The sequence below is a fragment of the Callospermophilus lateralis genome, chromosome 1, assembly GCF_048772815.1.
Source record: "Callospermophilus lateralis isolate mCalLat2 chromosome 1, mCalLat2.hap1, whole genome shotgun sequence".
In the NCBI taxonomy this organism is placed as follows: domain Eukaryota; kingdom Metazoa; phylum Chordata; class Mammalia; order Rodentia; family Sciuridae; genus Callospermophilus; species Callospermophilus lateralis.
In genome coordinates this window covers 94,222,212-94,499,676 of record NC_135305.1, presented here as the reverse complement: position 1 = coordinate 94,499,676, position 277,465 = coordinate 94,222,212, and the positions used below count along the sequence as shown (strand labels likewise).

The 277,465-nt window shown below is 36.5% G+C and overlaps 1 protein-coding gene across 3 annotated transcripts; it reads left to right on the top strand.

Annotated features, from left to right (window-relative positions):
- The first annotated feature begins 57,788 nt into the window (after positions 1 to 57,788).
- Positions 57,789 to 224,392, top strand: Vps41 (VPS41 subunit of HOPS complex). Of its 3 annotated transcripts, XM_076836319.2 has the most exons (30): positions 57,789 to 57,834; positions 69,660 to 69,698; positions 89,407 to 89,514; positions 95,684 to 95,761; positions 124,072 to 124,146; positions 132,419 to 132,481; positions 135,862 to 135,927; positions 153,515 to 153,634; positions 154,972 to 155,118; positions 161,379 to 161,445; positions 172,065 to 172,162; positions 176,162 to 176,291; positions 177,710 to 177,825; positions 179,217 to 179,273; positions 182,631 to 182,692; positions 184,070 to 184,151; positions 192,928 to 193,020; positions 196,927 to 197,054; positions 198,386 to 198,530; positions 200,336 to 200,377; positions 200,938 to 200,988; positions 203,211 to 203,348; positions 208,292 to 208,346; positions 210,397 to 210,537; positions 212,061 to 212,197; positions 220,047 to 220,146; positions 220,249 to 220,293; positions 221,812 to 221,891; positions 222,716 to 222,809; positions 223,871 to 223,952. In XM_076836319.2, exons 1-29 carry the CDS (start codon positions 57,814 to 57,816, stop codon positions 222,794 to 222,796), a joined length of 2,565 nt encoding a protein of 854 aa, XP_076692434.2. In that variant the 5' UTR covers positions 57,789 to 57,813; the 3' UTR covers positions 222,797 to 222,809; positions 223,871 to 223,952. The 3 variants fall into 3 exon arrangements, with proteins under 3 accessions (XP_076692434.2, XP_076692422.2, XP_076692427.2); XM_076836307.2 differs by lacking the exon at positions 221,812 to 221,891 and having other exon boundaries at positions 223,871 to 224,392; XM_076836312.2 differs by having other exon boundaries at positions 222,716 to 223,960.
- The last annotated feature ends 53,073 nt before the right edge of the window (positions 224,393 to 277,465 follow it).

Here is a 277,465-nt window from a genome sequence, read left to right as displayed (position 1 = left end):
GACACAGAATGTGTCATCATATATCTGTTATAATGCAAGAAATGAAAAACTTAGTTCAGGTGTTTTTTGGACAACGAAGATAATTTACTGTATCACAAAGCTCAAAAGTACAGAGGCTGGGAGACTTCGTGTCTGGCTCAATCCAAAGGTCTATAATGTTAATAGAGCTCTAGCTACCTCTCTCTGTGGGTCCCTTGGCTCCATTTCAATCTGAGCATTGGTTTTTGGCTCCCCTTGGTAACAGTTGGCTACAGCAGCCTCAGGTCTTTCACAATAGAGAGACTCCTGGCTTCAAACCATCCAAGCAAAGCTCAGAGATTCTCTGTGATTATTTTAGGACACACACCCAGCTCTCAACCTCTCAGTTCAAGGGGACAAAATAAGTTGGATGACTTAGCTTTGATGGTGCCATGTACTGTAGGAGCTGGAGGCAGAACCAAGACCCCTGGAAATGCATGAATCTATAAGCAGCAATTAGGATCTTACAGAGTGAATGAATGCTGGGTCAATGGAAAGAGGGACTATGAAAAGAAAAAGGAGAAGGAGACTACTAAAACAGCCCCTGAGAATTCAGAGATATTTTGCAAATCCATGCAAAATGCACAATAAAAGAGGCAGGAATAAATTTTATCTAAATTTTAACAGTCTTATCTTAGATGACTTGATGTAGTTTTGAGTATTAAAAGAGAACATGTATATCTTCCCTGCTTCACTTCTCATAGGGGAGGGAGGACAAAGGAAGAATGAAGGAACTTTGGATTGGGCAGAGGGAAGTGAGGGGAGGGGAGCAATATTGATATGGGGAATATGATGGAATGTGATAGACATTATTACCCTATGAATGTGTATGATTGCAGGAATGGTGACTTTGCATTGTGTACAACCAGAGAACTGAAAAGTTTTGCTCCATTTGTATAAAAAGAAAAAAATGAGCATTCAGAAGTGAAATGATTGGGTTATAAGAGCCTTGACCCAATCAGTGAATTAATTCTCTAACAGAAATAACTGAGGGGTAACTAAAGGTGGGTAGGGTGTGGCTAGATAAAGTATGTATTGGGGTGTGCCTCTGGGGTTTATGTTTGTATCTGGAGAGTGGAGTCTCTCTCTGCTTCTGATCATCATGTGAGCTTCTTCTCTCCACCACACTCTTCCACCATTATGTTCTGCCTCAACTCAAGCCACAAAGAATGGAGATGGGTGTCTATGGACATGAAACCATGAGCCTCCAAATAAAATTTTCCCCCTCTAAAAATAAAAGAAGAAAGAACATGTTCGTGAATATCTCTCATAACTTGTGATAGTAGAGGTTTATAAATTGTAGCAACCTTTTCCTTCCACTTTATTTTTTCTTTCCTGCTACAGAATATAGTATATAATTTATAGTTTAAGCAATAGTGCTTTTTAAACACTGTGTTCTTACATAATAAAGATTTGCAAATTATAAAATGATACCAAAAAAACAGATGGTTGCCTTGGTAGAGAACTAAGTAATTGTTTTTTCTTCAGCATATAGAAATTTGGGGATGTGGTTGCAAATAGATAAGAACAACAACAAAACACAGCAAAATCCTAGTCATGTTTCAGACATAGTATTAGTGAATGTGTTCAAATTTCCAGAGACTCGGTATGATCCCAATGATAGATTAATTAAAGGGATGAACAATAGGCCCAATGAAGACTGGCTTTGTCTGGGCCCATAGTGAAGAAAAAAAACTGATAAGAGGAGAATGAAGCTTAAAATACACACACACACACACACCACATACTCACAACACTTAAAAAGGTAAGAATATACATGCAACAAAACAAAATTATAAATTTCATTGAATATCCATGGTATTAGACATTTTTGGAGTTTTTTCTAGAAGCAACATTCAAACCTGAGTAGCCAAAAAGATCAGCCTGTTATTCTAATCTATTTGGTTAATAATCAATAGATGACTCTTCCAGTGCTTCAGCCCTTAACCTGTTTATCCTTGGTATTCTTGTCCCCCACCCCATCTCAACCACTCACTCCCAGAGTCATATCTAGGTCCTACCAACAATTGTACCACCTCCACCATCTCAATTCCAAACCTCCCATTCTCTTACCATTCTTTCATATATAGAGAATTTTCCCAATTTCCATCATTTCTTTAACCTTATTAGTGTCCCAAACCACTGACCATTACTATTCTTGATGTTATTTCCCTCCTTCACAAACTTAAAATTTCACAGTTTATAATCATTCCCTTGTAGGAAGGAAAAGATTAGCTGCTGGTTCTGTCAGCTTTCCTCCAGCCACCTGAGAATTTGACCACTGGTTGCATATCTGCTGCAACTTTAACACAAAGAACGGTCAGAAATTCCACATACACCTGATGGACGGAGAAGAATCTAGCTGACGTGACAGACCAAGCATGTGCAAGTTGTGAGTTGAGAACTTGAGAGGGCTACATGATCTGTGAAGCACTGAAGAGACCCCAAGCTTTGTGTTGCACTGACTTGATGTTGTCTATATGCATCCCAAACTCAGTGGTCAAGTGCCCCTGAGTTCAATTCCCGGTACTCCCAGCCAAAAAACACACTTACATCCTAAGTACAGAATGAGTAAGAAATCAGAAGTTCTGCCTTAGGAGTCACAGACCTCCTTTATGCCCTCACTCTGCATGCTGTGTTGCTTACTAAAACCTAAGTAAACTTGGGGCATGTTGAAATCCATCACATCTCATATGTTCAATTGTCTATCTGAACCCCAAATCCCCACTGCCAATGAACAGAGTGGTCATTACACTTGTGGGCATCTGATTTTTTCTTCTCCGGTTATACTAATAGCGAAAACCAGCCCAAGCTAAATCCATCGTTTTACCCTGAACCTGCACCCAAGCAAAAAAAAAAAAAAAAATGTAGGAGAAGAAAAGCACACCCATCTTACTTTAAGAACATAAACCTCAAAGGGGTCCTTCGTGCTGCCCTGCAATCCAAGTCCATTTCTCTGGTCAAATCATTTCTCGCTTGCCAAATGCACAATTCTAATGCTTTTTCTTCCTTTCTCAAGCCTGCAGCAATCGCTCACCACTCCTCCCACTCAATGATGACCTTATTTCTGCTTTCCCCCAAAACACAGAAGCAGAGAATTTCCACCCACTCTGCCGCCAAATCTGCCAATCTGTGTGAATTTGTACCCAATGTTCTGCCTTCCCTTCAGTTAAAATGGATGAGATGTCCTTCCTTTTGAATAAGAACCGGGCACTGGTGCAAAGGATCTTTTTTCCTTTCAAGTACTCTACAATTCCGCTTTTATAATCTTCCCCTCTTTCTTCTACAATCAGCAAAATTTACATCTCCAGTTATTCCCATAAACACTAGGTTATCATTAAAAGCACCTGTTCTCAGAACCTCTTTCAGCAATCACTCCCAGTTGTCTGCCTTGTTTTATAGAAAAATTCCTCAGAATGGTCGACTTTAGGTGCTATCTTCCCCATCCCTGGCAAACATAAGGAAAATTCACATTCTTACACTACTTTCCTACCAGAACTATTCTATTAAAACTTTATGTAGAAAATCTAATGGAATCTAAAAAAAAAAAAAAAACAAAACAAAAACTACCAGAACTAAAAAGCAAGATTTAAAAATGTTACCAGTTATTAACTGTATTTTTATATACCACAATAAAAACAATTAAAAATTGAAATTAAAAATGCAATTTACAATAACATAAAATATGAAATCCTTTAGGGATGAATCCGACAAGATAAGACCTGCTCGCCGGGCACAGTGGCACACACCTGTAATCCCAGCAGTTCAGGAGGCTGAAGCAGAAGGATCAAGAGTTCAAAGCAAGCCTCAGCAAAAGCGAGGTGCTAAGCAACTTGTGAGACCCTGTCCCTAAATAAAATACAAAATAGGGCTGGGGGTGAGGCTCAGTGGTTGAGTGCCCCAGAGATCAATCCCTGGTACTCCCTCCGCCCCCCCAAAAAAAGACCTGCTGAAAAAAAATAAAGATCTAAATAAACAAGACCTATATAGTGCTCATGAAAAAACCCTCAATGTTGTTAAGATGCTAGTTCTTCCAAAATTGATCAAAATTTAATGTAATAAATAGATTTAATGTAAATCTATTTAATTTAATGTAATACCAAACAAAATCATAGCAGGAGTTTTTGGTAGAAATAGGTAAACTCTCCTACTTTGCTGGCAGGAGTATGAAATAGTGCAAGTTTGGACACTTTAGAAAGTTAACAGTATACCATAGGATGTTGCCATCCCACTCCTAAGTATTTACTCATAAAAAATAAAAAACATATGTCTTCGCAAATATTTGTACACAAATATTCATAACTCCTTTATTTTTCAGTAGCCCCAAACTGAAAACAACCCAAAAAGACCATCAATAGGAGAATTTATAAATTATGTATTCCCCCACACAAGTCATATTTCAAACTACTCAAAAATTTAGAAGAATCAAAGTGTTGATATAGACTACAACATGAATAAATCTAGACTAATTATCCTGAGTAAACGATACCAGACTAAAATAGAGTACCTACTGTATATGAATTTATATGAATTCCATTCATATAAAACTATAGAAAATACAAATTAATACATGTTGACAGAAAGCAGATCAGGATATAATTGATACACAAGAAACTGCCCTATTCAAAATGTACTATGTAACTTTTGTTAGAAGTATGGGGTAAAGTGCAAGTTAGGAAAATCAAAGAGGGATTAGAAGAGGCATAAGAAAAGTTTTTGGGGTGATGGATGTATTCACCAACTTGATGGCAATGATTGTTTAATGGGATACAGATGTCAAACACACCAAATCATACCCTTAAAATATGTGTTTCAATTTACCTCAGTAAGGTTGTATGTTATGATTTGGATCTTAATGTCCCCCAAAGGCTCATGTGTTGACAACTTGATTCCCAATGCAGTAATGTTCAGAGGTAGGGATTTGAGGAAGCAGTTGGATCATGAGGGCTCTGACCTCACAATCTAAAAGAATAATGGGAGGTAGTAGAAACTATAGGAGGTGAGACCCAGTTGAAGAGAGTGGGTCCTTGGGGATGTGCCCTTGGGACTATAACTTGTTCTTAGCCCCGTCCTCTTTCTGCTTCCCAGTTGCCATGAGCTGAGCACCTTCCCTCCACCACCCCCTTCTGCCATGATGTTCTTGTCTCATTTCAGCTCAAACCAATGGAACCTGCTGACCATGCATTGATGAGATAAAATAAATCTTCCTTCTTGAAGTTGTTTTTCCCCGGTATTTTTTTTCACAGTGACGAAAATATTAATACACTGTCAAAAAAAAAAAAGAATTTCCAAATCCTAAGGTATTCTAGTCACCATTGGGAATCTTACCACAATGAATAATTGCAAATTATTATTTTGTTATTTATAAAAAATAATTCTTACATGTATATTTCAAGCTAAGAACTACATTAGATGGTTGGTATACACTGTGATGAAGATTGAACACATAAAAATCCCATGGTCCCTGCTCTCAAACAGCTGGCAAATTCATAGTAGGATCAGTTCTTAACAAAATAAGCCTTAAAATTAATGTTTAAATTTAGTAATTGTGATAGACATTAAAGGAAACTAGACAGGGGGATATGATCGAATATCAGGCTGCTCTATCATTCATTTTGAAAATTACATTATGTTTCATAAAAAGTATCAGCACCATTATTTAGAACTATTCCATGGTTAAATAGACTCCTGCTCTCTACCAGTTCCTCAATAACACAGATTCCTCATTCATGAATTCCTGATTTTGATTAATTTTTAATTATAACGAATTTTTATTTTCAAATAGGAGTTTCAGACTATTATAATTTCTGAGTCACTGCATATTTAAAAATATTTTTTCTGTTACCTTAACAGCTAAGAAAAAACATAATAACAGTAATCCTGGTTGGGTGAAGTGTTTTGGTGTTGCTGGTTTTCTTTGACTTTATATACTCTTCACTTGTCATTTAAAGTTTCAAAGGAGAAGTCTTTTTTTTTTTTTTTTTTTTTTGGTAAGTGACTTTCTTTGTATGCTTAAATACTTGAAAAGTTTTAGACTTTATTTTTGAAAATGTCTAACTTTACTAAGGGATAATAATTTTTTTGGTTTTTTGGCTGCTTGATATTAGGAAAGTTTCCCAAAATAAACAAAAGTGTTCTCTACATCTACAGAATTCTTTTTTTTTTCTTTTAGTATTTATTTCTTTTTAGTTTTTTGGCGGACACAACATCTTTGCTTGTATGTGGTGCTGAGAATCGAACCTGGGCCGCACGCATGCCAGGCGAGCGCGCTACCGCTTGAGCCACATCCCCAGCCCCATGTACAGAATTCTAAGGAATCTATGTGCAACTTCTATCCAGTCTCAACTATTGTTCATAAAGTCGTTTTTGGTTTATTATCCTCCTCTGTTTTCTTAGCTGGTATACTAAAACAAAGTCCAGATATCACATTATTTTACTCCTCAACATTTCATTATGAATTTCAAAATATACAGGACAATTTCTTACATGACCACAGATCATTGTAACAATTAACAATAGTTATTACTTGATATTATCAAGCACTTATTAATTTTAATATCATCAAATATTCAATATTATAACATTCAGTCCATATTCAAATTCTTAAAATTGGTACATTGTCAACAAAATGTCTTATTATGTTTGGTTGAAATGAGATTCATATTTATATTTTTTCATATCTCTTAAGTTTCTTCTTAAACTCTAATATCAAACACCTCCCCTTCGTTTAGTTTTTTTATGCTTTACATGTTGAAGAAACTGAGTTCATCTCATGTTCTCAGTTTTGCTGGTTCTTTACTCCTGGTGTGATTTAACTTAGTTCTCTAACTCTTATAATTACTCTAGGCTGGGAGTTAATACAGAGACTTGTCTAAGCTCAGGGTCAAATTTCATCATGAATAGAGTAGTTTCACACAGCATTACCTAAGCCTGGCTGTCTGTTTTAGAAATAGAGACTTGGGGTTCAGAGGTTGACAAGCTTTTTCCCTTATTGTATAAATCCCCATCTCCATCTCATCTCATCTCATAGTTTTTCATCTAATAGTATAATGATCCCAGTCTAAAATTGTTACTCTATAGGAATTGTAAATGGTGAATTTTTTTTTTTTTTGGTAATTTCCTTTGCATGTCTTAGCAGTTTTCATGCAGAAAAACTCATTCACTGAGGATATTTGGTTCTTCTGAAACAGTTCATGCTGCAATGGCAGGATAAATGCCCAGTTCTTTTCCTTTCATTGTGAGATCTCAGAGCAATGAATTTATGCCTTAGCAACTTGTAATATTGTGCAAGGAGTTAAGTTTTATTTCTTATTCTTTTTTATTTATTTATTAGTTTTAATCAGTTATACATGACAGTAGGAAGTTCTTTGATTCATTCTATTTATTCTCTTTTTAATATCACTAATAACTCATATATATTTTTTATACCTTCCATGATTTTAAACAATTGCAGTCACTATTCTCATTGAATAGTGTCACATCTTTTGCCATGGGAACCCATCAATGGACTGTATATACTTCAACATGATCCCATTAGCCTCTGATAACTGCCTTGTTTTTGTGCCAACAAGTGTTCCAGGATCTTTTTTATTCATTTCCTATACCAGTCTTAGGTTCTTTTTAAAGAAGAATGGTATTTAGATCCACTGGTAATATGTCCTATCACTGGTCAGAACGACAAAATATATGTATTTTTTTAAAGGAAGGAAAACCAGGCTCTGAAATATCCAATTCAAAAATTTAATATTAGTGGGGCTGGGGATGGGGCACAACAGTAGAGTGCTCTCCTCGCTCATGTGAGACCCTGGGTTCAATCCTCAGTACCACATAAAAAAATAAATAAGTGAAATAAAGGTGTTGTGTCCAACTACAACTAAAAATAAATATTTTTTAAAAATTTAATATTAGAGATTTTTCTTGACTTCTTTATTTTACATTTCTACCTCTTATTTATTTTCTTTTATGGCTTTCTATTTTGTTTCAAAATAACATTGATATGATTACATGCCTATTTTATTCTAGAATACATATTAAATAGTACATAAAGTGAAACTTATTCATAGTCATTCTATGTTTATTTATCAATCAGAAACAAGATAAGTCATCTTAATGACTTTCATTTTCAGGAAGTTTACAGTTTCTATTTTCTAGTTTTGTTCCATTTATTAAAATTATGTGTTATTTGAACATTTTTATTTGCTTTACGTATTTAACACTATATAACCTTTAAAATCTATTTGTTCTTTTCCTCTGAATGATTTTCTGCGTGGTTGACGAGGCTGAGCTATAGAACTTATGTGGCTCTGTTTTAGAAGAAAGAACCTTCCTACCATTATGGTAATTATTTATGTAAGCTCCAGTGGCTCTGAAAGATTTGAGGATCAACAGACTTTTGGTATCAAACCGTTTGAATTTTAGGTATCAGAACCTGAAAACTTGAGTGTCCTCATGCAAGTGAGAGCTTGAGTTTGAGTGTAGCCGCTCTTACTGGGAGGAACATTTTCCCAGACTTGAGGGTCTTTCATTGAATAGATAATTCTGATAGCTCATCCTCAGTTCAAATCATATAGGGAATTCCCATCAGTGAAATATAATATCATTTAACAATACATTTAATGGCAAACCTGGTCTATTAGAAAAGGGAATATTTGGGAAACAGAAAAAGAAAGTGGAAAATCAAAAACAAAAACAGTAGAGATGGGCTTTAAGATCCAGAGATAAAGAGAAACTTGGAGTTTAGTGTCTTGTGAGGGCAGGAATTGTGGCCTTCAGGCAATAACAGATATGAGTTGGAATGGAGTTCCCTGATGGAGCTCATGTCCCCAGTTGGCTGAAACACAAGTACCAGTACAAGCATAGGGTTTAAACATGAATTTACTTCTTTTGTTGGTTTACATTGCAATTATGATGACAATTAGTCCAATTGGACTTCACTGGGGGTAACTGACCAAAGCAAATACAAAACTATCACCATATTTCCCTGTGAAATTTACATAGAAAAAGGTCATTGAAAATGAGCTTATGATTTTATAAATGGTAAAAAATACGTGAGGAAACAATTCACGATTGGAAATAGACTTCAGAAACAATTAACAGTATAAACACTTCATGTTCTTTTGAATAAAAAATTACAAAATGGTTATGATTATAATAATTAAACAAATGAAAAAGAAGATATTGCTGAGCATGGTGGTTCAAGCCTATAACCCTAGCAGTTTGGGAGGCTGAGGCAGGAGAATTGCAGTTTCAAAGCCAGCCTCAACAACTTAGCAAGCTCTAAGCAACTTAGTGAGACCCTGTCTCAATTTTAAACAAAATAATTAAAAGGGCTGGGGATGTGGCTCAGTGGTTAAGCCTCCCCATGTACAATCCCCAAATAGTGAGGGGGGGGAGGGGTGCGGAGAAGAAGGAGGAGGAGGAGGAGGGCAGAGATACTAAGCCTTAAAGAAGTAAACCAGTTAAAAAAGGGAAGTGTCAAAGAATCAAATGTATCTTGCAGCCATGAAAAATATAACTAAAATAAAAACTCAATGGATGGGAAATAACAGAATCCAGTGAGAAAAGTGAAGCAAAGAGAGAACAGTTGAACTCAAGGAAAGGTATGAGGAACTTTAACAAGAGTAAAGGTCAAAGAGACAAACGGATGGACATTATACAAAGGGCTCAAGAAGCAGGGAACATGGCAAAGAGGTCTAATACATAGCCAACACATGAGACTCCTTGTCAAAAGAATTACTAAAAGGGTACATCAGGAAGAAGAAAATTGGACCCAGACAGAAGAATTCAAGAACCAATGGTAAGCAAAAATAAAATGAGAGCAATTTCAAAAAGCCAAATTAAAATAAAACTGATGAACATTGGATCAATCTAAATAAGCAGAGACTTCGCGGGGGAGGTAAAATATCATTAATAGAAGATAAGGAATAAAGATGAGATCAAAGGAAATAGCAAAATATAACAATTTATAAAATAGGAGGGATGGAGATTGGGGCTAAAATATTTAAAGGCCTTTTATTATTCAGCAGAAGGGTATAAATATTGATAATCTCTAGAAATCAAGGATGCATGTTAAATTTTTATGGGTAATCACTAATAAATAGCCATATGACTTCTGAGACAGTAGAAAGAAAAGAGGAAATAAAGAAATTTCTTTCAGAAGAAGGCAAGAAAGGAAAAATGTATGAAAGGAATACATTGTAAGTATAAAACAAAAAAAAAAAGACAGTGGAAACAATTTATATTGAAAAATTTTAAACATATCATATCACTCACAAATCAAAGTAAAGTATTATAGAAATTATAAAATGCATGGAATTAATGAGATCTTAATCCTAAGATCCACATCTAAAACAACTAATGTAAATTGATTAGAGGTCAAAATTCATAGCTTTGAATATTGTCCTACGAAACTTCCAAAATGGCCTCCATAATTCCCACATTCTGGTATCTGGGTCCTTTTGTGATTCCCCTCCACCTGAGTGTATGAGAAGGAATCTATAAATTGTTTGTAATTACTAGAATACAGATGAGATGATATGAGATGTCATAAAAATCATGGTAGATAATATGTTGAGCACCAGCACCTTGCTGGTGCTGGCTTGGTCTCATCTCCTTTACACATGATATGCTGCCTGATGGATAAATAAATAAAAATAAAGTTCTATCAACAACTAAATTAAATGAATAAATGGGTACATTTGGATTCTCTTTTTATTTAAAGAATTTCAGACTCACAAGAAGTTACAAAATAGCATGAGTAGTTTCCATATATCATTTACCCAGCCTTTCCATATACCTTTATCCACCCACTACTAATGTTAGCATCTTATATAACTATATCAAAATTATTAAAACCAGAAAATTAACATTGATACAATGCTACTTACTAATCTGCAGGCATTATTTGAATTTTGCCTAAAATGATCTTTTCTTTTTCTTTCAAAAAAGTCCTCAATCTGTGGTTTGCAGTCTATATTTTTCTAATTTATTTCTTAAATATAATTGCTGAATGTTTGCATGGATTCCACACTGATTTTTTTCTTTGTTTTTTATATGTTCCTGTCAAAATGGGGCCACTACCTTCCCTGCCTGTGATTTTGCCATGAATAGTAAGGGCTGGGTTCCTATTGACCCTTACCTCTGTTAATTTGCACACTGAATTTTTCACTCTAATATGGAGTGGTATAGAGGCAGGATTTTGACATTTGGGTTAACTTGAGTTTTGTTTAATCATTTACCCTGCTGTGGGTTTGTGGGGAAAGACTTGAGATCTGAACAGTCATGGAAAAGGACTTGGCTCCCTTTTTCCAAATCTCCCCAGGTAGAATATCCAACCCACTGCATTTTAGGTTTTTCTTTAAGCATTTTTTCTTTAATGAACTTTTCTTTGTTCAGATTATATTCGGTAGGTATAAAATTGACTATGAACTTCCTGTTTCTTCTATCATCTGTTATTCTGACTGACACCATTCTCAGAGTTCATCAAGTAATTGAGAATAAAAACAAGGTGTGGCCTCCTGGATTCTTTTCGCCATTGGGTAGATGATGATCTCCACAGTGGATGTTTCTTAGTCTTCCCCTGGCTAATTTTCCGTAAGTAAATAGTTTTGTGCTTCATTTTATATCTTGGTTCGCTTATGAATCCAAAATTTTCTTTTATAAGTTTAATGTTATTTTGTTTCCTATCAATTTCCTTCTCAACTGATTTCTCTTTCGCCTTTCCAACTCTTATTAGCAGTTTTGTGATATATGAGAGCATCTTAAATTTATCAGACTTTTATCCAGAAGTAGGGAATGATCTTAGGGTAATGTCTATAGTATTTCGACTTTCACCTAATTTATTGTGTATGTGGGAACAATAGAGAGATATTATTAGACATGTGGGGTTTCTGGCTGGATGTATTTTCTTTGCTACCTTTTTCTTTTGTACCAGGGATTGAATTCAGAGGCACCTGACCACTGAGTCACATCCCCAGCCTTATTTTGTATTTTATTTAGAGACAGGATCTCTCTGAGTTGCTCAGAGCCTCGCTTTTGCTGAGGCTAGGTTTGAACTCAGGATCCTCCTGCCTCAGCCTCTGGGATTATAGGCGTGTGCCACCGCACCCAGCTGTTAACTATATTTTGATCAAAAAGTGATGCAAAGAATTATTCCGTAGCTCACTGAATGTAATCAAGATAGGGAATTCAAATATTGGCACTAAGAGATAAAAAGGAAGAAGCAGAGAACAACAACAACAAAAACCCTATCAAACTTGGGGATTATGTCTAACTATCCCAGGGGATTATTAAAATAGTCATACCAACTAGTACCAGGCTTCCTTTTAAAATATAAACTATTTTTGTCTAAAACAGTGACTTAAGAACCAGTTTTAGTTGGAAAATAAAGACAATGATAAAATGTGTGTTTTCTGACAATTTACTGAGTCCTTCTCTACTCTGGTTTCTTCATTTGTAAAACAGGAAGAAGAATACCCACCTCGTAGGGTTGTGCAGGCATTAAGGGAACAATCTGGAAAAGCACCAAATACATAGTTTATGCTTGGCAATGGTTTGCATTTGCTATTAATGAATTAGTAGTAATTTGAGCTGGTGGAAAGAGAAGAGCAATAAGAGGAGAGGAAAGGGAAGGGAGAGGGCTAAGCACCTTGGTGAGTAGTTGCAGCTGAGCTAATGAAGCTGAGGCTTCAAAGAACATGCACTTGGGACCCAGTGGTACTTTACCCTCCCACCACCTCTTTTCACTGTTATAACTCCCAAACTTCGGGAAACAGAACAGTTGTTCTGTTTCCCCTCTGAGTGGCATTTTTGAAGGATGGAAGAATTAAGAAGAAACAGTATGTTGTTGTTTAGAAAACCTGGAACACTATGTAAAATAAATTTTGAAAATTCAGCATAAGGTATAATTCAGAGTCATAGGTAACTTGGATGGATGCAAACTGCTGAAAATTTTTGTAAATATTGGTAAGACTACTGAGTTTCCACAGGTTAGGATTTGAGCAGATCTTAACAAGATCTTAAGGGACAAAGTCAACCCTGTTGATATCTGGTATTGAAACTCATTAATATAGATGACAAAATAATTACTTGTATATAATATATAAGAAATAAGCATGATGCAGATCTAAAAAAATTTGATTATTCCAAAATAAACTAAGGACATAAAGGAAGTAGCACCATACTAAACATATCATCCTACACAGTCATAGGTACTGTTTCATTCTCCTCATTAGTATAGATATGTAAGTATAATCCTTCAAAGTGAGACAAAAGATTGGTTCACTATATTAATGACATCTTGCTACAGGGGCCTGGAGAGCTGGGAGGATCAGACATGATCCTTGATGGTATGCAGGCATGCCAGCCAGTGTGCATAAATCTCAAGGAAATACATGATCCTTCAGGACACCAAAAGTTTCTGAGTGTTCAGTGTTCCAGGGTTTAACAGGAAATTTTCTCCAAAGTAAAGAATAAACTGTAGCCACTTTTATCCCTCACCAATAAGAAAAGTCAAAATGGTTGATGTGCAACTTTAGATATTAGATATTGATGCCAATAAACTACTCTGACCATTAACCTGATGATCTGAAATGTTGCTCACTTGTAATAGAGCACCTAACAAGAGAAGACTGCCTGATCTGTATGGCAGTGTGTGTAGCTAGTCCACATAGGTGCTGTCCTGATGGGACCCAACCGATACAGTCATGATAGCAAAACCCTGATGACAGAATAAACCAGGCATCATGGTTTGCAACTATTTATGGAAAATAGGAGAGAGAAAATAGCAGCTACGTTGAAAAATAGAAAACTAAGTGTGAAATCTGTTGCTTTGGAGATGGGGATAAGAAGGGACACCTGTTTCCCAATCTAAGCCTTTTTATACTATTGAATTTTTAACTAAGTCTACACTATTGTGATAAAATTAAAAGTGAATTTAAAATTTGACCATTTGCCATTATCAATTAACAAAATGATTTCAGTATTGTTCTCAAATCTAAATGTTCAATAAAAAATTAAAAATTTTAAATTAAAAAAACTCCCTCTCATAAGTATTTCTTTAAGTGCATCATTTTACTTGGGCTTTTATTTTCTAATGATGACATTATCAAAACACATTTGCTGGGCAATAAATGCTTCCTAAGCCATTTCTGTTTCTTCAAAAAGCATTAAGGAAATAGTGTTGTCACTAAATCAAATCTCTGATCCTGTAAAGAAAACACAGGGCAGCCTGTGTTGAGTTCTAGGTGGTTAGCTCACTGAGGATGGACGTTGCTTTGTTGCTATTCAAAGAAAACAGAAAACATCATTTAGGACCCAATAAGATCAACATAAAAACTTGTTCTTTGTTACATATTTTAAAACTTTCATATTTCCATTTGGTGCTCTGCTTATTTAAATACAGATTTAGATACATTTTTATATTACATATTTAGATACTCTTACAAAGGATTATGAAACTATGAATTCATGCACAAATGTTAATGGTTTGTGAGTTCTTAAAACCAAAATCTCTTCTTTGGACAACAGCACAATCTGTGAGAGACATTGGTGGGATTTGTTACTATTCACTCAGTGATGGGAAGCTAAAAAAAGCCTTTCTAGAACATTCAAAGTCAAATTTCCTTTTAGATGAAGATTTCTGGCTGGGGTTCCTGACAGGGTATGCTGCTTCTTCATTAAAGCAGTGGAGAGCTATAAAATACCTTTAGAGCTTTAAGAAAATCTTGTTTTCAGGCATGTGGTTTCTACAGCAATGATAATGCGGCCTGTCACGTAAGGTATTACTTATCCAAAATAAATAAGCTAAAAAGATAAGAATAGGAAACTTTCCTTGGAGTTAGAGAAGAAAGAACACAAATGTCTCAATATGCAGGGTCACCCTATTCAACAGCTTAAGTCCTTCACTGCACAACTTCAGAGAGTGCTGTTCCCATAGACTGTGGTGATAATGGAACCACCAGATGCACAACACAATGGTCTTGTAGTACCAAGCAAAGACAGGAGAACCCCAAGTCCTTTATTATATGCTGCCACTCAGCACACACAGCTATTTTCAGCACTTAATGTAACCAGAATATAATTTTAGTAACTTTTTCCTGATTAAAAAAATGCATGCTGCTTTTACAAAATTTATTATTTTCTGAAAAGCACAACCAAAGGCATAGAAATCAACAGGATCCTACCACTAATATTTCTATTATGAGTATTACTCTCTACCACAGTCAATCAACCATTTAAGATTTATATATTATTCACTTTTCTCTTTTTAAGTTTTAATGGAAAGTTGTACTTTTCTTGGTATAACATCCTCACAACTCTTGCTAAGGTTATTGCTAGGTAGCTTTTGCTTTGGGTTTTTATGGTGACTACAATCTTTTTCTGAGATATGTAAATTTTGACCTTTTGGCTATATTTGTCTTCTAAATCCACTGTTCTGAACTCTCCAAAACTCACTGTTTACTGTTCTTTACTTCATTCTTTGATTCTCTGCTCCTGAACTCTACTGATGCTCAGTACTTTGCTGGAAACCTTATATGAAAACAAAACCTTTGATATTTTGTTATTTCTTGTGTTCCAGCCCCAGCAAACGATTAAAATTGCGTTTGAAGTTGCTGATGTCATTCTGAAGGACTCTGATCCAAGATATCTCTTGCTATCTATTTTATTCAATTATTGATATAAAAGGAGCATTTTAAGATAAATGGCAAATCATTATCATGTCCCTCCAAATGAGACATCTAACTCATTAAGGAACCCTGAAACGAATTCTCTACTGAGTTTCAGTTTGAATAATGTAATTGCATTCAACTTGAGTTACTTTAAGTATGTCTTTCTATGAGTATTTCCAACGCATCTTCCTCTATGGGCACAATTACTTGCTGGACAGTGGGCTGAGAGTGCATCACAGGGAAGTTCTATTTTAACAATTCAGTGGAGTGAATTGGATGTTAAGAAATCTTCTTTTTCCAACAGCTAAACAGGGACAATAGCATTTTTCTGTAACTGTGAATGAATATCTGAAGGTTAATATTTCCTACAGGAGAGAGTATTTGCAATTGTTAAGTATCCTGTAGTCTGAATGTTGAACATGATAAACAGTGAATTAAGAAACAACAGACTTCTCAATCATTAGATTTTAAAGAAACCTTTGAGTCCACCCAGCCCAATTCCTCCAAAAATGGTGATCCAAGGATACCTTTGTAAACATGAGAGCAAGTCAATGCTGTAGGCAGACCTGCCAATGGATACCAAATAGAACTTGACTACCCAATGTAACACCTGAGTCTATTACTTTCCTAGCTACCCTTGCTTCATGAAGTGTACTTTAAAAACAGCCCAAGGGACAGAGGTAAATGCCATACAGGTGTATTTTACCTGCAATGTCATCCATGATTAAGGGCACAGGGAAATGGTCTCAGTTGGCATTTCTCTAGTATTCGAGGATTAGAAAGCTGTTTATCCACTTGAGGTAATTCTCAGTATTTGACACACAATTGAAATTGACATGACTATTTGAAGGTAATAAAATTAAGTTTGGAGGGCTGGGCCTGTAGCTCAGTGGTAGAGTGCCTGCCTCGCACATGTGAGGCATGGGTTCGATCCTCAGCACCACGTAAAAATAAATAGATACTAAAAAAAAAATTAAATTTGGAAAAGTAAATCATAATAGGTCAAGTCCTTATATTAATTAAGTAGGATTGTCATAACAAACCACCACATCCTGGGGGGCTTAAACAACATAAATTTATTTTTCACAGTTTTGGAGATTAGAAGTCCAAGATACAAGTGTGAGCAGGGTTCTCAGGGCCTCTCTTCTTGGCCTGCAGATAGCCATCACCATGTCTTCCCACGGGCTTCCCTATGTCCATTTCCGCCCTAATCCCTTAGAAGGACACCAGTCATATTGGATTAAGACCCTAGTGTATCATATCATTTTACCTTAATTTATTTCTTAAAGACCCCATTTCTAAGATGGTGGTGCACACCTGTAATCCCAGAGCCTCGGGAGGCTAAGACAGAAGGATCCTAAGTTGGAGAGCAGCCTCAGCAACTTAGGAAGACCCAGTCTCAAAATTGAAAATTAAAAATTAAAGGGGAGGGGAGAATGAAGATGTAGTTCAGTGGTAGAGCACCCCTGGGTTCAAGTCCCAGTACAAAAAAAAGGAGGGTCTCATCTTTAAATACAGCCACATTTTGAGATCCTGGGGGTTTCAACGTGACTTTCAGGGGAACAGATTCAGTCCATAATAGCTCCCTACTCAAAAAATTTCCCTGCTTATTTTTAGAAACTCCTGCCTTGGAATTTCCTGACACTCACTAATCTCCTGTCACATTGGCCTCCTCTCAGTAAGATGTGCTGAGCTGTTTCCTGCCACCACATTACACACTGATCCCTGTTCCTGCAATGCTATGCTTCCCCCACTTTGCCCTACTCCTTACCGCTCTTGAGATCTCAAAGTGTCTCTTCTCCAAAGAGTGGAGTATTAGATTAGGCTCTCTTCTCTTTCAGAGGGTATTCTGTAATTTTTTTTCAGATTGCATACCATAGTTTGCATAAATACACTTATTTACCTGAGCATTTAAGTCATTTGATAATATTTATAAAATGCTTAATAGGTAGCAAGTGCAATGATCAAAAGAGAGGTGCACCTTAACTTCATTGGTTGGATGGTGATGGGTTCTCTTAAATTTTATGTCTAAAAATGTTTACAAAAATATATTTTACTGGATATAGAATTCTTGGTCTACAGCTGATTTTAATGTCTGTAGGATCCGTAGTAGTCATGTCCCTCTTTTATTCTGATGCTGATGATTTGTATTTTCTCTTTTTTTAATCAGTCAACTTAGATTATCTTTAAGATTTTGATCCTTTCAAAGAATCAACTTTTCATTTCACTGATTTTTAAATTGTTTATTCATTTTCTATTTGATATTTATATTATTTTTTATTATATTACTTTTCCTGCTTAATTTGGGGATTATTTTCTTTTCTCTTGCAACTTCTTAAAATTATGAGAGCTTATTGGCCTTAATCTTCCTTTTTTAGTATCAACAATCAGAAATATCCATTTTCTCTCTGAAGACATGTTTATTTGTACCTCATAAGATTTGATGTGTTGTTTTCAGTTTCATGAATTTCTTTCTAATTCTGATATATTTCTTCACTAATTCATGAGTTACTTGAAGTGTTGCTTAATTTCTAAATATTTAAAGTAACTTCCAAAAAATCTTTTCAGTTCTAATTTAATTCTGTGTGATTAAAGAACATGCCTTGTTTAACTTCAATCCTATAATGTTGCAGACTTGTTTTATGACCTAACATGAAGCCTGTATTGATGAGGATTCCACAAGCCCTGAAAAATAATATGTATCCTGCAATTATCAAGTGTAGTATTCTTTAAATATCAATTAGGTTAAGTTGGTTGATAATATTGTTCAAACCTCTTGTATCCTGCCTGATAGATTGTCTACTAATGCTCTCAAGAGGATTTTTTAAATCATTATCTGCAACTGTGAATTTGTCAGTTCTGGTCAGCTTGTTGAAGTTCCATTAAGTAATACACCTCTGAGATTGTTATAGCTACAGACAGTTTTTTTTTTTTTCCTAATGTTTCCCCATCAGAGACTTTAATTATTTTTTAAAATATTTTTTAGTTGTCAATGAATCTTTATTTTATTTATTTGTATGCAGTGTTGAGAATTGTATCCAGGGCAAGTGCTCTACTGCTGAACCACAACTCTAGCCCGAGACTTTAATTTTTTAAAGAAATTATATAAGCAGTAGCTTCTCAATGTGGAAAAAAAAATTTTAAATACAAAGCAAAATGTCAAAATCCCTCCACCTTCAACTTCCTCACCCTCCCCACTAACCCTCCTCAGATGTAACCTTGTCACATTTTGATCCAAACAAAACAGCCTTGTTATTAAAAAAAAAAAAAATGCTTTCTACAACTTCCTCCTTCAAGCCATATTTTTGACCCACGGCAGTTTGAGATGAAGCTGTATGTCATTATGATGCTGAAGTGATCATTTTCAATGCTCCCACCATGGGCCAGGACATAAAGAGGAGTTTTGTAAAAGTTAGACTCAAGGTAAAGACGTTAGAGGATTCCTCAACCTTGTGGGACCAGATTTCAGAACATGTTTTAGTTATTGGATGGTGCACCGGCCTAGCAAAATATCCTGGCTGATATATGTGAAAGGAAAATATATATGAGCTTTTAATTAAAAAACACTTTGTTGCTTCTTTTATTTACTATTATTAAACATAATATGGATTTAAATATACTGACAGTGAAACAAGTATTTCCTCCAGTGCTCAAGGAATATAAGTGAACTCATAAGTTTTCCTAGAACATTTATTTCTTATTGGTGCATTATAATTATGCATAATAGTAGGATTCATTATGACATATGCATATATGCATATGACATAATTTGCTCAATTTTCTTCCCTTTTCCTTCCCCTCCTTGGACCCCCATCCACTTGCTCTATTTTACTGGTCTCCCTTCTATTGTCATTACTACTTTAATTAGTTTATTACCGTTATATATATGTATCTATAGTGGGACTCCCTGTGGTATATTTGTACATGGACAGAGCACAACTTGGTAGTTTTTTCCCCCCCAGTATTTCCGCAAGCCCTCCTCTGCTCCCTCCTTCTGGATCTCCTTCCTCTATTCTATTGATCATCCTTCTATTTTCTTGTGAACTCATAAATTTAAAAGACCATAGGACTGTTAAGTGAGTACTTTATAAATATCCCTCTTCAAAAATTCTATTTACCTCTGTTTTCTTCTCCACATTTTGATCAAGAATAGTTCAGAAATGATACTTAATCACTATTAAAATTAGGTTTCTTAGTCCTAAACTCTCCTACTCCTTATACTCTTGTTTTGTTGTTACAGTTTTCCCTTTCCCCTAGTAAAACAAGTGATGTGGAATATTTCCTACAATAAACTCTACCAATTGTTCTGGAACAGGAAAGATCAGAATTTCCTTCCTAGTCCCAAGGATTGAGCGCTAATTTGCTGATTTCACCATCCATTTCAAGGTGGGCTTTCAAGCTCAACCTGTTTTCTCTGATTATGACCTCTTCATTTCCTTTAAGGGGATCTCTAAAAGCATGGCATGATGGCATCAGCTATTTATGTTCTAAAGTATATGTAATTTCCATTTTATAATGTATCAGCTTTGTGAGACTACATTTATCTCATTTTGTGGGGAAGGGGTACCAGGGATTGAACTCAGAGGCACTCAATCATTGAGCCACACCCCCAGCCTTATTTTGTATTTTATTTAAAGACAGGGTCTCACTGAGTTGCTTAACATCTTGCTTTTGCTGAGGTTGGCTTTGAACCTGCAGTTCTCCTGCATTAGGCTTCTGAGCTGCTGGGATTATAAAAGATAGGCACTGTGCCCTGCCTATCTTTTGAATCTGTTTTCACTTTTGTAAGGCAAATCTTACAAAATGCCTTAATGAAATGTTTCATAGAATCACAGCCCTCTCAAGTTCCAAAGAATAACTCCTGATTTTTATGAACCAGAATTGGGTAAGTCAATCATTTTGTGTATCCATCAGGTTTGTGTTACTATGCATCTCAATATATAAATAATAGCAAGAAATATTTGTATAATACTGAAGGCTTATAAGACTCTGTAACATTAAATATTTCATTTGTTGTCTCCCACTGATTTTACGTTTTAGTATTTCCAAAATCAGAATGTATTTTGCAGTTGATGATGTTCGTGTTTAATTGGCAGTACTTTTCCTTTCCTTAGTTTATATAAAATAAACTATGTGATTTACAGTCAATGATATCTTAGATTCTATGAAACACAGTAATTCTAACCAAAATCTTCTGTTTATTAATGTTGTTATAATTTTACTGATGGAAGAAATGGTGCTAAAGGGGCAACAAAGATAGGTAGGGAAGAACAGATCTTGCATTTGGAATGTGACTCTTGAACACCTTATTTCTCATAATGGTATCACTCCAGGGTGGTTAGATAGTGTGGAAAGAACAGAGGGCATCAGAGAATAGTCTGCTCCAAATTGTAGGTGAACAGACCAAAGGAGAATCATCCACAGTACTACACATCCTTGCCTAGGATCCTTTGCATCCTCTTCACTTACACTCTCTACCCCAACACACCCCTCCACAATCCAACCATCAATATCCTATTCCATTGTCTAATCACTCCCAATTTGCCCATTTCTGTTCTAAAACAGAACAGAACTCTAAATATTCTGACTTAGTATATTAATTTTTCTCAACCTGTGACACTTGACTATTCAGTGCAGCCCAACATCACAAAAATCCCTTATTATTTAAATTAGATCATTCACATCTCAAAAAAAAAAACAAATAAGCTTCTAATTTTTTTCCTTTTTCATTGTCTGTACACTGAATATGTAATGAGCCTAAATACTAATGAAAATTTAGTATTCCTGTAGGACTAAAAATTTATCAAATTTTTACAAACTTACCAATAAACAAAAACAGTCAGCCAAGCATTTTTATTTCTAATTTATTTATTTATCTGGTACCGAAGATTGAACCCAGGGCTCTACGTGCGCTGAGCATGGGCTCTACTACTGAGATACACTTTGAGCTCAGCCCAGTATTTCAAGATGTGTTTAAACCCAAATAAGAGCAACAAAAAGTCCAAAGTACCTTTAGTCCAGAAGCAAATGTGAACAAGAATCTAAGGTTGCTTCTTCCCAGAACATCCACAGAACAAAGAAGTTTATTGGGGTACACTTTAGAAGAATTTATGTTTTATGATCTTAATGTCATTGTATTACATTTTAAAAGGATGCTTAGGTTGAGATGAATATAAGTAGATTTCAATGCATTCTGTACTATTTACTTTTCTGCTAGCAGGAGCTTGAATATAGTAACAACTGTCTTCCTCTGAATATCTTCAACTCTTAACATTGTTAGACCCATAATCTGTCTGGGTCAGGCATAAATTTATGTTATGATTTTGCTTTCAACATCAAGTCATCCTGGAATTGAAAAAAAAAAAATTAGGGTGAGGCAGAGAAGAAAGGCATTGGTCAGTAGGCACCAAGTTTCAGTCAAATAAGAGGAATAAGTTTTGATGTTCTATTGTACAGCAAGATGACTATATTTAATAATGTATTGTTTATGCCAGGAAACTAAAAGTAAGAATTCCAAATGTTATCACCACAAAGAAATGATAAATATTTGAGGTAATGGATATGTTAATCTGATTTGACCATTTCCACCATACATACAAGCACTGAAATATTTCATTATATTCCACATATATGTGTAATTATTATTTATCAACTAAAAAACATGAAACAAAAATTTTTTAACAAGGATACATTTTTAATCATAGAAATAACATTGCTCTTTTCTATAAAAAGGGAATTCCCAGTGTGAGCAAGCAATTTACTTTCAAAGCTAAATAAACCAGAAATCCTTGAATAAACTCCCTGCTTTGGGGTGAGTCAATGTTAGTTGAAGTTTTTCCTGGGCTTCTACTATAAGTTCAGATTGCTTAGTTGTCTAAAACAAAATGTAACAGTTAGATCAAATGAATGTCAAGAAAGGCATTCTTGGTTTTCATATACCTTTATATAATACTAACTTGTGGGTCTGGATATCCCCAAATTCCCCAGGTTCCTGGGGCCACTATTCCCTTTAATATCTGAAATAAGATGGCACCAGGCTTTCTACATGCATTGTATTGTAGGAAATTTAAACCTTCACATGATTTTAGAGGATTCTCAGAGGGTATCTACCAGTTCATGGGCATCTCCCAATTTGGATTTATGCTCCTTCTGAATTCTCAATCATGACACTTATTGGTCAATGACTGGGCTGCTGTCCCCTCTTGGAATATACTTACCTCATCCTCTATACCATCTTTCTTCCTTCATTTCCTCAAAGGACCACTAACTACAGTGGTTCTGTGTAGCAAACATTTTATGGAAGGCTTAAGCTAACAGAAGTGAATTACATACAGACAGGTTAGAATTGGCAACCCCATAAAATTGAGTATTAGACACCACTGTGCTGAGATCCAAAGGTCATCTCTTCCGTAGATTACATTTTGTGGGTCCATCTTCCCTTCAGAGTCTACTTGCTTTCATTTCCCTGGGTCTCTCCTCTCGGTTATAACAAATCTCCACCCCTCCCTTTGTAGCCTCCACTCCTGACTCTTAGGCTTGGAGTCTCCTAATGATTCCCTTAATTCAAGGAGGGAAAATTCCAGTCACTTTGTAATGCAAAGTAATGCCTTACTTAATTGACTGTTAGGCTTTGCCCTACAGGCTTTTAGAGCTAAATAGGCTATTTTGTCTATCAATGCAAGGTTTTTACCCCAAAAGGAATTTTGCTTTTCTCCTTGTCCTGACAGATTAGAAAGGAAAGAAGGAGGAAACAAAGGGGGGAGGGAAGGAAGAAAGACAAAAAGAGGAATAAAGAAAAATTTACAACATTCTCTTTCTTTCCAGTAGAGTTGTCATTAAAGAGTATATTTAACACAGATCATTCCAGAGAAGGAGCCCAAAGCTCATTCTTTTGAGGCTTGAATAGTATTTGGAAGAAATGTTATTAAAACTGCATAATCTATAGCCCTGTGTTATGATCTCTATGATTTGCTTAAAAATGCTCCATCACAGACAGCATGGTGTAAATGGATGTGTGTGTTAATTTTTATCTGCTCCCTAGGGGCTGTCACTTATCCTAGTCAGGCATTTACTCTCAAAGTAGGATCAGCAAGCATTTAATCGTGAAGGCCACAGCTATGAGATTATGGCTATTTTTATCTTTAAGCAATTATGTTGTTAATGTACATATTGAGTACTGAAATAAATTTGTGTCTATGAAATTATGGATTTGATAGTGTTAGCAATGGTTAAATTAGGTAAGTGAGTGGCATTGGAGATATTGTACATGCGTTGAGTAAATGGCTTTAGATATACCCTACCCTTGTATGCACCTGCAAGCCTTCAACATGATAACTGGTTTGTGATTTCAGTCCCAACTTTACAGACTAAGCATTCTTTGCTCCTAATTATCAGGTAAACCAAAGTCTGTCTTTGGACCATTATCCTTGCTTCAAGTGAATCTTCTGTTCAAAGAGTTTGCAGATCACATAAAAGAACAGAGAACTCAATTTTCCTGGAATTCACAGAATGAGTTGTGTTGGATGATGTGCCTGCTTGCTAAAAATGTTGAATAAATGTCTGTATGTATAGAAGAATTTATCCTGAGACTTTTCTTTCTTTAAAAACAGATTGTGAAGGATTTGCTCCTGACTATTGGAGCTTTGATTTTCATGGCTACAAATATCTACCACAAAGAACCTAATAGTTGTAGAACCTAACTGATGTGGATGGGTTCAAAACCCTCTGGTAGAGAGAGTTTAAGTGTGGAAGGGTCAACATCTGCTCCCACATCCTGCTGCACGAGGCTGGACATATAGAACATGCTTGATATGTGCTGAATGAATGAGTGACCAAGGTACACCATAAATCTAAATAGGCTACTGGGGAGAAAAGAATGAAGAGTAAATGGATCATACTTGTTCATTCCACCACTTTGGTGTGTCAGGTAGAGATCTGGAAATGACCACAATAGAAATCAGACAGGCTGACAAGATCCGGGCAGGATGTTGCCAAGGAGCACCTGAATTGTACACTCTGCAGCATGCAGGAATGGTCAAGCTCAAGAAACTGTTTTACAAAATGGAATGTGTGAAAAGCTAGGGACCAGAACTACTACTTTGTGCATTATAGTAAAAAATAAAAATCATCTGAGATAAAATTCTGTCATCCACATGATCAAGGAAAGCTCTAGAAAAAATATTTTAACAGAAAGACAAATCTGTCTAACAACCTAAAAAACATGGTTGTTAAGAAAATGAATCACGAAGTCAAATGTTTTTTTCTCTGTCTCTCCATAGGGTACAACAACTGACAAATGAGAACAAAATTACCACCATCCAAGGACCCTGCTCTCCTTTGACAAGTTCCAATTGTCTTGCATTTGTGTCATTCTATGTAAGTTATAGCTTAAATCTTGTTACAATTAAATGTTGCAAGCCCAAATCTGTTATGTCAACTTAGGGGATTTTTTGCATTATTTCTTATACGGATTCAAAAGACGTGCTAAAGTTAGTACATATTTGACCTTCCCTAGCCTTGATAAATGACACGTTTAATTATCACACTTGTCAAGAAGCTCAACACTCATTACAAGATCCTCAACAAACAGCCTTCTTTACTTTGTACACACTTTTAAAAACTATGATGATCTGAACCATCAATCTTGAAAGGATATTTATAGATAGTCTGTTCTAAACGATCTTCCTTCCTCAGATATGAACATTTAAATTATTCTGTTTAGCACATTTTCTAGTGTTTATCATTATTAACATATTATATTAAAGTTTATGAACTATTCAAAAGAAGCAGCAAAATCATATCCTTACTCATGAAAAGTCTTAGATTTGTTTGGGAAAACTTAGTTCAGATACACAGCACAACTAGAGGAGAGTTTACTGGGAAATACTTAAATGGGTGGGTAACCTATTTTGGGATAAAAAAAAAATTTTACTTATAGAATGAAGATTTTATAAATGCTAATTTGTCTGGAGCTGCAATTGAAAATAAAATAAAATAAGATTTTAGTTATCAGGGTACAATGGAATAAGGCAGAGATTCCTTGCAGAAAGGTGAGTTGGATCTTGTGGGGTATTTAGAATGGAAGAAGGTGCCAAGATTGTCGCTGACTAGGTGTACAGCAAAAGGAAAGACAGGATAAGAATGAACACAGTGAGAAAGGAACATGAGAAAATGTAATGAAACAGGGGAGGCAGAAGCCAAGTGACTGATGTAGCTAACAACAGAGAAAAGAAATACGATTTCAGTACATCACTGATTGATCGAGGTCTCACAAAAATTTCGTGAAGTAGATATTAATAGCCCCATGTTACCAAGGAAACTAATGTGTACACATAAACTCTCCCTTAGCAGGAGGTACTAGATCAAAACTCTAGAAAGTACTATTGGGTCTCAAGATCAGTTCAGTAGATTTTACTCTATCTTTTCCAAGAAGGTGTCTGCTATGATATTAAGCAGGGGTCCTACTGGAGAACCACCAGCTACATGTCTTGTACAACATGTTCTCTTTGACCCACATTTTTTTTTTTTTACTTTTGTGGTTGGCCACATATAAATAACAGGACACTTCTAATAAAAATAATGATTGTGTGGCTATACTGGGTTTGTATTCCAGGGAGGATGGTTTTAAAAGACCGAACCTGCAGGCCATTCTGGAGAGGCAAGCCCTCTCCAGTTATCACTGTGGCTGTCAGATCACCCATTTTTGTCAACTGCAAGGTCCTTTTGGGTATTTGAGTTTGCAAATGCTGCATTAATGTAAGTCTTTCAATGACAAAACTATAGAAGGAAAAAAAGTAAATTTTCATATATGTTTTGCAAAAGGCTCTCTGTCCTCAGAGAGTACCATCTTTCAAAATTTCCACTCTGTACAAAAACTATCTCCAGATGAAAAAGAAACCCAGTCTTCTCTGGGGACAGAGTCATCCTTTCCCTGCAAATTTCATCTTAAGATATCTGTCACAGAAATCGAGTCTGAGGGCTGAGGTTGTGGCTCAGTGAGAGAGCACTTGCCTAGCATGTGTTAGGCACTGGGTTCGATCCTCAGCACCACATAAAAATAAATGAATAAAAATAAAATAAAGATATTGTGTCTCTCAACAACTTAAAGAAAAGGAAATCCAGACTCCTCTAATATACTTCTGAGAAGAATATGCAAATGTGCACCAATATGCAAATGTGTAACTCCTAAATAGTTCTCTTTTGTTGTTCTCACAAGTGTGCTTGTGCAGGGATCAGGAAGGTGCCAACATCACATCTTAACTATAAAACAACTGGGCCAGAATCACAGTTCTGTCAAGGAAACAGGAAGATCAGTGGTTAGTGTGTATAATTCTACTGTTGTTTTAATGCCATTTTCAGTCTCTGAAGAGAAGAGATTTTTATTTTTATTTTGAGATGATACAAAATTGTTTCATAGATCTTAAAAGTGACTTCAAAAGACATGAGATATTACATTTTATTCCTAAGAAGTTGCTATAAAATGCAGAAATTGTCATCTACAACAGTCTTCTAAAAGCTTTGAGTACATCTGCTAGTCAAAAAGACATGTATTTTTGTAAGTAGATTCTTTAATTTTCTCTTCATCACTAAAAAGGATATTTTAGCATATAATTAATCTGATGCTATATAAGACACTTTACAAAGAGAATTGCTTGTATTGAGGAAGGTAACAGAAAAGAAAATATAACTGTAATCTCATTGTATGAGAAAAAAATGAACACTCTTTTAATATAAATCACTGGTATTTTTTCATATGGACAGACATACACCTAATTATAACTTAAGAGAGCTTCTTGACTTGCTCACACATGTTGGAGGTAAAGCATGTAATAAATATGTTTTATAAAAAGTAGCTATTTGTTCTCTGCTTTCACACCCTTGACAGCGAGGTGTTTCCTGTTGGCCACAGAGGCCCTGGCATTATTGTCAGCAACCCCTCTGCACCTTGTTTATGACTGCAAACTGTGAGACATAGTATGTAAGATCCAATTGTAGCCATTTTAACTATCGCCCTTTCCTTTGTCTACCCTAATTTTTAAACTTAGCCAATCATGTAGATTGTAACCCTGAGCTCTTCCTGACAGAGCAAGAGGCAGCACTATGTTAGGGATAAAAAAAAGCAAGACTGCTCACCCAAGTGTGCTTGCTTGCCAGACTGTTCATAGCACACCCTTCTGCAGAAGTAAAGTGTGCCATGCTGAGCTGCTTCTGGGCACGAGTTTGATCCCTTGCACCCCTGTATTTCTAAAAAAAAAAAAAAAAAAAAAAAAAGCTTCACATCCTTTGCTTCTTCACTGAGAGGCAGTTTTGCTACTGGTTTTCTATTGGGAATGTAGACAGTCTATACTGGGATGTGCTCAGCCATTCCCGAGAGTATTTTCTGAATTCTCTCTGGTATTGGATATTAATTAACATTATAAGAATCAACTTTCTAGCTGTTGAGCAAAACATGAGTATTTTATTGTTCTTTTAATTTTATATATATTTGAATACAAAAATAAGCTACATTTATTTCACTGTTTATTGGAAATTTCAAGTTCTCTTTTGTGAATTATCTTTTCCCCATTTTATTAGATTGCTGTCTTGCAGATTTATATAGTTTTCAAATCCAACCCTGATATATTTTTTATTTGTTTGTTTCTTTTTAAAGGGTGGTTGAGGCACACAATTTTTATTAAATATATTGCTCTTTTTCTCTTTTTACTTTTTGCATTTATAATCAGAAAATCTCTGTACGGTTCCAACTGTGCACTATTCACTTTTTATGTTAAAAATATCCCTTAACTCCATTTGTAAATTATTTCAGCATATTAGATATGAGATAAAGCCTTTGTTGGTTTTTATTTTCGAAGTAATTTATATAATAAACACCATTTGTTGTATGATTCACATTTCTCTACCTACATGTAGTGGGTAGAATTTATTTTAGGATTCTTATTCTATTACACTCATTTATATCTACACACTGTTTTAGTTACAGTTGCTTTGTTACATATTTGTTAGGGGAACTCCGACAATATTTATCTGTTCAAAATCCTCTGTGCTGTTATTGCAATTTTCTTTTTCAAGAATAACTAAAAAGAAGGAGATTGAGGTGGTGGAGTAGAAGCAGGCTGGACTGCCAGTTCCACCATGTTGGAAACTCAAACAGCAAGAGAATAGCTATGCAGAAAGATGGTGTGCCTCAGGAAACACATTGAGTTCAGTATTAGATTGACAAGACTTGGGGGGACTCAGAGATTCTGGTTCCTAGAACAAACAGAAAGTGAGAAAGAGTTTATCAGTTCCCAACATGCACCCTCACCTCTGGCACGGGGGGGGGGGGGAATACAAAAGCAAGGAAAGAAGAAGAGGCAAAGCTGGCAAATTTGCTTTGGAATCAGTGGTAGAAAAGAAAATCAGACTGAACCCAGGGGATACAGAAGCTGCCTTGCAGTTGTTGAGTGAGAAGTGAGTGGAGGACTGTGGCAAGAAGCCATTGTGTTAAGATCAGGCCTAAGCTTAGAGCTTTGGGAAAGACAAATTCCTGCATCTTCATTTCCTCTAGAAATAGGAGTGCCCTTTGAAGCAAACCATTTAAATAATATATACAGTGAGATCACTGCAAACCAAAGACTGTTAAGAAAATCTACCACCAACCAGAGGCAGGAGCAGAGTATAGGAGAGAATGTACCCAGACCACAGCCACCCCTTGCACCAAGATCTCTTTAGTAGTCAATACACACACCCATTTTTTTGCAGTGAGGAGGTTCCACCTGCAGGCTCAAGGACATATGGGAAACCATTACCTTCCATAAGCAAGAGGTTCTCTGGGCCCACAGTGGAGTTTAGAGTTGTGAGTGCCTACATTAAAAAAAAAAAAAAAAAAATCTGAGTGATCTCAAATAACCTAACAATGAATCTCAAGGTATTCAAAAAAGAAAAAATGAGAAAAATCAATCCTCAAAACAGCAGAAGGAAAGAAATGATAAAAATCAGTAGAGAATAAGAGAGAATAAATTAAAAAGTAGAGTATAAAAGAATAATAAAAGGATCAATGAAACAAAGATGGGGTTCTTTGAAAAGATAAACAAGTTTGATAAACCCTTAACTAAACTAACCAAAAGAAATAGAGAAGTCTGAAATTGGTAAAATTGAATATGAAAAGACCACTGAGATCTACTGAATAAACCACTGAAGTTCAGAGGATCATTACTATTTTTTTTTAATTTTTTTTAAAGAGAGAGTGAGAGTGAGAGAGAGAAAGAGAGAGAGAGAATTTTTTTTAATATTTATTTTTTAGTTATCGGCGGACACAACATCTTTGTTTGTACGTGGTGCTGAGAATCGAACCCGGGCCACACGCATGCCAGGCATGGGCGCGCTACCACTTGAGCCACATCCCCAGCCCGGATCATTACTATTATTATTAGTCAAAGCAATATTTAGCAAGAAAAGCAAAACAGGAGGCATCAAAATATCAGACCAAAAATTATACTGTAGAGCTATGTAACAAAAAGAGCATGGTACTGGCATCAAAACAGGCAAGAATTCCAATGGAACAGAACAGAAGAAACAGAAACAAACCCATAAAAATAAGTTACCTTATATTAAACAAAAGGCACCAAAAACATACATTGGAGAAAAGATAGTCTCGTCAACAAATGATGCTGGGAAAACTGGAAATCCATATGTAGTAGAATGAAGTTTAATACCTATCTCTCAATCTGAACAAAGCTCAGCTCAAGGTGGATCAAGGCCCTAGGTATTAAACTAGAAACCTGCACATTCCAGAAGAATATGTAGGTCAACACTCCAATATATTGGCTCAGGAACTGACTTCCTTAAAAAGACTCCTAAAGCACAAGAAATAAAATCAGGGCTGGGGATGTGGCTCAAGCAGTACCCTACTCACCTGGCATGCTCAGAGCGCTGAGTTTGATCCTCAGCACCACATAAAAATAAAAAAATAATGTTGTTGTGTCCACCGAAAACTAAAAAATAAATATTAAAAAATTCTCTCTCTCTTAAAAAAAAGAAGTAAAATCAACAATCAATAAATGGTACAGTTTCCAACTAAAAGGCTTCTTCACAGCAAAGGAAACTATCAAGAGTGTGAAGAGAGAACCTAAAGAATGGGAGAAAATCATTGCCACCTGCACCTCAGATAGAGCATTAATTTCCAGTATATATAAAGAACTCAAAAAACTTACACACACACACACACACACACACACACACACACACACTAACCCAATCAATAAATTGGCAAAGGAACTAAACAGACCCTTCACAGAAGAAGAAATATAAATGGTCAACACAGATACACGAAAAAATGTTCAACATCCCTAACAATTAGAGAAATGCTAACTAAAACTACGCTGAGTTTCCATCTCACTCCAGTCAGAATGGCAATTATTCAGAATACAAAAAAAACCACATTAATGCTTATAGCAGCTCAACTCATAATAACTAAACTATGGAGCCCAGCTAGGTGCCCTTAAACAGATGAATGAATAAAAAAAAGTCATACACACACACACACACACACACACACACAATGGAGTGTTACTCAGCCACGAAGAAGGATAGCTTTATGACGTTTGCCAGCAAATGGATGGATTTGGAGACTATTTCACTATGCTAAGTGAAATAAGCCAGTCCCCCCAAAACCCAAAGGTTGGATGTTTCTCTTATATGTGGATACTAACAAACAATGGTGGTGGGGGGTGATAGAAATTCAGAGATTAAACAATGGGGTATGGAGGGAAGGGAGGGGGAAAGACAGTGGAATGAATCTGACATAATTTTCCCATTTACATGAGTGAAAACAGCACAGTGAATCCCACCATCGAGTACATCCATAAGAATGCAATCCTAACTAGAATAAAGTTATATTCCATGCATGTATAGTTATATCAAAATAGATTCAGTTGTCATGTATAACCAAAAAGAACCAATACATTTTAAAAAAGAAAATTTGACATTCCAAAATTGAAAGATCTAGAAGAAATGGATACATTTGTTGATGCATACAATCTACCAAAATTGAACCAAAAGGATCTAGAAAACCTAGACATACCAATATAAAGCAATGAAATTTAAGCAGTAAAAATAACTTCCCAGCAAAGAAAAACCTAGGAGTGGATAGATTAATAGCTGAATTTTGAGAGACTTTAAAGAAGAACTAACACCAAAGTTTTTCAAATTATCCCGTGAAATAGAAAGGGAAGGAACACTTACAAACTCATTCTATTACCCTGAACAGGATAAGAACACATCAAGAAATAAAATCTTAATAAAATACTTGAAAACAAAATTCAACAACACATTAAAAAGACCATACACCACAATCAAGTTAGTTTTACTTTAGTGTTGCAGGGATGGTTCAACTTACATTACAACTTAATGTAATACATCACATAAATTAAATCAAGAACAAAAGTCACATGATCATCTCAATCCCTTCAGAAAAAGTCTTTGACACAATTTGACACCCTTTCATGTTAAAAACCCTGAAGAAACTAGGGACAGAAGGAATTCACCCCATGTAATAATGTTTATATATGATGAACACAAAGTCAACATCATATTGAGTAGGGAAAAACTAAAAGAACTTCCTCTAAAATTGTGAACAACACAACTATGTCCACTCTCACAACTCCTATTCAATATAGTACTTGAAATCTTCTCCAGAGCAATTAGGCAAAATAAGAAAATAAAAGGGATACAAATAGGAAAGGAATAAGTCAAATTATCCCTATTGGCAGATAATATGATCCTATCCTTAGACGATCCTAAAGGCTCCACCAGAAGACATCTAGATCTGATAAACAAATTCAGCAGTGTAGCACTATACAAAACCAACATACAAATATCAGTAGCTTTTCTATGCATAAATAATGAACATACTGAGAAAGAAATCAATAAATCAATACCATTCACAATACCTTCAAAAAAATACCTAGGAATAAGCCTAACAAAGGAGGTAAAAGACCTCTACAAGAAAAAGTAGAGAACACTGAAAAATTAAAATTAGGATTGTTTTTCTAGTTATGTGCCACCATGCCTGGTTACAATAATATTATTTACAGACTAGAAAAACAATCCTAATTTCAGAACACTGAAATTAAAGAAGACAGTAGAAGACAGAAAGATTCTCCCCCACCATCCCATGTGTTCATGAATTGGCATAATTAATATTACCATATTACTAAATATGGTCTACAGATTCAATAGGGTCCTTATCAAAATAACAATAATATTTTAAAAAAAAATTGGTACCAGGGATTGAACCCAGGATACATAACCACTGAGCCACATCTCAGACCTTTTTATTTTTATTATTTTTTAGACAGGATTTTGCTAGGTTGCTTAGGGCCTCACTAAGTTGCTGAAGCTGGTTTTGAACTTGTAATCCTCCTGCCTCAGCCTCCAGAGCCACTGGAATTATAGTTATGTGCCACCATGCCTGGTTACAATAATATTATTTACAGACTAGAAAAACAATCCTAAAATTCATATGGAAGAGCAACAGACCCAGAGTAGCTAAAGGAAAAAAAAAAAAAAAAAAGAGTAAGTCCGGGCCTATCATAATACCCAACTTCAAATTATACTACACAGCCATGGTAATAACAATAGCGTGATACTGGCATAAAAATAGACATGCAGACCAATGAAATAAAAAAGAAGACATAAATATAAACCCATACAGCTACAATCATCCGATTCTTGACAAAAGTGCCAAAAACATACATTGGAGAGATGATAGTCTCTAACAAACAGTGATAGGGAAACTGAATATCCAAAGGTAGACGAATGAAACTAGACCCCTTTCTCTCACTCTACAAGAATCAATTTTAAATGGATCAAAGACCTAAGTATGAGGTCAGAAACTTTTGAACTGCTGCAAGAAAACATAGGGGAAGCATTTCTAAATATAGGCAAAAGCAACAATTTCATGAATAGGACTCCTATAGCTCAGGAAATGATAGCAAAAATGGACAAATGGGATAGCATCAAGTTAAACAACTTCTGCACAGCAAAGGAAACAGCAGAGTGAAAGACAGCTTTCAGAACTGGAGAAAAACTACTAGCTTCTCTTCCCACAGAGGATAAATATCCAGAATATAATAAGAACTCAAACACCACAACATTAAAAAAGCAAATAACTCCATCAATCCATGGGCAAATAAACTGAACAGAAACTTCTCAAAGGAAGAAGTACAAATGGCCAAGAATTATGTGAAAAAACATGTTCATCATTTTTATCCATCAGGGAAATATAAATGAAAACAGGATTGAGGGGCTGGGTCATAGCTCAGTGGTACAGCACTTCCTAGCATGTGTAAGGCACTGAGTTTGATTCTCAACATATAAATAAATAAAATATAAAAGTCCCTTACAACCAAAAATAAAAAATATAAATACAAAGAACTGCATTGAGATTCCATATCACCCCAGTAAGAGTAGCAGTCATCAGTAATACAAGTAATAATAAATACTAACAAGGATGTGGGGGAAAAGGAACTCTCATTCACTGTTTGGAATACAAATTGGTATAACCACTATGAAAATTAGTATGAAGTTTCTTTAAAAACCTGGAAAAATTAAATACCATATAGATAGATATCTTTGATATCTATCCAAGATGATTCAAATGATCCTATCTTAGAGATACATGTGTTTATCAAGGCACAATTCACAATAGCCAAATTGTTAAATCAGGCTAGGTGTTTGCTAGAGATAAATGTATAAAGAAAATGTTATATATGCATACATATGTATATATAATATAAACAATAATATACACATAATAGAATATCATTTAGTCATAAAGAAGAATGAAATTATGTCATTTCAGGAAAACCAATGAAACTAGAGATCATCATTTTAAGTGAAATAAGCGAGACTCAGAAAAACAAGCATCACAATATCTCTCAGTTATGAAAACTGGAAGGAAAATGATGATTATGAAAGTAGAAGACAGACCATTGGTGTAGAGGAAAGGAATCAGGGGGAAGGGGGAAGGAAGGGTAAGTGAAGGTTTGGGGAAGTGAAATTGATGAAATTATGTTGTATATATGTATGAATATACCAAAATGAAACCCACTGTTCTGTATAATTTATTTGCATTAATAAAAAGAAACATATTCCAAAACTATTAGATAAGAAGTATGTAGTAAAGTGAAATTTTAAAATCAGTAAATATTTCTTCAAATTGGTATTAATAAATTCTTAACTTCTTATATTTATGCAACCCAAAAATGTTGACATGATATAATAATATGAGTACAGTAAACACAAATACTTACATAGAAGTAGGAGAACTGCCGATCTATGACAAAACAAATCCCCCAGCAATAAGAAAATAAAAAATATCAGGGCAGGGGAGGGGAGGGAAGGGGAGGGGAGGGAGGATAGTAGAGGATAGGAAAGTCAGGAAAGGCAGCAGAATACAACATACACTAGTATGACAGTAGGTAAAAAAGTGGATGTGTAACCAATGTGAATCTGCAATATGTATATAGGGTAAAAATGGGAGTTCATAATCTGCTTGAATCAAATGTATGAAATATGATATGTCAAGAACTTTGTAATGTTATGAACAACTAATAATAAAAAAATGAAAATAAAAAATATCTAGAAATATTTTTTAGATTCTCAGGGGGCTCTCCTTTGTATTTTGAACATCATAAACCTATAAATTCATTTGAGTAAAATCAGTAATTTTGAAAGAATGAGAATATGACATATATGATTCATTGAAATATATTATACTTCGAAAATTTTGTAGAAATAAACATTATTGCCATTTACTGAACATTGGCTATGTGTTGTAACTCTGCTAAATGTTGTACATACATTATCTCACATAATTCTCATGACTATATTGTCAGTATTATTAGTCATCATCCCTATGTTAAGGTGAGAAAGCACAATATTTTGTTTATGACTTACACATGCTTATACAATTCTTAACCAAGGAAGTGGTTGGAGATCATATACAGATTCTAGAACTGAATCTTTCCTACTTAAGTCTTTCCCAGTTGTGAACAGTATTTTCTTCTTGAATACTTTAATATTTATTCATTGCAGACACTGCTATTAATAACCATTTCATAAGTTCTTTGGCTAGCTGCACTTTTTTATGGTTGCCCTGGTGGAGGCACAGATACCTCCTGATAAAGTCTACCCTGAGCACTCTGAAGTGTGGCCCATGATGGGTTAGGGCCTAAAGAATAAATGTTTTTCTCCCAAAACTGTGCAGTCCTTGGTCATTTCATTCTTTTTTTTTTTTTTTTTTTTTTAATTTTTTTTAAAGAGAGAGAGAAGAGAGAGAAATTTTTTTAATATTTATTTTTTAGTTTTCGGCAGACACAACATCTTTGTATGTGGTGTTGAGGATCGAACCCTGGCTGCATGCATGCCAGGTGAGCGTGCTACCGCTTGAGCCACATCCCCAGCCTGGTCACCTCATTCTTAAGAAGCACTATTTTATAGTAGGCAACTTCTAAAGTGGTCCCAAGGAACCTCGCCTCTGGGTACTCAGACTCTTGTGTAATCCCTTCCCTTTGAATATGTGAGGGATTCAATGACTTGCTTCTACAGAGTAGAATTTGTCAGAAGAGACTTAATGTTACTTACCAGATTAGGTTACAAAGTAACTCACATCTTGAATGCTGTCTTGTAGTATCACTAAGGAAAAGCAGCTGCCATGTTGTGAAGTGCCTTTCAGAGAGTCACATGGCCGGGAAGTGAGGGAAGCCTCTGGCCAACAACCAGCATGAAACTATATACCTCAACCCAACAGACCTCTAGGAACTAAACTCTGTGTGTTCACAGGAGCCAGCTTAGAAGTTGTTCCTTCTCTGTCAAATCTGTGTATCAGACCACAGCTCAGGCTAGGACTGAAATCTCACAAGGAACCTGGAGACAGAGGCACAAGACTAACTGGTACCTAGATTCCTGACCCACATAAAAAAAAAAAAAAAAAAAAAGTTTATTGTTTTAAGCCTCCAAGTTTTGGAGTAATTTGTCATATTGCAATAGATAACTACAATAAAGCTCATTTACATTTATAGTCACATAAGGCATTTAAAATTTACATTTAAAAATTTTAAATCTAAAAATTACAAATTCTTCATCTCTCACTCCTAGATGTTTTCTTAACAGTCAAAGCAATCCTCATATCAATGATCTCAACCACCATCACTTCTCCTCCACTGCTCTCAATCTCTCTGCCAAACTCGTGCCTCTGTACTACATAGATGAGGAAATATTTCTCCCAGATAAAAAAATTAAAAAATAAAATAAATAAAAATATATAATTTTACATACATGTTTATAGCAGGATAGTTCACAATAGCCAAAAGGTGGAGGCAATTCAAGTGTCCATCAATGAATGAATGGTTACACAAAATATAAGTTTATACAAAATAGAATATTATTCAACCATAAAATGGCAAGAAATTCTGACACATTCTACAGCATGTGTGAACCTTGGGGACATTATGGTAATTGAAATAACTCAGTCCCATACCACTGAAATTTGGGTTTTACTCACAAAAAGACAAATATTGTATAATTTCATTTATATAAGGTACCTAGAGTAATCTAAATAATAGAGACATAAAGTAGAATGGTGTTCCCAGGAGCTGGGGGAGGAGGAGGAGGAGGAGGAGGACTTGTCTTCTCATGGGTACAGAACTTTTAGTTTTCAAAATGGTGAAACAGTTCTGGAGATCAATTTCACAAGACCATGAACATTGGTAAATTTGGTTCTTAAAAATGACCAAGTTGGTAAATCTTACAATTATTATTATTATTTTTGTGGTGCTTGGTATTAAACCCAGGGCCTTGTGCATGTGAAGTAAGCACTCTACCAACTGAACTATATCCCCAGCCCTAAAAATATTTTTAAGTCGAAGATATAGAAGACAAATGAGGGTGAAAAGAGTGAAGAGGGCAGGAAAGATTTGCCTGTCTCCTCTCACCAAAAGCATCATAGCTTCTGCCCTTGGCAGGATGACAACCTTTTCCTTGGATCTGCTGAATCACAATGCTGCATTTTGTTTGTTTGTTTAATTTCTGAGTACTTCATGGAGAAGATGAAGCAGAATGAATCAGTAGCTGTTATCAGTTTAAGAACCACCCCCACCATTTAAAAATACATGTGTAACATTTTACAAAAATACTCGAATCCAAGATCACATTGGACCACACAATGATACTATAGAAAGAACAGGAGAGAACGGACATTTTTCAAAAGCTAACAATAAACCAGGACATTTTTATTTCATTTCATTTTAGATCTTCTGATTATAATCCTGGTGATACATATTCTCTTCACCTTAATTCCTCCTCCCTCATTTAAAAGTGCAAACATCTTGATTTAGAGGAAGGATTCAGGGACACAAATATGATATAAGACATTGTCCTGTGAATTCAGACTTAGGTCAAACAGCTTCCTTCTCAGCAGCTGTGTGTGTGTGTGTGTGTGTGTGTGTATGTGTGTGTGTGTGAGAGAGAGAGAGAGAGAGAGAGAGAGAGAGAGAGAGAGAAAGAGAGAGAGAGAGAATTATAATTGCCCTGTATTTGACCCATTGGTGAATAAGGGATTCCCCCACCCTAGTGTTATGAGGATGACTGAACACACAGCACCCAACAATGCTGGACAGATGAGATCAGCAGCATTTTATGAGTTAGGTACACCCACAATCTGGAGATGAGAACACCACATACCATGCAGGGGCACCCTGGGGTTGCATTTGGGAATGGGAACAGTGAATACCCAGAGCTGTGAGAGGCAAGCTTTGTAGTATCTAAGTGTGAGGTGCCCTCTGGCTCCCCTGGGCAGATTGATCGATTGGCTTGTTTGAAAAATTCTAGGGACTGGTAGAAAACTGAAACCTGATACTCAGAACTTGTGTACAGTCCTTTCACAGGGACATATTTGGGAGAAATTATCTGCAGAACAGATTGCAGAAGGAAGCTCATAGTTAGGTCATTCAAGCCCCTCCCAATTTCACCAAATGTCATGACAGCACATACCATTGAGTCTCAATTTTAGAATTTATATGTGTGTATCTGGGGTGTGCATGTGTGTATGCATGTGTAGTCTCATATATATGATAAAGTGAGATGGGTGTGTAAGTGTAGATATGCAGCTATTGAGTGTTTGAGGAAACAAGGGACAGTGGAGCATAGAAGAGACTGGCAAAATTGAAGGTGGAACCCACCTGATCCTTCCCTTTTCACACCTGGACCAGTGCCCTTCCAAGTGTGGTGCAGACAAGTGCTATTTATCACCTGTCTGCAATGAGGCAAGTACAGAAATCCAGAGTAAGCCTTTAGACACTTTTATGGCAACAGGACACAGGAATAACAGTACATGATTCTAGGAACCCATATCAAGCTGGTAAGAGCACACTGGGTATGGTTTCAAAACAAGGGGTGTTCAAGCATACCACCGCCCAAGTTGGTTAACGGGAGTCTGATTTCATTAATGGTTAATTCTGCTCCTGTGCTCCTATCCCCACTCCAATTAAGTATAAAATACACATTTCAAGATTTGATGCCAAACCATAAAGGCTAGAGACAAGGCCTTCCACCTAGCAGTAAATATTAAGGGAAAGATTTAATGTAAACGGCAGCGTATGGCAGTGCTGATGATTTCTCATAAACTACATGGACTAATTTAGAAAAGGGGGAAAAAAAGGCAGAGAAGCCTTCAAGGAAGTAATAACCCAGAGGTAAAAAATATTGATTAGGGAAAAATATTATCTTAATCAAAATATGTCTTTTAGCTGGAAGTTGTTTAGACTCCAGAAAGAGAAAACAAAATACATTTCTAAGATGCACATTTTTTCCTCGTGGTATTTGTTGAATAATGAGTATGGCCATCACTCTTTTTGAGGTTTTTACTGTGTAAATCAAAATAAGGGCTTTAAAATTTCTATAGGAAACCTTATTTATTAGTCTGCTGGACAGTAAGCAGTATTAGCTATTTTAAAATATCTCAATACATACCTGTGGCTTTTGGTATCTCTTGATGATATAGCCTGGTACATTTTACAAGGCTGACCACATACTATATTTTCTTCTAATGAGAGCTCGTTACCTCTGATCTTTTTCATCTGTCTTCAGAGGCAAATGATTCAAACTAACTTGTTTCTGTCAGCATTTGTCTGGTGTTCAAGCAACTTCTTTTGAATCTCTATCCAAGTTTAAACTTGCCCTTTCAAACATGACAATTAGAGAATATCTGAATATGTCATATTGAATATCATTCAGATTGAATCTGAACCTCTGTGGGTAAGAGCTACTTTGAATTCTAAAACCTCCCTCAGCTTTTCCTTAATCTTATAATGTATGGCTGATTTAAAGTTTTGTTTTGTTTTGTGTTTATATATATATATATATCTCCAAATAATGTTATGGTTTTTGTTTGCCACTCAGATACCAAGAAGTTTATTTATAGGAGACGCTGTCAGCAGGGATGCACAATCCCATTCTGCATTCTAGACACAGAGCAACCGAAGCTGAGTGCTGAGAGATGTGCTAAGAGAAACGCAGGAAAAGCAAAATTAGAACATATTTTCTGACTATTCACCCTGCATCCACATACACAAAGTGAGAAATTGATAAATTGTCCAATAAATTTAGTCATTATGGTCCAGAAAATTTAGGTGTAATTGATGATCAATGATCCAAATCATTCAGAGACCCAAATCCCTTGGAACCTCAAATCTTCATTTCATGTATAAATAGTGGCTCTCCCTCAGGCCTCCTTCCCAGCCTGTGCATTTCCTCACTTTGCTCCTGAACACATTTGCAAAACCTTTATGCGTGAGAAAAACTAGTCTAGCCTTTACTTTTGCACTGAAAGACTGAAAGAAAAAAAAAAAAAGAAGAAAAAAGAAAAAGTAAATCAAAGATTATTTGGAATCCAATCTTTTTCCCCTCATCAAAATATGCAGAGAGCACCCCCTGTTGGCTGCCTAGCAGCAGGCAACTCAGGACAGCCTTGTTAGTACACAAAGAAGGAGTAAACCAAATTCCAAAAGAGCCATGGTAATTTGAACTCTGGTATCAAAAGGGGAAGGGGAAATCAATATTTGCTTAATGGAAAAAACCAACATTGATAGGGAAGAAAGTTTTATTCTCAAGCTTTTAATAGGGTGTTACAAGCACTGGGGAGGGGGAAATTCTTTTCCTTTCATTTTTTTGAAGCTTAAGGCGGTATTCACTTTCAGTGTTAGATGAGTTTCTGAAAAGAACAGTGATCAGAAAAAAACCCTAATGAATACATTTGCTTTTGCTGAGGACTCACTTGACTTTTTATGCTGTGCCTTTATTCTGTTCAGGTCAAAGGCTAAGAATGCACTGTCAATTCCAGACTTGCGCCCATATTTTTAAGTGACTGGGCACTAAAGGGAAGAAAAGTGGTTAGGAGAATAATACCTAAGCACCTACATATACTTTCATTCTGATATCCTAAGGAATGAATCAATAAAAATAGATTTCCATGATATATTTATTATAAAATATCTCATATTTCCAATTCCTACTAGTCTACCTACTAAAATGTGGTTTTACTCACCATTAAGGAACCATAGATTTTATTTTAAAATCCTGTTTATAGAGGGCTGGGTCTATGGCTCAGTGGTAGCGCACTTGCCTGGCATGTATGAGGCACTGGGTTTAATTCTCAGCACCGCACCACATATAAATAAATAAAATAAAGGTCTATCAACAACTAATTTTAAAAAAAATCCTGTTTATAAAGTACAAAAGTGAATTTTAAAAAAATAGATATTTGTCAACCCTGCTGATAGAGAAAAGGGATTTTTCTTCAAGAAATCGCTTCTCTTAGAAAATTTAAATGTTTGTTTTTATTCACAATTATCTCTCCACAATTATAAATTAAAAAATCTGATTAGTGGGTGACATGGCAAGAACACTAGACTAACTGACACAGGATCTGTAGTCTAATCTTAGCTCTGATGTTTTCTAATCCTTAAACTGTGCAGGCCATTTTACCTCCCTGAGTTTCAGTTTTCTCCTCTGAGAAATGGAAGTAATTGACTCAATCATCAAATCAAGATACTTGGAATGCTGAGTCTGTACTGGATGCACTGCTAGTCGCTTGCTGTGAATTCTATGTGGGAAAGGAACTACTAATAACAACAATAAACTCCACTGGAATTTCTACTGTGTCTCAGTTGCTATGAACATCAGTGAATCAGGAATGTGTAGGAGAACAGTTCTGCTGTCAAACAGACTGGGTCTCAATCTCACTGCTGCCATTTTCCATGTGTGCTACCTTGAAGAAATTGGTAAATGTTTCTGAAACTCAGTTTCCTTGTGTAGAAACATTGAGTTGTTTTTCCCAAGTTACAATAATGGCAAATGGCAGAGACAAAACTGGACTACAATCATGCACTTGAGGACCACATGTCTGGGAAAAAAAAATGGATGCAAATAAGAACTTATAGTGCTGTTCAACTTTATTTCTTTATATTTTTCTTCTACTTCTTTAAGGTCCTTGGCTGTTAAGAGTTTAAACTTTCTCTTGTAGATGAAGGATGTAGCAGGATATTTTAAGTGGAGATAGAGCATGGTCATGACTAATTCACTAGGGTATTAAAAAAATTTGAGGAGCAACCAGATATGATCGTAATACAATGGCATAAATTTTTATTATGATTGTATTTACTATAGGTTTTCATGAAGGAAAAAGACCCAGACAGTATCACTTACTCTGACCATCAACATCTTTGACCATCAACCCAACTATGTTCCACTTAGTATGGTATCTAACTAGCTAATTTATTGTCCAACTATGACAGGGTTGTGCTTTAGCATGGCATAACCCTGTTCACATGTTCTTATGGGAGGCTAAGCAGCATTGCCTCAGGATCTCTAGATAAAATGGCTCCTAAGTTGCAACTTAGGAGTCCCTAGATAAAAATGGCATCTGACCTAAAATGGCAGATTTGATACCAATAGTAATTCCTAGAGCATATAGTTCCTGATATCTACCTTTTATCCTTTAGAGTTAATTTTGGGCTGAGGCCAAGGAAGGAGTGAGCTGCACTTATGAACATTGGTTGTAGTGAATACAGGTTTTCTTAATTTGGGTCATATGTTCATAAAGGCCTTATGGCCCATCTAAAGATCTCTCTGAATCTACAGAATGAAAAGCATGTAGAAGAAGTATTGCTCAGGATAGTCCTTTGCTTGTTATTAAGATGCGTTCATTTCAATTATTAACTTTTCCTGTAAGGCAGTTTCCCGACTAGTTTCTGTATTTTAAAGTGTTGTTTTTGGATTGTTATATAATCTTTTCAAAATAGCGTTCTTTCGTTTTTAAAAAATTCATTCCTTCACGGATTAGGAAACTGGGTAACTTCCTTAATAAGGGCACACCCCTCCTCCAGGAAAGCTGTTGGGCTCCATTTTAACTATCGGGGCAGGTGGTGGCCTGGTTTTAAATTCCTTGAAATCTGCAAATATATTCTCTATCCTGGAAGGGGCTCTTAGCTCAAAATATTTCTTTAGAAAGACTCACTGAGAAGAAGGGGTGGGAGGGGTAATAACCACCACAAAGCCATGTACTTAAGCACCACTTACTGGTGCAGGATTCGTCTGTTGTTGCCACGCTGTGGCTCTATAATCAAGGACTGTCCAAGGTTGACACCAGGGTCTCTGAGCTCTGGGTGAACCTCAATTATTGAAGGGACTTGGGGAGGAAGAGAGGAAATGGGAAGGGCAAGCTATTTCTATGAAAAGGAGAGAATTGATACCAGGGCCAGAATGAATTATTATGAGGGAAGCCACCATGTGGTTGGCAGAGTAGTGATTAGAGGAGTTAGACACTGTGAGGGCAATTTTATCAATAAAATGTATATGTGTGGTGTATTTGCGGGGGGGGGGGTAGTCTATCAAAGGCTCTTATGTGCATCATTAATTTTGATACTCTTACTAAGGCCAAATTTTATCCTTCAGAAATTATCATAGGAAAACTCATTCATTGATCCATGCAAGTTGAATATGTTTTCATGTAATATAATTTATGAAAATTATGATAATGCAGGGAAAATTTTAAGTACAAAAATTATCATATGATAGACTGGAAGAGGCCTTGGGAGGTCACCCAGGCCAAACCTGTTCCATAAGCCATAAGCCCTCTGAATTCGACAGCACTTTTATATCCAATGGAAGGGGTTTCATACATGACTGCACCCCCTGCCATATAGTGGGGATGGGGTATCTTAGGTTGTCAACTCTGTACAATATCAGTGCTTACCATTGGGCTTAATTAACATTGGATAACATTTATTGAGGAGCTTTTTGTTGTTGTTTACTATACCTACTTCACGTTCTCATATTTTCCTAAATCCTAGGCAATTGAAAATGAAAAACCTAGATTTTGCATTTGGTACTGGGGATTGAACTCAGAGACACTCAACAACTGAGCCACATCCCAGCCCTATTATTATTATTATTATTATTATTATTATTATTATTTTGTATTTTGTTTAGGGACAGGGTCTCACTGAGTTGCTTAGTACCTTGCCATTGCTGAGGGTGACTTTGAACTCATGATCCTCCTGCCTTGGCCTCCTGAGCTGTTGGGATTACAGACATGCTATTCTTTTTCTGAGGAAATGAATGAAGAATGTCAACCTGATGGGAGAAAAGACAAAAGAGAAGAATTGAAGTGGAAGAAGCAGAAGGACATATGAATTAATACTTGAAATATTTTTAAGTATATTATCCTGCTTTTAGAGTCACGTTTTCTTATGAGTGATAGAAAGGAGGCTGAATATTGCCTTTATTAATATTTCCACTATGGACACAGACCTGTATTATTTCCTCCCACATCATAAATACCAAGCCCTCTGTGATTATCTAATTTACCTTATAAACAGGACACTTCTACCTGGTAAATGAGAAAATTCATTTCAAAATAGCTTGAAGAAATTATATTGTCTCATATACTGTATGTAAGTTAATATATAGATATATATATATATATATATATATATAGATATAGATATAGATATAGATATAGATATAGATATATAGTGTAAGTTGCTGTGAGGGTGCTCTCTGTCCCTTGCCATTCCTCAGCAGACCTTGGCTTCATTTTTTAATCAGGTTTTCCCCACACAAGCAAGATGAAGATGGTTGTGAACAGCCCAGGCTCACATCCTCACATCTTGGTGACCCCCAAAGAAAGAAGCCATCTTCCACATTCATTCCTGCAAGAGAAGTATTTACCATGTACCTGGAGTTAAATGTCCTTCCTTATCAAGGAGAATTACTGCCCAAGAGGATAAATATTAAAACAACTTGTTTACATGCTTACCCTGAGGGCAAAATATTGTAAAAAATCACTGTGATTTTGCCCCACCAAAATACCCAGAGATCAAAGGAAATAAAGGCTGGGAAATGGTTCTAGAAAGTAAAAACCAAGAATTTTCCCCATCTATTTCACTTTCTTATTATTTTCTTATTGTCAAAACTTGTTGTTAAGGGCTTTTCAATTTGTAGACTGTGTCCCCATTGCAGATTATGAAATCAACTTAAGTAGAGTTCAAAACCTAGTACAGGGCTGGGGTTGTGGCTCAGGGGTGGAGTGCTTGCCTAGCATGTGTGAGGCACTGGATTTGATCATCAGCACCACATATAAATAAATGAATAAAATAAAGGTCCATCAACAACTGAGAAAATGCTTTAAAAACCCTTGTACAATAGAATAGAATAAAACCTTCGTAACGTCAGTGTGCGTCAATTATACTAAAGGTGTCAGTAAGTTTTACGTTGCTATGACAAAAGACCTGAGAAAAATCAACTTTAAAGGAGGAAAAAATATTTTGGCTCACAGTTTTAGAGGTTTCAGTTCATGACTGCTTGGTCTGTAGAGGGGCAGAACATCAGGAGAAGAACGTATGGTGAAGCAAAACTCACCTCATGGTAGCAAGTAAGCAGAGAGGAAAGTCTGGGGATTCCAATATCTCCTTCAAGGACACATCCCAGTGACCTAACTTCCTTGCACTATGACCCACCTCTTAGTTTCCACCATCTTCCAGTAACACCACAGGCTAGAGATCAAGCTTTGACACATGAATCTTTGATGGATATTTCAGGTTCAAGCATAACAAAAAGTATTATTTCATGGAAATTATTTTTTGCGTGTGTGTGTATGTGTAGACTCTCTTGATATATACATCAATGATTTGGTTGTGATTGTGAAGTGAATTTCCTATTAGGGGTAGCAGTAAGTAAAATAAAACAAAACAAATGGAAACCTTTAAGATACACTGAGATGATCCACCTAACAGTAAGACTCTCAAGCACATTTAATTCTTTGGAGGATGAAATTAATTCTACTCAGCTTTTGGAAAGATTAATGACTCCTGTTAAGAGCTCCATTTTTTCTCCATATTTAATGAATTTATGCCAATAAGTTTCTAAGGATTTTTACCAGGAAAACAATAAAACAAAAATTTCCTATAGGTCTAACAACAAGTATCCACAGTTTGAATGTTCTAGAGTTAGTACTGTAAACTCAGAAAACAGGACCTTAGAGGAAGTTCACAGAGTTGATTGTAGAACCACTTACTGGCAAATTTTACTAGTGACTATAAGAGCTGAAGGGAAAGCAGTATCAGAAGTGGATATCTTTCAGAAAAGCAGGACAGCAATTTACAAAGATTCCAGAAAACTAGTCCCAAGAATTAGGGTTTTTTTTGAAGGCTATCTTAATTTTTAGGTTATTTCATAACTTACCAATAGAATATATTTAGTAAAATAGTTATTTTAGCATCAAATAATAGCCTAAAAGGGGAAAGGGCATTATCATAGACAATATTAGATGCTGAAAGAAGCTTGCTCAACTCAGAGTTAAAGTAAATAGTTATACATTTGTGGAATAGTACCCTGTGGCTTAGAAGAGCTCCAGTGTCCCAGGGTAGCAAATTCCTTTCCAAGAATAGGACCATGTATGTTTGCAAAAAAATAAAAATAAAAAATAAATAAATAAATAAAAGAAAAGAAAAGAAAGAAAGAAAGAAAAAAGTTAGTTTCATGGTAAGCAAAAACTTGAACTTCCCGAAATTCTCAGAAGTTTGCAACTAAACCAAATTGAAAATAGAAAACATGTTTACTTTGGAAGATATTAATAGGCATTTTTAAATTTCTGTAGTTAAGGCAATAATGAAATTTGAAGTTTTAGCAATTAAGCCTGGAAGTGGAGTAGGGAAACAAGTAAGGGGAGATTCTTTTAGATGAATCAAAGTTCCAAAAATTAGAAATAGTGGAACACATAAGGCATACCAAGGGACTCTGTATTGCTGGAGAAAAATGTGGAAGAGGGAGTGGTGGCTTATGAAGCTGGAGAGGCGGTGAAGGATTTTAGGCAGAGGAGTTTTACAATCACGTGTCCATTCTAAAATATCACTCTAGCTGCAATGTGAGTAAGTGGAGAGAGATGGGGTTGGAGGTGGAGAGACCAATCAGGAGGATGTTACAATGTTCTGGGTGACTTGAACTAAGACAGGTGCCATGGGGATGGAGAGAAGGGTACACAGAGAGATAAAGATTGAATCACAGAACTTGGTGACTTGTTGGGATCTTGGAGTATGAAAGAAGGAAATGCAATAAGGATAACTCCCAGCTTTCTGACTTGAGCATTGCTAGGATTTGGATTTTGTTTGCCACTCAAAGGTTCATGTGGTAGAAGGTAGGTCCCCTCCAAAAAATAATATTGTTGTGGTAGGACCTCCTGGTGGGAGATTATTATAGGGGCATCATCTTTGGAGAGAATAAGAGGGTCAAGACTCATGTGACTGCATTAGTTCTCGAGAGGGTGGGTTGTTAAAAGGTAAAGCCACCCCATATGCTTGGTCCCTCCTGCTCACAGCTGGTTTTCTTTCCCCATGTTTATCTTGTTGTGACATAGTCAGGAGGCACTCTTTAGACACCAGCACCATGCTATTTGAATTTTCCAAACACCAGAATTGTAAACCAAAATGATATTCTTTTCCTGATATATTACTCATCCATATATTCTGTTATAGCCACACAAAACAGACTGAGATAGGCATATAGGCGGTGCCAGTCATGAAGAAAGAAAACTGAGGACGAAGAGGTTTTAGATCAAGATTATGAATTCAATTTGCGATATCTTCAAAAAGAGGAAGAGGAAACTAGAAATGCTGACACTAAACTATGGCCGTAATCAATTTGAATCTCTGAATTTAGCTGAATATTCTCACACTGTGTATTTAGCAACCCTCACAGCTATTCTCAGAGTATGCTCAACAGAATGGTCTCTTAACCTTTGGTTCACATGTTTACTCTTACTGCATGCTAATTGTTAGATGAGTGAATACTACCTCTATAAATAAGTAATAAAAAACATGACTTTTGAACAATACCATAAATAAAATTACACAGTGATAATATACTGGTAATATTTTTGTGTGAGAATCTTAAGATATTTTTCGTGCATGCTTTCTAAGAATTTCACTGAGACTAGCCCGATTCACAGAATGCAGTATGTGCAAATACAAAAAAGAGCCATTATTGAAGGAGAAATGACTTTTTGGGTTGTAGATATACTCACTAAAGGCATTGATTTTCCAGTCATTGGAGGCAGTGTGCCACTTGGAGCACAGCTTATAACTATAAGTCGTTAATCCTTTCCCAGATATGAAGCTACAGGTCTGCAAAGATTATCACTATTAAAGTCTTAATATTTTCTTCAATCATGAGGTTTAGCATAAATATCTTAGATAATGTTTGCACACTGTGGTCCAGAGTGCAAACCTGGCCACATTTTAGATCATTAGAAACAGAAAAACCTGTAATTTATTTCAGTTTGTTAGTAGAAGAGGAAAGATTTCCAAACATTAAAAGATGAGAACTCAACAATGATAGAAATTCAATACTCTAAGAATAGACTATACCTTGTTTAGGTAAGGTTGTTTTGCAAAGTTGTACCTAAGTCTTCATTATTCAGTGAGTTATACTTGTCTGTTGAAAAGCAGGAGACTTATCTACCAACCACATGCCACCAAAGCAAGAGGAGAGTCAATGCTTTTAACTAAAAAAATATTTACTGTAACAGGACTACTCTGATGGCATTACAGGTAGGTTTTGGCTGGTTGCCTGGTTGGCCTCAGGATTTTCCTGAACACTCTCTCCTTCATAGCCTTTTCACTTCCAGATCAACCAGAGATGGGAACCCAAGCCTAGTACTGTCTTGACTCAGTTTCTGACCCAGATAACTGAGCCAATATCTTTGCTTTACAATTTTTTTCTAAACTTGAAACTACCTTTTAAAATGGCTTCTGGTCCCAAGTATGGGTGATTGCTCATGTGAAATCTAGCAAAGAAATCAAGATAAAATCAGTTACTAGTTGAAATTCAGCTAGGATTCAGCAAAGTCTGTGGCCTTCGTCAGTGCCACATGCAACTGAGGGAACATATCAAGGAAAGGTGGGAGTGACATCTTCTGCATCTTCCAAACAGCAGAGAAGTCAGTGCTGTTTCTATCTATTCTGAGATACTTTCCCTTAATCCCTCAGGTCTGGGAACCAAGACGGTTACCCTGGTTACCAAAGCCCACTTACTAGAGCAAAGGGCAGGGAAGATGACATAAAGATTGCTTGGAGGAGAAAGTCAACTCTGTGTGTGTGTGTGTGTGTGTATACACACATCAGTTAAGGTTCTTTGTAATCATCAGAAAACTAATTTGCACTTGTTTCACCAAAAACAGTTCCTATAATATCTAGCAGAATCCAAATATTAAGAAATAGTTTGAGCTTTTTCATTCTTAATTCCAAAAATCTCAAGGAAAAGAGAAAGATGAATTCACTGTATCCAGTAAGTAGAGAGGCTCTGTAGGCACCATGGTGGTTGTGGGCCAGGGACATGGGGTAGTAGGGAGATAATCCTAGGAAAAGGGTGCTGGATAGGTAGTCCAATAGATATCCATCATAACATATCATAAAGTGGAATTTCTGTACAACTAGTTCTTCCCAGCTGTAACAAATAGGCCTGGGATGGGGAAAACCAGAGCAGTGTTTTATACATATGAACTAACAATTGGACTCTGTTTTCTTCATCCATGGTCAATCCTTTCCAAAGATCTTTCCCCATTTTCCCTCCCAGTCACCTGCACAAATGAAGTTCTATGAAGTCCAGTGAAAAGAGAGGAGGTGTCTCTAGAAGGGGATCAGAGAGAAATAGTAGTTTCAGCCTTATGGGAACAGCAAGGCCAAACACCCCAGAGTGAAGAAGGATCTATAAGTACCAGAGTAAGGGAAAGGCATACATGAAAGGAAGAGCATTTCAGATGGCCTGAAAGTCATTTATAGGTTGGAGAAGTTCATGATATTATCTGGAAATGTTAGGCCTTTGGTTCTGGTACTGCCACCTACATATTTTTCTCTGGTAACTGTTAAACCAGATAAAAATACAATTTTCCTTTAGTATCCACAGGGGATTGGTTCTAGGACCCCTATAGATACCCAAATCATTGATGTTTAAGTTCCTGTTTTAGTAAACATTCTCACTACTGTGACCAAACAACCTGAAAAGAACAATTGGGGAGGAGGAAAAGATGATTTGGTGCATGCGGTTTCAGAGATCTCAGTCCACAGATGGCCAACACCATTGTTCTTGGCCCAAACTGAGGCACAACACCATGGGGGAAGAGTATGGCAGAAGAATGCAGCTCAGAACGTGGCACCAGAAGCAGAGAGATTAAGCCCTTTTCACCAGAGACAAAATATACACCCTAAAGGCACACCCCCAGCAATTTACCTCTTCCAGTCACACCCTACATGCCTAGTTAATCCTTTGAAGTGGATTAATGCACTGATTAGGGTAGGGATCTCATAACCCAATCATTTTCCCTCTGAAATTTCTTACAGTGTCTCTCACATGAGCTTTTGGGGGACATCTCATATCTAAACCATAGCATTTGCCCCTGGCCCCCAAAAGCTCATGCCCATTTCACAAATGTAAAATACACAGACTCCATTTCCAAGAGTCTCCATAATCTTAGTTCTAGGATTGTCCAAAAATCCAAGTCCAAAGTCTCCTCTGAGAGTTCAGGAAAACTCTCAGCATAAGCCCCAATAAAAATCAAAAGCAAGTTACAAATATTCAACATATAAAGGCACAGAGTAACGTTTCTCTTTCATAGGGAGAAACAGGGCCTAGAAAGAAGGTATGGGATTAAAGCAAGACCAAAATTGAGCTGGGCAAAGAAGCTCTATAGCTCCATGTCTAGCATCTGTGAGGCACATGGCAACATAATGTTCTCCCCAAATGGCTTGTGTAGCTCCAACCCTATGACCTTGCTGGTTGCAGCCCACTGGGATTCTCTGCTTCCTGTTTATCTTGTCTTGAACTGCTTTCCTCCTCCCCATCCTTCTGCCTGATGTTCTGACTCACCTTAGGCCCAAAGAAATGGAAGTCAGCTGTCTGTGGACTCAGACCTCTGAAACCATGCATGTCAAATGAACTTTTCCTCCTCCAAAATTGTTCTTGCCAGGTCTTTTGGTCACAGTGGTGAAAAGCTGACCAAAAGAGTCCTTTACATAAAATGGCCATATCATTTGCATATAATCTACATATATCTTCCTGTAACACTTTAAATTATCTCTTGATTGCTTCTGATGCTTAATACAGAATAAATGCTATGCAAATAGTTGCTATACTATACTGTCTAATGAAAAATCACAAGAAAAAATTCTCTACATATTCAGTATAGGTGCAATTTTTTTTTAATTTAAAATATTCTGGATTTGAGATTGGTTAAAACTGAAAGTGCAGAATCCCATCTGTACCACATGGGAGTCTAATGAGCTTTGGGAGCTTTAGGTAATTCTGTGGGTCTGGCTTGATTTTTGTGTGCAATGTCATCCTACTTGTTCATTTTGAACTTTCTTTTTTCTTCTGTTCTCCTTGGCATGCTCCCTATATTAAGGAACAAATCTTCCCTAGTAGTGGTCAAAGTCATTCCCTCCTTAAAGTTACAACTAAAACATTCTAAACCTGGTTTCTGGGTCAGAGTCTTGCAACTAAGTTTGCATTTTCCTATACTAACAGTGTCATAAATGTTGGATAAGCTCCCTGGTTGTCACAATCCAGTCCTGCTGGTTTAATAAATGACTGGAGTACAGCATAAACAAAATAAAATAAAATAAAATAAGCTCTGTAGCTTTGAGTGCTTTGTTGTTTTGTAAATTAATGTTTGAGTTAAATCCAAACCATTAAATCAACATCATAGTGTTTTTACTTTATTTACTTGCTTTAATTGCAACAAAAATATTTTCACTGTTTTCAAATCATGTATAGATTCAACTGTATTGTGGATTGAACAGCTTCCTGGCTAAGAAACATGTATATTACTATTTATATAAAAAGTGACTATTAAGTTTTAATGAATTAATGTGCTTGCTCTGTTAAATTTTAAACATAATTAGAAACAACCATTGCTTTCACTTAGTGTGACAAAATTTCTTCTCTTTTCTATTTCAATTTTTCATGCTTTTATGTTTGAAGGATTCAAGATATATGAAAAAGAAAGGCTCTTCTTTGACAAACAAATCTTGAAGTAGAACTCTTGCTGAAAAATGGACCTTGTTTCACAAATGATATTTGCTTCCAAAGGCAGGATGTGTTTAAGCATTTTGTTTCAAAATTCTGATTGAAAATGAAAGATCTTCTATGAAATAACACATTTTCTTGGCACAGCTAAACACCTGGATCCTGAGCAGATTGAATTTATGTTTTAAGTTAAAAAATTAGTTTTGTGCTTTTCTGTCAAAAATATGAAAGAAGTTCAGTAAGTGGATTTCATATCAGCAGTCTATGTCTGGGGAAAACTCAAACAGATGGTCTTTGAAATATTAGTTAGTGAGACATATAATAGGAATCCGAAGGATGCATAAAATTTTTTCTCAATTATTCAAAATCATCACATTACAACATTTAATAGTTTTTTTTTTGAAAAAAAAAACCGGCATCTCTTGATATTTACAAAGACCTTTCATGACAATTTCAAAGGTTTCAATAGCCAAGCTATTTTATTTTAGCATATTTTTTCTAAGGAAATATTTACAAACCAGACAATGATATGTTAATTAGATATATTTGAAGAATACTACAAAAGAATGATCGCATAAATTATGATTTTTTCATAGGATACATTTATATTATATACCATTAAAATAATGTCTTATTTTATAATGTTATTGGAAAATGATGTTGAAATGTGCATAACAGAAGAAAACAGATGGCAACACTTAATGATGTGATTTTTTGTTTGGAAAAAATCCTTCAAACACAGAGAAAGATGGGAAAGAAAGAAGGGAGGGGAGAAGAAAAAAACATGCAACGATGATGACTTAAATGGAGGCATTATTGATAACTTTTGTATTTCATTTTAAATATATAATATATAATTTGTATTTTTCTAATTGTATATCATTAACATGCCTTTTTTTTTTTTTGGAATTAGGTAATGTTTTTGTAATTAGGTCTGGTGGTGAATGTTTATAATCCCAGCAGCTCATGGGGAGGAGGTAGGAAGATTGCAGGTTCAAAGCCAACCTCTGCAACTTAGGTTGTAAGCAACCTAGTAAGACCTTGTCTCAAAATAAAAAATAAAAATTGCTGGGATGTGGCTCAGTGCTTTTGCTCAATTGGATCTTAATTGTTCCTTGTAGGCCCAGGTGTTAAAGGATTGGTCCCCAACAGGCACTAGTGAAAGGTGATAGAACCTTCCAGAGGGGTGGCCTAGTGTGAGGTTTTTGGGTAATTTAGGGTCTACCTTTGAAGGTATAAGGGTACCTTGTCCCTTTCTTCTTCCTCTCTTTAGCTCCCTGGTGATGAGGTGAGGGGTTTGCTCTGTCTCATACTTCTGCCATGGTGCGCTGCTCTGCCACAGGCCCAAAAGCAATGGGGCCAACTGGTCATAGGCTAGGACCTAAAAAACTGTGTGTCAAAATAACCCTTTTCTATTCATAAATTGATTAGCCTAGGCATTTTTAAAATAGTGTTGCAAGGCAAGTTTCCAACAAGCTGTGTCTTAAAATGGCATTTAGAACACGAGAAGGTAACAAGTTTCAGTGGGTACAATTTTTGTAAAGGTAAGTTGAAAAATGAACTGAGGATTTCCAATATTGTTAAAGGTAACATTGTTATTATTTTTGCTATTCTGAAGAGAAAGCTAATTAAAGAAAGGCTAAGACTGAAACTTATAGTCAGTAGAATAATATGGCATAATTTTGTTTGTTACTGGCTGTTAGGAAAGACCTATAGGCTAAAATGGTAACAATCTAAGAAGGAATGAAAGTTAAAGATTGGGAGAAATAAAAAGTCCTAACTAATTAAAAGGGAGACAAGGCTATTTATTTTTAGCCTTGTCTTTCCAGTTTCCCTATTTTAGAAATATTATTTTTAATGAAAAATATTGAATCCATTCATATTATTTTAAAATGAGATGAGGTTATTAGTATGAACAAAAGGCTCTAATTTTTTGAGTTAGTGTGTTTTTCACTGCTGTGAACAAAGTATCTGACAACAACCACTTAGAGGAGGAAAGATTTATTTTTACTCACAGTTTCAGGGAATTCAGTCCGTGGTCAACTTACTCCAAGGTCGGAACATTATGGTAGATGGGCATGGCTGTGCAGGACAGCAGGGAGTGGAAGGAGTAGAGAGAGAGGGAGAAGCCAAGGATAATATACAGTCCCTAAGGGTGTGCCCACAGTGACCCACTTCCTTCAGCCACACCTACCTTTCTCCAGTTATCACCCTGTATAGTCGATTCAAATTATTAATCTATCAAATGAATTAACCCATTAATGAAATTACAGCTCTCCTGATCCATCTTTGCCCCAAAGCCTTCCTCTGAACCTTGCTGCACTGGGGATGATGTTTTTTTTAACACACAAGCCTTTGTGGGGACAGTCCAGATCTAAATCACAACAATTAGTAAACTATTCACATCTATACAGCAAACTATGAGACAGATTTTTAATTTTATTTTTTAGTTGTAGATGGACACAATACCTTTATTTTGTTTACTTATTTTTATGTGATGCTGAGGCTCGAACCCAATGCCTCACACATGGTAGGCAAGCACTCCACCACTGAGCCACAACCCCAGCCCCTTGAGACACATATTTAAAGCCAGCGAATTACTCTACAAATATAAGTCGTTTCATCTGGTTTCTGAAGTCTATTAACAATTTTAGGGTCTATAAACAGAATAAGAAGTTGAATCTTTGGGACTGAGATCGTGGTTCAGTGGCAGTGTGCTTGCCTAGCATGTGTGAGGCACTGAGTTTGATTCTCAGCACCACATATAAATAAATAAAACAAAGGTCCATCAACAACTAAAAAATATTAAAAAAAGAAGTTGAATCTTTATCTCTATAGCTTGCAGCTGGGTGAGGGTGAACTGATGGTGTGCATGAAAGAATAGGTTATTTAATATGGAAACAAGGACTGTTAGGATGGACATTTTCCAAACTTTATTCTACATACCTATCACATGAAAATACTATTAAAATTCAGATTCTTGTTCAACAGGTTTCTCACAGTGCCCAGAATTATTCATTTCTAACAAGCTCTCTTGTTCTCTGTGAAGTGCACTTTGGGTTGCAGGAGGCTATAGATCTCCCAGATAAGGAAAACCTAAATTCTTCACAGTAGAAAACTTGGGCCTTGGAGGTCACATGTGCATTTCATTTGCTTGCGGACCTAGCATGAACCTGCTTGTCTGTAGTTGGTAGATTCCACCTTTCCATACCTGGGACTCTTTTTACTTTTTCAGTCTGTCCAAAAGGAAATAACAAAAGACACAATGCTCATAATATCTTATTATAATCAAGATAGTACACTGAATGGGGGATAGACCCAGACTCTGGGTTGAATGAGTAGAGGAAAGTCTGCAGCAAATTTTGGCTGCCTCTTTAGTCTTAAAAAGAAAGAGCACTGAACATTCTTTGTTCCAGAATGAAGACCAGGAGTGGACGAATGGTCTCCAGCTTTGCTTGTTTGGGCTGCCACTGTGTGTTCTCCACCAGGTTTCCAAAACACAAGCTGTGTGGCAAATGAAAGGGATGAGTCCTTTGGACAAGTCGTGGAGAAGACTCATCAAGGGAGTTCCAGTTGCCCAAAAGGAGACTAGAGCAAATTTAACAAAGACATCAGGAAGCAGCAGCCTTGGCAAGAGGCTGATTCACAGGAGATCTCTTTTTGAAGATTTTCAACTGGCCCCCACCCCAAATTCTAACATCAACAAAGGGCCAGGTTACAGGGGCCTTGGAGAAAATACAGCTCAGCTGGCCTCAGAGGCCAGGTGGGGTTAAGAGCCCTGGCAGTTTAGAAGGAGAAAGAAAGGTCAGGACCTGGTCAGACTCTGGAGTCCTCAAAACTTTAGGGACCACATACTGTTATGGGGCAAGAAAAAAAATTTGAGGAGAATAAGAAAAAAAAATCTTGTTCTGGATTTCAGTGGCTATTTTCTCAGTATTTAATCATTCTTTCTCTAGAGGTGCTGCAGCCTGACTTCTTACCAAAATAAAATTGAGCAATAAAACAAAAGCACCCTGGAGGGAAAACAGTGGTAATAATCTTTTTTTCCTTCCTTATCCCTATCACAGTTGTTTCACCAAAGCAGAGGAGATTGCCAATTTGAAGAAGCTGTAGTCCTAGAAGTTTCTGGGTGAGTCTAGCTCATAATGGAAAAGGGGAAAAATGACAGTTTGTGAATAAAGTCAGAAAAGTAGAATAGCCAGGCTTATTTGTATTTCCTGTGGAGAATGGACTGATGGATTCCACAGTATCTTTGGTCTATAAAAGGTCTTTCTGGGATTTGGAGTCCATTAAGAGCAATATATGGTTCTGGGCTACTTTGCAACAGATGTGGGAAATTCTTGGATTGGGCAGGTTGATGTTTAGGGCATTGGATGATTACCTATGGATATCTAAATGCTTTGGGAGAGTCCACCTTCATTCCCTTGTGGCTGATTAGCAGGTGGGAAGATTGACCCCAGTAAGTTCTGGAGGATGTTTGGGCCCTTGGGAGAAGACAAATGTTTGAAAGTTGGTATCATCCTGGCTCCTGGGCCATTGAGTAATCATGAGTCAAACAAGTGACAGGTAGAGATTTGGGGAAGTCAGAGTCAATGTGGCACAGGGGAAAAAAGGATAATGAGGCATCCTCCACAAGCTGCTATTTGTGATGCCTTCTGCTAGTTATCAGTTTCTCAAGTGAATGGAAAGCAGAAAATGTGTGTCTTTGGATAAGATATTGCAGATTCTTGAGGATTAAGAAAGAGACTTAATAATGTCCACAAACACAGAGAGGAGAATCAGTTTTTCCACAAGATCAAAGTAATGCAGTAATTTTACAGATTTTACCAAGGACAAGTTTATTTTCTTATCTTTAATATTTACCTATAAGTGATACTCAACAAAAATTAAACAATAGTGATTAACTTTTTCCAGTGTTCACGTGTCAGAAGATGTTTACTTAAAGTAGCAAACAGTATGAACTAAATGTTTGTTGGAGTATACCTTGTTCTGACTTTCCTTTGCAAATATTACTTTATATTCACTTAAAACATTTAAAAACACAAGGGCAAAATTTTAGACTAATCATCATTTTATAATTACAGAGTATTTTGACATCAGAAAAGGCCAAATTCTAACCCTAGTTCAGCCTCTTACTAGCTGTGGGACCACAGAGCTACAATGTTCTGCAAATGGAGTTAATGGTAGGGATTTCTAGAAGGATTAAATGAGATAATTCATGCAAAGCTCTAAATCCAGGGTCTAATATATATGAAGTGCTTAGTAACCACAATAATAACCTCGGAAACTAGAACTACAGTAAAATAAATCATAGCATTAACAATGGTTCTGTTCAGACTCTCCAAAGCAGGACTCCGCAGAGGTTGCATAGTTGAGGCCAAACCAGTTTTCCAAGTTAGATAGGCCGGCCAGGCGCCGGCCAGCTAGAACTACATTTCCCAGCAGGCCTCGAGGCCAGCGTCGGGGGTTTCCTCTCATTTCCGGGTCGGTCATGTGACCGTCTGGCGGCACCATGGCGGAAGCAGAAGAGCAGGTAAAGGCTGCTGGTGCTAATTCAGGGCTCTAGGGAGCGAGAGACAAGAGTGAGGTGGTAGAGGGTGCGGAGTTGGGTGTGTTGGTTTGCTGGAGGGTGAGGCGGACCCCTGGCAAGGCGAGGAAGGGCGGCGAAAGTTCCTTTCAGGGAGCAGAGTGAGGGGGTGGTCGCCTGTCCCTGGGAGGGCTCCAGGTGCGAGGTGAAGCGCGCGGACACACCCCCGCGTTTAGGAGGCGTTTTAGCCATGGGCCTATTCTCTGGCCTGTACTCCGGAAAATTTTGACATAATGGCAGGCCTGGCAGCCTCAAGTGCCTGTGGGAGGCTTAAGAGATTTTTTTGAGGTCAGGTGACTGAAATTTAGATTGCTTTCTATTCCAATAGCACAGTGAAAGGTAGGAGAGAGTAGATGATAAGTTTTGTATGTACTGAGTTCAGGTACAGAGTTGAAGCATTGTTGCGGTGCAGCAGGGATTAAAGGTACCTTTCTGGGGCAAAAAAGTCCAGGCTCCAAAACTAGATCCTGTTCTTATTAAGAGTGTGACTTTAGGCTATTTAACTTTCAAATATACGATGGAGATAATAATTGCACCCTCCTTAGAACGTGGATTTAGGTGGAATGCGTTATTTCACAAAGTTAAAATGCTTAGAACTGTTGGGCTAGTGGGATTATTTGTTGCCAGCAATGATCAGATGTTCAATCAACAGCTGGCAACATGGTACTGGAGTTTTGGGTATTTACTAATGATGAGAATATGCATTGTTTTCATAAAGCAACAGTGGTGGGTACACATTAGGTTAAAAGACAAAATCAAAATGACAGAAAAGAAAGATGACTTAGGCTAGAATTGGGAGCAGTCACTTAAATTTCCATTTTCAGTGTCCTTTCAGTTTCATACTATTTTTCCTCACAAATTGACAGGGCCATCAATTGCTCTGATGCCTCTAAAAAGTAATGTAATGATGAGCTGTTTAGTACCATAAAATACATTGATATGGTTCACTAATTTTAACTGTTTGCCTCATACTTGCATTTCATAATGAAAAATTCTTACATTTGATATATACCAATAACTAAGAAATTTTACTAGGAAAAAGTATGACTTGGTTGGTCATTGTGATAACAAGAGACTCTCTTACACTTAAACTTCCCTTTTCCATTCTGGGCAAGTCAGAAGAAAACACTTATTAAGAACATATCATTTCATGACTATCATTTTTCTGTTTGATTAGTGGTGTGATTGTTTTTCATCTTGTTAATCTTCATTTCATGTTGAAATATCTTTGTTCCTTGGTTTGATACAAAAGCAAAAACAAGCAAACTGATTCTTAATTTCATATATATATATATATATATATATATATATATATATATATATATATAGGAATGCTTCATATTTGTACATTACTTTGAAGTTTAAAAAACCCCTTAACATGGCCTTTGGTCTTTCTGATATATGCTAGAGCAAACACTTTCTATTTCAAGCCTTCTAATGGCTCCCATTTCATGCTGAGGAAAAGACAATGCCCTTCCGCAGTAGACTTGATGTCTTGCAGGTCCTTGTCCTAGCCACTCCTTGCCTTCTTTCTCTGATCTCATTTTCCACTGTTTTTCCTTCCCTTCTATCACCTTGCATGGATCACATTGGCTTTCTTACTGTTCTTTCAACAAGCTAAGCATGTTCCTACCTCAGGGCCTTTGCTAATGCTCTTCCTTCAGGATTCCTGGTATTCACAGGACTTCCTTTTTCACTTCATTGGGGCCTTGGTCTAAGTGTTCTTTTTGACTGAGACGTTCCTCAACATTCTTTGAAACCTCCTCCCTGCGTTATTTTTCTTTGTAATACTCATCATCATTTGACATGCTGAGTTTTAAAATTTCTATTTATTTTTTCTGTACATTTCTGTATACCTTCACTATTAGAATATAAGCTATCTGACAATGATTAGTTCATGACTATATGCCTGAACTAGACTATTATTTGATATTTAATAAATAATGTGCTAACTGATTAAAATTTACAGCTGAGCCAGTTGAAACTCAGTCAACTTGAGGAATTTTCTCAGATGAACTTTCTCATTATAATAAATCTTTTGTGATCTTTAGTCATCTGTCTCAAAAGTTCATGATGTTTTACTAGAGCACCCTACTGTTTGCAAGAATCAAAATTTTTAATCTTTTTAAGAATCATATGAAGTAGAATTTGCTTTTATTATCTTAGGGATTTTACTTCAAGTCGTCATTCCACCTTGGATGCTTTAATAGAGTAACCACTGAAGTGGGTATTTGCTCCACAGTGGTGTCACTGTTTTTCCTAAAAAGACAGTAGTTTGTTGTCAGCAACAGAAGCAAGTATTCACAGATTTTTCTAGTTTTTAAACACAGCTAGCAAATAATTGTACCTGTACTGGCAATTCTTTACGGATTAAAAGTGGTTAGGCTTTTTGCACTGTGCATGGTGGGTGTATTTTGTATTTCATGGTAGGGAATCACTGAAATCTGATAGTAGATCTTTTTTATACAATTTTTGGAAGACTAAAGTGTACCAAAATGGAACAATTTAAATTTAATAATTGTTTTATTCTGCCACCTTGAAGAGCCTTTATGAAAATTCTGAATGTTTTTCCTCTTCCTGAATTCTTTAGGAATTAAATATGTATTAAGTGAATTATCATTATAAATTATAAAGGAGGGCAAAGGAAGGTATTTTTCTTGTTACTGTGCCCTATAAATGCAAACAGCTCTCCAAATGAGTAAGAAAACTGAACCTCTTGGCATTAACTTTCCTCAGTGTTTGCTGTATTCTTTGATTATTGTTCTCATCCTTAATTTTATGAATAACCAAAATAGTGGCATCTATGCTGAGTGAGTTAAACAGTTCAGAGAGTCTAAAACTAAAATCACTTTTTGGGTATGAATGAACATATGTTTTTAAATCTTTGGGAAATTCTTGCTTTTGCTGATATAGTAAAGGTAGTTCGCAAAATAACCACGTTTATATTTTATAGTTCACAGAAAGAACTAATATGCTGCGTTCTGCCTGGAAATCTTGTAACCAGCAGTTTTGCTTGGCTCCAAAATGATTTATAGTTGGCCTTCATAATCACAGATGCCCACCAGAATTTGTCCATACCTCTCTTATGAATAACATTCTGCTTGAAGTCTGGTTGTTTGTATATTTGTCTTATCTCTCCTACAGATTGCTGAGTCCTCAAGAACAGGAATAAGAGCTTACTCATGTCTGTATTTCCCATACGGCTAGTATTTTCCAGATGCTGGGTGCTTAATAAAATGCTTAAATGAATTTACTAGGGGAAGATCCCTTTCCAATTGTCATATTGTAAATGAGGTTCAGTAGAATTTGTGTGAATATATTTTATCTTACTGAGACTTTAGAATGCGATTAATACAGATACATTCTTTACTCTTGCCAGGTACTGTTTTTCATCTTCCCTACTCATCCAGCCTGGAGGCTGGTCCATTAAAGTATTTAAGCAATCAAACCATCTATTTCTTCACTAGATTAGAGAGTTTGTACTTTGAATTCTCCTTCTGAATCTTAGACAGTAGGAAAATTCTGTCTTAATTGTGGACTGTTTATGGATTATCACATTTCCATGATCATGAATGCTCTCATGTTCATAAAATAAAAATCAAGGCAACATATTTGAGTTTTCTTGTCTGTAAGTTGGGAATGTTACTTTCTTAAGATTCTTGTGAATATGAAATGAGATAAAAGTATGTTAAGGTGGCTGGGTTGAAAAGGTTACTTTACAAATAGGATAAAATTAATCATTCAAACCTGGACTAGGCTCAATTCTCTTTTCTTACAGTTTGGCCTAGATATATCTTTTAAAGCAGCGTTACCAATAACTAAAGGAAAAGCAAAGCCTAAACAAGAAGTTACAAAAGCACAAAAATCAACACATCTTTAAGGGTTCACTCTTTACTATTGTATAACTAAAGTTTAGTCACTATCATATAACTAAACCTTAGCTGGATGTGCTTATTGCCTAGTGTACTTTCCTGCTCATCTTCATCTGGGTTGGTTGGCTGGAGGCCTTGTCACCAGCTGAATATTAATGGTCTACCCAGCATCCTCCACGTTACTGCCTTTCGGGAGGAATGCTTATCTAATCAGGGGCTTCTGTATCATGTAGCTCCCCATTCATGGCTGCTCATTCATATTGGCCTTGCTTTGTTCTTGATGCCAGATCCTCTCGAGTGTTCTTTTCTTAACAAATCCAGGCTCTTATTTTAGACCTACTGAATCAGACCTGGAATATGGGTATATTAGTGGGTATTAGCCAACTTCCCAGACTGATGATTTGATGCAAAGTCAGATTGGAGCCTGGGTCACTGAGCTTGTCCCTTTCTCCATGCTGTAGCATATATTATCGGTTTTTATTTGCAGAATAAGATGGGTGTGCTCGGTGAGCCCAGTGGACTGAACCCGGATGTAATCTAAGTCTCCATTCTTTCGACAGCTCCCTAGTTACTCTTTCCTTTTTCCTATGTAAATAGCTCATTCTCTGGTTGCCGCACACTGGCTCTTTGAACTGTTGATATGAAGTACATATAACACAAACTATTTCCTCCTTCCTGTGCATGTCAGACATTGGAATCTATAACAACCCTCTTTCCTGTTAAGCCCAGCTGGGGCACAGTCTTTGTTGGAAAGGGATAGAAGGTGACAGTACCTTGTTGATTGTCTCATGTCTATTATCCAGGTGCAGTCTGATTTTTTGGGGTCAAATCTCTGCTCTGTTTCTTTGTAGAGCAGGTTAGTCCTTCTGCACATTTGGAGCTGGCCTTTCTTATTCTTCAGCCTCTCATGTCTCTTTCAAATTCTCTTATATTCTTTCCTAACAAACAGTATGTGTACACCCTTAAAATTCTGGGAATCCCACAAATCCCCCAGGGTTGGGGGTGTCTTGGCTTCTCTGTCTCTTGGACTTCCTCTTAATCCCTCCTAACTCTTAGGCCAGCTGTACTGTCTTCTCCCAGACCCTGCTATTAGACTTGTGCTGATAGAAGATTAGTCTTGGGGTTGGCTGTAAGCTTTTCCTACAGGGGTCTTCTGAGAGCCCAGGGGCCTCTGCTTGGTTAACATTTTATTGGACGTGCTCCGTCATTGTTTGGTGCTGCCTTCCTCCAGATTCCTTTGTGTAACTGTCCTGTGGCATGAGTTAGTAGTTTGAGCATCTGTGGAGAAAAGGCGCTTGGAGAAAAGGAGCCTTGGCTCCTGAGGGAACATACAGAGGAAGCAAGCATTCCTGTTTCAGATCACTGCTTGTCTCTTATTGTCATCAATGGCAAACATATGTTGAACTGATATGTTGGGTAGCATAGTATGAGACAAAGAGGCCAAAGCTTTATGAATTATCTACAGTGTATTTAAAATAATTGCTATTAGGATAAGTCAGTTAATATTAGGTGCTAGCAGAGGGTATGAGAAGAAACAGAGTGTAGGAGGCCAGACCTGGACTTGTGGCTTGGGTTTATTGGATGCAGTTATGTGAAGGAGGGGAGACCTTGGTTGGGTTGTGAAAGAAAATAAAGATTTAAAAATAGCCAATGATTTTAAAACCTTAAACCTCACCTTGGCAACATGAAAATATATTACATAAAAAACAAGTTTTGATGTTGAAATAAGAGTGAGGGTCCTCGGCCTGACTTCCTGGCATTCCTGAGATTCCCTCTGCTGGTTGCCCTGAACTTTGAGAGGATACTGGGAATTAGAAAACTATTAGGATGAGTGCCAGGTTGGGCCAAGGGCTTTCTAAGTGGAGGATGGGCTGTAAGGAAAGCCTCAGCAAGGATCACAAATTCAGAGCAGAGAGGTATTAATGACCAGAGTGGGGAGGATGGCAGTGGTTTGAGGTTTAAGTGCGTTCCATCTCAGGTATTACTGTTCAGCTCCAACTGAGGTTATGTGCAAATATGGATACTGTGTAGACATAGTCTGATTTCCATGAAGCCATAAATACAGATTTTTCTATGAAAGTCTTTAAAAAACATCCCCAGTCCAAACAAAATACCTGTATTCCATGTTCAGGCTTCATACAGTTTTGCCACTTCTCTCATTGAGATGTAACCGTGTGATATCTCAGCAAGAGGTCACCTAGTGTGGCTGGTGAGTGTAGCTTTTTGGAGGGAGCGGGAAGTGAGGCTAAAAGTCTCTTGGGGGTCAGACTGTAAAAAGCTTTGACTACCTTGCTGGAGAACCTGAATTCATTCTTTAGACTGGGAAACTACTGAGGGTTCTTTGAGAAGGACAGTGACATGCTGATTTGTGCTTTGGGAAGATAATATAGATGGCAGGTAAAGTATATTAGAGGGGTCACATGTCACAGTGCAGAGAATTAAGATCAAGTTCTTGATGATTCAGTTTCAAGGGTTGCTTTGCAAATGAAAGGTAAATTATTGAATTTAGCTTTCAGCATGTTACTCAGAATTTGTCCAGCTATACATTTATGTCACTGGGTGTCTTTTAGCACATTACTTTTGCTTCAGCCAAAATAGCACAGTTTTTTAAATTGTGGAAATTTATGTAGCACAAAAGTTGCCATTTTAACCATTTTTAAGTGTATGATTCAGTGGCATTAAGTGCATTTGTGTTTTTGTTCATCCATCACCACTTTTCTTCCCTAGAACTTTTCATCATTAGAAATTGAATCTGTACCCATTATACATTAACTCTCCATTACCCCTTCCTCGCACCCCTCTGCTTAACTTCTGTCTTATATTTGCAGAGTCAGAATTATATAATATTTTTCTTTTTGTGTGTGCCATATTCCACATAGAGAACAGAACAATTTTATAACATTTTCATGATTCATAGTTAAGATTCTTTGGAAGCTGAAACATATTTGAAAATCATGAACTCTTTCTAAATATATAACTTTTCTCAGGGTTCAGACTTGTTGCTTGGATCTCTTATTGGGGTACTTACGCCTTCTTGTTTACCTGTCTCTAAGGACATTAAAGAGAGAGGATTGGTGAATGAAAGTAGCAGAGAAATAATAGGCCAGGATAATTTCTGAAATCACTCATGCATTACTTTGGTAGGATTGTGGATAAAAGTATAATTTTTTTTTTTTGAGGCCACATCTATGGCCTGGAGGTTCATGCTAATGCTGAGTGTAGGTCTTAGTTTGCCATAGAGTAAATCTTCTCTATTGATGCCACTTGCCACTGGAAGCTCTCAGAGCCTGGTTTTCCCTGAAAATGCAGGTCTCCGAGAACTGCAAGCCTCCAAGTGTTAGACTCTGGTATTGCATTCTTTCTGGTGTGTAGCAAGAGTGTAATTAGATTTTGAATCTCTGCGTTGACATTGCTGGTTGGGGATTTATGTTTTTTTATTTGATGAAGAATAGGAATTGACATTCACTCATTTACATTTTGTGCATATCTTGATTAATTCCAAATAAAAATTTCCTTGGGTTTAAAGAGTATTAAGTATTTTTTTAGAGTTCTAGATATGGGAAATGAGAATGTAGATGTAGGATGCTATGTTACAAAGGTGCAGATGGTTAAAACGTTTAACATTATGAGAAATGCATAATAGGTGTTCAATAAAGAAGTCAGAATAGCAACTGCTTTTTAAAAATCTTACAGTGCTTTTTTTTTTTTTAAGTAGCAGGAATTAAACTTGAGATGCTTAACCACTGAGCCACATTCCCACCACTGCTCCCCCCCTCCCTTTTTGTAGTTTATTTAGAGTCTGGGTCTCACTGAGTTGTTTAGAGCCTTGCTAAGTTACTGAGGCTGGCTTTGAACTCATGATCCTTCTGCCTTTAAGGTGTACAACATGACATTAGAGATGCATATATAGTAAAATAGTTACTATAGTAAAACAAATTAATATGTTAATAATCTTACAGAGGTAATTCATTTTGTCCCCTATAGCAAAAACAGCTATTAGCAAAAACCCTGAATACAATAATATACTATTACTAACTGTAGTCCTCATGTTGTATATTAGATCTTTAGATTTGTTCATCCTACATATCTGCTACTTTTTATCCTTTGATCTATATCTGTCCTTCCCCTGGTAACCACTGTTTTATTCTCTGTCTCTGTATATTTGCCTTTTTTTCCCCTTTAAGATTCCACATATAGGGCTGTGGATGTGGCTCAAGTGGTAGCGCGCTCGCCTGGCATTCGTGCCGCCCGGGTTCGATCCTCAGCACCACATACACACAAAGATGTTGTGTCCGCCGAAAACTAAAAAATAAAAAATATTAAAAAAAAAAAAAAGATTCCACATATAAGTGAGACCATGCAATATTTTTCTATTTTAGGCTTATTTCACTTAGCATAATGTCCTCCAGCTCTATCCATGCTTTAGCAAATGGCAGGATTTCTTCTTTCTTAAAGTCTTGAATAATATCCCCTCTCCTCCCCTCCCCTCCCTCCCTCCCTTCCTGTCTCTCTCTCTCTCTCTCTCTCTCTCTCTCTCTCTGTATGTGTGTGTGTGTGTGTGTGTGTGTGTGTGTGTGTTGTATATTACAGTTTCTTTATCCATTCATCTATTGGCAGACACAGATTGTTTCTTATCTTGGTTACTGTGGATCATGCTATAATGAACATGGGATTGCAGATATCTTTATGAGGCAATGGATTTCATTTCCTTGGGTGTTTATACAGTAATTCTATTTTTAATTATTATTTTTTTTGGTACTGGAGACTGACTGCAGGGGTATTTAACCACTGAGATACCTCTCCATCCCTTTTTTTAAGTTACTTTTTTTTTTTTTTTAGTTGTAGATGGATACAATTCCTTTGTTTTATTTATTTATTTTCATGTAGTGCTGAGGATACCCAGTGCCTCACACATGCTAGGCAAGCACTTTACCATTGAGCCACAACCCAGCCCCACTATCCTTTTAAAGAAAATTATTTATTTATTCAAACTTGTTATATGTGACAGCAGAATGCATTTAAATTCTTAGTACACATATAGAGCACAATGTTTTATGTCTCTGGTTGTACACAAAGTAGAGTCACACCATTCGTGTCTTCATACATGTACTTAGGATAATGATGACAATCTCATTCCACCATCTTTCCTCCCCCATGCCCCTTCCCTTCTCTTTGCCATATCTAAAGTTCCTCCATTCCTCCCAAGTCCCGTCCCCCACCCCTTCCCCATTATGGATCAGCATCCACATATCAGAGAAAACATTCAGCCTTTGGTTTTTGGGATTGGCTTACTTCACTTAGCATGATATTCTCCAGCTCCATCAATTTACCTACAAATGTCATGATTTTATTCTCTTTTAATACTGAGCAATATTCCATTGTGTGTGTGTGTGTGTGTGTGTGTGTGTATGTATGTATGTATGTATGTATATGTATGTATGTATACACCACCCCACACAGTTTCTTTATCCATTCATTTGTTGAAGGGCATCTATGTTGGTTCCACAATTTAGCCCCCATTCCTTTGTATTTTTTATTTTAAGACAGGGTCTTGCTAAGTTTCTTAAGGCCTCACTAAATTGCTGAGACTGGCTTTGAACTTCTGATACTCCTCCCTTAGTCTGGGCATTACAGGTGTGTACACTGCACCCAGTTGTTTTTAATTTCTTAATAATCAAATTCTCTTTCTTAATGGAAGAGAATTTAATGATTTCTTAATGACCAAATTCTCTTCCATAATGGAAATCTCTATTTCCACCATCAGTATTTAGGGGGTATGCTTTTCTCTACATCCTTGTCGACACTGATTATCTTTCTAATTGTCTTTCTAATAATAGCTGTCCCTACTGGATGGGAGGTGATATCTCATAGTGGTTTTGATTTGCATTTCCCTTATAATTAGTAATTTTGAGGACCTTTTCATATACCTGTTGCCTGTTTTTATATCTTTGGAGAAATGTCTATAAAGGCCTCTTTTTAACTGGATTATGTTTTTGTTTTTGTTTTGCTGTTGAGTTGTATAGTCTTTATAAAAATATGTGGCTTGCACATATTTTTTTCCCAATCCATAGGCTGCCTTTTTATTTTGTTGATTGTTTCCTTTTGCTGTGCAGAAGCTTTTTAGTTTGATGCAATCCTATTATTTTTAGTTTGGTAGCTTGAGCTTTTGGTATGATATCTAAGAAAGCATTGCCAAGGCCAACATCAGGGAGCTTTTCCCTGTGTTTTCTTCTGGGAGTTTAATGGATTTAGGTCTTGTTAATTTGAGTTGATTTTTGGGAGGAGTGTAAGGTAAGGTTCCAATTTATCATTTTGCATGAGGAAGTCCAGTTTTTCTAGCACCATTATTGAAGAGACTGTCTTTTTCCTATTGTGTCTTCTTGGTGCCTTTGTGGAAAATTAGTTGACTGTGTGTGCTTGGATTTATTTCTGGGTTCTCTATTTTGTTAGAATAGTGACTATTAATATTAAAAGTAGAATGTGTCCCAAAGAGAAGGACTAAGGTGACAAGAGGCCAAAAACCTGGAAGTGGATGGTTATTGCATAGGATAAGAGGTAGAAATGTACATGTCATTATCTGGGGAACAGTCAAGTGGCAGAAGAGTTGGATTTTTTTATGTGTCGTGGTGGTGCTAAGAACAAAAAGTTATTGTGGAGGATTGTAGCTCTAAACTAATAAGAACTTTTAAAGATTTCCATTAAATTAAACAGGCTGTGTTGGGATTTAGAGGAGATTCCAATATTCATCATGGTTAACAAGATAACAGTAATACAATTCTTAATTTTATTATCTCATAATAGTAACATTTGTCCTATTTTACAGATGGTCTACAAGTGCAGGGACTGTATTTTCTATAAAATTGTATTCCAGAGGTTGCCTGCCACCAACCAAGCTCTTGCTGATTTTGATGTATGAAATAAAAATGTTTCTAAACACCAGATTTGTAGTTATCCTGCTGTCAAGCTTGAATTGAGTAATATATGCGCCTGACTTTAAAATGTTCTTTTTTTCTTGAAAAAATATTAGTTAGATGTGAAATGACCTTGCCCTTTTTTTTTTTTTGTTCTTTCTTTGTTTATTTCATGGATTGTTGTAAAATGCTTACATTCGGTGTCAGCATATTAGTTGTAACCTTTTATTGCTATTGATATCTATAAGTACGTTAAGTAAATCTTCATTTTGCTGACCTCTTTGAGGATGCATGGCATCAGCAGATTCTCTCTTTCAGTGGACAGGTGAGAGATTAGCAGGATCAAGTCAATTTTTCCCTTTTTGCTTTGTTTCCTTCAGAGCAGCAAGATTCATTGTCTAGCAAGGAGGAAACTGTGCTAAATGGCAGAATTTGTCTTAGAGTTAATTGTTTAAAGAGTGCATGTAAATTATACACTGTCTGCTAGGTACCACTGCAGGGGGATTCTTTTTTAAACACTGTTTTAGCATTTTGATTCAGCCAGGTTAATAACATCATAATTAATAACACAAGAAGTTTTCAGTGTAAGGAATTGGCTTGTAGATAATTTGAGATGAAGGTTTACTCTTCCCTTCCAAGATCAGTGAGGCACTTTTGCTGGATGGATTTCCATTGTTAGCTAGGGAAAGTGTCTTCCAGCTCCTCTGGTGACAGATTCTAGGTAATTAGTTCACCTGCTGACTGCTTGAGGGAGGTCAACGGAAGTGTGGACCACTGGAACCCTTAAGTAAACCATCTTTGGCCTGCCTAGGTGTGAAGTTGAGGGGGGCATAGGGGAATAGGAGCATGTCGAGGGTCTGTTAAAGTGTGGTTGCAAATACCCTTCCAAAAAGAGATTAGAGATGGGGATATGAAGACTCCTTCCCCTGACAAATGCTTTTTATTCTTTCGTCATGTCTTCTGATCATTTCCCTCTCTATCTTTGTAGGAAACTGGGTCTCTTGAAGAATCTACCGATGAATCTGAGGTAAGGTGATAATTTAAGGAGCCCTAGGATTTGTCACTACCATGTCCTACTCTTGTGCTTGTTCTGCTTTGCTCAGTGGGACATTTCCTGGTGCTGGGGGTAGGGGTGGTGAGGGCTATACAGTAGAGGCTGGGGGAGAAGCATGCCTGTTGTCTTCAAAAGTCTGAATGGATTAGCTTAAGAAATAAACAGGGAAAGGAATAAAAAGTTTTTCTTTCATTGCAAAACATGTGGACAAAGCACAGAAGCATGTGGACACTGGGAAAATTGATGTCAGGCTTTAAAAACTAATCTCAACACTGTGACGTCTTTTTAAAAAAATTATCCAGTATAGGTTTTGCAGTATTCTGTTTTTTTCTTCTTTTTTTACATGGTGCTGGGGATTTAACCCAAGGCCTTGTACATGCTAGGTAAGCATTCTCCACGGAGCTACAGTCCTTGCTCTAATATTTATTTTTTACCTATTCTTTTGATGACTATGAGGTACTTATTGGTGTAATTCCTGAATCATTGAAATTATAGTTTATTTGTTAAAATAAAAAAGGAAACTATGAAGGAGTTATGTTAAAGATTGTATCTTGAGAATAAAGTCATTCTTTTTAAAAAGTGAGAGTTTTTAAAAAATCCTTCCTTTTCAAACATATGCATAAGAAGTAAGTTTAAGCACAATACAAATTAGTTAGCTTATCAATTTTATAGGTGGACTAATATATTATTTTTAAATATAGTATTTTTTTTCCTTTCAGTATTTCATTTAGTTCAGGGAAATGAAAAAGCATCTGTGCTGACCTGCTGGAAATTCACACTGACGTGACTATAGCTGCAAGTGTTTATTAAATTGGATTTTTGTTGCATATTGTTTTTATATGAGTTTTGTTTGCATTTTCAGGGGAAATGTGGGCTTATGCTTAATTTCTAGAAAACGTCATATATATTATACCATTTTCTAGCCACAGTTCTTAACATTATGTAGGATTTCTGTTCCTGTGGGGCTGCAGATAAGGTATTTCTGAGTATGCTTATAGATAGGGTATAGCATTATTAATTACTGAAAGTACTGAAAGATTTTCAGATTACCGTTTTTAGATTTGGAAATCTGTAACTAACAACCAACCTTGTGTTCTCAGAACCATTGGTATAGAATCATGCGGTATTTGGGATCTGTCCAGGAATTTGATTTCATAGGTGAGGAGAATGATGGCAGGAACCCAGATCTAAATCTTGCCACATGTTCTACAGATATGAAATGAATCAACAAGAACAAATAAGAGTACATGTAAGTCAGGCCTCTACTATAATTAGGAAATAGGGAGTGTTACAGATTTTAATACAGGTGGGGGAATAAACCCCAGGAAACCAGCAGAGCCAGCTCTGGAGTTGATGCTGGAGCTGAGAGTCAGGTGGAGATGGGGGAGAAGTGTAGAGTGCAGCTGAGCACCCAGTGGTTGCAGAATACAGATAAAAATCACCCTTAGTGGGCTGGGGATGTGGCTCAAGCGGTAACGCGCTCGCCTGGCATGCACGGGGTGCTGGGTTCGATCCTCAGCACCACATAAAATAAAATAAAGATGTTGTGTCCACCGAAAACTGAAAAATAAAAATATTAAAAATTCTCTCTCTCTCTCTGAGTGGGAAAATGTTGCAAAACATTGGAGATCTGAGATGTGGTGTACGTGGAAATTTGAAGGAAAGGGCTTGAAGTGCTTGGAACTAAGTGCGGGACGGTGCTAATTCTGGGAGAGATGGAGGAGGTGTTCCTTAGAGGCTTGGCAGTTAAGGAAAAGGACAAAGCAGAGAGAACTAAAGGTGACTACAGATAGAGTTTCTAAGATCAGAACTACCTACTCTACTCCCACAAAAAACGAAAGTTCCATTTATTTAAAAGAAACACTTCATTGTACATTGTATCTACATAACTCAGAAAACTAGTAAACCACCCAGAAGACTCATCCCCTTCTCAGGGGCATCTGTTGTTGCTGTCTAGGAACACCCTAGACTTTGAAAATGAACTGAAATGGTAGGTAACATCCATATGAAGTTCTTATAGGAAGAAGGCAAAGTGAGAATACAGCTTTTTTATGCAGCATAAAGCAGTAATGTGTTCCCCTTTTATAAAACAGTTGAGTCTCATTAAACAGGCATTTCAAAATATGATCATTGACCTTAAATCTGAAATTAAAAAACTCAGAAAAGAAGTGGACAAAAAAACTAGGAAGTTAAGAAATGAGAGTTGACCCAACTGTGGAAAGAAATAAAACCAAGTTCAGACTTTATACATTTAGTAAGTCTGTTTGTGGCTGAACTGTGGGAGAAATTATCTTAGGTTTCTTTACTTAGTTTAAACCACTTTCCACTTCCAGAGGTGATATTTTTAAGATACCAGTTAATCTGCCAAAGAATCCTTCTCTATTCCTTTCTCTCTCTCTCTCTTTCCCAACATGTTTTATAACTTTTAGGACAGGCATTTCCTCTATATACTTCTTTCTTATTCAAGTACTTGGATAATTTTCAGTTCTGAGAGCAGTAATGTGTAGTGTTTTCAACCATGTGTTTTAACAATTTGTTTATCATTTTATGAACTGATGCATTTTATATAAACTGGGCTTTTATATTAGGAAGACCATTGTTTTAGATTTATCTAAAGTTCTCATTTTAATGTATGTCTGAGAAGTATTTTCTGTCCCAAATTGTCCATATGTTTTTCATTAATCTTGAAAACTCCAACCAGATGAAATGAAATTGCTAAGAGTAGTGTAATTAATGTAATGAAAATGTGTATATGTCTGCATATAAAAATTTAAGAATTTTAACTTGCACTTTGCAGTTAAAGGAGAAATTCAGAACTGTATTATAAACATGATAGCTAAGCATGTCACTTAAGAGACTCCATAGTTAAGGGTCCTACATTTATCTTAATACTTTAATTAGTTGTGGCAAATTTTGTAGAATAACTAAACAAGTCCTCCTATCTAGGCTTTTTTGAATATTAGACGGTGTACTGTTTCTTCCATCTTGATATGAGCCAATTTCTTAGATAGTGTTTTGTTTTTGAACAGCATAACAGAGAAGCATATTATCTTTAAAAGGATTTCTTTTCCATATTGAAGCACTAAGATCTTTTCAATACTTAGGGATGATGATGATTGCTGTTAGTGGGACAAGGCAAGAGCAGAGAGGAGTGGATGGATATTCAGGAATGGTTTTAGTTGGAATATTTAAGAGTGAATATGCTGGGAACCTTGGAAGATGAGTCAGGGCAGGAGTCTTCAGGAAGGAGGAAAAGTATTTGCAGAGACAGTATTGTGCCATTGTATGTATATTTGCCAACCATGAGGCACTCAGTGTGCCGGGAATGTAGGAGGAAGATGGAAATGAGACTGATAGAATATATGAAGGTAAGATTTGAAAGCTCCTAATGGATCTAATCTGGCAATGTGGACTTGGTTCTGTGGATATCAGGGAGCTATCCAAAGGCTTGATTTTTGGGGAGAGATGAAGGCTGGTAACCGGTGACCTAGAAGGAGAGACCATGGCAGTAAGACCATTTGGGTGGTTCTCATGGAAGTCCCCGTAAGAGGTAGGAGTGTGCAGGGCCTGGGCAAAAAGGTAGCAGAAGACAAAGAGGAGCTGCCTTCAAGGAGCTGCTTCTCAAGTTCAGTCAATAGGAAGTTTAGATGGTGTTTGAAAGGGGAGCTAGATCGAAGAGTCAAGAAGGTTCCAAATATCCAGCTCAGCTGTGTTGTAGGGAACTGAATCTAATATTAGGCAGTTAAAGGAAAAATATATTCTCAGCCCAAATTTTAAACTTAAAGACTGATTTCTCAACATGTAGATTATTCATCTTTAAAAGTGGTACTTTTTAATCCATTGGTATATTTTTTTTATAATGGTTTTGCTCATGCTGAAACAAATTAGATGCTCTCATATTAAATATATTTTCAAACAAAAGGAAGTGAGCAAACTAATTTATGGAATTTTATTTTACTTTAAAAGCCTATAAGTCACTGCTTGTAGCGGCACTTTTTGAGCCCTATTTGGAGAAGAGATGATGTAGTGGAAGGGGTAATATGTTGGGAGTCTTTTCTGATAATGATGATCATTACAAAAATGATCATGTATTTAATGTAGAAAACAGTGCTTGGCCCTTCGGTAGATTTTAGGTGTATCAATCAGCCCTGTGAGTTGGCCTTGATGATTGCTTTTGTATTACAGATTGCTGTGGTTTGAATGTGCTCCCCAAAGTTCATGTGTTGGAAACTTAATCCCCTGTGCACAGTGTTGATAGGTAAGACCTTTAAGAGGTCATTAACGTTGTAAGGGCTCTGCCCTCTTGAATGGATATGTCATTGCAGAGAGAGGATGTGTGGTAAAATTTTGTTCAGATCTTCTCTTGCTGTCTTTTGTTTGGGTGCTTGCCATGTGATGCCTTCTGTCATGTTATGGTGCATCAAGAAGGACCACAGTAACATATATACCTAAATAAAATAAATAAATAAAAATTAAAAAAAAAGAAGGCCCACAGCAGATGCAGCCCCTCTATCTTGGACTTCCCAGCCTCCAGAACTGGGAGCCAAATAAACTTTGTGTACAAATTACCAAGTCTGGTATTCCGTTAATAGCAGCACAAAACAGACCAAGACACAGATGAAGAAACAGACTTAGAGTGTTAACTTGCTGAAAGTCCCTGGCTGGTAAGTGGATTCGAATCTAGCAGTCTTAATCCAAAGCCCGGGGTTCCTAACCTCTAGTTATAGGAGGCTAACTGACTTCACTGTGATTCTGTAATTTTATTCCAGACTATCTGTGTACCTTCATAGACTTGGACAGGATTAAAACCCTGGAACTCCTGTCTATGTATAAAGTGAAGTATTGTGGAGCATTTACTGTGTGCCACATGTTGTACTGGGTGCTTTACATAAATTATCTTATTTAATATGAACCAAGATGCTATCAGAGAGTACATTTGACAGGAGAAGCTTGTTATGCTAAAGTAATCATCAGTTCCAAAATTGTCGTGACTTAACAGATTTATTTCTAAGTAGAATCAGTAGTACGAGGAGAGAACATTGAGGCACCAATAATATGGAAATGTCATCGTTGCCTGAAGGATCTTTTCTATTTATGGAACATAGTGACCTGTATGATACATCAGTCATAGAGTCTGAAACTAAAGCATCGCTGCTTCATGGATATATGTATTTAAAAAAATCCTGATTACTTTGAATGACTTCTTGGTACATTATATATTTTAGAAGTATGTCCCATCTTAGAAGAATTTAGTGTGTTGTACAAACAACTTTGTTGTAGAAGCATCAGATTGTTAGCCTAACCTTTCAAGATTATGCTTGACCAGCAAAGGGAAGGATGAAAAGGGGAAACAATATTAGGCTAAAGAGAGGAAGGCAAGGAGAGAGAAGAGTACCAGATGGACACTGAAGTGTTTGAGATCCACATTGTACCAGGTAAGGATTCCAGGAACCTTTTATGATTCTTGAATGCAACTGGATGGCTAAACTAAGGCTTATAATGTCTATGATAGATTCCATTGAAGCAAAAATTCACATACATATGTTGCATTACCCAGCCCCTGGGCAAAGGCTTGTAATAACAAAACAGTTAATTAGTACCACTCTATCTTTATAATTTTTGTTATCCTTATTAATAAACATGCCTCCTTAACAGATTTCTATTTAGATCTGGTTTAGTTCTTCCAAATACCACAGTTTGGAGGCCATGAATATGTTCAGTATATAAATTTTACTAAAACCAAATGGACTGACAGCTGAAGCTATTAAAATAAACCCGGGTGCTATTTCTGTTGAATGAAAAATTAAGTTTAAAAAAAAATGCAGCTTCTAGGTACATCAGCCACTAGGAGAATCCTTTATCAGTTTTGTTAAAATGAAAATCAGTCATTGTGAGAAATCAGGAGAGAGCTTTTTTAATCAGAAAGTGCATCACACAAAAATAATTTATTTATCTCACCTGGTGGGTAGAACATTATGAATCATTTATTGAAACTTAAATTGATTCTTTACATGTATTAATTTTAATAAACAAATTTATAGCAACTAAAATGGTAATGTACCCTATTATGAGATCGATTGCTGAGAAAAATGGAGCATGGGGTTATAATGTTATAGCCTTCCAGATAGCTCTCAGATTAAAAACTTGCTCTTTTATTTAATGAGCTATTAATATTAACAGGTTCTGCTGCTTATTGCATCATTCAGGCATGGATAAACATTCCCTTTGAAGCATATATTATAAAAATTATCCATTTGGAAACTTGGTAGAAACTTTCTGGTTGTAAAATTTTTGAATCTGTATTTCTGTCATTTGTTAGAGATTGAAAGGTGAATGTTTCCCTCTGTGATAGACCTTTGAACAAAATTCATAATTTCACTGCCTGGGAGAAAAATTATTTTAGACAATATAAGATTGATCCCTTGATTTATTCAACAAGTATTCTTAATACTAGAATACTATGGTACATTAGTATTTGATAAGGAAAGTAGACAGTAAGCAAAAATATTTTACAGATAGATGAGGTGGTAATACATATTGTAGACTAAAAGAAATAACATTGATTAAGTGGTATATGGAGTAGGTTGAGAAGTTACATTTTTATCTTCGTGGTTAGGGCTTCTCTGATAAGATACAGTTGTGTCCTTATTTTGAAGATGGTGAAACTGGAACTTTGAGAGGTCTTTTTTTCAACCAGGTCTGATTCAGATTGAGAATTGTTTGATTACAGACTGTGGCCTCAAAAGAATCATGCTTTAATTAGGAACCAGCAAATGAGAACTGTCTTTTACCTTTAGATTTGACTTTGGGCATCTAACACAATAACCTACCAATTTTAGCCCCCCTAATCCTCATGTCATTAGTAACAGGTATAATTATGAATCTCCAATGATATCTGTGTTCTTACCTTTGGAACCTGTGAATATGGCATGTTCCAAGGCAGGGAGGAAATAAGGTTGCTGTCAGGTAACTCTTAAAATAGATTGTCCTGGATTATCTGGGCAAGATAATCCTCAGGGTAACAGCGAGGATCTTTACAGATGATAGAGGGAGACAGGAGAACAGTTCATATGATGTGGGAAGGACCTGGCCTGCCTTTGTTGGCTTTGAAGGTGGAGGGAGGGCCCATAGCCAAGGCCAAGGTGGGTAGGTGGCCTTCCAGAACCTGGAAAAGGTAAGAAATGGTTTCTCTTCTAAAGCTTCTGGAGGAGTATTACATAGCTGACATCCTGATGTTAGCCCCAGGTGGTCTTGTTAGACCAGCAACTACAGAATTGTAAGATAACAAATTTGTGTTTTTTCAAGCCACTAAGTTTGTGGTCAGTAATAGGAATCCAATGCAGTAAGTAATTTGATTGGCTGACCTTGTCCTCTTAGCACTTTCATTTGGCTTTATTTCTCAGAATTTGGGAAGTCAAATATATCAAAGCAAAGGAAAACAAGAGAAAATGATTGTAATGAAACTGGTAACCTTGTGGGGGAGCTATATTTATAAAAACATGCATGTCTTTTCTGATGACTATTTATTGATGTTGTTTAAATGATGATCTCACTGACAATTAGTGCCTGATTCTGCGCTGTAGATGTTTTAAGACATTCTCTGCAGGTTCAAGAAATCCTGTGACACATCTAAATAGCATGTAGGACTCTTTTCTTCCATGAGCTGTTTGGTTTCTAGTGCAAGTGGCTTTAAAGACAGATATTCCCAGACATCTGTGTCATCTCATTTCTTGCATTAAAATATGACTGTTTTCTTCAAAGACCTCAGTGGATTAAATAAATCTCTCAGAATAGTATCACAGAAAGACAGGAGTGAGGAAACTTCTGATAGAGCTTAAGGTTTTAGTCTGTGGTCATTTTTTCCTTCACCAGGGATTGGGCAGTTTTGAGGCATTTTGTCTAAGACTATTTTTAGTCTTTGCAAGAGTCCAGGATAGACTCCAGGCTTAGTAAATAGACTAGGGTAATAGTCTCTTTCCCCTTGCTTATAACAAGGTTCACACTTAGATATGTTTGAAAACTTTATTTACTTATTGGTGCTAGGGATGAAAACCGGGGTTTTGTACATTCTAGGCAAGCACTTTATCTCTGAGCTACACTTGAGCTGAAAACATTCTTTTTAATGATGCAATAGAATCAAAGGCAACATGTCTTCATTTTTTGTAAGAAGTTTAAAACAAAGAGGTAATTAGATTAGATGTGTTACTGTTTGTTCAATTTTGTGTTCTCGTAGTGTGATAGGAAATCAGTTTAGAAGGAAGGATATGAGTCTGCAGTTTAAACTTTGGTCTACAACACATATAATAGTAATATTTTGGGGAACTGACATTCAGTGAATATTACCAGACACTGTGCTTTGTGCTTTGTGAACATTTGTTACATTTAATTCTTATAGCAATTCCCAGAAATACATATTATTTTTCCTTTTCATAAAAAGTGAGGTAACTCAGGCTTTAAGTAACTAGCTTAGTATATATAGGCTGCATGTAGTACAAATTGCATGTGGAAAACATTATTTGAGTTAATTTTATGACTGGTACTTAGTTATTCACTTCATTTAATTTTTTACTATCTTAGTAGGCATTTGAATAATTTTTGCTTCCTTCTTTGCCTATCTCTGCTTTTCACCCTTCTTCCCTTCCTCTTTCTTTTTTAAAAAATGACATTAGTGAACTTTATCAAAATATTTGATATTCCTTATTTCTTATCTCTATTACAACATCTCCTGATTTTTTTCCTATTATTTTGAACACTTTCTTGAAAAATGTGTTTCAGCATAGGAATCTGGGCAATGACTCTTCTTGAGCTCTGTTGAAGTGCCCTTTGCGGTACTTCATGGGGCAGTAGCCCTAGGAAGAAGTCAGAATAGAAGCTGGAGGAGTGAATGTAGCTGGTCATTCTCACCTCTTGTGAGAACTGGGTGCTGCTGCCCATTGTGCTAGTGAATGAAGCAGCAGAACCTCCCTGAGAAACTTGTGGAAAGGTAAGCACAGCATCTAGCCAGCTGACCTTGCACCCGGCCCCCACTGCCGCCTTTTCCCTGGATGCAGGCTCCCTGTTCCTCTTTCTGGGTGGTTTCATTTACCTTCAGAGTTTCTCACTTGGGGGTGTGGAGTTTGAAATCTCTTTGCTATCATTTTTATCCTGTCTTCAGGGCTGATTTGGGGGGAGGAAGCTCGCAGCTCAGGGTAGCTGTCTTGTCTTGTGTTTTGTTCTTTCATTACTCATATCATCTTCAAATAAGACCATACAACAGTCATCTATTTATTATCTTTTCTGTTTTCTTGTCTTTTGACGTGGCTAAAATTTCTAAATTGGTTTTGAAAGAAGTGAAAGTGATAGTTGGCACCTCTGGGTTGTTTTCTGTGGATGATGGGAATGCTTTCTCTTACTTCATTAAGTATCATATCTTGTTGGCTTTTGATTTCAAATTGCATTCCCAGCTCTTAATTCTAGGCTCTTTGAGAAGGAAACCTTGTTTTTTAACTTATTAAAAGCCTTTTTTTTTTTCAGAAGCAAGTGTTTCTGAAAGTGTTTATAAATGTTGCCTGAGTCTCTGTCACGTTGCCTTATGATTTTTGTTTTTTGAACTATCAAATGATAATGTCAGATAGTTTAATATCTAGTGTTTTCATTTCTGCAATACTTGATCTTAAATGTTTCCTATTAATATAGGTTCAGTTTGATTTTTGTGAGAGTCTATGTAAAGCATTTACATTTAAATTTTTACATGAGATGATTGAACCATAAGTGTTCAGGAAATGTGTGCTTCTTTCCTTTGATGTACTCCAAGAGTTGTGATATTAGGGTTATACCAAATTTTCCAAAATGAATTGAGAAGTTTTTATATGACCCTGTTATGGGACAGTTTAAGTAACTTAGAGATTTTGTGTTCTTTGAAGGTTTTTAATAGAACTGGTATCTAACACAGTCTGGGCAGGTTCCTTACTGTAGGAGACAGGTAGTACTGATGACTTTCATTTTTCTCAGTTCATTCTGTGATTATCTTACTTGATTTGTCTTTGAAAAAGTACTGTTAGTCAAATTTCTATTACTGTGACTAAATACTCGAGATAATCAGTTTGTAAGCAGGAACATTTTATTTTGACTCATGATTTCACAGGTTTCAGCCCATGATTGCTCAACTCTGTTGCTTTTGTGCCTGTGGTGGCATAGTATATCATAGTGGGAGCATGTGGCAGAGGGAGCTTGTTCATCTCGTGGCAGCTGGAAGCATAAAGAGGGGGACGAGAAGGGGCCAGGGTGACAATATCCCCTTTAAAGGTACACTCCCAGTGATCTAACTTCCTTCCGTTAGTCCTCTCTCTGAAAGGTTCCACAAACTCCTAAAGCACCACAGATTGGCAGCCAAGCCACATGGCCTTTGGGGAACATTCAGGATCCAAATTATAGCAAGTACTAATGCTTGGAGACTTACTAATGTTTCTGTTATCTGGTTTATTAATTTACTTTTGCTTTTACCTTTATTATCTCGGCAGTGCCCACCTAACTGCCATCAGAGTTCCATTAATTTTGAAGCTCTTAAGGTTGGAAACCTAGGCCATAGATAAGATAATGCAGTGTCCAGTTGGTGTAGGGTTTAGAGTCTCTAATTGATGAAGAAAGTTGTAGAAAAGTGGTGGTCAGGGCTAAAAGGTACCAGGGTATGGAGATAAAGGGGGCAGAGGCTGCAGGCATAGTTCCTACTTCCTGGAGAATAGGCCTTAAGGAGTAGAATGGGTGTCTTCTGGTAGAATTGAGCAGGCTCCAAGTGTAGACACAGAGGTTTGGTAGGTTGACTAGAAAGCAGCTGTCTTTTGTTCATTTAGTTTGTTTTCTTAAAACAAATCAGAGTGTGCAATGAATTCACATTCAACAAATGCATCAGTTTCTCCTTGATTCGTTTGGCAGTGCTTTAATTTTTATTGCTATTGTAAGTTTTTGCCTATTTCTGTTTCTTCATGAAAAGTACTGAGAAATTCTAGAAGACTTTGGTGGGAGTGTCTAACAAGGTACTTCTTTACACTTGGTATATGGAATGTGCAGTCAGACTTGCTTGAGAAGTATTTAAATCTCCTCTAAATAATTTCAAGAACTCTAATATTTTTCTTTTTCATATAACATTTTACAGATTAGAAATAAATGTAACTTTTTTTCCCTGAAGTTTGAGTTTGCAGGACTTCTATTTGCTTCTTCTACTGGAAGATGCTAGAGTTTCATTTTTGTAAATTTATCTATAGTTCCAATTTACACTACCCTTAGAATAGTCACCTGCTTCTGTTTGGTGCCTCCACCTTCTCACCCCTCTTCTTGCAGTTCCTTTGGTTGACAGTCTCTGATTTGGAGTGTGGAAATCTAAATGAGAATGTTTTAGAAAAGCTGCTTACTAAACTCGATGTGCTGTTACAACAGACATTTGTTTTCACTGGTCTTTATTAGGTACCCACAGTTTTGTTAGGTGAAGTTCAGAACAATGAAAAGGCATAAACCCTGCTTCTAAGGATCTTGTGATCACCAAGGGATATTGGGAAGAAAGGAAAAGAGGGTTATGTTGGCTTTAGTGACGGAAATTGTCCCCCTGAATGGCATATCTTGAAGATTCGTGAGGTTATTCCATATGGCTGGAAGGAAATGAAAAGCTTATTTGCTTTTCTGATTTTTTTCCCCTCCTCTATATATTCTTATCGCTTTCCCAATATAAAATAAATGATGAGAGTTGATCTTGTTTATGGTATGTGGCTTAGGGCATGGGAACCTTCACCTTATTTTTTCCTCCTTGAATTGAACATGAAATTCTGATACTACAGGGCAAAGGAGAGACCAGGGTTTATGAAGACTGCATATCTTGTGAATCTTAAGTAGAGCTCTTCAATTATTACAGGCTCAACTTTTTCTCACTTTTCGGGTCCAAGTGTTATGGTAAGGAAAGCAGCTCTAAGAGATAAGAATCATAGTTCACCCTATAAAAAGTTTTGAAGAAGATGTTGAAAAATACCTTTGAAAGTAGCATTTATTTTTATAACACATATGATGTATTTGTTTTAGAAAATTTAGGAAATATTGGCTATAGCTCAGAATAGTGAATTTTTATTTGTTGTTGTCCTCTCTGTCTCCTTAATGGTCCCTGTGATGTGTGTCCTATTATTATCATCCCTGTTCTACAGGTAAAGAACCTGAAGCATAGAGAGGTTACTGTTTTGGTATTTATTATTCTAATTTCCTGCAAATATACACATAGATTTCTTTAGTAGAATTTGGATTATGCAAAACAGGTTTGTGACCTATTTTTCACCTAACAAGACATTATGAAAACTCTTTCCTTTGCTATTAAATTATCCTTGGAAATAAGTTTTAATGTCTGTGTAATATTTTATTTTGTGAAGTTTATTAAACTCAAAGTTTCTAATTTTGGCACTGTTGGCCTTTGGGCTGGATAATTTTGTATTCTGGGTCTGGTGTGTCATAGGTTGTTTAGCTTCATAATTGAACTCCATTTGTTGCACCTTTTCTCCACCCCCACCCAGTTGTGACAACAAAATTAACTCTGGATGTTGTCAAATAAGCAATGTAAATGTTCTGGGGGACAGAATCACCTCCAGTTGAGAACCATTTAGACACATGTATTTCACACTTTAAAAAATAATATGTAGATATAAGTAAACTCATGGTGAATTTTCTATTGGAAAAAGTAGACTCGTGCCATTCAGATTACATTTATCAGCTAATTTAGCTACTTTCTTAATAATATGTTTTTCCATAATAGCAATATTGTTTGAAAGTTGAAAGTTTAACAACATAATTTACATTCATATAAGAATGTAATTGCTTATCTGTCAGCAGTCTGATGATGGAATGGTATCCTGGGAGCTTTGACCACAGTTGTTTGATTGTAGATGAGTTCCATTATCTCCATGTCACTTTCCTAAAAAGTTTGGTCATTGAGGCAGCTATAATACCTTGTGTTATTAATGGAAACCAAAAGTTACTCTTTCAGCTTGTTTATGTAGTTTTCTTGATATGTTTTGACACTTTAGAAGGATTTATAAAGCTGTCTTTCCTAGCAGATACTCATCTTTTTGTATAAATAAAATGTCCTTTCTGTAATAGAACTATAGCATACAATAATTAATAGTTACAATTGCCCCTTTAAGGAAGAAGCATTCATTCTTTGTGTTTGGTGGTGGGTGGTGATTTAGACAAAGAAAAACTAGTTGAAGTCATTAGTCCTCAAATTATTTTGAGCCTGACCTTCAGTGTTGTTTTCTGCATCTTGCACCGCCCTGCCCCCTCCAATCTCGGATCATTTTTACCTTTTTTTTTTTTCCCCTCCCACCATGGATATCTTAACCTCTCTGACTATGGGATATATTTGGAGATGTCCTATATTATGCATATACATTAAATGGTAACATTATAATTTTGAATGTGTATATCCAATATGTAGTTTTTGTCTAATTTGCCTTTGATGATAATATCCTGTGGTAGTGATCAGATCTGTTGTTTACAATGTTGTTGGTTGTGTTTTCAAGATTCAGATTGTGTTTTGACTGACATATAACATTAATTTCAACTATGCATTAAAAAAACTTTCTTATTTGTATGTTGCACCAACTGGTTTTATTTTTCTGTTCTTTGGTTTCCTCTAACAAATAGTAACTGAAAAGAAATGTTAGTATGTCATGGGGCTTTTGGGATGTGAATAATTTGTAAAGTGAATATTTTAAAATGTCAGTTTTCTAAAATTCAAATGTTCTGATAGTGGATTTTGATGGCTATTTTTATATATTAAACTTATAAGGTTGACTACCAATTTTGAGTATTTCATTCTCCTTAAGGTAATTACAGTTCTAGAGAGAATGTCCTAGAGGAAGAAAGCCTTTATTTTATACCTTCATACCCATGGTTGATTATTGATTTGCTTTTTATTAACACTTGGTTTTATTTTTTCTCCCCTTTTACTGAGGAAGTTCAAACTGCACGAGTGCTTTTTTTCCCCCCCTAAACAATGAGAATTTCTTTTGAGGATGTTAGTGTTTCCCTATTGTATCTAGCTTTAAAAATATTGGATATTTATTAAAAGGATTTGCCCCTAGTTAGATGTAGTTGATGACATGAAACCAAATAAACTATTCGTCTGATTAAAATTCCTGGTGGTTCAGCTGAGGTCTTTCTCCAAGGGGAAGCTGGTTTGGGAAAGGCCATCTCAGTGTAGTGAGATTGCCAATTGTCTTTGCCGTGCTCGACTGGTGGTGTTTCCACTGTCTTAATGTGGGCTTTGTAGGACATCTTACTCTTTCCTTCAGTGCATTTGTATCATTTTATTTTGTCAAAATATGGCTGAATTTTATTGAAAAAGTAGTATCCAGAAATAAACATTTAATTTTACATAAATAGGAATAGTAAAAAATGTAATGACCTTTGTTTTAACCTCTAGATTTCATATGCCATATGTTTTTTACAAGTAAAACTCAAGTCTTTGTTTGAACTATGAACAGTGTTATTAAGTCCGGTAAATTGTACTAATGTGTGAAAGAAAGGTATTGGTAAAATTAAAACAAGACGAAAAATGTAGAATCCGTTGGTTATAAACACTAAAAAAGAAAAGAGACTTTTTTTGGTACACAAACTTAAAATTACTAGGTGAAAAGCAAAATGCAGTATTCTTTTTCATATACAAGAATGTAGCAAGACTTATGTAGCAAGACTTCCTCCATGAAAATTTACCCTGTGGGAACAAATTAACAATAGTAACAAATTGCTGAGCAGTTTTTCAGACAGAAATCTTTAATTGTTTTAATTTGTTAACCTCCAAAGTAATTTTCCCCGCTATAAGTTCAAAACTCAGTAAGAGTGACAGTGATATGACATTTATTTTCAGATAGTGTTCTAGAACTTCATAGGAAGGTTTAAAGGATTTGTCTTTAATTAAAAGTGCTATACACTTAGTAAAAATCCATGTTAGTTGAGGAATTGATTCTTTTTAAAGGAAAGCTGCAAATTTTTCTTGTATGGGTAAATGTCACTCTGTTCATATCTTTGCTTAGCTGCAAGTCAGGACTTGTTCTATTCCACTAGGTTGTCATAGTAACGCAGTTAACTGTCATCTCAACTCAAGACTGTTGATGGTTTTATTTGTAGGTTTGTAAGATTATTAAAATTTAACAAAAATTATTGATTTGCTTTTTATTAACACTGGGTTGTTTACCATGGAAGCATGGAAGTTCAACTGCATGAAGGCCTTATTTCTGTTTAAAACTTTTTTAAAAAAATGAAAGTGAAACTCTATTAAATCTACTTAATTTAAAATTTTTATTTTATTTAAAATGTGGTATATAGGGTGGTGTAGCAGAATAACCTCTGTGAATTATATTTTTGAATCACTTTGTTTTCTTTGTTTACAGCAAGGAGGAAAACAACTTTAAAAATTCACCTTTAGCCTGTTTTTAACTTAACATAAAGATACCTGTCAGAAAAGCATGAAATGGTACATCAAGTGCCTAATATTAGAGTTTTCATTTTATTTATGGTTTTTGAAACCTTGCAAGAATGCTTCAGTGAACTGTGTTGTGAAAGTATTTATTTTTGTATATTTATGTGAGAGAAATTATTTAGTTTTCACTTATAAGTAAGACAGGCAAACCTTATTTACAGTAACTTTATCTAATGGTCCGTGGATGAGTGCTTTTATGCAAAATAGTCAAGAGGCTAGAATTAACTTTTCACATTGGATGCACATTTGATGTCCAGACTTGAGCAACATGTGGCACCTTATTATAAAGACTAACATTTAGGATTCAATTTGTATTTAACACATTTGCTTCAGAATGAACACATCATCTGTGTCACATTTAATGTTAACTTTGTAATGATTTCTGTTTCTTCCTTGTAGACACATAAGTAGAAGTGTTTATTTGTTGCTTTTTGTTATTTTCCTTTTTCACGTTGGTTTAGACTAGATTAATTAGCGCTTTCATATTTTATATTAAAAACAGAAGTTTGGAATGGGATAGCTACTTGGGTTGTGTAGATTATCATGGGGTATCTTTTTATCAAATGTGAAGATCCTTTGGATAACTGTGTTTATAATACTTCCCTTTTGTTGCTGTTAGTTGTTCTTAGAGAGGTGTGTATATATATATATATATATATATATATATATATATATATATATATATATGTCTTTGATTGTAATAATCTGTTCCTAAATAAACAACTGTTGGCTTATATATGTTTGTATTATATTTATGACAGCTTCTCAGAACACATGGAATAATGATTTCTTTTTTGAAACAGGTTTGTTGTTCTTAACATTTGATTACTGTTCTTGTAGCTAAACTCTGTGATAGCTCCCAGTGATCTTCAGCTCCTGTTATTCATGTCCTTGTGTCCTTCCCTCTCATACTGAATCATGGCTGACCTATATGATCAATAGAATAGTGTAGAAATGACAGTACATACCCTCTGAAGCTAGGCCATATAAAACACAAGACTTTCATTTTGTTCTTTGGGTCCACTCTCTGGGATAGAAGCTGCCTGTCATGTTCTGATGACATTCAGGCAGACCTACCCAGAAGCCTGTAAGCAAGGAGCTGAGAAGCCTTGTTCTTACAGCCAGTGCATTTTGCCAGACATTTAAGTGAGCCATCTTGGAAACAGATACTCTTACTTCAGTCAGGTCCTCCTGTGATTGTTGCCTCAGCTGATGTCCTGCCTGCAACCTTTAGACAGATCTTGAGAGTACCAACAAGCTAAGCCACTGCTGAATTGCTTGCCCGTAGAAACTGTAAAAGAATACATATTTATTACTGTTTTAAATCAGTAAGTTTTGGCATAAGTTGTGATGCAGTAATTGATAACTAATGCATCTGCTAAAGAAGAAATTTTAAAACATTTCTTACCAGTCACATTGTTTATAGTTGTAAGCATGGCAATTACAGAGGCTTTTGTTGTGTATAGAGTCATCTTTGTAGGAAACTGGGCAGTATGTTATATAAGGCATTGACTTAGTATTTATAACTGAATTTGGTTTTCGGCTTTGTCTCTATCCACTGTTTTGAGGAAATTAAAACTTATGGTAGTCAGTTTTTTTTTTTTTTTTTACTGAAACTCTGTCCATGGGATAATTCCACTTAACTTTATAGTGTTTTTTCCTCTTTCTTTCTTTCTTTCTTTCTTTCTTTCTTTCTTTCTTTCTTTCTTCCTTTCATTTGAGGATGAAATAGCTGATCTTAAACTTTTAGCATGATGCTTATTACCTATCCTTTCCAATTTTTAACAAATTAACCCCTTTCTAAGTAAAACTGCAGTTCTTTGCCACAGAGGTAAGGATTTCTGTGAGCATTGGAGTTTGCAGTTTCTCCCTAAGGTGTCATTTCTGTCTCATAATCTTCAATAGGCAGAGTAGTTATTACTCTAGAAGTCATTTTTCTTTTGCCTAGTCTTTTTTTTTTTTTTTTTTTTAAATCATGTGCTTTAGGTGTGATTTCTTTCATGTTTATCCTGCTTGGGGTTGCAGAGTCTCTTGAATTTGTTGGTGTATATCTTAGCAATTTGGAATATTCTCAGTTGATATATCTTTTAAGTGTTGCTCCTGCTCTTTGCCATTTTTCCTTATCCTTCTGAGACTATAATAAAAGTATATTATCAAATAATTATGTTTTTTAAAAATTCTTAATATGTAATATGTTAGACAAATTACATGTATTATATACTCTTTCAGACAATAAATGTTTTTAAAGTATTAGACATTTTTTGTTGTGTTTCACAAGTCTCTTTTACAGTATCTTATTAAAAATCCATTTGTCCTCTGGACTTCCAAAGGAAAGGACAAGTGATTGGAAAATGCACTAAAGAATGTGTGACCTATGGAACACAATGAAAAGGTTTAACATACCCTTTAAAACATTTATTGTCTAAAAGAGCCTTATTTTTATGTTTCTGTGTCACTAATCTTTTCTGATTTGCTAAACTTCCATTCAACTGGTTAGTGACTCTTAATTTCAGTTGTAAAATTTTCATTTCTCTTTTTAGAGATTACAGTTTTTAAAAATTTCTTTTTATCAGTTTTCTCATTTCTTCTCTTTTGTTTTTGTTTTTTTTGAACATACAATGACAAATACCCTTTTACTGCTAACTATAATATCTGGGTCTTACTCTTGGGTTTATTTATTTATTCATTCTTTCTCTCTCTCTCTCTCTCTCTTTTAAACTTTAATTCTATGTAATGTGGTACTGAAGATCAAACCCAGTGCCTCACAGGATGGGCAGGTGCTCTACCTTAGCCCTTTTGGGTTTATTTTTACATTGTGTTTTCTTGTTGATTTTTGGTTATTTGGTCCTGTTTTGTGACATGCCTGGTAATTGAACCTTTGGAATTTTAAGTGAAAAACTGTAGAGGCATGCGTGTGTGTGTGTGTTTGTGTGTGTGTGTGTGTGTGTGTGTGTGTTTAAATCAAAGTGGAGTCTCTCTTTCCTTTAGTCTGGTAGATACATCTGTAGATAGGTTGGGAGTTATGTTCCCTGATTATAATCAGAGATTAAAGTAAGTTAGAGCTCCATGGATATTTTATTAAGTTTTAAAGTCCCCTAAGGACCAGGATTTCCAACAGTGAGTGTGTGGTACTTATGAGGACCATTTCCTGATGATTCCAGACCTCTAATTCGTGTCTTCTTAGTACATCAAAGCAAATGGTTTAGCTTTTTAGCTTCACACCCTATATAGCTTTAGAAAATAAAAGTTGTCTTATAGGGAAAAGTGACTGTAACAACCTCAGTTCTCTCCCCTTCTCTAACACTGGAATCATGGCCTCTCAAATCTCCAAACTTTTCTATGTATCGCATGAGCACCAAAAGATTTGCTGCTTTTCCTACCCCCAGCAGTGGCTATTTTCCCTGCCAGAGCTTGGGTTCATAAACCCTTTTCCTATACCCAGAATTGGTGAATGTTTCCAGGAAGATGGTGTCTATAGAATTCCAGCTCACCTCTCTGGTTTCTCCACCACCCTACAATCTTGACTCTTCTGGCAAAGTTGCCTCAGTAGGTTTTTGATTCCTGGAACAGTTAATATATGTTTTATCAAGACTTTGTAGTTATTCTGGGTGGGGGCATTGATGTATCTCAAGGTACTTTAATAGCGGCTGCATAATGAATACTCTGCAGTTATTTTCAAAGTAAATATCAGTGAATATATTACTTTCATGAATTTCTATTTAGTCTGGCTTTATGCTGTCATAGTTTTTGATATGTGAACATTTTTTTTGTTTGTCATTACTGAAGTAAAATTAATTTTTTTCTGGATCTTGTAATAATTTTTACAACTATCCTTGATTTATTATCCATGTTCATTATAGTCAATATTGATTACTAAATTTATTCCTTAACTATGAGGATGAAGAGTATCTCATGATGCTGTACCAAACAGTAAGCTTGAAAATAGAAAGTGACAGTATCACTCTAAGTCTGTAACTCCTGTTTTTAGCTTTTGAACTTACTCTAGCGATGAAGTTGATAACACCCAGTTGGCAAAAGGAAACATGAAGATCTTAACCTTCAGGTGCAGTTGTAGTTATTGATAAAATGGGTGAGGGGATTATCTCTTGTTTGCCCTTAGGAAGTGTGTGTTGAGAGTTTCAAAACAAACAAATCTGCAACAGCTGTCATTTTTCTCTGCTTTTTATGTAGGAAGAAGAGAGTGAAGAGGAACCCAAACTGAAGTATGAAAGGCTTTCCAATGGGGTAACTGAAATTCTTCAGAAGGATGCAGCTAGCTGCATGACAGTCCATGATAAGGTAAGGTGCACTTTCAGAGGATTCTTGTTTGTGTTGGTAGTTTGCACTTTGGAGTCCTGAAGTTTGTGGGGTGGTTTTTTACAGTGATTGTATCTCCCAGCTGCTCCTCCTCTCTTATTCTTCACTGACAACAAAACCAACACCTAGGTATTTTATACACACACACACACACACACACACACACACATTCTTGTGGTGTATCAAGTAGAATTTAGAAAATGATGTGAAGATTTTATATGATTTTGAGAACTCCATCAGTCAGTTCCTGAAATCATAAAGATTAGATTAGGAACACATTAAGGGTAGAAACAGGGTGAATATTCATTCTTTTGTTTTATCAGTGTTTTTATAAAAGAAGAAGAGTTTCCATTGGAGGTCTTAGGAATCAGTAGAAATGCCAGCGATTGCTCTTTATACATTATACAAACATACAAATATATCTTATATATGGATTCCTGGTATAACAAAATTTCCACCCACTTTTTCAGTTCAGACTAGATACTGGAGAGCACCTTTAGCCTATTCTTAGACCATAACAGTCTTTGTTTTGCTTGGAATAGGGCATACTATGGTATTGCAACCATTTGTTTTTTCCTTTGAGTTTATGAGTGGGTCTTCGTCTTTTTTTGCAAGGAAACTCCTGACCTCTGATCCATCTACTTACTTTTTTGCTGTTACCAGCAGTGTTGTCTCCTTCTCCTGTTTGCTGCATACCTAATTCCTTTTTGCTTCAGATTTTATAAGCCTGTATTCATTATATAGGGTACTAGACTCTCTCTTCTCTCTTGTTTTACCAGAAATCGCCTCCTGTGAGGCGCCTGCCATTTGGCTACAGCAACGGGGTTACCCCTTCCCCTTGCTTCTTTCCCCCAACTTCTTTTCCCTGTTATTCACTCATTAAAGACTGGACTTGCAGTTCTTCATCCTTATTTAATTCCATTGTTTTTTACCTCCTCCTATTTCATCCCCTTCTGTTAAGGCCACATTCCGCACGGTATAGATACCTAGAATTTGAGCATCTGTAGTCTTCATTACAATCTCTGTTGACTCCTTTTGCCCTTCAGGCTTTCGCATTCATTTTCCTACCACCTTGTTCTGTGACTTTTAGAGTCCCAATTTTTAATCCCATTTTTTCTTTTTCGTTTCTGACTGCGTGAAATGATTAATTATTCAAACTCTCAGTGTGTTCCTTTATCTCACATCCCAACTTTGCATTGTGCCCCTCAGCCATATTCTCAACACTGAATTAGTGCCATGACCAAGGCAGCTAGTATTCGTAGGGTCTCACATGGTGAGGTAAATTTGTCAAAATTTGTCACTGAAAATTGCTATTATTCCACCAGCTTATTTAGTTGTCAGTTCCCCTGTCCTTTCACTCTCGGAAGATGATGTCACTTCTATTTAAGAAAATTGAAACCATGAGGCACAATTGGCCTCAGTTCCCGACTCCTTTCCTACCTCATCCAGGTCTATACCCCATCTTACCCACAGGAGGTTTTTTTCTCCAGTTCAAGGATCTTTTTGTCTACCTTTCTTGGTTACTGCAGTTCATTTCCTCCCTTCAATGCTAGCCTCAGGTAACTACTGATCTAATTTCAGTCTCTATAGATTTGCCTATTGTGGATATTTCGGATGAATGCCTTCATATATTATTTGGTCTCTTGTGTTGACTTGTTTCAGTTGGCATGTGTTTTTGAAGTTCACCCATGATGTAGCTTATTTAATTCTTATTTATATATTAGTCATACTTCATTCCTTTTTATTGCTGGATAGTATTCTGTTGTGTGAATGTACCAGTCTTGTCTATAAATTTACCAGTTGGTATACAGTTTACTGATTTTAAATTGTGACTCTCAACTCTTCTCAAAATGTCTTTAGCTTGACACCCCTCTTATTATTTTCTTGGTAATTTCTGATATTCCTTCTGTTTCTTTCATTCTCTTTTGCATCTACCTTTTCCCTGCATGTTGCTTTTTCCAAGATTTGGTTCATTATGCACATTTCTCATATTTTTATCTTCTCTTTGTTTTGAATTGCAAGACTTCTGTAGCCACCTACACACTGACCTCACCAGAACAGCATGAGTATGTTATCTAGGTGCTTTCTAAACATTTCTGCCTTTTGTCTCTTTTTGCTTGAACCTCAGCGTGTCTATAATGAATTCATCTTCTTTTCCTTCTAAACTTCCATCTGGTATTTGTTCTCTGTACCATTTGGTGGCATCACCATTTCCTTTGTCACCTAAGCCAAAGGTGACTTCTCCCCCTTTCCTGAAGCCATTTTCTGAGTCATTCCCTAAGTCTGGCAATATTTTCTTTCCTGCTGTGTTATAGGCTCTCTTCTTTTCCTGCCTGAACTTGGATAACAGGGAGATCTCTTGTACCTCTTATTTTACCTCTTTAAATACATCTGCCTCCTGGTTGCCAGGATGAAGTGTTAAAAATACAGATTTGTATGATTTTCATCATTTACTAAATAAAATCAGAGCTTGGTGTGGAATGTAAGGCCTTCTGAGATCTTGTGCCCTGTGTTTAATTGGTCTTGTATCATACCACTTTGTGCCATAAGTGTGGTGCTGTGGTAGCAACACTTGGGGATTTTTACTCACAATACCCTTTTGCCCAGCTCAGTAGCTAGAATCCACTGCCTGAACCCTTCTCTTCCATCAGTCTAGGCATTTCTCATTTCTTCCTTGTTAATGTACATATATAAATGAATCTGTTTTCCTTCAGATTTGCCTTTATTCTAGTTCACTCATAACACTTCTATAAAAGAAATCTTTTAGAAATTCCACTGTGATCATGTAGTCCTGCTCAAAATTCTTAATTGGCTTCCTGATGTCTTAATGTTTTTCACTAACACCTTGTTTTCCTCTACATATCTATCTTTTATCTCTATAAATATTTAAATGATTCTAGCCAACCATTCTATCCTCATCACCTCTCTATCTGGGCATGAGTTTGATGCTTCATCTATGTACAATGGCACATAATTTCTTGATTTTTTGTCTTTTTATTGTGTGCTGTGCCTTTGAGTAGGTTGTATCTGTTTTGCTGAAAATGGTGTTAGCACCATCCTACACTGTTGGCTTCTGTTATTTAATTTCTACTTTAGGTTAGCACAGCTGATACTTCCTGTGTTCCATAAGGTCTTACAGATACTTCCATTTTAAGCATACTCATTAAATTTAATTGCAATTAATCAATTTTTATGTATATTTCCCTCAGTGTACCATAACCTTTAAGTCACATTGCTCATTGTCTTAAGAACATTATAGTACTTTTTCTGTATTTGTTGAATGAACCATTGAATGACTAAAATGGAGAACACAGTTTGCCACTTTTTAACATCTTACTTACAAATCAACTTGGCCAGAGAGCTAATGGTTGGGAACAGTAATCAATGTTGACTTTTAGATTTTGAACTCTTAATCTGAGGTCCATGTGTCTATCAAGAGAATTCTGATCAAATTAAGAGCATTTTAGTATTATTTTTATTTTATTTTTGTGGTGCTAGAGACTGAACCTAGGGTCTTAAGCATGCTACACAATGCTTTATTGCTGAGTTACACCCCCAGCACCATATTTTAGCTTTCACTTCTCGCCCTAACTCTATAGTCCTCGCCCTAACTCTATAGTCCTTAACTATAGGATGGGAAATCTCAAGGGAAGTCTCATCAATTGCCAGAACTTACTTCCTCATGTGTAATTGAAGGCCCTTTCAGTTTTAAACTTTGAATACTATAAAACACTATGAGAAAGGTAGATGATATTATGGAACAGATCCAATTTGAAATGTTTCTTTTGTGATGTTCACAGGATGGCTTACCACTCTTCTACTTGTTTACCTACATAGTTCAGTCTTGCAAAGTAAAAGCAGTTAGGCCTGGATTTTGGAGAATGGGATGCCCAATCTGATAACATATAAAGTGAATCAAGATTCTGTAATTAAACATTAAGGGGGCTAATGAAATTATATTTGTTCTTTGTTCATCCTAGATTTTAAGTGCTTTTGGTCTAAAAAGAAGGAAACAAACAAAACTCAATATATATAAAAGCTTAAGTCTTTTTAATAGCTAGAAAGAGTAAAATATGAAGGATTTGCATTTATTTTCTGTCACATTTGTATTCAATTTGCCATTTTGCATTTTTTTGTTTTATTTTATTGAAGGCATTAGCAGATGAATAGGACTCTTCCATAATTTTAGTAATATGATCAGCCTATTAAACTTTTTTTGAAGAGCACATAATTGTTTATTTCTAAAAGGAAGTAGCAAGATGATGATTAAATGTTTTCCTAAACAAAAGGTAGCTTGTCATAAAAAAATCACATTAAAAATGTATTCTAAAGTAATTTTACTTTTAGGTTGAAACTATAAAATCAAAATAATTATTTTGTTTTCTTTGTATCTTAAGTATTAAATGAATAAAATTAGTAATTTGGGGAGATGGGGGAAGAATTAATATGTGAGTAAAATACTCCGTATAGAACCTCTTAAAACTTTCATAAAATAAAGTGCAATTAGAAGTTCAAAAATGGCCTTTACAGTGGTGTCAGAGAATGACACAGTATTAAAGCATTTTAAGGATCCAACCTCTCTTAGTTTCCTAACAAACTAAATACAGTATTTATGAGGAGAATCAATACTGTGAGATACTTGGGGTGTGGGGAGCTTTTAAGACCCATTCTTTTACCACAGAGAGCCTTAGAATGGAGTATTGTTTGTTTTCAGTTAGTATTTTATATAGTGGTTTTCTGTTCAGATATTGTCAGTAGTGTCACTGTAGAGATAAAATTATAACCATATGCATCCTCTGTTTCTGGTTAGAATGTTGTTTTGCTTTGGAGAAAACATTCCTATTTGGTTTAAATATTCAGACTAATTTCCCCTCAGAATTACCTCTAACGCTTTTCCCTTCCAGTGCCCAAGCATCCTGTTTTCACCAGGCTCGCTGTCTGCCCTGGATGACTAATCGTCCTGGCACCTGGTGCATTCAGGCAGGCCTGTGCAGCAGAATCGTCATACCTAGTTATGTCTGCACACCTGATGTTTTATTAACCAGTATTGATTTTTTACCCGGGGGACTTTTTTCTTCCTGAAAAAAGGCAACCTTGCAGGAGTGAAAGGCATTGCAGGGGATGAATTTCTAATGAACCTCTTCTTTCCCTTTTTGTGACTCTTCTTTAATGTAGCTTCATATTTTAAGTGCCTGAAATGAAATTTTATTTTAAGCAATTCCATTTTGATAAATCCTTTTAAATCTTGACTTTCTGTAAGGTTATTTTTTAAAGATTGTGCTGCTTGACTGAAATGCTTAGTAGTGCCTGTAAATTTGAGCATTTCATTATAGGCTGCAATGAAGCATGCTCACATGCAATGAAATACAGAGAATTTTGGACTTCTTGAGTAATGCTTAAAGAAATAAAAAGGAAGAGAAATCTCATGTCATATTTCAGGTGGTCCTCAAGTTTCTTCTAGATCATTTAGGATCAGTTCAAAGAAGTAAAGAAACAGTGCAAGTTATGAAGTAGCCTGATATCATAAAATGAATATGTAGCCCAACAGTTATTTAGTGACAGAAGAGGATTTTTTGCATTAGAATATAAACATTTATACTCAATATTTATAGTAATTCTTTTAGAGACATCCTAAAGCTAAGTGATAGTAAAGTACCTCTGAGGTTTTTTGTCCCTCAATATGGGATGGATTATCCATTCAAAAAATAATATTTCATTGTTTGTATGCATTTTTGCATTGAACTTATATGATAGCATAGATTTACACATTTGCCATAAATTAGGGGGAGTTTCTTAATCATTCCCTCTGACTTTGTATTCAGCCGTAGGTTGGTTGTGCTTTCACGGCTGCATTTTTAATTTACTGCCTCAGTCCATCAGGCATTGTGTACAGACTGCATACACACCATTAGTTGTCAGTAGATGAGGGTCCTCATGAGTCATTCTGACAGCTAGCTTGCACTATCACAATAAAATAGGTCCTGTTCTGTCATTTCTCTGAAACTGGAAACAAGCCTTCTCCAAGGAATGTATATCTTCTGAGATATTACAGATCATTTATGCATTAAGCATCCTCATTTTGAAAATGGTTTTATTACTAATTCTTTAATAATAATACATTAATTAACTGGTCCTTCTGTTCTATTTACAGTTTTTGGCCCTGGGCACACATTATGGCAAGGTTTATTTACTTGATGTCCAGGGAAACATCACTCAGAAGTTTGATGTAGTAAGTATATGGTATAAAATAATGTATGTGTTAAATTTTATGCTCAAGATTTGTGCTCTAGAGTACTAGTTTTAGCATTTTGTTTTAAGAGCATAAAGAGGATCTTTATCAATTAAAACAGAGAGCTAAGAGTATAAATTTAAATTTTATATTATATGCTAAAATTTTTATAATTGAACCTGTAGAGGAAAAGATCTGTATGTGTGTATATACATGTACATAAATAAACACATTACATAAGTTGACTGGGATTTCTTATATATATTTTGACTGGGTATCTTTTATATGTTAACTCCATGTAAAATCTATTTGTATGAATATTATTAATTATTATTTTTTAATTAATTAAAGTCATTCATTTGACCACAAATGGAACATTTAGAATACTCTGATGTGTGTTCTTTTAAAATTTTAACAAAGTGTCCAGGTGAATTGCTATTAGACGAAAAAAATACTGCTATTGTTAGTTCATAGTGCTAGTTTATATACCCTGAGAGTTTGTGGAAGCCTTAAAGTATGAACTCCCTCAGTTGGTGACTGATATCACTTGGAAGCACATGACTTGTCATTTTATTGAGATACTACAAATAACTGAAAATTGATTGATCATCTTGCTAGATCAGTTTGTCTCTTCTGAATATATAGAGCTAAAATATTTTGTGTGAGTGTTCTGAGGTTTGATCTTAGAAGTTTTGTAGATTGAAAGCAAAGCTTTTTATTATTTTTTAAAATTATGATTTGGAATCATTGAGGATAAAGGAAATGTTGAATTTGAAGCTTGATGTTTAAAGTATACCTTAAAAGAATCTATAACTTCCATTTTTGTGTGAATATTAATATTTGGGTTGAATAAGATGCTCATATTGGGGTCAGAAATTACTTTTTGAAAAAAAAAAGGAGCACCTGTTGAAAGATTTATCCTAAGCTACTAATGTAATTTACAAAGAGACTGCAGTTTCTAAAGTATCGTGTGTGGAAAGGGAAAGGAATGCCTTGTTTTGCTTAAAAGAAATGGAACCACAGAATGGTGATAAAATCTTTGGAGTAGCCCAGAAAGGGAAACCGGCCTACTAATCATACTGACACCTCAGAGAAATTGTGACTTTTTGTTCTGCTTTCGCATCCCTTTCAGGCAATAGGCATATACTTTTGACCCTCTCTCATCTACCTCCTGCACAGTGTACATACCAGCATACGTCTTGATATCCTAAACATCTGGTGTTTCAGTGTAACTGGGCCAGATCGTGTGTGTGTGTGTGTGTGTGTGTGTGTGTGTGTGTGTGAGAGAGAGAGAGAGAGAGAGAGAGAGAGAGAGAGATGCTATGCTTGTTTCTTCATCTTTAAAAAAGAGTTTGCCTATATGATCTCTTAAATTTTCTGCTCCAGTTTAATTATTTCTCAGAAGTTTTGCTGCCAAGTAAGTCTTTTTAAAAGTGTTGTATAGAAGTTGCAGCACTTGCTTGCTAAGAGTTGAGGTATGTACTGTTGTAGTATTTCTGAAAAGCAATCCTTGTGTCTCTTCAGTGTATACTTTTAATTATAGCTTCTCTGAAGTAAGTTTTATGTCAGGTTATCCTATATGCGTTTCTTTCAGATGATTTATGATATACATAAATTTTCCCTAACCTTCAGTCCCCCCCCACTCCCAGTCCTGCTTGTATGACAACTTTGAAATTAAGCTCTTTATAGCATTTCACCATTTTTTTTGGCAGGGGAGGATGACTGGTGCTATTTTTGTTTCTTTGTTTACCCAAGAAGTTGATAGTTCACTGTGGGAAAGTTTTACATAAGGCTAAGTCTTCTTGATGATTGGTATCATATTAAATGACTTTTAAGTGATGTTTCAGATTTCCATTGTCTTTTGAAAGAAGTCTAAATCTTGGGCTTCTTATCTATGAAAATTTCCCCTTTATTCCTTTTTCTCCCCGTTTCTGATGATGTGGTTGCTTTGTAAGCCTCTGTCTCATTGCTCTTTTAAAAAGGAAATCTTTTCTAAAAACTGAATTTGTGAATTTTCTTTGAATATAATGATTGCCATATTTAATCAAGAACTTTTGTTTTTATTAGAATAAACACAATGAAAAACAAGGATTTAAAAAAATTAATGAACAGACACTCCTGACTTTAGTTTTTAGTTCTAGGTAAAAAAAGTAATTTAAACTAATTAACAGTAGACAAAATAATAATACTTTACATTTGCACAACTTTTTTTCCCAAGAAATATCATCCTAACTCATCCATTGTTTATATAGTTTAGATTCCAGTAATAGAATTATGAAGCAGTAGTTCCTAACCCTTGTTGATCAATAGGGTTTTGTTTTGACAGAAGGTACCATAAGTTTTGATAGAGGGTACTATTATTAAGGAATCACTATTTAAAAAGGTTTCCTAGGGGATTCTATTGTTTGAATGTGGATGAAATCATTGCACCAGAAAGTCTCTTAACTTTACTTAAAATATATGTGATATAAAAGAAGAAATAACTAAACAAATCATTCTGCATGTTGAAGAAGATATGTTTTTCTGTTAATATTTTGAGAGAAATGCTGATTAGCAGAATCTACTAAAAGTGAGCCTATGCACTTCTAGGTACATGTTCAAGAAAAATGCATGCCGTGTAGATGTCCACAAGAAACATAGAAGGTTAATGTGACTTATTTCATAACAGCTGCAAAGTAGAAACAACCCAAATGTCCATCAATAGTGGAATGGATACATAAATTGTGATGTGTTCTTAGCATTCAAAAGAATAGACTATCTAGTCAGGCATGGTGGCACATGCCTATAATCCCCGCTACTGGGAGACTGAGGCAGGAGTGTGGCAGGTTCAAAACTAGCCCTCACAACTTAGTGAGACCCTGTCTCAAAATAAGAGATAAATAAGTAAAAAGGGCTGGGAATATAGCTTAGTGGTAAAGCACCCTGGGGTTCAATACCTAGTAATGTCAAAAAGAATGTGTAATGACATGATATATTTCACAGATTTGATATAAACTGAAGAAGCCAGACACCCATATGTATTTGTTATGTGATAACTTTTATATACTATGCTAGATAAGGCAAAACTGACTCTAATGATAAGAGATCAGATAACAGTTTGACCTGGGAGAAGAGAGGATAGAGAGTGCTGAAAATACTGACTCAATGGCTTCCCGAATATATACATATATAAAATACATAGGTATATTTGAGTTGTATCTCACTAGCACACATACACGTGTACATATCACTGTGCATGTTTATGTGTCTTTGGCGGACCTTGGGCATGGCTCAAATTATCCCTGTCTGTTGAAGTAACCCTTTCCACTATTTGCTTATAAATACCATTGCCTTTCCTAGGTTTTTATCCTGTTCCAATATCTTTATGTAAATGAGTTATGCCACTGAGTTAGTCTGTATTCATCTGTGACTGTTCTCTTATTGATTATGATTAAGAATGACAACTTCTTCAACAAAAAAATGCCAATAAACCTCTAACTCTGTTAGCGTGAAGCTTTATTATGGATGTTATCATTCATGTTTCAGTGTATTTGAAAGAATATTTAGCATATATGTTAATTGAAATGCTATAGCCATAGTTTTTTGAGATTGACTAGATATAACTTAATGTTAATCCAAAATTACTTGATAACGTTTTACTTAACTCACAGTAAAATTAAAATAAGCCTAACTGTCATATATAATAGCTCAAATTTCTAAGAAATTATATATAATAATACAGGTCAAGCAATATTCTCCTGGATAATTGTTGTCTTAATTGCTTATACAGAATATAATTATTACTTCAAAATTCTTAGAGAATCCCAAATTCCTTTAGAATTCCCACATGATATTTATGCCTATATAGTCTCATTAATTATAGTAGTTACTTTTTCTTTTTAAAAGCCTTCATTTTTCTTAAATATAAATGTATAGTTTTTAAAAGTTATTAATTAAAACTTAAGTATTAGGAGTACTTACTTTGAACCAATGATCAAATTATTGTTCCATCTCTCTATTAAAATTTTGGAGCATTTTATCTTATGATTTATATGTTAATTCCTTTAAGTATGCTCCTGGAAGAGCAAAGAGCTTCATTGATTAAGCCAAATTTCTGCCATTTACCTTTATGTCTTTTTCTTCCTTTGGTAGAAAGAGAAGATGACAAGCTTTTGCTGTTATGACAGGAGATATTAAATGAATACTATTAAACAGGATGATTACAAAAGGAAAGGGATAAGAGAAAAAAATGGGCTTATTGGATATTTTATGTTAAGATAAATATCAAATATTTGAAATTAATCTCTTAAGAGGAGGGTTGAGGAGTTTCCTTGAACTCTAGATTGCAGTCTATTGGTATTCCTATTTTTTTTTTTTAATTTAGGATTAAATTTACAGACTCCATTCCTTAGTTGTTAATTAATCTTTGTGTTCATATGCTAACAAAATTCCAGAATTCCTTAATTCATAGGATTTGTTTTAACTCAACTCCTCCTAGGTCCCTTTGCTTTTGGTCACCCTTTCTAGCCCAGTCTTCAGCCTAATCATTGTGTCTCCAATATTCCATGGCTCCTCATTGCCGCAGTCTGGCTGGGCACAAAATAACCGAGCCACCACAAAAGCCTTGTAGATTCAAACAGCAACTCTTTATTCCCGAACTCTCCCCGACACTCTACCCACACTACCCGTGAACACACTACCTCTACCTGGCTCCGGGCACCAATTCTCTCAGAACCCCGCGAGAACTCCACGGGAACTCCAAAGGAGCGGGTGCTTGAGGCAGCAAGATACGCCCTAATCCAAGCAGGATCTGCCCTAATCCTGGAGCCGCCCTATTCCCAGCAGGATCCACCCTAAACCTGGAGCCACCCTAATCCCTGAGCAGGGTCACCTTTCAACCCAAAATGCCATAGGTCATTCCTACTTGGCTATAGCTTTCAGCACCTCATGACTTCCCAGATACAGTCCTAATTAGCTAAGCATTCCAAACCCTGGTCATGGCCAGGAACTACCTTTCCAATATCCAATATCTAGTTTCGTCCCTCTCTAGTCATTATCTTCTGATTATTGCCCTCAGCATGCTTGCTCCTAAGCTTTTAATCATGACTTTTTCCCTAGAATGCCCTTCTTCCATTAAATTGTATTCTCTCTGTGAAGTTCTTTCCCTGGATTATTGTCCTGAGGTGTTTTCTTGCTCTGAACTCCTGTATAGTTATCATTTCACATGTAGTATTGCTCCTTGTCCTGTCAGTTGGAGCTTCCTGTTCAGGTCTTGGAGGGCAGGGGCTATGTCTTCTGCTATGCTCCTTCTCTCTTCTTCCTTCTTGTTTCTCTGGGGGAATTTGGTATTCAGTAAGCAGATGTTGGATAATATAATTTTGAATCATACCCATAAATGATGTGTTGTTTTTTTTTGGTCATTATTCAGCCTTTCAGGAGGACCCATGGGAGTCAGGTCTTTGCTCTCTTATGTATTAGTCACTCAAGAGTTCCTTACGATATTTATAATTAGAAGCTTTTATATTGTTATAATATAACAATGTTATCTCTTGTAGACTGAATTGTGTCATCATCTCCTTCTCCCTTCCTAATTCATATATTAAAGTCCTAACCTCTAATGTGATAACATTTGGAGATGGGATCTTTAAGACGTGATTAGGTTTAGATGAGGTCATTAGGGTGGGGTTTTCATGATGCTATCAGTGTACTTATAGAAATAGATACCAGAATGCTCCTCCTACAAGCCCCAGGAGGCTGCAGTCTGTAAGCCATGAAGAGAGAGCCCTTACTGGAAACCACCATGGTCTATGGTTCTTCTAGAACTATGAGAAAATAAATCTCCTTTGTTTAAGTCACCCTATGTTTTTTTTTTGTTATGGAAGCTCAAGCTACTGTGAGATCTCAACTTTAAATTCTACTTTGGAAAGAGAACCCTCTTTTTCAGCAGTACATAACAAGTTACTAATGAATACTCAGACCTTTCCTAGTTGCTATGAGTAATTCATGAAATCTTCGGAGTTTAGAAGCTGAGACTTTGAAAGGTCATTCTAGATAGAAAATGTGCCAAGTAAGGAAGTCTGAGCTTGAGTTCTGGTTATGTGCTTCATGTTCACTCCCTCTCTCATCCTCCACTCCTGGTGCACTCAACACCTCCTTGGCAGGAGTTGGCATTCTTATTAAGTCACTACCCTAACCTGAGTAAAAGGATATTTTTGTGACTAGTGTGTAAATGACCATGGCTTCATTTTTCTCTGTGGACACTGGGACTCAGCCATTGTTCAAATTGCACCCTGACCTTTTGTTGCTTTATTTGGCTTAGAATTAATCTCTAATATAAATGAGTTCCTAGTATCTTTGTATTGATATATAAATATTTGGAGGATCACCCATTTTTTTCTTCAAATTTCATCAAGGAAATACTTTTATTCCCTAAAAGTTTAATGTACCTTTAAGCTTCTTAACTTGCATTTTTAATATTCTTACACACCTCTTTTATATTTTGTATGACTTAAACATCTCCTCTGTGTTACCTCCATTAGAGTATATGGTATATTTATTGAGATTCTTTCACTAATTTCATTCTCCTCATGGAAAGCTAGCTTCTTGAGGACAGTTGCTTAGTATAATTTGTCTTGCTGTCCTTAGTTCTCAGCATAAATGCTTGGTAGAATTAATAGAAGTGAATAATAGATAGAATTTGGCTAAACTGTTTAGTGCAAATTTGGCTAAACTGTTAAGTGCTTGGCGCATGCCTATCACTGCAGCAACCCAGGAGGCTGAGGCAGAAGGAGTGCAAATTCAAGGCTACCTTCAGCAACTTAGGAAGGCCTTAAGCAACTTAGTGATACCCTGTCTTAAAATTAAAAAAAAAAAAAAAAAAAAGCACAGGTATGTGGCTGAGTGGTTAAGTGTCACTGGGTTTAATCCCTGATACCTCAATGCCCCCAAAAATAATTTGGTTGAACTAATACAGTCATATGCTACATAATGACATTTCAGTTAATGATGGACTACATATACTACAATGATCCCATAAGATTATATCTCCCAGTGATGTTGTAATCAACTTAGTTTATGTAATTATACTCTGTAATGTTGGTCCAATCATGCAGTTTCATAACACATTTTTCAAAGTGAATCTCTGTTGTTAGCAGCAAAAGACTATAATCCCAAGTCTGAAAAATCCCATGTCTTTACAATTTTCCAGATGTGTATATGTTGTGGGAAATCATATGGACATGACCAACTCTTTGAGAGTTAATATAGATATCATGCAAAAATTATTCTCTGAACAGTTCAGCTTTTTCATAAAATTGTGGCCATTGTGATGTTGGGGTAACTGTTCATTGAAAGACTCTTTGGAACAGATCTAAAAACTTAAACTACCTATCCTTGAGCAAAGAAATGCTGCATTACATTTGATCTAACAGTACTTGCTTATCAAACTCAAGCAAGTATCACCAATAGTGTGCTAGTCAAAATGTGGCTTCATTAATTGGGAAGCATAGCCTGTATCTTTTGATATGATTAAAATGGTACATTGTTGGCCCAAATGTGCCAGTGCCTGTAATGCTTGTCTAAGACTGATTGACAGGTTTCAGATTCTCCTGTGGTTAAAGAACCTGTTTTCTATATTTGGGCACAGTATTTGAGTGATAAGAGATGTGTCAAATGAGTTGAGAATTACTTAAATGGGAATCATTCTAACACTGATAAATGATGCCAAGGAAATTCATATTTCCAATTTCCTGCATTAAAAATAATCTCAAGTTTGTGGAATAAGTATTTATAAGTAGTTTGATAACTTTGGTAGCATCTATACATCTAAGTAGCTGTGAAAGCTTAGTCAAGAGTTAAGGATGCTTCTCTCATTTAAAGTGTCATACTTACTTTCCAGAATATTGTATATCTCTGACCTTTTTGTGATAACTGCATTTGGACAAATCTCTCTTAAATAGCTAAAATGTAATATTTTTTTCACTAAAGGAAATTACCCTGGTATTCCGCATATTTCAAAGTCAGGGTTGAAATAATTTTTAACTATTGAGAGCATGACTTTGAACAGAATGGTAGACCAAGGCTTATTGTCTGAAACATGTAGATTTATTTCCTTTTTCAGGACAGAGTGCTGTCAGTTCTGATAGTTCTTTTTGAGGATTCAGGCACTTTTGTCAAGACTATGAAAAGGCTTATGAACAAGGCTGAGACTGGGGAGAACCTATAGAAACTGAAATTTAAGGTGAATTTTGAAAGATGAATGCTATTATATCTTAACACTTTAGCTTTTTTTAAAAAGTTAATTGATAGGAAGAAGAAGTATTAACATTGGGTAAAGTGGAGTAATGTATACCAGTAAATAGACTTGTTAGGATGGCTTTAATTACAAAAGCTTACCATATCATTAGTGGGGATGTGGAGAGACTGGAACTCTTACACACTGCTGGTGAGTATGCAAAATAGTATAACCACTTAGGAAAACAGTTTGGCATGTTTTTAACATAGTAAATATAAACCTGTCGTACATTCCAGCCTTTTCACACTTGGAAACTGAAAGCATATATATATTTACATGATATCAATATTCATATCAGTTTTATTCATAATAGTCCTAAGCTGGAGACAATCTATGTGTCTACCTGTAGGTAAACAGAATGTGTTATATTCATATAATGGCATTGTACTCATCAATAGAAGGAATGAACTATTGATTCATGCAGTAACTTGGGTGAATTTCAACTTTAACCTGATAAGTTAAAGAAACCAAATCATGCCACATATTATCAAATTACATTTATAGAATTATGGAAGATGCAAATAAACACATTGTGACAGAAAGCAGATCAATGGTTGCTTAGAGTTTCATCTCCGAGAAAGAATCAAGTGCTCTGAGTGGTAGTCTGAAAATCTTACTCCTTGTGGAAAAAATTAATATATTAGAGCATTTTAGGTGGCTCAGTGACAGAAATGATGTGAGACCTACCATAATTATACAAGAAAAGTTTCTCAAAATATAAAGTGGGTCTGTTATTGCTTGGAGTTGTCTAAGAACCAACTTTTCAGTGCTCTGTATACTTAATGAATGATCCTAAATCCTGTAATAAAACTAGGATGAGCATCCTTGGGTGAGTTGGGAAATCTTGTGACTGACTTTCTTTATGAGGTGAAGTCTCTAGGTCAGATGCTATCAAGGTTTTACTACAGATTGTTACATTTCCCTACAATTAGCTTATACTGAATTATATTCCTGTCAGCACTATTTGAAAGGGTATTGGTGTGTCTTGTCACCAGCACTGGCTTCTGTCGTTCAAAAATTCATTGCCATTTAGAATTCTAGAAAATGAGAAATTTATTGATTTAGTTTGCATTTTTCTGGTTACTAATGAGACTGTTTACTCTTGAGAATTGTTCATATACTTTGTTTTAGTATATTTGTGAAGTTCTAAATTGATTTGTAATTTAAAAATTCATTGCTTACAAGCAGAAACAACAACATTGAAAAAGTAACAACATTGATCAGGGTGACTCATATAATGGCTCAAAATTAGAAAAATTAAGTCACTAAGTCAAATTTAACCCTTGGCAATCTTTCTACTATAAATTAAAACATTCACAATTTACTTTTAGGGAAACATCTATTTTCACACTATATTAATATTTTAAATTTAAACGTTATTGTTTTCGTATGCTTGTACACTTGTTTTGATTATTTAAGTTCTGTAAAAGCTGTAATCATAAGATGTTTTACCAAGTTTTCAGAGCATATTTATTTTTATTAAAATGTTACTTATACCCAATCGAGTCAAATATATGAAAGATGATATATCATGAGCTCTGTAATGTTTTGAACAATCAATAAAAAAAAATACAAAAAAATGTTACTTATATAATGAACTCCTACAGATCAATAAGGAAAACCCAAACAAAACCAGAATGAAATTGGGCAAACAATATGAACAGGCAGTTCTCAGAAGAACACTGAATGCCCAATAGCTACATGAAAAGATGTTCAGTTTCTGTAGTAATCACAGAATCATAAGGGAAACATGAATTAAAACAATAAGATACCATTTTATACCTATCCGTTTGGCAAAGCTTTTAAATGTCTAATCAATACCAGATACTAGAATTGGGGGCTCTCCTCCAGTGTAGCATATGAAGTATGGATAATACTTTTCTTTGAAAAGTGAAAAATATCTTCTAGTCTGTGACTTTCTTTTTCATTTATGGCCTTTGCAATTCAGAAATTTTAAAATTTCAATGTAGTTGTTATGGTTTAGATCTATAAATGCTTCCCCTGCCCCAAACAAAAACTTATTTTTTGAAACCATAATCCTCAAAGTGGGAATGTTCATAGGTTGGATGATTAGATTATGAGAGCTATAACCTCATCAGTGGATTAATTGGCTTGATGGATTAATAATTTGAATGGACTTCAAGGTGCTAACTATAGGCAGGTGGAGCATGAGTGAAGGAATTAGGTCACTGGGGCATGCCCTTGGACTATATCTTGTCCTTGGCTCCTCTCTTACTTTCTTTGCTTTCTGGCTGCCATGAGCCAACAGCTTTCTTCTGCCACACCCTTCCACCACGATATTCTATTTTACTTCAGGCCCAGAACAATGGAGTTGGCCCATGATAAGCTGAACCTCTGAAGCCATTTTTCCAAAATGAACTTTTTCTTCTCTGTTGTTCTTGTCATTTATTTTGATCACAGTGATGAAAAACTGACTAAAACATCTTATTTATAGTTTTTAATTTTTTATGTTTTCTGAGGGAAAATTGGATTTTGTTTTTATTAAAATATCCCATGTTGTGAAGTTATCTTTCTGGGTTTTCTTCTAAAATTTTTAAAGTTTTGCTTTTTATGTTAAGTTTTCACTTTTCCTCAAGCAAAATATTCTCACTGTACTATGAGAAATATTTTTGCTTGATATTATGACACAGAATAAAGTTCTTGACTTGCTGGGAAAAGCTTACAGGTTCTCCCTTATACATGTGAGAGAGATTTCAAGACCTCCACTGTATGCTTGAACCTATGGATAGCACTAAACTCTATTTGTGGTATATTTTTTCTATACATACATATCTGTGATAAAGTTTAACTTATGAAGTAAGTACAGTAAGAGATTAGCAACAACAATAAAGTAACAATTATAGCAATGCACTGTTAAGAAAATTACCAAATCACCACTCTTGTCCTTTGGAACTATTATTATTAAGTAAACTAAAGCTCATTTGAACACAGGCACTGTGATCTCTTAACCAAGATGGCTACTAATTGACTAACAGGCTGGTAGTGTGTACAGTACAGTTGTGCTGGACAAAGGGATGATTCACATCCAGGGTGGGATGAGATTTTATCACCTTACTCAGAGCAGCATACAATATAAAACTTATGGATTATTTCTAGAATTTTTCCTTTAATAATTTCAGACTACAGTTGACTACAATTGACTAAAATCTTGGAAAATGAAGTCACAGATAAGAGAGGACCACTATATGCAAAAATTTGCAACTCATTGAACATACCGATTTTCTGTTTTATTTCCTTACCTCCATTTCTTCCCTTTACTACATTGCCTTATTGGAAACCCCCTAGCCAAAACTGGGTGTAGAAAGAGAGGTGTTGATGGAATGATTCCAGATGAAGTGCTGACAGGGCAATAATGTCCAGCAGAAGAGTGATCTGGCTCAGGTGGCAGGTGTAGACTTGCTGCTTAAGTTAGATAGCACAGGGTACAGGCCAGGCTTAGAGTCAGAATCCTGCTTTCCAGCCTTTGCCTTGTATTTGTTAAGTAATAACCTCTTTTTTTTTTCATTTTCTTTATCTATATATGGATTACAGTCACACCTCTGATTTGTACGACAATTTGGGATATTATGAGAGCCAATACATGTAATATATGTAGTGCAAGACTTAGTAAGTTAATCGTTATCTGAAGGTAGATCAAGCTGAGCCTCATTTCTTACTGCAGGCATTTCCCATGGTTTCTGAAGAACTGTTAGTTTTTAATTCATTCATATGGTTGGTTTTAATAATGTCCATTTTATATAAAACAGGTAAAAGGAGAATAAAGAGAAGTTTCTGTGATTCACTCACATTCATTGCCTGGTTCATTAGAGCCTGTGTTTATTTGGGAGGGGTAGGTAACCTGGCACAAATCACCTGACACAAATAATGTTAAGAAAATGCTTACTTAAATCAGTAGTTTTTAAAAATCATTTGCACTGTAGATCTAGTGAATCGACTTCAGGAATTTCTTCTAAATGTAGAGATGTTGAAACTTGGTTTACAAGAATTTTCTTTTGAGAATTTTTTGAGAGATGTTGGTCTTCTTAAGTAATGGTTTAAATGGGGGAATTGATAAAGCAGTGTTTTTATACCAGAGAGCATTATAACAATACGTTTTGTGGTAAATACTGCTGAATTTCCCGAGCATGGCGGCGCATGCCTGAATCCCAGCAGCCCAGAAGGCTGAGGCAGGGAGATCACGAGTTCAAAGCCAGCCTCAGGAAAAGCGAGGCACCAAGCAACTCAGTGACACCCTGTCTCTAAATAAAATACAAAGTAGGGCTGGGGATGTGGCTCAGTGGTTGAATGTTCCTGAGTTCAATGCCCTGTGCCACCCTCACCCCCAAATTTAAAAATTATAGCTAAATTTGTGAAGTGTTATGTAACTTCCCTTCATCTTGTGTTGGAAAAATAAATAAGGGATTTTCTCCTTAACAACTTAATCTAAATTATTTAAATTGATGCATTGCCTGCCCTTTTTAGATAAGTGATTTTTGGCTTTCCTTTATCAACTGTTTAACTTTTAGATAAACAAAATTCATTAGCATTGCAACTGCTGTTATTAAGTTAAAAATAGAAGTGAGAAAAATAAGAGAGACTGTGTTTACTGCAAACAGGTTTTTTTTTGGAAGTGTTGGGCTTCTAAAACTCATTTTTAAAGAATAGTAATGTGCTTTTTTCCCCCTTTCTACTTACCTGGTCTCGGGGATGACAACTCTATTTCTGTTGCCTTGCTTCTTATGGAAAGCACTTATTATTCTCTTTAGTGAGTTTTATGTTCTGGAATTGTAGGATTAGATATCCTGTAGACTAGCCGTCTTGGGGCCATGTCCAACTGTAGAGGCTGTTGTATTTACCATCTCTGTCTGTCACTAAACCCATCAAAGTTTATTTTTATGCTTAATATTAAAAATAATTCAAATTTGTTGAGTTGTATGATATAAGAAAACATCTATGTTGTGAATTACTGTTGTACCTTCTGTGTTGTGTTCTGGCTCCACAGGCTGACAGCACTAAGCTGCTCCCTACACAGTCCTGCCAAGGGACAATCCTTTTAATTAGACAGCATATCTTGTTTCTTTTCAGTGGGACCTAGGGGGACTACAAAGTAAAGTCTCCTATTCTTTTTTTCAACCTTATTACTTGAGCCAAGGAAAAAAATCACTCTGACTGATTGCAAAATCTAGGTTTTCCAGATCCCTGATAAATATTATCTCTTCAGAAAGCCCTATTTTCTCTGCTTCTTAGTGTTTATTTCCATCTCTGTGACTTTTATCTTCTGACATCTGCCTCCCATCATTCCCTGTATTTCCTTCTGATGCTTCATTTAGCCTATTCTTTCCTTAGCTAGTTCTTTATATTGCCCTCACTCTTGTTCAATTCTTGATTGAGTCTCACTTGGGGTATTATACTAAAACCCAGCTGATCTTCCTTCCTAATGTCTCTTCAAATATTTCCTGCCCAAGTAGTCTTCCTAAACAGTATTGAGATTTTGTCATTTCACCAAAGACAATCAAGTGATGCCTCTGCCTGTGGAATAGAGCAGCTCTTCTGTGCAGCGCTCAGGACTCCTGTCTTTAGCCTTGACAGTATTGTCCCTCCTCATGGCCTATATTGTGCCCATACTTTGTCCTTTAGCTCTGCTGGAATGTGCTTTCTGTCTCTACCCATGGAACTGCCCAGTATCCCATCTTCTCTGTCACATCATCCTTAATCCCTCCATGCAGAAAAATATGCATTTGGTGTTTGATAGTTGCTTCTTATTCCTTCAGGATATATCTCAAAAGAAGATGTTCTAGTGTTATAAAGATTATTTTCCGTTAAATTCTCTTTATATCATTTGGAGTGTTTTGGTAATATTCGTTGCTTTTTTCATTACATGCAGTTGTTAGTGAATTTGTCTCCTTCCTTATTCTCTTGCAACAATCTGATAACTTAGTGACTGCCTTTCTTTTTGTGTTTTTTCTTTGGTAGTTATATGTATAACTAAAGAGAATATTTGCACAGTTTAAGAACAAATAATTTTCATCATATTTTATATATATATCACAATTTTGAAAACTGTCAGTATTATTTTATTTCAGGTTATTTATACATGAAAAAAAGGTTTATTTTAAAACATCCTTTAATTTTGGTATTCTAGTAGAGTAGATTGTTTCACAATTACATTAAAACCAAGTGCAATGTTTTGGTATATTCTCAGAAATTTTTTATCGAAACTGAATATTAGGAAGAGAAATTTTTGTTTGCTCCTTATGCTGTTTTTGAGACTGATTTTGATTTTCATAGAAGGTCCTGTTAGTTTTCCTCTTATTTGTCAAACTTACTGTTGTAGGAAAACATTCAAGGCATCATGGGGAAACCAGCATGCAACTTGTCCAAGATGTTCATCTGAACTGTTAAGGAAATTTACCTTCCTCTCATTTGCAACAGGATGTGGCTATCACAAGTTCAGGGGAAATGAGCTTTAACTCTGGATTCACTATTCATCCTCCTACTGCAGAGGACAACTGCAGGGTTTTAGTATCCCAGAAGGTCCCTGTCTCAACCTTGAGTAGTATTTCAGGGATTCATTAATGAGGGCAAGGCCTCCATTTATTTTGTTTACCTCTCAGTACCTGGTATCCAGTTCAGTTCCAGGCGTGTGAATAAAAGAGGAAACATTCACTAAAAGCCTGTTTTTGTTATTGCTCTTTGTTTTCTTGTAGTAATACTTTGTAATCAGTGCCCAGCTTGTGAATAACTGTCTGGATATGTGTTTACTGTCTGGTGTCACATGCAAGGCCAGTTCCTACTATTGTCCACGGGGATGTGGCAGGCACAGGCAAAAGCAGATGAAGTTTAACAGAAGGAAAACAGCTCTAGGAATCAGCAGTATGCCAGCTTCTTAGGAGGCAATCCCTTCCAAATCCTCACTGTGCTTTTAAAGGTTGTTAGGATTTAGAAAACGAACATCCATCTAATAAGTCTTCCATAGATGGAAAGGCTGTTTCTGTGCTCCTGCTGCTGCTGAGTTGTGTCGTTCTGGCAGGGCACAGCAGCAGGGTGAGTGTCTGAGCCTTTTACTAGTCAGCTGTACACACAGGGCTCTTGGTCTTGGGCTCCAGGTAGGGACAGCAGCTTAGAGTATTAGAGGTCAAGGGAGGTTGTAAATGCCTGTGGTCTCATAAATTTACAGCATCTAAGCCAAACTCAGTGTGCCCTTATGGGGAGGTAATTAAAATCTCTTGGTTAAAGGATATTTTTATTATATTTTAATTAATTAATTAATATATTTATTTTTGTGGTTCTAGAGATTAAACCCAGCTATGCTAATGTTCTGCCACTGAGCTGGGAGTCCAGCCTGGAGGACATGTTTAAAGAATAAGAGAAGAAGCATTTAGGAGTATTTCAGTGATTAGCAAAAACTGATTTTAAGCATTCTTACAAATGCAGAAAAATTAAACTCAAATGTTAACTTAAAACAGTGATGACACAATGAATAGGCAAAATTACCTTATTTTTCTTTCCAAACAAGATGCCTCTTCTACAGAACTTGTTTCTAATCTTTCAATTCCCAAATGAGTTGATTTCGATTATTTGCAGGATATTTAAGTTTAAATCAAGGACATTTATTTTCTAGTAGTGTAATTTGATTTTTAGGTCATTAGAATGGAAGTTATATTTAAGTAGCAAGTTAAAGTTATCTAATAATTAATTTTTTTCTTATCAAATAACATTCTTATAGTAGACATTAGAGAATATAAACAGGGCTACCTGGAGATACATATAAAAGTGTACCAGCGTACTTTGGTCATTTTGTATTATTCACATCACCTTTGTAGCATTGGGGGAGAGTGCCAATGAACCATAAAGCTACTTTTCTTGAACTACCACAGTTTTGAAATCACAGGAAAGGAATCATCAACAGTTCAGTAGTTTGTAATATTTGGGGAGCATTTGTAAATTCCTGGACTACAATCACAGCAGACATCTCCTCAAATGATAGACAAGGAACTATTAAAATAGCAATATTGGTATGCTCAATTTTTACTACCATATAACCTAGTCAAACAGTTTCCACTTAGAAATCAGTTTTGCTTTTAAAAATAGGGGTAGATTTCTGAAAGTATAAATTGATAATACTTGATGACTAGTCAAATAAAAGGATATTTCTGTCAGCTCATCATGTAGAATTTTATATGTAACATATAGCCAGCTGTGCCACATTTCATCACTTATATCTTCTGTTTGTTCAAAGCAGTAAAAAAAGAATAAGTTGGCTGCTTTTCATATTTCCTAATTATTTCTCAAGTTGAAATGAATTGCTACTTATAAAGAAAGCATTTTTCCCCATCTGCATAAATAGCAGCTTCTGTTAAAAGTTGAAATATTACTTAAAGAGCCTCAAATTAATGTAGTTATTCAATCTTAAGAGAGGCAGAATCATGTGTAAAACCTTATAAGAAGATATGTTTCTTGAATGTTCATTTTAATTATGAAATATAGTTAGCATCCCAGGGACATGGTTGCCACAGTGGACTGTCAGCTTCTCTTCAGCTGTTCAAGCCTAATATTGAACATTGAAAACATTGGGTCCCAAGAGAGCAGGGGCATATTGGAAGTTAACTCTTTCCATTGAACTATTTTTGAGGCTTTACATTCTTTAAATTTTCTTATTTTTAAGAGAGTAACATGACAAATTTCCATTTCTGTTTTCATCTCTTCTACTCTTCAGTTGCCTTCTAACAGAGCTTTTGTTTATGTATTTATCTATTTTCTGGTTACATGAGGTGTACCTTAAATTTCGAAAGAATGATTCTCACCTCTGCAACTTCCTTGAGCTTTTCTTCTGCCAGCTGCTTAGTTTAAAGTAGAATTTTTCTCTTGTGGGGCTTACAGGGAGGTGGTAGAGATGGGCAACAAAGCGAGTTATTCTTCTGAAATGAGGAGAGAGGGTGATGTGGAAAAACATGAGAGGCATATCCCAACCAACAAAAAAGAAGTTAGATATCTTCCCAGAAGAGTGGATGCTTGCATTTAATCTTACAGGAAAAGAAGGACTTTTCTATGTGGGGGAAGATGAAGAGGGGATTGTTCATTGCTTATTTTAGGCCAAAGAAATAGAGTTAAAGAGAACATTTCAAAAAATCAGATGGCTAGAATCTTCTGGATCCTTTGGTTCTGACTAGAAATGAGCCTGGTGAGGTAAGTGGAGTCAGATAATGAAGAATGATTTTATCAATATGATGACCATGTATTTTAATTACTCAAATTAGGATTTGAAGGCAAAAGGGTCTCTGTTAATAATTTTCCTTATGTCTGGTAGTATAGTTTAATGGTAGAGCACATACTTGGTATGTGAAAGGCCCTGGGTTCAATCCCCAGCACCAGAAAAGAAAAGAAATAAAATTACTCATAGATAGCAATTATGAGCAGACACTGCTAAAAGTAAATGTGATGTATAGTCTCTATTTGAAAGAGTTAAGAAGGTTTTTCTTTAAAAAGGGTAGTAACATATCTAATTTGTTTATAGAAGGATGACCTTGTGATTGGCAGTGTGGAGAAGGTGAAGATGAAGAGTATGTGGGGGGGGGACATGCATGTGGGCTTGTTTGGGAAAGTGATATAAATTATGAGACCATCTGCCATAGCAGTAGTGAAAGGATAAATTTGAAAGACATTAAGACAGGTGGAATGGTAGGACTTGGTCATCTTGGATTGCTTGTGTGGTGTGTGAGGGAGGAAAATGGTTCTGGGATGCCTCTTAGTACTCTGACTTAAATGTCTTAAGTGGACTGACAGTTATTTGGTGAAATTGAGAGTACAGAAGACACAAAGCTGAAGAACATTTGTGGTATATGAAAATATATGCCTGCAGTGAGATCTGAGCTAAAGTGAAGTGAATACTGATAATTAAGAGGCAGGCTAAAGAAAGATTATAACTTAGAAATGGTGACTGAGAAGTTGTGACTAAATGGCAGGAGGGAAATGAGAAATAGGTATGATGGAAGCCAGTGGAGAAGCGTTTCACATGCCAGAGAGTCATGAGAACTGAAGGACATTCATTGACTTTGAAACTAGGAAGGCGTTGGTGACCCTTCCCTGAATAACTTTGGTGGCCTAATTTAGGCAGAAGACTGTTCATATTGTGTTATTTAACACACTTAAGGAATGAAGAGATAATCAGTCATTTCTTTGTATAGTTTATTGTGGTGTTGAAGATGCTTTTTCTATCTCCACTTATTTAACGTTTATAACATATATAGAATTTAATACTGTTTTGAACTCAGACAAGGAATACATCATTTTTTGTAGGATTTCCCCTCATCTCTCTCTGTAATATTTGTCATGCTTGTTAGTTTAAAATCTGAAGTCTCCCATCTCCATTTTTTAAGGAGAAACTTGTTGTAGTAATTGTCCTTAATTTTCTCCCAAGTAATATACTGTGGGTTCATGTCTTCATAGCTTCTTGCAGGGATGGAACTGGTGTGCTAGGAAAATATGATGTATTTAAGCTTTTGTTATTGGGACCAAAAATAACAAAAAGTGTCCATATTGTGTGTTTCTTCTTTTGTTCAGCAGTGTTTATGTAGCTCATGATGGTAAATTCAACAGTGGAGAGCAGTTGTTATTACTAAGGGAAGAGAAAGTTGGTTAGCAAGGGAAGTTGTCACAAAGCAGTCAAGTCATGGAAGGCTGAATGAGTTCCCATTTCCCTGGGAATTTCTTGGCAACCCTGGGGAGAACAGTTGGCAATGGAGGCAGGGACAGCAGCCATTGGCTCTGGTACAGTGAGTGACTCAGCACCCTGGGGCCCAGGGGCAGTGAGTGGGTAGCTTTCCTGAAGAACTGGCTAGAACCCTTACATCTCCTCTTGCTTTTACTCAACCCATATTGGGACTTTCAGGAAAACTTCACAAAAGTTTTCTAGCTTCAAGATTGCTTGTTATTAAATTTATTCCCTTTCTTGAATCAAAGAAGGATTTAATGGCAGAGATGAAATCATATAGCAGCTGAGAAGGTTTGAGAGTTTAAAGGATGGGCTGTTTTGGCTTTAAAGTAAGTCAGTGAAAAATTAATATTTTGTTTTGTGGATTTCTAGAATACCTGTGATCAGGTATATTTTTCATAGGCTAAGTCCAGATGGAGGTCTTGCCTATCTCTAGGGTGTATCATCAGTGGAGAGTAAAATAAGCAGTAAGATGGGCTTTTCCCAAGTATGAAAGAACAGACGTTTGCTTTTCACACATGGAATGTAAGTGTGGCTTGCTCGCTAACTGTGACTAAAGAGCATGAAGCTGCATTGGCAACCATGTGGGTGTTGGGATTGCTAACTAGTGGATCTCTGTGAGCAGAAAAATGAAATCCTGTCTTCTGTTTCTTATTCATTCCACCCTGTGTCCATGGGGATGCAGCATTTGTGAAGGAATCAATTATCCATTTGTTAGTCAGAGGAGCCTTACAAATTATACATTAGCAGATTGATTTCTTAGGTTCACCATTGGGGGACTGATAGCTTAAGGTGGGATGATGAGGAGTGTCAGGGGAAAAGAAGTTGCCACAAAGAACACCATTAAAAGCAGCTTTTGAAATGACTGTGAATTTATTTCTAATTGAAGAGCTGGCATAATCCATACTAAGTGTATTTATTTCAAGCATTTTACATTAGGTAATTGATTATCACATGAGGTGTACATATTGGTAATTTTGCCTTTTCTTTAAATTTAAGATCTTGAGACCACCTGTAGTGGACTTGGGTTTAGAAGGTATGTGCTGGTTCTTACCCCCTCCTGCTTACTCGAACTTTTTTTTTTTTTTTTTTTTTTTTATTCCATTAAGGAAACATTTTTGTATGTTCTATGGTGTCAGCTTGACATTATTGATTTTTGAACAGACTCTGTTGTATTGTCCAGAATTCCAAACATGGCTCCATTAGGAATAAAATTGCAGCTAATGGAAAATACAGCTGAGGCACTTCTCTCTGGTCTTCTTTGGTCCCTTTCCTTTTTCCACATCTACTCCAGTAACCCATTTTTGCAAACACATGCCCCAAATTGTATGTTTAGATGTGACATTTTCTGTTTCTCAGTTGTTAGGCTAAAAGGCATAGGAAATCAGTCATTGAAGAAACACAAAATCCTGCACTGTCAAATTTCCTTCCAAGTTTATGGACATCCTACAGCCAGCCTTTCTGTTGTTTCTTTGTTTCCAGTATATAGAAACAACTGCCCAAATATGTCAGGCATTTTGTTCCTGGCTATGGGAGGAATGATTACAGATGCCATGCCAGTTGCAAGTACCACTTACGGTAACAGTTGTAACATTGAAATCCTTTTGTTTATTTGTCCTTTATTAAATAATGTGGAGCTGTTATAAAAATGGAATATGCATAGTGATGATACTCATATCATTCAAAAATAAAAATTTGTGGAATAGTGCCCTAGAATGATAGTTTTTAAAATTAATAGTGATATTGGTTTTTTTTTTAATTAATGAGTGTGTCCTTAACCCTGTTTTAAAAATATTTATTTTCTGATTACACACACACAAAATACTTGTAGAAAGCTAACTAAAACATAGAAGGTAAAACCAATGCTAGTATTTTGGAGTATCTACTCCAGTCACATATGTGATATGCACATATCTATAAATAAGGTAATTCTGTAAACATTGGATCATATTTAAGTAGAGTTAGCCAGATCTCAAGGTTTGAGAGTACAGTTCTCCAGGTTGCCAAGTCTACCCAACTGCAATTTCTGAGGATTCCCAAAACCTTCCACATGTTTGTTTGGTAAAGGACACACCAAACTCACAGAAAGCTGCCACACACTCATGTGTCAGGATTTTTATTGAGGCTTTGTTATGTGGGCATGATTGACACATTATCCATGTGGTTGGTATCAGCTTCCAGGTTGACTGATAACCATGACTCAAAGTCCCAAACCTAAATCACACGATTGTTCTTTTCTGCATGGCCAGTCCTCATTCTAAGACTTTTGGAGGTAGGAAGGCCCCCCCTCTAATGTCAGGTGAGGCCAGCTATCTGACTTAAACCAAGACATTTCTATCAGTTATGACAGGGATTACTTCCTAAAAGCCAAGGGAAAGACCAGACTTCTCTCTGAACAAAGCCAAATATTTTACGACATAGTACCTTTTTTTAAAAAAAATACCTTTAATTAATTAATTAATTTTTTAGAGAGAGTGAGAGAGAGAGAGAATTTTTTAATGTTTATTTTTTAGTTTTCGGCGGACACAACATCAACATCTTTGTTTGTATGTGGTGCTGGAGGATTGAACCCAGGCCGCACGCATGCCAGGCGAGCACGCTACCGCTTGAGCCATATCCCCAGCCCTTAATTTATTTATTTTTATGTGGTGCTGAGGATCAAACCCAGGGTCTCGCACGTGCAAGGCGAGCACTCTACCACTGAGCCACAATCCCAATCTGCTTTTTTAAATTATATTTTTTAATACTTAGATTCCTTGCTGTTAGAAATTTAGGTAGTTTTCATTTCTTAATATCTTATAAAAGAAAAACACTTTTCCTTGGTTATGTTATGTGATGTATATCTTTAAGAATTTGATACACTGCCAAATACCTTTCAGAAACTTTTCAAATTTGAATCACCATCATGAGCGTTAGAGTGTTATTTTTGCACTTCTTTGGTTGAACTAGATGTGTAAAATTTCTTTGCTGATTCCATAAGTACAGTATCTCGTTTTTTAGTTTTTAGTTTTAGGTACATTATTTGTTATGAGTGAGTTCAACTCTTTGTAACGTACAATTTATATTAATTCTTTTGCAAGTTGAGTGTTTACTTGGTTTGATTTTAGTGAGTAAAAAATTCAGATTTCTTCAAAAGCCACTCTAAAGAAAAATTTAAGTTGTATAATAAATTACAAATCTTTTTCAGTTTACATGATAAAGGGTCAATATTTTTAATCTATGATAATTTTCTATGAATCAATTTAAAAGTTATAGCCATCTCAGTAGGAAAATTGTCTCTTTATTCATGCCTAGAGCCTACAATTTAAGATTACAGGTTTTACTGATGTATTAACTAGCTTCTCTCTTCAGTTGGTTTAAAATAGTCCAAGAAATAGAAGATATTTGTACTTGACTTCAAAATAGAGAAGGAAGTAGATGTAGCACATAGTCTTCTGCTGAATACCTCACTTTCTAAACGGGTCAATGTGATTGTATTGATTTTGTGAGAAACATAATTCAAGTGTGATTTATAATAATTTAAAGGTAATCACTAATAAAATAAAAGTAGAATGAATAGCATTTAATTCCTGCCTATAAAAAGAAAAGAATTTGAGTATTATAGCAAAAGAATAAAAATGAAATGGGAAAACAGAATTCTAAAATCTATGAAATAATGTAGTAACTAGAGCTGTGTTAAATAGGTCAGATATTCTTACAAAAAAAAGCCTCAGCATTGGACATATTACATCAAAAAGATGTGAGGAAATATACATCATAAAAAGCCAAACAAAAATTAAGCCTGTTGGCAATAGAACCAGAATAAAAAGTAGAGTTTAAAGCAAAAGAACATTAACCAGTAGAAGGCATATTGTATTGATTTTGTTTACAAGTTAAAAGGAAAATATAACAGTTAAACCCTTTGATATGCCAAATTGTGTAGCATTTAGTATAAAAATGAAACTTCATTTTAAATTCAAGGAGAAATGGACAAAACTATAAGAAGTTTTTAAATTTAAAATGTTTTTAATTAGTCTGATAGATGAAGAAAACAGTAAAGAAATATATAGAGACATTAAATGATACAAATAACATGGTTTTTAAAATGTACATTTATCCAGAAGTAAAGAATATGAATTATTTTAAAACTATGATATCTTAGGTTACAAAGAATGTTCTAGTCAGCTTTTTCACTGCTGCAATGTAAAGACTTGACAGGAACAGTTTTAAGAAGTAAAAGTTTATTTGGGGACTCATAGATTCAGAGGTCTCAGTTCATCCAAGGCCAGCTCAATTCCTTGGGGCTTTAGGTATGACAGAAGAGTTTGGCAGAGGAAAGCAACTAGGAACATGGCACCAGAAACAGAGAGAGCTGTCTGCTCCACAAGGATGAAATGTATACACCAAAGCACATCTCTAGGAATCCACCTCCTCTAGCCACACCCTACCTACTTACATAGTTACTACTCAGTTAATCCCTGTCAGGCAATTGATTAATGGATTGATTAGGTTAAGGTTATGGTAACCCAGTCATAACCTCTAAACGTTCTTGCATTACTCAAACATTAGCTTTTGGAGGATACCTCATATCTCCACCATAACAAAGAGACATCATTAAATTTTTGAAATATAAAAATTATATAACCACAGTGCAGTCACACTAGAATGTCCACCCTGCTCTCCACCGTTCTAGGGATCAAACTAAGGCCTTGCTAGCCAAGTGCTCTACAACTGAGCTATACTCCCATCACTTAGAATTTATTAATAACACAGGTAAATAAGCAGCTATAGCAGCCCTCTGTTATTCATGTTTTTGTTTTTCTTTGGTCAGCTGTCCAAAAGAAAACATTAGATGGAATGTACTAGAAACAAATAATTTATAATTGATCATTGTTCTGAGTTGTGTAATGAAATCTCTTGCTATCTTACCTGGAGTGTGAATCATTCCTTTCCTTGTTGTATATGCTACGTTCCTGTTAGTCACTTAGTAGCTGTTTTGGCATCAGAACTTCTGTTTTAGTACCAGTGTTTATAAATAGGATTTGGTATCCACTGGATGTCTTAGACTGAATCCTCTACAGATAAGGGGATTATAACATTGACATCCTTGGAAATGAAACTAAATAAAATGACTTCTCAAAGCAGAAGTGATTATTATAATTACACATTATTTTCTGGTCTTTGTTTTGTGGCCAGTGATAATTGGAAAAATATTATGCACAAATTCTGCACAAATAGAGCTGGCAGCCCTTCCGGATCACAGTTTTCTCCCTTTCCTAGAGACAGTCACTATGTTGACTTTTACAGTAAGAACTTTTTAGATTTTCTTTTTTTGTTTTACACCCTGTGCGTGCTCCCCCACATGTGTAATATTGTTTTGTCTATTTGTGTTAATTGGATTCTGCATGTCAGGAAGGAGGCAAGAATGCTTACTGTCATTGCTGTACTTAGAATGAAATTGTCAAACAAGGTAAGACCTAAAGGGAAAAGTATAAAACTTTGTTCAATGACATTGAAGAAAATCTAAGTAAATAGAGGAATGCTGTGTGCTTATGGATTAGAAGAATCAGTACCATTAACAGAAGGTAAGGTCTCAACAGTCTACTATTAAGTGCAGTACAATTTATTTGCTAACCACTGATAAATACCCTTTATGAGACTGAGAAATTTTTCTCCTTGTATGCTAGGAGTTTACTACTTTCTCCATTTATTGAGAGGACCTGTGATTTTTGTCTTTTATTAATGTAGAAAAGTATACTGACTGAGCATGGTTACACACATCTATAATCCCAGTGACCTGGGAGGCTGAGCAAAAGATCCCGTGTTTGAGCCGGCCTAGGCAACAGTGAGACCCTTTTTCAAAACAAAATTTTAAAATAAAAGGCTGGGAATGTAGTGGTAGAGTGCTCCTGGGTTTAATTCCCAGTACCAACAAAACAAAATACACACACATACACACACACACACACACACACAGATTGATATCTCTCTGTTAAACCAGCTTTTTATTTCTAGGATAAATTAGCTTTATTAATAGTTTTTTGGGGGATTTTTCCTTTTGTTTTCTGAAGAGCAAATGTGAAATCATTACAAGCATAGGGTAAACAAATGCAAAGGCTGGTGAAACAACAAAAGGTCATCATAATTGTAATAGAGAGAAGGAGGGGGAAGAAGCCATAGGTCAGAAGTTGGAGGGAGGGCGGGAGCCAGATCATTTGTGACTACAGATCATACTAAAAAGTTTGGCTTTAATCTTGAGATGGGGGGCCACTGGAGAGTTTTGAACAAAGTAGTAACATCTTCTGAACCAGTTAACAGTGTCACTTTGGAAAATTAGGGCAGGACAAGGTCAACTATTGAGGAGACTTATGATAATCCATACAAGAATGATAGTGATTTGGACCAGGATGGCAACTTAGGGATAGTGAAATGTGGTTGAAGTCTTGATAAATTTTGTCTGAAGAGGTGATAGAATTTCTGACAGATATGATAGAGAGTGGGAAAGAAAGATGAGATACAGAAATGACTCCACGGTGTTTGCCTTGGGGAACTGGAAAATGTAGAAGTCATTAACTGAGATGGGGAGCACATCAGGAAGATCTCCTTCAGAAGGAAATATGAAGATCTTAGGTTTGGTTATACTTTAGATGAAATGCCTATTAGGCATCCAAGTACAGTTATAAAATAACAGTCATATATTGTTCTGGAATAGGGAGAGATAAGGTCTGTAGATATAAATTTAGGAGTCCTTTCATCATCTGTAACAAAGAATACCAACATTGAGTACAGATGTAAAAGAGGAGAGACACAAAGACAAAACTATTAGATATGGAAATCAGGAGAGGAAGAATATCCAGCAAAAGAGACAGACAGAGCAGCCAGAAATTTAAAAAGAAAACCAGACAAATGTGGTGTCATGGAAGTAAAGAGAAGGGCATATCCGTAGGTTATATGCTCCTTTCGGATTAAGTAAGTTTCAATTGAATAGTGACCATTATCTTTAACAGTTTTGGGTCATTTTATCTTAAAATTTATATGGAAGAATGAATATTTGATAAAGCCAAGCAAAATAGTGGAAACTGAGACAGGAGCTTACCTTACTAGATGTCAGGACATACTATATGCAACCTGTTTAATTAAATCAGTGTTGAATTGGTATAAAAAATGGACAGAGAGATCATTCTTAAAAATGGAGAAGGTTTTCTCTGTATATGAATATTTATTATATGATAAACATAGTTCTCTTCAGGAGTAGATCAGGATAGGTTATTTAATAACTGGGGCTAGCCCAACTGGGTATCCATTTGGCAGAAAATAAAATGAATCCCAAAAAGATTTAAGGCATAAATATAATAAATAAAGCAATAACCATCTTTGGAGAAAAGGAGAAAACAAATATAATGTCTGGGTGAATATAAAACAAGAAACATGTTAATAGAAAAATAATGAGCCATCATTTTAGAGGAGAGCAAATCAATTGACCAATAGACTAAGAAAAACACCTTAAGTATATTAGTAGTCAGGGAAATGAATCAATGAATATTGATCATTGGTAGAAAAATAAGTTTAAAAAATCTTCTGTTGCTAGCAGAGACAGGAGGGAAAGGGGATTATCATACTTTAAATGGAGTTGTGATTTTTTTCCCCTGTAATATTGCTCATGTGATGGTATAATTTTCTATCCAGGGAGAAACGTGTGTTGTAATGAAAAGTTCAGTTTATTTGTTCTTAGAATATCATTGTGTGGTTCAGCCACTTAGTACCCTGGCTTTAGACCACCTACATAAAGTCTTTTAGCTTCATTTTCCTAGTGAGATGAAGGTCATCATCCTTAGCTGATCACTTCTAAAGCCGAATGTCAGATAATGTGTCATTCAGAACTTTGGATAGGACAAAGAGGAGAGAGGGGAAGAGAGGGACCAGGGGATAGGAAAGATGATGGAATGAGGTGGACATCATTACCCCAAGTACATGTATGAAGACAGGAATGGTGTGATCCTACTTTATGTACAACCAGAGAAATGAAAAATTATGCTTCATAAATGTACTATGAATTGAAATGCCTTCTGCTGTCATGTATAACAAATTAGAATAAGTAAATAAATTAAAAAAAACGTGATTCAGAGAATGTTAGGACAGGCCCTGAACCTTTCAGTAATGGAGTCCAAGAACAAGTACGTAACTTTTGACATGTGTAAGGAAAGAAAAGTTACTTATAACTTGCAGTAAGAAAAAAAAAAGTGCTGGGTGGGTGGAGGAGAAGATCTCATGATGAAGGCTTGATTTCTTGGTTGCATTTAGCACTAGGTCTCAGTTTTGTAGGTATAACAGCACTGCCCAATAGAATGCTCTTGTGATGAGGAGGATGTTGTGATCCATGTATTTTCCAGTATGGTAGCCCAGTCACATGACTTTTGAGCAGTTAACATGTTACAACTAAGTAACTGAATTTTTAAATTTTAAGGAATTTAACGTACAATTTAAATTGTCACATATAGATAGTATTATAGTGAAGAAGACAAAAAAAATCTAGTCTACATGCATCTATTGTAATTTGAAACAGATCATAAAAGTTGCTGTTTAAAGTGCAATCAGAGCTATATGGGATTTGTACTTGAAGAGAGTGAAATGGATATTAAAATGTTGTTTGGTACAAAGAAGGTCAGAATGAGGGAACTGTTGACAGAAGATATTCAATTCGAGGAAGCATTAATCCAAGGAAGACTCCCTGGCCAGAAGTCAGCCTTGCTCTTATAGGTGCTTTCCCAGTGCAGCATTTGTTTTTGTCTTTGCAGTTTGTTGACTGCCCCAAACAGTGTTCCCTTTGCAGTGTGTGTCTTCACTTCTTGCTCTCAAGGTTGTAGCCCTGGCTCTGCTCTTTTCTCTGTTGTTGGTCTTTGCTGTGGGCTTCAAGGAGCTTTCCTTTTCTAACATTCTAGGACCTTTTAAAAAGTGAGCTTATTTTTCATGGACTGCATCATGAGAGTGTTGCTTGTGCCATGATTTAGGGATCCAGATGTGAAGGATTCTGTGCCAGCTGTCTCATCCTATACATGAGAATGTCTCTCAGCAGCATCTTTCAATGTGTAAGAAGTAACATTTTGGCTGATACTTTAAATATACGAAATAGAAAATCTGGAAAAAGTTGGGGTTTCTGCGCTTATTATATGTCTGTGAAACAAAGGTGTTTTTTACTGTATTTATTTGCAAAATAGAATACATCTCTGACTCATGGATTAAACTAATAAACAACTTATATCACTTAAATTTTACAAAGAGCAAAGGTATTTGATTATTGATAGATGGTTTCCTGAAGTTTTATGTGTCCTTTTTGTTTGTTTTTTATAGAGTCCTGTGAAGATAAATCAGATTAGCCTGGATGAAAGCGGAGAACACATGGGCGTGTGTTCAGAGGATGGCAAGGTATGGTGAGGACAGGGTCCTGTCCAAGTTCCTGGTCCAGCACTGAGTGCTATGATTTTATCCGACCCCAGGTGATCAGAAATGCATTCTGCTTACTATGTACCTGCATTAAGAGAACCCTGATTATTCTTTTGAATATTGGACTTGCTTCCGATTGCTTATTATTAAAGTAAAATATATTTTGCACAAATGTGCCTTAGGAAATGTAATTACAAGAATGTCAATAATATAACTAGTATTAAGCTGATTAACAGCTGTGGCAGGGTGACGTGTCACCTTAATCATTACTTCTATGCCACTTAACACCTCAGTGACTAGTCTGCAGTTCCTGCAAGACAGTAGCTTAATGCCTTTCTGCCATAAATCCACAAAATTGGATTTTGTGGGCATGATTTCTGTAGGCTGGTGGTTTTCATTTTCACACACAAGTTATGAATGTTTCTCTTGAATTATAGAATCTTTTGATAAGCAATCATAGTTTATCAGAAGAATAAAGTGTCTTACAATGGCCACATTAAATAAATGTAAAATCAATATATGTACAGTTTTCTAAAAACCTGGCACCTACTTCCTTGACCGAGGACATACATCATTTGTGCAGTGTATAACTAACAATTATCAGTGCTTCTTGCTGATGTTGAGTTGTGACATTTAGTGGTTGCAGTGATTGATTTTTCACTTATAAGAATGTCTTTTTTGTTTTTAAGTCGATGGAAGTCTTTTCTAATGTTGGTTTGCAATGATAAAATTCTAATGCACAGTGTATTTAAGCTACTTTTCTACAATAACAGTTTAAGAAGAGACTGCATTAAGAATCATTATAGAACCTTACGTATTCCCTACTGAATAGAGATTTCCTAATCTAATTTTGTATTTTTATGGGCTTTAAATTCAGTGGGCCATTAAGATGAGCAAATTAAAAACAATATACTCAGTAAAAAGAGTTATAACCATTTGTATCTATTAACAATGTTATACTTATTAATCTATTAATAAAAGCAACGTGAAATCCTTTTGACATATGAGAATGCATTCTGTATATCGAAGTCTAATGTTGCCCAAAGAGTCTTTTCAAACAGTAATTGTAACACTAGTGCTTTTCAAAAAGCACTGTCAAATTTTCCAGTACTTTGTGAAATTCTGAGATGAACGTAGTTGTCAGAGGAGAGGAGGAAAGAGTTAGTTTGTGCAGAAATTGAGAAAAATTATCCACACTATTGAAACACTTTTATGTTCATGTATTTGCAGAGAAAGTTAGTTTTCATAAATGCAAAAAATTTATTCCAGACTGATAATCAATTTAATTTGATGAAAGAGAATATTTAAGGTTTTAATTGCATATAGAGTTTTTGCTAAGATATTTTAGGAATTTTCAGAAATGTTGAAGAATTACTGTGAAAATGGAATATTTTAACTACTTCATCTAGTGCATAGTGACATGACCCCGAGATATCTCATGGTACCCTTGTTAACAAACACCTTTGTTTGCCTATTTTAGTAAAGTTTATGACTGCCATATTTTCATATCGACCTATGATGTATTTTAAAAAATGGTTTTCTCACATTTTATTAGCATTAATAGAACGAAAAGTAAATCTTCAGAGTGCACATGTTTATTTTAGCCAGGCATTATCATAGGTTAATGAGTGTTGTGAAAATTAAGAAACTAATACAGAATGAATCACTAATGTGAGTAATGACGATTAAAGCCAAGGATGTTTACAAAGATAAATCCCAGCTATCCAGTCTTAATGCATCTTTTGTTTAAAATATTTTGTTGTTGTTATTATAGTTGGACATAATACCTTTATTTTATTTATTTATTTTTATGTGATGCTGAGGATCAAACCCAGGGCCTTGCACATGCTAGGTAGGCACTCTACTGCTGAGTCACAAGTCCAGAGCCCTAATGCATCTTTAAATGGCTGTTGTGATCTTTGCTTTTTGAGTGTGTTAAGATAAATAGTTATTTATCTTTATTTCAAAGATAACCTTTGATATTTGCATTTATTTTTGAAGTCATATTTCTAAGAGTTGGTTAAAATTTACCCGTTTGCTCACAGGGACTCATTTCTGTTCTTTTTTCCCCATGACTTCTCTGTAGTTGTGTTCTAAATTTTGAAATACACAAATGCATTTATCTTATGTGTATGTGTCTACATATATATTCAGTTTCATTTTACTGGCATCTTATTATAGGTTTACTTTCAGGATGAAGATATACAGGGTTTCTCATCTCTTGCATATGTTCCCTTTAGTATTATAAAATTCTGGGTCAAAATCTTTTCTCTCCAAATTTTGGAGCTATTACTCTCATTTTTCTGACACTTTGTAGGCCTTGGAGCTTGAATAATAATAATAATAATAATAATAATAATAATAATAATAATAGGCTTCTCTAATAATAACAATAAGAAGAAACATCAATAATAAATGGTCCTATAATTCATTTTGGCACTTTATGTCTAGTTTTGGTCTCTTTTCATTAATTTTTTCTGGAACTTAGTAAATCCTTTTGGTCCATATACTAAAGTATTGTTTTCATTTCAGGAAAGTTTACCTCAGTTATAATTTTGATTATTACTTCAGTTCCATTTGTTTTCATTTCTTCAAAGAAATTCAATAATACAAGGCTGGAGGCAGTATTGCTTAGAGGCCAAGTGCAAAGCTGTGTTCAGCTTTTTGGGCAGGTATTCCTACTCTGCTGCCCTGAGGTGTGTGCATTTCTTGGCTTCCCAGTTCCTCCATTGCCTCAGCTGGACAGGGGATGCAAAAGGAGACCTTCATGGAAATGTCATGAGGTGCCACTCAATTACAAATTACCTTTTTTTTTTTTTTTTTTTGGCCATTTATTTCCTCTTTGTGGCCTAGCCTGTTTCCCTCTTCTATTATGGTACTTAAATTTTTCCATGCAAAAGGTAGAATGGATAAGTACTGTTAACCTCCTCCCTTTTTTTTTTTTTTAAAAACACACAGATTGTAAGAAGAAGTGGTCATATTACATAATAACTTAAATTCACACTTTGCTTTCTCATTGGTTTTATCCTTTGATTTCTCTGTAGTCAGAGACAGATTTTCTACTTATTACTTTGCTGCTTTGCTTTTCTTCCAGTGTCAATTTTGTTCCTTATTGCTTTGTGGAATAGATTTTTATTCTATTTTGCATTTTTAATTTTCCTGGAATCTCTCTTCTGGCTCTATTTTCTTATCAACCTGATATGTAATTTAAAAAACAACAACAATTATGACTTCTTATATGCCTTAAAGTATTGGACAGTACTGCCTAGTGGTTAGGAATGGAATAATGTGGTCTCTTTTTAGTTGTATGACATCAGATAAGTGATTTATGTCTCTGTGCCTCAGTCTCTTTCCTCCCCTATAAAATAGGGATAATCACAATACCTACTTTATGATAATTAGGACGACTAAATGAGTTCATATCTGTAAATTACTTGGATATTACTGGTACAGAAGAAACAGTAATTGTTAGTTACCACTGAAGTTATCATTATCATCACCCTGTTTTTCTGTTGGGGTTTCCAAATAGTTTTCTAATTTTTCTTTGACTAGTGGTTACCATTGCATCATCTTTAAAAGCATAATTTTTCTCTGAGTCTTTGGAGTGGTATTCTACAGTTTTTTTAATAGATTGTGTATTTTTTGTTTCTTTTGTTTTATCTATTTCATAACAGGGAGAAGATCTCTTCCTGATTCCATGTTAGCAACAGATTCAGTGCCTGACTTTTTCTTGGCCCTGCCTGATTTATTTGGGGTGTTAGAGAATCACCTTCTTAGATTGACAACAGGGGTCTTCAAATGAGCCTGATTTCCTTTGACTGGATTAATTCAGTGAAGGCAGCCCTCCCTGGGGAAGTGGAAGGCTCCCCTGTTAACACTCCCTGCTCCCTGATTTTGTACCTGGGCAGATTGTATGAAAACCAGCAATCTCTCCTGCGAGGGTCATGTTCACTACTGCTCAAGATGTAATGAAAGCTTGCATGGGCACCCCTGTTCTCATTCTTGACCTATTTTTATTTGGAAGCTGGGGTTTGAGAGAGGTTGTTAGGAGGAAATGTGAACCAGAGGGGTTGTATGGTGTTCTGGCCATTTTGGTCATAGTTCCTCTATGTCCAGTGGGGTATGGCATGGTTTTTTAGTTGACAAATATATAGAATTCCATGCTAAAGTGGAGAAAGACTATACATCTTCCTTCCTGTTCCATTAGGGTTAGGTTTTATTTATTAAGGCAGTAAAACATATTACATACCCCCTGTGGTACTTATGTGGCTCTCTCTGTAGTTCATAAGAATTCTTCTAAGATTTTGCTGGAGATTTGCTATAAAGCCATTTGTTATTAATGTTTTTTCTTCATTAGGTATTTTTGTGGGAAGTTGATAGGGCTGCTCTAGGGGATACCATTATCAAAAGGGTCCTCTATGTTGTAACTTTTAATTTTCTGATTCTTAGCTGAGATCTCCTGGAAGCCAAAACTGTCTGGGCTATTATTGAAGAGATTCCCTTCACAGAAAAGTTTGATTTTTGCCAACAAAATGGCCAAATAAATAAAGAAGGAGACAGAAAGGAAATGACTCAGAATCATTTTGGACTATGTTAACTTTAGTTGTCTAATTTGTGACCAGTTAGTTTGGGATATTACGTTAGTGAAGTGAACCACAACATTGACACTTTTATAAATCACCATAATACTGACACTGATTTTTTTAAATGAAATTTGTCTTGTGAAGTTGCAGTGTTTCCTTATGAAAATAGAATATAAGAGCAATGGAGGTAAATGTTATTCAGTTAAGCATAGTATTAGAAGCTATCCTGTGTAGTTACTCCTCCAGTGGTGGCATTTTTGCTTCTGGCTAGTTCTCAAGAATAGTGATGAATAACAATTCCTGTTTTCTAAGAATGTCTTTGGCTTTGTTCTTTTCTCCTCTTCTGTCTGTATATATCCATACATATTTGTATCTTAATTTATTTTCAACTTCTTTGAGTTGCCTTAATTCAAATTCTGACATTCACACTCTCTATTTAAGGCTTTTGAATGTTGGTTTTTGTTGTTTTTGTTCTCTTCTGTTCTTCTAATATGGTGTGTGAAAAATTATCTTTATTTGCAAATTTTAAGCTATCTTATTAAGATATAAATATAATATAAAGATATCATGTAGAAGAATGGGCTTTAGAGTACTTGGGTTCTTGTCCCAACTACTATGCTTATGATTGTTATAACCTTAGGCAAATCATTTAATTTACTGAAGAATCATCTGTTAAACAAGCACATTGGTGTTTGATCTTATCCCTGGCAGTGTGGCTGTGAGGATCAAATGAGATAGAACAAGATCTCCAACCATAGCAACGTAGTGTCCATTATGAACCTTTAAAAATATCATTTTAGGGCTGGGGTTATGACTCATTGGTAGAGCATTCTCCTAGCATGTGAGAGGCCCAGGGTTCAGTCCTCAGTACCACATAAAAATACATAAGTAAAATAAAGGTATTGTATCCAACTACAACTAAAAAATAAATAAATAATGAGAAAAAAATCACTTTACCCCATCAAAGTTTGATTTGCTATGGTGGGATCCAGCCATTTGTATCCATGGATTTTACATGTTTAATCAGGTTTGAAAACCATGGAAATAAAGTATATTAAAACATTAGGGATGTAAGGTGGTAGGAGTATAAGGCTTGACATAAGACTGTGTTGTGACATTACTGTGCTGAGAAGGAATCAGTTGTTAGAAGGGAAATTCATCTTACAACTTCAGTTAGTTCATACTGAGGACACTTCACTAAGGGGGCCACTTGTTGATTCCCTTCACTAAGATTCAGGTGATACAAGATCTTCTTACCCAGTTTTCTTAGAGTTTTGGGGATCTGTCAAGTTAAACTTCCCATGGTGAAGTCAAATTCTGAATACAAATCTTCCCTTTTCTTACTTCTTAACCACTATTTTGTAACAAATTCAGTATATCCTGTACTTGTACATTTATATAAAAACAATGACTTTATACACTCTGAACAATGAAACATAAAGTGGTAGTAGGCGTATCTGTATTTGCCATGTCAAGAATACATATTTACCCTGAGGTTTTCTCTTAGAATGTATTCTTGACATGGCAAAAAGAGACAACTTCAAGGTAAATCAAATTCCCTCTGGGTTACATTGTATCATATGCTATTACTGGAACTCAAATAACATACCTGCACAAATGTATGAAAGCAATAGTCGCAAAATGAGTGGAACATCTTGAAGATTTTATCTGTTAATGCATGAAGCTTTCTTCAAAAATCATATGAGTGAATTTTTTTTGCTTGTGACTTGAAAGAATGAACCCCTTGCAATTTACTTAAAATTAAAACAAGAAGAAATTGAAAGCTTGGATAGTCTTATATCTATATAAAAATTAAATTTGTTAATAAAAACCTCATAGAGAACTCTTATTTAGCATGTTTGTGCTACTGTAATAGCATAGCTTAGACTGGGTTATTTTTAAATGACAAAAACTTATTCCTCACAGATCTGGAGGCTGGTAAGTCTAATATGAAGATACTGATTCAGTGTTATGAGGGCTGCTTTCTCTGCTTCCAACGTGGCACCTTGTCACTGTGTTTTCATAGCAGAAGGATGAATATTCTATTGTTACATGGTAGAAGGCAGTTGGAATAAGGGTCTAGCTAATACTCTTGATTCCTTTTATAAAGGAACTAATAACCCACCCATGAGGGCACAGCCCTCCTGAAAGTAATAACCTCTTAACACTATCACCTTGAGGGTTAGATTTCAGCATAAGAAATTCGGGCAGCACAAGCATTCAGACCTTGTTTGAAGCAAAGCCATTAGACACAAAGGACTTCACTGGTGAATTCCTCCAAATTTTTTTATTTATTTATTTTTTTACCTCCAAAATTTAAAGAAAAAAAATGACATTACCCTGGAGACTAGAAGAACGAACATGTCTCAAGTATTGGGAAATAGTTCCCATTGGCCCTAATACTATTACTTAGTTTCAGGTCTTTAAGATCTCCTGAAATTATCATCCTTTATTTGCAAGTACATAAATTGATTAAAATCAGTTTATGAAGTAGTTTTACTGTCTATTAAATGTGAACGTGTTTGCAACCTATGATGTAGCATTTCCATCCCAAGTTATACACCCTTTATAGATGTGCATAAAAGTGTACCAAAATATTTGTAATGAGTGTTATTCAGCGTATTATTTATTCATAATAGCCCCAATCTGGGGACGCCCCGAGTGGTCATTAGTGGAAGGGATACATGAATTATAGCCATACATTTAAATGCCATACATCAATGGCAGAGAACCAACTACTACTATATGTAACAATATGGATAAATCCCATGGAGAAAATTTAAATGAAGAAGCCAGTGGAGTAGTACATAATTCCACTTATATAAAATTCACACACCAGCATGACTTATCCATGGTGATGTATTCTAGGATAGTGGTTAATTTGAAGGTAGTATTAGTCAGGAAAGGGCACAGAGGGTTTTCATGGGTTCTGTTTCTTGATTTGACTGATGGTTGGCAGGTTAGATTGATGTCATAAAAAAATGTGTCAAGCTGTAAATTAATTTTTTGTATCCTTTACAGTGTATATATTATACCTCAGATTTCCTTTTCATTTTTTGTTGCTATGTTCTAATTAAAGGACTCAAAATCATAAAAATATGAACAAAGTAGTCTGAAACAACTTTAAGGTAGGCACTGATAAGTGGGAACTTAAATATTGCATTTATACACTCTAGATTTAGCATAAGATTGAAAATGAAGTGCAGTTCACCTAATCTTTTACCACATTGATCTACGTGGCTGATATATACCTGTATATGTATATGATATATGTATATATGTACACACAACACATATGCACATGCTCCCTTTTCCTTTAAGGGATAAAATAATACTTTCTTTAGGATAACTTATGGGAAGTTCATAAAAGAATATTAGTAACCTGTTTATATCTACTTCATTTTTGAAGGTTGGCATCCATTTAATAAATTTGTAATAAGTGAAGGGAATTTTGTCCATAGGATGCTTATGAAAGCTTAATAGCAATAGAGTCCTCTTACCCTTATGGAATTGTTTACCCTGAGAATTTAATAGTGACGGTAGGGTATTAGAATTATTAAATGTTCTACTTTTGTTATTTTTAGTTGCTATTATAATTGAATAGTATTCTCACTGACTCAGCAGTCTTTTCTATTGTCACGTTGAACTAACATGATCTGTTTAATTTTTAGGTGCAGGTATTTGGATTATATTCTGGAGAAGAATTTCACGAGACTTTTGACTGTCCTATTAAAGTAAGTTTTTAATCTTTCTAAGGTTTTTTCATCTCAGGCAATAAAGATTATCAGTAATTCAAATATTACCAATCCAGTCCTGTATTAATTTTGTCAGTCAATGTCTGTTCATCAGTTATGATATGCTGATACCATTTGGATGCTGTGAAATGAGAGCAGGATGTACATTAAGAGACTGTGATGTGACTATCTTCAGGGAGTTTTTATTTTGGTGATTATATTGACATGCATGCACATACATGGACACCCACTGACACAGATACACAGTCTGTGCTTAAAAACTTAGGTAAAATAGCACTACAGTTCAAAGATAAAAAGTCACTATTTGCAATTCTTTTTAGTGATGGCTTCATAGATGGAGCAATATTTGACTGGGCTTTAATAAATGGACAGGGGCAGATAGAAAAGCTGGCTTTCCATGTGGAAGAATAACAAAATAGAAACGGAGGTGTTAGAAAGTTCACATTGTGTTCAGGAAGAGTCTAGTTTAGGTGATGCATAAAAGACTGATTTGTCCAGAGAAGTATACAGACTGACTGACTAGAGCTAGCTCAGTCTGAAAGCTAAGGAATTGGACTCTGTCTGATAAAAGGAAATTATTGAATGTTTAAGAATAAAGGAATGACATTAATTAAGCTAATTTTTAGGAAAATTAATACAGTCCTTGTATACTATATAGTTTGCTGGTCTGATAGACAAGAGGCAAGAAGACCAGTTTTAGATCTAACAATTATGGTAAAGTGTGCTTGTTAAAAAAGAAGAGGTCATTCTTTTTTTTACCCATTTGTTTATTCAAACACTTATTGACCATTAGGTAAAGGAGAGATAAGATCTGACATGTGTTTTATAAAGGCGAAGATTTACCATAAGGAAGGGTGATTTAAACAGGAGAGTGGTGATGAGAGACAATTCAGCAGGCTAATGGAATACTCTGGGAAAGATATCAGGAACTTGGTAAAAAAGTGATCATAAGTATTTAAGATAGAGTAGAAAAAATGAATTTAGGCAGCCCATGGGAGGTAGACTTTTTAGCTTTAGTGGTACATTCGATGAGAATGATCAAAAATAGAGGAGCTGAAGGTAAATTCAGGTTCTTGCTTTGATAATGGCGTAAGAATGCATTAAGGGATGGTTTGAGTAAGGACATTGCTAGTTTGGTCTTAGATTTAGATAACTGTAGTACATTGTATTACAGAGGTTTTAGAAACATGAGTATGGACTTTAGGATAGATTCTGGCCCTTAAATACAAAGTTGGTACACGCAGTTGAGTAAGATAAACCCATTTTAAAAGATATTATTCCATTTAAGCTATAGAGTGAGAAGAGAAGACCAATCTTGAAATTCTGGAGCATCCTAAATTTAAAGATTCAGGTGGTAGAAGCAAAAATAGTAAAGGAGTGGTCTGAGAAGCAGACACCAGAAGAGCTAGACACCAGAAGAATGGTGTCAGGCACACCAAAGAGACAGGGCTTCCAGGGGAAAGAAGTAGGTCTCAGTGCCAAAGGCAGCTCGGGTTTTAAATGGTGGGAAGACTAAATCAAATATACTTTATTTGGTAATTATGACGTTTTTGGTGATCACAGTGAGGACAACTTCAAGAGGAAATTGGAGGTGAGGGTGTCAAAACAACCAGTACTTTTATTTCTCATTCAGGAAATTTGGTAATAAAGAAGATAGATTATGTGGCAGACAAATCAGGCAATGTCTAGAGAACGTTTCTGCAGATCACATATTGGCTGATGGTAAGAATTGGTAAAGAGGGAAAGATTGAAAATAGAAAAAAATACTGGAGCAGCACTAAGCAGTGAGATTGACCATTTAGGGTAGATAATTTTGGAAAAAGCCTTCTCTATCTGCATGTGAGACAGGGACAAGGTGAGGCTCAGCCCAACTATGGCAAAAGTAGGGCAGTGAAAGAGGAGCAGTTTATGGCAGTGGCCCTAGTGGCTTTATTTTCTTACACTTGAAGGGGAGGAAGCAGGGAAAATGATGTTTTTCATTTGCAAAAATGTCTGTTTTGCCTTAAGAGAGAACTAGAAGGACTCTTCAGAGATTTTAAGAATGTAAAACAATACAATATGTAAATACTTCTATATTAGTGTTTAGGATTGATTAGGAATGTGTTGAAGGGAAAGCTAACCTGAGAGGTAGGAGTGGTTTAAAAAAATGAAGGGCCCTATGTTAAGCCCGAAAAATGACAGTGTGAAAGAAATCTGTTAACATATTCTGTTGAAGAAGGGGAATATATTAGTCCATTAATAAATGTTTTTAGTCGAATGTTAGAAAAGATAAAAATTAATTAAGTTGCTGGTTTTATGGATAGTCTGGCGTTTAAAAGGCAGAATATATGCAGGCTTAGAGCCGTAACAAATGAGCCCCAAAAGAGGGAGTTGTGCTAATTGGAGCCACTAGAGTATCATTATTGCCTTCATTGTCCGCCCCCTACACTCTGTATGTCAATGATATTATATAATCGTAAAGCCACTAGCAGTAACAAGGATTGGTAACAAGAGCAGCCTTGGGAGAGACCTGTATAACAAGGGACTGAGGAGAGATTTGAATAGAAAGCTAATGAGAATCACAGGGACAGGAACTTAGGTTTGGGGCCAGGGGTGAGGACCCTAATGATTAGTTCCATACCTCTTAGGTCCTCTACCTCTATTGCCTCAACCTCTGACGGAACCTTGGTATAACTGGAAATTGTGTGGGAGGCTATATTGACTCACCTCTTCCACTTGGTGCCATTCATCGTGGAAGCCATCTTGAACAAGGAGGTAGTCAGGTTCTCTCAGTCAGTGGGTTTTTTCTATGAATTGTATTTAGTTACCAATAGTTTTGACACCCAGCTACCTTAAAGACCTTCTTTGTTGCCTCTGAAGAGGAGGTATCTGCTTATAGGGGGTCTTCACTGAGTGAAAATTAGAACTAATCATTTTTATCCTTAGAGTTTTGACCTGACTTCAGAGAATTTTCACTTAAGAGCAAAACTCATAGGGAAGAATTAAAGAGCTTTGGTTTGTAGAGGGCTGTCAAGGGAGTGGGAGGTTGTGGGTACGGGAAGGACAGTAGAAAAAGACAGATATTATACCCTATATACATGTATGATTTCACTAGTGGAGTGACTCTAAACCATGTACAGCCAGAGGAATGAGAAGTTGTGCTCCATTTGTGTGCTATATGTCAAAATACATTCTACTGTAAAATAAATAATTAATTTTAAAAAGAGCAAAACTCAGTCTCAGAATATTACTGCATGTATTACTTTGTACCAAGGTATTAGGACAGCTTTTAGGTCATGCTGCTCATAATGTATAAAAGGTTTTCATTCAGTGCTTTAACTGTGACTCTTATACTAGGCTTGGATTGTTTTCTCTTGTAGATCATTGCTGTACACCCACATTTTGTGAGATCCAGTTGCAAGCAGTTTGTGACTGGAGGGAAGAAGGTAAATATTTTGTGTCTCTGTCGTGATGTGGAGCTGTTGAGGGGTGTTTTATTTGATCTGTAATTTGTCTTTAATGTCTAAACTATTCTTCAGGAGAAATTTTGAGAAAGAAAAATGTAATGAAATTGTAAGAACATTATCTCTTGGGGTTGTTGTGACCTCAGTGTTTTTCACTACCTTCCTTTGAAGTAGGTACAGGACAAGATTAAAAGAGATGTTACTCCGTCTACCACCTAGAGATTTGATATATTGTCTCTTCCACAAAAAAAGAGGCAGCATTTAAAAATAAAAAAAAAGCAATTAAATTAGTGATGTTTTTCCCCTTTACAGAAAATCTCTTTCAGGCTTTGATAACATTTTAGGATAATTATTGGTACTCTGTATTATCTTGTTCCTGGCACATTTTATTATTTCAGTGAAACCTTTCTCTACATGATTATCTTTGTAATTCTAATAAGTTCTCAAATTAAAGCATCATTCTGCTGATAGTATAAGTCAATTTTTATCTATTAACCAGAAATGTTTTCAAAGCCATTTTTATAGCAAAACACTATCCATACTGCAACTATAAATATTATTGCTTATTCGCTTTAGAGCCAGTGAAAAGCAAGTAGTCTGTGCCTTTTTTTCCACCTCTTTAAAGTAGTATATAGATACAGTATGTATATACTATATTTTTTGAGGTCCAGCTACTCAATTGTTTTGAATGTTATAGTTATCCTTTGTTTCCCCAGGGTCTGGTAGTTCATGGAATGATGGCAGAAAAGTATACTGGTCATTCCCTAAGTCACCTTAATGCATATGGGGCAGGTCTGGGGAATCCTGATTTGAGCCCAAGGCATGAAGCCAAGATTGACTATTATTTCTGCTTGCGAGGTAGCTCCTTTCCTTCCACCTCATAACCCATTGTTATTCTTTGGTTCTAGTCTGATTTGCCTTCTGTAAAAATATTCGTGGTACTAGTTAATTGCAGACTTACTGTCACATTCTCTATTATAAACCTATACCTCATCTACTCCTATAAAAGTAACTCCCTTCCTTGCCCTTTTCAGCCTTAGGAAAGAGTAGCTTTAAAACTCCACATATATTTCTTTATTAAACACATTTTTGGAGAATTTTGTGTGTGATAGAGCATAAACTCACTTAGCCGTGATTTGAGCTTTTGCATTTTCATTTAAAACACAGTGAGGATAAAGCTTTGGTGGAGTTTAAACAAAAAATGCTTATTATTTCATAATCTGAAAATTAAAGAGTGGCTTAGCAATTAAGTTCCAGCTAAGGGTCTGTTGAGGGGCTGCATTCAAAATATTGGCTCGGGCTGCAATTATCAGAGGCCTTATTGGTTCTGTAGGGTCTGCTTTGAAGATGTTTACTGTCTTCTTACAAGTAATCTACATTGTACTTAAAATATTGAGGAATCACTTTGGTTTAAATATTTCCCTATAGTTTAATGCAGTTTTTTGACTTCTGGTTTCCAATTTTAGGAGTTAGAGATTTTACCATCCCCTATTTCTTAAAGATATTAGAAATAAGAAACATAATAGGAATGTTACTCTCCAGGTAGGACTCAGAATCTGAAGATGAGATTCTCCTGTGTTAGTTTGGTTCTTAACAATTTATGTATTTGTGAAGTTTAATAATTTTCACTTTTTGTGTGAGGGATAACAGTAATCTCATCAAATTTTCATTAATTTTGCTACACATGTCTACCTGCAGAATGCCTGGGTTACATAATAACATATTCTTCACCCTTATATTTAGTATTTGAACATTTACAGGAAGAATAGTGTGAACTTGGTAGTTTGGGTCAGATTTTTTGAGTAAAGTAAGTGAGCATTGTGGAAACAGCAGTTACCTAGCATCTCAGTGTTGGCAAGATTATATAGGAAGAACTTGGAGTTTTTGGGATATAGACATGATAAACAATAAAATAAGTAGAATTCAAGTAAGAACATCAGAGTTTTGATTCATCTCTTCACTTATTGACTATTTTATAGGTGATTCTATGTTCAGTTTTCTCTAAGGAAGAATTCTGACTTCCCCTTTTCTTATTCAATTCTCCAGGAATGCATCTGTGCATTTCTTTTTTGAAGCACAAAAAGATGTTAATGTGTAAATAAAATGAGACTAAGTAAAAACGATTCAGCTCATCTGGTAAAAAAGAATTTAAAAATGATGTTATTACCAAATTAGAATTTCTAAATTAAAATAATTTTTTAAAATATAGTAAGTTTTAAACATTGTTGTATACAAGACTTAGTACTGGGCCTGATAAATGTACATGTGTAATATTTTGAAATGAAAAAGCATGTGATTACACATGTTGGTTTCAATATGTTAAGTAATTTTTCTTTTAGATTTTTTAATGGTTTCATTGATAGATAATTCATATACCATAAGGTTTACTAATTTAAAGTATACTATTCAATAGTTTTTAGTGATATTTATAGTGTTGTGCAGCCAGCAATATGATTTTAGAACATTTTTATCCCCCTTTAAAAAAAATCCTTTTGCCACATCATCTTTCCTCCTTTCCTTCCATGTCTAGGTAACCACTAATCTACTTTATCTGTAAATTTGCCTATGCTGGACATTTCATATAAATGGAATTATACATAATCTTAGAGCTGGCTTTTTTTATTAGTGTTTTTGGTGCATGTGTGTTGTAGCATGTATCAGTACTTCATTTCTTGAGATGACGAAATATTATTTTACTTTATGGGTATATCTTATCATTTATCTGCTTTATCAGTTGATGAACATGTGGGGTCTTCCTTTTGGTAATTATGAGGAATGCTGCTGTGAACATTTTATACAACTTCTTGTGGCTATGTGTTTTCATTTCTCAATTGCAAGGTTTTTGAATCATATGGTAACTCTATTAGCATTTTGAGGTACTGTCAAACTGTTTTTCTAAAGTGACTGTACCATTTTACATCTTCTGCAGAAATACCTGAGGGTTTCAGGTTTTCCACTTTGTCCCTAACATTCATTTTTGTCTGTCTTTTTGATTATAGCCATCCTGGTGCATGTTAAATGGTATCCCATTGTGATGCTCATTTTTGTTTCCCTGATGACTTAATTATGTCACATATCTCCTTTCATGTCCTCATTGACCACTTGCATATTTTCTCTGAAGTAATGTCCACTTAAGTTCTTTGCCGATTTCTAAACTGGGTTATTATACAGTTGTAAACATTCTTTATGTATTCTGAATGCATGTTTCTTATCAGTTATATGATTTGCAAATATATTTTCCCACCTCTGAGCTGTATTTTCCCTTTATTGATGACATCTTTAGAAGCACAAAGTTGCATCTAAGATACCCAAGTCCAAGATCATAAATATTAGTGCTTATATTTTCTTCAAAGAGTTTGCAGTTTTACCTCTTAAATTCAGTCGAGGATCTACTTTAAGCTCATGTTTGTGAGTGATGTAAGGTAGGGTTCTAAATTCATTCTTCTGCATGTGGCTATCCATTTGTCCCACCACATGTTGAAACAACTCTTCTTGTGTTGGCCCCTTTGTTGAAAAAATCAGTTAACCATAAATGTCAGGTTTTACTTCTGGACTTTGAATTCTGTTGATCTGTATGTTTATCCTTGTGCCAGCACCCCTTTTAGGTTTTATGTATTTATTCATTTTTATGGTTCTGAAGATCAAACCCAGGGCCTATGCAAGCTAGGTAGATGCTCTACTGAAGGACATTTTCAGCTTCACCTTTTGGGTTTTAGAGCCACTAAGTTTGGTATAATTACTTATAGGATGACAAACAAGTTAATGATTACTCTTATAACATTTTGAATTTCAGTTCTTTCCCTTTTCAAAAGCCAGTATAATTTCTCTGACTTATATTAGAGGCTTTAAAAATTTAAGGGTGTCCTCTAAGGATTTGTAGCATACAAACTTTGGACTCATGTCTTTATTATGTAAATGTGTACTTCATAGTAAAAAGTAACATTTATTTGATAAACTATGATGACATCTTTGTATACAGTACACCCTCTTGGTGTGCTCACAGTATCTTCTCTGTATACACTTTTAAAGATCACTGATACTACATGCTTTTGACATTATTGTGTTCTGCTTATTTTGTTGAAGATATTTCAGGAAGTGTTTTTTCTAATTTCATTATAAATATGTCTTTGATTTTAAAACCAAAGATTTTAGAAGATGACATTAAGAAGGGAGGACTATTATGCAATGATTTGTTTCGTTTAGAAAGTGCTAGCAAAGAGGAGGTACTCATCTATAACTAAGTTTTGGAAGTTTATACCTTTGAAAAATGAGAAAAGCAAAAACACCATTGGCCCAATTGCAATGCGTATCGCTTCAATTACAATTTTAAAGTAGCACCATAAGCAGAACAAGTTTGAAAAAGCCAGCATTTAGCAAATGGTGGTAAACCTTGCAATAATCATAGTTGTGGATGCCAAGACTCCTCTGCTTGGAGTAGGTGGCAGATCATGAGGGAAATGAGAATGAAGACAGATATTATGTGACTGAGAGGTTGTGACCATCTGCCTTTAAGAAACAATTTAATCTTCAAACAAATTAGAGCAAAGACTAGCCAGATAAAAATGTAGTGTGGAATAAAGGCATTCTTAACGTTAAGAACACTAATGTACAGTTTGATCATCTGTTCTCTGATTCTTGGAACTGTATGCAAATTTCTGTAAACAGTGGGTTAGTACAACAGACGAGAAGAGCTAAGTAGGAAAGAGCTAAGTAGGAAAATGGAGGTCCTATAATGAGGTATTCATTTCATTCAAAGAACAATTGAGAGATGTCCCAGTTAATATTTTACTCGTTTTAATGTTATTAATGTTTTTGATTCCTGTAAAAGAAATTGAAGTAATTAGAACATCGATTTTAAAATAGTGCTGCAAAATAGCAGTGTGGCAGGAAAAAGAAAACCTGAAACCCTCATTTGACACATTTATTGATATTTCCTTTTTAAGGTTCTAGCAGCTTAGGTCTTTAGAGAGAGCTTCTTATCTACAAGGTACTGAGAATAGGAGGCTCTAGTTCTGTTTGGCATAAACTTTTATTTTAGGTTTTCAAGGTAACGTCTTAGTAGTTGAATGCCAGAGCTGGATTTATGGATTCCACTGCTTGACACATGAGCATAAAAAGCTTATTCTAAATTCTGTTTTGTTTCCATGTTGGAGGGGGGAAAAAAGGAAAAAGCCCGTCTCTTAAAAGTGCCAAAGTGCCATTGGAGAGAGGTTTCAAATGCATGAACCATTTTAAGTGTAGCCTTCATGTGTCGCAAGAATTCTAATAAATGAACATAGCAAATGAAATTTCTGTTTTAGAAATAAATCTTCCATGTAGACCTTATATGTTTTTATTTTTTATTTTATTTTATTTTTTAATTTTTATTGTTGGTTGTTCAAAACATTACATAGTTTTTGATATATCATATTTCACACTTTGATTCAAGTGGGTTATGAACTCTCATTTTTACCCTGTATACAGATTGCAGAATCACATCGGTTACACATCCATTGATTTACCTATTGCCATACTAGTGTCTGTTGTATTCTGCTGCCTTTCCTATCCTCTACTATATGTTTTTATTTTTAATTGTACAATTCTCTCTGTCCACAAGATAAACCTCATATTCATGTGACCTTAACCTTTGAACTCCAAAGTACACTTCATAATGACTGTTTTTACTACTGTGACAAATTATTAAATTGTTGTGATACTGTTTGCAGTGGAGTTCATTTTTAGAAATGAGATAGTCAGCTGTTTAGTGGTGTTGTAGGATAAAATAAAGGGACCTGGCCAAAGGGACAAGTTGCTTTGTAAGCTGGAAAATGTCAGTCAGCAAGTGAGAGGACCTGCGTGAATGAAATGAGAAGCACTTGACTGTTGGGGGCTGAAGGGTGGTGGGAAATTCTACCTGAAGGACATGGTAGCATAAGCCAGCTTCTTTTAAAAATATAAATTTTTAAAAAGTATTTCAAAATTATTTCCCCAGCTTTATTGAGGTATATTTAACAAATAAAAATTGCATATTTTTAATGTGTACAGCATGATGAGTTAATATGTAGATGTCGTGAAATCATGACCACAATCGGTGCCAGTAACATATCCATTACCTCACATAGTTACCTTTTTGACTGTTATAAGAACACTCTAGGTCTATTCTTTTACCAAATTTCAGTTTTCCAATACAGTGTTATTAACTGTAGTCCCCACACTGAGTGTTAGATCCCCATAAGTTGTCTTAAAACTGAAAATCTCTACCCTTTGACCAAAATCTCTCCATTTCCCCCAGTCCCTGCTGAATATTTTTAGAATTGAGATTGATTAAGCATTCTTTTCCTACTTCTGTGATCACTAAACATGAAATGTCAAGGTGCTTCTTTGTGTGTTTGTTTATTTTCTAGTCAGTTTGGAGTTGGGAGTTCTTAGAGTTAGAAGGATTTTAACATTATTCCTTTCTAAAAGTCTACTGTGCACAACATTTGACTCTTCAGGATATTTCTGCAAGTTCAGTTGCTTTGGTCATGGGCACTCTTATATATGCACACTTTAATCACCCAGATCTTCTGATGGTAGCTTTCAAGTGAAGTCACTGCATATTTTTATAAATTAAAAATTTTTGTGTTAAGGCTTTTTAGTCAATTTATGTTAAACTGCAGGCAAGTACCAAATTTCTGTCCTATTGGTTACATGTTGAACAATTGTAAAATAAATACCTTTATTTCTTCTACATTCTATTGTAAATTGTCATTCCATTCCTAGAAATTCATTTCGTGTCTCAATGTACCAAAACTGATTAACCTTCAATTAATAGAAAATAAAACCCAAACATAACTTTCACAAACTCTTTTTTAGGTATGTGGAACCAGATTGTAAAATAATTATATTGTTAAGGTATATTTTTGCAGGGATTTCTGTATATTCTAGACTGGATGAGCCTAAAAATAGAAATCTTTTGCTTAAAATAGTTGTCAGTCTGAAAAACAGGCATTCTCCATTGCTTTCATAATTTTTCATTTGTCTCAAATATCAGTTGCTTATTTTTGATGACTTTATGTAGGATGTTCAGTTTCTTTGGTGCCTATCAGGGATGGCGTGAGGGAAATGTATCCATGGCAAATTTGTTTTCTTTTACATTCCCCTTGAGTCATACACATCAAATTCTTGTTGACATTTTCTGTTTAATAAATTCAGCTAATTTTTTCATGTGTAATGTTAACTACATTCATCGCAGCTTTTACCTGAACTCCAATGTTAAGCCCACTGTCTCTTCCTGGAGCAATCAAATCATCTTTTAATACCAATTGATTATTCTTAATACTAAGAGGTTCCCTCCCTCCCTCACACTACTCTTTCTTTTCTTTCTTTCCGGTGTTGGGGATCAAGCCCAGAGCCTTATGCATGCTAGGCAAGTACTCTGCCACTGTGCCACTTCCCCAGCCCTCTCTTTCTTTCTTAAATGAAGCTCTGTATAAAACAAAGTGTTAGGATTATAACCATTTTTAATTGGCATCACTAGTATAAACTAAATCATCATTTCACAGAAATTTTTGGCTTGTATCTGCTTCTTGAACACAACTTTGTATCAAGGTCCACATTAGGTGCTATACATATATAGTATCTTGCTTTCTGGAATGGTGGGTGGTAGGTTTCCAAAAGAATATTAAATAGGACAGTATTGATAGAATATAGTTATAAAATTATTAACTAATCAAAATGGTGTTGGTAGAAAAATGAGTATTCTGAGGCATTTAAGAGTGAAAAATGTGTAATGTGTATTTATATGTAAGTTTCACTATGAGGTTATTTTGTAATATTTCTTTGTCTTTAAGCATTTTGGAATCACCTCACCTTGGTTTGGTTGGCTTTGTTTTGTTTTGTTTTTCCTTCTAATTTTCAGCCAACATTCTTCTGATGTTTGTAACAGTGAGAATCAGAACAAACCAAATCTAATAATTGTGAATTAGCTGTATAAATGACCTGCAGCCAAAGATCTCCAGGACCCCTGTAGGTATTATGAAGAGGATGCTAAGGAAAAGGGATTGTAGGATTGAGCAGGTGAGAGATGATCTGGGGGACATTTAAGGAAGCAGGAATTTGCTCCAGATTGCATATTGTCAGGAAGCAAGAGTAATTGTATACCTGGGTATTTTAATAAATATTTTATTTATTTATTTATTTATTTTTTTATTGGTTATTCAAAACATTACAAAGATTTCAGAATCACATCGGTTACACATCCACATTTTTTTAATAAATCTTATCCAGAAGACTAAGAAAAGCCGGCGTGGTGGCACATGCCTTTAATCCTGGAGGCTCAGGAGGCTGAGGCAGGAGATCACAAGTTCAAAACCAGCTTCAGCAACTGGCAGACCCTGTCTCTAAATAAAAAATTAAAAAGGGCTGTGGATATTGCTCAGTGTTTAAGCACCCCTTGGTTCATTCCCTCAACCTTCACCGCCAAAAAAAAAAAGAACAAGAAAAGACTTAAGCCAAGGCTGAAGTCATAATTGGCAAAGCAGCAGCAGTTTCTCCTTTTAGCCAGGATGACTGTGTGGTTATTTGGGGAAAATATTCATTTAGACATGATTATGAATTGGTCTTATTTTGTCTTGATCCTTCTTGTTCACAGAGTGGCCTTGTCTGATATTGGTGTTCCATTAAATTGTTTACATTCATCAGGAAAATATCAAGGCCTATCTCTGAATGCCAGGGCAACTTCTGGATGTCAGCTTTTCTTTTTCTCAGAGGGAACAAATCAAATGCCCAACATTTGATAGATTGCTTCTGTCCAGGTTACTTTACCAAAATATATATAGGGTCTGATTATAATTTTTGCACACACGCGTGTGTGTGTGTGTGTAAATACGATTATCTTTGTGGGTATATTCATGAAAGGCTATGCACCAAACCAATAGTATTTTTGTCTGGTAACTTCAACTATTTTAGATCTTCTTTTAACTTAATATTGGGTAATATATGAAATTTCCTACCTTATTGAAGTCTGCTCTTAGTTCAGTGTTGTTTAATAGTTGAATAATATTTTATCTTGTGGATCTAGTTAATTTTCTTAGTCATTCTGTTATTTTTGGACATATAGGTTATAGCCAGTGTTTGATTGTCAAAAATCATGCTGCAAAAAAAAAAAAAAAAAAAGCCGACACTAGGAATCTTGGGGCATGAAATTTGTCTGCTCTTGTGAATGTTTTTGTAGCATTGATTCCTAGGATTAGAATTACTGAGTCAAAGATTATGATTATTTTTTAGGCATTTAATGCTTACTTCCAAGTAAAATTGCATTCCAGAAAAGTATCAGCTGTGTGTGAGTACTTGTTTCACCATATCCTCTTTGCCAGTATTTTCAATGTCTTAATTATTACAGATTTTGAACACTTTTATTTATTAGCAATTTGTGTATCTTCTTTTTTGATTTTTTTCCTGATTATATTCTTTGCTCAGGGAAGTTTTTAATACTACCATGGAAGCCAGGACGATGAAGGTGGTCTACTTGATATTTATTGTCAGTTTGAGCACAAATTATTGCTGCTTACTAAATAGCCTGCAGCCTTTTCTTCAGTTTTGATTAAATCTGAAATAATTATTTGTGTTCTCAGGGAAACATTAGGAGTCTAAATGAGACTTTAGACACTGAGGTGTGTAGGGAGAGGATGACTATACATGACCGTGTGGATGTGAGTTGGCCCAGAACCCATCAGTTCTGCCACTCCCATGGAAGCTCTCAGTGACTAACCATTGCACTCAATTAATCCCTGTTTTTCATCAGGATGACACAAGTCGATTATAAAGTGTGAGGGCAGGTTTTTTTGACTTGTTTTCTTCTGTAGATAGTGTTCTGATCTTTATTTTTTCTCTCTTCACTTTGAGCTGAGTGAAGGGCTTATTCAAGTACATAAACCCTTGTGTTCAGATAACTTTTTATGTTATTTAAGATTTAGCAGTTTTGCATTTCTTTTTCATATAATAACTGTGCAAGTATCTCCCTTTGATCATCCATCTATAATAGTGATAATATATAGTTAAAATTAGAGATACTTGTTTATTGCACAGAACATTAATTCAAGTTTAATCATCCAGTGGATGATATTGTGTTTTCTCCACCCTACTACTGAAGGGGTTTGACCTTGAGCCTAGCCCTGGAAGACTGAAAGACAAACCCAGAGTGTTTGGCATTAATAACCAGCTATTTTAAACCTGTAGCATCCATATAGAAGATTGTCCTTTAAAATGGTGAAATTATTAATACACATTCCAATAATTTCTGAAATTATATTTGTAAATGTGAGTTTGAATATGCAGAAGTTGTAGATTATTAGTTTAAATAGGACCCTACTTCACATATTGGATATAGTTGATTGCTTAACCCATATACATGGATAGGTAGATATATGTCTGTTATCTGTATTTTTTAATATAAAGGAAACTGCTCATAAATGGCACCCTTTGTATTTAGCTTATTTTGTTCACATTGAACCTGTAGCTTGGATTGCTTGGGTGATAAATTAGCTATTACCTTACATTGTACAGTGTTTTTTAAATTTCACGGTATTGGTCTGGCTATGTAGTTTTCTCAAGATTAGTTAAGGGACTGGGGCTGGGGCTCAATGGTAGAGCGCTTGTCTAGCATGTATGAAGGCCCTGGGTTCAATTTTCAGCACGACATACAAACAAATAAATAAATAAAGGTCCATCAATACCTAATAAAAATATTTTTTAAAAAAGACTAGTTAACTTTAAGCACTTGTCCAAAGTCTGTATTGCATTGGAAAAATGTTTACTCAAATATTGGTTATAAGCAAGTGACCAGTCAACGGAGCTCTGAGAATCCTTCTGTGTACCTAGACTTTCCATGGTATAAATATTTGCTCTGTATTTAACTTCTTTTAAACATGTTAAATTACCTTAGGAAAGGGAAATTGAAGGATTATAACATGTCCAGAAAATAACCACTGAATTTAAAGCTATAATATATTTGAGAAATTCCCTCTTTCTTCCTATGTTTTATGTTCTATCTTGATGGAGACAGTAAAACTGTTGGTGATGTTTAAAAATGCCATTCATTTTAAATTTTGATCCTGAGCCAAAGCAGGAAGAAAAATGTGCTTATCTGTTCCCGTAGGTTCATGGTTACTCCTTCCTTTCTCAGGATTCAAAGATTTCTTTTTGCTGTGAGCAGCCAACCACCATCTGGGTCTTATCCACAGTGTCTGGTTTTCTCATTCATCTTCATCACCTTTTAAATTTCTTTCATAATCTTCAAATTTTGGATATTTAAGACGTTCTGTGACAGGCCATCCTCATCATTATGACCATTTTGTCTGTTTTTACCAAGATTGTCTTTACTGGGTGTGTTCTAATTTGCTGGGTTTTCCATTTCTTCATTTCTCTACTTGATTTTATTATCTTGAGAATCAACTCCAACCTAGCAGAGGTTCTCTGTAATGAAGTTTCTTTCTTCCAAGCCCCTTAGTCCTTTCTATAATAACGTACCTGGGTATCCCACATTCTCCCTAGTTTGGTGCCCCTGCCCAGTCTTTCTTCCTTTCTTTTGTGCCTCAAAACATGCAGTGTTACCAATATTGAGAAAGCCCGAAGGAACCAAGTGGTTCATAAACTTGAAAGAATACAGGATGATTAAAACAGGGCCAGTCATGCTCCTTTCCTCCATCAAAGGGTGGATGAGGATAATCACAGGCGTTAGGCTATCATAATTGGTGGCTTTATTACAACCTGATAGGATTCTTGCTACACATGTGGGAGATTCTGGAATGTGCTTCCTTATACCTCTGTGTAGTGTAGGAAAGCACTAGATAGATTTATCAGCACAAAACATAGGAGAATAAAGTGTATTTCTGGGATGTGAGGGCTCCTATTGAAATATAAGTACAGAGAGTGCTGACTGCTAGAATGTGGATTTATGGGAAATAAAGCCCTAAAATACTTTCTCCATCGTCAACAACAACAACAAAAAAACCCAAACCTCTTGGAAACAGCTTTTCCTCTCTGTGTACTTAGCTCCCATTGAGCTTAAATTGCTCTCAGTATTGTGATAATGACAATTCAATATTACAGGATGTGGAAGATGAACCAAATAAATTAACCAGCTGCTTTTAAGGATAGTTCGCTCAATGGCTTACCCCCTAAAATGCTTTGTAGAACATTCATGCTCAGTAGGTCTCTAGGCAGTTTTATGACTACAAGAAAGAAATGGATTTTATTAAATGTCAGTGAAATAGAGGCAGATAGCTTTGTGGTAGTTAATTCAGTGTAGAATGTTTGTAAGAAAAGTAGTTTATCTTTCCTTAAATTACCAAAGGAGAATTTTCCTTGCCATTCTTGCCAGAAAATGTGTTTTTGCTTGAAATTCCCATAGATTAGGATTTAAAAAACAAATGGATAGTGGATCATTTGGTCTTTTTCTCTCATATGTGAAGTTCTGTATTATTTTGTGGAGTAAATATTACAAATCCTGCATGAAAATGCCAATGGAATGATTCCATAATTATTAGTCTATAATCCTATGTAAAGAATGGAAAATTGGACTTGTGAGTAAAGAATAAAAAGTAGGGTGGAGAGGAAGGGCAGAAATCAATGCTCTAGGGGGCCGGCAGGTGATGTAGAGGAGAGAAGCAGGTTAGGTGCCATAGAGGCTGAAGAAATAATTATGGTGGCAATCCAGAGAACCTTCTGCAGACAGGCACATCATCACTGTCCACACCAAGTCTCTGGCCTGTTTGTGTCCCTGGAATAGAGCTACTAATTACTTAAAATGAATAGGGGAAGATTGACCTTAAAAGCAGTTTTCAGTTTCTTGACAAGTTGTACCACAGTTGTGTCCTATGGCCTTGAACAAAGGGTACATAGACTGACACTAGAGGAGTTGGATGTAGGATCATTATAAGAAAACCCTTTCTGAAAGCAAAGATATGTTAGTTATATGAATCATTCCCAGGTTCTTTCCTTTAAATTTTTGAGATTAGGGTAGATTCCAGTATGTTCAAAATAGTTTGGGGACATTTACTAACTAAAGATGAACTAGGTAACTGAAGTGTTTGGGATAATTACATAGATTCTCCTAGAGTGAACACATTGTATATGTTTAGACCAAGATTAAGATGAGTAGACACAGGAAAGCCCAATTAGCATCTAAAATTTATTATGTATCTAGAAAAATATAAAATATAGTTTCTTTTTCCAATGCGTTTACAGTTTGTTGGAGAAAGACAAAGAAATAGGAATGGCTCACCAACCTCAGTGAAAAGGTAGTAACATGATACTCACTATGCTATAATAAAACCAGCATGACCATAAAACATATAGAAACAAGAAATTGGAAAATTATTTGGCATCCAAAAAAATTCTCCTAAATGATGACATAGTCTAACATATTAAGCTTTTTTACAAATAATTTATTTTTCATCCATTAAAAATGAAGATAAAGTCTTAGAAACATATTACCATTCAAAAGACATCAGAAAATAATATGAATGATGTTTAAACTGTAATGTTAATTAGTTAAAATTTGATCCATTCACAGAAGTTGGTATATTATACCTTTTTTTTTTTCTAGACATCTGTCAGTTATATAGAACGGCATTTGCCTGTTTGTACTATGAACTATCCTTAAAGGAGAAGCTTGTTTGCTTCTGTATTAGAGCAGGGTCCCCAAGGTTATTGGAACTGACCCTGAGATGGACTGATTTCAGAATTCTGTCCTTGTTTTCTTCCTGCCCTCTGCTGGAAGTATTCCTTAGAGCTCTGGTGGAGACAAAGGGAAGCCAGGGCCCTGACAGCCTCAGCCTCTTCCTGTACCAGAAGCACTCCAAGTATAGCAGAACTGACTCATTAGAGGAAGTTTGGATTTTGTCTGGAATTGTTTGTTTGGAAGATTTTATGGACAGTTTTTCAAAGACGGTATAGTTTGTGTAGGTTAATTCTATACATGTTCAGTATGCCTCGAATATTCCTTCTTTCTTAAGTTCCATTGAATTTCTAATATTATTTTCATTTTAATTTTTTCCCTCTGTTAACCTGATTGTAAAATAAAAGAATGGATTCTCATTTTCATTAATGTATTAACATTGTAAAAATAATTCACATGTTCAGTGAAGAATAATTATAAAATAGAAATAGTGAAAATTTCCTGTTACCCATTGCTAGGAGTTATGACTTTGTGTAATGTATCTTTCATATTTTATCATATTAATCTACATATGGATACATATTCATATTTTACTCAAGGAACATCATAGACAATACCTTTTTGGAATCTGCCTGTCTATTTTATATGCCCTGATGTTTTGTAAGTTAGTGGATATACACACATGAAATAATTAAGAATGGATGCTTTCTCCTCAGTTATTCAGCTTTACCACTTTGTATTCAATCACTACCCAGTTGTCAGTGCATTTCTAGTCTTTATAGGTAGCTTCTTTACTCACTCTAATAATTTCTTAACATAAATTCCAAGATGTGGTCATTTTTAAAGTTTTGTGTCCATAATGCCAAAAGATCCTCCAGGAAGAAGTGCTCAGTAGTTTCTCTTCCCCTACACACCCTCATGCCCACTCCCTGCCTAACTGTGTCACGTTGATTCGTCTTTGTTATTTCTTTCTTTTCTTTTTCCTTCATTTGTCAATTCTACAATCAGTGTGGTACTTTTTTTTTTTTTTTTTGGCGTGGGGTGGGGAGGGTTGATTGTACTTTTTGGATATTAATTTTATAAAACATCTTATCATCTGTCAGCAAATTCACCCCCACCACCAAATTGCTTAATTAAAAAAAAAATCTCCTGTTGTTCTCATATATTTTTTTTTTCAAATGAATTTTTAGCACTTTCAGAATTTCTAGAAATAATTCCTTTGAAATTTTTGGGAAACTTACATTAAAATGAGAAGTTAACTTAATGACACTTAAGCTTTTCAGTTAGAATTTTGGGCATTATTATCCAGAAACATAATGGTATTTTTTCCCATTTATTTAGTTCTCTGTTTACATAGCTTATGAAGGGTTTTTGTTTTGTTTCATGAGGCCAGTGCATGCACGTGTGGAAGTTGTGAAGCCACCTTGCTTTTCCATGGGTAATAGAGAACGTCAGTTCATGATTAACTTTCAGATCTATAAACTTTTTGCTGTTTACAAATTTTGATTACGTGCCCTGACATTTAGGTTTATATGTGTGTTCTCATACTCAGAGTACTTTGATTATTATTTAATTTTGTTGTTATCTGAGAATAATAATGAGAACCAATTTTTTTAGGCCTTTTCTGTTTTTTTGTGATGTCTTGTTGCTGTGGAGTCAGGAATGGGAGATTTGTTTTATTCTCTGGATAATTCCCACTATTGTCAAATACTGAATCTTTGCATTGACGCCCTTCTTGTGCTAGCATGCCTTCTTTTTTTTTCCCAGCTGTGCTCCCCAAGTGACCCTGGAGTGCTGGAGTGCTGGTGGGTGGCATGCTTCAACAGAGATTTGCTCAGTGACTATTCTACCTCCACATTCCCCCTTACACTGAGAAGGGGCCAAAGAGAGGGTTGGGGACATTTTGGCATCCCAATATCTAACTGGCTGACTACTACGTAGGCAGGCTTTTTCTGGAAATAAGTTAAATCATGGCCTTCACTGAGAGATTATTTTTAGCATATTTTTCAGATGTTTTTTTAAAATTTGGTGCGTATTTAATTTTCCCAAATACAGCTGTAATCACTTCTTCTCTTAACACTGTGTTAATCATTTAGGTGAGGATTGGTAAGGGAGAGGAATTTGATATTGGGCTCTGCCAGGTTTTTCTCCCGGTCATTCGGCTGACTCTTTCTTTTAACAGATGATTAGTGATTGCTGGTTGTGTCCACCCCTTTCTTATAATTACCTCCATGCTATCTATGCTGTAAATGAAAGATGATATGTTCTTATTAGTTCCTCATGTTTAAAATAACTCTTATTAGTTGCTTACTGTTAGTAGAGTGTGATTTTCTCTTTAGTGGGAACTTTATCCTTAGCCTTTTCCCTCATTTCTTGAATTTCAAACCTATCTTCTGACAAAATACTAAACCATTCATCATCCTTCTGCATTGGTTGAATGTAGTGGATTTTCTGACTCTTTCTCTGCATCATGGCACAAGAAGAGGTTGAATCACAGACAGATGACATACCCAGTTAAGGGGTCTCTTAACTACGTTCTTAACTAGGTCACAGGGTGGTATTTTAGTGATGGTGGTATTTTAGTGAATTACTAAAACTGTATATTCAGTAGTGATGATTTTTTCCCCCCAGTACTGGGGATTGAACCCATTGCTATGCTAGGCAAGTACTCTTCCATTGTGCTACACCCTCAACCCTGTAGCTATGATTTTTTAGTTAGAACTTGAGAAGGGAGAGGTTGAGATGGGTTAGAGGATCTTTGAAAATGTATAGGATATATCTCATGGGAAGGAGGACTGAAGAGCTTCAGTAAAATCGCTGCTTCCCATTACCACTGTGGAAGTTGTGAAGCCTCCTTGCTTTTCCATGGATATTAGAGAACTTCAGGCGTTTATAGCATGTTAAAGTGGCTGTACTCAGCTTGTAAAGAGGGCCTCTAATTAAAAGCAAAAATTTTTTTGCGCCTCTTATGTCTATAGGAACCTAACTATTGAGAAAGATATACAAATACAAATAGAATGTGAATTTATTCTTTGACTTATTGTGCTCACCTGTTGTGGAGTGAGGAAGGATTCAGAATACACTGAGGTGAACTGAAATTGCCTCTAATAGTAGGAATTCTAAAAACTTTTGGAATCTGTTATCAGCTTTTAAAGGATCTACATGTATTTCAGGATTACATGCGTTGAGTATATTGTATAATTATCTTAAAGAATTTAAATTGGATATATCAAGAAAAATATTTTTTGTGTCTTTAATATAATGTATGAATTACTAAAACTATATTCAGTAGTAGAAGTTTTTGACGAGTTGTATGTTATACTAAATTTTTTCCGCAGATTCTTTTTTCAGTTACTGATTTTTTTTTTCGCTTTAAAATAAAGGCTCTTGCTACTGAACCTTTTAAAGAAGCTTAATCCTAAAGCAAATTTCCCTTATTTCATAACATGAATTACTGCTTAAAAGTACTTGTCAAATTATTTATCTTGGGAAAAACATGACTGCCCCTATTTCTACAGTTTAATTTGTGATAATCCTATTTTCAGTGAAAAACTGAGATTTTTATTTCCCAATTTACAAATAAATTAGTTCTTTAGCCATTACTTGAAGAACTTTCAGGGATACAAATCTTTTGATTAGATGTGCATTATTTTCCATGAAGCTTGATATTTTGGTGCCATCTTGTGGTTTGGCTCTGTAGTAACAGGAACACTAAATCTGTTTTAAAACATGTCCCAGACAGTGTAAGATGTGTGGGAAATGCTTTCCAAAATGGAAATCATCTACTGTAAGTCTACATAAAAATAAAAATTAAAAATAAATCCATAGAGTGTTGGTTATTTGGTAACATTATGGGCAAGAATAGTAAGTAAGCTCTCTATTATATTATTCTCCATTTCTGAAAGTCTGTGTTTATGCTGTGTGTCCTAGTTGCTGCTCTTTGAACGGTCCTGGATGAACAGATGGAAGTCTTCGGTTCTGCATGAAGGGGAAGGGAACATACGGAGCGTGAAATGGAGAGGCCATCTGATCGCTTGGGCCAATAATATGGTAAGCACAGTCTCTACCTTCCTAAGCATCTTCCTTGTTTGGTGGCAGAAGAGTGGCCAAATCGATAGGACTGTGACAAAGGGAGATGCCACTTGCTCCAGTGATCATTTGTAAAAGATAACAAATGGTAAGTGATATCTTACCTGGGAAGTTAAAGAAATTAGATTGCTTTTGGCTTTTATAATATAGTAATTCCCAACATATTTTGGACTCTATTTTAGGATAAGAAACCTGAGGCATGGAGAGTAACCAAGAAAATGAAAAGTCATCTTAATAATTGAAGGGTTGCATTGGGAATGTGGTCTTGAAAATACCATTTGCCTATTGGCCGAGGGCAAGAAACACTTGATATGAAACAAGAGCAGAATATTGCTGATTTCTATTTTACTCCCAGTATAACCATAGGCAAAAATCTAGGGCTGCTTTTAAGAAAGGATCATAATATTTGGTGCTGCAAAATTTACTTGATATGAATTGGGTCCAGTACAAAGTTTTAAGAGTAGACTTTTTCTCATCTGGCATGTCTTTTGAAATTTTAAGTTATCTTTTGAGTAGTCAGTTCCATTCCGCTTAATGGTAGAAATCTCCTCAGAATCCACCTTGTTACTTAGGATTTTTTTTTCTTTTGGGTCACTTCAAGAAAGGGAAGCAAACCTATGGTCTCTTGGCTCATTTGTAGTGAGCTGCTTACTCTGAGGTTTGTGTTTGAGAACTTTGAAATGTCAAGTGTAGTTTTCTTTATATAGATGGTTTTTCAGAATTAAAATCTTTCCAAAAACCAAACCTCATTTTTTATTGGAACAATACACTTACGAATATTACTTGTCTGTCATTTTGAAAATGTAGTTGTTGGTGTCTAAACATTTCCCCATTATTTTAGGTTAGAATCACCCATGCCACCCACTAGTAAAACAAAATTCCTTTGCCCAATAAGAAGGATGAAGGTATTTTTATAGGATTTGTGTGGAGAAGGAACATTTTCTTTTCTTTTTATGTGTGTGTGTGTTTTAATTTATTTTATTCTAATTTGTTATACATGATAGCAGAATACATTTCAATTTATAGTACATATATAAAGCATAATTTTTCATGTCTGGTTGTACATAGAGCAGAGTCACACCATTTTTGTCTACATACATGTACTTGGGATAATGATGTCCATCTTGTTCCACTGTCTTTCCTACCCCCTGGAACATTTTCTTTACATGGCTTCTAACTTTGCTCTGCAAACACTGTCAATACTTTGCAGTACTGGTTATTGGTGGTATGTAGCTGGGCCTGTTCATAGATTTTCCTTCTCCCAAGTAGAGATTTCCTAATGCCATTTCCTTTTCCAGGGTGTGAAGATTTTTGACATTACTTCAAAACAAAGAATCACCAATGTGCCCCGGGATGATATAAGTCTTCGCCCAGATATGTATCCCTGCAGCCTCTGCTGGAAGGACAATGTGACACTGATTATTGGCTGGGGAACTTCTGTCAAGGTGATTTTGCTTGTCCTTATAATAAGTCCATAATGTTACAGATCAATTGAGGTGGTCTAAAGGAATATGAGTTCATAAATTGCCTCCTGAAACACAAATATTTTTGCCTGAATATTATTGTGATGTGTTAACAATTTAAGACTGAACTTATTTCATGTGTATAGGTTTTATGAGATATCCTTTCTTTTCTCTACCATGCAGAACAGTTTGTAAACTTTTCCTTTCTCAGGCTGGTGCTGCCTTATTTTATCTTTTTAAAAAATTTCCCACAACCCAGTTGGCTATAGCTATTTATAGAGCACTTGATTGGAATCTTCATTTGTGTTGGTGGTGGAAAGAGAAGGTTAAAACTACATCTTCCAACTTGCTTGCTAATAATTTTGTGGAGTAGAAGCCCATACTTATTATCAGTAATAAGATTTGGGAATATTTTCTAGTGTATAATTATCTGATCCTATGAGGCTCAATAAATGTAATTTAGTTGTTCTACAAAATGGAGCTCAAACGAATTCACATTTATTTCATGCCTAGTAATGATTCTGTTACAGTAGATACTTCAAAGCCAAAAGTTGTTTCCTTTTGAAAATATATTAAATAATTTAATCAAAATAACTAAAAATTAGCTGAAAATGGTATGAGGGAGTATTCCAACACTAATCTAATGGACGTGCTCAGTCTTTGGAGTCAGAGAGACATTGGGATTAATTCCATCTTGTCCATTTGCTTTCTTCTGTATGACTCTAAGCCTGCCATTTTCTGCAAAATGGCAGAAAAATAATTCCCAATTTACAAATTTTGGGAGAAAAAAAATGAAGTAATAACTGTAAAGAGCTTGGCATAGAAACTGACATACTGCAGTTTCTTAGCTGCTATTATTGTTAGTCCATAAAATTCTAGAGGAGTCATGAAAGAGACATAGCTATTTAAAATTTATTTTCCTCTGGAAATGTAAAGCATAAAAATTACTAATGCAATTATTATTATTATTATCAAACTCACCACTGTTATACTTGAGATAAGGTCCTCCTGGCCCTTACATTGATAGTATTGAGGTTTTCTTTTTCTTCTTCTTTTTAGATTGAACATCACGTAATTGTTTTAATGTGTTTTGTGAACACAAACTGGTTCATATTCAGGATAGCAGGAAAGAAACTGCCTAGTAACCTAAGATTTAAAAACAAACAAACAAACAAACAAAACATGTGGTTCTCTCTCCCTATCCCACATGTGTAGTTCCCAATCCAGTAAACATACTCTTGGTATTTTAACCATTCCTTAAATGGACAGTGTGACTTTTTCCTTTGTTTTATAGTTGTAATTTTCTTAAAAGGAAAGACCAGGAAATTTAGCCTATAGGGGCATGTTACAAGTTCACTGATTGTTTCTGTAAATGCTTTCTCTGTTAGGCTGAATAGTGGCCCCCAAAGAGAGAGGTCCTAATCCCTGAAACCTGTAAATGTTTGTTTACATGGCAAAAGATGCAATTCACTTAAGGATTATGAAATTGGGAGATTACCCTGAATTATGTATTTAGACTCTAAATGCAATCCTGTGTGTTGCAGTGGGAGGGAGAAACTACTGTTGATGAGGCAGGGCAGTGCTGCCACAGAGGTAGAAGTAGAGTGGTGATAAGGACACCGAAGCCAGCAGGACTTGGAGGAGGCCAAGAACAATTTCTCCCCTAGAGCTTTCTGAGGAAATGTTTCCCTGCACCTGATTTCAGCCCAGTGAAGCTGATTTCAGACATCTGGCCTACAGAACTATAAGAGAATATATTTCTGTTGTTTCAAACCACCAGGTCTCTAGCAACCATAGGAAAGAAATACATTTTCACTGTGCCTAAATTAAGATCTATAAAATTTATATCCAATACTTTTTCAATTTTTCAATACAATTTCTTGGGGATTCTTTTTCTTTAGACTCATTCAGCTGTTCAGAATCTAGGTGAGTTCTGAAAGAAGAGAAGGTGAAGACTTGGTCTTTCTTCAAAGAACAATTAACATTTGCCTGGTGTGTACCAGGGTTTTATCTCCAGCACCACTATATAAATAAATAGTAAGATTTTCCCAACGAACATTTACCAAGTGCCTGAAATATTCCGGGCGATGTTGTAATGTTGCAGAAACATGAAAGACAAATGAATAAATTTCTTCCCTTGGAAAATTTATGCTCTAATAAGAGTAGATGAGCAAAATTAAACAAGCATGTTGTTGATAGTAAATTATCAAGAAGAGCATTTAAAAAGGGTAATGGTGAAGGGATAGGGGTAGGTACTCTGTAATATAGGTGGTCCTGTGGTGGCCTCTCTAATAACTAACATGTCATTTGGTGAGAGATCTGGGAAGGGGTAGCCCTGTGGGGGTAACTGGGTTGGGGGTGGGGAAATCCTTGAGGTAAGGGAATGATTGGGCTGTTTTTGAGGCGCAGCAGGAAAACTGTTGTCAGAGTAGAGCAAGTATGGAGGAGAGGGTAGAGGATGAAGATAGTAGAGAGAAATATGTGGGTATTGGAGGTGGAGGAGCAGATCATGTTGTAGTTCATGGGCCTTTGGGAAGTCTTTGGCCTTTAATTTGAGTGAGGAGGGAAGCCAGTACAGAGTTTTGAGCAATGATATTAGTTAAATGACCTTACTTGTATTTTAGAAGGACCACTAGTTGCTGTGTAGAGCTAAAAGCAGAGGGGCACTCTTTCAGACCAGGCAGGAGGCTACTGCAGCATCACTCAGTAAAATGTTTTCTCAGATCAACATAATGGAGCTGGTGAGAAAGATGGGCTTTTGGACGTATTTTGAGAGTAGACCCTATAGTATTTGTTAATAATTAGATATGGGGTATAAGTAAAAGAGAAAAAAGTCAATGGTCACCTAAGAAAATAAAAGATGAAGTTTCTAACCTTTACTGAGTTGAAACAGACTGCTGATCAGGCATGTTTCAATGGAAAAAGGCAGAAGTTGTTTTGGAATGAGCACTTTGAGATGCCCGTTATCCACTCATGCAGAGAAGTGGAGGAGACAGTTGGATAAAGATTAGTATTCCTGGGTAAGAGTCCACCTATCAATGCAGAGTACTCTTAAAATTATTGATCTGCTCTATGTAGGACATGAACTTAGGGTAGAATTTTTTAAAAAGAAATTTTAGTTGTAGAAGGGCACATAATATTTTCGTTTATTTATTTATTTTTTATGTGGTGCTGAGGATTAAACCAGTGCTTCACACATGCTAGGCAAGCGCTCTGCCACTGAACTACAGCCCCAGCCCTTAGGGTAGCATTTATCTACAGAACCCCAATACTTGCTGCTTTCTACCTATGAAATAGATGCTGGAATAAAATCTCAGACTACAGAACTGATAAGAGATGGGAGTAGAGCAATGGCCCACCCACCTATTGTGCCATATGTCCTGTCTGCAGAGAGATTGTGGCATGGCCAGAGGGATACATTCAGGCCTTCCTGTTAGTTCCAACTGTAGCCAGATGGTCTTGGATCACCCTCACAGTGTCAGTGTTCTTGTCTCTAGACATGGTAATGTTGCTTTTCAGGGTTACTCGAGGGTTGAAAGAGGCTCATTGACTTCCTGCGTTTGGTCAACATCCCTCAAATCTCTCCACTTCTCATCTTTCTAGGAAGTCTTCATGGCTTTGATTTTATACCTTCCCTTAATTCTGTGTTAAACTGTGCAGGTAGAATAATCTGCCCAGAATACAGAGCAGATAATTTCACTCTCCTCTATAAGTCACTTATAGAGGAATGACTGATCTTTAACATGGTTTCCAAGTTTTTGTATGATCCAAGCTCTGTATTTCTCTCCAACCTCAACTCTCCCTTTGCTTGCCCTGTCTGATTGATTTCCTAGCTGATGGCTCCAGGTTATGACATTGTTTTGTAAATTTGTCCTATCTTTCCTGCTTCACCTCCATGTCACAAATTCCAGGAAGTGTTCCTGCCCTGCCAATGCATGCTTCTGCTTTCCCATCATACTTTGGCAAAATTACCTTACTTTTGTGTCTTCACCACTGCTCGGTAATCTCAAGAAAATAACCCTAATTTAGCACTGGTGCCTAGTAGTTGCTCAAAAAGTACTAATATTACTATTATATTTGCCTTATTATTGTGAACCATCTGAGACACTTCCGTATGTACTTTTTTCAGCACATTAAAATAGTTATTTGGCATTGTGGAGTGTGCCTGTTAGACCTTTTAGTAGTTTTCTTAGTGAGTGTGGAAAAAAAGCTCAGAAGTCTACCAAAAAGAGAAGGAATTGGGGAAAATTGGGGAAGTGGTCAGAAAATTATAGGAAATAGACAGAAGACAGATGTCAAAAAGCAATCAAGGGAAAAGAGAGCCAATGATTCCTAAATAGGGGCTTAGACTTCCAAAGCCATAGGTTTTTGTCCTATATGAGTGAACGTGAGTTTTCGTAGGTACAGAGTTGCTGCAGTATTTCTGGATAACAATTTAGACTTGTTTATTAAACTAAACAGAAAAAAAAAAAAAAACCTAACGTGTGTGTACTCATTAATCTGTTGGTTCAGCATCTAGGAATTTATTTCCTAAGGAAACATATGTTCAAGTATGTTGATTGCACTTTTGCTTATAACGATAGATATAAAATCTAATGGCCAAAAAGGAGATTGACCACATAAATTATAGTACATTCTTAAAATAAAATGCTATAAATCACATTAAAGAATTGTGTTGTGGAAGAATATTTAAATAATACATTAAATTATTTGTAGTAAATGGCTAAGTGAGTAAAAGTAGCTTCCATAAAAAATAAGTTTGTTAATGATGATATTTTGGGGCTGGGATAAGAAATAATGCTTGTTTTCCTCTTTGAGTTTTTCTCTAATTTAGAATATTCCTTAGTGTAGCTCTACTTTAGGGGAACAGCTATAAAAGATCACTATCTGAAAGATAAAAGAAAAACATATCATCACTGACAAAAATTGTTTAGGATTAGTACTTGACTTCAGGTTCAGTCTTAACTGAATAGCAGAACTTATATAAATTTTTCTTGTTTCTTGTTATAAATTTGAATATATTCACTTCAGAAAGCAAAACAAGTATAAAAGGTCCATAGTCTTATCAACCTAAAACAGATATCATCAACATTCATATGTGTTATCTGTTGTATTCGAGAGAGATAAAAATTGAGATATAGATTGAGATATACTGTAATTTTACACATATGAGTTTTTGTTTACCCACAAACACACACACATACATATAAACTATATAGATATGATTTAATATGAATTTTGGCAAACTTTCTATAAATACCTGGTAGTAAAAGTTGAGATTGCAGGCCACATACTGTTGCTGCTGCTCCTTCCTTTCTTTTTTCCTTCTCTTTCTCCCCAACATCTCCCTCCCCATCTTTGTTGCTCCCTTTATTAACTGTGAAAACCTATCTTACAGGCCATAACCAAACAGGCTTGGTACTTGAGCATGATTACCAATCCCTGATTTAGATTATGTAGTAACTGATTATAATGTACTTGAGATAAGAAGAGTATGTGCCACTTTTGCAAAGTATTATTTAACAACAGTGAAGTGAGTTACAAATGTTATCAGAAATACAAGATATAGTGTGAATATTGGTCAGATTAGCCATGGAGCATTTTACTTCCGCCATGACTTTATTTGGTAGGGTCATAGGCCATTTAGCAACAGGGATGCATTCTGAGAGATGCATCACAGGCAATTTCATCATTGTGTGAACATAATAGAATACTGAACAGGCTAGGATGGCCATAATACCACTAGGCAACATAATATTATGGGACCACCATGGTATATGTATTGCTTTAGACCAAAATGTCATTATGTAGTACATGACTGTAGTTTTTAAGTAGACTCTCAGAGGATGCATCATTAGAAAAATGTTAGAACTATCTTAAAGGGCTAGGATTGTAGCTCAGTGATAGAGTGCTTGCCTAGCATGTGTGAGGCACTGGGTTTGAGTCTCAGCACCACATATAAATAAATAAAATAAAAGGGAAAAAAAAGTATCTTAAAGTTTTCTCTCTTTCTTTGCCCTTGAATCAGACTTTATTAAAGAATAATGTTGGAGAATATAAGTAATGGTTGCTATATGTCTTTCAAATTAATTTTTCTTATTTAAGTCATAAGATTGCGCTTCATCTTCAGGGATACATGGTTAATTTAACACAAGTATATATTGAATAAAATATTGTGAAGAATTTTCCATCAAATGAATAGAATTCATAGTGAGGTTTTTTGGTTTTTTTTTCCCCCCCAGATATGCTCAGTGAAGGAGCGGCATGCCAGTGAAATGAGGGATTTGCCAAGTCGATATGTTGAAATAGGTATGGTTCACTCAGTGTCTGCTATGAGTGTAAACGTTCAAAAGAATGTCTGTTTTATTAAGTGGAAATCTAAAGCCATGTTCCTCATCAGGACACATTTCTGGGTGATTTGATGAAATACATCAGAAGCTTTTAGGTTTTGCAACTTTACTATGGAAATGCTTTTTTAAGAAACTATTCTTTTTTTTTTACACAATAATTTTGTAAATTGCCTTTGAAGTCAAAGAACCATGGCTTTGGGTTCTGGTTTTGTTGCATACCACCTGGACTTGAGACAATTATCTGCCTTCTTCAGTATTTTTGTCTATAAAATTTGGAAGAGAATCTTTCTCACGAGTTAGTTGCAAGAAGTACAAGAATTAATTCATTCATTTCCCTGGTACTGTACTGATACCTCATCCTGCTAATTTGAACCTTCTAAATACTTGATTTTATCATCATTGGTCCAGCTTAGACTGCCATAGTCTGGACTGCCATTTACCTGGACTTCTGCAGCAGCCTCTTAACTCCTTCCACTATGAATGACTCTAACTTATTCCACTGCAGTCAGAACTTGGATTGAATCATATCATCATCCTTCAGTTCCTTCCTGTTTCTTTTAGAATAAAGAGGAACTCGTCATTGGTACCTGACTGTCACCTCGTTGCAAGACTACAGGGGTCTGTGGTGACTGTGTCTGCCTCTCTAGCTGCAGACATTCTCCTGAGTCTTTATGCTGTTGTCAAACTGACTTTCTTCTACCTACCTCCTCTTCCATCTAGAATGTTCTTCCTGTTTCTTTTCTCCTTAGGAGTTCAAAATTATTCCTCAGCTCACGTGTTGTAGAGAAAGTCCACTAGATCTTCCTAATGAAGCCAAGTCCTCCTTTGGGAGCATGTATAACACTGGCTACTGCCCTTTGCCTTATAGTTGTAGTGATCACTTGATAAATTTAATGCATTTCTGTGTCTTCCACCAGACTGTCGCCTCATTCATTACAAGCATACACTGGTCTGCATTTGCTCTCTTTATATCAAGGGCCTGGAACAGTGCTTGGCACATAGTAGGATGAAATGAATCGGTGACCCTGGGAAACAACTCTTGAAGAAAAGTGTGCTAAGGATGATCTGCCATTATTTTTATTTTTATAATTCTTAGGAGAAAAAAATTTTGCTGTATTATAAATCAGCTATAAAATTAATTTGCCCATTTGGATGGTGGATGGGGAATATAAATTTGATGGGTCATTATAACAAGGCAAAACTGTCATAAATCATTTACTCCACATTACCCACATGACAAATGTGAGTAGGATTTACTTCTGGGGTGTTTTGTACTTGAAGTCAGAAGTTGGTGGTAGAGTTTTAATCATTTTTTTTTTTATCTTAGAGAATACATAGTTTAGGTTGCTAAGAGTATGGGCAAATAGGTGTCTGCAGAACATAACAGTATTGAGAAAAGTTGAGAAACAAGATAATAGAAAAGACAGGTAACTAGAAGATAAAGGTATTTGTTTCAGTATCTCTCACTCTTCTTTCCTGTCAGGGGGGAAAAAACAACAACAACAGAACTCTGAAAATCTGCACAGTGTCCTTAGAGATAATATTTGAATATTTTAAATAGAGACAAGTATTAAAATAACAAATCTGAGAATTTTTAAGAATGTAAAAATGTAGCGATTGTCATCTTCTCTCCTTAGTTGATATTTATTGCTCTCATTCTAGGTAGGGATGTTGTACTGTGTGCATTACCTGTATTCATTCATTTTTACAACCCTTTGAAGTTACTCAGTATGCTTCTCATTCTATAGATTGAGAAATTGACCACCAGAGATGTAAATACCTTGTTTAAGATCTTACACCTGTGGTAATAAAATGGATAGAATCCAACTCTGCAGAACTACCAGAAGGCTTCCAGGTAGACAAGGCAGTGTGGTGAAGTATATGATCTTGGTAGGATTCCTTAACCTCCCTGAACCATACTTTCCCACTGTGATAGGCACATGATAATACCTACCTCTCAGGGTAGTTGTGAGAATTAAGACATAACACAAGTAATGTGCCTCACATGGTGCTTGGCAGTAGTAAATACTCACTAAATCATGCATGTTATTATCACTTGCACATGTCCATCCAAACACGTGACCGCTAAGTTTCCTCTGTGGTGGCTTTATTAATCCAGAGCCCTGGGATCACATTAGTAAAGAGTAGTGGATCTGTACTGTAATTTATGTGAAATAGTCTGTGTGGGTACTAACAGTATCACATTACTGACATTTCACTATTATGGTTAGTGGTTAAGTACTATTTTTTCCCCTCATAAGAGCAAACCCTTAAGAATGTAAACCATTTCCACAACAGGAAGCAAAGTGGTGTGGATAAGAGTCCTTGAGTAGGATAAAAGAAGGAGAAATATTAGGAGGTCAGGATTACAATGTACTTTAGCCCTGAACAGTGTGAGCCACTGTTCTTTAATAAATGAGGTGAAGTGGCACTGAGATTAAAGAACTATCTGTGGCTACATATTTCTTAGAAGCCAAATGTTTCTAACTCTTCCTTACAAGTTAGAATCAGAAAAACAACACAAAAGTTATTTCTGCCAACAGGATATTGATATACTCTTGTAAATGAAAAATAATCACGATAAAGAGTCGGCCAGTCACCATGAAGACAGTCTCTGTACATAGAGATTTTGGATGTTATTTTTTGTTCCAGAATGTATTGCTAAAATTACAGTGTGGTCCATGCCTATTGTTTTAATCTCACTTGACTCTCTTTATTCCCACAAGACTCCCTAACCCTCTGATACTTTTCACCAAAGTTTCCCATGGTCTTCGTGGAATGGGAATTGGAGAGCTGATACATTTTTAGTTAATGAAGCCAATGTTTGCCATTTTCTGGAAGTTGCTGCCAAGGACTGAGAATTTTCATGCAAGGAATTAATTATTGACTTTCTAGTCTTTATTTCATATAGAATCTTGTTTAAAAAAATAACTGAGATAAACCAACTGCACAGGACTCTATAGAATGACAGAGAAACCAGGAGGAACAAAAAGGTGATAAAAGAAGGTACCATCTCTTGATGTTAATTAAGTAGGGTCAGTACCTTTAATTGGTCATATACTATGATCTTAACAGTTCAGTACATCACACTGTTTTCAGCCTCTCAATTTATTGGGAATGTGATGATCTGGAAGATGAAGATCTGTTTGCTTGGTTCAGGAGAGCTGTGAGATCATTCTTTCATATATCTATGTATTTCTCTTTCATCTATCTGTTATCATTTTGACTTTGACATACAACACAGCTGTGATAATTTTCTTGTGCACATATGTGACATTGTTTTCCCTCTTAGTCTAAGTCTCAGTAGCAATTATGACAGTCACTGGTATCATCCAACATGTTTTTATGTAAGGAGCTAGCGACATGTGGTTTTGTTTCTGTTGTAGTTCAGCTTAACTATTTAGTAGATGAAATAATCATATCAACTTAAGAGTTGTCATTTAATTGACAGTAGTGTGCTGAATATTGATTAGAAAATATAGAATGAAATTGTAAACTAAACTTGCTTTAAGTGGTTTGTGACCTGGGTACTACTGGCTTCTGTCTGATTTGAATGTTTTGTTATTTTGTCCATTAGCCATACTCTTCAATTTCACTTTCTTGTACCGGGTCTTCTCGGTGATTTGCTGTCACGCATCGTAAAGTCGCTTTTACTTTAATATATTTGCTTCATAGCACAGCCCTGAAGCTGTTAATGTTGTGATTTCCAAATGTATTTTCATTGATCACTAGTCAGGTTGACAAAGCATCTAAACTTATTGAAAATAAGTTCCGTGAGCATTATTTTCAGTTGATTATGAATACTACTATCTGTTAACTAAGAGGTTAGAATTTTATGGTGACATGGCACTATTATAAAGAGCTTGTCAGTGAATATAATGGAAGGAACCTGTTCTTATTTATAAATTGCTTGACATACTTCCTTTTTGTTTCTTTAAGAATCATAAATAACAAGATCTGTAGGATATCACATTATTTAACTCCAATGAAGAATCCAAATCCTTCTGGGTCACATTTAGCTATTGGGCATTTGGGGATTAGCAAAGGGATAACAAGTGTTTAAAACCAGCAACACAAGTTCTGTTCTGCATAGTAGCATGATGGATTCAAGAAAAGGGCAGGTGGCAACCTGACAACATTGTGCTGAATCACCAGAGAATTGTCAAGCCCTTAACTTCTATTTTTGATAACCCCCAGTGCACTTTTAATCTGAGTGTCTGTCTCAGTGTTTTTACTTATGTGTTGTAGTGTGACTTGTTTAAGACCTAAACTTACTGCTTCTGCTACCTTCTATTTCAGAGACATATTAATGAAGATACTTAACTTCTCTGAGCTTTAGCTGTTCTAAAATAAAGATGATGTTGTTATGGTGATAAGAGATATTGAATGTAAAACACTTAACATACTGCCTCTCAGCATAGTCATATTCATTAAGAAGCATTAAATTAATGTTGCTATTATTTAGTTACTCAGTGAGAATGAAAAAGAGTGGTTTCCTTTAGAAATCAGAAGACTCAATTATTGTGTATCAAAAAACTAACTTCAAGAAAATTTGGGGAAAAATATAAGGGTTTACTGAATTATTGAGAACAGATCAATATATTTCATAATTGCATTTATCAGTAAAATATATGAATCTATAGATGACAGAAATACAGTAATAATTAAGAACATTGCTTTAAAATCATGTTTTTTAGGTCATATACACAGATAGTAAAATCACCTAGTTCTGAATTATTTGGAGAAAGATCTTATTATTTAAGTAAATTTTTTTTTTCTCTGTGTGTGTTTAAGTGAGATGAAGAGGTTGTTTTTCTTATGTTATATAGACTGTTCTTATAGTCATGATTATTGCCACTATTTCCATCCTCATACATATTTCTCTCTAACCTAAATTTTTCTGCTTTTTACTGTTTCTTGTTTTATATCTATTTCCATTTTTTGATACGACAGGCAGTACCTTAATTATTTTTTTAAATAATAGATGCACAAGCTCTCTTAAGTCAGGGCCAAGGTCTTAGTCTCTGGGTATTTCTAGAAGAGAGTCTTATGCACAGCTAGTACTTGGTCAAGTTGTTGATAACCCTCAGAGATCTCAGACCCATGGCACAAGAAAGTTCTTTCTTATTAATTCTTATTTCAATCACATGGTGCTCATTCTGAAACTGTTAGTATGTGCCATTGATGGCCCAACTTTGCTTACGTTTTATGACTCTAACTCTAACCCCATTTCCCTGGGTAATATAAAGTTGATATAAAACACTGATCTTGGGGAGATGATACAATATCAGCATTATTTTTCAATCTGCCTGAGTCCTCACATAAAAATGGAACAAGTAGATCGCAAAACAACACACAGACCACATTTACAATAAAACAAGGTAGCCCCAAGAACCCTAAGACACAAATAGATATGGAAAAAACACCAGTGGTAGCCCGGTGCCTTGCTATGGTCATAGCCTCTGTGTGACACAAGAGTAGAGGGGAATAGGGGTCCTCTGGCAGACTGAGGCCAGGAGAACTTCAAAGTAGTCAGTCAGTCAGTGTTCACCAGAAAGGACAGTAGGCTACCCCAAGAGCATCAGAAGTGGGTGTGGGGATCACCCCTATGTGTGAAGAGCCAGATTCCAGCTTCCCTTATGCACTTCACAGTTGAGCAGCCAGGGTTTCCTGACAGATACAGGATATCTGAGGAGAACAGCAGGGAGGGAGCCTGTCAGTACAAGACAGGGACATTAGAAACAAACAAAAGAACTAGGGGATCTCAGAAAGTAAGTGACCAGATTTTTTTTTTTTTTTAAGCACCAAATTATCATAGCAGAAGAGGGAGCTCTACAAGGTTAGAAGATCTTTCCCAGTCCCTGTCTCCTAAGAGTTCAGTGACAATGACTTTACCTCATAATGAACACTAGGAAAATACTGAGATCAAATCCCTACTAAAGTTTAAGAAAAATAAGGAGATCAGTGGTGTCCTTCATAATGAATGCACATCTGAAAGACATAACCATAACACAGATTGCAACTGAATATAAAAGCAAATAGAACCAAAAAGTTATGCTGAGAGAGGGACAGAGAGGGAAAAGAAGGAATTAAAAAAAAAAAAAGAAGACAGTGTTTATTTGTCTGTTTATCTGCCATCAAGATATATTCTAGTAAAATCACTGGACTTAAAGAAGAAAAAAATTGGGAGGCCTTCTAGACCTATAGACCTTCTAGACCTTCTAGACCTCTAGGCCTTCATACCTACCAGTATGGTAGCTACTAACCATTTGTGGTGAGACTTTGTAATGTTGCTCTGTAGTGGTGGCAGATTGATGTGTACCATGTACCAGATTCCAGATTTTTTAGCATGAAAATAAAAAAGTAAAAGACCTCATTAATGATTTTTTATGTTGTTACATATTGAAATAATAATTTAGATATATTGCATTAAAGAAAATACATCATTAAAATTAAAATTTCACCTCTTTCATGAAGGAACTTTGGTTTGTGTAGAGGTGAGTCAGGGAAGGGGTGGGGTCATGGGGATGGGAAAAACAGTAGAAAGAGACAGACATTATTACCCTATATAATGTATGATTACATTAGTGGAGTAACTCTGAACCATGTTCAGTCAGAGGAATGAGAAGTTGTGCTCCATTTGTGTACTATATGTCAAAACGCATTCTACTGTAAAATAAATTAATTAAAAATTTTTTAGCTCTCTCAAAGCTTTTGCTCCTTATTGTGGCTCATAGAAAATTTTACAGATTAGATATGCAACTGTGCTTTTGACTTGCATTGTGTATCTGTTGGGCAGCAATATCAAGAATTCCAGCCTCCCTTCTGTATCAGTCCTACCAGCAAAATTGCATTCATTATCCTTACTGTGGATCTAGAAAACTTTGCTGAATAAAATTTTCATGTGAACAGCCCTTTTGAAACTCACCCTCTCTTAATCTACTTTGGATCTCTATGTAAAGGTCTTGTATTACTTCTTCTAGCATGTCTAGGAATGCTTTATCCTCCTGAATAAACCAGAGTGCAGAAGCCCTTTCATCTCCATCAGGATAAGGAAGGCTTTTGCTGCCTTAATGCCTACCATTGCTGATGTTCATCAGCACACTGTTGTGTGAACACAGCATATTCCCTGCCTTGGCCTAGAATCATTCCCTCACTTTCTTGATCTCCTTGATCTGAAGGATAGCTTCTGTTTTGTGGTTTGTTCTGGGAACTTCATTTTTCTTTCTTTCTCCTCTGTCTTTTGCTTTCTTTCAGTTTTGTGTTTTGCAAACAAATCAGAATTTGTTTTCATTTTCTTTGTGATTTATTTTCTCCAGATAATCTACTTAAAGATGAGTTTCTAGAGCATTAAACCTGTCAGCCATCTGTATTCAAATTGGGTTTATTTTAGGGGGAAAAGATTTTTTATTAAAATTATTAAACTCATTGTTATATGAAATGTAGTAGGTTTTCAGGAGAAACAAGTAATTTGAAATTTCCATTGGCCCACTTTGAAATATAAAGCCCATAATTATTTGGGGATATTTTACAAAATCAGTTCATAAACTTTTGCATATCTTTAGAAGAATAAATATTATCATTCAGTATTTCATTCTCTAAAAATTGGGAAAACTATTCCTTATACTTCTATATTCATTCTGATACCACTGTGTCCAGGCAGCCCTTCTTGGATTCAGTGTTAATATGAAAAATAAATTGTATCATGTTAGATCTAAAAACATTCATGTTCATTGAATTAGTTATAAAAAAGCAAGACCCCAGCATCCTTTCTGTAATGTTTTGTTTTAGGCAGAATTGCTGCAGACATTTTCATAAACCGGCAACTCAAATTAGGAATGAGTTCTTTTTTTAACATGATATCATTACTAGTGGGTATTAATGGAGAGGAATTGCTGAGTGATATAGTGGGAGAGTACTTGCAACTAAGAGAAATAGCCATTTAGAACTCTTATTTTGTGAATAATAGTATTTCTGTAACAATTTTTTCTTTAAGAAGATGATTTTGATGCTAGTAAGTTATTTTAACAAAAAGAATGTTTTAGTTTCAGTTTTATCTGTATATGGATAACTTGCCCAGTGTCTCTGGAAATATCATCAATATTTTTGTGTACCATATCTTTTCTTTGTAAGTAACTTTGTGTTAGTTTGTAATTTGCCCCTTTATGTAGTCTCTGTCTAAATTATTATTAATTCTCAATTACTAAAGTCTGTCTGATAAATTAAGTACTTAACAAATACACATTTATTACAATATCCAGAATTGAGACTGTGTGTTTTTATAATCTTTCCTCATTTTCTTTAAGCACCTGTTGGAATTTCTGTCATGTTCTTAATTAGAGAACTGGAAATTTTCTCTCTTATTCATATAAGCTATTATACACAGACTATGGTACGCAGATCGTAAGGAGGAGGAGGAGGAGGAGGAGGGCTTTGGATAAGATCATTTTCTAGCTTCTCTGTTCTGTATTTTAAGGCTCATTCATAAAAACTCAGACATCTTTATGTATTTGGTTACCTTTAGGATAAACTCTGACATTGCCCATTAGTGAGGCTAGGCAGCCTGTTTGGCATCTCAGATGAGGAAAATACCTCATTCACACACTGCTCCTTTTGCGTTTAAGGGGATGTTTTTTGGGGGGTGTCTCTGGCAAATGAGCACAGAAAAGCCTCCCTGTGACGTCATCAGTATGACTTCTGTGGCTTGTCTGAATTTGTTTTTTTACCAGAGTTGCTGGTAAAGGTATGCATAGCATTTCAAACATGAAATGTGATTTAGTGGAACAACTCAGGTCCATTTTTTGCCAACGTGGAGTGTTCGCTACCAAAAACTCTTGTCAGTTGTCCGTATAGCTTAAGAGAAGGTGAAACTGCCACGTTTTCAATCACAGTGTCCTGTATGGCCCCATACTGTTCAGTACTGTCTGTACATTTCAACTTGCACCTCTCCGTTCCCCACCTGCATGCACAGTAGGATGAGAGTCTCTAGATTGTCCAGCCTGAGTACACTGGAAGTATTTGTCTCTGCCCTGTGGTTGAGGTGGAGGTGGCTGTCTCACATGCTCTTAACAGCTGAATAAGGAGAAACTGTAAAGATTGGCAAAAGGAGAAGAGGAAGAAGAAAACTTCAGTAGCCCCTGTTCTTTCTGTATTATGGATTTTATTTCTGCTCTCATTTTTTTTATCTTATAGAAAGGGAAATTTATATCCACAGAAGTTAAAATGACTTGTCCAAGTTCAATTTAGTGGAAGTTATAGCCCAGATTTCCCAATTCGACATTCAATATTGTTTCCAGCATGATGCACTGAGTTCCCTTACTTGGGAAAAGAGAGTAATTTCATGACAGACATTTGCTAGATCTGCAGCTAATACCCACAACTGTGAAGAAGATCTGAATCGAGAAACTCTTTGAAAATGAGATGCGCCTGCATGAGAGTTTATTCCCAAATGAATCCTTAAGTGATTCATTTAATGATTCCTGGAAGACTCTTCTAGTCCCACTGCTCTGTCAGCCCTTACCCTTTAAGAAGCCACCTCAAAACTTCACTTGTTAAAACAACAATCATTTGTATTTTATACAGCAAGCATTTATCATTAGAATTATATTTTGGTAATGTTTGTACTCTGTCCATGGAACTCTTTTCAAATCTTTGGGATCCAAAGTTATTAAAATCACATACTTCTTAAGCAAAGTAATATTTTTTCTAAATTTTAAGTAGTCCGTTTTCAGGAAGGAAAAATAAGCTTATTATTTTTCTTTCACCTCCATTTCACTTGAAAAATAATAATGTTTGATCATAATGCAGTCTGTATTTGCATACTTTTTTTAACTTGAAGTTCTTTTAATAATGCCAAAAAAGAGTGTTTTATAATCACAAGCAGCAGCCCTTGTGATGTTTGTACCTCTGTAATCCCCCAGTTGTCAAAAACTTAAAATTAGGCATATGAAAAAATTAGTGTTGTTATTAATAATAGTTTACATTGAGTTTTATGGGTTTCATATTGTCTTCAAGTGATTTAACTATGTCATTTTTAAACTGCCTGGGCACATGTTACTCTTGACCATTCATGGTGCTATTATTCTTGGGTACATTTAAAAAAATTTTTTTTTCTTTTGTAATTGGACACATTACCTTTATTCATTTATTTTTATGTGGTGCTGAGGATCGAACTCTGCACCTCGCACGTGGTAGGCGAGTGCTCTACTGCTGAGCCACAACCCCAGCTCCTTGGGTGCATTTTTGTTGTTGATAGAAATTTCAAGTTTAAGTTCTTACATAGCCATCTAGTACTGATTATTGTGAAGCATTTTCAGTGCTCAGTGGTGAAAGTATGTTTAATTATGCCCCTTCATGTTAGCTTTTTTAAAAAATTGGCACATAGTATTATACATATTTAATGAGCACACTGTGATAATTTGCTACTTGTATACAATGTGTAATGAACAAATTAAGGTAATTAGCATTTGCATCACCTTAAACATTTATCATTTCTTTTTAAAATGAATCCGGTTGGTAGTTGATATGTCATTGTGTGTTGATTTTTGCTCCTTTTAATGGTGACTCTCTTGTTCACAGTGTCTCAGTTTGAAACTGAATTCCACATCAGTGGACTCGCCCCTCTCTGTGATCAGCTTGTTGTACTTTCCTACGTAAAAGAGGTTTCAGAAAAAACGGTAATTATTTTCTCCACAATTTCAAAGGGATATGGGGGTTCATTTTTAGCATTATACCCAGATTAGGTTGCCTGTCAGAGGAGTCTTCTATAAGCTGAGTAGATCTTTCTTGATCTATAAGACTAGCAGAGATTATGCTTTAGACTCTAACATATTTACCTGAAGAAGCTCCACTCATTGCCTGCCTTTGTTCTTTTTTTCTGAGCAAAGAAAAGAGTCATTTTCCCCCTCTTTTTCATCAGTCTCTTGGTATTTTAGTCGAAAGAAATGAAGTATCCCTCTTGCGGAAAGGCAAAGAAACTAAGCTGACACTGTGCATTAGCAGAAATGACAGCAATGAAGTTGATCGGCTGCAACAACAGGGGTCCCTGTGGTCAGAGGGCGTTATGGAAAGGGCAGTTCATTATTTCCTGTAGTCCAGACATATTTGTTTACTTCCCAGTGGCCTGGTGAATCTGAGTAGTTTGAGTGTTGTAACTTTGAGTTACCAATTATGGATTGTTGTAACTTTCAGTTGCCAATGCAAATGATAGTATAGTGAAATTTGTGACTAATAGAAAGCAGTAGATATTCTAAATTTCATTGTAATGATGTTAGAATGATGCTTACTTCTGGGATCCAGTGGAGGGGCTGGCACACCCAGTTCTCCCTTTGAAGCCCAGGCCAGCACCATTCCCAGCTTGTTGTTATTGTTAGAGTCTAGGGGTCCTACCTAGAAGGAAATGGGAAGGCTTCAAGGCATAAACAAGGAGAGTTTATTGTAAAGGATTTTCTTTTGGATGCTGTATATAAAAGAAATTGCAATTGATTCTCTACCCCTTTAGAGTAAGTAGGCAAGTGGACCCTCCTTGTTTGTGTCCTCCTCCTTTTCTTCTTAAATGGCATGGAATAAAATGGGGGAGGAAAAACCCTGGGAGCCCTTGTTTTGAAGTGGTAACTGCACTTGAGCTTTTCTCTGAGCGGGCACTTGCATTAGGAAGCCATCACTATAGTAACTGAAGCTCTGGGTGCCCATGTTGCTAGGCAATGGAATGCTGTAGACTTAAGTGAGCACTCAGGCCTTCTAAAATCAATAGGGGTGGCTTCTAGCCCTATTGCAGGACATCAGTTTATTATTATTTTATTTATTTATTTATTGAAAATAAAGAAAAGCAGTCGCTCTTGAGGGAGTAAATTCAATGCTTTTTGATGAGGAATGTGGGGAGGATTGAGATTGTGATTGAAAGAAATAAGCAGTAAAATGAAAAAGGAAGGCCTAATAAACAACTGACCAAAAGAAAGAATGAAAGAAAAGAAGCCTTTGTTAATAAAAGAGTGTTGAAAATAAATAAATCCAAAGAAAGGCCAACCTTACAGAATAAATTAGAAAATGGAATTTATTTCAGAGGAAGAAGGAAGGGTCTTGGAGATGACTTAAAACATTTGTGTCATGTACACGGAGACTCACTTTATTGAACACTAAAGTGTACCTTAAATCCTTAAATAAATTATTAAGGCAAAAGGAATGAAGAGGTCATCTTTAGGCCATCTTCTACCTTCCCCCCAGCTTTTCTTTTTTTCCATATTGAACAATGTTTAATTATATTTAATAAAAATTATTTGCAGTATTTTTCCCAAAACATTTCCCATGTGATGCCTTTGACATAGTTTATGTTTTCACATAATTGCACTCAGTGGCACTTGCTCCTTAATATTGCCCTATTTTTATGCATATTAATCCTCTCCATACATATATGTGTTTTCTTTCCATTATTAGCATGTTTGGTATATACTATCCTGTCTGATTGACATACCTTAATTTATTAAGCGGTTCCCTAACGTTTGGTTTTTCTTTCATTAGTTAGTAAAGCACAAATGTGGTAAGTATTGGCTAAGCACTGGAAGTCAGAGATCAACAAAGCCAAATTCCTGACCTTGGGGAGCTAGATAAGCAGGCTGGTTAGCCAGGGAGCAAGAGCTGTAAAATGACATGAGTCACATACTGGTACTTTTCTTACACATAGAAAGGCACTTTTGGTATTGTCTGGTGAGGTGGTTTAATGTGTTTTTTTGTTGTTGAAATATTTTTTCTAATTTGCTATTCTAATGTTGACATCTTTTATCATTTTTATAGAAGTCAATTTTTTATGGTTTTTATTAGTGCACTATGGTTATACATAACAGCTGGATTCATTGTGACATATTTACACATACACATAACATGATTGCATCAGTCTTATTCCTCAGTACCTCCGTATTCCCTCCCTTCCTTGCTACCCCTAGCCCTTTTCCTCAACTGGTCTCTCTTTTATTATTATTTTTAAAAGAGTACTTTTATGTGTGTGTGTGTGTGTGTGTGTGTGTGTGTGTGAGAGAGAGAGAGAGAGAGAGAGAGAGAGAGAGTCTCTCATTGTGATATGTTAATTACATGGACTTAGCATAATTTGATCAATTTCATTCCTTAGTACTTCCTCTGTCATTCCTTAGTACTTCCCTCCCTGTCAGTCCCCTTCCTCTGCTCTATTAATCTCCCTTCTATTTTTGTGAAATCCCCTTTTTTATTCCTTATTTTTCCTCTCCAGCTTCCATATTATAGAGAAAACATTCAACTCTTGACTTTCTGAGTCTGGTTTATATGACATTCAGTTTTTTAAATATGCAAATCTTTTCATTTTCTTCGATTTTTTTCTGTTTCAGATTTATCTGATAAATTATGCTGTGTGTTCATACTCACTCTTTTTGTTGATCTTGTGTAGTTGCTATTTTATTTTTGGAAAGTTTTCAGTATATGAGATGGAAGGCTAATGTAATTACTTCCCAGTTTTCTGAACAAGATTTGTCAAATTCAGGTTTACTATTTTATTTGGGAAACTTAGATGGCCAGGTCTAGTTCTGGAGGGTGTTTTGTTTTGGTTGGTTGTTTTTTTCCCATTTCATTTCTGTCATCTGTGTCTTCTCTGTACCGGTTTCAAAGTGCTTCAGGTATTGTTGGTTTGTAAAATGAATTCAAGTGTATGTTTTGTACACAAAGTTCACAAAGCATGAACTTTAAATTAGAAAAAACTTGACTTCAAGTCTAAAGTTGCTTGAAGTCCTGATTCTCCACATAACCCACTTTTATAATTGGCTTATATAACTTTAACCTTAACTTTTTTGATTCTCTGTTTTCTCCATCTATAAAACTAGAAATTATAATTCTTCACTTTGTAGGGCTCATTTAAGAACTTAGAGTAATATATGTATATTCACTTGCTAGATTTATTGAACTGCCACAGGTCCTCAGCAAATATTCTCTCATCATTCCCTTTTTGTCCTAATCTTGCGATTCATCATCCAGAACTGAAGTCACCAGCTGTGTATGGCTGTTTGTATTTAAACTAATTAAAATCAAATAAAATTTAAATTCTTATTCATATTAATAGCATTTTATGTGTGCAGTAGCCACCTGTGACTAACATCTGCCATATTGGGCTGTGCAAATATAGAATATCTCCATCATCTTAACAATATCTGATTTTAGAGGCAACTCCTAAATCTTTGGCTTTTTAACACCTCTAGTAACTTTACTAGTATTATCATTGATTTGGATAATGGAACAGTTTGTACATTTTTTTATTTTTCCACACATATTTGTAGAAGAGATGTAATAAAAGGGCCAAATTCACTGTCTTGGGCCACTCCTGAGATTGGATGGGCTGCAGTGATAGAGTGCCCACCCATATCACACAGTGCTGTTTATCTTACACAAAAGGTCAAGAAATAAGACATTGTTAGGATGCTGTCTACTATAGGCTGTTGGGAATGGCTTATGTGTGCAAAATGATAAAATCAAAGCAAGTGGGCTGGAGTGCTGTTCAGTGGTAGAGCATTTGCTTGGTGTGCATCCCTGGGTTCTGTCCACAGCACTGCAAAAAAAAAAAAAAAAAAAATGAATAAGACAAAACCAAAGCAAGTATGAATTAATTGCATAACTGGAAATGTATTTAAAACATGCCTTTTTCTTTCTCCTTGCTCCCCCAGGAAAGAGAATATTGTGCCAGACCTAGATTGGATATCATCCAGCCACTTTCTGAGACTTGTGAAGAGATCTCTTCTGATGCTTTGACCGTCAGAGGTTTTCAGGAGAATGAATGTAGAGATTATCATTTAGGTGAGAGAGAGCAAAGGTCTGGTTCATGTGATTTCCTGTGTTATTTGCCCTTCTACTTTATTTGGACAAAAGGAAACTTAAATGGAGTTGCTGAGAGGATCTTAGAGAATATGTAGGCATGCCTCTTCTTTTGAAAACCAGAGCGTTCAGGCTCAGAAATGTCCCAGAGCTTTTCTAAGCTCTCATTGCAAAAGGAAGTAAAAACCAGGACTGATGAGGAGTAGGCTCCTTGTTTGTTGTTTTACTATTACTTTTTTCCATCGTGCTAAGTAACAGTTAACTTGATGTCAAGCAGCTCTCTGGTTCTAACATCCCTCCAACTTTATGTCCCTGTAAGGTTTGCTCTGGGATGGCAGAGAAATTGTCTTTCTGTGAGTTACTGAGTGCTCACAGCTGAGAAGAGTCCTACCATATCACTAGGCATTAGGTGAATAATTGTGGAGTGGATGGATGCGCATACTTAGTCATTCACTGTGCAGACACAAAAGGAACACCATTATTATTTAGTCATACCAAGGCCATCTGTGTTTGAGTGTCATCATATCCTCATAAAATACATTGAAGAAAATAGAACAGTTAGACTTTTTATAAAATTTGTTTCCTGCTTTAAAAACGTTTGACACTTTGTGAGAATATTTTCATTTCCTATGGTGGCTGAAGAAATGAAGAAATATTCTATACATGTTTGAGCTTTCTTACGTGAAGCTCCAAATCAGTTGAAAAATGGGAGTATATTCTGGACTTGGCAAAAAGCGACTGTGATTCACAACTGAAAACGTCCAATCTAGGTATTTTGCTCAGAGCAAACTCCGCTGCACACTTAGAAACCATTCAGAACAGGTTTTATAATTGAATTCTGCAGGAAACCCTCACCATTGGCATTGTGCACAACATGCTGAAATGATAGATTATGTCCCCAGGGCTTGGGCGTCTGTCATTTATGCTTTAGATGGCCTTGACCTTGATGAGGAGGAAACATTTATCGAAGACTGTGGGGTGTAATTGTTCTGTAAAAATAGAACAGTGTCATAAATGACCATAAATAAAGTTTACATACAGTGGATGAATTCTAATATGCAATGGATGTGAAGAATTTTGAACATTGTTTTTCATATGAAGTCAGAATGTTAATGTATTTAAACACAGAATTTTGAACCTGTTAAGTTTTATAGTACTTGTTTTCTCCCTGTTTCCCTTTTCTTGCTTCTTTCTTTCCCTTTCAGATCTGAAATACATTCTGTTATGCTCTACCCTATTTCCTTCCTTTACCTTTCAACAAAGTGAAGCACATTTGCAAGGGTAGACAAATTTTCTCTTTACTCTGAAATTGGGTGGGCTCACCAGGTCCCCAGAAACTGTTGCAGCACTTTTTGTATTGTTGAATCACTCTAGTTGTTCTTCTCTTCTCTCACTTCTAGAATACTCTGAAGGGGAATCACTCTTCTACATCGTGAGTCCAAGAGATGTTGTAGTAGCCAAGGAACGAGACCAAGATGATCACATCGACTGGCTCCTTGAAAAGAAGAAATATGAAGTAGTTTTGATTTTAATTTCTTGGAAGTATTGACTTGTCTGTAACAGAGACAGGATAATACATTTTTGTTGTAAATCTTCTGTGTGGTTGAATTAGAGTGCTCCAAACCAAAAAAAAAAAAAAAATGTAGGAGGATAATAACTTTCCAATACCCCTCTCAGAAATTAGGGAACAAAAAGATTGCAATGATGTTGACTGGCTTTACTAAGTTAAATTGGGGAGGAGTCAGTGGTATAGGGAGGGAGAGGTTTAGATCTAACCTATTGAAATTTTATTTTGTGATTTATTTTTTTTTCCACCCAAGGAATTAAAAGAGAGCTAATTCCTCAGAGTTGTCTATTTGGACATTTTAATGAAATCACTCATTTTATCCTTATTTTTTTTTAATAAAGATAAAGCTACTAAATTTTTACTCTCTGAGGTTGGTTTGAACCAACCTCAGTTATCAGATCAGTTATCAGATAATCAGATATCTTTGTAGTCCAGGTAGGAAGTGATGAGACCTGCTAGCTTGGATAGAATGATATTGTCCACTTTAGTAAATTTTGGTTTAGACAGATTTGATTAGAGAATGCTCCAATAGGACTTTATTTAAAAAATATATTTTTCAGTTTTAATAGCTGAAATGTATCATGTTGGTTTAGTTAGACTGGATAGGCTTATGTATTAATCATCAGAAAACAATAGCAATTAGTCCAACTTTTTGTTCTAAATTTGTAACTACCTGGAAGGATAGGAAAAATCATTTTAATTTAAAAACTGTTTAGAGTCTAGATATAGTTGAGTAGTTGCTAAAATAAATTTTATTTTTAATTATTTATGTTAGAGTAATACTTATAAACTTTCTAAAGTAAAAAACAAAATCAGAGATTTTCAAATGCTTAATTATAGATATACAAAAATGTGTACAATTTATCTGTGTTGAAACCTAAAGAAAAATGCCTTTTTCCTTCTCTCCCTCCCTCCTTGCTCTCTTCTTTCCTTCCCTTCCTCTGTCCCTCAATATGCCCCTCAGTATCTGTCACACCAATTTAGAATGACAGCTGCCTTATTTTGCTTGGAGACTAGGAGATTTTGTTGTATTTTGATTTGTGTATGAAATGTGATTCCAATATCCTAATGCGGAAATGAATTCAAATGGAAATGAAAGAAGTCTTCATTTTGGTTGACTGCCTTTGTTTGAGTTTGAATTCAGTGAAGTTCATTCAACCATGGCATTAAAAATTCCAGTGCTTCAAGCAAAAGCCACAGAAAAATGGGGCTTTATTCATGTAGTCCAGAATGTTAAAACATAATAAATATAGTGTTTATAACCACAACATCTTTCTCTCCCACTCTCCCACTTTCTTTCCCTGTTTTTGGTTTCTTTTATCATGCCTATGTAAATATAGGAAGCTTTGATGGCAGCTGAAATTAGCCAAAGGAACATAAAAAGACATAAGATTCTGGTAAGTATGCCTTTTTTTATTATATTAGAATAACTTTACCTTTTAATAATATCTTTTCAGAATTTATTTTAAACTAATTCTCTTTGGTCTGTGAGGTCAAAATATTTCATTTTATCAAATCAGTTACTTCTTGTAAACAAGACACTTGAACAGTTGCGAGGAGGTATAATTTGAAAACTATATTTGTAAAATACACTTTAAATACAAAGCTTTCCAGTTATGTATGTGGAAGTTTCTTTAAATTATAGATGAAATCACATTATCTCAAAATTTATTGAAAGAGTGCTTTCGTAAAACCAGATTGCTTTGGTGTCTCCATAATAACAAACTCAATTGATTTTGTTTTGGAGACTTATCTAGGACATCAAATACATTTTTATTTCATTTTGAATTCAGGAAAAATGTAGAGACTGAAGGCCCATTTCTTTGCTGACTATGACAGAGAATGTGCAGATAGAAAGCAGATAAGAAATCATATTCTTTGCAGGCCCTGAGAGAACATCTATCCTGGTACCTGTGTTTTGCAGGTGAAAACTACAAACTTAGTCTTTTATAGCTAATTGAGTTTCTACACAAATTTCTTTTGCCTATGCTTTCCCTACCTTAAACTCTTTGGTCCCTGTTATAGTTAAAGCTTTGTCCCAGGGTTTCATAAACTGACTTCCAGACCACTCATGTATAATCGAATCAAGCCTTTATTGAAGCACACCAGTGGCGGCTGACCAGAACATAAAGCTGTTCCCCTGATCAGCCCCGAACAATTGCAAGGACACTCCTTATAATCTTGAAAACCGCAAAAGGGATTTTCGGGTGGGGGCGGGGGTGGTCTAGCCAATGCAAGCAAGCCAGGTTACAGAAGCGGGACAGTGCAGTCAAGCGGAGGGAAGCCTAACCAATCACAGTTAGCCCAGTCACCCCAGTTACTGAAACAGAGCCCTGTTACCCTAGTTACAGAAACAATACCCCATTAGGTAGTTCCGTGTTCTTAAAAGTTTCTATAGCAAAAGGAAAAGAACATCTTGCTCCAGTCATGACTCTTCTACTTGGCATGGTTGTTTTGCAGGATGAAGTCATAAAACAAAATGGAGTCACATTTGCTCTTACTATCACATCCCCATAAGGCTTTAATTCCCAGAATGTACAAGCAGGATAATTTAGGATTAAGAAGAAAAAAGAAAACCAGAGCATCTTTTAGTTTTAAGTTAAAAATGTAGGGGATAGGCAAGAATTCTTTAGAAATAGGAGAGAACCGAAAAGGCTTGTTTTACTTGGTTATGCAGAGCAGTTAAAGGAATTTCTACGTAGAAAGCAAGAACCAGATCTTGAAGGGATTTCCATAATTAGAAGCTTGGTTCTATTTTAGAATCCTTAAAAGACAATCTGAGCTTTTAGGCCCATATCAGATTTCCCTATTACTGAGATTTTCTGGTGGAGACAAGGTCAGCTGAGATGGAGATCAGTTATCAGATTGTAGTCCAGGTAGGAAGTGATGAGACCTGCTCAGAGTCAGCAGGAATAGGACATCTTATGGGACATCCTCGTGGAGTGCAGGAAAGAAATTTGAACTCAAAAATAGATTCAGAAGTTATCAGCCAGAAAATATCAGTTGAGTGCTTGAGTTTGGATTAGCCCACTTAGGGTGGGTACATAGTATCAGAGAACAGAGGAATGGGAATGGAACCATAAGGAACACTGTCATTCAAGGAATATCTGTAAAACAGATTTGGAACAGCCAGAGGAATTTTATGTCAAAGGAGTTGAAAGAGGAGAGCATTGAGGGTAAAAAGAGTTACATACTTACGAGCCTGAGGTAAACAGGTCAAAAAGGCTAGACGAGCTGAGTTGGTCAGGTATATAGTGGATTTGGTAATGTGAAAGTAACTAGGGAAATTTCTGCTTATATATAATTTGTTTTCAACGTGGTATAGGGATTAAAAGTTAATAGTTAAAAGGAGTTTGTAGAGTCAGCTTAGCTATGAATGAGAGAGACTGGAGACTGTAGGTGGCGGCTGTGGCATCATGGGATAGTTGTTGTTGCTGTTTTTTGTAATAGAGACATTTATGCATGCTTGTATATAGAAAAAGAGGAAAGGTTCAGAATGAGCTCCGCAACCGGGCAGCATGGACGTGTGGTGGAGGGACTGGTACTGAAATCTCACAGAATGACCCTCTGTAGATATTGTGATATATGGTCTGTTTTTACTCTCATTCTGTAGGTCTGAAATGATTTCTCACATAATAGTCATTAAAGAAAAATATTTAAATAAACTTAAAACCATTGTTTATCTCCCCTCTTGAAAAGAGCCTGTCCTGTATATTAAGTATGCATAGATTTTTTTTTCTCCTGGCATGAAATGTTTCCATATCAGGCATGCAGAGAAAAAATGGACTCCTCTTATTTCTGCCATATTGAAAGAAATTCCACATGTATATTTTTGTACATGAAGTAGAAGTTAAAGCCAAGTTTTGTTATATATAATAATTTTAGCTTCTAATGCAAATGCTTTCAGGTGAGGATAATATTTCATAAAAAGAGTCATGGGGAGATCAAGCAAAAGCTGTTCTCCCATGCCTGTGGTGACACTGGCCACTCCAGATTCTTTGAGAACCAGTGAATATTCTGAAGACACTCGGTTGCCTCCTTTCATGCCAGTTTCCTTCATCTGTAAATTTATGGATTTGAATTTCTTGTTTTTCTCAGCTCATTTTCACTTTAGGATTAAGTTTAATATTTCATATTTCCTTTTAATCTGATAGTCTGTCATTTCATTTTTCTTAACATTTCAGACTTGAGGTAGAGGAGACAGACATGTAGTTCACATTTTACAGATGAAAGCACAAGAAACAGAATTTTATATCCATTGACAACATGGAATTGTTGGATCATGTTTCTAATATTAGAGATTTCCTTTGCAGAAAATCTCTTAGAGGGGATCATATTAGAAGCCTTTAAAATAGTAACATTATTAATTTTTTTAAAAATTGAATTTCAGAGCCAGGCTTGATGGTACATGACTGTAATCCCAGTGATAGGAGTCAGAGACAGGAGGATCACAAGTTCAAGGCCAGCCTGGACAACTTGGGAAACCCTGGCTGGGAATGTAGCTCGGTGGTAAAGAGGTCCTGGGTTCACACCCCAGCACCATCACCCCCCCCAAAAAAAATTAATATACATATAAAAACAAATACATGTACTTTTAAATATGAATATACTAAAGAAAGAAGCAAGCATAACTGCATAAAGCAAACTGCAATATCACTATTGTCGATAGGACCCTAACATCATGGCCTGCTTACAAACAGATTCAGCTTTTCAGTTTTTCCTTTTGAATTTTGAAATTCCTCCATTTTCTCTAGGATATCGGCTTGGCATATATAAATCACTTGGTGGAGAGAGGAGAATATGACATAGCAGCACGGTAATAAACACATTTTCACAATTTTTACTAATATAAATAGAACAGGTCACTGTTAACAACAACAATCAGTCATTCTTCTATTTAACATACATTTTGGGTTTTTTTTTTTTAAACATCTTTCTAACAGAAGTAATTTTGAATATTAGTGGTTTCAATCACAGAATAGAGTAATATCTGTTATTTCTGCAACTTCTGTTGCACTTTCACCAAAAGGAGAATTGTTTCTCACATATTTAATGAGAAAAGTGTCAAGATCCATGAAGAATGTGGGATTTTCCCATTTATAAGCTAGCAAGTTAGCCTGCCACAGTTTCATTGTTAAGCAGAAGACATGTTGTGAGACTCCTGGGTCAGAGCTAAAGAACTATTTCCGTGGTTTTAGTAACCAGTGTATCATCTTTTAACCTAGGTCCCCAATCCTCAATCCCCATTCCCATAGAACAACATGGAGGGGGCCCAGTGACTCTGCCTATGTAGTGGGTTGTGTTATACGGGTGGAGCCCTGAGCCTGGGATATCTTTTCTAGGGAAATGACCCAGAAAAAAGACATTGCCTTCATTGTACTGGACAGTAAGCACAGCTGCCCTCTACTCCGGAGGGAGATACTGTCTTTGTCTAGAGCTGTTGAAAGATAGCCCAGAACAAAATGCCTCTGCTTACAATTTCAGGAGAATTGTTTCCCAAGGAGAAACTAGCTACTAAATGGAAATGGTCAAACCATAGGATCCCAGATTGCTGGGGCCTTTGGTGGGCGGAAAGCATGCATGTATATAGTGGTCATGTGATCCTTTTGGAATTTTGCAGTGCCCATCTCTGTGACTATGCAGTATCCTTGGAAAGTAGCCTTTAGTTCCCTGAGATAATTTAAGAAACTGTGTTTCTCTAATATGTTAATAAAAACAATAAGTTTCATTCATACATAAATAATCTTCTAGATTACATTCTAAGATGGGACTCTAGTTTTTTAAAGTCTCATTTTGTAGCCTATTATTTAAATCAGTTCAGGAAGAACTGATACTTTTGGATATGGTGAATTTTCTTCAAGGCAAAAAAGGGCCCTAAACCAGCAGTGTTGATCCAGACAAATAGTACACTTAAAACAGGAAAATCATTGGGGAAACCCCTAATGTAATCTTCTGAAAGAAATTTATCTGGATTTATAACTATTTTGTGTAATTTTCATGATTTTTGTCAACCTGTACATGCAACCAAGTAACAGTAAAAACTTCATGTTAATTAGCACACGAGAAAGAAATTTGTCAAAAATTTCAGAGATTTATCTAAACCACAGGGGAAAAATGTCTATTTATTCCATCTATTTATTTATTTAATTTATTTATTTGTAATTTGTTTCTCTCTGGAATGTTTTTACTGCAGCAAATGCCAGAAAATCCTTGGGAAAAATGCAGCCCTCTGGGAATACGAAGTTTATAAATTTAAAGAAATTGGACAGCTTAAGGTAATAAATAAAGATTTATTTTTAACTTAGTTTCTGCATGTTAAATGAAAATAAAATAAGAATAATAGTAATCACTTCTTTATTGGGAAGTATTTTATCAGCGGGAAAGAAAAATCAAAAAATCAAACTTGGCAGTTAGTTTCAAAACATAAAGCATAGTTTGTAATTTTGGGTGTGTGTGTACTATGTATATTAACATATATGAGGTGGTCTTTCTTTTTTTTTTTTTTAATCTTTTAACCTTTTACCGCTACAGTTTTTTCTCTGTTTAGATGAAGTTTTCATGTTTTTTTTAAAATAATGGCTTTGGAAGCCAGGTATAATTTTATTTGGTGAATTGTAAAACATAAGACCTTTTTCAAGTTTACTGAAGAATTAATGTATTTTTCAATTATCTGACCTGTGAAAAGGTGAAATTTGACCATGTAGCTCAAATAAATTATTTTGCTGCTTCATTTTTTAATCTTTAAACTTAGTATACAACATTCAAATCAGTAAAGTGTTCTTATGTTTGCTTAAAACATTTTTTAGTTTTACTGAGCCTGTTGAATGCTCTAATGGAGATATGAATGTATTTTTTAGATGTCCCAATTATGTTGGCTTATCAATCCCATGACTACTTACTCTTGTGCTTGCCCCATAAAGATTACTCTAAGTACATGTATGAAGAGACGAATGGTGTGACTCTACTTTGTGTACAAACAGAGATATGAAAAATCATGCTCTATATGTATAATATGAATTGTAATGCATTCTGCTGTCATATATATAACAAATTAGAATTAAAAAAAGAAAAGAATGCTTAAATTTAAAAAAAAAAAAGGATTATTTTTTGTAGTTGGACCCTAGCTCCATTTCTTTTCTTTCTTTTTTTTTTGTGAGTGTGTCTGTATGTGTGGTACTGGGGATCAAACCCAGGGCCTTGTGCATGCGAGGCAAGCAGTCGACCAACTGAGCTATATCCCCAGCACCCCAGCTTCATTTCTTATTGGGCTTTTCCTAGAAGGTTTCATCCAAAGTTTCATGAGCCTGCTTACCTGATGGCTGTATAACCCAGACAATTCTATTGAACTGTTATGATGGCTAATTCTCTTCATATATATTGCTAATAATGATAATGCAAACTAAGGTAAATCTACATTCTTCCCAAATTTGGTCATTTTCCTTTGAATGTGTGTTTATAACACATAGTATTTTCATTCTCATTCTTAATGGCTCAACAGCCACTATCTTAGTGAGAATATTTTCCTCAATTTACCTCTTCATTCCATTTAATCTCTGCTTTTTGGCAGTTTTATCAAATCAATTAATTGGGCCTTTTCACTTCCATTTCAGTGCCATTTCCTTAACTCTTACCTGACATTACAAGGACCTTATGATAGATCTAAAGTTATGTTCTACGGGCAGTCCTGGTTAAAAGATATCTATCTATCTATCTATTTATTTATTTATTGGTTATTCAAAACATTACAAAGATTGCAGAATCACATCGGTTACACATCCACATTTTTACATAATGCCATAATAGTAACTGTTGTATTCTGCTACCTTTCCTTCCTCTAATATCCCCGCTCCCCTCCCCTCCCATCTTCTCTCTCTACCCCATCTATTGTAATTCATTTCTCTCCTTATTTTTTTCCCATTCCCCTCACAACCTCTTATATGTAATTTTGTATAACAATGAGGGTCTCCTTCCATTTCCATGCAATTTCCCTTTTCTCTCCCTTTCCCTCCCACCTCATGACTCTGTTTAATGTTAATCTTTTCCTCCTGCTCTTCCTCCCTGCTCTGTTCTTAGTTGCTCTCATTATATCAAAGAAGACATTTGGCATTTGTTTTTTAGGGATTGGCTAGCTTCACTTAGCATAATCTGCTCTAGTGCCATCCATTTCCCTGCAAATTCCATGATTTTGTCATTTCTTAGTGCTGCGTAGTACTCCATTGTGTATAAATGCCACATTTTTTTTATCCATTCATCTATCGAGGGGCATCGGGGTTGGTTCCACAGTCTAGCTATTGTGAATTGTGCTGCTGTGAACATCAATGTGGCAGTATCCTTGTAGTACGCTCTTTTAAGGTCTTCAGGGAATAGTCGGAGAAGGGCAATAGCTGGGTCAAATGGTGGTTCCATTCCCAGCTTTCCCAGGAATCTCCATACTGCTTTCCATATTGGCCGCACCAATTTTTTTTGCAGTCCCACCAGCAATGTACAAGAGTACCCTTTTCCCACATCCTAGCCAGCACTTGTTGTTGTTTGACTTCATAATGGCTGCCAATCTTACTGGAGTGAGATGGTATCTTAGGGTGGTTTTGATTTGCATTTCTCTGACTGCTAAAGATGGTGAGCATTTTTTCATGTACTTGTTGATTGATTGTATGTCCTCCTCTGAGAAGTGTCTGTTCAGGTCTTTGGCCCATTTGTTGATTGGGTTATTTGTTTTCTTATTGTTTAATTTTTTGAGTTCTTTATATACTCTGGATATTAGGGCTCTATATGAAGTGTGAGGAGTAAAAATTTGTTCCCATGATATAGGCTCCCTGTTTACCTCTCTTATTGTTTCTCTTGCTGAGAAAAAACTTTTTAGTTTAAGTAAGTCCCATTTGTTGATTCTTGTTATTAGCTCTTGTGCTATGGGTGTCCTATTAAGGAATTTGGAGCCCGACGCCACAATATGTAGATCGGAGCCAACTTTTTCTTCTATCAGACGCAGAGTCTCTGATTTGATATCAAGGTCCTTGATCCATTTTGAGTTAACTTTTGTGCATGGCGAGAGGAGGGGATTCAGTTTCATTTTGTTGCATATGGATTTCCAGTTTTCCCAGCACCATTTGTTGAAGATGCTATCCTTCCTCCATTGCATGCTTTTAGCCCCTTTATCGAATATAAGATAATTGTAATTTTGTGGATTGGTTTCTGTGTCCTCTATTCTATACCATTGGTCCACCCGCCTGTTTTGGTACCAGTACCATGCTGTTTTTGTCACTATTGCTTTGTAGTACAGTTTGAAATCTGGTATCGCTACACCTCCTGATTCACACTTCCTGCTTAGAATTGCTTTTGCTATTCTGGGTCTCTTATTTTTCCATATGAATTTCATGATTGCTTTATCTATTTCCACAAGAAATGCCATTGGGATTTTGATTGGCATTGCATTGAACCTATAGAGAACTTTTGGTAATATCGCCATTTTGATGATGTTAGTTGTGCCTATCCATGAACAGGGTATATTTTTCCATCTTCTAAGATCTTCTATTTCTCTCTTTAGGGTTCTATAGTTTTCATTGTATAAATCTTTCACCTCTTTTGTTAGGTTGATTCCCAAGTATTTTATTTATTTTTTTTTTTTGAGGATATTGTGAATGGAGTGGTTTTCCTCATTTCCAGTTCAGAAGATTTGTTGCTGATATACAGGAATGCCTTTGATTTATGTGTGTTGATTTTATATCCTGCCACTTTGCTGAATTCATTTATTAGCTCTAGTAGTGTCTTTGTAGACCCTTTTGTGTCTTCTAGGTATAGGATCATATCATACACAAATAGTGATAATTTAAGTTCTTCTTTTCCTATCTTAATGCCTTTAATTTCTTTTGTCTGTCTAATTGCTCTGGCCAGTATTTCGAGAACTATATTGAATAGAAGTGGTGAGAGAGGGCATCCCTGTCTTGTTCCAGAATTTAGAGGGAATGCCTTCAGTTTTTTTTTCCAGCTAGCCTGAGGCTTTGCATAGATAGCTTTTACAATTTTGAGGTAAGTTCCTGTTATCCCTAGTTTTTCTAATGTTTTGAACATAAAGGGATGCTGTACTTTGTCGAATGCTTTTTCTGCGTTTATCGAGATGATCATATGGTTCTTTAAGTCTATTGATGTGGTGAATAACGTTTATTGATTTCCGTATATTGAACCAGGCTTGCATCCCAGGGATGAATCCTACTTGATCGTGGTGCACGATCTTTTGGATATGTTTTTGTATACGATTTGCCAGAATTTTATTGAGGATTTTTGCATCTAAATTCATTAGGGATATTGGTCTGTAGTTTTCTTTCTTTGAGGTGTCCTTATCTGGTTTGGGAATCAGGGTGACATTGGCCTCATAGAAAAAGAGGGAGAACTTCCAAATTCATTCTATCTCCTGAAATAGATTGTGGAGTATTGGTATTAGTTCTTCTTTAAAGTTCTTGTAAAATGCTGCTGTATATCCATCCGGTCCTGGGCTTTTCTTGGTTGGTAGTCTTTTGATGGCTTCTTCTATTTCCTCACTTGATATTGGCCTGTTTAGGTTGTTTATATCTTCCTGACTCAATCTGGGTAGTTCATATGTCTTAAGGAATTTATTGATGCCTTCACTATCTTCTATTTTATTAGAGTATAGGGTTTCAAAATAATTTCTAATTATCTTCTGTATTTCTGAATTGTCTGTTGTGATGTTGCCTTTTTCATCCCGTAAGCTAGTAGTTTGGGTTCACTCTCTTCTTCTCTTTGTTAGCGTGGCTAGTGGTCTATCAATCTTATTTATTTTTTCAAAGAACTAACTTTTAGTTTTGTCAGTTTTTTCAATTGTTTCTTTTGTTTCAATTTCATTGATTTCAGCTCTAATTTTAATTATTTCTTGCCCTCTACTGTATTTGCTGCTAATTTGTTCTTCTTTTTCTAAGGCTTCGAGGTGTAGTGTGAGGTCATTTATTTGTTGGCTTTTCTTTCTTTTAAGGAATGAACTCCATGAAATGAATTTTCCTCTTAGTACTGTTTTCATAGTATCCCAGAGATTTCGAAATGTTGTGTCTGAGTTTTCGTTTACCTCTAAGAATTTTTAAATTTCCTCTTTGATGTCTTCTGTAACCCTTTGTTCATTCAGTAGCATATTGTTTAATCTCCATGTGATGTAGGATTTTTCCTTTCTCATTTTATTATTGATTTCCAATTTCATTCCATTATGATCAGATAAAATGCATGGTAGTATCTTAACTCCTTTGTAATTGCTAAGATTTGACCTGTGACATAATATATGGTCTATTTTTGAGAAGGATCCATGTGCTGCTGAGAAGAAAGTGTATCCGCTTGATGTTGGGTGGTATATTCTGTATATATCAATTCAGTCTAAGTTATTAATTGTATTATTGAGCTCTATGGTTTCTTTATTCAACTTTTGTTTGGAAGATCTGTCCAGTGGTGAGAGAGGTGTGTTAAAATCTCCCATGATTATTGTATTGTGGTCTATTAGACTCTTGAACTTGAGAAGAGTTTGTTTGATGAACGTAGCTGCACCATTGTTTGGGGCATATATATTAACGATCGTCAAGTCTTGTTGGTGTATTATTCCCTTGAGCAGTATGTAGTGTCCTTGTTTATCCCTTTTGATTATCTTTGGCTTGAAGTCTATTTTATTTGATACAAGTATGGACACCCCTGCTTGCTTCCAGGGTCCGTATGAGTGATATGATTTTTCCCAACCTTTCACCTTCAGTCTATGTATGTCTTTTCCTATCAGATGCGTCTCCTGTAGGCAGCATATTGTTGGATCTTTTTTTTAAATCCATTCTACTAGCCTATGTCTTTTGATTGGTGCCTTTAAGCCATTAACATTTAGGGTTACTATTGAGATATGGTTTGTATTTCCAGCCATATTTGGTTATGTACGATACTTAACATGATTTGTTTTTCCTCTGTGCTTAGTTTTTCCTTTACTGTACTACCTCCCGCTGTTGGTTTTCATTGTTATTTTCCATTTCCTCTTCCTGTAATGTTTTGCCAAAGATGTTTTGAAGAGCTGGTTTTCTAGCTGCAAATTCTTTTAACTTTTGTTTATCGTGGAAGATTTTTATTTCATCTTTAATCCTGAAGCTTAATTTCGCTGGATACATGATTGTTGGTTGGAACCCTTTTTCTTTCAGCGTTTGAAATATGTTGTTCCAGGATCTTCTAGCTTTCAGAGTCTGTGTTGAAAGATCAGCAGTTATCCTGATTGGTTTACCCCTATATGTAATCTGCTTCCTCTCTCTTGTTGCTTTTAAGATTCTCTCCTTATTCTGTAGGTTGGGCATCTTCATTATTATGTGTCTTGGTGTGGATCTCTTATGATTTTGTATATTCAGTGTCCTGTAGGCTTCTAGTATTTGGATTTCTTTTTCATTCTTTAAGTCTGGGAAGTTTTTAGTATTATTTCATTGAATAGATTGCTCATTCCCTTGGTTTGGACCTCTGTACCCTCTTGTATCCCAATAACTCTTAGCTTTGGTTTCTTGATGTTATCCCATAATTCTTGGATGTTCTGCTCATGATTTCTTAACATTCTCACTGAGCTGTCTATGTTCTTTTCAAGTTGAAAAACTTTGTCTTTGTTGTCTGAAGTTCTATCTTCTAAGTGTTCTACTCTGCTGTTAATACTCTCATTTGAGCTTTTAATTTGGTTAATGTTTCCTGCATTTCCAGGATTTCTGTTTGTTTTTTATATCCTCTATCTCCCTATAGAGTTGATCTTTTGCTTCTTGGATTTGTTTATGTAATTCATTGTCAAAGTGATTTTTCATTGCCTGAATTTGATGTATAATGTCTTCCTTGAGACTCCAGATCATCTGAAGCATGTATATCCTGAACTCTTTGTCTGACATTCCATCAGCTGCAGATATTACTTCATCTAATGTTGAATTGACCTGTATTGTTTGTGGTCCTTTCTTTCCTTGTCTTTTCATACTGCTCATGATTCTTTCTAGCTTTGTGAAACTGTTGTGCTAATGTTTTTCCCCTTATATATTTGTATTGTTCTTGTATAGCTCCAAAATCCCTCTTTTGCGGAGAAAGACAATGTTAACAGATCCCAATATCAACAGTACATTATCTAGGCACAATTTTTTATTATTAATACATTTATAGTTAGATTCTAAGACTACAGATATTGGTTTTAATTATTACTTAAGAATATATTCCTTAGCTTCATAAAAGGAGTACCATATCTGGTGGCATATAGAAAACTTAATTTCAGACGAAGGATGTTATACTTAGAGGGAAAGGAGTGAGGGTATGAGGTTAAACTAACTTAGCACCTTTGGAGAACTCTAACCACTAGACTGGTAATTTATGGAAGAATGTATATATTCAACCTTCTCTGTATTTAGATAGTTACCCTATGTATAGATAGCAAAAGTTAGGAGATTGAAAGTGGGATAGAGAGAATACAAATTAAAAAAAAAGAAAAAAAATAACAAGGAAGAAAAGAGAAATAAGAGAAGGGAAAGGGAAGTAAGATAGAAATAAAAAAAAATGGGGGGCGGTGGGGTATATGCAATTCCTCTATACTATATTACTTTGGTAATTCGGTTGTTCATGTACAGTTCTTGATTTCACATATGCTGAAGTTGTGGAAGAGAGAGAAGAAAAGAGAAAGAGAGCAAAAAAAAAAAAAAATAGAAGTCTCTCAGAACACTGTTTTCCTTGCTTCCAGTAGGTGGCATTGTCTATTCCTAGCTTGAGCCTCTGTATTCAGTGTGGTGGGTATAGCCAGTGTGAAAGGAAATGAGCTTCCACCTGTATCTTCCCTACTCTAGTCTCTGAGGTAGAAACCAGGTGCCTGTACAGTTGTTGTTTTGCGTTGATAGCTACAACCCCCAAAAGCTTGTGGGAAATAATTTGAGTTATCGCAGCTAAGGGTGGGGGAGTTGGAAACCGGATACCTGGATCAGCCGCAGAACCGTGCTGGTAGCCACACCCCCTTTGATGGGTTTTAAGGGTTGATGGGCTTCCTCCGGACTAGCACTGGGGGAGGGGGCGGACTTCCTCCTCTGGTCTGGCGCGTCTTCCTCCTCCAGTCTGGCTGGGGCACCTGGCGTGTCTTCCTCCTCCTGTCTGGCTGGGCGTCTGGCGCGTCTTCCTCCTCAAAACATATCTATTTAAAAAATGAATATGGACTCTCACTTCCCTATTATCCGTTGCTTCCCTCCTGCCCATAGAATAAAATTGAGTTCCTTTCATGACCCCACCTCCCTTCCTTTCCAGTCGCACCTATTTTCGGGGACCTAATTCTCCCATCTCTGGGCCCCTGTGTCTTCCTTGAACATGAATGTTTGTGGTTGCATGCCTTTGTTCATGTTCCCTGCCAGATCCGCTTCCCCTTCTGTCTTTGCCTGATAAATTCAGGACCATAACATACAAGATTCTCCTCTGTGGAGTTGCAGGTATGGTTCAGTGGTAGAGTGCCTGGCATGCACAAGACTTTAGGTTAGATCCCCAGCACTTCCATAAATATATACAGACAGACATAAGATTCTCCACTGTGTACACAGCCCTTTGTTATTCCCTTTCTCATAATATTTACCACACAGTATCACCAGTATCTGTTTATTTCTCTTCACATCTTCCTTCTTGGACACTAAGCTTCTGGGGGATAGTGTCCCCAGTACAAAGCATGGTAATGGGTGAGTAGAAGGAAATTGAACTATATTTGGAAATATCCTAAGAATGCAAGATGCATTTTTCCTATTTCAAAACATGATTGTGAGTTGTTTAGTGCACTTCAGTTTCAGGAAGGAAAGATGTATAGGTGACTTATACTTTAGATTATTTAACAAGTTGATTTTATAATCTTAAACTTTTGAAAATATATCATAATTTGTTGTTAGAAAGTAAAGTTCATTTGCATCTTTTCAGAATAATTTTCCAGAGTACTCTTATTCCTGAATCTTAAAATTTTAAAATAAAAAATATATTTTTATATTATCTATGTAATGGGAATACAGTTTGTTTTGCCACCTTTTAAAGAATTCTTGTTTCCCTTTCCTTCCACAGGCTGTTAGTCCTTATTTGCCAAGAGGAGATCCAGTTCTGAAGCCACTCATATATGAAATGGTCTTACATGAGTTTTTGGAAAGTGATTATGAGGTACGGCATTCTGACATGAACATATTTGTTTGTATTCAATAGAAAATTTTTAGAAATCTTGAAAGTTTATCTTTATGATCCTGTTGTAATTCTTTCATGTATATCAACTCTTAAATTATTTTAAATTTTTTATCATCAAAGTTATCCCATTAATTCATGTTATATCTGGGAAACTTTTGGTTGAGACTGAAATAAGCATGACTTAAATCTCAAGCTTGCAAATATTTTCTCCTCAATGATTTAATATGTCTGCCAGATCAGTAGTATTGAGAAAATTATAACTAACTTTTTGTTACAAGCTCTATGCATAATTCCCATTCTAGCTTACATTATTTTCAACTTAATGTTTAAATTTTGAATTAAATTGTCACATAATAGTAGTGATCCGTAACAACTTTTGTATGAAAATTTTGTGCTGTCAACAGAGCATTAACAATCGTATCTCCCACCCAATGAACTTCTCTGAAATATTGACTTCTCAATTTTCTTTTCTTCCTAAAAAGATATGAAGTAATACGATTTTCTTTGAGGTAATGATGTACTTTATGACATGTTTCTAGTCTCATAGAGTTTCGAGTCCTATGCTTATAGCTTTGCCTGTTAATTTATAACCTAATAGAATTGTTTTAAATAGGTCTTATTATAATATTGACTAATTAATATTACTGTATAAGCATGTTAAAAGTGGTACAATTTCTGTGGCATTTTATTTAATGAATACTTCTTAACCTTTTACTTACTATGCAATGGGCACTGAGGTGTTCTATACCTTTGTTCACTCTGTCACAACGGTTCTTCACTGACTGTGTCCTTTAATTAGTCATTGTGGTCACTGGGTTGAATTTATCAGTATTTCTTAGGTAGCACATTTATTCCAGGGTGTGTGAAGCCAGTTATGCAGGAAGAAGCCTAACGTGAAATGGAGTAAGTGTTTATGTCAGTTTACAGTGGGGCCATCTTGCTTTTATCACACAATGTGACTAGTCCCTTTTCTTTGTTAGAAGTTGGCAGTACTGTGAGGCTATTGCATGGCTAGGGAAAGGAGGAAATGGAGCCAAACTTTCTTCTTCCTTTGAACAATATTATTTCTGGTCTCAAGGCTACTGACTGCTGCCATTATTAAGGTGGAATTCTTTACAAACTCTTTTATCTTAAATATCACACGGTCTTAAGAAAAGAGAAGCATAATCCATAGTGTCATTTTGATTCAGGAACATTTTGTGTTCTGATTGAATTCCCTCCCTAAAATCTCTAAAGTCAAATTACTTTACGTGCTAATATGAAGGTTGCAATTTGGAGGGAAAATGTGTGCTCTCTTGCCATCCTTACTAGGGGGGTTACTTTAGTCAAAACTGGATGAAACTTTAGTGGAAGCGATATTCCTGATTCTTCTGTGGTTTTTCTCCTTAGCAAATCCTGGTGCTTTATAGAAACACCTTGTACCAGTCTGTTTTTAGTTCTAAATAACTTTCTTCTAATGGAGATTGAAGCCAGTGCTCTCTAACACAGAACTATATCCCCAACCCTTTTTTTGTAGACAGTCTCAGTATGTTGCTGCAGCTTACCTCAAACTTAGGATCCTCCTGCCTTAGTCTCCATTGGCACTGGGATTGTAGATGTGCACCACCATACCTGGCTTTAAATAACATTTAAATAAATTTAAAGTAGTTCATTAAAGCATTAGTAGAGTTATCATGTAATATTTAATATCAGTTTTTTCTAGTAATATGGATATTTTTACTTCTCCTTTCTGTCTTTTGAGTATGTCTAATCCACCCCTTCCCAAGTTGTCAAAGATCAATAAGTAAACTCAACTTATTTAGGGTTATAAAACATGAACGTTAACATTGGGAGGCAGGTACTATATAGGCTACTGGCCAAGATCAGCTGTCAGGGAGAACAGAATTAAATCAGGATATCTGGGGTTTCTCTCAGAACCACAAATTTTGAGATCCAGATATAACCAGAGTAAGGGCTAGGGGACAAGACTTTAATCAAAATTCTAATTCCCAGCATAAATGTGGGTCAGAAGCCAGACTGGAAGGAGGTCAGACATGGTAACTTTTAAAGTTATTATGCCAGATGATTTTATTTGTGGAAGCAGCTTTGTCCTCCACAGAGCCGAGCCGCCATGTACAGTTGTACTTGCTGTGCAGTGCACAACAGTGTGCCCAGACCTAAATAAAGTGCATAGAAGGTGTTGGGGAAAGTAGTTGACTTTGATACTGTTAGATGTTAATAATTTCATCCATGTGTTATAGCTGTCCAAAATGAGTATAGAACAAGTCAAAGCTAAACCTTACTTGTGCAACAATACTTTATGTAAAGAACAGGGTGCCTTACCTAGTTGTACATTTCATAAAAATAGGAACAGAAATGGATAGCACAACCTACTTCCCAAGAATAATAAATGGAGATTATGGTGGTTATATTCTCCATTTTTTCATTTGCACCCTGAAACACCCATAGTTAGAATATTGATGAAAAGTTTATGACTGAAGTTTTATTTTTATTTGTTCTTTTTAGTTCTACATCACAGTAGAATGTATTTTGACAGATCATACATACTAGAGTTTAACTTCCCATTTTTGTGGTTGTACACGATGTGGAGTTACACTGGTCATGTATTCATAGAAGAACCTAGGAAAATTATGTCCAATTTCCTATTCCCTCCTCCCCTTCCGTCTAATCCAGTTAACTTCTATTCTCACCCACCCACCCACCCACTCCCCCAGTTATTGTGAACTAGCATCCACATATCAGAGACAACATTTGGCCTTTGGATTTGGGGGATTGGCTTATTACACCTAGCACAATAGTCTCCATTCCATCCACTTAGAAAATGTAACACATTTTCTTTATCTGTTCGTCTCTTGAAGGGCACCTAGGTTGGTTCCATAGCTTAGCTATTGTGAATTGAGCTGCTGTAAACATTGATATGGCTGTGTCACTGTAGTATGCCGATTTTAAATCCTCTAGGTAATATGCCGAGGAGTGGGATAATTTTGTCAAATGGTGGTTTGACTCAAGTTTTAATCATAAAATCACTGTCTGTTGCATAAATACTTGTTAAGTATTGTTGAAACTGGATTGTAATTCTATTTTTGTGTTTGAAAACCAAACTATTTCCCTGTGTTCTCACCCCACAATCCACACAGAGGCTTCTGTGACTTCAAGAGATGTAGGGACTTCTCCCCACCAGCAAGCAGTTCTGCAGTGGCACTAGCTGTTGTCCTCTAATCCAGTTTCATTCTGACACTGTCCACTTGGACACAATGTCTGTTAAGAGCTCAGTTCCCAAGATTCCCTCTCCTACCTGCCTGATTTGCCAGTTGCACGCCACAGGTCATTTTAACTGTGCTTCTGACCAACTGATTATAAATCAGGGCATCCATAAACTCCCTCCTCAGGTTCAAGTGATTTGTCCTAGCTGCTCACAAAACTCTGGCCAGCCTGTTTACCCTTCATTGTAAAGGATGTTAACAAGGATACAGATGAAGAGATGCATAGGGTGAGGTGTGGGGGAGAGGACATAGACCTTCTGTGCCTTCTCCATGTACACCACCCTCAAGGAATTTTTACAGTGTTTGGCTATCTGGAAGCTCTTCAAACCCTGCCCTTTTGGATTTTAGAGAGACACCATTGCATAGGCATGATTGCTAATGGACTGAGTGCAGAAATGCAGTGAGGCCTAGGGTCAAATTATTCAACATTTCTTCCTGGAGGATGTGGAGCAGAACCACTCTGGAAGGAGGAGGGTCTTAAAAAACCTACTAAGTTTCCATGGCCTGCTTTGGGGAGGAGATTATGAGCCAAGAACCATGGACCAAAACCAAACTGTGTATATCACAGTGTTACACTTGTTTAAAGAGTGTTGTTCTTTTTCTGCTGTTCCTCTTTGGTTAGGGTTTTGCCACACTGATCCGAGAATGGCCTGGAGATCTGTACAACAATTCAGTAATAGTTCAAGCAGTTCGAGACCACCTGAAGAAAGATAGTCAGAACAAGACTTTACTCAAAACCCTGGCTGAATTGTGAGTTTTTGTTTTGTTTTACCTTTGCAAATCATTCTACATTAAAAAGTTTTTCATATTTTAGACTTCTGCAAACTCTGACTGGAGAGGATGCTTTCTAATGTCATTTTCCCACATTCACTATTAATAAAAATAAAACCTTGCATAAATGTCAAATGAACAAGTAGAAGGTAAGGTCAGTATGTAAAACTGTTCAGTTATAATATGATCTGTTTCCCAAAGGAGAGGGTACTCTGGGGCAATGGGTAGGAGGTGGGAAGGCTGTCAGGTGTTAGACCTCTCAAGTAAAACAGTTTTCCATTGAGCCAGGCTCTGGATTCTGTTATTCCTAGATTTTCCAGTCAGTCTCTCAAACATCAGACTCCAAATATATAAATCACAGGTTCTCTTTAGGAACTAATAGCAAAATAAGAGCAGTGCAAGACACCAAATCAAGGCTCAGCAAATGGGAGCTTCATTAACCTTTTTCATATTTATTGGGCACTTTGATCGGGCTTTGTGCCATATGCCTCTGATACAAAGATAAGATATACCCTCATGGAGCCTCAGTCTAGGGAAACATGTAGAATTGTGCAGGTCTGTCTAGAGGACACTTCCTGTGGGCTTCAGACTCTCTTCAAAACCCTACCACCTCAGACCTCTCCTCTCCCATCTTTGTCCAGGACCAGGAAAAGACTGTGTTAAACTTTTTCACAAAAGAAGTTATGTTTGTGCCATTCTGACTTGGAACACTAATCATTTTCTCTTGGAAATATTGTTCCAGATGCCCCTTGGACTCTGTAGCATTGTTAATAAGGAACTGACGTCTAATTTTTGTTCATTTGGCTTTCAGGAGCTGGTTGAGGGACTTAATATGAAAAAAAAACAAAAAACTGTTTCAATGGAAAAACATTTCAATCTTATATATCCCCTTATAGATAAGGTTTTGGAATATAACCAATTTGTCAGCTGAATACTACTTGTAAGAATTCTATGATTTTTCTGTTTCTGAAATGAATATGTCCTTCATTCTGGATCATAGCTTCATTGTCTGGTATATGGATTTCTGTAAAACGATTTCTGTAAAACTTTTTGAGGCTGAGCCCCCAATGAAAATTTTTTATTCATGAATGTTATAAATTTTCTGGAATTCTAGTAAGGTGGAAACAGGGTTCTGAGGAAAAAGCACTTACTGATCATGAATTGTTAAATCCCAAGGAATATTTTTCAAAATTAAGTTATCTTTCTTATCTGAACAAATGTTTTTTTAATATTATAAAAACAATTTCTGTGCAAGTGTATTTTTAGTATAACTGCTGATGAACATTAATGTAAAAAATTTTTCTTACCAGGTATACCTATGACAAAAACTATGGCAATGCTCTGGAAATATACTTAACATTAAGACATAAAGACGTTTTCCAACTGATACACAAGCATAATCTTTTCAGTTCAATCAAGGATAAAATAGTTTTATTAATGGATTTTGATTCAGAGGTAATGTATTTTTTATTTGTACCGATACTTTCCCTTTTCCAACTGTATAATCATTAGACATCTGTCTAAATGCTCAATAGCTTGGCCATGTACTGATTATGCTTGAATATTCTGACCCTTTTCATTGGATGTTGTTATTTTAGTAATCAACATTCAGGAATACTTTCTTTGGTGTGGTGATTCTGTAAAAGCAATTGTAATTTGATGTAGAACTCAAAAGGGTGTGTGTGTGTGAAGTAACTTTTTTAGTAAAAAAAAATGATATAATTCATAGAAACAAACTACGCATATACTTTGGCTCATTTAACCCTCTTAATGTATGTCCTAGAATTAAAATTTAAGTGAACTTCTGTTTAGATCCACTTATTGCTGTTTTATTCATTGATATTCACAGATCCAGCATGTGTAGTTTCTACTGATTTTGGTGATATTCAGGTTCAGGACATGTGGAATGTGTTATTTACTGTAGCTCACGTTTGAAGAGTGGTTTGCTTGACTAATGACAGGACCGGCCTCCATGGCTCACATTTGCTTTATAACATGATAAAATCCTCCTCTATGTAAAAAAGAATCTAATTACAAATGTTTATGAGAAAAATAATGAGGTTCATGAAACATAATGATCTCATTCAGAAAATTGAAATTTTAGATAAATGAAAAAGTAGGATTCTAAAAGCTCTTACATTTTAATGCATTATATTATAATGCACTTAATTGTATTTTTCTGTATTTAGGGGTATTATATGCTATATTAATCTCCATCAACTTAAATCTTATTTAGATAACATCTACATATACCTCTTTTTCTCAAAGATACTTTAGTCTATTTTTTATACTGATTCAAGTCTATTAAGGCTATAGATCTTATAGAATGAAGCTCAGGTAGAGGGGCTCTATTTCTCTGGCAAAGGATGATTAAGAGGATGGCATGCATATATAAAAATTAATTACACTTTCCCCATACCCAGTCTTCCCTCATGCCCACCCGTCATCCTAGGTGTCTTGAGTCTAATTTTGTATGTAGAGCTGTGGGAAAAGATGAAAGGGCTGAGAGTAATTGCTATTCAAGAGTTTGGGCCAAAGTTAAGAATCCGAGTTTTCTAGTTAGAAGAGACCTTAGGAATAATCTATTCCAACACCCTCATATTTTAGAGAACAAAAATAAAGTTTGGATGGCGAGGTGGTAACCGATTCAAGAACAGGACCTGGGTATTCTTCATGACACTCAGTCTGATGAGCTTTCTTCTCACTCTCTTATCATAAACTCATTTATGTTTCATGAATTTTAAAGATGGCTAAAGTAAATTCCAAAAGTCTGTAAGCTTCATACACTGTGAAACTTTTGGTGTCTTATTCTTTTTCCAACTCTTACCTTCTTCTCTATACAAGACTGATTCTATATCTCTGTGAAATCTCATAGGGAGGCATTGGCAATTTTCAGATACTAAGAAAAGCTCATTTTTGTGGTTTTGGTAATGAAATGCTCTCCGTCACTCCCCAGAATCACATGAAAGTTTGTGAGGATAATTGAGACATCATTGGGGGCTAGAATATGTCGGGATAGTTTGTGCTTAGTAAGTTACAGCAAGGCACCATCTTATTAGTGTGCAAAATACATAGGCCTCAGACTGAGACACATTTGAAAATGCATTCCTCTATGGTTATTATTTTGCATAAGAGCCATTGTAAAACTTAAACATAGAAAATAAGCCCTTCACCTTTGCTGTAGCAATGTGTACACTATGTTGTGTTTAGTGTTCTTATGTGGCATATTTCAGTGACTGTGGCTAATTTTTGTATTTTAGAAAGCTGTTGACATGCTTTTGGACAATGAAGATAAAATTTCAGTGAGTAGCTTTTTATATGTGAAGTCCATTTGTTAATAATACAATAACAAAAGACTGGGTAAATTACAAAGAAGTTTATTTGGGCTTGTGGTTCTAGTCCAAGATCGAGAGGCTGTGTTTAATGAATGCCTTCTCATAGGCAGAGTCCTGAGCTGGCACAGGGTATCACATGGCAAGAGACAGAGAACATGTGGGAGAGGCCAGCAGTGCACTTGTGGGAGAATGAAGTCAAATGCACCAGAAGCAGCAAGACCACTGGGAGGGGCCGAACTTGCTCTTTAATAACAGCCAGAGAGGCAGCCTTGTCCCTTCACTGGGGCAGTCATGCCCATGCACCTCGAGCTAGTCCCCACCACTTTTCCAGACTGTTACATTGGGGAATCAATCCTCAGCATGCGTTCTGGCCAGAAAACAAACCACAGTTACCCTATCGCAGCGGATTACTAGATAAGTGTCTAGAACTACTTTAACTAGAAGGATGAGAGGTGTTTATCAGATAATTTTGCAGCTGTGTTTGTGTCCTCATAACTCTGTTTAAAATTTTCTATTTTTTTCCTTAGATTAAAAAGGTAGTGGAAGAATTAGAAGACAGACCAGAGTTACAGCATGTGGTGAGCTTTGAAGTCTTCTTTTCCCCTTTTGTTAAAATAGTGGGATGGAACACCTTTCAGTGTCAGGGACCTCTTTATGGAGATTAATACCTCAACTGGAGGTTTGACTACAGACAATACTCTGAAATTATTAAAATGTGGTGTGATATGTTTTGAATCCAGAGCTAGGGTTAATGCAGAACAGGCCCTTGAACTTTGACTTACAATTGAATTGAGATTTAAAAGTTGTATTCATTTCTGTGTTGTCCACTGTGCCTAGGAGTAAGCTCCTTCTCTCTTTAATTGCCTTTAAATGTAACTATAGCAAAGTACAGCAAAAGCAGAAGGTGCATTGTAGAGACCAAGTTCTCCGCCAAAGAAATAGCATACAACCATTCTAACCACAGAGTGATCAGAGCAGGGCTTCATTTTTTGGTCCCTCACCCTGGCAGTAGCTAATCTCATCTCTTTTTAGTAGCCTTGGTATTTGTAGTATTCGACCTGTTTGTCTTGATTTCTTTGGGGGCTACTTTTATTCCATGCTTTGCATTATTAAGGGAGTAGATATTTTCTGTGTCCTTTAAAAAATTATAAAACCTTTCAGTAGGACCAAGGGCATCAAATATAGTATCTTTGCCCATCTTCTTATACCCCAGGAAGAGACCTAGGGAGCAATATCTTTCTTTCAAGCTAGTTGTATACATTGAAGCTCTTGAAAACAGAATAGAAAATGTAAGGTATGTTTTTTTGCTTTTGTTTTTTTTGGCTCAGGAGTTGTGCAGATGCTATTGCCATATTGTTCACAATCGGAAATCTCAAGATTATCTGCTTACCCAAGGAAGGCTCCATTTTTCTGGTTACCTTTGGAATTTGTTTATAAAGCATTCTGGCTTTCTTAAGCCATGAGATAGGGTTGTAGGCGGTGGCTCTGTGACAGTAATCATTGAAATGGTGGAAGAATCCACATTAACATGGTTCATCTTCCTTGCCAGATGATACAGTGTCTATAAACTTGGCTTAGCACATGGGGCAGAGCCTCCCTGTCTTGTTTGAGCTTCTGGGAAACAACACCAGCTATCCCAGCCCACATACACTGACCCTACTGTCAATGCCTGGTGGTTTTCCTCATCACACCTCAGGCCAGCAGATGAGTTGAATCTGGTGCTACTCTTTTCTGCCCTTCTTGCCTTACTTAGGGAGATGTGAACAGTTAGCCCAAGGAGTGAGTTCTTTAGTGCATTCATATGTCATGGTTACATGCAACAGCTAATATCAAACATCAGCTCACCCATTTAGAGTCACAGTCTTTACAGGCAGACTGATGATCTGTGTCAATTTTGAACCAACTCACCTGTTTACAATCACTGTAAGTGTGAATGCCCTTTGTGTGATTGGTTTGATCAAGTCTTCTACCTCTAGTGGGTTGTGGGCTTTTTATTTACACTTAACTAAATATTGAACATTGATTTCTGAGTACTGTATTGATAGACAATCTTGCATGTAAGAAGAAAGTGAATTATTCACTTCCTTTGAAGTTCACTAGCTTTTTCAAACAATGAGGGTAAGCAATCAGTTTTAAAAAATGGTTCCGAACCTCTTTACTCCTCTTGATTTTTACTTTTGTTTTTTGATGTTCCCAATAGAGGCAGCTTTTCGTTACAACCACACATCTTACTAAGATTTGAAAAGGAAAATAGGGAATGAATGAGAGTTAATTTTGCTCCTAGTACTGGGGTTTTAAAGAACATGTTCTTTTTTTCTATGATTAAAAGAAAGAGTTTTTATCTTCTAGAAAGAACACTAATCAAACATTTTATATCTGAGGTTAAGCAGAGAATGACAGGTGATATTAACAGATACTATTATTAACAATTCTATAGTGTTTAGGATATACCAGGCATAGTTTTGAGTGACTTACAAATGGTAACTCATTTAATCCTCACAGCAACCCAGTAAGCTCTTTTGTGGGTAAAGAAACTGAGTCTCAGAGAGGATAGTGACTTGTTTAAGGTCACAAGGTTATGGCAGAGACAGTTCACTCAGAAACCTTCTAGAAGTATCAGAATCACCTTGCTCACTAGGAGTCATTCTCCTTCCCACTTCTGCATCATCTGGATTACTTTCCTAAACACTGCTTCTCTCCCACCTCTTTATGGGAGCTGTTTATAACCAAAAGTAGCAATTTTGACTGTTATTGTGTTTTTCTTATTTTAATATTCATAGTTTATTTTTGTTCCTTGTAGTATTTGCATAAACTCTTCAAGAGAGACCATCATAAAGGGCAGCGCTACCATGAAAAACAGATCAGTCTTTATGCTGAATATGATCGACCAAACTTACTACCTTTTCTCCGAGATAGTACCCATTGCCCACTTGAAAAGGTAATGTACAGACTACCTGACTTGTACAGTTCAGAAGGAGTTGTCATTGTTGCTAAGCCATTTGTCATTCTTCCCACCTCTGTATATCCCTGTTCAAGGGAAAGACTATTGCTACCAAACCTTAGGTTTTGCCAGACTGCTCTGATGAGAACAGGAGGTCCTTCTGAATTTGATTTTGGTGAGGAGCTAAAGCATTTCTGTGACAGGCTTAATTGACATAAAGGTTTAATGTACATTCCAGGACTTAGTCAACCATCAAACTAAATTGAAATTAAGAGTCTGAGTTGGTGTCCCAAGAGTAGGGTGGCACCTTGGAGTCAGAGCTGGGGCATCAGAGCTGCTTCTGTCCAAAGTCAAAAGTAGTTACTCCAGTGAGGAATCCAGTTTAATAAGCCAAAATTGATAGCTTAGATCCTAGACCACGTTTGCTCTAAATATCCACCTCTGTTCCTGTATTTCACTAACACTGCTATGTTCCGTTATTACCTCTTTTTTTTTTTATCTCTTTCCCATTCACCTATAAATTCTTATAAGGCAAGGAGTATGTCTTATTACTTTTAGAAAAGAACAAAGTCAATAATCTACATTTGTAAAAGTCTCTGAAGGGCTTCAGTGTTACAGGTCATTGGGATGTCTTCATTAGAGAGAACTTGTCAGTATCTATTGTGGGAAACCTGTGTATTTTACATTACTCTTGTCCATGTACCCAAAACTATTTTAAAGGAGATAGTCATGATTTATTAATAAAGGATATCATTCTTTTTTCTTAAAAATAAGAATTCTATATATACTTAATCACCTCATATACTATTTTCATATATGTTTACTTATAACATGAAAAAGTTACTGTATGTACTAGAGTAGGTTCCCCATTTAAACGGGTCGTAAGCATGCTAGTAGTGAATGAAGACATGTAATATAGGTTTACCTATTTTGTCTAAAGAGAGACTTATAGAAAGTATGGTCTCTCTCCTGAATATAAAATTAAAAACTTAATCTTGACACTTCCCACCAAAAAATCAATTTCTTGCTCATTTTAGGTTGTTTCCTTTTGTTGAGAGGGCAGCTGATATCAAATTGGCAACTGGTTGAAGTCTTTAAGAATCCAGGTCAACTTTATTTTGAATTAATTGAAGTCCTTAATCAGTAGTATTTAGCCAGAATTTTGTAGATACCCTGATAGCATATCAAAAGCCCTTTGAGGGCCGAGTGTTCCAATGTGAGAGTTTGCAGATTTAAAATTACCACATCTTTTAAATACAAAAATTTATGAAAAGTTTTGTATGGAATTGTTCATTCTGAAGGACAGATAGTTTGTTTAGAACATCTGCATCAGTTTAAAAAAAAACAATAAAAAAAACTTTATATTTCTGTCATGCTTCATAGTATGTGCTGTGCTTTCAGGTACTTTGTTACATTTAATCTCTACAGACATGCTGCTAGATGGATAGAATTGCTTTATACATAACTTGCTGAGTCTTGAGCTGAAAGAAACATTCCAAAGCCCAGAGCTAAAAAGTCAAGGGCCAAGACTTGGAACATGGATTTTTAAACTTTAGGCTCTCTATCCTTCTACTATGATGAGGAATCATCTTTCATGTTTAAAATGTTAATTAAAATTATAGCTTAGGTATTCCTTAATATTGTAGGCATCATGAAAAATACAGTCCTTTAAACTTCCAGCCTATCCTTTTTTTCTGTGTTACTACATTGATTATTAGGCACTAGTCCTGATTTTGCAAATCTGATTTGATTATAGTTAAAAGCAGAGCATCAGCTTTATAGAGTTGGCAGATGTATACCTGAAATTATGCTCTCTCTCATATCTAATAGCACTCACAAGGTGGCAGTATTTGTGAGTTTGGAGGAATAAGCTGGGAGACAAAGTTCATAGATTTTTACTAAAAAGGATTTAAAGAGTGAATAAAAGATGACAGGGTCAAGGTTAGGTCATTATTTAATTTACAGTTGATAAATTTCTATTATTACTCTCAAATTTCTAATTTCCTTACCTTTACTAATCAGAAAAAGGAGAGTTAAAAATTACTTTTGCATCATTTTTTCTCAATTTGTCAATTTTCTACCTTTTCGCTTTTAGTTTACTACCATTTTCCCTTTACATCTGTATATCCATGTTTCACTACATAGTCATCACAGATTTTTATGCCAAAATCTTTTACAAAATAGTGGGATGTGACCATTATGTAGAAACTTAAAAAAAGTGCTGGTATTGCTTAAAAATCTGTCTTTGGTACAAGATGAGTATACACAGAATACTCATGAATGTATGTTAATACATGGCAATGATCATGTAGTGAATGAAATACAGTGCCTTTGTGTATTCCTGTCTCCCACTTTAGAAATCTTAGATTCCCTACTCTTTCCTCTAGAGGGAGCACTATGGTCCAGAAACAAGAATCAAAGATGCTCTTAGGCCATATTTGTATTAATAGAAAAATAGTGTGTACTAGAAATACCTTTTTTAATACTTAAAATTTCTAGAGATTTTCAGATTCTCTTATCATTTATGAAGAGGAGAATTCAAATACTTTTCTAGTAACAAACATTTAATTATTTATGAAATTCACATTTCAGATTATCTTTGAATTTGGTGATATACATCTTCTTGAATTCCTTTCCATTGGTAATTTCAGCTTACCTTCAAACATTTCTTTCCACATGAATTTTCATTTTTGATAATATATAATAAATGAATTTTGGCATCACTTTTGCTTGAAATGTTCAGTAGAGATGGAAAAGTTCTGTAATCTACTCTGTCCAACTTGGCACTAGCCACACTTCAGTATTAAGTATTTAAAACATGACAGGTGCACAAGGACCCAAATTTTAATTTAAATCAATGGAGATTTAAATAACCACATAGAATAAGTGGCTGCTTTTTGGGGTAACTTGGGCAAGCCTTGAAGCTGCAAACTCTGATTTGAGACAAGTACATTCTCCTAGTTGAGGAGGCTGGGAGATGTTTTCTCTAAGTCCAGGTGGTCATACACCCATGTGAGAAAGTAAGTAAATTCTTCCATTAGTGTGGAAGGAATGGGAGGAGGATACTAGAGGACAACTAGTCCTCTCTGCCACCTAATTTGAAAGGAATCTTGTGAGTCATTGAATTGTATGCTTTCTTCTCATTGTGACCTTCAGTTATTCTCACTTCTTATTTAAGTGGTGTGTGTACCTTAAAATACCATCCTTGCTTCACTGCAGTTCTTGAGAAGGTGGTGGTTGTTTTTTTTCCTTTTGTTTTCCCTTTTTTGCTACATTAATCTCTATGATCATTTTTTTCCTGCCCCTTAGCTGGTTTAAAATATATCGCCTACAGAAAAATTTTAAGTCAAAAATCAAAATATCAAAACTAGCTCCTGCTGTTATTTCCCAAGATAGATCACTGAGCAGAAAGAGCTAATTAACTTGAACTGTTCTTTTTATTTCCTGGATTCTTGTTTATAAAACAACCTTGGCTGGTTGTTTTTAAATAACTATTTTAAATATGCAGCCCAGTAAACTTACTCCTGAAATCTTTACTGCCTGCTCACTTCTTAAAAATATGTTTTGCACACCCCATATGTGTCAGGCTTTGTGCAAAGCATAGGACTTAGAGCACACATGACCCTAGTGAATGGAAATTAAATGAATAATTCAGTTGTCCTGGTGGTAAAGAATTGTGAAGCCATGCTTAAAGTGAATCCCTAGGAACTGGCCTGATGTGAGGGCCATAGGAATATTTGTCTGAGGTCCTTGCCAGGATAGAAAGTGATGAGTGAGGGAAACAGTTCAGCAGAGGGGACACATTGGAGAGGTAAGGAGAGGAAAGGAACCTGCTCTAGGAGAGCAGAGAGCTGTGGATGCCTTGTAGGATACCAGAAAGACTCTTCCCTCTGAGTATGAGCAGAGCAGTGCAGCGAGAAGGTTTTATAGGACCGCTATGAAATAAGGTTTCCCTGTTGAACTGCACCTGGTTCAAATGCTATCTCTTCTCTGAAGTTTTTCAGAATGGAACCACATGAACTCAGCATCCTTTCTTCATGCACATAGCTGTCCTTTCATGTTCTACTAGTTGTGGAATAACATGTCACATCTATCACTCCTCCCTGTACTCCAAGTTCCCGTGGTATACTCATGCTGCCTCTACGCCTCCTAAACCTCTTCCTTTCTCCTCGTCTCACAGGTCCTCATTAACATTTTAATTATTGTCATCATCTTTGTATCTTCTCTAACTCAGCCTTCTAGCAACCTGCACAAAGCATAGTAAATGTGTGCCAGTTTATTTAGAATTATTTATCAGTGCACGCTCGCGCGCGCGCACACACACACACGGAAATGCTGTTATCTGTGTAGTCCCTCATTTCTTCATCTCCTCTTTCTGATCCTTCTTGATCATCATCAGATGTTTCTCTCTCTCATTTTGAACAAATTCTTGAGCAGAGTTCTCTTTTAAACACTATGAGCTGCAATTATTTACATTCATTCATTCATTTAGGCAACAATTGTTTAGTGGGCATATGGTAAGCTCAATGCTAGGAAAAAATAACAATGAACAACTTTCCTGAAGCTTGTATTCTAGAGAAAATAAACAGTTTAAACAAATGACTATAAATTTGATGGGAAGCAGTGCTGTAAAGAAACTTGAAGTAGCATAGAGATACTACTAGGAACAGTCCTTTTTTTCAGCATCATATTTTCTGCCTTTGCTCATAGAATGTTCTGAGTTACTTCAAATATTTTGTCAGTGAAATTGTGTAGGATTCAGTAACTCTGAGAGGCAAATGAATCTGCCAGCAAGACCCTAGGAGATTTGTATTTTGTTTATTTTGTTGCAAAGAAAAGCAGTGGAAAAATTCTTTCAGGTTTATAAGTTTAAGTGACTATCAATATTTATTTTTGTCTGCTAGCTCCATAGTGACATTTTTACTCTGCTTTAATTGAAGGCTCTTGAGATCTGTCAGCAGAGAAACTTTGTAGAAGAGACAGTGTATCTTCTAAGTAAGTAACTTTTATTCATTTTGGTCCCCATAAGCAAATAAATGGGTTGACAACCTGATGTAAATTGTGTATGAATGGACAGAGATATTAGAAAAAAATAACAGAAGTTCAAGCCTATTTTGTACAAGAATTCTATATATGAAAAAATATTTCACAGAACAATAAAAGGGAAGTTAGTAAATAAAGATATTGAAAGAACATACTAGCAATATATAATAAACAACAAACAAGTAAAACTGTCACACCACAACATAGATTAAAATTGTAGATGGGTTAACTTTTTTTTAAAATTACCATTATAATGGTAAAAAATAATCTTCATTTTCAAAACCCATATCCTAAATAATTGGAGGAAATGCAATTGAATATGGAGTTTTTGAGCGAAAGGAGAACTTCTTAATAGACTGTAGTTGTGTCGTTTGTCCCTGGTCTTCAGGTTCCCACTTCCACAAGTGTCATAGCTCTTATACCCTGCATACCAAGACACAGAACTTCTTGTCTATTCATGTTCCTCCAGAATGCATCAGGGCAATGCAGGTTTCACTGAAAGGCTCACAGGGAACCCATGTGCAGGAATTGGTGGCATACAGCAGAGTTCATGTGAGCTGCCTCTCTAGTGTCTCTTCCCAGCCCACCCCATTAGTGTTTTACCACTTCACATCTTTCTCTCATACCACACTCACTGCCTTTGGCCTTTGTTGGAAAGTGATCCATATCTTCTGTTTCCTTTTGTGCACAGGCAGTTCCATGGGTGCTCAGCAATAGACATGGAACTATCCCAATTATGGGACCTACCTTCCTTAGTAGAAGGGCTTATGTGGCTATATTTTGTTACTTGAGTGTGTATTTGGGATTCTGATCATAACCTCAAGTAACTCATTGTTTTAGAGCTTTTTCACTGTGACTAAAAGACCTGACAGGAATAATTGTAGAGGAGGAAAAGTTTGAGGGCTCATGGTTTTAGAGGTCTCAGCCCATGGACAGCAGGCTCTATTCCTCAGGGGTTGAGGTGAGGCAAAACATATGATGGAAGAGTATGGGGTGAGAAGCAGCTCACATGACAATCAGAAGTGCAGAGAAAGAGAGAGACTCCACTCACCAGATATGTGCCCATAGGCACACCCCCAATGACCTACCTCTTCTACCTACACCCTACCCATCATCAGTTACCACTAAGTTAATCCCTGTTAGGGGATTAATTCACTGAGTGGGTTAAGGCTCTCATAACCCAGTAATTTCACTTCTGAATATGCTTGCATAGTTTCACACATGAGGTTTTGGGGGATACCTCACATCCAAACCATAACATGAGGGGACAAAGCCAAGGCAGAGACCTGATCATCCTCCACTGAGTAAGGCTTTCAACATGAAATGTAGTAAAAACTGATCTAAATTATTAAAACAATTGAAATACCAGTGAACAAAGTGTATAAAGATCAATAATTAGCTAATAGAAGCATAGCTGATAAATACTTTTCCCTCATGAAGGTTATTGAATCGCTTTTCCTAGAATCTGGAAAAGAAAGAAATGAAGTAACCCACTAAAAATTGAGTCACACTTTTACCCAATAAGCAAAATGCAGAACCACCTTAAAGAGGCAGAATGATTTCCAAGGTCTCTCAATGTCTAAATTGTGTCTGAATGTGAAGGTATTAACATTGACTAAAAAAGTACAGGTCTGTCAAAAGGCAGGCAAAATCTGGCATCCCTGACCTCAAATTTCACCTGTATTATTTAGTAGCTGTATGATCTTGGCAAGTGCCTAACATATCTACTCTTCTTCTGTAAAATAAGATCATTAGTAGAACATCCATCATAGTATTATAGTGATGACTAAATGATTAATTTATGCGAGCACTTAAATATTTGAGTACTCTACATGAAGTGAACACTTAACAAAAGATGTTTACTATGTTGTGGATAGTAAATGCTAATATCACGTAAGAAAATATGCTTTTGTCTTAGCTTTCAAACTGTGTGAACAAATTAAGAAATGTGCTGTTTCTCTTTAACATAAATGAAGTCTTTCTCACTTCATTACCCCTCTAGGCAGGATGGGCAATAGCCGAAGTGCCTTGAAGATGATTATGGAGGAGTTGCATGATGTTGATAAAGCAATTGAATTTGCCAAGGAGCAAGATGATGGAGAACTCTGGGAAGATCTAATTTTATATTCCATTGACAAACCACGTAAGTAGAAAAGTCATCTGTGATTATAATTGCTTTCTAGTTAGTTATTTCTTAATAAGAATTATCTCAGGATACATTGAGTCAAAAATATGGCAAGGTCTCTACAATAAAAGCAGACCTGTTGTAAGGATTCCTAAGACCCCTGTGCAGAAATGGCTGGAGCCTTATCACTTTGCATCACCCAGGTGTGACATGGAACAAGTGGTTTACAGCTTATTTAACTGTATCCCCAGGAGGCACATTTCTGGGTTGGGTTTTGGTATTAGTTTGTGTATAGGGGGCATTTATTGTGAAAGTACATAGCCTTTGCCACTCTCTCTTTATGGTACTGTTGCTTGATGCTGGTCATATTTTGATGTTTGCATGGCAGTATTCAGACTTTCTTCTACCCCATTTTATTAGTGCAGCACCGGGAGCTTTTATTTGTTGGCCCTCAGATTGATTATTTGCATTCGTTCTCCTCCCATTTTGGAACAAAATCAGTCACCTAACAGTAACCCAAGTCCTCTTTTGAAGATGTAGAAATGATTCAGAAACTTAGCAATGCGGTTTAAAATCTTTTGTTTTGTTTTAATGGGGAGTGGCAAGGCAGGCTTTATGTTCCTACACCATAATCTGAAATTGGCTTGATGACTTTATGTCTTGAAAATACAAGGAATCTAATTGAACATGATAAAGTAGTAGTTTAAGGACCTTAGGAGGCCAGATGAATAGCATAGACCGTATCATGAACTTGGGCCTGGCCTGGGTTTGAATTTGGGCTCAAATTATTTGCTAATTTTGTGACCTGGGTAAATTTAACACCCTATTTCCTTTGATGTAAAATAGAGACATGCAATATTCTACTTTATAAGATACCAAGGCATATTATATAATATTATATAATAGCTGAGCCACAGGAAGTTCTTAAAAATATTAGTTGCATCCCTTTGACAGTACTGGCTATATTTTGAAGACAAAGATTTGAACAGAGGTGATCATTTGTTCAACTGTTTTTAAACTGTTCTCATTTAGTTTCTCTTTTATGTCTTAAGTTAGTTCTTGAAAATTTAAACTTTAAAGGAAAACTGGTTCTTGAGAGCTTAGAAATTCAATTTTTTTTCCATATTATTAGTGCATTATAATTGTACATAATGGTAGAATTTGTTGTTATATGTGTACATGCACAATATAATTTTGCCAATGTCATTTCCCAATATTTCCCATTTCTCTCCCCTTCTCTTCTGATTTTTCACGAGATTCTCCCACACCTTTCTTTTCCCTTTTTCCTTTCTAGCTTCTACATATAAGAAAAAAACACAATAGCCCTCAACTTTCCAAGTTTGGTTTATTTTGCTTAACGTTAATATTCTCAAATTCCATCCATTTTCCTACAAATGGCATAAAAATATCCAAGTGGTTTTAACACTTACTTTGAAAGAGACAATGTTTTTAAGTTACTTTTGGTCTAAAGTTGCATTTTGTGTAATAAAATACATTATAACATTGCTTATGTGTTAATTGTTTTGTGTGGTATTCTGTAGCATTTATTACTGGCTTGTTGAACAATATTGGCACCCATGTTGATCCAATTCTGCTGATTCACCGTATTAAGGAAGGAATGGAGATTCCCAATCTGAGAGATTCCTTAGTTAAAATATTGCAAGACTACAATTTGCAAGTAAGTATCGTTTTTTGGCTTAATTAGTGGCTTGCTTCAAGATAAACATTTCTAAGGTTTATGTTAGATATTAGTGAGGTTTAAATTTCACAGTGACATTTTATTTAGGCCCAGATAATTGGAAAACTTCAAATAGATTAACTGAAAACATCACCCCTTCAGAAAGCCATTTGATTCCTTAGCCATTCTCAGATTTTCTCTTCACTTTGAGAAGGCATTTTTACATTTATGTATGAAATCAGGCCACCCAAACATCATTAGGGAGAATAAATATTGTGTCCATTTTGGAGAAATAAAAAAATATTTTTCAGTAGTTAAATAATTTTTGTTGAAGCCATTTAGTAATCCATTGTCCGAAAAGGTTGAAATGCAGGATTCTGTTTAACCTTTGTCTGTTTGCTAGAATAGCACAACTTTATTATCCCTGTTAATTCAGAATTTGTGATAAGAAAAGTGAAACCCATTATTTTCATATAAATTAATATGCTAATTACAAAGCATCCTGATGTTTTCCAGAACACTGGTAGTTTCCTTAATATTTGAAACTGTTTAAAACACATAACTTTAAACGTTCACACTGTATTCTTTCTCTAATTCACTTTAAAATGCGTTTTTGTTATAATGGATAATTCCTGGAATTTGGTAAGAGGAGCATTATAGGGAGAATTTGTTGGACAGTAATCTCTAGAAAGAGTGAAGAGTACCTAGCCATCTGCTGAAACTCAGGTGACAGCCTTAGGTAGGAGGCTAGGTGAAGAGAAAAAGTTGAAGGAAATTTAATGTCATAGAGAATGGATATGAGAGATGTGAAGGAATGACAGAGCTAGAGAGACAAGAGGTTATAGCTAAGGAGTGTTGATACTGTTACTGTTGCAATTTCAAAAAATGGGGCAAAGGTAAAGATCACTGAAGTAAAATTAGTCAAGAAACAGAGATCACAGCCTTGACTGAGGCATCCAAATGGATATTGAGGAGTAGTGGGAGGAGGCAGGGTGCTATTAGACAGGCTTCAGCATCCTCAGTAAACTACAATGTTACCCATGTGGCCCACAGGCAGCTTTGATGACTAGATGACACATCTTTAAGAGGAGACATTTTTCTTGCAGCTGGGGATATGAGAGATCAGGAACCCTGCATGCTAGGAAATGGGATTAGTTGGAGAGAAACTGGTATTCCGTTAAGCCAAAGAGAGGAACTGTTCTGCAAAATGCTGAACAATATGAAGGTCTTTATTTCCAGTGGGATTGGAGGTTTGGAGATGACCCAAGGGAAAGATTAATAGGGGAGGAAACAGGGAAGAAGGAAATAGAACATAGGATGGGTTCGTAGGCGAGGAGAGGGACTACAAAGTGCTCCCACCGTGTGCAGTGCCTTACGAATGCAGAACAGTGATTCAGGCAGGACATTCAATAGCACCAAGACTTGGTTGAAAATGAGTTCAGTGCCCAGCCTTATAAACCTCTGGGAGTGAGGTTTGACAGTGATCTGCACTTTGCAAGTCCTTACAAACTCCCCTGGGTATGCCAGGATATGCTCAAAGTTCCAAGTCAAATTTATTGAGAAGACATGTGGCATCTTTGAACAACTATACCCAAGAGCGAGATCCTTCAGCTGTAGTGCATGAAGCTTAGCCTTTGGTGAAAAATGTGCCCATCTCTTTTCCCATCTCCACGCTGCCTGCAAAACCACCTGATAAACCCCTCTTATTAGGCTCTTATTCCAGAGAACCAAGTGCATGGATACCACTGTAATCTCACTGCTCATTCATTTTTTTATGAACAAATTTGCATAGTTGTGAGTCAACTGGAAATAATTATTACTAACTGCAAAATGAATTCTGAACATAAAAATTACCCACTAAAACATCTGCTAAATCAATATTTTATCCTTTTAATTATATTTTAAGATATTCTGAGAGCTTTTCCTTAAGCTGTGTAAATATACAGTTGGAGTAATATGTTTGAGGCTCAAAATTATTTAGCCAGTGGGTCCAAAGAGCTGCTGTTGCCCAAAATTCCCCCAAAAAGCAGCTTCTCAACAGGAGAGGAAGGGACCCACCCAGAGGGAAGGTGGCAAAGCATGTGGAAAATGCCATATCTTTTGTCTCCACAGGAGCTCAGAGGTTTTATTGGAGGATATAGAGAAAACGTGGTCTACTGGAGAGGTTTTTCAGAGAATCCCAGGGAATACTTCCTACTCATGGATAAAGAAAGGATTTAGGATTTTTTTTCCCTATGGGAAAAGACTGCTCTTTTTCATTAATGGCCATTTATTTATTTTCTTTCCCTAGGCAACCTACTAGGGTTCATTGTAAAAATAACTTAACATCTCTTTATAGAGCCTTTTGCACTTTTCAGAAGAGTTTCATATACATGTCTTTTACTTGATTCTACTTAGCCTTGTTTTTTATGTTGCATAAAACTATAGTTGATTTTTTACAAGTTCTCACTTAGCAAAATAAAAACTTGACAATTATGTTAATCCCAAAAATTGGAGGGAAATTTTGCATGTCTGTGAATTTCCAAGAATTTTTGACAAAAACCAGCCCCAGTAAACATAGAGATCTAGGGTCATATGTTAGAGAAATACTGTTGCAGAGTTTCTCTACACCTGCTAATATACAGTGGGAATAGCTAAGGGGAAATGTACAATCAAGTATGAACATTTGAAATTATTTGGGCATTGAAAATGCTTTGGTAGATTATTCCATTAGCTAGTTGTTCATTAGAAAGAGGATAGAGAAAGTTATGGGGGAGAAACTTGAACAACTCTTCTGATTTTAAAGTTTGGTATTTTCTAAAATATAACATCTCTCTTCAGCCTAGGTTTAGCATCATTAGGTAAGTTAGATGCTTTTGACAAAGTTAAAGAAACTACATCATCAATTTAGTTTAATTTATAGCAACCTCCTGTTACCTTGTAAGTGTAATTACCCTATTTTTTTTATTTTTTTGGTACTGGGGATTGAACCCAGGAGCACTTTTCTATTGAACTATATTCCCAGTCCTTTCTATTTTGTATCTTGAGACAGGGTCTCACTAAATTGCCTGAAGCTGGGCTTGAATTTACGATCCTCCTGGCTTAGCATTCCCAGGTTGCTAGAATTACAGATGTGCACCACCATGCCTTACTGTCCAACTTAATTTTAAAAATTTCATGAAGTCAGTAAAAAGAAAATAGCTTGTATTGTATTTCATAAATGGAAAATGTTCCTAAGCTTGATTTCAAGAACAAATTACATTCATCTTGACACAAATGGTTTCCAAAATATGTAGTATAAATAATATTTTTATAATTTTTTAAACATTTTTATTTATAAATTAAGCATTTTTTATTTAGCATTTATATTGTTTCCTGTTGTTGAAGATATTTTTTTTTTCTTAACAATTTCAGCGTCTTTGTTTTAAAACACCTTTTGGCAGTCTTCTTTGACAAATATTTTCACAACAGTCCTGTATGAGCTGTCATCTCCATTTCACAGAGTAGAAGACAGTGTCAAAAAGGGTAAATGACTTATCAGTCTGGGAAGGTGACTAGCTAGGTTTGAACCCAGATCTCTTTGCTTTTTTCATCCAAAACTGTATTAGTTTTTTTTTTTTTTTTAAGAGAGAGAGAGAGAATATTTTAATATTATTTTTTTAGTTTTTCGGCAGACACAGCATCTTTGTTTGTATGTGGTGCTGAGGATCGAACCCGGGCTGCGCGCATGCCAGGCGAGTGCACTACCGCTTGAGCCACATCCCCAGCCCTGTATTAGTTTTTATAGCCACCAGTCTACCAATTGCAGTCCATCCTTAATTTTTCATTATGGGTATTGCAGGCAGGGAGGTGATGGTAGTAGCAAACCTGTTTTAACTTGTCCTGAAGAGGGAGCTGATGTGGAGAAACCAGCACTTGCTAAGTCCCGAGTCTGAGCTTTCACAACCAGGGCACTATCCTGAGCAAGTCATTGCATATCCCTGGGCCTCTGTTTCCCCACACTTACTCTAGACATCTCCATGGCTACCAGAGTTATTTTCCTATACATTGGCTTCAACCCCTATATTTCTTATTTTTTACATCTTTACTTTGAAATCCACAGAAAAATGACATAAGAGAAAATAGTGACTTTCTTCTCATGTGCCTTTTGGTGGGGGCATGTGGGTTTTTTACTCATAGTATATCAGCTATTAACTTTTTTTCATAAGTTTTTAAACTTTAAATCCCTGAAATAAACTTTCTTCTCAAATTTTTAGCTTTGCCACTTCAGGATGACACAGAAGGCCTATGTCCAAGCAGATTCCTTAATCAGTTTTCTGCATGCATACTTTGTGCTGTTGTAAATTTAAATACAATTATAAGATTGTTTTTGAACTAACTGTGAAACCTGAGAGTATATATTTTCCATCTTATTTCTGCTGTTCATCATCTTTGATTATAATGCCAACCAAAAGCAAAGCTTTTTCAACTAGAATTCAAGTCCCATGACATTGGTCTAAAGGATTAATTAGAAAGGAGGGAGAAAGTTTCTCGGTCCAACTCTCTATCATTCTGGGACTTGCCAAGCCATGTAACTGTCTGTCATTTGCAATTCTAGTGATAAGTATTGTGGTATGAACAAGGCAATTTCAGCAAAAAGTCAATGTTCAAAAACTTCTAATATAAAGATTTTGGTGCATTGGCACACGCCTGTAATCCCAGCAACTCAGGAGGCTGAGGCAGGAGGATCACAAGTTAAAAGCCAATCTCGGCAACTAAGCAAGACCCTGTCTCAAAAAGATTTTTTAAAAGGCTAGAGATGTGGCTGAGTAGTAGAGCACCCCTGGGTTCAAAAAATAAAGATTTCAAAAACCCAAGCTATTTTTGGATGGCATTTTTTTTCCCATGGTAGCTGATTCTATTGAACCATACCTTCATTTATGTACAGTTCTTTCATTGCTTTATAAAATATCTATGAATCTGGTGTTCTGCTTTTGATTGGAATTGTTATGGATGATGAACTGAAGAGAAACCAGAAGGAAAAGATAGAGTGCATTCAAGGTTTCATGTTGATTTTCAGCTGTCTTAGAAATACGTTTTTATTTAAATATATAGCTGGACAGAATATACAAGTAAATTGCATATAGAAACTATAGTTGATTGTCTTGAAAAGTATGAAGAGGAAGGAGAGAATAAAGGTCATGTTAATAAAGAATTTAGAAAAACTTAGAACCATGAAGAGACCCAAGAGTAATTGAGAACGATGGGGGAGAAGTTGGCTCAAATATTTGGATAATCTTGGAAAAAAGAGTTAAGTCCCATAAGGAAAATAAGTCTCTGAAAGATATCATACTTCATAAGAAATGTTAAATATTTTTTAAATTGAAACAATGTTATTACAAAGTTGAGTAAAGAGAAGACAATAATTTATCTTTGGTGAAATTTTTACAAGCAATAAGGATAACAAAGATTAGTAGTGGTGCTGTTTATGTACCAGACGGAGATGTTTCAAAGATCACAAGGTGTTTCAAACTGATTTTAATTTCTGAAAGGGACATCAGAAGCTTTCTAACAGAATAAGAAATTATGGGAAAACAGGAGGAAACAGGCAAGGAAGATTTTCCTGGTTAAAAATGACTTCATCTTGCAGTCAGCATGCTTTTGAAAATAGGAACTACCTAGGTAAGAAAAGGGACATGAGCCTTAAAACTGAATAAATTTTTTTTTTTTTAAATTACCCCAAAGTAATGGGAGCACTGTAGTACTCAAAGAAAGAACAGCAGTGATTGTTTCATTCTGGTCATTGAAAACTTGGTAACAGGTGAGCTTGCATGTGCCCTAAATATGTAAAGAACACCAAACTTACAAGGATAGAAGGAGACAGATAGGAGAGATGATGACCCACAGTAGGAAAACAGGCAACAGTCAGAACTCAGCAGTGTGAAGGTCAGAAAAGCAGGAAGATGACCCTAAGCCAGCTGCTGCAGCATCTGACTTTTACCAGAAAAGATTTTATAATAAAGACATGCATGGTAATTGCCACATATGAACTTCTAGGGGTGAAATCAGTGTCAGCAGCACCTTTTTCATGAATTACTAATAGAATTGCTGCTGGAAATGCCTAGTTAACATAATCCCTTGTCATGTGTCAAATAATGGAAAACAATGCCTGAATAATATTACATATAATCTTATACTTCCACTTAACCATCTTTGCTTGCCTTCAGATTATTATAGATGTTGCAGAGTGAATGACTACTTTCTACAGTTTATTTTTTTAAATATACCTACCTGGCATCATATCAGAGAAACAAAATTATTTATATATCTCTCAGACTTGGAGCCTCGGATTTTGAACAGATAAAGGAGGAAGTAATATAATAAGCTGTATTTTTATACTTTTCCTTCTCATGGCTGTTTTCCTCTGAATACTGAAATTTTTCCTGAAAAATACCTTTTGCAGGCAGAGTATACCTATTTAGAAAATGTAATCCTGCTGAGGAGACGGTTCCTTGTCAGTTTGCAGTTTTTGCTGTTTTCTTTTTAGATTGCAGACCAAGTGGCCTCTGTCTAGACTGCTGGCCTGAATTATTTATACAGTAGGCTCTGAACACCCCCTGAGGGTTGGAGCCAATTCTTTTTGAAACATTTCACCGAAGATATTGTGACTGACACTATTTTTCTGAAGTTTTTTATTTTTGTGACAGAGGCTGAGCAGCTTTGTATGTTTGCTTATCAATTTTCTTTGAGTTTTCTGACATCAATATTTCTTAGATGTTTTTCTTGGTATATTTTTTTCTTTCTGTGTGTTTTAATGATGTCTTAAAATCTTGATGTTTTTAAATGAATTAAAAGCTCCATTTGTAGAATTTTAAAGAAAACTTCATAAACAATTTCCAATTAACATATAATACTAGAATGTAATCTCTTCCTCATCAGTACTAGTAATCTAGACATGTAGAAATATAATTTAGGCATTAGTTCTATTTTCTTGAATGTTTGCTTTTATAAATGAGAAAGGTCTTTGACTAGATTCACCCAAATCCAGCACTCTTGTTGATTTTTAAGGGTACACACGGCTATTGTAGATGGCCACTTCCTTGCTTACCTTCCCCAGTGGCATGAATTTAAGCCTCTGGGAAGTAAAGTGCCCTTCTAGGGTTAGAGTTGATGTTGACGTCAGGATGAAGAAAGTCAAAAGTTCATACCTGCCAGGAGCACTTGCTGGGACCCACAGCCACATGAAGTCACCTGCTTCTGATCGGCATATTATCCACATCCAGTGCCTTGTGATAGGAACTCAATACACCTTTGTGAGTGAATAGATGGATTTATGAAGTATATAAGTTTGGAATAGCAGGTTTACCATTTTGGGCAAAGATCTGAAGATGGAAGGAGCAAGTCATGTAGGGGCTAGAGTGCCGGAGAATCTGTATGAGGAAGCCTTGTAAGATAACATTAGCATTTGTTACTACAGGGCCTTCTTTGCCAGACTTTGGAATGTGTAGTTGATTTTAAAAATGCTATAGGAGCCAGGGGTTGGTGGTATACATGCCTGTAGTAATCCCAACCACTCTGGAGACTGAGTCAGAGGATCACAAGTTTCAGGCCAATTTGGCCAACTTAGTGAGACCCTCTCCAAGGAAGGAGGGGAAAAAAAGGGCGGGGGAGCAGCAGCCAGTAATGTCCGATTTATGGATCACAACCACAGAGCTCCATCTAGCAGTAGTTTGCAGGAAAGAGGGTATTAAGGACAGGAGAACCAGTAAGTACCTCTTTGGAGTATTTGAGGCACATGAATTTCCTGAACCCTAATAAGACCTCACACACCCCTCACACACAACATTTGAATCTATTTAAGATGGCTTTTCTTTTTAAATGTGTACATTAGATTCTGCTTCGTGAAGGCTGCAAGAAGATTCTAGTAGCCGACTCCTTGTCCTTACTGAAGAAAATGCACCGAACTCAAATGAAAGGTGTTCTGGTTGATGGTGGGTAAAGTTGAAATAATCATATGGAACTGTATACCCGGCTTTTGGAAGCCCAGCAGAGATAAACAGTGCATAATCCAAATTGTGTGTGTTTTCTTACAGAGGAGAATATCTGTGAGTCGTGTCTTTCCCCCATCCTTCCTACTGGTAAGGTGGTTGGGAGGGAAGACAAATTTCCCAAATGTGTATTAATGATAAATGGAATTAAAATGTTGAAGTTAGGTAATTACTGTTTATAAAATTATATGACTCATAATAATCCAGTTTAGGAAAGCATTTTAGCCCACAGCCCAACTTAGTTGAATGCTGGTGTTGCCATCTGCACAGCTAAGATTCCCGAGTTCTAGGGAACACCAGCATCCGCTGGCAGCCTGGGGAGAACCCACAGTGCCAGCCTAGGCGCTGAGAACTGTTCTGACAAGCTCCCAGGTAATATCAGTGCTGCTGATTGAGGGGCTCTTCTTTGAGAACTACTGTTCTAGAGTTAAATCAGACAAAATTAAAAATCCATATTTTAAATTCCAAGGTGGAAGAACCATGTATCTCTGCAAACAATTTATAGGTAGATTTCCCTTAGTTTTTTTCTCTGATGTGTAGTTCTAGGCACCAGGTTATTTCACATTTCAGTGGAAACATAATATCTGATTGGAACTGTGACTTTTTAAAAAGATATAAGCTTTTGCTTATTTCCTTTTCTTGGTTTTGTATATATTTAGGTTTCTATTACATATCTTCATATATAATAAGAAACCCCTTACTTAAGGATCACTGTGACTTGAGAAAAGGAAAATCACTTCATTTGAAGGTAGAAATTAAAGCATGATTGTCAGGATTCTAAAAAATACTTCATGGAAATGTCCTAAAGATGTAGTTGACCTCACATTTACTTAGCATTAAGGGATTATTTAACAGAGCAGTAACATAAGAAGTCAATTCACCTAGGTTCTTTTCTAGAGGAAGCAGGTTTGGATTTTTAAATGCTTCTGCTAAAACTTGCAATGGGCTTAGGGGAAGAAGTGAGCTTTGATAGTGTTTTAGGCAGCATTTCAACAAAGCAGCCACAACACCCTCACTGTACAGTTCAATTCCTGACTCCATCTGCTAAGGGCTGTAAAACTTATTAGAAACAAGACGGCCACACTGAGCAGGAAGAGGAGAATGGATGTGCCCAAAAAGGAGTGCAGTAAAACCCAGGGTCACAGCCATGGGGTGTTCTAACCCAGGTCTGCCTCTGACACTGGGGAGGGATCTTGGTCACAGGTCAACTAGGAAGGCATTTCAATAAAACCACAAACCTGACTTCAGTGTGTGGCACACCAAATTATGCAGGTATTGGAATGATGGGAGGGTTTGGGCACACACACAGGCACGTACACGTGCTGATTCTAGTTTTTATAATAAATATTGCTGTATTTGCTATGAAATTGTTCCATTTATAGTTTTGGTATCTGATACAGAAGCCAAGCAAGTAACCATGAATCACATAGCAGCATGATTATAATTCATGCATCGCATTGGGGCACACCACTCCTCAGGAACACTTTGTCAATAAGCCATCCTCCAGAGGCGGTCTATTGATGAAAAACTACAGCTGAACTTATAGTCAGGCTTGGTTTAATAATTTCCTGGTCTGTTTGTTGCACTGAGTTCTTTCTTCTGCCCCAGATGCAGCGAAACCCTTCAGTGTGGTAGTCTTCCATTGCCGGCACATGTTCCACAAAGAGTGCTTGCCTGTCCCTAGCATGGTGAGTGGCAGCTCGGCAACTATTCTCTAAAGAGCTATTGATGGGATCAGAGGATGTGCTCAGAATCACAACCTGTCATCCTGATGGCTCTGTTGGTTTTTTAAAATCATAATACAAAGTCAGGCCTGTGTATACATGGGTTCTGCATTCATGGATTCAACTAACCGAAGATCAGAAATATTTGGCAGGGGGGAATTGCACCCATGCCGAAGGTGTGCAGATTTTTTTGTCATTATTCTTTGAACACCACACTGGAATAACTATTTATATAGCATTTACATGTATTAGATATTATAAGTAATCTACATTAAGTCATATGCAAGTACTGTGCCTGTGCCATTTTACATGAGGGGCTTGAGCATGTGTGTAGGATTTGGTGTCTGAATGGGATTCTAGAACCAAACTCTCAGATACCAGGGGACAACTGTAGTTTATATCATAATAAATTATCTATTTTTCAAATGTATAGGAGGTTGCAGTAAACATAAAAGCATACCTAATTAATACATTCAGCTAAAATCTATGATTGCCGAGTTATAGAGCTGTGCAGTAAAAAACCAAGTATCTCCTAGGACTTTTCTTAGCCCAAGTTGTATGCTGTGATACTATTATCTTTTATCACATCATGTCCCCCAGGCCACCTTATACCCCACATTCTGCTGTGGGATAACAGGGTGAATCCTATGTAAACCAGAAATAATCTCCAGAGAAAGAAGTGACATTTCATCTCTTCCTGTCTATCTCTTACTAATGCTACTATAATATTTTTTGAACATGAAAGTCTAGAGAAGACTTTTTAATCTGCTTTTTAATTATATTTTTAGAACTCTCCTGCACAGTACTGCAACATCTGCAGCGCAAAGAACCGTGGACCAGGAAGTGCAATTTTGGAGATGAAAAAATAGCGCAGCTCCGCTTGTCAGTCTCTTCTCGCTGCTCTTTTTAATACTGTTCTTGAAACAAGTGTGTTAGCACCAGTGCTGATAAGATTTATTTATGTGTATAACAGTTTTTACATCCATGCCTGTCTTCTAGAAATTTTTCTTTGTAGTTGATAAAGAAGTTGGGTTCATAGTCATTATTTTGTCATTTGTTTGGCTCATTATTTAACAATGAAAAGGTAAGTCTCAAAGGTAGAAATGAATGTTTTAGAACGTAGTAACACTGTTCAACCATAAAGTGGACTACTGAGAATTGCCCCAGCTATCAGAGAACATTGCCAACTGATTATCCAGCAAACTCCTACCCACAACTTGAACCTTGTTTCCACATGCTTTGCTGGCAATAGTTATTGCATTCTAGGGTTGGCTTTCTTTATGTGTCATCAACTGTAGTTATTGTCCTAATAAGCATTTAATGAAACATTGTGCAAACTGTCATTCATTCATTGACACCTGGGAATATCATCAGCAGGCTAATGTCCTGCAGCTTTATGTTAACTAATCACATGTTCTGTGTGTTCTTACAATCATTAGAGTATCTGGCTCTTTCAGTTACTCGGCATTTGTTGACTGAATAAATGTTACATATTTTTCATTGTGAAAGACTCATTTTTACTGGGTTGAACTGCAATCGAGAAGTCAAGCATCTTGGTAAAGAATAGAAGAGAGGTTCACCATCTTATTATCTGAGGGATTGTGGTTAGTTTTTTCTAGTAGGGAGGAAAGGAGTGACCCTGTCAAACCAGGGAGGGAGTCTCAGGAGAAATAGGATTGGTCTAATACCAGAGGATGGGCATAATTATGACATTCTTTTTCAAAGCCTTCCATGGAGCCTCCTCAAAGAACAAAGAATGCAATGGAGAGAATTCAAACTTGTCATTGTGTGTTATAGTTATTGTCTTGTTATATGGATACATCTGCTTTCATCACTTTGGTGGGAATATGGATACTGATGGATACTAATCACCTGCAGACATCCAAACTTCACCTGGCCATTATCATAATCGATATCTTGCCCACTTCTCATGGCATCTCCAGGAGGAAGACATGGTATCTCCAGGTTACAGGAGAAAACCAGAACACAGATGTTGCCAAGGTTGCAGCAGACTGCCTGACTTCAGACAGGCCTCCCCATTCCTTCAAGAAATCCTAGGCCAGGTTCAGAGAACACAGCTCAACTCTTCATTGCTGGACTTAAAATCCCCTAGTAGACAGCAAATTTATTTGTTAGTCATAAATATTTAGAACTGTTAAGTTTGTTGTTTTTGAATATACCTCTCAGCCTTCTTAGTATTATACCGTATTTCAAATCTAGCATTCTTTCTGCTACACTGTTTCCAGTGTTTGTTTTTACCAGAGAAACCCATCCTTTACAAAACGAAAAACTTATAAGCCTAATTTATTGTTTTCAAATTACTTATTTAATGTAAAGATTTAGCATGTTAAATTTTTATTAATCCCTTATTTATGATTTCAGCAGGCTCATTCCAGCAAAGTTCTGTAACAAAACCATCAACAGGATTTGTTGATTTCAATAAATCATTTTGCTTCTGGGGAAAATTGTACTAATTAGTAACTCCATTTGAACATGAAACTGTAGGTACAAAAAAGGAGATAATTACTAAACATTGTTCATTTTGAATAACTGATTTAAGAGGAAAATAATAAAGTATGTTCACTCCCCAATAAATAATAAAATATGTTCATTCAGAAATAACTGAAACATCAGAAAATTCCAAAACAAAATAGGTTTTATTGTTAGTTGCACTAACTCCTCCTCCTTGGAATCACTTTCCATATGAAAAAGAAATCATGCCCTATGGTTATACTAAAGGACATCCGAACCTTATTTTTAATCATTTAAATACAGCAAGATAATCAGAATGCCAGTCAATTAACTTTTTTTCATGCATGAGTAGCCCAATTTAAAATGGATCTAATGCAAAAGTGAACCTTGATGAGAAATGCTGTTGCCGGGTGCGCATTTTGGATCTTCTCCTTAAAGAAAGCAGTTCTGAGTGTGAAACTGCCAATTTTAAACTTATTTTGTGATATCTTTATTTTGCTTTCATTTTTAACCAGAATTCTCAGTTAGTTGATGTTCATCCTTGAAATTCTCGGTAAATTTTTAGTTAATTTGGTCATTTTTAATAGTGTTAAGCAGAATATTTTGATATAAAGACAAATATTGATTGAATATGTGCCAGGCACTGTTAAAAGCACTTTGCAGGGGCTGGGGTTGTGGCTCAGTGGTAGAGTGCTCGCCTAGCATGTGCAGGGTGCTGGGTTTGATCCTCAGCACCACATAAAAATAAATAAAATAATGGTACTGTGTCCGACTACACCTAAAAAAAAAAATTATAAAAAAGCACTATGCATATGTCATTTTGTTTAAGTCATCCTGAGACCCTCTGAGATAAGTGTTCTATCACTGTTGTTTTACCTGTTAGAAAACTAAGCACAGGAAGGTGAAACAGCTTGTTCAGATTGAATAGCTGGTTGCAGCTGGGATCCAGGCAGCTTGCCCTTGTGGTGCCTGACCTTAACCAGCCACTGCATAGTTGACCCCCGGTTTGTATTTTTTTTTTTTTTATGTTTTTTAAATACTCATTTGACCTGTTTTGATCATTGTATAGAAAATAAAACTTACCATACTATAAAGAGTGACTGATTATAAAGTGTCCAATGACTTACAGAAGCATTGATGGGGATAAAGAAACAAACTAGGAAAGATTTCATAAAGATTCAACCAAGCCACCTCGCAGAACTTTCCAGAGTCCAGTGCCTCATCTCTATTGCAGAGTTGCACCCAGCAGGGTAAGTCTTCCTTGTGAAGTAAACACTGAAATAAAAATACACTCACTTCTCAGTTTCTTCTGAAGCTCTATCTCAGTAACATTAAAGGATATTATGTATATAGCTAGGTATGGGGAGACTTTTTTTTTTTTTTTTTTTTTGGTACTGGGATTGAACTCCCAGATACTCGACCATTGAGCCACATCCCCAGCCCTGTTTTGTATTTTATTTAGAGACAGGGTCTCACTGAGTTGCTTAGTGCCTTGCTGTTGCTGAGGCTGGCTTTGAACTCCAGTCCTCCTGTCTCAGCCTCCCGAGCTGCTGGGATTACAGGCATGTGCCACTTTGTGAGAGACATTTCTGTATTGGTCTATTCTAGTTTCTATGGTCAACACTCACACTATTAAAATTCCCAGGAATTTTGATACTAAACTGTAACTTTCACTTCTGATTCCTGAACTGTTAAGCAAAATGCCAAGTTATCAAATCTGGATTAAAGTTCTTTCTCCTTTCTCATGCATTGTTTAAGTCAGGGAGTGAGTAGGAGTGATGTAATATTAGGAAGAGTAACAGGAAAGAAAAGGAACGTGCAGGAGCAGGTCTCCCAGAATTGGCCATCACTCAGGCTCTCCTTCATGTTCACCCAGATGGAAGTTGTGAAATTAAAATATAGTCACTGCATTGAGGTAGTAAACCATGAAGGTTACTGCCACTTCCATGGAATGGATTTTGTTCATCTGTATCTGTAGCCCATGGTAGAATGACTCAAGACTTGGAATCTTTGTTGAATGAAGGGAAGCTTAGTATTTACCTGATGGATAGATATTGATGTATGTAAATAGGTGTATATATTTTTATATATAACATTCTATAACATGAATGATGTAACGTCATTGTGGCCCTCCTGGTAGATGTTCTCATCTGTAGTCATTTCTGTCTCCCTGTTCTATTCCTCCCTTTTGAATCTCAGTGCCCATAACAAAAAGGTCTTACATGTTTTCATTTGTAATGGCACAATTTATTCGCATGCTCAACTCATCCAGAACCACCCCATCTGTCAGTGAATGATCCTTTCAAGATCCCAAGTATTGGACTGGGGCTGTAGCTCGGTGGTAGAGCATTTGCCTAGCATGTGTGAGGCACTAGGTTCTATCCTCAGCACCATAAAAAATAAAATAAAGGTATTATGTTCCTCTCTTAAAATAAGTTTAAAAAAATAAAGATTCCAGATACTTTACTATTCTTAGTGCTTAAAATCTCTATTAATCTATTTCTCCTGTGTCTTCAATTCTATTCTCCCAGCTCCTCTTCAATTTAAAGCCCACCTAGGCTTCACAGTGCAAGGTAAGGTCTTCACATCTCCAAGTCTTCTCCAGTATATTCTGCCTGACTAAAGAAGTTCACACTCTAAACTCCCAGTACTATAGAACAATAAAGCTATTTATGTGATGGGTATTCTCTCTAAATGGTTTGTCCCCTCAAATTGTTTCTCAAAGAAAAAAAAATGCCTCAGAATTCCCAGAGGTATGATACAGAAAGGGCATCATTGAACTTCCCTTAGCAGACTGAGAAGGCTTTACTCTCCCTCTGGGTGCAGGGTTCTTTCCTTGGAAATAAGTGTTGGGAATGTCACGGCAGGAAGAGAGAGGTGAAGTAGCTCCTGATTGTTTGGGTAGCAATTATGTTTGTCTTTGCTGATACCTGGTAGACAGGTGTGTCTGCTATCCTGGGTTTCTGCTCCATGTTGTGGCTATTTCAAAGTGAACCTCTTTATTCACTGTCAAAGCCCCAGACATATGGTCAGGGCCTTAGCTCAAGACAGTAAAAGAACCAGAATAGACCAGTTCCCTGCAGGTCAGTATATCCAAATGAATTAGTAAACTAAAGTCATTTTCCCCAAAAAAAATCTAAATTTGTACCCAGTTATTCCAACTGCTGACTTGTCTTCCCTTTTGCTTTGATGTTGACATGTCTACAATACATTTTCAAGGTCACATCTATGTTTACTTGACTAGAGTAATCATGATTTGTGGTGTAAGCCAGAGCATTTTGAAAGGTAAAGGGGTATTTTAATCAGCTTTTTAGCTGCTGGGACAAAAAGAACAATTTTAGAAGAGGAAAAGTTTATTTTGAGGCTCATGGTTTCAGAGGTCTCAGTCCCTAGACCGCTGATTCCATTGCTCTAGGCCCGAGGTAAGGCAGGACATCATGGGGGAAGGGCATGAAGGAGGAAAGCAGCTCAGAACATGGCAACCAGGAAGCAAAGAGATTTCCCTCATCAGGGACAAAATATTTATACAAAGGCACACCCCTCAATGACTCACCTCCTCCAATCACTTTGCCTGCCTATAGTTACCACCTAGTTAATCCCTATCAGGTGATTAATGTATTGATTAGGTTATAACCCCAATAACCCAAACATTTCAGCTCCTAAGTTTATTGGCATTTTCTCACACATGAGTTTTTGAGGGATACCTCATCTAAACCATAATAGGGAGCACTATGAAAGATTACTCCAAGCGAACAGGTGAAACCAGGACTGTCCCAACCCAAGAAATAAGTCACCCCCTCTGACTTGTAGCACACTATTGGTGTAACAGAATGAGGAAAATAATGTTTCTTCAAACTAAAACCTACTTGTTTCTTCCTTATGAAGGCTGGTGGGACACACAGAGATGGAAGCTGAAGAAGGAGAGGAAGCACTGGAACCAAAACCTTTTCAGATCCCATGCTGTTAAGCAGAGAAGATGTACTGAGGCTTCAGATAAGCAAAATTCACCCAGAGAGGAATTGAGAAGTGAGGGTTTTAGGGAAAAGAGTCAACCAACCAACCTGGGTGATCAAAGGACTTTTTAAGAAAAGATAGATTAATATTCAAGTTCTTACCGCATTAATGCTAAATTCTTACATGTCCCCTCAAATATTTAACAATATCTAATATAAAAATAGTATCAATATGCAAGTAGTTTTTAGAGGAAACTGAGGAGGTGTGTTCCACTCCTAGACTCTAAAGAGCAGAAAGGAGTGAACAGCAGCAGCAAGAGGCAGGAGCTGGAGTTGAGTAGAAACAGGTGCTCAGACCTACAGTGTCAGCAAGAATATAAAAATCTTGAAATTTTCAGAAATGTTGAGAGAAATAATTCTTCCTGAAGCACAAGGATAAGAACAAAAGCTTTGAGCCAACCGTATAGGAACATCAAAGGACTGCAGCTACATCCAATTACATATTCATATCTATATTGACAAAATTTGATGAGGAGGTGTAAATTTAACCTTAAGTTTTAAAAATAATTTTAGTTCAAAAACTACATACATTTTGTCACCAGGATTTTAATCTAATTGTGTGGTTTATAGACACATCTATACATCTCGATTTCTTCATGGTTGGTTCACATCAAGTCATATGCACAAATGGGAAGATTTATAGATGATGTGAATATAGATAAAAAGAATTCACAAATAATAGAATCAAGAGTGAAATTACTTTATAATGTTTAACAATACAACAGAGGTGAAATGTAAAAATTTGCAAGTATACTGAAAACATTGCTTGCACAAGAATGGAATGGGGATACCGGATTAGTTAAAAAGGAAAGGCCATAGGTAAGAAAATGGTCATCTTGCTCTGAAATTACACTGAAGTATTATCTCTGCTCTATCATTTACTAAGCAACACTTTTAGTAAGTTACTTAACATTTCTAGGCATCCTTTGCCTTAAATGTAAGATGGAGTGATAACGGTAGCTTGCATGGGAATGCTTTAGCTAGTACTAGCACAGGAAGAATAATAAGCATGTAGCAAATGCTTAATGAATATCTGCCTGAAATGGTCCCCACAGCCCCCAAATCTACCCCAATATTGAATATGGCAGAATAATTAATGTATCACTCCCAATGTTAGGTAATAAAACATGCTGGAACCAGGTCATAATGGAGTGGCCCACTTGGTAAGAAATCAAACTCCCACCTGTAGCCATGTCAGTCATCTTACAAATGACCCTCCAGTCCCAGTAAAACCTTCAGGGCCTGCATTCTCAGCCACGACTTTACTGCAATTTCATAAAAGACTGAGGTGGAATTATCAATTTAAGTCACTCCAAGATATCTGATCCTCAGAAACTGAGATAATGCTTATTGTTTTAAATTAAGTTCTGGGGTAATTTGTTAGCATTAGGAAACTAATACAAGTGCTTAGTAATTATTACTCTTGCTGCTCTTACTTAACCATAAATATGGACCATAGTGACTGCTTAAAAATATATAATGCCACATTTTAATAGACTATTTTGCCTATTTGTAAGATATAATGCTGGGCATGGTGGCATATGCCTGTAATCTCAGCCACTGAGGAGGCTGAGGCAGGAGAATTTTAAGTTTAAACCCAGCCTCAGCAATTTAGCAAGATCCTAAGCAATTTAGTGAGAGCCTGTCACAAAATATTTTAAAAAAGGACTGGGAATGTGGCAGTGGTTAAGCACCCCTGGGTCCAATCCCAGATACCAAAAAAAAAAAAAAAAGTGTTCTCCATTCTGCAAGTGAAACTATGTATGTCTATGTAGGTTAGGGCATTTTTAAAAGTAATTTTGACACAATAGGAATAACTAGGAAAAGGATAGAATTTGAAACCATTTCCTGTAAGAATGAGTTAGTACAATATTTCAGTCATGAAAACCGAGGGGCATACTGAATTTGCAAAACTTAAAATTATGTTGTATACAATGGGGAAATGGAAGATAGGTTTCACATTGCTTCAGGAGTCCAGTGAGATTCATTGGTGAAAATTAAAGCAAGGAAGATGAAAGTTCAACATAAGAGAACTTTCTAACATCTAGAAATGTCCACCTAGAGATGAGTGTGCCCCTATAGGTCTGAGCTCCAGAAAGAGGGCTGGTTTGAACCAAGGTTGATAAACATCTGTCAGGCTGCTGCAGACTGACCTCTGAGCAGCCCAAAGAGTAGTTGGTCTCTAAGGCCCCTACCCACTGGAAACATGTCTAAATCCCTCTGAAAATAGCAAATTTAATCAGAAACAGCAAAATTAATCAGTTACTCTCATACTGTTATTTTTGTACTCAGATCCTCTGCCCATCTGTTGTGTGTCTGGATACCCACATCTTTGGCCAGCTTATTAACTCATTGTCACTACAAGGTCCTTTTTTCCATCTTCCTCAGTAAGACCCACTTGTTTCTCCTCTCTGATCACTTTGCAACTTTCTTTTCTTTTTAGTTAATTAATATTAATGTATATTAATATTATATAATGTATATATTAATGTATGTTAAATAATGTACATATTAATGTATAGTCTTCAGTTTATAATAATTGCTAGTTCTTAACCAAGTTGCCAAATAACTCTTTAAGGTTTTTTTTTTCTAAAGGAAAAATGAATCATTTTTCCAAAATAAATGAATATGTTTCATTTTTCCAAAATAGTGAATATGTTCCCACAGGTATTATGGGGTGAATTGTGTCCCCCAAAAAACTTGTATGTTAAAGTCCTAACTCCAGAACTTCAAAGTGTGACTGCATTTAGATATCAGGCTTTCAAATAAAGTAATTACAGTACCATAAGGTCATATGGGTGGGCCTTACTCTAAGGTACCTTTACAAGAGAAAAATGGTATGCAGACATGCATTAACACAGAGGAAAGACCTATGAGGACTAAGAAAGAAGGCAGCCATCTGAAAACCAAACAGCGAGGTCTCTGAAGAAATCGAATCTGTCAATATCTTGACTTTAGACTTCTAGCCTCCAAAATTCCTAGAATACATATTTACATTTTTTAAGCCACCCAGTTTGTATGTTATTATGGCAGGCCTACAAACTAATACAGCACAGTCATTTCTTATTCTTTCAATAGACTGTTTAAGCAATACGAACAGACCTACTTTTTCTGCCCAATGGGCCAGGTGCCACCTGAGCCCATTCACACATTGGATATATTTCCAAAATGCTATCTTTATCCATTTTCCAGGTACTACCTGTATTTTTTTTTGATTCTGTGGTATCTAGGCTTCCTCATCAAAATGTAATTTAAAACATAACCATTACTGTCATTTCATTTAAACAACATTAAAGGGTTAAGAATATAGATTTCTAACTCCAAAAATCTGGAAGGACTCTTAGGACTTAGTAAGATATATAGATGATGGTACCCTAATTTGAAGTTCATTTTATATATATTTTAGTTGTAGGTGGACAAAATACCTTTATTTTATTTATTTATTTTTATGTAGTGCTGGGGATCAAAACCAGTGCTTCATGCATACTAGGAAATCTCTGTACCACTGAGCCACAACACCAGCCCTGAAGTTCATTTTATCATAGGTTTTTAAACTTTCTTTTTGCTTTCAATTGTTAAAATGGTTTATGCTAAGATTCAGGTTGCAAATATATACTATACAAAAAAAGCAAACATTTATTCAATTACATGTTTGTAATAGTCAGGACTTGGTTATAAGTGACAACACCACAATTCAAACTAAGCTTGAATTAGAATTGCAATAAAGAGGGATACTATAGTTTGAATATAGATAGTGTCTCCCTTAGGTCCATGAGTTAAAGGTTTGGTCCCCATAGGTAGATGATGACATCTTTATGAGATGAGGCTTTAGGTCATTAGGGGGCATGCCCATGAACAGGATTAAGACCCAGTCTCTCTAATGCTCTGGTTTGATATGTGAGCAATTTGCTCCAACACATGCTTCCCGCCATTATCATCTGGCACCCTCACCAAAGGCCAAAACCAGTGCAATCACCCAATCTTGGACTCAGGCCTCTAGAACCATAAGCCAAAATAAGTCCCTCTTAATAAGTAGCCCATGTTGATTAGTATTTTATTATAGTGACACAAAGCTGCTTAACATAATGGAGTAATGCCTGAGCATTCTCTGGGACTCTGGTGAAGCCAGGACTCCATCTCTCTGAGAATATATGACCCTCACCCACCCTGAGGAGAGGATTGACTTCCTGGAAGGCTTGTCACCCACTATGCCCAATACAAAGAAATAAACCGATGAGCCTAAGGAACCAATGGAAGTCAGGAGGAGTTTTACCACAAGGATGAGCAATTCATCAATATCTGAGCTTTAAGCTGTGTTCTCACATACTGCTTCTCAGTGGTGAATAGTTTAAGCTAAAAAGCAAGGGCTGCTGTCCTCCATGAGTAGGGACAGAGTCTGGGCTTGAATGGTGGCAGAAGTGATGACAAGTAGGAAAGGGGACTATTCCCTCTGTCTTCTAGCTAATTCTAATGCATCCTCCAGCTTAAACACTGCTTCCCACGTTGCCCTCTTTGCCTTTCCAGATAAGGCTAGTCACTCCATTAAGAGCATCCATTACCACCTGGACTTTGCCAAAGACTTTTGAACCCCTGGAATAATTTATTAGTTTCAACCCCACTCTATTTTTATTTCCCAGAGATCATTAATTCTGTCTATTCCCAGTGCCCAGGGAATATATATAAAAGAAATTCAAGTATGTGTTCACTGACTAGTGGGTTAATGGTGGAGCTAACTTCATCAGTGCCAGTTTATGCAAATCCAAATCTAGAAACTGAAGGCAAGACAGAGAGGAATGTTACCCTCCATAGAAGCCTAACCCTGGGCCAATTGTCATTTCTCCCTTTCTCTGTTCAAGGGCCAAGCATAATGAATGCCATTTCCATTGTGGGATGTTAAATGATGAGGGAAGGAAAAGAGGAGGAGGAGGAGATAATATTGGTCTTAGAGTGAGGAGGTCAAGGAGTTTCATATGTACCATGAAAAGAAGAATATTTTATGACTCTGATGATAGACCAGTTATGTTAAGGAGCTCATTTTTTTCTTAAGAAGGTCATTTTCAGGCTTTCATAGGTTCACAATATAGCAGCATTTTTCTGTCACTTTTCTGAACTCACCTAGCACCTTGCATATTTCAGTGGCACAGCATGTCACAATTATCATAGTATCAATCTGCTCCAGTGGCCTGTTAACAAAGGGTGTGTGTGTGTGTGTGTGTGTGTGTGTGTGTGTGTGTGACCATCCCTTAGGGCACATCTAAATGGTTGGTCACATTTTCAAGACCTGATAAATGTTTTACTGATATACTGTGAAGGGCAAGAGCAACCCTAGAGACCATGGTTCCACAGTGAGCTGGGTGTATTCTGCCTGCTTTTGATGATTTTTTTATTCAAGGCAATACCTTCATGGCAGAGTTAGGATGCTCCTTCACATTCACTTCTGCCTTCCAGTTGCACCTATTGTCTCATTGTTATAATAATCCCATGAGACAAGCATTATTACACTTATTTACAAAGACAAAAACTAAGACCCAAAGAGGTGAAATGATTTGCTCAGGCTGGAAGGTGGCAGACTCAGGAGATGGGAGCTGATCTATGGGAACTTTTACCCCTCCAAGCCCTACATTTTCATACTGAATTTTTCAAATCCACATGGACATTGTATTCTGTCACAGGAACAAAATGAAGAATAAAAGCTAAAGAGTATTCTGTGCTTCATCTTCTAGCAAAGTTATTTACACACAGTAGGTTCTCAATATGCATTTCTTGATTTAAGTGCTCCCAAAAGGAGATGGACATAACTTTGCTAAAAACTGGTTCTTTCTAATCCTCCCATTTTGCTAATCAAATCCGGAGCAGAACCAGACAGTGGAAGAATGATTTGGCCTCTTAGTCATCCGAAAAGTTCTCATGAAATTGGCAGTTTCCCAAGGGGTACCATTTTGTTTGATGCACAGTTTAGAAGACCCACAGAGGAACTAAATTATTGCTTGATTTTTGGTTTGATTTCTTTCCTACACCTCAATAGCAACCTCTGTCCCATCTGAAATATCTTTGATTCTCTGCTACGTAACCTTTAGATGACCCTCTATTCCAGGTTGCAACCTTAATACATAGTTAGGATACTCCTTTCAAGATCACATGAAACAGATTGTAGGTTTTTTCCCCAAAGTGCCTACAATTTCTTATATTCATTTAATATAGAAAAATGACTTTAATAACCTTAGCAGCCTGATCATAAGCAGTATCCACAGCTAAGGTTTTATGAATATAATTTTTCTTTGTGGCCACAAAAATAATGGAAACTTCATTTTTCAGTAACAAATAGTGAAGTTTCTGAATAGAAAAGACATATTGACCTCAAGAGACTTGAACAAAGGCTTTTTCAAGAAACACATTTATAGTCCATCCGAGGCACAGCTTAGAGGAAAAGAAGTTCCTTTTCCAATAGTTCCAGAAAATTCCCTATATTAACTGTGATTGGAGCAGTGTGGTTCATATCCACATACTTGGAGTTACTAGGTAGGAATCAGTCTCATCCAAACCAGAGATTAAGAGTGGGGAGGAGGCTAGGACAGGAATGGGAGGAAGATAAAGTGAATATATTTTTTAATGCACTTAATTCATATAGACATATTTACTAAGGGGATAAAAAGTGTCCCAAGAATTCCTCTTCATTCTCTGCATCCTCACATTGACAAGACTATTATGTTCTAGGTATTATGCTGGGCAGTTGGATTAAAAGACGAATAGGACAGTCCCTCCCTTTGAGAAACTAAGTAGTATTGCTGAGGTGGGCACTGGCCAGTTAAAGAGAAAGCCCCATTATGTATTTTGAACAGGAAACTTAGAATGGGAAAGTCATGACAAGTGCTCCAAAGGAAGAAATAAAGGAAGCTGGGAAGAGAACAGGAAGAAGGGGTTATACCCAAACATAAGAAGCAGCTAATGCTGAGTCCCTGAATCAGACATGATCTGCCATTTTGCTATGACATTTGCATTCAGTTCTGGGTTTGTTGCCTTGACTGGGGATGGAAGTTCTAAAAGGTGCCATTGGAGTCTGCCCTTACCCCCCGCCTATTATCACTACAGCAACACAGGCAGCCACCAGCAAGTAAGTAACAGCTAGATGCTAGCAACTGCCACACTGTTTGGAGCCAGACATTGGAAGATTTCTCCTTTCTCCTGTCTTCTGATCTCTCCCAAGAATATTTTTGATTGTCAGGATAAAATAAGAACCTGGTGGGCAAGGGAGCCTAGGAAATGTAGTTTGCAGACTACTAGGTCCAACAGAATAAGGTACAAAATGGCAAATGTGGAGATGAGAGATAATAGGCAAATATACCATGGAGCAAGCAGACCATTATAAAACAGTAATGCATCAAATGCTAAAGGAGCAAATAAACAAACCATCTAACTCAGATATGTGCTGGGGAAAACTTCCTGAACCAATTCTGAAAAGATACATGTAAATTAGCCATTTATTCATTCCTTCATTCAGCAAGTATTCAATTGCCTGTCATCTACCAAAGGAATGGGAGCAGAAATACAGAGAAGCAGCTTATGTGAGAAAGGAAGATATTTGTCACACTGGGTAAGTACAAGATTCGAAGTGGGAGACATAAAAGAGTCAAGTCATGAAGGACATAACAAGCATTGTATGGCATATGGACTTTAGTCCCAAGAAAAGAATGGCAGGGGTGGCTGGTCACTGTATGGTGTTAGGCAAATAATGGGATATTTAGACGGTTCTGGGGAGATCCCTTTGGTTGACATGGAGAAAGTATTTTAGAGGGATTAGAACATGAGGACTCCCCACCCATGAAGTCACTGGTAACAGAGGCATGACCTTTGGGACTGGATCCTTCTGAGTGTCAAAGCATTCTTCATAGGAAGATGACCAGCTTACACATGAATTCGGTTTCCCTAGAGGAACCAAAGTTCAGCTCAGTCTGACACTGAAGATGAAAGATATTTTGGAGATGCCACACTTAAGAAAATTCATAAATAGACAATTCAACATATTTAGAAAGAAACATGGGGGAACATTTTGAAAACTGTCTTTGCTAGTAACACAGCATATTTAGTAAAGTCCAACAAGTGAGACAAAGTTCTGCCCTCACTCCCATCCCTACATCTCCACATGTTCTACCAATTTCTAATTTGTGATGATTTTTAAAGGAATAAAATAGAAAAAATTTTAAAAAGGTGTTAAAGAAAAACATATTGCTGACTTCTGTTATCACTGAAAGTTAGTGTGAGAACTTCTGAAGGGATTTAGAATGGGTGATGGAGAAACATGGACCCTATTCAGGTCTACACTTGAATTAAGACCCTTGGGTGAGCCCAAGAATCCCAAGATATAATAATATAATCCCAAGATATAATATAATAATATAATAATCCCAAGATATCTTTGTATTGAAAAGTAATGTTTACCTTTAAAAGAATGGGTCACACAAACATGCACTAACTGTGAGGCAGACAGCAAGAGAACTGAGAAAGCATCTGAGGCCAACACGCTAGTAGAATTCCTGAGCAAGCAATATTGATTTTGCCATCTTATGACTAAGGGGGAATATCCTGTGAGCCTGGTTTATGTGAGCTTTGAACTCAGTCAAGACTGTCCATGAGGCTAAAGAAGGAGATGAGGATGAAGGTCCCAAGACCCTGCCAAGGCGAATATTTTTCTACTTGTCAAACCCATATACCCTTAGCCACGACAGAGAAGTCATTTTAAGCCCATAACACAAGTAAGAAGGATGAGAACCAGGGGATTAAAGTGCTTCCAGTTTGAGGTGAAAGAAGCACCAGAGGAATGGAGAATGACAGAAGCCAGAGAGGAGGAGAGAGGGGAAGTAACATCAGCTTTTGGACAACTAATTTCAAAAGTGCAGTCTTCAAAGTACGTTGTCCCATATAAACTATCTTTTAAAAACTTTATTATGGAAAATTCCAAACCTACACAAAAATAGAATATAATGAATGACTCCTCGTGTACTCATTACCCGACTTTGATAGTCAATCTTGCTTCCCCTTTGTCCTTCCCCTCCTTCTCAGATTCCAGATAATTTTTTTTTTTTTTTTTTTGTGAGGGGTACCAGGGATTGAACTCGGGGGCACTCGACCACTGAGCCATATCCCCAGCACTATTTTGTATTTTATTTGGATTCAGGGTCTCACTGAGTTGCTTAGTGCCTTGCTTTTGCTGAGGCTGGCTTTGAAATCATGATCCTCCTGTCTCGGCCTCCCGAGCTGCTGGGATTACAGGCCACCATGCCCAGCCCAGATTTTAGATAACTTTAAAGCAAATGTTTGACTTATTATTGTGTTTGTAAATGTTTAAGTACATGACACGAAAAGACAATTTCATTGTCATAAATTTAAAATAATAAATCTCAATATCAAATATCCAGTCAGTAGTCACATTAGCCCAGTTGTCTTTTTTTTTTTTTAACAAGTCATGTTTAAATCAGAAACCAAATGTGTCATACCAATATGCATTATGTTTGGATCTCAAATGTTCCAAAGTCTCATGTGTTCAGAGGTGGGGCTTTTTCAAAATGATCAGATCACAAAGGAGCTTCCCTTGGAAAGAATTAGTGTATTTCTCATGGGGTCCCTACTAGTCCTCATGAAAGTGAATAAACCTGACCCCTGAATCACCCGGGCCTCCTGCCTCATCTTGTGATCTGTCATGCCAAGATCTCATCCACCATATTGTGACATAGTCAAGGGGGACCTCACAGAGGCTGAGCCAACGGAGCGACCCAATCTTGGACTTTCAACCTCCCAAATTGTGACTCTTTTCTTTAGAAAGTTCCAGCTTTAGATATTTTGTTATAGGAACAGAAAATAGATCAATCTAGGAGGCTTTTGTATCTAGAGATGCCGAAGGAAGTGGCATTAGGAGAAATGGTCAGGAAGGGAGATAGACCATGAGGTGAGGACAGCAGGAAGGTAAATTTGAGGAAGGGGTAAGTTGTATTCAGGTGGTAGGGTAGGGTCTAATACTAGATCCTGAATCAGACAGCAATATGGAAACAGTCTATTGAGTAAGGAGAAAAAAAGCCAGGGATCTCTGTAAATAGTGGGAGGAGAACTGTTTAAGACTTCTGCTGACACTGCTATTGGAATGGAGTTGTCATGATAACTAAAAATGAATGCCCTTCTGGTTGGCACAAGCCCATTCATCCAAGAGTCTTCCTGATGATGCAAACCTACCTGCAAGTCTGTCCTTTAACACAGCTAACATTTGTGGTCCCCCCCCCTCTTTTTCCTGCTTTCATTTCTAACAACAACAACAAAAATGATGTGATAGTTTCCTAATAAAAATGTCTCCAAACCTTTTTTTTGCTTTATAACCAGATATTTTTATACGTTGCTAATCCTTTCTAGGACATCAACTTTTAGTGTAGTTATTATGTCTATTTTGCTTTGGTGTCAGTTTTTAATCTCACACATAGCTAAGGCATAACCAAAACTTTAATTTTGTAAAGGCCACAAAAATAAGTCAGCATGGTGTTAAGTCCAAAGGGATAGAAAAAGGGTTAAAACATGATTCCTGCCTTCCTGAAGTTTAGAAATCTCTTAATATCTAGAGCATGTAAGCAATTAAGATAATTTTTTTAAAAAAAAGAAGAGCAAGAGAGTCAAATAACCCAACTAATAAATGGGCAATTCTCTGAAAAACAAAAACAAATGGCAAAATGACAGAAAAAGCTCAATCTCACTAATACCTACGGAAATGCAATAAAATATGCCAAGGCTGTTGGCAGGGGAACAGAGAACAGACACATTTCTATAGTGTAGGTTGGAGGTGTAAATTGGTCACAGTTTTTTGGAAGGTAATTCGGTAACATTAATTAACATTAAAAATATGCATGCCTCATCCAAGTAATTTTTCCTATAGATATCTTGTAGAGAAGTTCTCATGCTTGTGCATAAAAAGCATGACCAATGATGGCCACTGTACATGTCAATCAGTAGAGACCTGCAAAGCTATGAAATTCTGAAGAGCATCCCAAGTACTAGAATGAACCAAGGCACTGTAAAGTATAAATAAGCAAGTTATAAAATAGTACACGCAAAATGGTCCCAGGTAAGTACAATAAAATAAAGCAATCACAAAGTACATAGACTAGTATATAGGCTTAGAGATAACATGGGTAAGTTATCATGGAGTGGAGAGCAGGAATGGGGAAGAACTGGGACAGAGGGGAGTTTTGTTGTTTGATTTGGTTTGGTTTTTGGGTACCAGGGGGCTTTATCACTGAGACATATGCCCAATATGCCCAGCATATTTTTTTTTGAGACAATCTCACTAAATTGCTTAAGGCCTTGCTAAGTTGCTGAGGCTAGCCTTGAACTTGCAATCCTCCTGCCTCAGCCTCCCTAGTTGTTGGGATTACAGAAGTGCATGCCCAGCAAGGTGTTTTATTGATTCATTTTGTTTTGTCTCAGCCTATATTGTTTTTATAAGAATATGTTTATACATTTGAATAGCTAAAAATTATATAAATGTTAAAAGGATGATCAGTAGAAGAATAAGATTTTTACAGTTATCAGTGTTATTCTAGCAATAAAGAGGTTGTCTCTGACTCTTTCCTCCTTGAAAGTAAATACCACTTATGGCTACATATCTTCTAATTGATAGCTGTTCCCTATGTTTTGCTTGACTAAGAAATGAAACTGTCTTGCCAATTCTTTTAACAGTTCAATCTCAAGTTCATCCTGACCTGGAAAGAACTCTGTGTGGAGTGGCATTGGTTGATACATTTCTTAATGACACCAAAAATGCTCATATCAATTACTATATTGATGCTTCATGTTCCCCTGTGACTTTGTGGTCTTAATAAGGTCAAGATACACTTTTAGAATGAATCTTCTAAGGCGTTTTCTCAGAGCTAGCTCAAGCTGCGCATTTGCCAGATCATCAGGCTTGTGGGTGATGTACTTTTTTAAGAAGGCGGCAAAACTTGGCTTGCTTCCTTTTAAAAAGCATGATTTTATTTTCTCAATCTGTGCATTTTGGGACCAGTGTTAGGATGTTGGGAAAGTAGCTAGGATCAATAATTTAAAGATTAACTTTTAATTTTAAGCTAAATTAACAGGAAGTAGAAATCACATTTTTTTAATGTAGTCTTTTAATGAAGATAATCTAGAAGATTTAATCAGCCAGAAAAGATCATGATGGGGCTGGGGTTGTGGCTCAGCGGTAGAGTGTTTGCCTAGCCCATGCGAGGCCCTAGGTTCGATCCTCAGCACCACATATAAATAAATAAAGGTATTGTGTCCAACTACAACTAAAAAATAAATATTAAAAAAAAGGAAGAATCATGATCTAAACAATGGCCTTGGGCTGGAGGTGTAGCCCAGTGGTAGGTAGAGCACTCACCTAGGATGCATGATACTGTTTTTTTTTTTAATTAGAAAATATAAACAAAAATCATATTTTTCTGGAAAAAAATGCACTAAAATATGTACAGACAGTGTGATAAAAGTGGAGAGGAGAAAACGTCCATTCCAGAATGCTGATCATGGATAAAAGAGTGTTGGGTAAAAGAACATTATGCATTGGTTTTGGGGAAAATATCCTCAGCAGGTCTTCAGTGTCAGCATGTGGGAAGGTAAAGATGTGTCTAAAGTCCATTTATCTGTCCCAACTACAGAAATCCAAAGTTGCTTTATCCTTTTGCGATGTTTGCCTCTTGTGTACATGCCCACAATTGGTAGCCAAATAAAACAGAAGATAGGCTCATTGAAACATACAAAATAGAAATGGCGGGCAGTGTTATACTTAGGACAATTTGTGCTATATGAAAACCCCTTTTCTCTACCTTCAAGTATTTCATGGGTAAAAGAACTTAAAGTAGAGTAATAAAAAAGAATTACTAGTAAATAGCCGTGACAATATATCTCATATGCTTTCCTTACAATATTACTGTCTTGACCACAAAGAGTGTGGCAGAGGTGACCAAGGCTAGATTATAAAAACACCATGCAGGTCCACTTTATTCCATTAGGATGGTCATTTTTAGAATCCACACACCATGCTCCAAAAAGTCCAGGCCATGTGCCACAGAGGCTTCGTAAAGGTGGTCCAAGGACAGCCCCAGCTAAGGTCTCGACAGACAGCCAGCTTCAACCATCATACATGTGAATGACCCTTGAGGTCACCCAGCTGGGGATGGGCAGGCTGAGGTTCAGAATCCAGGTAAGTCTGGGGCTGTACCTCTTGCCCTCCTCCTAACAGCCTGTCCCTTGGGAAGTTGTTTTCCCAGCTAGATTGGGAGAGACCTAGACAAGACCCTGGTCATCCCAACACTTGACTTTCCCTCTGTCACTCCAGCAAGACAGTATACTGAGAACAGTAGTATTATCACTAATCTTTGCTCATTGCTCAGGCAGCCACGAGTGTTTCCCTACTGAATCATGAGCCTGGTTAAAAACAGCAGTTTGTTCTGATTCCTTCTCATAGGAGCATTAAAATTTACATGACATAAATTTTCCATTTCAATTGTTTTAAGTATAAAATTCTCTTAAATATATTCATTTTTGTGCACCTATTGACACCATCTATCTCCCAAACCTTTTTCTCATCTCATAAAAACTTAGTACCCCCTGAACAATACTGCCCATCCTGCCTCCCCTCCTGCTAGTAACCATCATTCTTTTTGTCTCCATGAAGTTGACTTCTTTGATACCTTATGTAAGTGGCTTCGTACATTCTTTGGTCTTTCATGACTTATTTCATGTAGCCCGATGTCCTTGGGGTTCATCCATGTTGTGACATGCCTCAGTATTTCCTTCTTTTTGGGGCTAAATAATATCCATATAATCCTATATCTTATCTATTTTATTCCCATCAAATACTTGGGTTATCCACCTTTGGGTTATTACGAATAATGCTATGAACACTAGTGTACAAATATCTGTTCAAGACTTGGCTTTCTTTTTTTTGGTGCGGGGTCGGGGGGTGGGGTGGGATGTTTACTAGGATTGAATTTAGGAGCACTTGACCACTGAGCCACATCCCAGCCCTATTTTGTATTTTATTTAGAGACAGGGTCTTAGTTGCTTAACACCTTGCTTCTGCTGAGGCTGGCTTTGAACTCTCAATCCTCCTGCCTCAGCCTCCCAAGCCACTGGGATTACAGAAATTCACTACTGCACCCAGCCCAGCTTTAAGTTCTTTTTGAGTATTATATGTAATCTAACAATTCTATTTCTGGGTATAAGTCCATTTTTTATTTTTTTATACCAGGGATTAATCCCAGAAGTGCTTATTCCTGCCCCCCACCTTCTAAATTTTCTTAGTTGTTAATAGACCTTTATTTAATTTTTTATTTATACATGGTGCTGAGAATCAAACCCAGTGCCTCACACATGCCAGGCAAGTGTACTACTGCTGAGCCCCAGCCCCAGCCCTTATCCCTGCCATTTAAATTTTTTTTTTTTTCTATTTTGAGACAGAGTCTCACTAAGTTGCTGAGGCTGGCTTTGAATTTACAATCCTTCAGCCCCAGCCTCCAGAGCTGCTGGGATTACTGGTGTGTACCACTATGCTTGGCCTCTTTTTAATTTTTGAGAATTGCCATCTTATACACTTTTACATTCCTATGACAGAGCTCCAACTGATCCACATCCTTGCCAATCTTGTTATTTCTGAGAGCTTGAGAGTTTTCCTTTTTTTTTTTTTTTTTTTTTTTTTGGTCATTTGTTCTATTTGTTTAATAGTAATCATTCTAATGGGTATAATGTGGTATCTCATTGAGGTTTTGATTTGCATGTTTCTAATGAGAGCCACTAAGTTTTTGTATGATTAGTTTCACAGCAGTTAATAACATTTCTCTTGAGCACTGCCAAAGCTAGAGATCCCTCTCTGTACAGAAATAGTTTACCTGGTCATTCTAGAGGAATCTCTTACTCTCACGTCCCTTGGCATGTGTTTTATGCTCTTCTCTACCTCCAAAGAAATGCTAAATCCACCCATCTTTTCTAACCCTACACCACTGCTCTAGTTCAGTTCACTGACTTTTCACTTGGATTTATTGTTTTTGTGCAGAAATTCTCCCTCTGGTTTGATTGCTATATTTATATTTTTGCCAATAATTCCCTCCCCCAAATCAGTCAAGAAATTGGGAAAGTGGGAAAAAGACTAAAATTCTGCGATGATGGAAACTTAACAATCAACGTAGAGGCATTGTTGTTTTGATACTGTTATTGTCTTGATTCTATTGGTATTAATAGCAGGAGAGCCCTATATGGGAATTGAAGGTTAAGGTCAACATTTTCAGGAATGGAGAAGGGAGTACAAAGGAATGAAATTGTAACCATGTAATCACAGTCTTGCTCATTGTGGTTACCATGTAATAGGTGTGTGCTTGTGGTCCTGTCTCCTGCTAACAACGAGACATCCTTGCAAATAAGAAAAATATTAAGAAACTATACACATTCTATAATTTGGATCTCAAATGTCCCCCACAGGCCCACGTGTTAAGGTCTTGGTTGCTAGCCTGTGGTACTGGTGGAAAGTGGTGGAACTTTTAGGAGACGGGGCCTGGGAGAAGGAAGTTAGATCATTGAAGGGTGATATTTGGACCCCAGCCTCTCTCTTTTTTGCTTTCTGGCCACCATAAGGTGAACAGATCCTGTAACTTGAGCTCCCAACATGACATACATGGCTCCACAGGCCCAAAACAACAAGGCAAAGTGACCATGCACTGACATCATGAGCCAAAAAAACCTTTATTCCTTATAAACTTATCTCAGTTATTTTCTCACAGTGATGAAAGCTGACTAAAACAAAAGAATACACTTATAAATCCCACAATTGGGATTCTAATAAATAACAAATTTTGGATGTATAATAAGTCTTTAAATTAGTAATTTGGAAACTTGATTCTGTTTAATGTTAACCTTGCTAGAAAATCCAAATATTGTTATTCAAATGCTACTTAATTGTGTTAACTAGTGCTTCCCAGTATTTGAATATTTGTTATGTGATATAGTGCTTTATAAACACTTTAGCAGAAAATATACAGAAAAGGTTTGAATGTTGTAGAATACTACAATGGGAAATTAGAAATGGAAAAAATGACAAAGCAATATAAACTATAGTAGTAAAATCAAAATCAAGTCAATAGATAAAATATTTTCTTTGGACTGAAAGCAGGGTAGCTACTGCTTCTTGTAAGTTTTTCTTTCTGATAATGCTTTTGGGTACATTACTAATTCAACCAACGTCAATGTAATATGAAATAAATTTTTTACATCTGATAATGTCTCATGTAACAAAAATTAAGGCTATATGGGCAATTGGTGCCAGGTCTATTTAAAATTTTTTAAATAGCCAGAATAACTTTTAAACATGAAAATAATATTCCACGTTGTTAAAGTGATTTTTAATGGGTGTTTGGCATTGATATCTCATCTTGTGTTTTCATGTGAGATGCCTATATTGGATAGAGATCATTTTTACATATCATTACACATTATCTTTGCAATATATTGGTTGGAAAATTTTAAAACTATGTATCTTTTAGCAGAAATTAAAAATAAGTAAATAACCCATCACATAAAATAATTTACAGAAGATTGTGGTCATTGATTAAAGACAGAATATTTTTTTAAAAAAATGAGTATATTATGATTTAAGAAATTAATGAAAATTCTAGTTCTTGTTAAAAATCCCAAAGTTTGTTCTATTGGGAATTTGAATACTTTGCCTTTCATAAACAACTCCTGGCAAGATTTGCCTTTATTTTTGCTACATTCTGTCTTTGCTTCACGCTATTTAGAAAGATCTAGTAGACATTCAAGAGTGTATATGTTATTTCCCTGCTAAGAACTCCTTAGTGACTTCCTATGATCCTTTTATGTACATACCCTTCTGTCTGCATGAAATTTTTTTAGACTCTACCCCAATACATTTGTTGTTTACAACTTGCATAGACATACTACTATGCAAAATAAATAGGTTTATCTTAAAACATACAAAATGCAAAATTTTAATAGATGAAAAATCTTATACACTCACAGAAGTGTGTATCTTCACCAAATAAGGGAATCATTTTGGTAACTTCTAATAGGGCATGCATGCTCCTTACTTCGGAATACACTAATTTGAAGGATAAACATTTAAATTCTTTAGCAAGGGTTAGGTCATTTCCCCATGCTCTCTGCCACTGTTTGTGCCATGTAAGTTGCAGGTCCCTTATGTAAAATGTTCTGTCATTGAAAAGTAGCCTCTTGCCGGTTCTGTGCCAGGCAGTGCTCTGGGAGCTGTGTGCACCATTCCCTATGATTTCTGCAACAACTTTTTGAGAATTAATATTTCTTCTTTCTTTGAGAATGAAAACAACTAAGGCTCAATTCACCTGGCTTTGGAACCAAAGCACAAGACTGTCTTCTAGCAACTTCTTTCATGGCCCTTTCCCCATTGTGACAAGCACTGTCACAGCTGGCTCTCTTACAAATCAGTGTGCCTCTGGAAAACTGGGACCGCTTTTAACCACCTTTGCATTCATGCTAACCAGCATTGCTATAGTTTGAATAAGTGTTTCCCAAAGCCTCATATGTTAAAGGTTTGTTCCCATCCCATAGTGCTACTGGGAGATGGTGAAACATAAGACATAGGTTCTTAAGTTACTGTGGGCTGGGCCCTTGAAAGGGACTATGGGATTATCCCTTCCTCTTTTTTGCTTCTTGGCAGAAAAATACAAGTTGAGTGGTTTTGCTCTGCTAAGTGCTCCCCACTGCCAGTCAGCACTCCCACCAGATACCTAAAAGCAATGAGTCCACCTGATCATAGACTGAAACCTCTAAAACCATGAGCCAAAATAAAAATAGTCATCTCAGGGGTATTTATTAGAGTGAGGGAAAGCTAACCCAAGCATTAGTCCTGGCCTAAGTAAAATACTCAATAAGTGATAGCAAATGAATATGTAAACAATTTAAAAAATCATCTTAGCAAATGCGCTAGTTCATATATTGATGGAATTCTTGATAAATTCCTATAAACCTTTGTTATACTTTATTATTAATTCTGTCTAGAGGTATATAAAATTTATTGCACAAATTAAATAAAATCTCTCCTGACCATCCACATAATTTCTGTTCTTTATTGAGGAGTTATGATGTAGAATATGATTAAACAAGCAGATTTTAGAATGCTCTGTGATAGGTCGCATCTTTGCTTAGCTGAATTTTTTTTCAAAGTTATACAACTTCTCTGAACCACAATTTTCCCACTCTTTAAAATGGAATTGTTGTAATAACGGCCTCTCATAACTGAGAATTTTAGAGCATTTAGAACAATGATGGTATATAGTTATTGCTCATGTGTTAGTTATTATAATTTTTAGGGATTTCAGAAATCTCTAAAAATCTACCGAGGGTGACTTCTAAGTTATAGCATCTCAGATGTTCCTCTACTTAGACCTTGTCTCTTTGTCACCCTGAGCCCTGGGCAATTACCCCTGCTACCACAGTATCAACGATCTCAAATCCACACCTTAATCCCATGCCTTTAGCCCAGGTAGCTCCCCAGACCTCAGACTCACATATCGAAAAGCCCTGACCTTCTCCAGTCACTTGAAACTCACAAAGTCAAAAACATGAAAAGTAGTATGAGGACAGAGATAGGTGACACCTAGAAGAGGGTATGCACATGAAAGAGCCCATTTCAGGTGGGAGAGGCTACAGCATTTTTTTTTTTTTTTTTTTTTGGTGTGTGTGTATGGGTGGGTGGGAGTATTGGGCATTCCACTCAGGGGCACTCAACCACTGAGCCACACCCCCAGCCCTATATTATATTTTATTTAGAGACAGTGTCTGAGTTGCTTAATGTCTCACTATTGCTGAGGCTGGCTTTGACTTGTGATCCCCCTGCCTCAGCCTCCTGAGCTGCTGGAATTACAGGTGTGTGCCACTATGCCCCGCATGGCTAGAGCATCTCTAATGTGCAATGAATAGAAACAGGCAGAAGGAGTGACTGGAGACCCAGGGGACAAAGGGATGCCGTGAGAGTCTGAGGTGGTGAGAGTGAGGGCTGTCCAGAGGATGGGTGGAACAGGCAAGTCTTCCACTGGGGTCTCCATCGGGGATACTGATCACTGGACAGAGAGGGTACAGGAAGGCTAGCTCTACCTAGAGACTGCTAGTTGCTCTAAAATAAAAAGACAAAAACTCCCCCTAGGACTTCTCTTCAAGTTGTAAGGATTTCAAACTGCTGCCCAGGAACAGACGATGAGCTGCCACACAAGGTTTTGTGGAGATTGATTACCCAAGTGTCCCCATGCATCTGTGGACTGTGTGGCTGACTCTGGTGGTTTGGACTAGAGCACAGGGACCAAAGGGAAGGCCAAACATGTGGCGTCTGTATGTGTGGGACAGCCCTCTCACCTGATATGGCATCTGGTATCACCTGAAATAAAGCTAGAGGGAGCTAAAACTGGAAAAAAAAAGTTTAGAACATTTAGTTTATGAACTGACATATGTATAAAGTCTTCTGTCTTTCAGAAATACATCCAATATTGGGGAGAAAGCCCTTCGGTTTCCACCCTGTCAGCTGCCCCTTGGAATGGCCACGTGTGAATATGTTCATAGTGTTCCAGGCAAAGACACCACATCCTTCCTCTGCCTGCTCTTCTTATTTTACTACTTAAAAACTAAATATAAAGTAATTTGCCTCTTTCCTGTTTTCCCTGGAAACTTCTTTAGGCTGAAATGGATATATCATTTACTGTCTTAGCCATAGTTAACAAATACTGGAATAAACAGATGTTTAATAAACTGATATTAAAGCATAGCTGTTTTTTATTTTAGATTATTTTTCTCCAAACATGTTATGCATGTTCATAAAGAATTAAAAAATAAAATCATAAAATATTCCCATAATTACAACATTTAGCGATAACCAATGTTCATACCTTGGAGGAAATTTTTCAAGTTTCCCTGAATATGTAAATGGTTTTCCTGCCCTATAGTTAGACATTCTGGATGTTTTTTTCGGTTGTTAGTTTTGTTTTTGGCCAGCATTAAATTATTGCCATACCATTCACCGCTACTCACCCCAATGTAAATCCTTCAAAGCAAAGGCTAGAGTGTCTAGGACTCCACAGAAATTGCAGTTGGCAAACTGACTCCAGCACACCTCCAATTGCTTGTCTTCTCCATAATCCAACCCCGAGACAGTGGCCCTTAGTAGGCACTTAATGTTTTCTGAGGACTGAGAAGTTTTCCTATGCTTCCTGTATAGTACAGGATGAATGTTTCAAAACATAAAAGCAATCACCTTTATAAAAAATCTAGAACATTAGAATTAAGTCTTTAAAACTCATGCTTGCCCAGTATTTCCCAACAGTGTTCCATAAACATCAATCCCCAAACCCTGAAGGAATAGTGAGATAAGTAGGAGATACTATAAACTCTTCTCCCTCATGGAGATTTTTTTAAAAACTAATGCAGTAAAATTCCATATGGTCCAGGAATAAAGATATCTGCATCATATAACTTATTTTACAGACAAGAAAAATTCAAAATGGAAAGATGATGTGACTCACTCCAGCCACATGGTTAACAATGACCAAACCTGGGCCCACTGAGTCTCTCTCACTGGTGGATCATGGCTTCTTCCCATTCCTTCCTACAGCCTCCTCCTCTCTGGGTCACTTCTGAAACCATTCAGAGGGAAAGTTCTAAATTTGGACCAATGAGACATTTATTTTTGGCTCATAGTGGGCAGATTTTTTCCACAGAGCATGAGAAAGTTTGTGCAGTTCATTTGCTTCCGTGAGACACAGGGCTTATTGCCAGGTGGTTCCTATACTGATTGTTAAATACGGACCATGTAAAGCATACAGGGAACAGTGCTTAAGGCCCCAAATTAAGATTTTTCAATTGACCATGGGTGCTAGTAAATGGGGGCTCCCTCTTCCATAATTATGGCTGCAATATACTTTATATAAAATGTCACTGTGTATGTGTGCATATACATATTCACATAACTATAGAGTATTCTTCACAAAGAATGAAGTTATCTACACACATTAATTTTAAAAGTTGTTCCCTACAAGTATAATCATTTTTTAAATCCAGTAGAAATCTTTCTATATATGAGACATCCACTTGCCACATCTGTTTTAACTGTCATAAATACTAACAATGAAAAGTGAAACTCTCCAACCATTGAGGTCAACAGCAAAAAGGAAACACAGGATGGTGCAGTGTTAGGAGCTCAGGTTTTGGAGGAAGACTCTAGTGGCTAATAGTTTTGTCACATGACAACTTGTGGGACCTGGGACTGTTAGCTTCACCTTTTGATTCCTCTACATATTCCTCTGTGAAAGAGGGATAAGAATGCTTACCTCAAGGGGTTATGGTAAAGATTTAAAAGAACTGGCAAAGAATGACACTTCAGTGACTTATACATGCTATTGCATTATCTGTTTCTGGATGTGTTTCAATTTTTTTTAAGCTCAGGAGCAATACTTTTGTTTTTCATCCTTGGGGGTCTCCATCTGAAGGTGTACCTGTCATTCTTGAGTGCTCCAAATGTTCCAATTTCCAATTTGAATAGATCCCCACTGTGAAAAGCCTGATTTCCCAATTTGAAAAAAAAAATAGCCTAACTGTCAGATGCACCTGTGTAATTGCTTGATTCAGAACCCAGGCTATTCCTTTCCAAAGCCATATGGTTACATTCAAAGCCAGTCTTGCTACACGGTATACACAAAATACACACTTTCACTTTGAATTCAGTTGGCATATCGCAACCCATGCAGAGTTCACAGTACTGATGAGATGTGGAAGTGGCATCTCTAATTGGTCTCCCCAGGTCTCCTAATTAGTTTATAATAGTTAAATTCCCCCAAACCTTGCTAGAGCTAATCTCTTTGGTGTCATACATGGCCATTTTATCCTCTCAGCATGGAAACTCTAACCTCTTTCTGCCCCTCCTCACAGGACCTCATTTGAACCTTCCTCATATCACCTATACCTTGGTGTCAAGAAAAACTTCTGTCAGCTGCTTGGCTTAACCAGCATGCTCCTAAGAAAGAAGTACAGCTAGGTATCCAACACCAGCTGCCAAGGTCTGCCCCAAGGCACATCTCCGGTACACTACCCCCTTGTGAAAAACATTAAAAAGACTGGGCCTTTCTTCACTATCAGAGGCTCCTTTCTATTCTCCTACCCTTGGTAACTGCAGGGCCATGGGGGGAAAAAGGTGGATTTGGTGAGGGAGGGCAGCAGACACCCATACCAGAATGCTGGATTTTCAATCAGAAAATATCCTTTAAAATCCTAAATTCTTAGAATAAATATCTGGCTGGTCATTCAAACTTAAGCATATTATCTGGACTTCATGCTTTAGAATAATTTATTTCTTCAATTTCCCACTTGATAAAATAATGATCAAAATTGTGATATTGAGTGAAAACAGTGTAGTTTAATTAAAAGCTTTGGGAGGGCTTGTGCTTGGTCATGAAAGACTGACATCTAGTTCATTCAACTCTAAAGAAGTGGGAAAAGTCTATAGTCATTTTCACCACTGTGACCAAAAGATCTGAAAAGAACAGGGCTAACAAGTCTGAGGGCTAACAATTTCAGAGGCCTCAGTCCAAACACAGCTGGCTGAGATGGGGACTGAGACAGGGCAGATCATCATGGCAGAAGTGTGTGGTGGAAGAAAGTGGCTCAGGACAGAGACTCCAAGAAGCAAAGAGATCATTTGCTCAGCAGGGACAAAATAGCTCAAAGGTATGCCCCCAGAGACTTACCTCTTCCAGTCACAACCTACCTGTCTATAGTTACCACTCAGTTAATCCATTCAAGTTAATACTCTTAATTCTATCAAGTTTCCCTCTGAGATTTCTTGCATTGTCTCACATGTGAGCCTTTTGAGTACGCCTAATAACCCAACCATCAAAAGACAAAACTATGAAGGTAGCAGAACCACCCAGTTAGTTAGAAGAGAGAAAGCAAACTCACACAGGTGAGATGAGTCCTTTCTAGAGCTTTTTATTTGCATGGTGCTAATTCATAATGCAGGTAGGTGTTGAGGCCCAACAGAATCCAGCAAGACTACAGGTTGACACAGACTTGGAAAACTTAGACTGGAGTTCAAAACTATCGTGACAAGTAAGGATTGGAGCCGAGGTCCTAGACAGGAGGAACTGTAGAGAAAGGACTCACATTGAGGCACCGAGAATCAGTCAGGGTGCATGTTGTAGAGTGAGACCAGAAAGGTCAAGAGCGATGAGACCATTCTTGGGAGCACTGCCTCCTCTAATGACATGTATGCAACCTCAGTGGCACAGCAACTAAAGAATAAACAAATCAACAGAAAGTACAAGTGATTAAGCCAGAGACTGGAGGGCCCACCCTAGCACGCCTGCCTCCCAGGAGACTGGAGGGCACCGACTACTGCGCCCATGCGGGGAGGACAGAAAGGAAACTGGCTCAGGATCAACCACACAAACACAAAAGCAGAGTTATTGTCAGAAACCTGATAGATTGTCCCATGCAGAGAGAAAGAGCAGCAGCACTCCCCACCCCCCAACCCCCACCCCTTGAGCGTGACCTTTAATAGGCAAAATCCTGGCCCTGTGTTAGGGGTGGCCTTAGCCCTTGCAATTGGCATGGCAACCATCACCTGCTTTTATGGAAGGCAAGCTTTTACTCCTCAAGGACAGGCAAGTCATTTCTTAAGAATAAAGATCGTGTTTATAAAGTGGCAGGGGGGGAAGATGGCTGTAGTTATGCCAACATTCCTTCCTTCTTGTTTTAATATCGGGGTTTAGGATGTTATTGGGGTTCGGGGGGGGCTTATGGATGGAGGTCTTTTCTTATGGCTACTTCCTGCTGGCATAGGGGCAATGACAGGGGCAGAGGCACGTCCTAGAGCGGGTTTCTTCTGACAGGTGAGTATATTCTCCTGTAAGCATCTGATTGACCGTTTGGTTGGTGAAGGTCTTAGTTCTTTCCATGACAGTTTCCTGTAAACACTTGAAAATACTTGGTAACAAAAAAGCCAGGCAGAGAATGGCAGTGAGGGGTCCTAGTAAGGATAGGGCTCCACAGGCTGGTGAGAGAGGAAGAGAGGGAGTGGCCAGAGAACTTTTGTTGGAGTTCAGCTGTTAGAACAAAACATATAAACCTTACAGAGTCTATCTTTCCTGATTGGTTGATTTAGTAACAACATTGTTTTCCTAGGAAAAGGCAGGTACCTCCATTTTCTGCTGTAATTAGGTCTACTGTTCTCCTGTTTTGTAGGGTGACTTCTTCTACAGAGACGATCTGAGTTTGTAGGAGGTAAATGGCCTCAGTTGAACGAAGTGTCCATGGATCTGACTACTTCCTTGCCAAGTTAAGACCATGTTCGAGGGCTCCTCTTGCTGTCCCCAAGGCTAACAGGGAGGATGTTAGATTAATGCCTAGGAGGACTGAAAGAATGACTACCAGCTTATGTCCTGCTGAAAGGGTGGAATGAGTACAGCCATCTCAGCCAAACTGTAGGGTCTGGGGTAGAAGCATTGATACATGTCGTGAGGGAACTATTTTGGCATGAGAAGTTAGTTCCTGGGAAGACTCATAAGAGTCTGACCCCATGATGGAATGGTGTAGAGAGCAAGTGGGGTCCATGTGGTATTAGACTGAGTGTTTCATCAAGACCCATTTAGCCCTGCTGTAAGAAGGGGCAGCTGTTGAGATCATTTTTCTAAGATGGGGGTATAGGGGTTGATGGGTAGGGACACATTGGATAGGAGAATGGCTGATACAGGTGGATCATCCACTGGGGCACATATGAAGCAGTCCTATTTATAAAAGGACTGGTTTACTATATGGTATAAAAGGGAGAGAGAATAATCTATGATTTGTATCCAGGAAGTTTGAGGGTGTCCCTTTTGTTTTTGGAGATTTGGTGGGAACCATCCTTTGCTATATCAATGACTACATCGAATTGGGTGTGTGGGGCTTGGTCATAGCTTCACATTATCTGGATAGATCCACGAGGGTCTGAGCTTCCTACATAAAGTTTTATAGAACGAGCTATTCCTTTGTCCCATTTTGTGTCCCAAGGATCATAAGTAGAGGTGGGACCTTACTGTACAAGTTTGGACAGGGAGGAGGCTTAGAGTCTATATGGTGGTAATTGCAAGACCATTAGGAACAGCCATTCCAATAGAGGTTGTTACAAGTGTTGGAGTTATCAGAGGTTAAGCAGAGATAGAAATTATGGAAAGGGAAGCTTTCTTGAGTATATCTGGCCCAGTCAAAACAGTTGTGGGTAATGCACATCTGGGCAAAATTGAAAGTGAGGGAGAGGGCCTTTTGGCAGCCCTCAACAGGACAGAAGGTGGAGTTAATTAAAAGTGGAGGACTTTTGTCCATTGCAGATAAAACTGCCAAGCATAGCGAGTGCCAGGAGGATTTTTGGGAGCCGTAGGAGGGAAACAAAGAAGGAAGAGGAGTAGGGTGATCATAGTGTGTTGAAGAAGTAAAGGGAGTGGAGGGCAATGTGGAAAAAATGCTGAATTTCAGTTGGGGTGAAGTCGGGAAAGGATCCCTGAAAATCATTCAGGAGAATGAGCTGGAAGAGGATGAGATGTGGAAGCTCTGGGTCAGAGATCAACTTCACCCATAAAATGAGAAGAAATTTATAGTAATGACAAGCGAGGGATTCACACATCTGGAATTACTTGATCTTCAAGTTGTATGAAGTATGAAGAAGTATGAAGTTTGGAGGCTTGTGTCTGCTTGAGCCATAAGGCCCTGTGGGAGCTGCAGTGAAGTGAGGGAGCAATGTGTTTTTTTTTTTTTTTTTTTTTTTTAATACCGTGGATTGAACTCAGGAGCACTCGACCACTGAGCCACATCCCCAGCCCTATTTTGTATTTTATTTAGAGACAGGGTCTGAGTTGCTTAGCGCCTCGCTTTTTTCCTGAGGTTGGCTTTGAAATTGCAATCCTCCTGTCTCAGCCTCCCAAGCCACTGGGATTACAGATGTGCGCCATGGCACCTGGCTTGTGGGAACAGATTTTGAGAGCTGAATTATATATCCAGTTGGGGAACCCCCTTGAGTTTGGCAGCAGTTTGAGTGGTGAGAGTGACTTCATATGGTCCCATCCATTTAGGGGACAAGCCATTAGGTGGGGTAACTGCATTGGGATGGGAGGACAAGAGGAATACCATGTCTCCCACTTGAATAGGGGAGGGAAGTGTTGTCTGTAGGGAGCGAGATATTAAGATCTGTGTATTTCCAAAGCAGTGCTCAGAGATGGCTCAGAAGAGGGGGCAGAAGATGGGGTAGAATAGCTGGGAGCTGCAGGCATAGAATAGGGGTTATCTCTGGGTACTCACACATAAACTTGAATGGAAAGACAGGTAGGGGCTTTTTAGGGAGGGCTTGTAACCTAAGGAGCGCCAGAGGGAGAAGTTTTACCCAAGTCAAGATGTAGTTTGAGAGAGTTTGGTTTTTGATGGTTCGATTGGTGTGTTCAACTTTGCCTGATGATTGAGGTCGATATGGTAATGTGAAAATACCAGGATATATTAACTGTTTGTATTAATTGTTGGGTTCCTCGAAAGATAAATTTGGGTCCATTATGAGACTGGAAGGAGGAAGGGAGGCTGAAACGAGGAAAGAGTTCCTTAAGGAGGATGTCAGAAATGGTTTGTACCTTCTTGTTAGTGGTGGGAAAGGCCTCTACCCATTCAGAGAATGTGTCAACCAGGACCAGGAGATGTTAGAAATGCTTTACGGTGGACATATGGGTGAAGTCAATTTGCCAGTCACTGGCAGGTAAATGTACTCTTACCTGGTGAGTTGGAAAGGAGGGAGGACAAATGTTAGAAGAAGGATAAGCTTTTTTTTTTTTTTTTGATATATCTTACAGGAAGCGGAGAGGTCCTGGAGGAATTTGATATGGTTCTGGGTGAGGGTTAGAGATTGTTTCAAAGTCCCTTAGAGAAGACAGGTTGGGGTGAAATAAGTGGTGTATATAGGTGAGGCTGTGATAGGTACCTTGGGTAGGGGTGGAGGGTGTAGATATGTTATTGAGCAGTTTCTGGGGGTATAGAAAGGAGAATGGTGTTGGATTTTTTGTTGGGGAGGAAAGATAGAGCCATTTGGTCTGCCAGGTGTTGCTTGCTGTAATAATGGAATTATTACTATTACTGCCTGATGGGCTTTACAATGTACTATGCCAATAGAGGGAGGCTTCTAGGAGGGAGGCTTCTAGGAGGGCATTGATGTATGAAAAGTTGCTGATGGAGGACCCTTTGGTAGTCATGAGTCCCTGCTCTTTCCACATTGCTGTGTGAACTAATAATACATGGAAGAGGCATTTACAATCTGTGTAAATGGTTAGAGATTTACTCTTAGCTAGGGTTAGAGCTATTAGTTTTGCTTCTTGATTGGTGGTGTTGGGGGGCATAAGGGGTTAGCCTCTATCACTTCTAAAGCTGTGGTGATGGTGTATCCTGCTATTTGAAGGCCTTCATGTCTAAAGGTGCTTCCATCTGTAAACCAGGTGTGTGAGGGAGCCGACAAGGGTCCTTCCTGAATATGGGAGGGATGGGGGAGTAACTGTTCGAAGGTCTCCACACAAGAATGAAGAGGTTGATGAAAATCAGAGCCACTGGGAGGAGGAAGCAGAGAGGAGAGGGATTGAGGGGTAAGCAAGTTTAGAAGTTTAGGGTGGGGTCCTCCATCAGTGAGATTTGGAGGGAAAGAACGTGGAAAGAGGGCAGGGTCTGAAGACCTTTATAGGAGAGTAACTCGATTACGTGGCGGGGGGAGGGTACTGTTAGAGGTGATCCAGTGTTCATTTTAGCATTTGGATTAGATTGGCTGAGGAGGATTAGAATCGCGGAGGAGGCTGGTACCGGAAGACAAGGTGTCCATCTCCGTATTGTCGGGTCAGGGTGTTTTGAGAGAAATGTCACTGCTGCAAAGGATGGTCCCAACTGGTGACCTCATGCTCCTAGGATAAATCCTTGGTTTTCTGCTACATATAGAAGAAAGGGGCAAGACAGGTCAGACAAGTGAAGGGCTGGGGCCTGTAGGAGGGCTTGTTGTAGCCCTCCTGAAAGGGAGTGTTGATGGGTGTGATGAAGGGCTCTTCAAGGGGGCCCTTTGTAGCGTCATAAAGGGGTAATTGGGTATCTCAGCAAAGAGTAATTGGGTATCCATGTACTAAAGTATCTGCCAATCCCAGGAATGAGAGTATTTCAGCCTTGGTAGCGGGAATAGAAAGATGAGAAATGAGATTTTTCTGATGTACTAGAATGGCCTTGTGGGATGGAGTTAGTAGAAGGCCCAAAGAAGTGACTGTGGGAAGAGAAAGCTGAGCCTTAGAGGGGGAGATGTGATATCCTTGCAAGGCCAAGAAGTTTAGTAATTTGGCCATGTGGGCCTTACTATGGTATAGGGAAAGACTGGAGAGAAGGTGGTCATCTACAGATGGAAAGAGAGATGGTGACAAAGATAGGTGGGTGAGGTCTCAGGCCAAGTCTTCTATGAAAAGGTGGGGCTCTCCCTAACACCCCGAGGAAGGGCTGTCCATGTAAGTTGGGTGGACACCTGAGTGTCTGGGTCAGTCCAAGTAAAGCAAAGAGATCTTGAGAATCTGTGTAAGGGAATGGAGAAGGCATTTTTAAAGTCTAAAACCGAAAAGTGTGTTGTGGAGGTGGGGATGGAGGACAAGAGTGTGTATGGATTTGGAACAATGTGGTATAAAGGAACTACTGTTATATTGATGATGTGGAGGTCTTGGACCAGATGGAAAGCACCTGAGGATGATTTGATGGCGAGAATGGGGGTGTACCATAATGCCCTTTAAGGAGAGTTTGCACAATGCCATAGGCCTTTGGCTAGGAGGTCAGAAATGATGGGGTTGAGTCCCTTGAGGCTGTTTAAAGGTAGTGGGTATTCAGCTTGAGATGGAAAGAGATGGGGTTCTAAGTGTGATGTGTATTGGGTCTTGGTATGTGGCTGTAGAGGGGTTGTGCATGTCCCATACCTGGGGACTGACTAAGGATTGGGGCAAGGGTATTGATAAGGGGCTGGTTGTAGGTGATAGGAGGAGGGGGAGTGGGGACAAGTCTGGGAGAGAGCCTTGCATGGGAATATTAAAGGAAAATGGATGAGCCAAATTTACTTAGGAGGTCTTGACCTACTAAGGGAATGGGGCATTGGGGAATAATGAGGAAAGAGTGAGAGAAAGGGATCTTGTGAATGGAACATGTGAGAAGTGGGGGTTTTAGTGGTTGATATGGTTTGCTTTCCACCACTACAATGGAGGTTATGGAGGTAGAAAGTGTGTCCCCCAAAATGGACAAGTACTGAGAATGTAGCCCCCATATCCCAAAGGAAAGAGACGGGCCTTCCTGCTACTACAGTGTTCACCCTGGGTTCCCGCATTGTAATGGTGGTTGTCAGGTGTTGAGAGCCTGGGCCTTCTTAGTCGTCTCTAGCTGGTCCCAGAAGATCTTCCTGTGATGTGGTAGAGTCATATGACCTTCTGCCTCTCTGGGCAAAGGGCAATCAATACCCTAGTGTCCCACCTGGTAGCATTTGGGACAGGGAATGGGAGGTTGGTGAGGATTAGGACAGGTCTGAACCAATGGACCACATTTAAAACATGGTCTGGGTGGTTCCCTGTGAGTTGTAGGGCCAAAGGTTGTAGCGATAGGTTAGGGAAAGGTTATAGTAGCAGCTTGTGGAAATGCTTTAGCCAGCATCTGATACTTAACTTTGTGGGCTTCTCATCTCTACCATTGTACACCTTGAAGGCTACCTCCAGTACTTGGGCCTGTGGGCTGAGGGGACTCCGTTCCAGCTACTTAAGTTTTGCTTTAATATCAGGGAAGCTTTTGGAGAAGTGGGTCATGAGTAAGTTTTGGCCATCAGGCGACTCACAATCTAAACTGGCATCTTGGAGCAGGGCCTGAATTAGGTGGTTTAAAAAGGAAGAAGGAAGGGTTTTCATTTTTTATCCTGAATGACCTCTTAGAGTTTATCATACTTGATGGATTTATGAGCTGCCCTTTTTAAACCTGTCAGTAAGCAGGTAATGAATTGGTCTCTTCTTGTCTGGCCCCCAGAGGAATTATAGTTCTAATTAGAGTCTTGGTCAAGGACTGCTTTGGTGCCCATGGGGTGGGTGGGGGTAGTTTGGTGGACTTCACTGGCATAATTGTGGGCTTGTTCCCAGACTCCTCCTCTGGGAGGACAGTATTGGATTGAATCATGTGCATGTCATGAAAGTTAAGGTTATAGGCCTGGGTTACGTACTGAAGCTCCTTGGTATCTGTGGCAGGGTTAAAGGTAAAGAACCCTAGGTAAGTCTCCGTATTTGAGAGAGAAGGGCACATGGACTCTGACTAACCCCTCTGGTGACATCATGGAGAGGGAGTAGGGGGCAGATTCCCAAGTGGCTGGGTGAGATCGGGTGACAGGAGGGTCAGAGGGCCCTAATTTAGCCAGTGGGTGGGATGCAGGGAAGTGAGGAGAGCTGGGATGGTGGTGTGGAGGGAGTGGGTGGGTTTGGCAGAGCTTGGAAAGGAGGGGGCTTGTCAGTGGGTTTAAAGAGGGTTCAAGGGTCCCTTATTTGTGTAGCAGTAGGGTCTCTGGAAGAATCCAGAGCCTTAGTGGTGAGTAAAAGCTGGGCAGGGGAGCAAGAAGAGCAAAGGGAAGCCTTAGAGCAGAGAAAGGTGAAAGCTTGCACCTAAGAGATTTCCTTCCATTTACCTGAGCGCTTGCAAAAATTATAAAGACCCTGCAAAATATCGGGATCAAAGGTGCGATTAGGTGGCCATTTAGATCCATTGTCCAGATCATAGAAAGGCCATGGCTGAGTGGAAAGTTGAAGTAGTTAATGGGCTTTTAGATCTGGAGGCAAATGGAGAGGGGGACTAAGTGTGCAAGGAGAACATGAAGAGGTAAATCAAATGTGATTTTGGATTGAGAGTTCCCCAGGGAGAGTGCTGGAGTGGCTAGAGGCAGATGTCCCTGGCTGTAGACCAAACCAGAGTAGAGTGAAAGGGGACAACAGTGAAGGGGGGGGGGTCATCATCACACGATGCACTGGCCCTGGACTAAAGTAGAAAGTCTTGGTACCTGGTACCAGGGCTTTGTAGACCGTAGGCAGTAGTAGTCAAGACCTAAGAATAGAGAGTAGACTCACCAGGGGGAAGGGATGGGAATGCAGTGTCGCTTGTAGTGAGTCTTGGTACTGAGCCAAGACTTTAGTTGTAGTATCTCTCAGTGCGGAGCCAAGATTTAAGTTGTAGTGAGTCTTCAGAGTGGAGACTTGTGAGGAAGAGGGGAGGGGAAGGGCAAGGTCACTTACCCAAATGAGGACCATGTAGGGATATAGGAGAACACTCAGTGGATGGAAGGGATATGTAGTGATCATCCTGGGCCCTCAGGCCAGGATCCAGAAGCAGCTCAAACAGGAGAGCCTGTATTGGAGTAAGGGTACCATGGAAAGGAAACTGGCCCAGGACTGATCACACAAACATACCACCAAAGACAAAAGCAGATTTATTGTTCAAAACCTAACAGGCTGTCCTGTGCAGAGAAAGAGCACCAGCAACACCCCCACTGAGCGTGACCTTTAATAGGCAAAATCATGGCAGCATATTAGATGTGGGTTATCCCTTGCAATTGGCATGGCAACCATCACCTGATTTTAGGGAAGGCAAATTTTTACTCAAGGCTGGGAAGTAATTTCTTAAGAATCAGGACTGTATTCATAAAGTGAGGGTGAAGAAAAAGAAAATGGCTGTAGTTATGCCAACAAGGACCACCGCACCCTGTGGAGAGGACCACTGCTGTGGTTCCCAACCACCAACAGGTGGCTCAACCCAAACCGGCTCCATCTTGGGAAACTTTAGCCACCACCATGGCCCTCCCCACATGGTAATCTGCACCATGGGACAGTGTACAGGACCAGGAAGAAGCTACCCACTGTAGCACCGCACGCCACAGTGTGGAATCACCAAACAGGCTGTCCAATAGCATTATACAGCCCATCCTCCCAGAACCATCTCTGAAAGTGGTTACCTCCATCTTGGGACATCTCTACTGTCATCATGGTTATCTCCACTGCTTCCTCTGCTATCGTTAGTTGGGGCAGCTTCCATCTTGAAACATTTACTGTGGCCTGGAAGCCCAACATCAAGGTACCTATAGGCTTGACACTACTGCTGCCACCAATAGGAATGTGGCCACTTCCATCTGGGGAAAACAAGCAGGACCTGGAAGAACATCACCAAGGTCCCTGTGGGCCCAGATGCACCAGAAGTATCCCTACTAGGTGTGCTAACAGTCACCATCCTGTTGCAGAGGTAAAAGGGAGCCTTGCACAGGGTTGCCTCACTCTTTTTTACTAACAGCCAACTTCTTTTGATTCCCCTTTCACAGTCCTATAATCTAATACCTCTATATTCTCACATCCTACCTCATAAACACCACATTTTATCCTCTCTCCTCATTCTCTTTCTGTCCACCATTAGAAACTGTAAACACTTATGCAAATCTACTGGCTATATGATACACAATAACCAAAGTCATCATTTCTGTTATAGTGACAAAACTGTAAAAGTCTAAATAGGATCTAATTAATTTATGGCTGCATATTGGTTGCATTGGATGCTGTAAACATTGATCTTCCCCTTTAAGGTGAGGTATTGGTAACCTGCAGGGACACTAAAAGATTATAGTGTTGAAACTGTAATATCTCAGATCCACACTGAGAGAGAGGAAGACATATAAACCTGAAAAAACAAAGTTACCCAAACAAACCAAGATATTACAATAATAGAAGCCATTGACAGCACAGTAGACAAATGTCAGAGAAGGAGTTTAGAATGTACCTAATAATTAAAATAATCTGTGAATTAAAGAAGGACCTAAGAGAGCAAATATAGGCAACCACTGATCATACCAACATAGACATAAGAGAGCAAATACAGGTAGTAAAAGATTATTTCAAGTAAAAGGTAGAAGCTGGGTATGGTGGTGCATGCCTATAATCCCAGCAGCTCAGGAGGCTAAGGCAGGAGGATCAGGAAATCAAAGCCAAGCCTCAGCAAAAGCAAGGCATTAAGCAACTCAGTGAGACCCTGTCTCTAAATAAAATACAAAATAGGGCTGGGGATGTGGCTCAGTGGTTGAGTGGCCCCTGAATCCAATCCCTGGTACAACAACAAAAAAGATATATATATATATCTAATACCTCTATATTCTCACATCCTACCTCATAACCATCACATTTTATCCTCTCCCCCCATTCTCTCTCTGTCCACTATTAGAAACGGTAAATATACATATTATATAATGTATATATTAGTAAATATACATATATATATAATATTATATATATAGTGGAAAACAAAGAAATATAAAAAGATATATATTTTTTATATATCTTTATATTCCTTGAAATGAACAAAACGATAAGCCAAATTAAAAAGTCAATAGAAAGCATCACCAACAGACTAGATCACTTGGATGACAAACCTCAGACAATGAAAACAAAATATACACTCTTGAAAATAAAGTTGACCACATGGTGAAGAAATGATGAACAGAACTTCCAAGAATTATGGGATAACATCAAAAGACCAAATATAAGTTTTACTGGGATAGAGGAAGGCACAGATATTCAAACCAAAGGAATGCACAATCTCTTCAATGAAATAGTATTAGAAAATTTCCCAAACATGAAGAACGAATTGGAAAATCAAATACAAGAGTCTTACAGAAGACCAAATATACAAAATTAATACAGATCTACACTAAGGCTCATTATAATGAAAATGCCCAGCATAAAGGATAAATATAGAATTTTAAAGGCCAAAAGAGAAAATTAGATTACTATAGGGGGAGACCAATTTGGATCTCAGATTTTTCAACCCACCCTCAAGACCAGGAGATCTTAGAACAACATATACCAAGCTCTGAGAGAAAATGGATGCCAACCAAGAATCTTATATCCAGCAAAATTAAACTTCAGGTATGATGATGAAATAAAATCTTCCATGATAAACAAAAGTTAAAAGAATTTACACCAAGAAAGCCTGCACTACAGAATATTATTGGCAAAATATTCCATAAGGATGAAATAAAAAATAACAATCGGCAAAGGGAGGTATTACACTAAAGGAAAAAACCAATCAAAGGAGAAACCTATTAAATACCAAAAATAAGCAAAAATGACCAGGAAAACAAATCATGTTTCAATAAGAACCCTGAATGTTAATGGCCTGAACTCACCAATCAAAAGACAGACTCGCAGATTGGATTAAAAAAGACCTAACAATATGCGTTCAAGAGGCTCACAGGAAAAGATATCCATAGACTGAAGGTGAAAGGATGGGAAAAACGTACCACTCACATGGACCTTTAAAACAAGCATGGGTTTCCAATCAGATATAGTAGACTTCAAACCAATGTTAGTGAAAAGGGATAAAGAAGGTCATTTAATACTATTTAAGGGATTCATGCATCAACAAGAACATAACAATCTTAAATATCTATGCATCAAACAATGGGGCATCTTTATATATCAAACAATCCCTTTTCCTACAAGAATCAAACAGAACATAACACAATACCACTGGGTGATTTAACACATCTCTCTCACCACTTCTAAACAAAAACCAAAAGAAACTATAGAATTCAATAAAACAATAATTTAAACTTAACAGAAATATGTACAATATTCCATCCATCAACAAGTGAGTACACTTTCTCAGCAGCACATGGAACCTTCTACAAAATAGACCACATGTTATACCACAAAGAAAGTCTTAGCAAATTCAAAAAACATAGATACTACCCTGCATTCTATCTGACCATAATGGAATGAAATTGGGTATCAATGATAACATAAAAAAAATAGAAGCTACTCCAACACCTGGAAACTAAAAAATATGCTATTGAATGAGGCGTGGATAACAGAAGATATTGGAGAGGAGATAAAAAAATGTTAGAGGTAAATGAGAACTCCAATACAACTTATCAAAATCTCTGGGAACTATTAAGGCTGTGCCAAGAGGAAAGTTCATTGCATAAAGTTCACTCATTTAAAGAAGAAAAAGTCAACAAATAAACAACCTTACACTACATCTCAAAGGTCTAGAAAAAGAACAAACCAACACCCAAAGTAGTAGAAGACAGGAAATAATTAAAATTAGGGCTGAAATCAATGAAATTGAAACAAAAGAAACAATTAAAAAATTGACAAACCAAAAAGCTGGTACTTTGAAAAGTAAAATTGATAAAATCTTAGTCATCCTAATGAAAAGGAAAAAAAAACTCAAATGCCAAAATTCATAATGAAAAAGGAAAATCACATCAGACACTATTGAAATACAGAAGACAATTAGAAACTATTTTGAAAATTTATACTCCAATAAAATAGAAAATACCAATGACACCAACAAATTTCTAGAGGAGTATGATATACCCAAACAGAACCAGGAGGACATCCACAATTTAAACAGATCAATTTCAAGCAAGGAAATACACGATGCCATCAAAAGCTTACCAACCAAGAAAAGCCCATGATCAGACAAATTCTCAGCTGAGTTCTACCAGACTTTCAAAGAAGAATTAACACCAATATTCCTCAAAGTACTCCATGAAATAGAAAAGGAGGGAATTCTTCCAAACTCAATCTATGAGGCTATTATCATTCTGATACCAAAACCAGACAGACACACATCAAGGAAAGAAAACTTCAGACCAATATCCCTAATGAACATAGATGCAAAAATTCAATAAAAATTTGGCAAATCATACAAAAGCATTAAAAAATAGTGCATCATGATCAAGTGAGGTTCATTCCAGGGCTTGGTTCAACATATGGAAATCAATAAACATAATTCATCACACCAACAGACTTAAAGAATCATATGATTATCTCAATTTATTCAGAGAAAGCATTTGACAAAGTACAACACCCTTTCATGTTCAAAATACTAGTAAAACTAGGGATAATAGGAACATAATCAACATTATAAAAGCTATCTATGCTAAACCCAAGGCCAACATCATTCTAAATGAAGAAAAATTGGAAGCATTTTCTCTACAAACTGAACAAGACAGGGATGCCCTCTTTCACCACTGCTATTCAACACAGTCCTTGAAATTCTAGTCAGAGCAATTAGATCAAAGAAATTAAAGGGATACAAATAGGAAAATAACTCAACAATCATTATTTGCCAACGACATGATTCTGTACTTAAAAGATCCAAAAAATTCTATCAGAATGCTTCTAGAATAAATGAATTCAGCAAAGTAGCAGGATATAAAATCAATATCAATAAATCAAATGCATTTCTATATATCAATGATGAATATGAAAGAGAAATTAGAAAAACAATAGTCTCAAAAAAATACTTGGGAGTCGTTCTAACAAAAGAGGTGAATGACCTCTACAATGAAAACTACAGAACACTAAAGAAAATAATTGAATAAGACCTTAGTAGATGGAAAGATCTCTCATGTTCTTGGATAGGCAGAATTAATATTGTCAAAATGGCCATACTACCCAAAGCACTATACTGATTCAATGTAATTCCAATTGAAATCTCAATGTCATTCCTTATAGAAATAGAAAAAGCAATCATGAAATTTATTTGAAAAAATAATACAGAAAAATGAAACTAAGCCCCTATCTCTCATCATATACAAAACTCAACCAAGTGGATCAAGGACCTAGGAGTTAGACCAGAGACCCTATCCCTAATAGAAGAAAAAGTAGGTTCAAGTCTTCGTCATGTCATATTAGGTCCCAACTTCCTTAATACGACTCTTAAAGTGCAAGAAAGAAAATCAATAAATGGGATGGATTCAAACTAAAATGCTTCTTAGCAAAAGAATCAATGAGGTGAACAGAGAGCCTACAGAATGGGAGCAAATTTTTGGCACATGTACATCAGATAGAGCTCTAATCTCCATGATATAGAAAGAACTCAAAAAACTTAACACCAAAGAAACAAATAACCCAATCATAAATGGGCTAAGGAGCTGAACAGAAACTACTCAGAAGAAGATATGCAATTGATCAACAAATATATGGAAAAAATGTTCAACATCTCTAGTAATTAGAGAAATGCAAATCACAACTAAGATTTCATTTCACTCCAGTCAGAATGGCAATTATCAAGAATACAAACAACAATAAGCATTGGCAAGAATGGGGGGGGGAAAGGCACAGTCATACATTGCTGGTAGGACTACTAATTGGTGCAACCAATCTGGAAAGCAGTAGGGAGATTCCTTAGAAAATTTAGAAAACCATTTGACCTAGCTATCTTACTCCTTGGTCTATACCCTAAAGATTTAAAAATCGGCATATTACAGTGACACAGCCATTTCATTGTTTATAGCAGCATAATTCACAATTGCTAAACTGTGGAACCAACTTAGATGCCCTTCAATAGATGAATGGATATAGAAACTGTCGTACATATACACAATGGAATATTACTCACCATTAAAAGAGAATAAAATTATGGCATTTTCAGGTAAATGGAGTTGGAGAATATGCCAAGCTAAATAAGCCAATCCCAAAATACTCTCTGATAAGTGAATGCTAATTCATAATGGGGGGGAGCTCATGGAATGAGTGGAGGAAATTTGGATGGGGCAAAGGGGAGGAGAGTGGGGGCATGGGGGTAGGAAAAATGGTGGAATGAGATGGACATCATTACCTAGGTACATGTATGTTTGCACGAATGGTGTGACTCATGTACAACCAGAGAGGTGAAAAATTCTGCTCCATTTGTGTACAATGAATCACAGAATTTTGTGTTGTCATGTATAACTGATTAGAACTTAAAAAAAAAGTTCAAGTGATTAGAATAGAAAACCAAGGAGTATGATTAATTCAAACCTCTGCAACCATGCTTCAGGAAGAAGGAAAACTTGGCACAAACAGAAGACAAGTAGAAGCAAATATAAAAAGAAATGTTTACTGTCTCTAATGAAAACAACTACACTTACAGAAACACAATAATTGAATAAATGTAGAGATAGTACTGATTTCTGGATGGAATTAGAAATTTACCTATTCTTCCCAGATAATTCCAGTCAAAATCCCCCAAAATTGCTGGTAAAATTGGATAAAAGTGGAATGAAATTGACTAAATTATGATATGTACAAATATGAATATTCCACAGTGAATTTAACCTTTATATCTATAAAGCAATATTTTTTAAAAACGTATAAAAACAAATAATGAAATATAGAATAAATCTATGAAGAAAAACCAAAACTAAGAATATTAAGGAAATGTCTGAAAACAAAAATGAGGTAAGCTTTCCTTAGCAGATATTAAAATATATTATAAGGCTATAAAATCAGAAATAGATAGTCTTATTGCTGGAATAGACTAGATTGTAGATAGATTAAAAATATAAAAACCAACTAAATGCAAACCATAAAAGTAATGCAAGATAATACAGACAAGCACATAGACACACTTTTAATAATAATCATGCATATATACACATCTACATGTGTATATAGATATATGTATATTATTAACCTTTTATGATATAATCTTTGATCCATTCTGGATTTTTGTTGGGTTTAAAGTGTGGGGGTAAGAACTAAGCTGTATTTTTTCCAAGTAGTTTGTCATTGACTGAATTCCCATACTGATTGAAAGCAATGCTTTATCATATGCAAATTTCCTGTAATTCTCTGTGTAGTCCTTAACCTCTATTTTAATTGCTATAGTTCTGTGTGTTTTTATGTGCAAAGGACAAACCTACTCTATTAATTGTTTTTAGAATTTCTTCCAGCTATTCTCATTATACTTTATTTTATGTGAACTTTTAAACTTTAAATAACAAAAATAAGATTCGGTTTATAAGTACGTTGAATTTATTGGTAGATTTAAGAAAATGTGACATTTAACAATGTTAAATCTTTATACCAATGAGAAGATATATGTGTAGTTTTCTTTAAAAAGTTATATTTTTCAATATATGGAAGCAAATAGACATACATATATGTATTTTATATATGTGTATATAATATTCATCTACAATATAACTTTTTCTAAAATCTATTACTGCAGGAGACTTATGTCTATGATTCTGTTTTTGTCATTTTCTATATTTTCAAGTTTTTTTGTTTTATAGAAAATCCTTGCTTTTACATTCGATTTTCATAAAAGTCAAAACTTTTTTAAATGATGAAAAACTACTTTATTAAATATATTTTTGTTAAAATGTGGTTGATATTTTTACAGTAAAATTGTAGAAAAGCTGGTTGCATTTTGAAAAGGCTGTTGCTGCTTCTCCATTAAGTTCTGATGTGCTGCATTCAGAATTTCCTACATGAACTGACCCTAAATCCCCACAGTGGTTTTCTCCTGGTGGTGGGACCCATCAGCCAGGTAACAATCTGCTTTTTATATTTTTTCTGTTTTGTATTGTGAAGTTATCTGAATATTATTTTTATTTCCTCATTATTTTAAAATGATTGAACTATAAATGTGTTGGTGCTAATGATAAAAATTAACTTTTTCATAAGCTTAATTATCTCATAATAAAGACAGAATTTATCAGCTGTGCTTATAGCAGCCAATCTTCAGCCTCAAGCAGGCATTTGTTATGAAAATAAGCAAAAATTAAAGAAATTTTTGGGAATAATATTTGATTGTTGATTATCCAATGGAACAGTTCAGTGGCATATACAGCCACACAAGTCATTTTCTGTAGCTGCATTAAAAAGGTAAAAAGCTACAAATGGAACTAATTAATATTTTATTATGCCAATATATCCAAGTCATTATCATTTCAGCATATAATAAATTAAAAATTCCTATATTGAAAATTAAGATGCTTTTAACACTATAAGTATGTTATACTTATAGCACATCTCACCTTAAATCCAGATTTTCAAGTACTCCACAGTGCCCATGTGTTGCTAGTGGCTACTTTAATAGATGGTGCAGATCTAAATGTAATTAGAAATCTTACTATAAATTAGCTCTCTTGGAAAGAATTTTCTTTATAACTTAAAAGGTTTCAGTTTTGTCATATTATCTTTTCATAAACATGTCTAAGAACATCTTATACAAAAAATTATTTGCATATTTTGATGCTATGTCTTCATGGCAGTTAAGACGCTCTTAGATACTTTACTCATATAAATGGACATTTTTAGGCAAGTTTAATATTCTTTGCCTTCAGTTTGATAGTATCTTGTTACCCATGTTTTTACCTGTTGGCATTTCCTATCTTTTTATTTAAAAAATTGATTCTTCTTATCTTAGGATTATCTCTTGTAATCATAGGCCTTCTGTTTTAATTGTATGTCTTGTAGACATCGACAATACAGCAAAATACATTTAGTTTCTTATATACTCTCACCTAATTATAATAAATACAAAAGAATTCTGTGACCTTAAAAGATGTGAGAATTACCCCCCCCCACGCACCCCCAGCAAGGAAACAATTCTGAGCAGACACCAGCAAGGTGTCTTCCAGTTCAACTCTGACACTACCTACCTGGAGATGGCATCAGATCCCACAGGCTGAAGACAGTTCCCAAGACTGCTTGCCTACTTTGAAGGCCAGTCACAACCCCAGGTTTTTCTGCCTGTGCTTCTGAATCACTAGTTATAAACTGAGGTTCTCACACCCCGTCCTCTAGTTTGACTAATTTGCTTGAGTAGCTCTCAGTCACTGGAGTTCACAGGTTTATTATAAAGGGTACACAACGGATACCAAGGAACACTGAAGGAAGAAAAGATGGATAGGACAAAGCACATGGGTAGGGGCTTGGAGTTTCCCCGCCTTCTCCAGGCAGTCCACTTCAGGAACCTGCATGCATTCCGCTATCTGGAAGCTGCGAATCCTGTGGTTTTGAATGCATATGGAAACTTCAGTACATAGGCATGATTGATTAAATCACTGGCCACTTGAACAGCTCAATTTGCCTCCCTAGAGGTTGAGGGGTAGGAATGGACATTTACCCCTCTAATTTTGCCTTGGTCTTTCTGATGACAAAAAGCTTCTTAGGGGCTATTATGGTTATTTTTTATTTAAGTCTATTATGGTTATTTTTAACATGATGTAGCTCTTCTATAAAAAAGCATAATGTCTAAACTCTTATTATGAACATAATTATGTTTAAACAATTTAATGTTTACTATTAGTCAGGGCAGCTATACAATTTATAGGGCTCAGTGCAAAACTTAAATAATGTGAGATCTTTGCTCAATTATTATCAAGAACTTTCAGATGACAATAGCAAAGCATTAAATCATATGGAGCCCTTTTAAGCACAAAGCCCCATAAACTGCATTTAGGTCCATGAAGAGGGCCATGCTGCTAGGCCTTTTTTTTTTTTTTTTTTTTAAGTCATTTAGTAGATTGCATGAACACTTTGTACCAGTCCTGGGCCTACTCATCCTCAGAGTCATGCCTCAACCTTCCCCTGCTCTGCCCTGAACCACAGAGGGTATCTCCTCTGCAAGAGATTTTCTCAGGTTCTTGAGAAACAATACCTCCCCTCCCCTTCCCTTTCAGATTGGGTTGGCCACAGGAGGGTTTGACAAGAAATTGGAAGGATGGAGGAAGGGTAATTCAGAGTTGTTGTTCTTCTCCTTGACCATCTCAGATATCAGCTCCCATAAGTCTATAATAATATCTCTATTTCACTGCACAGGTCTGCCAAGTTTCCAGTTTCAGGTAATCCTGGCCCCTGGGCTCCCTTGTTGTACCAGCCTCAGGATGACTGCTGCTAAATTTGAAATGTTTCATTGTCTCTTTTTTATCTTAGCTCTTACATTAACTGGATTCCTTCATTCAATTTCCCCTCTTTCAAATACTCATGAGAAATATTATTTCCTGAGATTATACAGATAAGAGATGGTTGTCTGTTATGGCAATTTAGCATGCAGAAAAGTCGTGAGCTGCAGTGTTTATTTCACAAAACTCTGGAGCTGTGCTTCTCAAAGCTTAGCCTGCCTCAACCACCTGGAAGGCTTATTAAAGGACTGATTTCTGGACACCTGCAGAGAACTGAAATGTCAGAGTTAAGGCTCTAGAATATGGAGTTGTAACAAGATCCTGGTGATGCTAAAGCTGCCAGTCTGCAGATCATGTTTGAGTATCATTACTATGAAAGTTGTCTCCTTATTTATTATACAGTGCTACTTAGAAGATGCCTGAGTTCACCCTCAATTTTTTTCCCCCTGTGGTGCTGGGAATCAAACCCAGGGCCTTGATCATATTAAGCAAGTACTCTACCACTGAGCTACACCCCAGTGTCCACCCTCAGTTTTTAAGTTTAATAATTAATATAATTATTTATAAGACTCCATCTTTAACTTGTGGTTCACCAAATTCATCAGAATACATTCATTCTTATAAGGGACATGGGGCATTGGTTTCAGATCACCCCAGGGTTACCAAAATCTGTGGATGTTCAAATCCTCCAGATACGGAGGGCCAACTGCATGTCATGGCACTGGTTACTCATTGTAAATGTTCTTTTAGATTTGATAACTGCTTTCCTTAATTTTAGAGAAAGTTTTTTTCTGAAAGTATTTTTTTTTCTATTGTAAAAACCAATTTAATGTAAAAAATAATGAGATGCTAAAATATCCACACTAATGCCTATTTATCTTCAACTTATGTTCAAGTATTATTGTACTACATTTAGTCAGTGAACATATAACCTCTTTTTTTCATCTTTCATACATTTGATTCAAGTGAGTTATGCATTTCCATTTTTACCCCAAATACAAATTGCAGAATCACATCAGTTATACATTCACAATGTTTACATAATGCCATATTAGTGACTGTTGTATTCTGCTGTCTTTCCTATCCCCTACTATCCCCCCTCCCCTCCCCTCCCATCTTCCCTCTCTACCTCATCTGTTGTTGTTCCGTTCTCTCCCTCCGCCCCCCCTTTCCCCTCACAACCTCATATATGTGATTTCGTATAACGATGAGCGTTTCCTTCCGTTTCCATGCAATTTCCCTTCTCTCTCCCTTTCCCTCCCATCACTCGTCTCAGTTTAATGTTAATCTTTTCCTCATGCTCTTTCCCCCTGTTCAGTTCTTAGTTGCTCTCCTTAAATCAAAGAAGACATTTGGCATTTGTTTTTTAAGGATTGGCTAGCTTCACTTAGCATAATCTGCTCTAAGGCCATCCATTTCCCTGCAAATTCCATGATTTTGTCATTTTTTAGTGCTGCATAATACTCCATTGTGTATAGATGCCACATTTTTTTTTATCCATTCTTCTATTGAAGGGCATCTAGGTTGGTTCCACAGTCTAGCTATTGTGAATTGTGCTGCCTCGGACTATTCCCTGAGGACCTTAAAAGAGCATACTATAGGGATACTGCCACATCAATGATCATAGCAGCACAATTCTGAAAGTATTTTTAAGTATATGTTTCTATTTCATTTGCTGTCCTCTACTTTAGGCAGTAACATCAAACTATCCACATCTTGGTCTTCACTGTGGATCCCTTATGCAGGGTACTTCTAAATTATTACGTACCTTGGGAAGAAGCCCTCCTAGGCCCAGATCTTCGGATAATTGATAGATTGGAAATGAAACTCGGTAGTCTGGTAACATTATCCTTGCATGTTTTCGTCTGTTGACAGCCTAATGCAAAGCAGCTTGGCCAGCCACAATGCAGAACTTAGGGAAACTGAGTCTATACAATGGAAACACAGAGATACGTGTAACTTCCTGATCCTGCCACCAGTGATATTCTGTGGTGAGGGACATTAAAGTAAATCAAATTCAAGTTGTTCTAATCAAAACAAGTAAACCCTTATGTTTGAAGACACCAAAAGGAAGGTTTCATATAATTTAGCTTAAAATTTGAGAAGGATCAGAGGAGGATGAGGAGAAGTGTTGAGTTAGATTCTTATCTTGGAAGTTACCCAGCCTTCCAAGAATAATAATGCCCAGCTACTCTATGAAGTTGTTCCTATGGAAACTCCACAGCCACCTCACTATCACTTAGCACTTTTGATGCTGAGAACTAGAATCTAATCTACACCGAGACCAAAGAACCTCTGCCACAGCTACTGTAAAATAACAAACTTCTCTACCTGCAGATGTGCCAGAATATGCCATCATCTCAAATTGCTAACTTCTAACATCTACATGCAGTATGTTGGCTTGGTGAAAACTAGGTCACATGTGTTCCCAGGAAAAAGAGAGGCTGGGAAATGTAGGGTTTATTTTTACTTTTTTTAAGTTTTGTAGCTTTAAAAGTATAAGAACGAAATAGAATAGAAGCTGTTGGAATTTTGTGCTAAATGAGTCAATTTGCAGAATTTGCTATAATCTACCAGCCTAAATAACATCTGTTGACAGTATTTTGAAGAGTAAATATAATACATATAAAATTTTTAAATTCATGCAGCATAGCAGGCATAAAATAAAAGGTGAAAGCTGCTTTTTATCACTTTTTCACAATCTCTTCCTGGATTAGTTATCTATTTCTGGGTAACAAACTTAGCACCTTAGCATAATAAAGCATTTATCATGTCACCATTCCTGCAGATCAGCAGTCTAGGCACTGCTTATCTCAAAGAACTTCATGAGGTGTATTCATGGGGCTGCAGTCTCATGTAATTATTAGTTATGGGAGAATCTTCTTTCAAGATCATTCACTTGGTTGTTGAAATTGAGTTCATCACAGACAATAGACTGAGGGCCCCAGTTCCATGCCACAAGGGCCTTTGCATGAGATAGATCACAACATGGCAACCGGCTTCCCTCTAATGAACAGATGAGAGAGAAAGCAACAGAGAACACTCAAGATGGAAGCCACAGTCCTTCTACAACCCCATCTTGGAAACATCTGCTGAGTTGTACCCATTAGAGGTAAGTCAGAGAGGAAGAGATTTCACAGTGGTGTGAATACTAGACATGGGGTCATTGGCACCACTGGGATCATTGTATAGGCTGCCTGTCATACCTCCTCTTCCTCCAGCTTTCTCTCCAAAGGTAACTATTGTCAATTGTTTCTTATGGGGGGTAAAAAGAATTGGATTTAAATCAATTTTCCAAGATTAACCTGGAAGTGTTCCAACAGTTACTGCTAAGATTTAAATGTCAACCACTTCTAAATGGTATAAATGTCATCTTCTTAGCCAAGTAGACCAGATGAGCATTGAAACTCACAGCTTGTGCTCAAGTAAAAAAGGTAAATAGCACAGCAATGGTAATGTGGTAAAAGTGCCCAGATGTCTGTTTACGTTTTCACAAAAGGAAAAAAAAAAATCAACCATAGAACATATGGGAAATGCCTCAGAAGGAGTTTCTGAAAAATAAAATTGCTCAAAAAATGCTTCTAGTCTGTCCTCCAAAAGAGTTGACAGAAGCAGGGTTGCTGCTGTGTGACACTGAGTGCTGTTAGCCTGATGTACAAATGACTGGTGTCTGCTTGCCCAGGTACCACACCTGGCCTCACTCAATAATCACAGTGAACCCTGCAGAAGAGATATTAACTCCCCTTCTCATAGGAAGAAACTGTGGTTCTAAGATGTAAGTGACTTGCCCTTTTCCAATTCCAATGATTTCAATGCCTTTATCTTCTCATTTCATTCTTGGATTCCTAGCATCCATTATAGCCTCTCCCCACCTTTACTGATTTTTAATGTATTCCACAACTTGACTAGCTAAGGCAGAAGGAACTTGACAGTTTCCCTCTACCAGCTTTCTAGAAGGATACTTTTCTGTTGTTATTTACCAATCCCTTTCATATGTGCAGGCTTCTGGAAATAAGAATCATCTGCTTCTCCTCTGGTTCCAAACAATCTAGAAAAGTAACGCCTTGCAAGGTCATTTTCTTTTAAAGAAGCCAGTAAATATTTAGACACCATTCTTTTTTTTTTTTTAAGAGAGAGAGAGGGAGAGAGGGAGAGAGAGAATTTTAATATTTATTTTTTAGTTATCGGTGGACACAACATCTTTGCTTTGTATGTGGTGCTGAGGATTGAACCCGGGCCGCACGCATGCCAGGCGAGCGCGCTACCACTTGAGCCACATCCCCAGTCCTAGACACCATTCTTAAGATGTGTTCACAGCAGCAGGACATAGGACGCTGGCTTTTGTCTTGTTTGCATTTAAATTAAGAAAACAACTAAAAATAGAAGACTCAGCTGGGAAAATTGTACAACAAATAACACTTGTAGACAATGGCCAAAAAAATCAATAAACTAAGTAATTATGTTAGACTGCTGGAATTGAGAAGCTACTAGTGGCTGTTGGATTTAGAAATTTGAGCTATCACTATTTTTTAAAATTTATAGTGTTGACTAGCACTTCAGGATTAAACATTCATTTAACAAGTATTTATTGAACTTAATACCAGGCAAAGGAAATGCAAAAGTAAACAGAAGCTTTCTCAGGATTCTAAGAGCTTAGGCAGCAGAATGAGAGAGGATCATATAAAAATATAGTATATTAAAAAGGTGTATTTATTCCAAAATTCATGTTTCTATTGGACAATTCTATGCTTCCAATACTATTCTCTCTTATGTCCTTCATGGGTCACCAGATTGAGTGAAATGCATCTGATGAAGAATTAGGAAAAGACAAAAGGACCTGCTTTGCTGGTCTCTCCTTCTACCCTACCCCTAATCTTAAGCTCTCTGCCACTCTAACAGGAAGCACAGTAGGACAGGTTCTGCACATAAATAGTTTAAGACAGAAAATCATGATAGCAAGTCACAATTACTACACATTTAAGTCTCATTTTCCACATTGCAGTCTATCAGTATTGGAGCTGATATTTTTATCTCCATATGATATCTCCTAAGTTTTTCTTATGATTAGACAAGAGAAGTTATTTACTGTGTCTCTTGAAACTCCAAGAAAAAATAGGACTTGTGTTAAATATGAGTTCTGAAAGACACTGAGGAGAGGCCAATTCCTCACAATGGATACATAAGGATTTCACAGATTAGATGTAATTGGGGCTAGATATTGAAGCATCTGGAAGAATAAAGATGGAAGTGGGTAGGTAAAACTATTCTAGAGAATATAAAAAACTACTCTGCATGAAAGTATGTGTTATGGTAGATAAATGGAAAAAAGTCTATGTAGTCATAAGATATGGTGGGGCCAGTTGTGGTGGCACACGTCTGTAATCCCAGCGGCTTGGGAGGCTGAAACAGGAGGATTGAGAGCTCAAAGCCAGCCTCAGCAAAAGTGAGGAGCTAAGCAACTCAGTGAGATCCTGTCTAAATAAAATACAAAACATGGCTGGGGATGGGGCTCAGTGGTCAAGTGGTTCCAAGTTCAGTCCCTAGTACCACCCCACCCCCCCAAAAAAAAAGATATGATGGGTTGCAGTGAAAGACAAAATGAGATTGGGGCCACAATGTGAAGGCCCTTGTATGGAAAGCACTCTACAAGATTCCTGTATCTTACCACCACAGATTCAGCGAGGTTGAGATGGAGACCATTCTTTGTTGGTCTTCAGCACTACTCTAGATAACTTGGATGCTCAACTGATTGCAGAAATCACTGCCTTCCAGGCCAAGGAGTTTGAACGTCATCCCATTGTTAATGAAAGGCCATTAGAGGGAGGAGACTTCATAAATATGTAGGAAGATATCTCTGGTGGTGAGCGTGGAGGCAAAAAACTAATAAGCAGACTTTGTTGTAGGAGTTCAGGCTGAAGAAAATGAAGCTGGAACAGTGGCTGGAAAGAATGGATTCGAGTCTAGTTATGTTTTAGAGGAAGGAGAGGTAGAACACTGGAATTGGGTGTTGGTATAAAGGGTGCGGGTAGTGAAGGAGGAGGGTAAAGTAGGTGTGCCCTAGAGGACCTTACATGGCTAAATGGGGCAGAAGTAAGGTGCAGAGTCAGGAGTATTTTGTCCTTTGATGTCTCTCTCTCCATACCTCCACTCACCCATCTCCATGAAGGGAGGAGTGGCTGATCTGATCAGTCTGAATCTGGCATTCTTTGGGCCATGTTTCACTACTGGGTTAGGTCACTGCACTGAACCCTGCTGCAAGCCTGTTCTGCCCATGGCCCACTGTGCCTGGGTGAGGAAAGTAGACCTGCCCTGCCCTCTGCAACCTGTTTGAATTCAGACAAGGAGGATAGATGGGAGATCTATCTTGCTTGGAGATCATGATCTAAGCTGTAGTCTCCAATTCAGCTTTGTAGCATTTCTGGTATGGAGTTGGTGGGAGAACTCTTCACCCAAAATTGTCTGGGAGAGACCTGGCTAATGTACAACCAGTCTATCCTCGGTCCTTAAAGTACTTCCTCAGTAACTATTGGGATTTGGTTCCAGGAGCTGCCCCAGACACTAAAATCCATGGATGCTCAATTCTCTTACATAAAATGGGTTATTTGCCTATAACCTACATATAACCTCCTGTATACTTTCACTCATTTCTAAATAATGTATAATACCCAACACAATGTAAATGCTTTGTAAATAATTGTTACATTTTTGTTGCTATTACCTGAACAATACAGTATAAGTGTTCAATACAAGTGCAATTTATATTTAAATATTTTCCATCTGTGGTTGGGTGAATCCACAATACATAATGTATATGGAGGGTTGGCTGTATTTTTTTTTTAAAGTAGTAGTATTAGTCACACTGAAAGACCTTGGGATGGATTTGGTAGAGCCACACTTTGTCCTTCTGTTTGTTGTGCTGGTCTCATCTAAGAGTGGGTGATTTGCCTATGCACTGAGCATCGTTTTCACATTAACAAGTGAAAACAGATAACCTGTCACTCTTTCCCAATTAGTATACATCCATAAACCTTTTTAATTATAGTACCACTTTCATTGATAAAAACAAAGTGATATCAACTGTAGGCAGCTAGCAACAGCTTCCCCTTTTCTTTCTGGGATGGTAGAGAAATATTGGATGCTACTACCCATGATTGCCCCTTGGTGTAGCTACCAGCAGGCTACATCCTGGCCCGTGTTTTGTGGTGCATGATGAACAAAAGCTCCCAGGTGACAAATCAAAGTAAATAGGAACTGGTTAGGGA

Coding starts and splice junctions, on each gene's coding strand:
- Vps41 (XM_076836307.2), top strand. CDS start 57,814: ATGGCGGAAGCAGAAGAGCAG. Junction 155,119..161,378: donor GCTGGGGAACTTCTGTCAAG/GTGATTTTGCTT, acceptor TTTCCCCCCCAG/ATATGCTCAGTGAAGGAGCG. Junction 184,152..192,927: donor AAGAAATTGGACAGCTTAAG/GTAATAAATAAA, acceptor TTCCTTCCACAG/GCTGTTAGTCCTTATTTGCC.